Below are 288,358 nucleotides of genomic sequence, written 5' to 3'. Positions count from 1 at the left end.
AGGAGAAAGGTCTGAGAATAGGAGGAAGCAGCGAGAAAAGGGAGTAAGACACTTTGAGGACCATATTTACCAGGAATGGACCAAAAAGATGAAATTAGTTGTCTTCTATAAGTAGGAAGTTAATGTATGCAGAAGTCCTTTTGAATTGTAAAGCAAATACTGATTTTACAGTTATAAGGTGTGTTACTGTTTTAGGCAGTGTCAATCAATAGTCAACACATCAACTCTGGTATCTTGGTCAGGTGTTATTTTCATGTTTGGAAACTGCTTTGAGGTCACTAGGTGTCAGTATAATGCAGAGAACTTTTAAGACTCAAGGATCGCTCCAGGCTCCCATGAACAGATAAACTAAGTGTTTTCAGGGAGCAGATGTTCCCTCAATAATGCATGCTCTATTTGAAAAACAAATGATTTAATTTAATTAGCCTTCATCTCAATAACAACAGTTTTATGATTCATGCCAACAGACTATTGTTAGCTTCTTGTAAAATGCTTTATTCATCAGGGTTCTTAGGGACAGTAGAGCGTGCACAAGCAGAAAAGAAAAAGTACACGATGCAAACAAGATGCAGCATATGTGCTTATAACTCACGTAGGAATAATTGCGTATCACCACTATTTTCAAAGCAGACCCTGTCGCAAATAGTCCTTCAATAGAGTACAGCCTGCAGTCTTTCCCCCAAGGAGTTCCTGTAAGATCCCTCCTATACACACACACACACACACACACACACACACACACACACCCCTACCCCTGGCTCAGCCCTCACACCATGGAGACTCGAGATTCTGTCAGGACCTCCTCAGGATTTAATCCCATCTTGCCTCCTTTGATGGCACATAGAACAATGTAAGAATAAACCAGCACAGAAGGCCCAGATGGTGCCACCTTATGAATTAAAGGTGGAGAGGAGGTGCCTTAATAGATGTGCCTCGTTTGTTCCTAATGCGCAGGCTGTTGGGTGTCTCAGAATCATGCAGTGTTAGAGCTGCCAAAGAGCGTCTCAGTCAGCTCAGGCTGCTGTCACAAAAGACCACGGACTGGGTAGCTTAAACAGCAGACATTTATTTCTCACAGTTCTGGAGGCTGGGAAGTCCAAGATCAGGGTGCCAGTGTGGTTGGTTTCTGTTGAGGGTTTCTTGTGGGTTTACAGATGTCTGCTTTGTTCCTGTATCTTTACATGGTGGTAGTGTGTGTGTGTGGGAGAGAGAGAGGGGGAGAGAGAGAGAGAGAGATGGAGAAAGGAGGCATGCTCTCTTGTGTCTCTTCTTACAAGGGCACTAATCCCATCATGAGGGCTCCATCCTCATGACCTGATTACCTCCCAAGGGCCCCACCTCCAAATACTGTCATACTAGGGGTTAGGGTTTCAACATATGAATCTTGGGAGTACATAAACATGCAGATCATAGAAGAGAATGAGTCAGTATAACGTCTCTGGAAGGCAATTTTGTAACCAGTTACAAACTTTAACGTGTGTATCTTTGAACAGCAATTCCACTTCAGGAAATGTGTTCTGAATATTGTGAAAACATCATAAATATGAGCAGAGAATATATTCAAGGATAATCATTACTGTGTTAGAATAGTAAAAACCTAGGATAAGCTTAAATGTCAAGCAGTAGCCTGGTATTCAAGTATTAATAAATTGGGGATGACTTTTTTGACATGGAAAGATGTTAAGCAGGTTATAAAACAACCTGTGCAATTGGATCCCATTTTTGTTGAAATGTTCATATACGTGCATATGGATGCTGTTTGGAAGGAGATGTAACAAGGTATTAACAGTGGTTATCTTTGGGTAGTAGGACTGTAATTATAATGTTTTTCTTGATAATCTGTGTTTTCAAAATTTTCTAACATGGAAGGTACCACTTTTTAATAAGAAAAAGAGATAAATTATTATAGGAAACAAAATAACTGCCTCCATTTCAAGTTTCTAAATTCACGTCTGTTGAAGAAAAACATGTTTGTTTTTTAATGCAGTTGGTTTTTTGTTGTCACAGTTATAGGCTACAACATGATCGTTACAAATGTTTATTGAATTTGAAATTCTTAGGATTCTCGCATTGGGGCCATTTCAAACAGGCAGACGGCAGGATGTGGAACCTTTTGCTTGCATCCCTACCTTTGACAACTGAGTAGCTGTAAGCGCCAGCAATTCTGTTCAGGGCAAAGTCTCTGAAGCACTTGAGAAAAGCAGAGGAAGAAATGTGAATTAGAGTCATGACTGCAGTTTCCTGTTGTATCTTGCTGCTTTGTACCAAACTAGCAAGAGAAGGGAAAACTCTTTTTTTTAAGTTACAAAAATAATACATGGTGATTCATTCAGCAAGTATTTGAGTGCCTACTGTCTATGCCAGGTATTGTGTTAGGTGTAAGGGGTGCATAATGAACAAAACAGACAAAAATCCTTGCCCTCATAGAGCTACATTCTAATTGATGCAGACAGACAAGAAACAACTAAAAATGAAAGTGGATGATGTAATAGGTGTAGAGAAAAATAGAGCTGGGTAAGTGGATAATGTGTATGTGTGTGTGCCTGAGTATGGGCCAGTGGATGGGGGGGGTTGTTATTTTATATAGGGTGGATAAGAAGGACTCATGGATAAGAAGCTGTGACAAAGCGAGAGAGAGGCATGGACATATATACACTACCAAACGTAAGGTAGATAGCTAGTGGGAAGCAGCCGCATAGCACAGGGAGATCAGCTTGGTGCTTTGTGACTGCCTGGAGGGGTGGGATAGGGAGGGTGGGAGGGAGCCGCAAGAGGGAGGAGATATGGGAACCTATGTATAAGTATAACTGATTCACTTTGTTATAAAGCAGGAACTAACACACCATTGTAAAGCAATTATACTCCAATAAAGATGTAAAAAAAAAAAAAGATGACTTTTGAGCAGAGATTTGAATACGTGAAGGAGTGAACCATGCAGGTATCCGGAGGGGGAGGGCTCCAGGCTGAAGAATGTTTGATGATCAACAATGAGGTCAAAAGCAGTTTTATTCCACTTGTAAATGGAAACATCACTGTAGATATCTTTAAATACCTCAACAACGATAATAATAAATAATAAAGTATAGTCAAGTAGTACATATGTAGCCTCCGAAAGATACCAATTTATATCCCACAGCAGTATATGAAGGCATTAATTTTATGACCCCCTGTATAAGATACCATCTTTTAAAAATTGCTAGTTTCTTGGGCAAAACTTGATATATCATTGTTTTATTTTAAAGTTCTTTTTAGTATTAGGGCGGTTGAATAACTTTTCACATGTTTATTGGCCATTTGTGTTTCTTGTGTGTGTGTGTATGTGTATGAGAGAGAGACGCACACGTACACATACACAGACAGACAGGAAAAGGAGAGAGAAAATTACCTATTTCTGTCCTTTGAATGTTTTTCTTTTGGGGAGTTGTTTTTTTTCTTATTGATTTGTAAACACTCATTATACATCAAGGATATTAAACTCCAACCTGTTTTATATGTTGCCAGTGTTTTTCCTGGTTTGCTAATCATCTTTTCATTTTCTTTATGGTGTTTTGGCCATCTTATGGCCATCTTAGGTGGATCTGTCAGTCTTTCCTAGTGGCATCTGAACTTGGAGTTATGTGTGGAAAAGCCAGAAGGAGAACATTTATTGAGTGTTGTTTTCAATGTGCCACGTGCTACCTCAATGCTGCGTATTCATTCTTTTAGCTAATTGTCTCAATAGCCTTCTGAGCATTATTATCGCCATTTTATAAATGTAAAACGGAGCTCTCACTGCAAACTAGCTTTAGAGTTGGGATATAAATCAACTAGCTTTAGAGTTGGATACAAATCTTCTAAATAGGAAGGTTTGCCTGACCACATTCTTTCTACTACACAGAGCCTCCTGCTCTACACTTGTGCATCCTTCCTACTCCCACCTCTAGATAACCTAGATGACCCCTAGATGATCCCAGCCCTAGATGCCCTGACCTAGAAGAAAGGGCACAGCCCAGGGACATGTGTGAAGTGTGTCCATCCCTTAGAGCTGTTGGTTAAAGTTTTCAGCTAACTGCTGGAACATTCCTTGGGAGTGAAGAGAGCTAATTATAATTTCCAAAGATTTGAGCAACCATGTGAATAAGATTATACTCTCCAGTGCCCAGAACCAGGTACAGTTTCCATCACTTATTGCTGTATCTCCTGAGGAAAGAATCCTCAGTTTTAGCAGACCTACCTAGGATGTAAAAGTTAGTTGCCTTTCTTTCTGAAGAAAGGATTTTAAAGAAATGCTTCAAGAGATGGCAAAAACACAAAGAAGCACCGCCTTTGTAGCTGGTACTCACCTTGTTTCCACACTGCCTGGAAGAGTATGGAAAATTCAGTCATCATGAATTTTATCTGCCCCGGTAGCTGTTGAAAGGTCTGACCCCTCCATGTTGTAAGATCACACTTACAGTCGTGGAAACCTCTGGAAGCCAGAGGTCCAAATTCTAATTCCTGGAGCAGCCTGTGTATATTTTTTCTGGTTGAAGTTCTTCCTTTCTTTTTTTTTTAACAACAAAAAGAAACTTATGCTTTATTGAGAGAAAAATTCTACTCTAGTAGTAAGATATAGAGGAAAATTTAGTCAGACCTTGTGCTATGCTCTGTACTTACAGTACTTACAGAGATGGAAATTTTTTTTTTTTTTTGGCTTAAAATAACACAGATTTGTTATCTTACAGTTCTGGAATTCAGAAGTCCAAAATGGTTTCACTGGGATAAAAAGTCTTTGGCTGTAAAGAATTTGTTACAATTAGGAAATTTTTCCTGCATTTTTTATGTTACAAAACTTTGCAGTACATCTTAAGTTTTCAAAGGTCCCAATTCCTTTTCAGAAATTTTTCCCCAGAAAATTTATATTTATACATATCTTCTAATTTTGCCTAAACTTTCGTTTTGAAGTTATTTCTTTGTATTTTAGGGCGGAGGGGTTAAAATACAAGAGGTTCCCTAGCGCTGTTTTATTTCCCTCACGTCCAGATACCCTGACGTCTCCTGAAGTATGTATGAGAGTAGGCGGGAGTTTTCTTTGTTTAGGAGTGGGTGGGGCACGCATGTCTGGGGCCTCACTGGCCTTCCATTCTGAAGTGTCGGGCTTGCCACAGCTGGGCCAGCCGCTATTCGCCCCGCACACGCCTTCCTTCCTTCGTCATCATGCTCCCCACAGTACATGCTCTGGGCTTCCTTCTAGGGCACAGCATGTCATGGGACTTGGCCCTTAATGTCTAATGGGAAAGCCTTTTCCTAGAAGAGTAGCAATTGGTCGGTATTAGCTTGGCCCTTTAGGATGGAGGCTGGCATTTCCATTCTTTGTTCACCTTTTGGTTGGAAGTACAGATGTCTGTGATGGCAGCAGGACTAGTAATAGCAGAATATTTCTCAGATAACCAGCTGCTTGAGCTGCTACCAGGGCAAAATCATGTTGTGTTTGCAACTTATTTATTTATATATCATTGTCTCACATTAGATTATTATGAGATCCTTGAGGGTAAAGTATGAGAGGCGGTTAAAAGCAAGGTTTTAAGTCAGACAGGCCTGAATTCAAATTGTGGCTTTGCCATTACCAGCTTTTCTGACCATAGACAAATTACTTAAACTCTTTGTGCCTCGGTTTCCTCATCTGCACAGTGGGGGTAATAATGATAATAATAATGATACTTTCCTCGTGAGATTGTTGTGCAGATTTTATTATTTTTTTTTATTTATCTATTTTTAGATAAATATTTTTTGGCCACGCTGCACAGCTTGCAGGATCTCAGTTCCCCCACCAGGGATTGAACCCAGGCCACAGCAGTGAAAGCCTGGAATCCTAACCACTAGGCAACCGGGGAACTCCCACAGATTTTAAAAAGATTACAGTGTAGAAAACATTTAGCACAGTGCCTGGTTTGCAGCAAGGGCTCAAAAAATGTCATTGGTGATGCTGCTGTTTTTTTTTTGTGGTTTGTTTGTTTTTTAAATTTGTTTTTGGCTGCTTTGGGTCTTTGTTGCTGCGAGCGGGCTTTCTCTAGTTGCGGAGAGCGGGGACTACTCTTCGTTGTGGTGCGAGGGCTTCTCGTTGTGATGCATGGGCTTCTCATTGTGGTGGCTTCTCTTGTTGTGGAGCACCGGCTCTAGGTGTGCGGGCTTCAGTAGTTGTGGCACGTGGGCTTCAGTAGTTGTGGCTCGTGGGCTCTAGCGCGCAGGCTCAGTAGTTGTGGTGCACAGGTTTAGTTGCTCCGTGGCATGTGGGATCTTCCCGGACCAGGGCTTGAACTCATGTCCCCTGCATTGGCAGGTGGATTCTTAACCACTGTGCCACCAGGGAAGTCCCTGATGCTGCTGTTAATATTAACTCTGGCGCTCTGAGCACCTTGCAAGTTGCTGTGAGTTTGGCTGAATGACTATATACAGGAAGTAGGGTTCGAAGACCTTATCTGAGACTAGAAACGTTTTCATGCCCTGTTCCCTGGGAAGTTGTACAAAAGCAGGTCTGATGATAGAGTGCCTGCCCATGTTAATAAAATTAACAAAGAACACTTCTTGAACAGGCTCCATCCCAGGACAGCAGTTCATTGAGTTACTTGGGATTATTATGTTGTATCCTGCTGGAATGTCTCCATTAATTTATATTTATTTTAGAATAACTCTGGGAACTTGAATTAGTGAACCAAATGCATTTGTAACTGATGAGGGAAGCAAATTGCACCCTCAGTGATGTGTACTCTATGGAAAGACTGGGATTTTGCTTTGTAAAACTTTATTTCAACATAACTATACTTACAGAAATACACTCATATTGGTTATTAGAATGCAATTTAACTTATCCTACACAATTTGGACCAAAAAACTTGGTACATGGTTTGCTTTAAAAAAGAAAGAAAAAGTATTTGCAATCTGGTTTATTTTTCATCTATTACAAATGTGTATAAAAGATCCACCATCAAATGCTGCTAAAGCAAACAGCATGAACCTTGAGAAATTAAACTTTGGTTTGTCTCTGAGAAATAACATGTATTGCACTGTAAAAGTTTATAAAATTGGTGCAACAAAACATTGTTGTAATGTTTCAATGCCAGTTCACAAAGTTCAATAACTAATGGATGTTGATGATGAGGGTGGGGAGAGCCTATATGTACGTATGAAAATATAAAAGCTCTCCGATCTAGTTAATATTGCATGCAGATCACAAGTTTACTCAAACCAAGATTCAGATAATTTCTTAAATCTGAGTTAACACTACCGGTCCAGTTCATCTGCTGTCAACAAGGAAACTGCACAGTAGCTGTTCTTCTGATTCGTGCAAAAAAGAAAATGAAGTTTTTTCCCCCAGGTTTTCAGTGTAGAACTGAAACTACAGGAATGGTATTCTGAGGAGAGCAAGATTCTAAACTGTGTTGAAAAAGCGGTTCTTGGGACTGGCTGTCCAGTGGTTAGGACTCCATGCTTTCACTGCCAGGGGCCCGAGTTTGGTCCCCCTGGTCAGGGAACTAAGATCCTGCAAGCCACGCAGTGTGGCCAAAAAAAAGAAAAAAACAGAAGAAAAAGAAAAAGCAGTTCTTGGTGTGGCCACAACGGAATCAGAGAAATGTGCCCTTGAGAAGTCCTTGGCGATTCCCTGAACTGGCATCCCAGGTAAACGCTTGAGGCTCAGCAATTGGCCACCCAGCTCAAGTTCAGGCGCTCTTTTCAATTCCATCCTTTCACACTGTGGTTCCTTTTGTTGTGGTTCCCTGGAGCTGTTTGGTACCTTGCCTAGGTAAATAGCCTTTAAAAATTTTTTAAAATAATTTGGCATGTATTCAAAGCCTCTGGCTACTTAAATTCCAAAGAATAACATTCACTGCTCCTTTTAAAAAAAATCAGATCTGTTCTTTCTCCCAACCTACAGGAAACCTTTTCCATCTCCAGCTCGTCTGTGCCCGACTGTGGGATCAGTAACGCCACATCGTTGGCTGAGTGATGGACTGTAGGCAGGATGGCTTGGTCAGCTTCCGTCCCTCTCGATGATACAGAGCAAATCATGCTTCACAAGTCACCTGGGGATGTTTAGACAACCATGAGTGCTGTATTTGGTGTATGGGAGTGTCAGACCTTCCAGCGAGGTCTTTTGGACATAAAGTGACAGAAATCTATGGCCTCTTTCCCTTTTACAGATCTGATGTTTTGACATGGCTTCCTGCTTCAGTGCTGTTTGTGGGTATCATCTATGCTGGTTCCAGAGCACTGTCCAGACTGGTAAGTGTTAGAGGCTTTGGGGGGGACAGTCCCTTTCCCTTCTTCCCCTTTGCCTTTAACTTGTTGCGCCTTGGATCAATCGGGGGCAAAGCAACAGCTTTAATGATGGCACAGTAGATTGAAGAACAAGTCTTGGGGCTGAGGCCAATGTGGAGTGGCCCCACTCCCTGAATTGAAGGTAACCAGATAACAGGGAAGGACTGACTTGTTTTACAAGATGGAGAGCTGCAGATGGAGACGCAGGAAGCCGGAGTAGTGATATCTGTGGAGCCTGCTCTGCGTGGATACACCCCGTCCTTGGGAGCAGGGAGGGTGGGCTCGGTCTGCTCCTTGCTTCCGGGGACCGTGACCCTGCCCATCAATAACACGGCCTGGGCGGGCTGGGCTTAGTCGTGGGTTCGCATGCTTGGCACGGAATTGATGCCCCGTACACAGGGACACTAGTGACACAAGTGTTCATTCTGTCCTCCCACCCAGACCCCAGGACTGAGCTCCTCAAAGGAGGGTACTGTGAGGAACAGACTTCTTCCAGCTATGTTATATATGATATGGAACTCCAAAAATTTAGTTATTTTGCCACCAAAGGAGAATCCATAAATATCAGCATTGACCAGAGTCTCAGAACGTGGCTTAAAACTCAGGAACTTTTTGTTTTCATATAGTTAAGGTTTTGTTTTGTTTTTTTAATTGGGGTATAGTTGCTTTACAATGTTGTATTACTTTCTGCTGTACAACGAAGTGAATCAGCTATATGTATACATATATCCTCTCCCTCTTAGACCTCCCTCTCACCCCACCCCCCATCTCACCCACCTAGGTCACCACAGAGCACCAAACTGATCTCCCTGTGCTCTACAGCAGATTCCCACTAGCTAGCTATTTTACACACGGTAGTGTTTATATGTCAATCCCAATCTCCCTATTCATCCCACTTCCCCCTCCCCCACCGAGTCCACATGTCCATTCTCTACATCTGCATCTCTATTCCTGCCCTGCAGATAGGTTCATCTGTACCATTTTTCTAGATTCCACATATACGCGTTAATACACGATGTTTGTTTTTCCCTTTCTGATTTACTTCAATCCGTATGACAGACTCTAGGTCCAGCCAAGTCTCTGCAAATGACCCAATTTCGTTCCTTTTTATGGCTGAGTAATATTCCATTGTATATATGTACCACATCTTCTTTATCCATTTGTCTGTCGATGGACATTTGGGTTGTTTCCATGTCCTGGCTATTGTAAATAGAGCTGCAATGAACATTGGGGTGCATGTATCTTTTTGAATTATGGTTTTCTCAGGGTATATGCCCAGTAGTGGGATTGCTGGGTCATATGGTAGTTCTATTTTTAGTTTTTTAAGGAACCTCCATACTGTTCTCCATAGTGGCTGTATCAATTTACATTCCCATCAGTAGTGCAAGAGGGTTCCCTTTTCTCCACACCCTCTCCAGCATTTATGGTTTGTAGATTTTTTGATGATGGCCATTCCGACTGGTATGAGGTGATACCTCATTGTAGTTTTGATTTGCATTTCTCTAATGATTAGTGATGTTGAGCATCTTTTCATGTGTTTGTTGGCCATCTGTGTGTCTTTTTTGGAGAAACGTCTATTTAGGTCTTCAGGAATGGTTTTGTACTCTAATTGCTGTTTTTAATCTATCAGAAAATGATTGTATTCTAATGTTTGAAAACATGAGAAATTTTCAAACGATTCAGTCTTTTAATGTAAAGTTTGTTGTTATGTTGGCCCCTTAGGCCTCAGATATGAAAACAGTAAAAACAAAATGTGCCTCTCTGGATAATAATAGTATTGTTAGGACAACTCCAAAGCTGCAAAGTAGTGGCTGAGAATTAACTGCGATAATTTCTAAATTAAATCGATAATTTCTAAATTAAATCATCATTTTCCTTTCATGATTCATAAGCTTGAGTAGATGGGATGATGTGTGTGATGGGGGAGAAAATAGCCTGGGTGACCTAAGAAGTGAGACACAGAACACGTTGGTGCTGAGCCCAGAACAGGGGGCCAGGCTGGCTCTCAGCTGCCGCTCCTGATGCTGTCAGGCTCCTCCAAGTCCATGACCTCTCTTTACGGCCTCTGGCCTGCAGGGGGAGCTTCCTCTTCTATAGCAGAGTATAGGATTTGACTGGAAAACAAAAAACAATCTTTCGTTGTACAAAAGTTTTTGAAATTTTTTGTAGGCTCTGGATAGTTATGGATGCCAGAGTTTTGAAGTTTGAATAACTAAGGTGTTGTGCTAATAATGATAATAACTTTTTGTTTGTATAGTGCTTTTGTTTGTTTGTTTGTTTTTTTGTTTTTTGCGGTACGCGGGCCTCTCCCGTTGCGAAGCACAGGCTCCGGATGCGCAGGCTTAGCGGCCATGGCTCACGGGCCCAGCCGCTCCGCAGCATGTGGGATCTTCCCGGACCGGGGCACGAACCCGTGTCCCCTGCATCAGCAGGTGGACTCTCAACCACTGAGCCACCAGGGAAGCCCTGTTTAGTGCTTTTTCATGTGTTCTCCAGAGTGATTTCCTTTGTATCTTTTCATGTGAGTCTCACAGTCACCTGATATGTGAGGCAGAGGTTAATAACCTGGCAGAGGAAAACACGTAGGTGTGGGAAGTCTCGGTAAGCTGACTCTAGTCCCAGGTAGTGGCAGCTCTTCTGACTCCCCACCTTTTGCCTTTTCAGATTTGTCTCTTTAGGATCAAGGTATATGGATTTTAGAATGAGCCCAGGGTATAGTAGACATGCATAAACTTGAGACTCTTGGTTGCAAGTGTTAGAAAGCTCACCAACTGGTCTAAGTAAAGGGAAATCTCCTGGTTCACATTAATGAAAAGTCATAGTGTAGAAACTGCTTCAGGCATGGCTTGACCCAGAGGTTCCAATGACCTACTCAGAATCCAGCTTCTGTCTCTCTTTCAGTTCTGCTCTCTGTCTTTGCTTCATTTCACAGCCAGGCTCTCGCCTCATGGATGTTGTTGACTTCAGGCTGACATCCTCACAATTTTAAGTCTAATGGAAAGACTGTCTTCCTTGTAGCTTTGTATGAGTCTCGCAATTCACTCTGATTGCATCAGTCAGGACCACTGCCCATCCCAGGTCTAAAAGCTGGATGGACTTACATTGATTGACCAGTCCTGGATCATGACTTTTCTAAACCATTCACTGTGACTGGAGAGACTCAGAGCACTGGTCATACAGGATCCCCAGCTGGACCCACAGACTGAGAAAGGGTGAGGCAGATGCTTTATATTGGAGTGCTTTACCAAGGAAGGGATAAGGAGGCTAGGTGGCAAAAAAACCCTCAAAAGTCCATTGTAAATGTCAATCTAGTACGTCTCAGGCAGATGGAGATTTCTGTAACCTGGAACAATGCTTCTCAGAGTGTGGTCCACAGAAGGTGATAGCCTGTGAGCTCTTTGTTACCTGTCCGTAAGGAGATTGTGCCAGAATGAGCATCACGCTTGGCACTAAACACGCTGATTAGTTTGAGCTGACATTTTTTTTTCATAGCAGGACTTTTTGAGGAAGGAAGCAGTGCACTGACTTATATTCTGTGCGAGGTCCTTATCTTTTGGAGGGACCGCATTGGAGTGCCCCTGGCCTAGAGCACAGACTTCTCTCATTGGCAGAAGGAAGCTGCTGCGATTCAAACTCTGAGCAAAGGGAAACAACCCCAAACCAAATATATCCAGTTAGAGTGGGAGGAGGACAGAAAGGAGACACTTATTATTGTTTTTTTTAGTGAAATAACTCAACCCAGCATCTGTTCTTTGTTTTCTGAGTTTTTTGTTTTTACGTAGTTGCTTAAAAATTTAGAGTGGATGAAACACGAGGCACTCGTACAGCTTGTGTTAGATGGAAAACCCGTGTCAGTGTACTGGTGCCAGGCTGGCAGTTTCATGAATCCACGAGGACCTGGGGGAAACATGCTCAGTTAAAATCCGTGGGTGTGTTGTTATGCAAAACACTTAGGAAGTTGCTGTGCTCCATAAAGGCCTCCTTCATCTGACAAGACTTTGGAGCTATCCTTCTGATGTGCAACTCCTGAGAGTAAGCTGATGTAACTCTTCAAAGGCGAGGTGGGGACAGTTCTTTATTGATTTTTCTACCTGGAACTCACAACCGAATGATAGAATTAAGGGAAGGAGATTATTCTTGTGGCTCTCCATTCAGCAAATATTTATTGGGGAATCTACTTCTGGGGGCTTAATGAGGAAGAAGACCTGCTTCCTGACCTTGAAGAACTTCCAGGGGAATCCGTGAGAGACACACAACTCACCGTGGGAACAGGCATCGTGAATAGTCAGTGTTATATATGTGTGCCGGGCACTTCGTACTGTTAACCCTCATGACATATGAAGTTGGACTTAATTACTCCCATTTACAGTTCAGGAAACTGAGATGCAAATTATTTGACCAAGGTCACCAACTAGTAAATGTTAAAGCGGAGATGCAAACTCAAGCCTGTCCGACGATGGTGGTTCATCTGCAACGCTTACCCTCTTTCCTCCCTAAATCACAATAAGCAAAGGAGATGAGCCCATCAGGATGGAGCTGGGAGGAGGGGAGAGGAGCCATGTGGCTGTCCTCCCTTCTACAGGGGCTAATTTAGCTCTGCTTCGCCAGCGTTCCTGCCCTGAATAAGGTCACAGTGATGAGGGCTGATGGCATGAATGTCAGTCTTTGGAGGGACAGGACAACGTCAACCAGTCGTTATTACTCTTATTGTAATTTCCCTGCCGCAGCCCTTCTCAGCTGGACAGGATTGCCTCAAAGCCTGTGCTGGTGAGTGTTTAGAACAGATGTGCAGATTCTCACACTCAGGAGCTTCAGGGAGAAGCCATCCCAGTGCTGGTGATCTGGGTGCTCAAACCATGCTCTTTTCTTGCTTAGGGTCAGCAGTTGGAAGACTCTGCAAATCTAAACTGAGGCATCTCGACAGGACTGGCCTTGGTTTCCTACCCAGCACTTTGATCTTGAGCCTTCCCTAACTGCTTGTCAGGGTTTCTGTCTTTACTCAACACAATGGAATAGAGATTGGCCGGGGGTGTCGGTGAGGAAACACACGTGGATAATCAGACTCGCGTGGAGTGAAATCACTCAGTTAAGCAAACTGGAGCCTGTGGGTTCCCTCCCGCTTGGTTTGGCTCCAGTATCACGTAAGGGATCTTGGATCCACAGGGAAAAGGATGTAAATGTTGATCTTTCAGTAGAATGGAGACCCTTCCCCTAAGGTTCCCTGTCACTGTGGTTAGAGGCAGTTCTCTTTCACATGGTTTTCTCATCAGAGGTGATCAGAGTCCGACTGCAAGGATTACTTAAGATGTGGGTGCAGTGGCAAAATAATAACCCCCTCCTCTGCATTTTAGTTATGTTCCTGCCCCATGTAAAGATGTTTTCCATAACCCTTATAAAATGACTTATTAAAACTGGGCTCCAAGCGGAAAACTTCATGACACTGGACTTAGCAGTGATTTATTGGCTGTAACAGCAAGACACGTGCAACAAAAGAAAAAAATAGGCAAATTGGACTTCATCAAAATGAACAACTTCGGTGTATCAAAGCACGCTGTCAACAGAGTAAAATGGCAATTCACAGAATGGGAGAAAATATTTGAAAATCATCTATCTGATAAGGGATTAATATCCAGAACACATAGAAAACTCCTAAAATTCAACAACAAAAACCAAACAACCTGATTGAAAACTGGGCAAAGGACTTGAATAGACATTTCTCCAAAGAAGATATGCAAATGGCCACTGAGCCCATGATGAGGTACTCAACATCATTACGCATTAGGGAAATACAAATCAAAATCATGAGATACCACTTCGTGCCCATTAGAATGACTGTTATCAAAAAAACAGAAAATAACAAGTGTTGGTGAGGGTGTGGAGAAATTGGAACTCTTGTGTGCTGCTTTTGGGAATGCAAAAATGGTACAGCTGCAATGAAAAACAGTATGGTGATTCCTCAAAAAATTGAAAATAGAGTTACCCTATGAGCCAACAAAAAAATTGAAAGCAGGGACTTGAGCAGGTATTTTGTATACCTGTGTTCACAGCAGCATTATTCACAGTAGCCAAAAGTTGGAAACAATCCAAGTGTCTGTTGACAGATGAATGGATAAACAAAATAGTATATCAGTACAATGGAATATTATTCAGGCTTAAAAAGGAAGAAAATTCTGACACATGCTACAACATGGATGAACCTTGAAGACATTATGTTAAATGAAATAAGTCAGTCACAAAAGGACAAGTCCTGTATGATTCTACTAATATGAGTTACTTAGAAGAGTCAAATTTATAGAGACAGAAAGTATTGGTGCTTACCAGGAGCTGTGGGCTGGGGAGAATGGGGAATTATTGTTTAATGGGGACAGAATTTCAGATGAAAAGAGTTCTGTGAAAGGATGGTGGTGATGGTCGCACAACAATGTGAATGTACTTAATGCCACTGAACTATACACGTAAAAACGGTTAAAATGGTAAAGTTTATATGTCTATTTTACCACAATTAAAAAGATATGTTTATAACTCCCCTCCCCAGGCTACAACAGAGATTTTCTTGAGGATTATATGGGGGAGGGGGATATGTTCTCACTCACCTCACTCAGAGCCCTTTCCGGTGCTGTAGGAGGTGCATATTTAATTTAACTGAATTCATTCCTACGCACTCGTGTAAAAAAAGGGTGAGAAAAATAGCAGTTCACTGAGAGCAGGCCAACCTGCCCTCTGTAGTAGCATGTGCATTTATGGCCCCAAGTGAGGTTCTTATTCCCATGCATCTTACAAGCTGGCATTCTAAGCTGCCTATTTTTCAAACAAAAAGGCCCCTAAACACAGGTCAGCTACTTTATGTGATGAACAGATGAAGGAGGGAGGTGGCCTCCAAGCTGGTGCTGGAGATACTCTGGCAAAGAGGGAGTCTGGCCCTCTGCCCTCAAGGAGTTGACCCGGGAGTTCCCTGGAGGTCCAGTGGTTAGGACTCCACGCTTTCATTGCCAAGGGCCCGGGTTCGATCCCTGGCCGGGGAACTAAGATCCCAAAAGCCGCTTGGTGTGGCCAAAAAAAAAAAAAAAGGTGTTGGCCAGTTAATGACAGAATGATAAGACTAATGTAAATAAACACTCAAATTTATCTCATGCCAATCAATTTGTGAATATATTCATTTATATGTACACATAAACATATTCAAACACCTCAGCTGTCTTCCCAAAAGGATGTGTTGTGGCTTAAAAGAATAATGATGATGAAAATAAGATAAGCATTTCTTACGAATAGAATTTAAAAGAAATCTAGGTCAAGGGTAATTGAAGAAGAACTAGATGAGACCACAGAGAGACTTAGCACACATCTTATGAAATAAATACAGTTGGGCCTTGGAAAGATGAGAAAGCTCTCATCTTTCTGCAGCCGAATAAAGAAGTTACGAGACTCTCAGTGCTTGTAAGAGAAAAGCGGGTTGTTGCCGCAGACATGCGTCTTCCTTGCTGTCAGGTCCTGAGTCCTCATAAAGGGTAAACTGAGCTACTTAGGGTCTTCAATCGCATCCTTATAACAAACACAACGGTAACCTGATTTCTGGGATTCTTAGTGCATTTTGGAGGCCTAATGACAGCACAGTTCAGTAGGAGCGATTCTCTGGGGCTAAAATCTCTGCTCTCCAATTATCCGGCTCCCTTCCTGTAGGAACAGTTATTTCTGGCATGCATGATTTTGATGAAAACTAGGCAGCCAACAGTTCAAAGGTACATTCTTTGGCAAGGGCCTGGCGAGCAATTATTGTATATTGCAGATTAAGGCCACGTCCACATATTTAAAAATCACCCAAATTGAAGTTAGGATTGATGTTTTTCTATAAAAACTTAGAAGTCGACCCAGGACTTGGCTAAGGGAGTCATCCCCACTCCTACAGCATGACCCGAGGCCATGCCTGTGGGCAGGGCCAGGATTTTCCATAGAAAACTGTTTTAAGTCAGTTCCAACACCTGAACAAATAACAATCAAGGCTTGAAAATTCCACTCTGGGAAGCATGGGAATAATGAAAAATCTTAAGTAATAGTTACCAATTTCTCTTTACATCCAGAGAAAAATTTCCAGTGGTACATGGATGCAATGTAAAATTATAAGTGAATGTTAAAGTTTTAAGAATAAATTAGTTGCAAACTGTGCCCCTAAGTAATGAAATGAATTGGACTGTAGGGTGGTTGAATTCGGTCAATTACATTTTGTGTCAAAATTGATAACTTGGGCTTCATGGTAGTTGATCTTGAGCCATTTTCCCTGATGAAATATGGTGGGGACCTTTTGTTATTGAGCCCGTTCCTAGAGTCTATGTGAAAGAACAGACTTGTTTTTCTGTTCTCTTTAGCAGCAAGCTAGTGTCTAGATCGTCTAAAGTGATTTCAAATTATTAAGAGGCAGGTTAAAAAGGAGAACCAAAATACATCCTTTCTTTTTTCTCATCCATATAACTGGAATGTTAATAGTATCTCCCTCATAGATTTATTATGATGATTCAATATGTAAAAGCAATTAAAACAGAGTCTGGGGGCTTCCCTGGTGGCACAGTGGTTAAGAATCTGCCTGCCAGTGCAGGAGACATGGGTTTGAGCCCTGCTCTGGGAAGATCCCACATGCCCCAGAGCAACTAAGCCCGTGTGCCATAACTACTGAGCCTATGCTCTAGAGCCTGCAAGCCACAACTACTGAGCCCGTGCGCTGCAACAACTGAAGCCCGTGCACCCTAGAGCCCATGCTCCACAACAAGAGAAGCCACCACAATAAGAAACCCATGCACTGCAATGAAGAGTAGCCCCGGCTCCCCGCAACTAGAGAAAGCCCACGTGCAGCAACGAAGACCCAACACAGCCAAAAATAAATAAATAAATAAATTTATTAAAAAAAAAAAAAGTACAGTGACAGCAGTAACATTTTAAAAAAAACAACAGAGTCTGGTACATAGTAAGTATTCAATATATCTTAGCTATTATTGTTATCATATCTCAGAACTTTTTATTTTGTTTTTTTGCCCGCACCATGTGGCTTGTGGGATCTTATTTCCCCAACCAGGGATCGAACCTGTGCCCCCTGCAGTGGAAGCGCAGAGTCTTAACCACTGGAGTGCCAGGGAAGTCCTCATTTCTCAGAATTTCTGTCTGATTTCACAAAAATAAGTCCTGCTGAACCTCACTCCATAAAGATAAAAGGCAGGTTTTCTAAAATAATCAGTCACTGGAGACTCTTGAACTAATAACGTAGCTCAGACTGGGGCTTCATGCACAGAGGTAGAGGCCAAGGGAAAATCAGTAATCATAAACTGTAGACTGCCTTAATACTGTTTTTGATAGATCTCTATGGAGGCTGATAAAATCAGTCGTAGAATTACTGCTTCTAAAGCCTGTTAGCTCCTCAGTCGAAAAAATGGCTTGAGAAATTCAGATTAAAAAATTTTTAAGTGGAAATGGAAGATATCCCTTTAAAAAATGGCATAGAGTTTACTCCGAGGTCATCTGTTTTAGATCATACCAGTTATATTGCTGGAGGAAGCAGACTGGCAGGATTTGGAACACAATGGTATTGGACATTGCACAGTTGTAGGTCCAGGAAGTTTATACTGGGGGCTTGCTGTAACTTGGCTCCATAACATCGAGACTGGGAGCGTGGGCGTTGCCGTTACTGGGTTGGAGTCATGGAGTCATACCCAGAACTAGTTGTGAGCTCGCCAGCAAGCTGCCCCATCACTCTAAGCTTCAGTTTCCTTGTCTGTAAATCAGGGCAACAGGCATCCGTGGATACAGTTGTTGAGATATGGTTTAAATAAGAGAATGCAATTAAAATAATTAGCACTGTGCTGAACACATTGTTGGTATTTATTATTAGAGAACTTTAATATCAGTTCTGGGGACTCCCCTGGTGGTCCAGTGGTTAAGACTCCGCGCTCCCAATGCAGGGAGCCTGGGTTCCATCCGTGGTTGGGGAAATAGATCCTGCATGCATGACTCAACTAAGAGTTCGCATGCCACAACTAAGGAACCCACATGCTGCAACTAAAGATCTTGTATGCTGCAACTAAGACCCGGTGCAGCCAAAAATAAATAATTAATAAATAAATATTAAAAAAAATTTTTTAATTTAAAAAATTAAAAGGCAACTTTCTTTTAAAAAATTAAAAATAAAATAGAATAAAAAATAAAGTAAAATCAGTTCTGTATGTGTAGATAGATCCTTTTCCAGAATCTGATCAGAATCTCCTAGGCAGATGGAGAAGCCTGTCCACAGTTTATAAAATTGAGAAAATTAAGCCTCCTTGAAGTCTAGAGTTAGCGTCTAGAGTCACCCTAAATCTCGTTTCCTTACTGATTTTATAGTCAAGGAGGCAAAAGCATTTTAAATCAGGGCTTAATTTTAAATAAATAAGATCCAGGTTGCCCTTTCGTTTTCATGTCATGTACCACAGGGTTAACCTCTCTAAGATTTTCTGTGCTATCTTCTTAGGCTCAGACCTAGAAGGCCAGGGCCCACGTTTTCCAAACATGAGCCCAATGGATAAAGCCAATTAAAAAAAAATCTCTTTAATAATCTTAAAATACATAAAGAATAATTGAAAATATAAAAGTTTAAGAGGGATAAAAAGAAACACAAAAGATGAAAAACATAGAAAATAATTAAAATAAAGGATGATTTTAAAAGGAAGAAAGTTTCAGCTGCACTTTTAAAGGAGTAGAGAACGTTAAAAAGGCAAGAAAAATGTAAGGTGAGAGCTCAGAATGAAATGAAACAGTGCGAGTTAGAACAAAATACCAAAATAGGGCAGAGCTATACAGTTATAAAAGTCTTAAAGACAAGGTAAAAATATATACTCCCAGGGACTTCCCTGGTGGCACAGTGGTTAAGAATCCACCTGCCAATGCAGGGGACCCGGGTTCAAGCCCTGGTCCGGGAAGATCCCACATGCCGCGGAGCAACTAAGCCCGTGCGCCACAACTACTGAGCCTGCGCTCTAGAGCCCGCGAGCCACAACTACTGAGCCCACGTGCCACAACTACTGAAGCCCGCGCCTAGAGCCTGTGGTCCACAACAAGAGAAGCCACCACAATGAGAAGCCCGTGCACCGCAACGAAGAGTAGCCCCTGCTCATCGCAACTAGAGAAAAGCCTGCGTGCAGTAATAAAGACCCAACGCATCCAAAAGATAAAGAATAAATCCATCTGGCAGTGGTTGGGCAGCAACATCTGCTTAAAGACCCACTTAAGAGTCCTCGAAGCTGGAATAATTTCCCAGCTCTGGGTCCTCCATCGAGGCCACTAAGCGTGGGCTTGGTACCTCTTAATACTGACAGCCTTCATGCAGTGCTCCTGCATTACTTCCATCATTCCTCCCTATAGCTCCAGGTCGTAGATATTGTTATCCACATACTACAGAGGAGCAAACTGTTTGGATACATGCCCTGCTCCACTAGCAGATGGTGGAGCTGGAGCCTGAAGCCCAGCTGATGCCAAAACCCATGCATTATTCTTGATCTTTTTCTGCTTTCCAGGAGACATTATCATCATCAGCAGCAACAAAGACAATAGCACAGTCCCTCACCCCTTAATCCCTCCCCTTTACCTTGTCAAGATTATCTATCAAATTAGGAAAGACTGCTGTTCTTAGCAAACAGCCCAGCGATAGTCAATGTGCAGTGGGTACTCTGTGTATCTTGATAACCCACTGGAGTGTTACCTTTTTTTATATCTTCTTCCTCCCCCCACCTTTTTTGGGGTACAAAGTTGATCCCAGTTATCCCATCATTTACTGCAGTTCAGTCTCCTAAATATTTCCCTCATGTGGCCACTTTTCTCCATCTTTGCTGCCACTACCAAGTTCAGGCCACCGTCTTGTCATTCCTTGTATTAGTTTCCTGTAGCTGCTGTAACAAATTACCACCTACCTAGGTGGCTTAAAACAACAGAAATTTATTCTCTCCCAGTTCTGGAGGCCAGGGGTCTGAAGTGAGTACCAAGGTGTGTCAGCAGAGCTGCGCTCCCTCCAGAGGCTCTAGGGGAGAATCTGCTCCTTGCGTCTCTCTTCCAGCTTCTGGTGGCTGCTGGCACTCCTTGGCTCGTGGCTGCATCATTTCAGTCTCTGCTTCCTTCCTCTCCCCCACTTTTCCCTTCCACACTATATTCCACCCCACTCAACTCCCCCTGGTTCCCCGAGGAGGTGGGCTTCCTCGCTCCTCTGGGCCCTTGTGTGTGCCTCCAGCCCTCTCCCGCCTTGTCTCTTTTTGCTGGGCTCATTCTTTTTTTTTTCTTTTTTCCCTTTGGCCGTGCCATGCATCATGCAGGATCTCAGTTCCCCAACCAGATATCGAACCCATGTCCCCTGCGTTGGGAGTGTGGAGTATTAACCAGTGGACCACCAGGGAAGTCCCTGGGCTCATTCTAGTTCATCATTCTGTTCCCGTTTAGACTTTGGACTTCACTTCCTCCGAGAAGGCGTGCTCTGCCCACACTGGGTTGGTCATGCCTTTCTGTGCATTCGGTCAGAGCTCTTACCTCAATAGGGACAGCCTCTCTAACATGTGTCCACCTGTTCACAGGATGTGTCCCCTGCACCTGGCATGGCACCTGACACACAGTAGGTGCTTAATAACTGATGAGAATACCCGTAAGAGGGGAGTGTGTACATCCACCCTACTGAGCACAGTGCTGTAAGCAAGAACACTGATCCACGCGGAAGAGTTTTTGCTGGAGAGCAGTATCGATGTGAATGCCAACAGTGCCCACAGATCTTTATTTTTAAGCGTAAATCAAGAATTATGTAATTATGAGATCCAAGAAAATATTTTCATGCTTATTCCTTTGTTTTCTTTCAGGCCATTCCTGTGTTTCTCACTTTGCATAATGTAGCCGAAGTTATAATCTGTGGGCACCAGAAGTGTTTTCAGAAAGAGGTAAATGATTACGCAAAAGGCTAGTTTCACTTCCCTTGCTTGAAATTTCAAAGACGTGCTTTTTATGTATGGTCCAGATTAGTGTCTGCCTTTTCCTGCCATCTGTTTCCAGTCAAGCCTGCCTGACGGTGGTCACTAATTTCAAGGATCACGGTTTTGACATCCCTTCAGTTCACCAAACATACGTGGGGATGCTTGTGGGTCTGAATGGACCTCAACCCCAGGCCAGCGCTGAGCCAGGGCCTGGGGGGCCGAGGTAGAGATGACTGTGGGCCTGGATGGTGGTGGGGGGGCATTCCCCCCCTCCCCCTACCGCATCCCATCACCATGAGGAAATATTTGGCGAGCTTCCCACAGGGTGCTGGGAGCTTTAGCCCACCCTGTGGACATCCTCTTTTCCTCCCGACCCCAGCTCTGCCTTCCACCAGTTGGAACACGTTTCCTTACCTTCCGGGCCTCCATCCATGAAAAGGGGAGAGAAATGTCACCCACTCAAAGAGTCGTTGGGAGGACACCATGCAGCACAGGTGCTAGTAGGTGCTCCCAACACTTTCCGACACATAGTAGGTGCTTTGTACCTACTATGTAGTTTAGCTATGATTTTTAACGTGATTGGTGGTTTTAGTTTGGTACCTGTTTTGAGAGTTCCTTTTTTCTAACATCTGCCTGTTTCAAATGACTTCACATCAAAATTTTGGAACTTTTAAGCTCGAGAGAGGCTAGTGGGCCATGCAGGCAGCACACTTCTTACAGGTGTGCCAGGGACAGAGAGACACCTTTCCTGTGGCCAAGGCCACTCCACACACCAACACTCCCGAGGGACCTTTCTGATACATGGATCTGATCATGTGCCCCTACCTACAGCCCTTCAGCACCACCCAGAAGCTACCTGGAGGCCTGCAAAGCCCTTCACCACCTGGGCCCCATCCACCTCTCTGGCTTCAGAAATTCCAGCCACAATCAAACTTCTCATTTTCCCTAGACCATGTCGTAGTGTTTCTCTCCTCTGATCTGTCAGCAAACCTCTTCGTGCACCCCTGTCCCATTCACTCTATGAATATTCCTACATCCCTGTGTACGTGGCCACCCTGCCAGGCCTGGGTCTACAGTCATAAGCAAGAGGCATGATCGCTGCTCTTTACAGAGCATCAGCCCAGAAGGGGAGACAGACATTAAACTAAGAATTAGAGCAGGCCACTCTGGGGAAGTGACATTAAACACAGACAAAGGATGAACAGGAGTTGGACATGGTGGGGAGGGGAGGGCTCCCTGGAAGAGGAAGCAGCAGATGCAAAGGACCAGACGTAGGAAGGGACTTGGTAGAAGTCATTCCGGGCTGTGTGGCTGGGACTTGATGGGGAAGAGAGGGGGTGCTTAGGACGAGGCTGGAGACGGGCCTGTGGGGCTGAGCTAGGAATTGGGGATTTATGCTGAGTGCACTGGGAGGAACCGGTTGGGTTATAAGGCCCACAGACACTGTGCAGCTTCCCAGTGTTAAAAGCTCCCCCAGTTTCTGTGGAGGAGAATGGATTACGGGAGGCGAGGGAAGCCTGTAGTGACTCCAGCGAGGCTCCGTACTTTAGGCTAATCTGCCTGCCGTGGGAACCTTCCCTGACACCTCAGGCAGCTTGGGCACCTTCAGCTGACATTTTACTTATCACACCAGCTTGCAATTTCCATATTTCATCAATTCTAACGTGTGCTTCTTTTTCTCACATCTAACATTTTCACTATCGGGACTTCCCTGGTGGTCCAGTGGTTAAGTGCTTCCACTGCAGGGGGCACAGGTTCGATCCCTGGTCAGGGAACTAAGATCCCACATGCTGCGTAGTGTGGTCAAAAAAATAAATAAGTAAAAATAAAATAATTCTTTAAAAAATAAGTTTTCACGATCTAAAATCAGGGTGGTTTTATAGTCAATGGTATGTCCTGGTCTAATGTTTGTTGGTTTTTTTTTTCTTAGTAGTATAAAAAAATACTAATTTTACTATCAGTGGCATCTTAAATTCAGTGAAATACAGTATGATTTTCCCTGTGTCTCTGCCTGCTTCCAGCCCTCTCATTGCAGTGACCCTGTGGTTGGGTGTTTTTTGGAGCCCCAGGTCTCAGCCCAAGGACTGGAGCTGAGCTGAAATATTCACTAACTGGTCACTTAGGTTCCAGGAGCTGCTCAGGTTCTGGGAGACTAGTCAGACCATGACTCAATTCCACTCAAATTCCAAAGAAGACTTCTTATTCACAAAATGGATACCTTTTGTGTGAATTAAAAATGAAGATTTACCTGGTCTAGGGATGAGATCCAGCCATCTTCATGGGATACTGCTTCTTTCTTTTTTGGGGGGGCCACACCATGTGGCATGTGGGTTCTTAATGCCCTGACCAGGGATAGAACCTGCACCCCCTGCATTGGAAGTGCGCTGTCTTAACCACTGGACCGCCAGGGAAGTCCCTCCATGGGGTATTGCTTCTTGATGGACAAGTCAGATCAGGCAGGTGAAGGTGAGGGTGGGACATGGGGCTGGAGGGTCCTCAGTGTATTTCCACCAAGCAGAGCGCAAGGGTCAGACTCCCAGGCCAAGAGGACCTTTCCTCGGAAGCAATTGGGTGAATACCAAAATATTGTGACTCTTCAACTCCATTTCATTACTGACACAAAACAACATCATTTCTTGTCAGGGCAAATTAGGAAACAATTGAGTGGGTTACATATCTATTTAGTTATTTTTTTAAAAAACCCTTTCTTTCCTTTACGAATATCATAAGATGTAATAAGTCGTAGAAAATGCAGAGAAAAAAAATGTCAGAAATCAACTGTGATCTTACTTCCTAGAGGAAACGACTTCATTCATTCAGTTCAGACATATGTAGAATATTTACAGAAATGATAAAATACGTCCTGTTTTTCCATTGATCGATTTGTCGGAATCCCTAAATGCCTCATTTCTCTCCACATGGAATGCAGTGTGTTGGCCGGTCCCTGTTTGTAGATTTGTAGGTGGTTTCTAGTTTGGCGTTAAAATCTGCTCTGTGGTGAAGATGACCGTGATATGTTCTTCATATGATTTACATTCCTGATCATTCAGCCTGGAGCCATGACCAAGCGACCGGGTGTCATGAGGAACATGGTTGGACGCCACCTCTCAGACTTGACCTGTGACTCCGGACGTAGGCTCTTTGGTCCATTACGTGTCAGGTTTCCCTAGAATGGCCTTGGGAGAGTAGAGTTGACCTCTTCATGACCTCGCTCCCAGATGAGAAGAATAAGCTCTATCTGGGCTGTGGTTCACTGTCACCAGCCATAACTAGTTCTTTGTGTATGTGCACACACACGCACACAGTTTGACTCTAAGTTAGCGTGTGGCTGGTGGAATTAGTCTCAGTAACTTGGCAGATATATTTGCCACGGTTTAACCTTAGAATACTGCTATTCATTCATTGGTTCGCTCAACATTTATGAAGTATATGCTACATGTCAAACATCTGGCTAGCTCTACAGCTACAGATGTGGAGAGACACATATATCACCCTCACAGAACTCAGGCTGAATGGGGAGCTGACATGTAAACAGGTGCTGGGATGCCCAATAGAATGTCCTATGGGCTGAAACAGGCGTGTGGGTGCACTGGGGGGCGACCGCGGGTAAGTCTGCTTGCCAGGGCCAGATATGAGCCCAGTCACACAAATGGGTAGGAATTTTCTGGGCACTCCAGGCAGAGAGGAAGCAGCCAATGAAGGCCAGTGGCCTGAAAGGGCCGGTGGGTGTCACTGCAGGACTGGCTGTGACAGAATGGAGTCCGAAAGGGTCAGACTCTGGAGCTCGATCGCCTGGGCGCACACCCTGTGATCCCAAGCAACTTACTTGATTTCTCTGTGCCTCAGAATCCTCATCTGTAGCACGTAACCCAGGACCGTACATTAACCTGTAGTGACACGAGTCAACATGTGTCGAGCACCTAGGACAGCACCAGCAGTCCTCAGAGCGCGTTAGCTTACCCAGAGCGGCGTCAGCTACTTCCTGTGACTTTGGCAACGTGACTCTTGAGGAGTTGTAGTGACCCACGCAGAGCTGAGATGTCGTTGGGACTCATCACTGGGTGATTTGGGGACCGAGGGGCTTGCGGAGGGGAATCCCGGACACAGACTCCTCGGTTGCTCTCGGAGCCTCGGGGGCTGGAGCTCCGTAATGAATTTCTTGCTGGTGTTCACTCTCCATGTCTCAGGTTCTGGGCTCCTGTAGTCAGAGGAGGTCAAAATAAAAAGGACTCTCCTCTGTGGGATGGGCAAACTCCTTCAGGCACTAGAGTTGATTTGCTGCCCTGTAACGGAAGCCCCCGAGCACCTGCTGGTGAACATGTCACTCATGGAAGAGTTGAGCATCCTTTTTGTCTCCATCCTCTCCATTCCTTCTCTTCCTCCGAACTCTGGAGATGTCAGCTTTATTTAGCTCAGAATCTTTTAGTGACACGTTTTCCCATGTTGGGGGCAATTATCCAGGTGGGAGCCAGGTCACCTCTGCGTGTGTCATCCTTTCTGTACTGAAGGGATAAGTGTCCCCACTGGGGGGCAGTGGAGTCAAGGTTGGCTTTGCCTTTGGTCTCTGCTGAGGCCGGTTCCACAGAGATGAAAGATAACGTATAAGAGATAACAAAGGATCTAAAGATGGGAGCCACTGCTTTGTACACACACATTGTGTGTTTATTAAAACAATGCATTGTGGATTATTTAGTCACACATGAAAGCTTAAGATAGCCTTCATAGCAAACCACATGTTTCTCTTGCCAGTGCTTTACTTTTTTAAAAAATTGAGATATAATTGACAAATAAAATTATATTTGTTTCAGGTGTTCAATATAATGATTCAATGTTTGTATATATTTCGAAATGATCGCCACAGTAAGTCTAGTTAACATCCATCACCATGCATTTGTTTTTCTTGTGATGAGAAGTTTTAAGATCTACTCTCTTAGCAACTTTCGAATATATTCAATACAATACGCTGCTGTTAACTATAGTCACCGCGCTGTATGTTACGTCCCCAGGCTTTGCTTATTTTATAATAACTGAAATTTTGTACCTTTTGAGTGCTTCATTTTTAAACAATATGTTCATAGTTCACACTTCATCTGAGCTGGAGTAAAAGAAAATTGCAGTTTGTCCTCAACTAGCAAAATAATCCTTCTGAAATGTCCAGAATTAATCTATTATCTTGCCTGACCATTTCCCCTGTCAAATATGAAAAAAATCTATGCTTCTTCCTGCTAGAGCTTTCTTCCCAAGTGCCAAGGACTAATTCCCTTAAACTGACCAATAAAAAGGAGGTAACAAAGGTAGAGTATGCATTAGAATTTCTTCATTTCAGGGAGCTCTAAACGGCAACTGTAGATTTCCCCAATCTGCCCTTTTTTCCTTCTCTCTAGGGATGGAGTCAAATGTCCCTTCTCCTTTTTTCTGTTTCCTAATTTACACATCATACCAGAGAATTTATAGCACTGCTCAGGGTCAGAGCTGGATTAATGAAAGGAAAATTTAAAGAGACAGACCGGAAGAGAAGTTGAACAAGAGCTTAATTTCTTTTCCTACACAGGGTACATTGATTTCTCTCTCCTTTTCATGGTGTGTAAGATATTCGAAGGCTTGGGCGTGGCGTCATTTTGCTTTTTTGTGGGTAAACATAGTTCTAATGGTGAGAGCGGTAAAACTACTCATCCAGAGTGCTTTGCCGAAGTGACTCAACTCTGGACCTCTGAGTCATCCTTCGTTTGGTCCAAGCAGAAAAAGCCTCAATAAATACTGAAGTGCAGCAAGTTGTTAAGCCCCCAATAAACTTATTCATAATTTATGTGCCTCTTGATCTAAATATTTACTTTTAAGGGGAACAAAAAAGAGTTTTCAAAGACTAATTGTACGTCTCTTTATTTTCATACAGAAAACATCTCCTGCGAAGATCTGTAGGTAAGTTTAAAAAAAACAAAAAACAACTTCACAAACATCTAAAATAGAAGATTTAACCTGATATTAACTTCGATGAGAAACCGTCTGTTGACAATTCATACTTGAGAGTTGACAGAGGAGTTTATTACAGACACTCACATATTCCTATTTTGTGTCTTATTCTCAAATTTGCTCTCTTTTTTTCTGAAATATTTTATCCCTAAGGGGAAAACAACTCATGCTAGATTTCAGCCATTGATGCCCAGAATTTCACTAAGAGTTGTGCAATGCTGATGAAGAATGAAAATGGAAAAATGGAAGCGACTTAAAGTTTTAAAAATAATGTTTGATCCTCATTGGGTTTTTAAGAATTCCCGTGGTGGAAAAGTACTGGCCTGCGAATCCACGGATCTGAGTCGTGGTCTTGGGCCACACAGCACCGTGACCGTGGGCAGGTTTCATACCTCTCTGTGCCTCAGTTTTCCCAGCTGAAACGTGAGTTGGGCTGGACCTTCTGGCAGGACCCTGTGCTCCTGTTGTGCTAATTCTGACCTGGATGCCTTGTCCTCTGGTGGCTTCCTGCTTCCTCGGCAGTAGCTGCGAAGCTCGGTCCTGAAGATAGAAAACCAGCAGAATGTTTTAATACGTGGATTTAGGACTTTTTGTTTCATATATTTCTGGGCTTTCATCCAATCTCCTTTTTTTGCCTTTATTACAGGCTGCTACTTGAAGAAAAAAAATCCCACTGTCAGGAAGCATCCTCTTGTTTAAAAGATTAGCGGGTGTTAAAGAGAGGCATTAAAACCCATTTATGCCTGATGTAATCAGGTGTTGCTCAAGGCCAAGTTCGGTGGGAAACTAGGGGCTGCCTCACACCTGGCACTTCTCCCCTCAGCCCTGAGGGCTTGTCTGCTTGAGGGGATCTAACGCTCATTGCCTGTGGATGGGGAAGCATCCTGCATCCTCTAAAGCCTCTGTCCACTGCAGGCAGACACCAAAGCCATGAGGGTTCTCCTCTCCCCACAGCCTACAGCCTGCCTATTCCTGTGCAGTCCCAGAAACCCTCCTGGACAACCTCCCTCCTCTCACCCCACCCTGACCTCCGAATCCCTCAGCAGTCGGGTGCCAGGGAATTGTCTCAAGGCTGTTTGAGTGTGTGCCTTTAAAGTTGGCGAGGCTATAGGAGTGGGTGGACTGGAGTGGTTAGAACCTGTCCTGTGTTGTCCTGCCCTTCCTGAGGCCCTGAGGCCCCAGCTCTGAGGATTCCTCTGTACCCATCCTCCTGCCTCAGGCCCAGCAGCCATGCTAATCTTTTAAGGGTTACACACTGTGTGTGATGACAACAGTGAGGACTGTGTGTGGGGGGTGGGGGGTGTGTGGACAGAATTGATTAGCATCACTATTGCCAGTGTACTTAGGTTATGAGTATCAGGCTGTTGTGTATTCTGTATATATATGTAAGTAATACAGAATTTGATATGTATGTAGAACATATACTGGTGTGAGATGTCATATGATAAAGTTCCCTAACAGTGAAAATGCTGTGTTCACTGCCCCCATTCATGTCTTTGATCCTTTGCTGTTCGCCGCGTAATGCAATGGTCAGAAGGGACCCAACCCTGAATATGTTGTTGCATTACAAAATGGAAAGAGGGGGAAAGAGCATGTGGTCCTTTGGGTTTTGTGTTTTCTGGTGCCTTTCTTTAGGAGGAGAGAATGATTGGCAAAAGCTATAGGCCAAGATATTTTGGTATATGAAGCCCATATACCATCTAAAAACCACTGATTTCTAAGCCAAAAAGGATCTCCAAATCGACTTTCTAATGAATGAGAAAATGTGAAAATATCGTGATCGGCAATGTTACTTTTTTGTGCAAGAATTATAAAAAGAACCTTTTATTATGGAAATTTCTAAACAGATATAAAAGTAGACAGAACAGTATAATGAAGCTCTGTAGACTCATCCCCCAGATTCAACAGTTTTCAACTTAAGCCTCTACCCAGCACCTCATTTCAGCAAATCCCAGGCATTGTAGCGTTTCAGCCATAAATATTTTGGTATGTATAAGAGATTTTTTTCTAATGAAACTTTTTTTTGTTTGTTTTATTTTATTATTATTTTTTTTGGCCACGCTTCGTGGCTTGCAGGATCTTCGTTCCCCAACCAGGGACTGAACCCCTGCCCTTGGCAGTGAAAGCGCCAAGTCCTAACTACTGGACTGCCAGGGAATTCCCTTATTTGGGAAAAAGTTAAAACCGATAGAAAAGCTCCAAGAATATTACAATGAACTCCCATATACCTTTTATCTAGATTCACCCACTGATAACGTTTTTTGTATTTGCTTTCTCTCTCCATATATACATATGTACATATATATCACATAAAATATGTAAGAATATACACATAATTATTCTTACTCTTATTTTTTTCTGAACCATTTGAGAATAAGTTGCAGGGGTTATGACTCTACCCCTAAATACTGCAAAGCGTATCTCCTAAAAATAAGAAGCTCTTTTATAACCACAGTGCGATGTTTAAGTTTAGAAAATTAACATCGGATACAATACTGTTAGGTAATATTGAGTCGATGTTCAAATTTGGCCAATGATCCGGATATTGTCTTTTATAGTAATTTCTTCCCCCAAAGATGTCATGTCTCTTTCATATCCTTTAATCTGGAACAGTTTCTCGACTTTTTATTGCCTTTCATTGGCTTCATAGTTTGAATAGTGTAAGCCCATTGTTTTGTGGACTATCCCTGAATTTGGGTTTGTCTCAGTGTTTCCTTGTGATTCAGTCCAGGTTATGCATATTTGGCAGGAATACCACATGAGTGACGTTGTGCCCTTCTCAGTACATCGTATCAGGAGGCACATGGTGTAGCTCTGTCCCACTATTGGAGATGTTAAGTTTGATCATTTGGGTGAGGCGATAAGTTTGTAATGTGCTTTCCGTGGTGTTTTCTTATTGGTAAGCGGAATAACTGTAGTCTGCTTGCCCAGTTTTCCACTAGTGTATTTTTGGGGATCGGTAGTTTAAAGAAGCCTCCTTTTATATATACTGTTTTTCTCAAGCGAGCCAGCTGTGGTTTTGCACATGTCCTGCAAATGCCTGTCTCTGGGAAGATGGCTAGCCGAGCCCCAGAGAAGAAACTGGTGTCAGCAAAGCACGTAATTGAAAACTCCATGGGTAGTGAGGTTCTCAGAGGATGAACGGGGGAATTGGGTGTGGTCTCACGAGATCTTTGCCTCATCCGAGCTCCAGTCCGTGTATTTCAACCTCCACACTCTCCGGGACTCACCCTTGATGTTGACAAGTGAAGCTGCGTGTTTACCCCCTCTCCACAGTGCCCTCTTCCTCCTGGCTGCCGCAGGGTGCCTGCCCTTCAACGACTCCCAGGTGAGTTCAGGCAGACTCACTTTGCCTTCCAGGTATCTCTGAAGCCTGCGTGGATGAGCAGAATTTCCAAATCCTTCCTTTGAGAAGCAGGATAACCTTGGCCTATACAAAGGCATGTAAAAGCAAACTTTCGGGGCCCTAGGGCACTTTTTGGCCAGGCCGACACCTCTCCTCAGGTCTCTGCCTTCTCCCAGGCTGCAGCAGGGGAGCCCGCAGACCTCGGGCCTCTGGGTGCCACGATGGGGGCGGTCCACCCTCTGTACGTGCTGGGAGGACCTGCACATCCAAATGACTCCAGCCCCACACACTGAGGTAAAGTTGATTTTCTTTTCCTCTCATCCCAAGGGCCTCATCTGCACAGTGATTTTCACTTTGTCAGACTGAGTTTTTCTTTCTTAGGCACTGAGAACCCACCCCCACCTCCAGGAGTCATCTCATTTCGGGCTCTTTCTTTTCTTTCTTTTCTTCCCCAGCATTTATTCAGTTCCCATCAAGTGTTAGGCACCGAGCCAGGCTCTGGGGGCACAAGGAGGAATTGCCATCCTCCAGGCAGAAGTCGGAGTCTCGTCAGAGCAAAGGGGAAGGGGCAGACGATGAACCGATAATTATAACACAGGGAGGCCGGGGCTCTGTCCGGGGAGGTGTGGGATCCTTCGAGGCTCAGAGCAGGAATAGGGAGCAATTATAGGGAGCTTACTGTGTGCCAGGCTCTGTGCCAGTGCTTTAGTGCCTCACTCTATTTAATCTCACAGCAATTCCGCAAGGGTAGCGGCTATTATTATCTCCATTTCATAGCTGAAGAATAGCGAGGCCCAAAAGGTCACCAGCTAACACATAAGTGCGGATTTTAGAATTTAACCCAGATCTTTCTATTTTCTTCCTTTTTAAGTCACTCATCCTTTATTTTGTTCCAGTTAATATATCAAGTTTTCGTAACATGAAAGCCATCATATATTGAACACTTGTGTGCCAGGCACTGTGCTGAGATCTCTATACTCTGTTTCATTTAATTCTCACAACAAACCTTGAATGGTTAGGATTACTGTTTTACAGAAGAAGAAACAGACTTAGATTAAAATAATTTTTTCAGCTGCTTGGTATAGTGAGTGTATAGATGGTGGCACAACCAGTCTTCAAACCTAGACTTGTCTGCCTCCAAAAGACATGTTTTTTTTTTTTGCGGTACGTGGTCCTCTCACCGCTGTGGCCTCTCCCGTTGTGGAGCACAGGCTCCGGGCGCGCAGGCTCAGCGGCCATGGCTCACGGGCCCAGCCGCTCCGCGGCACGTGGGATCCTCCCGGACCGGGGCACAAACCCACGTCCCCTGCATCGGCAGGTGGACTCTCAACCACTGCGCCACCAGGGAAGCCCCAAAAGACATGTTTTTAATTACCATGCTAGTTTATAGCAGATGGGCAATAGTCTTTTGGATGTGGGGAAGGGAAGGGGGAAAGAGAATTAACCCGGATCTTTCTGATGCTGGAGCCGGGCTCTGCTTACTGTACCTAAATCTTGAAGGGGGAGGAGGAGCAACCCAGGAGAAGAAGGCAGGTACGGACAGAGCCCTAGAGGCGTCCTGGGTGGCCTGTGATTCAACTTTATTGAGCACTTACTATGTGTGGGTCCCTGGGCAAATTCCTGCCCCCTTGGAGTTAATCATCTAGTGCGGGGTGGAGACAGAGACAGGTCACAAGTAAAACAGAGTGTGTCAGGTGAGATAAATGGAAAACGGAAGGGAAGAAGAGGCGGGAGTGCCCCTCAGCTGAGTTGGCCAGGGACGTGCAAGTTCTCTTTCTCTGGAGGGGGATGGGCAGTGGATGGGACTGGTTGGGTTGATAGGAGCTTGTCATAGGGATTCTTGGGTGTCCTGAGTTTGCATTTCATCCTGAAGTCACTGGGGGATGACTGGATGATTTTAAGCAATAGGCGGCACCATCAGGTCTACTTTTTAGAGATGCAGTGCTGGGGAGTTGGGGGGATGGGGAAAGAGATGCTGGAGGCAGGGAGCCCTGTTAGGAAATGTTGTAGGCAACTGGGTGAGAAATAAGGAGGGACTGGCCCAAGGCCCCAGAGTCCTGTCTGGCACCATGCCTGGCACTGTGCGTTGACATTTAGTGTTTCTGATCATCATGCCGGATCCCGTTTGTCTGTACTTACAGCTAATTTTTTTTTTTTTTAATCTTGTGTTACAGTTTGATCCAGATGGTTATTTCTGGGCTATAATTCACTTATTCTGCATAGGTAAGGGTTTTTAAATAAATTTATTTATTTATTTATTCATTTTTGGCTGTGTTGGGTCTTTGTTGCTGTGTGGGTTTTCCTCTAGTTCTGGCGAGTGGGGGCTGCTCTTCGTGCGGTGCATGGGCTTCTCACTGCGGTGGCTTCTCTTATTGCGGAGCATGGGCTCTAGGTGTGTGGGCTTCAGTAGCTGTGGCTCGTGGGCTCTAGAGCGCAGGCTCAGTAGTTGTGGCGCACGGACTCAGTTGCTCCGCGACATGTGGGATTGTCCCGGACCAGGGCTTGAACCCGTGTCCCCTGCATCGACAGGTGGATTCTCAACCACTGTGCCACCAGGGAAGCCCCGTCGGTAAGTTTTTAAAGAAGTCTTACTGAAACAATTGAGACTTATTATTCCTTATCATGTATCCACTTTTTAGTGATCCTGGACAATAGGAAGATGAAATCCAAGGTGTCAAGGTTAAAATTAAATGGGCATTTTTCTGGTTTGAATTTTCTGTTTTGGAGTTTTCCTGAAATGTTTGCAGTTTCCATAGAGTCTCGCCTTTCTCATGACAGACATTAATTAACTCGCCAGGGCCCAGGCTTTGCTTGCTCAAATCCACTTGTGCAGTGCTGGTTGGTCTTCTCTAAAAATGGTGAGAAGAGATCCAGATCCAGAGGTTTGTGTCAAAAACACTCTCTTTCAGCAGTATACAAAAAAAAAAAAAAAAAAAAAAATTAAGTGGGTGAAATAAAAGGACCATCTACTTTATTTCAAACCAGTGTTTCCTATCTGTAGTCTTAGAGGGAAAAACAGTGCCCTGACTTTGTGACACATGGGTCAGAAGTCCTGCGGTGTTTCTCATGTGCACCATCAAAGGAAATCCAGGCTTAACAATCCTGTTAATTGTGTCCTTCTGGGGACCACGAGCCTTTCCAGCCCAGCACTCTCTCTATGAACTGCATCATCTGGGGGATTATCGAATGTGCATCCTTGAAATTCTCCAACGTGCTCTTGGTCGCCCCCTATTGGCTGCGGGTGACCCTTGCAGGGAAGAGGGGCCCTTCTCCCTGCGGGTTTCATGCTTCCCAGGAAGCACCAGCCGGCCCCCTCCACAGAATGCCGCGTGCCAGTGACTTGTGTTGCTTCCTTTCCAGGGGCTTATAAGATACTACAGAAATCCCAGAAATCCAACGCGTTAAGGTAAACTTTTAAAGTTTGGTGAGTCGTCCTTTGGTTAAAGGAAAGGGGTGAGACCCATGGGGTCGTGAGCTTCTTCCGTCAGCCAGAGACTCCGTGAGTCCAGGATGGGGGGAGGACAGCAGGCCGGGTCCATCAGTACCTGAACCATTGCCAGCGATGTGCAAAGAGCCTGGAAGTCTCTCTCCTCTTCCTTCAGGGTGGCCCTTTAGATGACATTTTGACAAAAATTGCGTGACCGGCTGCCTTGGGCCCCAGTTCACTTCCTCCAGCTCAGAGGCACAAGTCTTTTTTCTTGTTTCTCCAACCCCTTCCTAACTTTAGACCCAGAAGCCTCCCCCGTCACCAGCTCTGTTCTGGGGTAAAATGAGGCCTTTGTTGAGGGCAGTCAGTGGAACAGAGTTGCTGAATGTAAATGAAAAAGATGAGAATTCAGGCCTCGGTTGGGCTGGAGCCGCCAGGTCAGAGCCCGCCACTGGCCAGCTGGCCACTGGGTTTCGGGGCCGTCTGAGGCCCACAAAGAAAGGTCTGAAGGGACTGACTCCTGGGAGAAGGTTATACATGCTGAGGGTATGTGATGGGTCCTTAGAGCACCATTTTTTCTTTGAATAAAGTGTTTTTTCAGCAAGAAGCCAGTAGAGTTGTTAGATAAAATACAGGATACCCAGGTAAATTTGAATTTCAGAGAAGCAAAGAATAATTTTTTTAGTTTAAGTATGTTTCATGCAACATTTGGATCATACTTATACTAAAACATTATTCTTTATGGGAATTTCAGATTTATTTGGGTGTCCTGTATTTTTATTTGTCAAGTATGGTAGCCCTAGAAGCCAGTCCAGTGACCTGAGAGAGCTGACACTCCTTTTAAAATGGCAAATAATCGGCCACAAGTGAAAATGCATGTGATAGTACTAAATTGAAAATGTTTTTAAAAAATGAGCCAGGAAATGGTTTTGAATATAAAGTACTTTTCTTAGTGTTTATTAATGATTTATAAATCTAGGAACTTATACATAGATCTAATTTATTAATGGAAGAAAATGACTATTTTGTGTATGTTAAACATATATTATTTTACCTTTTATGTTTTTTTTTTTCTCATTTCTTAGTGACATTGACCAGCAGTACTTAAACTATCTATTCAGGTAAAATATAATTTAAATTTTCAAAGAATAACTCATATTCTTCTAGAGCTAATGGATTTTTATTTTCCAATAATGTATATATTTTCTATTAATTTTTTTATTGGAGTATAGTTTATTTACGACGTTGTGTTAGTTTCTGCTGTACAGCAAAGTGAGTCAGTTATATCCAGTAATATTTTGATAAGGGAGATCTGAGCCAGTGTGCCTGCCTGCCAGGAAGGCAAGCTAAATAATTGGTGAGATGATCAGAACTGCAGAAACTAAATAGTGGTCCTGCCGTTAGGCCAGGCAAGAAGGGCTTCCATCCAGCCCCACACTTCAGAGAGCCATGCCTCTCCCCAAGGCATATGGAGTCTGTAAGGCTAAGAGCCCACACCCTTCCTTCTAGACTGGGCCTTGGAATTTCTGACCCAAGTGGATTCCAAGGCCTCCCTGGGTCTGTCTTCTTAACTCATTCCGAGACCCAATGGATGTCCAAAGAGAGGCTCTTAGTATGAGGGATGTGCATGGAGGGTGGGCTTGCAGACTGAGGTGTCCACACACACATGTTTGAGGTCCTTGGGTGCAGGACGGAGTCTGGTGTCGGGAGAGAAGAGGGTGCACTGGGAGCTGGGAGCCAGAGGCAGGATGTCCCCACACTAACACCTTCTGACAAGAAGCTCCAAGGACTCCAAGAATTCTCAATTTTAATCTGGACTTTCAGGTTGCTTTGAAGGTGTATTTGTTAAGGTAGGATGAAGTTTGAGGCTTGGTTTATAATATGTAAGTGTAGTATATGGATTTCCATTTGTACCCTTGCCCCAAGCCAAGTAAAGAATAGGGGTTGGCTGCTGAGTAGAATAGCTGGGGAGTATTCTTGCGTTCTGAGAGTCCCACATGGTGCACTGAGGGACCTAATTGAGAAAGTGAGGTTTTGCTGTCTAGAACTCAAGTTTGCCTAATGCAACAACATTCAGTCCAGAGGACCAAGGTCGGAGAGGTGCCTCTCAGCCTTTGGCCACATGGATTTCTGCAGGAAGTTGGCTTAAAACGTTCAAGATCTGTGTTCTCTACCTACAGGTAAAGTTCCTAAATATCTTAGTATTTATGAAAATGCCTTTTTGAAGACAGGATTCAACCCAAACATAGCTGGGGCCTCTTTTGTACTCAGTGGAACAGTCATTAGTTCCACTCTGCCCAGACCCACCAGCTGCCCCTTCAAGAGATGTTTCTGAAAATGCAGACGTCTCTTGGTGTTTGAAATGTTTCCATGACATCGGACTACTTTAGACAGTTCTTTTTCCCCACAGAGCTTATAGCCCAGGCGAGCAGCAGAGGGTTTTGGGGGTGGAAAAAAACAGCCGCTGTGACCCCCAGCTAGTTCTCCTGCCCTCCCCCCTCTCCGCCCTCCCCCGTGTGAGGGTTTCACTACCTGGGAGCCAGGTGCTCAAGGCTTCCTGCCTCAGCCCACTGCACGCCCCGCCAACGCCACACTGCTGTTTCCACGTCTTCTTTCAGTACAAGTGATGAAGATGAGCCAGGACTGAGATTCGATTTCCCACAGGCCCTGGGTATCAGCCTCCAGAGATCTGCATTCACTGAGCTCTGTAGGGTAGCTGCGCCTGTAGGTGCCAGCCCGGAGCTCTGCCTGCTGGTTTGATCTCTCTCTCTGCTGGTTTGAAAACATAGGGAGAACCTGCTATGTATCTGGCCCTGCTAAATACTTGAGCTCCAAAGATAAATAAAATATGGTTCTTGCTCCCCAGGTCATCACAGTGTAGGAATTAGAAGGGCGTAACTCTATATTTACAAAATTCAGACATGGACTAGAGAGCCAACTCTTTTATTTAATTATCTCTTATTTTTAACTCCCTAGTGTTTTATTTTAGAGTCACCCTTTGGGGCGATTCCGATGATGGCATTTGGGATACCGTGTCAGGCCCTGGGACATGTTTTGGGATGGAAAGGGGCCCCTCACATCCTGTCATAGGAGCAATAACTTCTGCTGCTGAAGTTGAAGCCGAGAGGGGATCCAGCGAGATAGAATAATGGAGAATGTCCAGGGTATGTGTTTTCCGGAGAGAGATAGAGTAATGGAGTATGTACAGGGTATGTGTTTTCCGGAGAAAGAAGAGACAGCAAGCAGACGCCCATGAGAAGGACAGGGAATCTCCAGTCTTGTCTGTAGTGTGTGTATTTTTTTACAGCTAGCTACCTGTAAACCCTTGTCTCACAAACCTACAACTTCCGAATGACCAGAATGTGACTATTCTTATGGCCGTTGTCACAACCCTCCTCTCCTCCTGCCTCTTTCTGTGATGCTGCTCCTCTGAAAACCATCAGAAAAACAGAAATGATGCTGGGAGATAACCCAAGAGCAGGGCTGAGGAGCTAACATTGGTTTCTCTGGCTGTCATGTCACCAACTGGAGATTCGTGGCAGTGGTTCCTGATCCTGGTTCTTTGTAGCTTCCGGGAGCCATAACAAATAAAAACAATGGATGCCCGGACCGTACCTTAGAGATTCTAGCCAGGATGTTACACTATTTGGATGTATATCCAGGGTTGAGAACCAGAGCAGGCCATCCAGCGCTTTAAGAAAACTTTCCTTCTTATATTTGAATTAAAAGTTTCATTCCTAACCTCCAACTAAATCAGCTGCCTGCGTGGCATGAGTTTTGATGGAAGAGGGTACGGAAGGTGGGCTTAGGACCGCACAGAGGCACTTGTAGACAGGCGCCGGGAGATGGGACAGGCTTCCAGAGATAAAGATGGGAGACAGCCAAGCACAGGTATGGCCTGCATCATCCCATACGGCATCAACTGCAAATTGGTCCGGGTAGTTTTCAGACACAGGGTGGATGGCATGGGTCATTTTGTGGGCTAGCTTCCTGGAAATTTACCTATTCTTCTGTGTAGTTAATTTTGTGATTAGCTCACATTCAACAGCTAACTTTTAGGCTGCGGCCTGTTTGTAATTTATTTATCTATTTTTTTTTTTTTTTTTGCGGCACGCGGGCCTCTCACTGTTGTGACCCCTCCCGCTGCGGAGCACAGGCTCCGGACGCGCAGGCTCAGCGGCCACGGCTCACTGGCCCAGCCGCTCCGCGGCATGTGGGATCTTCCCGGATTGGGGCACGAACCCGTATGCCCTGCATCGGCAGGCGGACTCTCAACCACTGCGCCACCAGGGAAGCCCCTGTTTGTAATTTAGACTCCGTTTAGCTGACAAATACTCTCTGTGGATTAGGTGAATATGATAATCATTAGTGGCAGGGCTGACCCTCCAAGAGGGGCACGGACCCTCAGAGTCCATCCCAGGGGAGATCCAGCCCTCTTGCCCAAACCTGAGGCATTTCAGGAGATTCTCACTCTCTCCCTGACAAGCTGGATTTAGGCAGAACGAGACCATTCAGTGCAGATAGTTTGCTTTTAGGCAAATCTCACTGTTTCCAAGTAGAATGGGTGAAAATGGATGTTGTTTTCTCAGTGCTGGGGAAGCTAGCTTCACGAGTCTGCTGTTTCTTTTTCAGCGTGGTGCTCCTGGCGTTTGCATCTCACCCCACAGGTAAACGTGATTTTGTTTGTTTGTTTGTGTATCTTACACTGCCCATTCAACCCAGTGCTCTGACTCCGGTTATATCTCTGAGGGAAATTTTGTAAGAGAATGTAGCTGCCTTCCAGGGTGTCCAACTTAAGGGTTAGGAATGGCCCACATACTTGAAACTGTTCTTAGTATCCCGTTGTGGATTTATGGCCCATGAATTGAACCTTTTTCCATGTTTTATTGTTGATGTTTTCATCTGGTGCAATCTCAGATGTACAGACGGGTTTATAATCTGCCAGATAAACTAGTGCTTGCTTTGTCCTTTTCTAAAATTCTCCCTTCAAGTACCCAGAATTGCTCTTCAATCCTAGGGCTAAAGATTTGCTGGAGAAGTTCAAATTGCACCTATTTCTCAGTGACATCCTTTTATACATTTTTATCATATATTGTCATCCAGTTTTCATAATTCCAGATTAAAGAAGTCATTTTAAAACTTACCTTCACCCATATATACACTGATATGTATATAATAGATAACTAATAAGAACCTGCTGTATAAAAAATAAATAAATAGAATTAAATTAAAAAAAAAGAAAACTTACCTTTACCCTGTTGCTGCCTCAGTTACCCTAGAGTTGTTTTCCAAATTCAGGAATTTTCCGTAGTACTCTATTTCATTGTGTTTTTTTACTTTGAAAGGTTTTGAAGTTGATGCAAAGATAAAGCAAAAATATCTGTGTGCATCATGGCTGGAAATACACGTTTTTTTGGTCACACTCCTTAAACTAATGTTTATTGACCTCTGCTATGCATGAGGCATTACCCAAGCCCTCAGGGTCTCGGTCTTTTATCCGGAAATTAAGAAAGGTGGACTGGATTATTTCTGAAGCCCCTTCTAGCTCCCTGCTGTGCCCCAAACAGCAACCCCTTTCTGTTTGTGTTTTTAGCTGCTTCAGACTGTTTGAACTAATATCCTCAGGGAACTGCTGGTGGTGACTCGGGTCATGTTTCTAGATTGGACACGACCTATCCGAACTGCTGTCTCATTAGCATAATTTGAATTATTTTTTCTCCATGAGTGCTTCTACGCTTGCCCATACTGAAGCACATCCACTGTTTTCTGCCCACTCCCATAGCCTGGAAACCTACCCTTTGTAAAATTGCAAGTCATATGAAACCCTGGTGTTGACCCTAAACACCTACCTGTACTGCTGAGTGTCCGCCTCCAAATCCTGCCTCTCAGCATTCCTTCGTGCAGCCAGAGGGTTGCCACCCAACAGATATTTCAGAGCTACTAAGTGTCTTCTGCCTTTCAAATAGGTTTTTAATCAAAGACCTTTGGAGAGTTATGCTTGCTGGTTCTTCTTGGTTTACATGTTCATTTTCCCCCTGAGTGATTTCTAGTGGATTTGGGTGAATGATACTCACTTAAAGAAGCCACTCTGCCTTTCACTAAGAGGTTGTGCTAGTTCATTTGTTACACTCACGCTTATCAGAACTGGAAGGAACCTTAGTGATTATCCAAGGTGCCACCACATTTTACAAATGAGGAAATTGAAACCCAGAGGAGTTAAGTGATGTGACCAAGATGAGGAAGTGAGTAGCAGAGGGAGACTGGGGTTTAGCTAAAGCTTCCCTGCGAGGGGATGCCCCACAGCCGTAGGGGTCAGGAGTCCTGTGGGCCTCAGTAGCCATCGTAGCAGGGCTCAGGCAAAGGCCCCAGGGAAGGTAGGTGTGCGGCTACCTACGAACTGGCGGCAGCCTTCCAGAAGAAGCCGGAGATGTTCATCTATACCAACACCAAGTTGGGTATCTAATCCGTGAACATCGCAGGGAAACACTGTGGAACCACACCTACTTTTACATGAATGAAGTAACAAATACAGTTGTGGTCTTTATAAACAGTGCAGTTTGTTTATACTGAAGTTGTGTAATGCACAACCATGTGCAGCTCTAAGCAGTGGCCCATTGTTTCAAAAAGCACACAGGTTTGCTCAAGTAGGTAATTAAGGCAGATGGATACGAAGGTAGGGATTTGGTGTGTGAGATTATGGAAGCTGAGAATCTAGAAGACTCCTTGGGGATCCGTTTTTCCCAGCTTTATAAAGCCAGGTCAGTTGCCCTAAACCTTTGATGGGTCCTGGTGATGTCTTCTCATAGGAGCATAAGGTTGATTACAAAACTTAAGCAAATAAAACCGCTGAGGAGAATCTCTTTCCTCCGGAAGTATTCGAGGACTGCTCTGATTGGGCAGCTGCAATTCCTGCCAATTCGTTAGCTTCCTCATTGGACCCGTGGGTGGTCCAGCCCATTTTTAAGGTGGAACAGCACTTCGTTCTTTCCCACTTGCTCATTATACTTTCCATCTGGAGTGTCCACTTCAACGCCTGGGTGTGGGTCAGGGAGTGCAGCTTCCTGATTCTCCCACATCTGCACCAATTAAGACACAATAAGAGCCAGGACCCGCGGGTGCAGCCTTTTTTTTTTTTTTTTTTTTTAAGGCTCTGTTAATTTCTGATGTTTTAAAACAGGCCTTTATTCTTTTTGGTTTCTTCTTACCTCTTCTTTCTTGAATTGTATCTTCATTATTTAGTAGTACTCTCAAAACATTTTAAAATTGAGATATGATTTACACATAGGAGATGCACCTATCTTAAATGGGCAGCTTGATCAATTGTGACAAATGTATATGCCCATGTAAGTCACACCTCTGTCAAGATATAGAAAACTTCTGTCACTCCAGAGAGTTTCCTCACGTCCCTTCTCAGTCGCTCCCTCTCACCGACCACCAGAAGCCCCTGCTGATCTGATTTCTGTTACCATACATAAGTTCTGTCTATTCTAGAGCCTCATGTAAATGGAAACACACAGGAAGTATTCTTTTGTGTCTAGCTCTTTCATTCAGCATAGCATTGAGAGATTCATCCAGGTTTTGGGTGTCTCACTAGTCTATTCTCTTTTATTGCTGAATAGTGTGCCAGTGTGCGAACCCTTTGTTTATCCATTCACCTGTTGATGCTCACCTGGGATGTTTCCAGTTTGGGGCTGTTATGAATAAAGCTGCTATCAAGATTCTCATACAGTGCTTTTGGTGGACTTATGTTTTAATGTCTCTTGGATAGATATCTAGGAGTAGAATTTCTGGGTCTTACAGTAGATATATGTTTAACTTTTAAAGAAAGTGCCAGTTTTCTAAAGCATTTGTACCATTTTACCCTCCCACCCAACAATGCGTTAGAGTTCCGGTTTCTCCATGTCTTCACCAACATTTGGTGTTGTCTGTCTTACGTTAGCTATACTACTAGGTGGGTGATGGTCTCTCAGTAGTGCTTTTGACTGAGCCGCCCTTCTCACTCACTCCCGAGTGACTAGAAAGATAAGTTTTCTTGCAATGCAGATGATGTGGCTTTGGGTCACCGCCTTTGGGGTGCATTGGGATGTAGTGGTAGGTAGGGACCAGGTAGATAGTTCTCCATGTCCTAGGTGCAGACCCGGACACTTTTCCTATCTCAGGCACTGGGTTTGCTTCTTGATGGGTGGGATCTAGTTCTCCTAATCTTTCAAAGTCACAGTTCATGCAGAAGCTCCAAGAATCTTAGAAACTTGCACCCCCAGGACTGCTTTAAGTAATAGTAGAGAAAAGAAATTCTTCCTCTGTTTGAAAGTTTGCGTTTCATCTTTGTATGGGGTCCCTCTGCTGTGGCATTTTCAAGAGAGAAAATTTCAAGGAACCGGAAGGGCAGGAAGACTTTCGGGAATCTGACCAGAAATGACCTTGTTATGTGGTGTGTCTACTGCTCGTATTGAGATAAAGCAATCAGTACGAACTACATCCTGGAACTGACCTTCCACTTTTCCACTCATTCTGAGGACTAAAATGTGGTGAGAGGAAACTTTCTTGATGTCCAAGTCTCCATTATTCTTGGTGTGGTAAAATTGTGCCACACTTTTCACCGTGGCGATTTCATGCTCCATTATCTTCGGAGAGATGGGACTCACTCCCTCACTCAGAGAGTCAGCAGAATTTTAACTGTGGAGCACAGGCATGAGGGCTTAACTCCGACTTCTGTGCATAAGCTCCATGTTGATGCCACAAAGCATGTGTACAGAGCTTGAACCACTTTGTGCTTAAAGTGTGCGTTCTGCACTAGGTGGTGCAGAAGTGTTGTCTTTTGAGCACCTTTGCACAGTTTTTAGTTCCTGGGTCTAGTTCTCATGTGGTTGGGGCCAGCTAGCCACATACTGCAGCATGTTCGGGGCTATTTTTGTAGCACAGTCATTAACCTTTGCTGTTTAGAGGTTAGTGTGCACCCTCTCTGTTGAAGTAAAAGATGAGGCCGGCTGAAGGCATCAAGGGGGACGTACTGGGGGCCAATTTGAGATTGAGGACCAGCAGAGCCAAGTGGAAAGTGTTCGGAACATTCTCTCCAGGGAAAGCAAGAGGGGTTGAAGTCTTCCAGATACTCTTGGCGCAGGGGTGCTTGTTATTTGTCAGAGATGGTCCTCACACAGTGGATACAAGGGTTGAGTATAATAGAATCCTTGCTCACAAGGACTCGATGGCTCTAGAAGGAGAGACAGTCATGGAGGCAACTACGTGAGAAATGTGTGGAGGTTTTAGACATGACTCAAAGACAAGAGCGAGCTCTTCTCTCTCTTGCTCTCAATAATTGACAGGATCAATTTTTAGGATTTGAGGGAGGATTATTATGCAGCTGGTCAGTTCCCTAGGATGGTGATTTTTTTTCTTTATCTTCCTTCCTCCCAGTCTACCTCTGCCCACTCCACTGCCCTTCAGACCCCTCTGTAGCCTGGGCCGCACCGGGAGTCCAGGTCACCTCCCCTGAATCCTGAGGTCCTGCGTTTAATTTATTCTTCTCTGTTCAGTCCTCCTGATCACACTGACTGCACTGCAGTTTCTCTCACGCTGAGAGGGCGGTTGGGAAACAGCCAAGAACGAAGAGCTGCCAGAGACAGAATCCTCCACGAACGTGCCTTCGCCCACCTTACAGGGGGTGGGGCCGCCTGCCAGCATCGGGGTGCTCAGGGTTTCCTCGGCTGTCACTTCTGTGCGAAAAGGGGCTACAGAAGCAGTGGAGCTCCTCGTGCACTGGATGTCTGGGCCTGATGTCAGTTACAAAGTCCCTCCACCAGTATAGGTCCCTGGTAAATGACAGGGGTGTCCAGCGGAGCCGTAGCAGAAAGAGAACAAAAACTCTTAGCCTTTTGTTGGGCTGCACGAAAACCAGCTCCTAGGGGACCTCTCCTTTTAGTTCAATACACATACATATGTACAAACCAAATCAAACAAAATAACAATAGTTATGGTAGAAAAAAGCAACCGTCCAGAGAAGTGGAATTCAGACCTTTCCTTCCCAGTCGATGGTTGAATCATTTGAGATCATTTAGGTACAAGGAAGTGTAGCGATGCGTTGTGTCTTTTGTTCTGAAACTCTTGATTAGTAAGTGTAGTGATGAAGGATGTTCCACCGCCCCTAACGGGCTCCAGTCCATCCAGAACTGAGAGACGGACCGAGGCCCAGGGGTCTGGAAGGTCTGGCGCCTCCAGAATCTCAGAAATTCCAGATTTGGAAGGATTAGGCTTTCTGCTGTGGAAACGCTTAATTCCTTTTCTCTGGACATTTTTGGAAGGCTTTCTGCTTTTTTAATCTCCTGACTTCTTGTTTGTGACCAAGTTCAAATTCCAGAGAGGGAAGCGGCCAATATGTGTGATTATTTCCTCTTGCACCAAGTGGAACTAAAAGAATGAACTTACTTCACTAGAAATAAATGTACCCTTTGGACCTTGAACTAAAATGAGTATGCACGGGCGCTTGACCCCTTCTCTGTTTGTGCGGTAATTAAACGCAAAGATGAGAGGAGATGTCAGAGGCATGCGTTCACGATCCTTTTTTAGATATAAGGCAGAAAAGAATAGAAGAGTCTTAAAAAAAGATTCTTTTTGTCCTACGCTCTGGGCCAGGGTTGGCTGCCTGGCGAAGAGGAAAGATCTTAGGACTTGAAGTCACCGGGGTCCCCATTCTGGCTCAACAGTTAGAGAGCTGTGCAAACGTAAGCAAATCACTTCTCTGAGCTGCAGTTAAAATGGGGATAACAGAGCTTCACAGAGTTGTTACAAGGATTGAAAGAGACGATGTTCGGGAAGCTTTTCACACAGGGCCCTGCACAGGGCAGGCTTTCACTAAATGGGTGTCATTATCATCATACTATTATTATAATAAGACAATGCCAATGACACAGAAACCCTCGAATGCCGGAGTGAACTCACTGCTGGGCAGCTCAACGCTCACAGGGCTGATGTAATTAAGATCCTTGCCTTGTGTTTCCGGGCAGCCGGGGGCTGGGGGCTTTCGGGCTGTGTGTCTCACCCTTGCTGTTTCCCTCAGGTGATCTCCTCAGCGTCCTGGACTTTCCGTTCCTGTATTTCTACAGATTCCATGGCAGCTGCTGTGCCAGGTAATCTTAACTCGGAAAACCCCTCGCACTGTGGATTTGTATGTTTCTGTACTACCAGCTGTGTCTTCGTGAAGCCCCGGGTCACTGTCTGTTATCTGAATGAGCGTCAGAAGAAAGTGGTGTCTGGTGCAGGTGAGGAAGTTGCCCCGTCGGCCATCAGAGGGTTGTTATGAACGTTCTCAGGTGCTCAGGGCTGGCCTGGGACCTGTGAGGACCCCTGTCCTGAAGAATTTTCTCGGCCAGGGCAGTGGTTTTCGGACTTGCAGAAGAGAGAGAATTCTCCCCCTTTTTTATTTTTTTCCCCCACGAGCAATTCTTAAACAGAACTTCAGCATATAAAAATGATGACACTGACTCAGTTCAAGGGAAGATTTGGGTACAGAATCACACCCTGTCAACATCTACCTTGATTTCTCTCTTGTTCCTAAAGGGCAGCCTCCAAAAAATTTTGACTGAACCCTAAGACTCTGAGAGACAGATTTTGAAACCAATGACTAAGAATTGTCTAGACCACAAGGTGATCGTTAATATTTGGCCTTGGGAAGTATCAGAGATGTGGACCAATTAGATGGATACATTTAGATACAAAGAGGTTCATCCCCATCCTACCCCCACCCCTCTCCTGCCATGACCCCCACTTCACTTGACTGTATTGTGCTGAGGAATGGAAAGGCTTCTGTGGACGGTCTCAAAGCATGGATTCTGATGTGGTCGAAAGACCACACTTGGGTTGAATTTCAGCCTTGCTGTTCGCTAATTTGTGTCTTTGGGCAAGTTATCCTACTTCTCCCAAACCTTAGTTTAGTTTTCTCATCTGGAAAATGGAAAGATAATACTAATACAGGGTGGTTGTGTGTATTAAATAAGGTCCACGAAGCTCGAAGCATCTTGCCCGGCTCAGCAAATGATGGGCATTATTATTATCTGTAGAAGAAATGTCAACAGACCAGGAGCAATTGCTACATAAAAGCCAGACCACCTATTTCCACCCAAAAGAGAGTGTATCTTGTGAAGCAGTGGTTCTTCGCAGAGAGTTAAAGAGCTGATATGCAGCTAGGTGCTGTTTCTGATGGGGGTGTGTTAGGGCAGAAAAAAATCAGTATCATGGAGTTTGCATCTGCATTGGAGCCTCAGAACGACTTTTTTTATTTTCTTATCATTCTCAGAAAAGTTTCAGGAAAACACTGACAGAATTTGTCTTCTCAGTTCCTATCCATTTGGTCAGGACTTGTCACTTGCCCATTAGCTAGGATTGTGTGGCAGGAGTGTCAGTGCCACCCTGGTGCCTGCGGACTTGCTTCCCTTTGGGCCTGCTTCTTTGGCCGCGTGGGTGGCCAGGGTGCCAAGGGGGCCGCCAGGTTTGGTTATGTGGAGCAGAGCATCACGGTTCATAGCCCGTTGGTGATGGCTTTGTGGGGTGACCTTTTTTTTTTTTTTCTTGGCCACGCCGCGCGGCTCGCAGGATCTTAGTTCCCTGACCAGGGATCGAACTTGTGCCTCCTGCAGTGGAAGTGCAGAGTCTTAACCACTGGACCGGCAGGGAAGTCCCTGTAGGGTGACCTTCTGCCTCCATTTCTGCCCCTTTTAATCTGCAAGTTTTTCTAATCCAACATGAAAACTCAGGGTTTTTTTTTTAATTTGAAAGATTTGGAAATCTTTATCTGAATTGGTTTAACTCTCTATTACATTCTACCTCTGGCTTACCCTCTTTTAAGAACGTGGCGCTTTTCCCCACATCATCTCGTGACTCCCCCATAACTGTATCTCAGACTAAGAGCTGTCACCTTCAGAGGTCCTGGGGGAGCTCAGGAGGGGTCGTGGAGGCCTGAGGGGTCAGTGGTAGCCGTGGCCTGGAGACCCCACGAATAGGGAGCCCCAGGCTCCTTCACTCCTGGGGTCTGCCCAGTGCTCTTAAGACCTGCCTCCACAGCAAGGGGTAGACAAGCTGGAAGTGGAAGACACAGATGAGGGAGTTGAGGGAGGGACCCATGAGTCATTTAGAAATGATTCACCGACATGCAAGTCAGGTGATGGGAAAGAGTCATGGACGCTTTCAGGAGCGTGTTGGTCACAAGCCAGGGTCGCTCAATCCTAGCAGAGTCTGTGCTGAGGGCAAGGGTCAGCGTGGAACTGTGCCCTCCTCTGGCCAGGGATGGAGAGGACAGGAGAAGCGCAAAGGGGACCGAGGTATGGGGGATGGGACAGGCACCTGTTGGGGATGCAGGGGGTGGACACCACCAAGAGGAGCCCCGGAGGGCCGGCTACCTCACTGTTCTCTACCAGCCTCGCGACCTTGGGCACCCAGAGCTTCTCACTCCATCTCTCTGGCCGAGAGCACATTTCCACGCTGAGGTCTGCAGGGCCGTGGAGAGTTTCGGAAGAGCCAGGAAACCTGGGCTCTAATTACGCCTGTGACCCCGTTTGCTTGTTAATAAAGTGAGACTTGGGGCTGGGGAACCTTTCTGTTCTGAAAATCTCTGATTTCCATAAAATAGGATGAAGAGCGCTGTGCTTATTCCTGCTTTAAGGCCACAGAACCGAACCTGGGGCAAGAAAACAAGGGAAAAAAATGGGGATTTGGTCAAGGTTACGAGGGTCGGTGAGCACAGCCAGGAATAGAATCCCGGGTCACTTGATTTCCAGCTTCCTGGTTCCCCACAGGGGCTCCTTGTGAGGGTGACTCAACGCCTTAATCAGCGCGGCCAAGGCTCCCATGACTGCAAGTGCAGACCTGTGCAAACTTTGTGGGTAGTTAGGCCAAACAGGCTGAAATATAGAGAGAGGAAACCTAATCCCTGTCCCTGGTCCTGCCCCAAGAATGTGGCTGTGACCTAATCGAATCTAATGAAATGAAGGCGCACATTTCTGTGAAATTTGGCCTTAGGTGCGTTTAAGTCAATTCAACCTGCTTCCAAGTACACCTGCCAAACATTTATGTAATACATGCTATGGTCAGGGCACCTTACTTGGCTCTGTTGGGGAATACGGAGAAGCCCAAGATTGGGCCCCTCCCTCTCAGGGCTCATGATCTGGGTGGGCGCCATACCCCAGCACCTGTAATAGAGGTCGGATGGCAGTCTGGCATCCGACACCCTGGAGCTACAAAGGAGGAGGTATGTAGAGCTCCAAACCTCCGGATAGCCCCCCGACGTGCTGTCCAGCCTCAGGCTCCCTTGGGAGGTGAGGGCTCTTTCAGACATCATTCCCAAAGTATAGCGTCTGTGTAGGTCACCCTGCTTTGGGGGACTTCTGTTATGCAGCCCTCCCCTTTAGGTTCTTACCTTGAACCAAGGGGCCAGTCCAGACCCTCTGACTTCATACGGCGAGTGTTTCTTTGGAAGTCTTTTCCTAACAGTTTGTTCTGCTTGAAAAAAAAGATGAAGCTCTACCTTGGCAAGCACCCAGCTCCAGAAGTAATAGAGGAGGAAGCAGGCGATACTGTCCTCCAGATTTTTTTTCTTTCTTTCATGATTTAGCCAGAGATCTCCCAAATTTCTATACCCACTCCCTGCCTCCAGGGCAATGATCTCTTCATAGCTCCTTAGCATAGTAGAGCTTCATGGGTTTTTAAATTTTGGGTATTTTTATCCAGAGATCACTAGAAAACAGAGATGAGATAGGGGTGGTGTAATAACTAAATATCGACTAATTTTTGTAACAGGAAGTAGTTAGCTACTGGCTATAGGAAGGCAAGTCTCACTAACAAAAGTATATTTTCTCCTTCCAGTGGATTTTTAGGATTCTTTCTCATGGTCAGCACAGTGAAGCTAAAAAGCCTTATGACCCCAGGGCAGTGTGCAGCCTGGATTTTCTTTGCTAAGGTAAGAGACAGGGGAGGGGCGGGAAGAATCCATCTCAGGAGCCCTTGTGTCCAGTGTTCTCAGAGTCAGGTTGGTCTTCACGGAGTCATCTCTAGTCCCTGGCCCTGAGCCTGATCCTTCGCTTGTTCAGGTAACAATTTCTGAGGGTTTCTGCGTATTTTATCAGCATGACATACTGATCTCTATCACATTCCTGGAAGGTGACCTGAGTATGCCCCTTAATTTCCCAGAGCCTTAATTTTCCCATCTGAAAAAGAGAGGTTTTGCCAAAACAAAACAAAACACCTCTAAGCCTTCTCTTGCTCGAAGAGACTGGACCCCCGGATGCATGGGGCAGTTCTTATCTTCCTTCCTGGGAGCTGTGAGGGTGTCCAGAGCTCCGGTGACTTGCCCAGAAGGTCTCAGCCCGTCAGAGGCAATTGAAAAAGGAAAACAGACAGATGGCCTGATAGGGGGACTCTGATGGACCATTCAAAAAAGGGACTAATAAAAATGCCCAGCGCGTATTGACCATGGTTGAAGCATAAGATAGAGAGGTGGGAAAATAAGAAGGAGCAGAAAAATCAGCTCTGGGATGCAGGATCTTAATGCTTTGGGGCTAGCTCTTTCTAGTGGAGCATTTCATTTCCCTAAAGTCTGTGAAGGAGTCAAGTTACAGTGCCCTAGGTGTGCTTCCACTGAGTGAGATTTCTTAATTAATTTAATCTAATACAGTAATCATTTAAACTTGTGCCTTTAGCCATCTTTATGTTTGTTGGCTGAATTTTTTCCCCCAGAAAGCAAAAACAAACGTTTTTATTTGAAAGTAAGATTTCACAGCGATGTTTCCACCTGCATTGTCTACTTTCTAATAGCATTAATGATTCACATTCCAGAAAAATGTAAAGATTGGCTGTGATACTGACTTAGAGCATGACAGAATGACGAGGTTGATAAATCCTCTCCCCCAGAAGCAACTAGAAAGCTGGAAAAAGACTGTCAAAGATATCCATTTCAGCTCTCTAAAAATTGACCAAAAGCACACAACAAACTGAGAGGCATTTGTTCATGAAAACTCCTAAACTTCGGGTAGGAACAGCATGAGTTAGTGGTGCTCTTGCTTTAGGTTGCTCTCATTCCCTTCTCCCCATCTCTGTAAGTATTCTCTTTCAACCAGAGCAGGGCAGGCTGTGTAAACCAACAGGCTTGCTGCTGCTTCCAGAAGGGGCTCACCCTCTTTGGAGTATTGTCAGGTAAAGGGGCCGTCTAGGTGGTAAATGAACAGGAAGTTCCACTAGCTTGAGTTTACCTCTTTGGGGCAAGCAATGGACCAGTGGTCTAGCTGGGGACTTACCAGGTAGTTCTGGGAGGTGAGACAGCCATCAGGGGCTTGCTAGCTCTCCATAAATGCCAGATTTACCTTAGTCTATGTGCATGAGCAGCACAGAGATGGAGGATGCCCAAGACACGTACACGTCCCTGGTCAACAGAGCCTGTGTGCACACACAGAGGAGACGTGAGAGACCAGCAGTAAGAAAAGCCGGGGCAGACATGAAAACATCCTAAAGTTTGAATGTGCTCCCCAGCCCACATACAGAGTCAGAAGCAGAGAGAAAGCTTTCTGGCTTAAGGTGTTTGAGCAAAAGCTCTTGACTAGTCTTTGCCAGAACACTAAGCTATGCAGACTGGGGATGATCCCTAGGAAGACAGGCTTAAAAATAAAAGCAAGAAAAAAAATTGAGTGAAGACCGCAGCAATGATACCTTATATGGGAGACAGGCTTCACAGACTGAGTCCAGGCAAATTACTAAACAAGCAAAACAACAATGCCAATGAAAATGCTCTGGGAAAAAGTCAGAATCCAGAGTTGCTATACTATCTAAAATGTCCAGTACTCAGTGAAAATTAGGGCATTCAGAGAAACAAGAAAGCATAACCCATGCACAGGAAAAAGGCAGTCAATAGGAATTGTGTCTGAATGTCTATCCTCAGAGGTAGGACTTAGCAGAAAAAGACTGCAAAGCAGCTATTTAAATATGTTCAGACAGCTAAAGGAAACCATGTTTAAAGAATTAAAGGAAAGACTCAATGAATACAGAGTCTCAAAGAGGTAGAAATGATTTTTAAAAAACGAACCAAATGGAAATTCTGGAGTTGAAAAGTACAGTAACTGAGCCGAAATGAAAAATTCTCTAGAGGTACCCAGCAACATATTTGAGGGAGCAGAAGAAAGAATAAGTGAACTGGAAGGTGGAACAAAAGAAATTATTCAATCTAAAGAACAAAGACTTTTTAAAAATTGAAGAAATATGAACAGAGGCTCAGAGACCTGTGGGACGACATCAAGAATATCAACAAATGTATAATAAGAATTCCAGAAGAAGAAGAAAGAAGGTTAGAAGAAAAAAAAAAGAGACAATCAGCAGATGACTTCTCATCAAATACAACAGAGGCCAGAAGGCGGTAGAAAAGAAAAAAGGTCTCAAATCAATAACCTAAGCTTGCACCTTAAGAAACAAGAAAAATAGGAACAAAATAAACCCAAAATGAGCAGCAGGAAGGATATGATAAAGTTCAAGGTGGAAAGTAATGAAATAGAAAACAGAAAAGCAATAGAGAAAATCAATGTTTGTTCTTTGAAAAATCAACAAAATTGACAAACCTCTAGCTAGACTGATGAAGAAAATAAGAAGATACAAATAATCAAAATTAGAAATGAAAGAAGGGACATCACCACTTATCCTATAGAAACTAAAAGTATTGTATAGTTTTATGCCAGCAAATAGATGATTTAGATGAAATGGACAAATTCCCCAAAGGCACAAAATAGGAAAATTGACTCAAGAATAAATGGAAAATCTGAATATGCTCATAACAAGTAAATAAATGTAAGTAGTAATTTAAAAATCTTTCTACAAAGAAAAGCCCAGGCCCAGTTGGCATTACTGATGAGTTCTATCACATATTTAGAGAAGAAATATTTTTTCTTTACAAATTATTTTAGAAAATAGAGGAAGAGGGAATAACTCCCAATTTATTCTGTAAGGTGAATTACCCTGATACTAAAGCCAGACAAAAAATTGTAAGAAAACTACAGACCAGCATCCCTCATGAACATAGATCTTTAACAAAACATTAGCAAACCAAATTTGACAACCTACAGGAAGGACTATACACAATGATCAAATGAGATTTATCACAGGAATGCAAAGTTGGTTTAACATGTGAAAATTAATATGTGATATTAATAAAATAAAGAACAGAAATACATGATCATGTCAATAGGTACAGAAAAATCATTTGACAAAATCCAACATCCATCCATGATAAAAACTCTCAACAAACTAGTAACAGAAGAGAACCTCCTCAGTTTAATAAAAGACATCTATGAAAAACCTATAGCTAGCATTATACTTAATGGTGAAACTGAATACTTTCCCCCTAAGACTGGGAGCAACACAACAATTTCACTCTCACCACTTCTATTCAACGTTATCCTGGAGGTTTCGGGCAGTGCAATAAAGAAAAAAAAATTGTTTGTACTCACAGATGACATTATCCTATACATAGAAAATCCTAAGGAATCTATAAAAACCCTAATTGAACTAATAAATGATTTCTCAAGGTCTCAGGGTGCAAGATCAGTTGTAGTTTTATGTATTAATAATGAACAGTCATGTGCAAAAAAATGAAATTAAGGAAACAATTCCATTCACAATAGCATCAAAAAGAAAAAAATACTTAGGAACTTAACAAAGAGGTGTAAGATTTATACACTGAAAACTATGAAACCTTCCTGAGAGAAATTAAAGAAGATCTCAATAAATGGAGAGACTCAATATTGTTAAGATGGAAATTCTTCCTAAATTGTACAAATTCACAAACTGATCCTAAAATTTATTTGGAAATGCAGTAGCCAAAACAAAAGAAAAACAAAGTTGGAGGACTTGAGCTACATAATTTGGAACTCACTATAAAGCTAGAATAATCAAGACATCTTGGTATTGGCATAAGGGTAGACGTTAAGGTCTATTGATTTTCTTTTTTTCTTTTTAAGGGTGTCAATGTATTTTTTTTAAGATTTTATTTTATTTTATTTATTTATTTGGTTGCACTGGGTCTTAGTTGCGGCTCACCGCCTCCTTAGCTGTGGCATGCAAACTCTTAGTTGCGGCATGCAAACTCTTAGTTGCGACATGCGTGTGGGATCTAGTTCCCTGACCAGCGACCAAACCCAGGCCCCTGCATTGGAAGCACGGAGTCTTAACCACTGCGCCACCAAGGAAGTCCCAAGGTCTATTGATTTTCGATAAAGGTGCCTAGGCAGTTCAATGGAGAAGGGGTTTTCTCTTCAGCAAATGAGGCTGTAACAGTCCGTATGCTGGGGAAAAAAAGTAGTTAGACCCTTGCCTTGCATTGTTAATTCAAGATGGATCATAGACCTAAATGTTAGAGCTAAAACCAGAATACTCTTAGAAGAAAACACAGGAAAAAATCTTAATGACCTTGGTTTAAGCAAAGAGTTCTTAGATATGACACCAAAAGCATGAGCCATAAAATAATTGATAAATTAGACTGCATTTGAGTTAAAATATTTTGTAATTCAAAAGACACCATTAAGAAAATGAAAAGATAAGCCACAGTCTAGGAGAAAATATTTGCAAATCATAATGGACCACTTATACATCAAAATGTGCTGACATTTGGAATACAACATAATTGTCCTTAGCAATACAGCCTTTCCCCCATGTCATTGCGACTCTACTGGGTGCCAGTATATTTAGAAAGTGACTCAAAAAGATGTTCCATTGGCCCAGAGGAGAATATGGATTCTGTGAAAAACTCACAGGCAGAGAGGTTAAACAGAAGGATGTGCAGGTGGGGAACCAGGAGGAAATAAATTTAGCTAGAGGAGGAGGAGAATGTAGAGGGGAAGGGAAGAACTGGGCATAGGAGAGTCAGATTATAGGTATCCCTAAAAGCCATGCCACAGAGACTACTGTGAACCTCAGAATGAGACTGACCAAGGGTAATGTTTTAAGCAGGTTAATATAGCGGCAGTGCTTAAGACAGATTGGAAATGACTTCCAACCATTCAGAAGGGAGGTGAATCAAGGTAGTGATGGCAAGAAGAAAGGTGAAAGGTCAAACTTGACTTACAATTAGAAGGAAAATAAATTTTAAGTACACAACTTACCATATAATTGTTCTGTGATGTGATAAAAGAATTAGATAACAAAGACAAATCATTTTAGAACAGATGGGGGGATAGTTTGGACATAGGAATGATGGGTATGGAAGGTCACAAATGGCTCCAAGGTTTGTAGCTAGAGACATGGGAAATCCATGGCATTACAGACAGAAATGGGGGTGATTGTGAAGGAACATCTTTGGGGAGGAAAGCTGGTGATATACATTTTAGACAAATGTGTATGGTGATAAAACATCTACATGGAGCTCTTTTTTGTTGGAAACATGGGGTCAAATGTAGGCAAGGGCTTGGAGCTCTGCATGTCCATTTGGGCTTCGCCTGTAGAAAGGTGGAGTTGAAATCAAGAACATGTGTAAATTGATGAGCTCACTGAGAGAGTGAAAGAATTTGGGGAGAACAGAGAAGAGGCTTACAACTTAGCTTGGGCGATACTTAGATGCCAGGGACCAATAATGAGCAGGAGAGAGAAGTAATAGCCGGAAGGTAGAAGGGGGATCAGGAGAGTTCAGAGCGGGGAAGTCTAAGGGAGAATTTTAAGGAGTAAAGCAAAATGCCACCAAGAGGTCAAAGAGATCCGACTGAGAAAAGACTAGAGCAAGGACTTTGCTGACCTTTGAGGAAACAGTTTTAGGCAAAGGGCAGGGGTCGAAGTGGGGCAAAAGCTGGATCAGAAATACTCAAGAATACATAAAAGGTGGATAGAAGATTGTGATTGGTCGTGGGTAGATCTAACGAAGACAACTTCTGTTCTAGGAAAAGAAGGACTTGGGCGTGCTTGAAACTGGAAGACACCTGTATACAGAGATTTCACGATGCTAGAGAATGAGGGGAAATTGGGAGAATAAGTTTCAAAGGGAAATGGAAAGAGTGTGGGGGGGTTAACTTTAGAGAAAATGAAAAGCCTTTATCCTGAGCCTTGGCAGAAGGGCGAAGATAGGAAGGAGGCTCTTCCTTGAGTCACGTGGCAGGGGAACTCGGATCTCAGGGGTTTCAGGGAAGGAAAGACTCTTCGGCTTTGATCACTATGTACCGAACCCCTCTAGTCCTCAGCTTTTTCATCCATAACGCAAGGGGTCTGGACTAGAAGATCTAAAGATAGTTCAAAAACGTTGTGATGCGATCGAGCTCTGACAGTGCTGACTGTATCTGATACTTGGGACTGAACGCTGGTGGCATTTACATTCAGTTGTAGGATTATATATAATGATGATCTGCTGGGAACCATATCATTACCTGTCAGTGCCTACTTAATGAAACATGTGCCAGATTTAAAAAGTCTTTAATAGAACCGATCAGAGTAAAGTAGGAAACCACTGAGCAATATGACCTTCTTCCATCGCTATTACCAAATCCCTTCTCTCATGGAAGATTACGTATAAAGGCCGTATGTGGTTAATTGGAATGTTTGTCCCTGTTCTTATTTAGAGTTTGGACAGTCGCAGTTCATGCTTAGGGAATGGGGTTTCCCTTCCCGTTGCTGCTTAGGCTAGAGCTGCGCATGCAGTCCAGGTGGAAGACGGGGCAGCCTTTTTTTTTTGGTTGTATTTGAGAAATCTTTGCCAAATCTAAGGTCAGTAAGATTTTCCTTTATGACTTATTCTGTATGTTTTATAGGTTTAGCTCTTTTTAAAATTAATTAATTAATTTCTTTATTTTTGGCTGCGTGGGGTCTTCGTTGCTGTGTGTGGGCTTTTCTCTAGTTGCAGCCAGCGGGGGCTACTCTTCATTGCCGTGTGTGGGCTTCTCATTGCGGTGGACTCTCTTGTTGCAGAGCACAGGCTCTAGGTGCATGGGCTTCAGTAGTTGTGGCGTGTGGGCTTCAATAGTTGTGGCTCGTGGGCTGTAGAGCGCAGGCTCAGTAGTTGTGGCGCACGGGCTTAGTTGCTCCGCGGCACGTGGGATCTTCCCGGACCAGGGCTCGAACCTGTGTCCCCTGCACTGGCAGGCAGATTCCTAATCACTGCGCCACCAGGGAAGCCCGGTGCAGCCTCCTGACATGGGGTCCCACGTGAGTCTTTGAACTTGGAGCGTGTGGTGGGTGTAGAAGTGGAGCAAGGAGGCAAGGAACAAGGGGTGAAATATTGCAAACTGAGAAAATTCTAGAACCTGACTCCTCAACGCTTCAAGAAAAAGGCAGAATGTATAAGAAGATAGATCACAAAGTGCTATGCAAACACAAAGCATTATGTAGAGTTGCTTAAATCCCGACCAAGACTTAATTTTGACCTAGCTCTGAGTCCCAGCTCGGCCACACTTTCTAGGTGTGTGCTTCATTTTCTCATCTGTAAACAAGTATAATAATAATGTCTACCTTGCTAGAGGGTTGAATAATATTTAGACAGCCCTGGAATAGTGAGTGCCGGCAGCTGGCTGGCCCTCCTTGGCTCTGTCGACCACTAGTTTAATTCTTCCTCCAGATTAACCAGTGATTCCTGAGTCTGGATTTTCCATTTGTATTCGCTAGTTCTAGGTTATGAATTGAGTTGGGAACGGCCTATCTAGGCACTGCTCAGAATTCAGGGTGCAGGAGAACCAGCTCTCTCACCGTGTTTTTAATCAGGCATTCCCTAACAAAGGAAGCAATTGATGTACCATTCACAATGTTTTTAAACCTATATAAAGAGTCATTGATTCAGAACACTTGCTGTGCCTGTGGAAATGTGTGTTTGTTGGTCTCCATGGAGACCACCTCTGGCTGTTCTGTGATCACTGGCCTTAATTATACCCAGGGTTGCCAGAGAGCCTGCAAAGCTGTCCCCATAACAACACATCCTTGTGTAGTAAAAGGACCAAAGTCCTGAACTGTGTTTCCCATTTAGGAGTTTCTCTTAAAAGAGTTGAGAAGACTATACTGGTAAGTTTTAGCCTCCGTTTGATTCATCCTTATGAAGAACTCTTGAGTGGGTAGGAATTTCTCTTGAGTTTCGACCGCCTCTCTCTCAGGCTGTTTGGCCAGGTCTTGGGAGCATGGCCTGACATCTTTCTTTTTCCAGTGACATCTTGACATTTCTCTTGACCTATTGCCAAGATATTGAATTAAGAAGGAGGATTGGCTCTGTGAGTTTACTAGATAAAATTCAACCTGTTTAAAATATAGGATGTACTTGTAAAAGTGTCCTCAACAGATGCTGTCAGGGTTTGATGTTCGGAATTTTCAAATGTCTCCCAAGACCATGGGTGAAATGCTTGCTGTTTCTGGTGGAATTTAAAAAAAAGAAATAAAAGAAGCTTAGTGTCTTTTATATTGGAATCACACAGATTTTATGACTTCTAAATAACATAATTTTTTTCTCCACTGAATTTTTATTAGATATATTTGTAGAGAAGTTCCAGAGCTTAACGTGAAGTCACACCTTGAATTTCTGAGGAGGTGACAAGTAAACAAATCTTCCAGGTTCTGGAATCTGACTTAGATTCAATTTCTGGTGCATGCAAACATGCATGCGTGCGTGTACACACACACACACACACACACACACACACACACACACACACACTCACACACACACTCAAGAACAGACTACAGACAAGTCCTGGAAGTATAGTTAACGATCCCCATCATGTTTCGCTTTCATTAGGTCTAGTCAATGCTGAACAGTGTTAGTTCTCCTCCGCCTTCTACTTCCTGCTCCGTTACTACTCTTCTCCTTTTTTTAATTTTTAAAATTTTTTTTTCTTTTTGGTACGCGGGCCTCTCATTGTTGTGGCCTCACACGCTGCGGAGCACAGGCTCCGGACGCGCAGGCTCAGCGGCCATGGCTCACGGGCCTAGCAGCTCCGCGGCATGTGGGATCTTCCCGGACTGGGGTACGAACCCGTGTCCCCCGCATCAGCAGGCGGACTCTCAACCACTGCGCCACCAGGGAAGCCCTCCTTTTTTTTTTAAAAAAAAACAGTTTTATAGAAATTTAATTGTCATATAACATTGTGTTAGTTTAAGGTACACAACATAATGATTTGATATTGGTATATATTACAAAATGATCACCACAATATATTTAGTTAACATCTCTCAGCTCCCATAGTTACAAAAAAATATGGAATGCTTTATGAATTTGCATGTCATCCTTCTCTGTATCATTCTGGTTTTAGTATATGTGCTGCTGAAACAAGCACAGTTACTTCTTTTTCTTTATCATCATCATCTTCATCATCTCCATCACCATCTGTTGGGTGTGCAGAGCCTATTGCTGTCTTTCCTCCCCTCCTGGATGGTAAAAGGCAATCACAAAAGAGAAGGCCACTTCTCTCAGTTTGCTATTTGCATTTCTTCCCATTTTCTCAGCTTCTTAAGACTCCACACTCCTTTCTGGGGAGCAGCTTCCTATTTTTTTTAATTTACTTCCTCGAGCTCTTCTTCAGCACCTTGATGTGTACTAGAATGGTCCGATGAAAATAAATGATCAAACCCAATGAAGCTGTGCTGTCATGTAATTTTTATGTTGAAAGAATGAGCTTACAAAATTATGACTGTTTTCCTAATTAAATCATTTTTCTTTTTCACAGTCTAAGCGGCTAGGGCAATGAAAATAATTTTCATTGGAAAATGAAAACCTAGAGGCAGCAGCATACTTTCCTTTACGGTCTCTAGCTGGGCAATAATAACATGTCTATGTCTTTCCATGACATCACCACTGAAGCGACAGGAACGTGAAATAGCAAGTTCAGGAGCTTCTCTGTGTTTGTTGAGCTGTATGGAAACAGTCAGCAAGAAGCTGGTTATCTGGGAATGATTCATTTATAAGCAAGGTTTTCCCAGAGGACACATGGGAGGGGAAATACAGTTTTGGATTAAAGGGAAAAAAAATTAAATTCCATTTCCTATTGTCAAAATAATTCCTAAGGAAGTGAGTGATGTTAATGGACATTTTGCTATTTCGGATAAGGTTGTTGTTTTTCTTGTTTCCGATTATGAACTCCTAATTTTTTCTGGGCTATTTTTAGTGCCATTGATCAGCACAATGTTCTGTACTGCAAAAATATGATAACGATTCTGGATTTCTCAACTTTTGACCTGAATGAATTTGCTTTAAAGGAAATGCCCGGAATTTCTGTAAATGTTCTGACTGCAAGGTTTATAGGAGTGCTGTCAGTATCCAAGACAATTTATAACACCTAAATTAAAGTGATTTTTTGCAACACAAAGGCCAGTTAATTGGGAAAGTTTACAAAGCCTCCGTTGGGGGGATGAATCAATGTGTCCTTGGTTCACTGTAGGATAGCCTCAAATAAATGAGTGCCAAGTGAGTGCTTAAACACACTGATCTTATTTTACACATCTTGGCAGGTTTGTGCACTCATGTCAGAAACAAAGATGCAATCCCACATGTATCTCTTGAAGTTACCTTCCACTGCCCCCAGGGATGCTCTCGTAATGTACATATTCCTTCCCTTAATGTGCCATTAATCCAGTTTGAGTTCACCTTTCCTTATGAAGATCTTCTATCCCAATCACTAGAACTAAGTCCCCCGAGGTATGGCCGGACATGGGGTAATTAGCAAGGAGCATTTCATGGCCTGTATGTGCCCAAACCAGAGGGCAAGCTTCAGGCAGCAGCAACTGCCCGTGTCATTAGAGAATGAGCAGGCGTTAATCAGAGCTCATAAAAAGAAGCAGTTTTGGGGAAATCTGAAGAAGCAGAGTTTCATTATGGGACAGCTAAGTTTTGACACATAATAGAAAGGAATGACATGTGGATCTGAAAGACTTAGTAGGTATTTACTTGGTGCCATTTTGTGAAAATAGCTCTTCTCTCCTGCTGTGCCTTAGAGACATCTTGGTGGCCTCGCCCCCCCGTGGCCCCCAAGTACCCCATCGGATCCCGCCCCACGCTCGTTCTCCTGTTTTATCCCCCAGAGTGGAATTTGCTTATAGATAGTCATTTGCTCATTTTTTTCCTGTTTAAAATGTACTCCCTTACAAAAAGTCGTCCAAACTGGCTTTTCCCCTCCTGACTCTGCATCGTCACTTTGAACTGACCCAGTGGTTCTTTAGGTTAAGATTTCGGATGCTTTTGCTTTTCTGTAAGTAGACTGCATCTAACTGGAAGGCCAGGCAGTTAAGTACAAGCAGGTGTGCTTGTTTATGTGACTCCAGAATAGCCAGTCTGTTAGTCAACTATGTGGCAGGAAAGGTTTTTTTCAGTCAATAATGAATTGCCTGATACCATGTAAACTAGCGTTAGATTGTGTTCGTAATTTTATTTGATTGTTTCTGTGCATATCTGGGTGGTTTTGGGGGGTAGATTATGAGGGGAACAGGCTCTCTCTGTCTACATTTCCACATCTGTCTTCTTGTCATGTGACTTCTGGGGGTGCCCTGGGGGATACAAAGAGACACCTCTCCTTCAGTTATTTGGAATGAACTCCTTTTCTAACTTCTCGAATGTTCTAGCTATCTGTGAAGGATGAAACATATAAAGTGTACTCCAGCAAAAGGGGAAATCGAGTAATTGCCAAAACCTTCTCTCCCAAAGTGTCGAGCTCCCAAATCCTAACTTTTAAAATTAATTAATTAAATCTTTTGGCTGCGTTGGGTCTTCGTTGCTGCGTGCGGGCTTTCTCTAGCTGCGGCAAGCGGGGTCTACTCTTTGTTGCAGTGTGCGGGCTTCTCACTGCGGTGGCTTCTCTTGCTGCGGAACACGGGCTCTAGACACGTGGGCTTCAGTAGTTGTGGCTCGTGGGCTCTAGAGCACAGGCTCCGTAGTTGTGGCTCACAGGCTTAGTTGCTCCGCGGCATGTGGGATCTTCCCGGACCAGACATTAAACCCGTGCCCCCTGCATTGGCAGGCGGATTCCTAACCACTGAGCCACCAGGGAAGTCTCCCAAATCCTAACGTTTTAAGGGTGCACAGAGAGAAGTAAAAAGCTCTGAATGGTGTGGTCAAATGGCAGCAAACACCCGGCAATTTGGAATAGCAGTGCTGACACTGCTTACAGTAGGATTTCTAAGGTGGGAATGCAAGGCCTGAGGTTGTGAGGACATCTCTTACTCTCACTTGAAGGGAAAAACCAGCCCAGTTCTGAGCCCAGTGAACTGGTGCTTTTTCCACTGAAATATCCCTGCTCTGACATCTAGGTTGAGCTACGCTGTGTGAACCACTTGGATCCAATCAAGTCCTGCCGTTATCTTTTGTGAAGCCAGTCAGTTACTCTTATTTTCATGTTATCCTTGGGTGGTTGACTGTTCACTCTAAGAATTACACAATGCATGACTCCGTTTCAGTACTCATGCTTCTTTTTTTTTGCGGTACGCGGGCCTCTCACTGCTGTGGCCTCTCCTGTTGCGGAGCACAGGCTCCAGACGCGCAGGCTCAGCGGCCATGCCTCACGGGCCCAGCCACTCCGCGGCATGTGGGATCTTCCTGGACCGGGGCACGAACCCGTATCCCCTGCATCGGCAGGCGGACTCTCAACCACTGCGCCACCAGGGAAGCCCCTTATGCTTCTTATGAGGGTTTTCTTTTCCCTGAAAAAAATTTTTTCAAGTTACTTTATAAGAAAATGTATATTCAGCACGTTTATTCAGCAGAGATTTATAGAGTGACCTGTCATATTCCAGGCTAAGAAGCTGCAACAGCAGAGAGTAGTGACGAATAGCCCCACATTTTGGAGACAGAGAGAGCTGGATAAGAATCCCACTCTCCAGCAGTGTAACTTTAAAAAGATTCCTTTGCCTCTGTATGTATCCATTTTATCATATGTAAAATGGGAGTAACTGTATAACTTCACAGAAATATTGCAGGAATTCTATGAAGTAATGTATGTTGCGCAGTTAATGTTCGTTCATGTTAATTGAAAAGAATGAGCTTTCCCCTTGCAGATGGAGGAACGTTTGAAGCGCTCTTTGTATTTGGCTACAATTTGAGAACTTCTGACCTGTAGTTAGAGAACCTTTGCTTCTGCTTTGCTCCATTTTGTCACTCTAGTGTCAAGAGGAATTTAAAATTACTGGATTCAAGTGGCACCATGGGTTTTAAAGTTCTTTTTTCAATTTTTCAAGTAATTCGGGGAACCTAATTTATCATTTGATGGAATATTTTGGAAGTCACAGGTGTTTATTTTAAAAAAAAAAAGGAAAAGAAGAAGGATCAATCCTAAAGATTGTTGGATGAGTCTTAAGTAGTGGAATGCAGCTTACAGTCTGTGCCAGGTTGGTTGTAAGAGAATGGGGATTTGAGACAGAAGTGGTTTTAAATCTGATGTGGAACCACACACACACCACCCGCCCCAACCCAGGACGGCTAAAATGAAAGAGGCTGACAATACCAAGTGTGGGTGAGGGTGTGGCATAACGTTTCTGGTTTAGAAAGCACTAAAGCTAAATAAGGTTTGTTATAACTGAGCAACCCCACTCCTGGTGTACACTCAATTGAAAAATGAAGACGTATGCCCACAAGACATGTTCAGTGGTATGGAATTAGAGGCGATGGTTGCATGACTGTGACTATACTAAAGAAGCTATGAATTGTACGCTTTAACAGGGTGAATTTTATAGTATGTGCACTCTATTTCAGTAAGACTGTTATTTTTTTTAAATCCATGATAGGAATATCCACAGTAGTTTTACTCATGACAGCCCCAAACTGAGGAAATAGACCATACATCAAACAAGGAGAAATAAAGTTTGATCTCTCCATACAGTAGAATAGTAGACTGCAGTAAAAAAGAGCCTACAGCCACATAGGTGATTCAGATGTATTGATTGGGAAGGAACCTAGGTTCCTTCTCTGTCTGGTGGTGGTTACATGGGTGTTTCAAGGTGTAAACATTCAACAAGCCCTACACTTGAAATTCAAGCTCGTCGTGCATTTTACTGTATTTATGTTATAATTCAGTTTTTATTTTATTTATTTATTTTTTTGCGGTACGCGGGCCTCTCACTGTCGTGGCCTCTCCCGTTGCGGAGCACAGGCTCCGGACGCGCAGGCTCGGCGGCCATGGCTCACGGGCCCAGCCGCTCCGCGGCACGTGGGATCTTCCCGGACCGGGGCACGAACCCGCGTCCCCTGCATTGGCAGGCGGACTCTCAAGCACTGCGCCACCAGGGAAGCCCATAATTCAGTTTTAAAAATCCGATGTGGGTGCTGCAGTGGTGCCATCCTCAGAAAGCACAGCTGAGCCTCCTCTCCTGCTGGTCCCTGGGAAGCCCAGGTGTTGGGTCCAGCAGACCCTCCCACCTCTGGCTTTGACCCTGTCTTTGCACTGCAGACGGTCTGGGCTTTCACTTACTGGGGAAAGTGAAGAACCCACAGAGTGGTGCCTCAGTCTTCTGGGCGCCGGCCACCAGTTCTCTTGAATGTCATGGTTGGAGAGGGTTTCTAATCAATATTCAGCTCAGTGCCAATGTAAAGAAAGTGAGCTCAGGCTTCCTGGTAGCGTTGCAGAAGTATTTATTGGTCTGCTTCTGCTCCACAGGCTTTACCGTTTCTTCAGAGAAAAGCAGCCTCTGCTGAGCTGTCTCCTTCCTGGAGGCGGGCGGGGCTCCTGGCTGCACCGCCAGCTCCCTGCACTTAGACTTTCTGCTTCCTGTAATGGAACCCAGGCGAGGACCGTGGTGCAGATTTCTCTATTCTCAGCTTCCTAAATTGTACACGGGGTGTACCTTGTAAATGGCATGGGAACAAGACAAGACATTTTCTTCCCTCTGGGTCACTACACTGGGCCTCACTGTGGCAGTTGACAGGTTTCCTAAATTAACTGCTCTGTGCTTTTTTGAAACATATATTTGAATGTCTGTAATGATGTTTTCAGTTTAAACTTCGGAGACAGACTGACATTAAATGGCTTCTCCCAAGCAGTCCGTTTGCCTGCATCTTAGGGACACCCCTTGTGTGACTGACCATATGGACCTTCACGGCTGTGGCTACAGCCAAACTCCTGAGCTGCTTCCTCCCCTGCTGCGTGTAGTCCCCTCCCCACTGCGTCAGTAGACATCTCTGGCGTGGACTTGGGGTCATAGCCTCATCTCTGCCTCCCTGTCTTTGTTTTCCCCCATCTTCATCTCTCTTATCTACTTCCTACAGATGTTTTAAGTCTATAAAGATTGTCTTTTTAAGCTTCTTGAAAATTCTCACTGGAACAAGGACTGAATAAAATTCCCCCATCCCTTTCAAAGAAAAGGTGTAAGTGAGAGAATAAAACTCAGTCCCTGAGAAATAACTTTATAGATGATTCCTTTGTCTTAGGGAGGGGGAAACTGAAATCTAGAGAGGGGAACGGCCAGCCTGAGGTTAGTCAGTGAGTTTGTGACACAGCAAGGGGACACTGGGGACTCTCAGAGTGCTGGCCCACTGCTCTCCCACGGACATGGCACAAGAACAGATTGGGATGAGCTCTTTTGAAGTCCAAGTCCAGACATGCTGCACGCCCAGTCATCCTGGACCCAGCTGCCCACAGTCTTTAAGGGAATAGGATTCCCATGGGAGTTTTTTCAGTACCTTGCCAGGAAAAAGCAGTTTCCAGCTACTGGTTTTTTCTTTCTCTTCAGGTTTCCTTCAGCTTTAATGGTGGTCTCCACCCAACTCACGCTTTGCATTTTCCAATCATACCCAGTGGCTTAGCGTCTGTGAGTTTGTTCATGCTGTTCCTTCTACGTAGAAAGCCCTTTTCACCCTTCCTCACCTGGTAATTCTTATCTGTCCTTCAAGATTAGCTCAGGCATCATCTCGATGTGGGCTTGTTCCTGCAACACTGAGTATACCCATGTCTTAGCACTTATCATATGGTATTGAAATTATTTGCTTAGTAACCTCTGGAAGTAGCTAACCTAGAATGGGGTTCTGGGGGCAGGTTCTTGCCTTTCATTTTTGCCTCTCTAGTTCCTAGCGAGGGGCTCAGTGAAGGGAATTTGGCCTTAGTGTCCTTCCAGCAATAACTCAAAGCCCTTTTCCTTTTTCACTTCTAATTCAGTGAAAGCTTCTTCCTAAACAGTTTGTTGTTTTTTTAGCTTTCCTTTTGTAAACTCTCCAAAAGAGCAAGGAATTATGTCTTAGCTCGGGCTGCCATAACAAAATGTCATAGATTGGGTGGCTTAAACAACAGACGTTTATTTCTCACAGTTCTGGAGGCTGGGAAGTCCAAGATTAAGGTGCCAGCAGGGTTGGTGTCTGGAGGAAGCTCTCTTCTTGGGTAACAGGTGGTTGTCTTCAGCTGTGTCTTTGCATGGCAGAGAGAGGACACAAGCTCTCTGACCTCTTCCTATAAGGTCACTAATCCCATCATGAGGACCCGACACTTATGACTTCATCTAACCCTAATTGCCTTCCAAAGGGCCCATCTCCAAATACCATAATATTGGAGGTTAGGGCTTCAGTATATGGATTTAGGGTGGAGGAGGGGCATATAATTCAGTCCATAGCAAAAGAGTGCACAGGTGACCCACTGACGTTTTGCAGTGAGTGCCAAGAGTTGTGTAACAAGAGCTAGAAAGGGGCTTCCCTGGCGGCGCAGTGGTTGAGAGTCCACCTGCCAATGCAGGGGACACGGGTTCGTGCTCCGGTCCAGGAAGATCCCACATGCCGCGGAGCAGCTGGACCCGTGAGCCATGGCCGCTGAGCCTGTGCGTCCGGAGCCTGTGCTCCGCAACGGGAGAGGCCACAACAGTGAGAGGCCCGCGTACCGCAAAAAAAAAAAAAAAAAAAAAAAAAGAGCTAGAAAGTCTTCGTGGTTTGTGTAAATCCCTCAAGTGGAACTGAGCTGGTAGAGTGAGTCTTGTGCAAGCTTTGTACATTTCTAAGGAGTTCTCACTCTCTGGTCATGTAAAACTGGGTGTGACTAGACCTGGAGCTGGGATATAGCCCTCGACATCATAGGCTCACTTCTCCCAACTGATATTTCATCAGGAATTGTTGGGATTAAGGAAGAACGCAGGTTAGAAGTAGCAAAAAGGGTTTTGCCAAATGAGCACCACATTTCCTGTCTTTAAGCAGGTCTTGTTGTATATCTTTTGGCAAATCTATTCCTTCACCTCCATTATTACTAAGTATAACAATAACGTGAATTGCAGTTGTTGTTAAATGGAGATTAAAAAAATCCTCATGACCTTGGAGTAAGTATAATTATGGTGCTTTTATTTAAAGCTCCTTTGAATTAAATTCACTTCATTTCTAAAAATAGACTGCAGAGATTAGATCTATTCTTTGAGAGGATCAAAATAACTTAGAATATAAAAACGCCTTAGCTGCATGCTCCTCCTTTCCAGAAGCACAGAGTACTGCTTAGCTGGGAGACTGATAGAACTTTTTAATCAACAAGGTAAAGTTTGAAAAATAACTTCGGCAGAAATCCATCATTCTAAAAGTAAGTCTGTCAGTAAGTGAGTACATTTGCTGAATAAAATGAGACTGAAAAAGTTGAGAAAAAGTACTAGAATGAAGAATCTATTAATACTATACCAGGCTGTCACTGAATTGAATTTGAAGGAAAATTAGAGTAGTCTCAAATTCTCCATTTGTCTTTGACGATTGGATGTTCTGAGTATGTCTACATTATTTTGCTCTTTGTAGTTCTTGGCAAAGGAGCAATACTTGGCAAATTATAGCCCCTTTATTCAAAGAAATTGTAGTATATTATAGAAAATAAAACAAACAAAAACAAAACAAAACAAAAAACCCAACCAAATCAGGTATTTTAGGATGAACTGAAGTGGAATGCCCAGAGAGATAGGCGAAAGGAAGAAGCCCCCCCAAAGGTACCAGGGAACACTGCTTCAGCAGACATGATTTAATATGGCCTCTTGAGAAATGTGAGTACTAAAGAGAAAAGTCTGACACTCAACCCTTTCTGAGGGAGAGCCAACACTTTCTGCACTGCTGATCCAGGAAGATTGCAAGTCCAAGATAAAAGGTCCAAAGGTCACAGATTTCTGAAGCTGGAACCAAGGGATCAGTGTCAGATGGCATAAAAGACACACAGGTCTTTTCAGCCTACAGCATGTGTTAAAGGGTTCAGAGTTCTGGTACTTGAACTCTTCTACCCACTTCTCCCTTCTTGGTATATGGACTAAGAGAACATATGGACAAAGAATAGTAGGCAAGTGGGAAACAAAGTTGAGTTGAAAAACTCAACCTTAGTTTAGAGACTTAAGGCTTTCTGCTCCCTATAGGAGGCATGGCTTCCTCTCCGTCCTCCACTCCCACCCCCCAACAGGTGAAGACAGGGTAAAGAAAATTTTATTGCATGGATTCAAGAGAAGAAATAAACCATGTGGAGTCTGGATTCTTGCCTTTAAAACACTGGAATCCCACTAACTAGTGTAATGAGCCTCATTAAGTGTACAATCAGATGAATGATTCTTCCCATTAGAGTGAACTTGGAAGAGACGGAAAGGATGGAAAGCAGAAGAGTTTCCTCCCCCCAGCAGGGAGAATTGTGAGGAAAGGAAACTGTATGTTCCTCTCACCTCCAGTCTGCCTTATTAATCATCATCAGTTGCATCATATCTGAATCTCTGTGTCTGAAGAGAAAGAGACTGTGTCCTTAAGAAAGTCCTGTTGCCCTCGGCTGATATATACAAGATCCTAGGCTATGATGAAAATACAAAGCTAATTTAAATTGTAATGATGAGTTAATAAGATTGTCACTGATCAGGAAGATGTTCAGAACAAATCAAATGCAGCCTCCCCACCTTGCCTCACCATGATGACATCCAAGGTGGCTCTAGGGAAATAGTGGTCAGCCAAATCTGGTTTGAAAACCAGTGTCTTACCATCTCTCTATGTCTTAGTTTTCTCATCTGTATAGTAAACGGAAATCCTCTACTTCAGAGTAGACTGTTGTACATTGTGACAGGCCAACATTCAGTTGAAACAACTAGGGGAAAAACAAGTAAATTGCAAAAATCATATTTTTAAAGAAATCAGAGATCTGTGAAAGCAATGAGAACTAAATTAAATAAATTTCCAAAGAAGGAAGAACCTTCCTAGGTATACTGAGTGACACAGGCTATTTTCTTCATGGGGTTGGGGGGAGGTGAAGGATATTTGCTGATTCTGGGTGTGGCCTAAGGATCTGACTTTGTCCAAGAAAAGGAAATATTCTGTGGGAAAGAGAAACTAGCAGAGCTTTTGGCAGTCATGTGGAACTGGCTTGATGGATTGGAAACTAGAGGAGCCCCAAAGGCAAGTCCAGTATTCCCAGGAGACGTTTGCTGAACTCTGGAGCAGTTCTGGAGGCTGCTGGTTGGCCCAGAAAGGCAAAGCAAAAGCTCATAATCTTGGGGGTACTTAGGAGACAAAATCTTGCTAAAAAGAGGAGCCTGAAGCAAATATACAGTGACTCTTCTCCTGAAGACTGTTGCCAGATTTTGAATCTACAGGGGATGGGAAGCTAAAAAGCTAAGGTCAAAATTTCTGAAAGGCAGAACTTATAGGAATGAGAAGTTAGAGATCTACCAGTCTCTTACACACAAGTCTGGAAGGGCCATACCTGAAGAACTAGATAAAGTAGAGGTGGACTAAGCCTTACTAGAGCTATAGCCCATCTCTGATTCACCCAATCCCTGATTATAGTTCTTTTACATGCAGTGTTCAACATAATGAAGTTGTAGACATGTTAAGAGGCAGGGAAACATGACTGATAATTAAGTGGAAAAAATAATGAGAGCATGACCACAAATGATCTGGGTGTTGGAGCTAGTGATAACTTAAAAGTGACTATGAATAATATGTTAAAGAAAATAGTGGAAAAAATGAATTAAATGATGGGAGAAATTCAATGCAAAATTGGAATCTGTAAAAAAAAATCAGAGTTATTATTGAATGGAAGAAATATGTGTGAAATTAATAACTTAGTGGATGGGTCTAAGAGCAGACTGGACACAGTGTTACAGGATTAGTGAAGCATAGAGAGGAAAAAAGAATGGAAAGAATAGAACAAAGTATAAGAGACATGGGGGAGATTGTCAAAATGTCTAATATATATGTACTTGGAATTCTAGAAGGTAAGGAGAGAAGCAGTATATGAAGGAATAATGGCTGAGAATTTTCTAACACTGCTGAAAGACATCAACCCACAGCTTCAAGAATCTCACCAAACCCCAAACTAAAAATACAAAGAAAAATAAGTATGCTTAGGCATATCCTAGTTAAAATGTTGAAAACCAAAGATAGAGAAAATCTTAAAAGTCAACCAGAGGAAAAAGACATTACCTTAAATTTTAAAAGTAACTGACATTTCAACTGAAACTATGAATACCAACAGACAATGGAATGACATCTTTAAAGTGCTGAAATTTAGGGGATAGATTAGATAATCTCAACACTCCATTCCTCTATTCCTACCTTAAAGAACTAGTCACCAGCCTCTTCAAAATTACTATGAATATGTTTGGAGAATTACTACTTGAGGTTTTCTAGACTTTTTCATTAAATATACATGCTTCTTTCATCTCCTAATTCTCAGATTTCTGTTGTCTTGTATTCATATCACATAGCATGATATTGGCTTCTAAAATTCACATTGGAAACTCATTATAAATCAAGTAGAGTATAGACAGATCATGTTCTAAAGTAGAATATAGATGTTTGAAGGTAGAATGAATGAATGGCTTTATAAAAAGGAAACTGTGATATAATGGTATGATTCATGTATAGTGAATCATTAGTTAAGGTGTTGGTTGGAATAGTGATTTAGAATTCCTTGCTACTCAAAATGTGGCTTTGACACCAAAAGCACAAGCAACAAAAGAAAAAAATAGATAAATTGGACTTCATCAAAATTATAAACTTTTGAGCTGCAAAGGACACCATCAAGAAAATGAAAAGACAACTCACAGACAAATCATATATCTGATAAGGGAGTTGTATCTAGAACACATAAAGAACTCTTAAAGCTCAATAGTAAAAAGATAACACAGTTTAAAAATGGGCCAAGAGTCTGAAGAGACAATACTACAAAGTAGATAAGTAAATGGCCAGTAGGCCCATGAAAAGATGTTCAGCAGCACTTGCCGTTAGGGACATGCAAATCAAAACAACAGTGAGACACCACCTCACTCCCACGAGGATGGCTATAATAAAAGAGACAAATAAGAACAAGGATGTGAAGACATTGAAACCCTCATCCACTGTGGTGGTAATGTAAAATGGTGTAATAAATGATTCCTGTGGTGAAGATGCTGATGATGATGGTAGTGATGATGTCTTATTGACCAGGTTCTGGCTTATTCATCAATGTTATAAAGTGGTTCTGTGAATTTTGGCAGTTTTGTAGATACTTTTACTGAAATTAAGAACACATCACTAGGGACTTCCCTGGTGGCGCAGTGGTTAAGAATCCGCCTGCCAATGCAGGGGACACGGGCTCGAGCCCTGGTCTGGGAAGATCCCACATGCCACGGAGCAACTAAGCCTGTGCGCCACTACTGAACCTGCACTCTAGAGCCCACGAGCCACAACTACTGAAGCTCGCACACCTAGAGCCTGTGCTCCACAACGAGAGAAGCCACCGCAATGAGAAGCCCGCACACCACCATGAAGAGTAGCCCCGGCTCGCAGCAACTGGAGAAAGCCCGCATGCAGCAGTGAAGACCCAACACAGCCAAAAATAAATTAATTAATTAATTTTTTTAAAAAAAGGGGGGCTTCCCTGGTGGCGCAGTGGTTGAGAGTCCACCTGCCGATGCAGGGGACACGGGTTCGTGCCCTGGTCCGGGAGGATCCCACATGCCACGGAGCGGCTGGGCCCGTGAGCCATGGCCGCTGAGCCTGCGCGTCTGGAGCCTGTGTTCCACAATGGGAAAGGCCACAGCAGTGAGAGGCCCCATATGAGAATTCCTAGGGAATTTTTTTTTAAATGCTGATACCTGGACCTTATTATAAGATATTCCAATTTCATTGATATGGGACAGGACTTTAGTTGTTTTTGTTTTTGTTTTCTAACTTCTCAGGAGATTCTGTTGTGCAGCTAGGGTTGAGAGCTACTGAGTCAAGTTGACATCTCCAGGGTTAAGCAGAGCTACCATTGAGGGTTAACTTGGAAGTGGAAAAGGAGGATTGGCACAGGAACCAGGAGACCTGGGTTTGAGTCTGCACTCCTCCCTTTTTGTGACTGTGTGCTTTGAGCAAGGTATTTGACCTCAAGGAGCTTCAGTTTCTTCATCTGTAAAATGGGACAAAGCACCCTCCCCTCCTGTGGAGGGTTGTTGCGAGGAGCAGATGAATTCATACATGTGACACTGCTGAGCCTGACACCCGGGACATTTTTTGCCCTATTTATTTATTTATTTATTTTTTGCGGTACGCGGGCCTCTCACTGTTGTGGCCTCTCCCATTGCGGAGCACAAGCTCCGGACACGCAGGCCCAGCGGCCATGGCTCACGGGCCCAGCTGCTCCGCGGCATGTGGGACCCTCCCGGACCGGGGCACGAACCCGTGTTCCCTGCATCGGCAGGCGGACTCTCAACCACTGCGTCACCAGGGAAGCCCTGCCCTCTTTATTTTTAAAAAAAATTTTTGGTCATGCCGTGAGGCATGCAGGATCTTAGTTTCCCGGTCAGGGATTGAACCCGTGCCCCCTGCCTTGGGAGCATGGAGTCTTAACCACTGGACTGCCAGGGAAGTCCCTGACCTCTTTAAATTTTGGTTACTTTCTTCCCTTACCTTCCATGAACTAGATATTTATGTCACTTTTTTTTTTTCCTAATTTTGTTCTATTATTGCTTTTTCCATAAAATGTAGGAGTTTGTTAAAAGTCATCCGAGGTTTCTCTAGGTTTAGAATTTATCCTTTCTTCACGTGACCTTGATCTCTTTACGTTCCTCAGCTATATTCTCAGTCCCAGTGTACTTATGGTAAATGTCATTTTTTGATACCTGAAAAAGTAATGGCTCATTGTATATTTTAATGAAGTGATACCAAATGCTGTTAATAGCTCTGCCTGGAGTTTAGCATGATTTGTCTGTCATTAACTGATCCTGGAATAAATCATAGGATTGATATTGAATAAATTAATTCCATATTTTAAAAACACCAAACAGGGGCTTCCCTGGTGGTGCAGTGGTTAAGAATCTGCCTGCCAATGCAGGGGACGCAGGTTCGAGCCTTGGTCCGGGAAGATCCCACATCCCATGGGGCAACTAAGCCCGTGTGCCACAACTACTGATCCTGCGTTCTAGAGCTCGTGAGCCACAACTACTGAGCCTGCATGGCACAACTACTGAAGCCCACGTGCCTAGAGCCCGTGCTCCGCAACAAGACAAGCCACCACAATGAGAAGCCTGCGCACCGCAATGAAGAGTAGCCCCCGCTTGCTGCAACTAGAGAAAGCCTGTGCACGGCAATGAAGATCCAATGCAGCCCCCCAAAATAAATAAATAAATAAAACACCAGACAGAGTTCTCAGCCTTAGCTGTGGTTTCTGTCTAGTGGATTTGGCATAGTTTCTTTGGTCCTAGGCGAGAAAGACAGCCTGTTCTGAGATTATACATTTTTATTAGATTTACTCTTTAACCTAAAAGAAAGGCTGGGTTGGTTACATTCATATGTGAATCTGAAACACAGATGGACTCCAGGACAGTCTGACATGTGCCTCTACAGCCTGTGAGAAAGCTGGAGTTCACCTTTCCCTGGAGATGTGGCAGTACCATCTGGCCAGTGCTGGAGTTGGATGGTGTGGAGCAGAACACCTCACATTTTAGTGTGCGTGCATATCACCAGGGATCTGTTCCACTGGAGATGTTACTCAGTCGGTCTGGGATGGAGCCTGAGATCCTGCATTTCCTGCAAGCTCCCAGATGGTTTCGATGGCAAGGGTATAGAAGACAGCTGTTCTTCTGTCTGCCCAGCACTTTCCCTACCTTCCTCCAGGGAAACCTTCCTTCCTCCATTCCAACCACGAAGTTCAAGGGTGAGCTTCCATGTTCTTACATTACTCTGTTTCCCAGGCCACAGTCAATTGGTTCAGGGACCAATCAGAATCTTCCCTGGCATTTTTGGACTTGGAACCAGAGAGCCAGTCTCAGCTCTTCTCTGTGGAGCCCCATGGAGGTAATTGGTCCAAGAAGCACAGACGAGGGACAGAGAGATTGCCCCCAGGGTTCTCAGGTCTGGGTTCCAATGTCCCTAATATACGAAAAGTGATTTAAAAATAAACAACACTGTGACCTTTGGGGTTATGTTACCAGCTCTGACGATACAGTGCATTTGTGTAAACTGTTTCAGGCACTTACTGTATGCAAGTCTCTGTTGCCGGGCCCCGAACATACAAAGATGAATAGCTCACCTCCAGTGTGGGGAGACCACCATTTCAGTAGAATTTGATGTGTGCAATGGTAAGGGGTTACGGAAGCCCCTAGAAGAAACTTCTGATCCACTCAGGAAAAGTTTTAGAAATGGATTTTCAAAAGGTGAATAGGGATTGTTTGAGGAGGCCTGTGAAATTATTCCAGGTAGAGAAAACTTGCTGAGCAAAGGCAAGATGATGGGATGAAACAGGGTTTGAAAACCTATAACCAGTTTACGTGGGAGGTGCATGGCTGAAACCGGGGCAGTTACGGTGAAGGGCCTTGTATCCACGCTGCCATTGACCACTTTTTCCTTATGTCCTATGTACTTCAACAACAACAACAGTAACATCAAAACAATAACAGACAGCAAAGCTAAATCTCTGCTTCTCTTCCAAATACACGACTCTCTGGCGGGTTCCCATCAACAACTGTTCCTCTTTATTTTCCCTTAAACAAACAGGAAATTTGTCTCAGGATCGAAATGAATGTTTAAAAAACAAACCTGATCTGCTTTAAATACTAAAATCTGTTTAAATAACACAGAGGTTGTGACATCCATTGACAAATCCAGGAAGTTCAAAGCCCCGCGGTTGACACAATGTATTGAGTTCTGCTGTTGTTGGCAGCCCAAACCGTGGCAGGTCCTGGTGTTTGTCATTCAGGTCCTCGTGTGCGCAAGGCAGACATTCCTCAGACCACAGGGCTCTTTCTTCTTTGGGGAAACATTTGTATTTCTTTTTTTTTTTTTTTTAAATGCTTTTTGAAAGCAAGAACAACGATTGACAGTGACGGCTGCTACTTCCATCTCCTGAATGGCAAGCCCCAAGAGTAACTTGGAGTCTTTCTCGTGGGCAGATTTTAGCCGTTTTAAAGGTTAGGAAAAAAAGTTTATGCTTTTACTGACATTCATCAACCTAAATTGAAAGTCTGTACCCAGTAAACACTAATTTCCCACCCCTCCCGGGCCCTGGTAACACCCATTCTACCTTCTATCTCTGTGAGTTTGGCTGTTCCAAGTGCTTCACATAAGTGGGATCATACAGTATTCGTCCATCTGCGTCCGGCTTATTTCACTGAGCATAATGTCGTCCAGCTTCACCCGTGTTATAGCATATGTCAGAATTTCTTTCCTCTTTAAGGCTGAATAATATTCCATTGTGTGTGTGTGTGTATATATATATATATCACGTTTTGCTTACTCGTTCATCCATGGATGGGAACTTGGGTTGCTTCCAAGTTTTAGCTATTGTGAATAATGCTGCTCTGAACATGGGCTTGCAGATATCTGAGTCCCTGCTTTTAGTGGACTCTTATTTTCAAAAAAGCTGCATGGAGCTCATGTGGGGCCTTTCTGGCTGTGAGAGAAGGCTGACCTGGGAGTCAGGGCCTTGACTCCACTGCTCCCTGCCGTGAAGTCGCCGGGGCCTGGAGCAAGTCACACACCATCTCTGGGTCACCGTTTCCCCACCTCTGAGCTTAGGGAGTCGGTTGCACCTCCCGAATTCTGCCCCCAGGTGCCCTTGCATGGGACATTCTGTACCCAGACCTGCACAGTCAGCGGTGAAGGTGAAAGATCGGTTCACCTGGCTTCCGTTTGTTCCTCGGTGGAGTTAGAAGTGGAGTGGACTCTTAGCACGAGCAGATTTGTCATTCACACACTTCCCAGTGTTTTTGAGCAGCCCTGATGGCCCATGGCATATGGAAATCTGTTGCTTTGCTGGGGCATGACCTTGAAGCTCATACAGGCTGAGATGGATGTGTGGGTGCACGTCACTTAGTGGGTGAGTCGGGCTGGACACCTGCCCAGGGTCCACCCCTCAGTGGGGTGTTGTCAGCTGCTACTCACCCCTTCTTACACTGTGACTTTTGTGACGTGGTAGAACTTTGGTGACTGTGTGTGTGTGTGTGTGTGTGTGTGTGAGCGAGAGAGAGAGAGAGAGAGACACACACACACACACACACACACACACACGGGGCGGGGGGGAAGAGGGTGATGGGAAATGCTTCTAAAAGATCTGACCGCTGGGGCTGGTGATGGAGGTAAAAGAAAGCAGAGAAGCCTAAGGAACTGAGGGTCCTTCTGGAAATTGATTAAAAAGTGACCCATCTGCCTCCCCAGTAGCTCTACAGAATAAACAAGTTCACTATAAATTCCCTGCAGAAAGAAGACAAACCTTCTTGTGAAATTTCACTGAGTGTCTCAGCCAGCAGAAGATTTGCTCATTGAGAGAGAAAAATTTAGAGAAGTTTGAAAGAGGGGCCCAGGAGAAAGGCAGGAGACCATGCAGACGTTTCCAGGAAGCGGCAGATGGAAAGGCACCAGTCTGGCTATAAACCAACCTTATTTTCAAGTAAGGGCTGGTTTGAAAATTCTCAGAGGTATTTTTCTTGGCAAAAGGTGCAGTTAATAGGAACAAGCAGGCCAGCTGTCTATCTCATGGAAGACGAGATTCCTCCTAAGCTGAAGAAACTCGTGGAGGAACAGAGCCACAAGCCCTCAGCTGTGACTGTTGCAGGGCATGAGGGAGGGGATGGTTCCACAAAGGAGACTAAAGTCATATGAAAAAAGCCATCAGAGAAGACAGTTAGAGGAGGCCATGTATGTGTATGTATATCAAATCATCACGTTGGGCAGTTTAGATAGATACAATTACATTTGTCAACTATTCCTCAGTAAAGTTGGAAAAAAAGAAAAAAGCTGGTAAAAGGGCAAAGGAGATGAAGACAATGGTGAAGAGTTAAGAAAGGCTTCAGAAACGTTATGAGTTGTTCCGTTAACACCAGACTGCCATCACTAACCTCCGTCAGCAGAATGGAGGCCTTTTCAGCAATTCCAAGAAATAAATCTCTGTTGGCACCACCCCAGGAAATGTCCAAGAAGTTGCAAAAGTAAAGAGGGATTAATGAGATTAACTTTGGTTAAGACTAAGGAAGGAAAGGAAAAAAAAAAGTAAGAGAAAATGACAAAAGTAAGAACAAAAGGAAAGGTGATAGGGACTTCCCTGGTGGCACAGTGGTTAAGAATCTGCCTGCCAATACGGGGGACATGGGTTCGAGCCCTGGTCTGGGAAGATCCCACATGCCGCAGAGCAACTAAGCCCGTGTGCCGTAACCACTGAGCCTGCGCTCTAGAGCCTGCGAGCCACAACTACTGAGCTTGTGCACCACAACTACTGAAGCCCGCACGCCTAGAGCCCGTGCTGCACAACAAGAGAAGCCACCACAATGAGAAGCCCGCTCATCGCAATGAAGAGTGGCCCCCGCTCGCCACAACTAGAGAAAGCCCACGTGCAGCAACGAAGACCCAACGCAGCCAAAAGTAAATAAATAAATAAATTTATTTTAAATAAAGGGAAGGTGATAAAAATGGGCACAAATGAGATAAAATAATATTTCTCCAAACTGCTAAATGTTAATGAGTGGAAAACATAGATGAAAAACATTTTTGGAAAAAATGAAAATGAGAAACTTGAATCCAGGAGAAAGAGAAGACTTGCTTATGATTAAAGCCCAGCCCAACTAGAAGCTCCAGGTCCAGAGGCAGGCAGTCAGGTCAGAGTAGAGACCACAGTAAAGACCATCTTTATCCTTTATAGGAAAAGAAGCAGGGAAGCTGATGAATTATTCATGTGGTTTGTATAACCGTGTTTCCAAAACCAGACAATTGCATTGCAAAATAATAAAATTTTAGGCCCACTTCATTTATGACCATAGATACAAAAGTCCTAAATATAAAATGCCAAATAAGAAGAGGGCAGGATGGGGGAAGAAGAGCTGCTCTTTAAGATAAAAGCTCTTTAAGATAAAAGCCACCGCTCCGTTTTCACTTTGAGAAATCCGTTTCCTCTTGTCCTTTGCTTTCTACTTTGCAACTGTCTCTCTGACCTTGTTGCCGCTTCTTTTTTGTTCCTGAAGACACCATAGGTCTTTTTCGTTATCAAGGTTTTTGCTGCAAATTAAGCAAGGAAAGCAAACAGAAAATGACCTGAAATGAATAAACTACCACAAAGGTTCTAAGAGCTCACGGAGTTTCTGTACTGAATGTTCCTGGTTTATGTTTCCAGACTTCTTTTTGAGATGGTAAATGAATGAAGATGAGACCCATTAAACACACTCCCTCCTTCTGACCATCTGCTTGTTGCCTTGTTCCCGGCTTCGGACCTGAAGAGGCCTCCAAGACCGGACATGACGTCCCCTTGAGTGACATGGCAGTTGACATCTCTGAGGGCATCCATCCTGCATGACCCATCCCGATACGGCTTCTTACTTCTTCTCATTGCAAGGAAGCAAGTCCTTAGGGTGACCTTCCTCATGGAAGCCGTTTTGTATTCCAGAATGCAGAATTCTGGGAAAAAACATCTTTCCTGAGCAGACATTCCAAAGTTGGGTCTTTGATTCTCAAAACTTTTTGTGCCGACATTTAGAGGCACCGCTGGAGGCTGAGTCCTGTTACTGCCATTCCTAAGAGACTTTTATGTAATTTCTAGCTCTGAGAGATGTGGACTAACCTCTTCCCTCTCCTGTGGCTTCTAGATGTTTGCAAGTAATTAATTAATGATTTCATTGCTCCCTCCCTTAGGAAGTACCTGGTTTCTTACAATGTGTGTCACGGGCCAGAAAGACAGGGGCATTAGGGCAGGGCGAGAGACGGTGTGTTAGCAAAGGCAGGTTGACAGCTAGGTTTTTAGCTGGAGGATCTGGGAACAGGTGAATGAGTACTTCTGACCCTGAGGATTCTTTTTGCACAGCTGAGACAAGATGGAAACAGGGATTCTTGCTATGCCCCTGCCCAGGGGAGAGACGAGTTTGGATGTTGGCTTCCAAACTCCTCCTTTGAAGAGTTTGGAAGTTAAATGTTTCTTTGAAGATTCTCACCTCAGAATAGGCTAGAACTTAGCATTTTCCGCTAAATACAGGGGTATTTGGGAAAGGTAATTAGGGGGACTAGGAAGTATTTGGGGCAAAAAGTCATGAAGTGGGAAGGCATGGCTGACGTCTGGGATCTGAACTCGTACAAACTAAGCTTGTGAAGAATGGCTTTGGAGAAGGTTGCCGAGGGCCTGCTGCTCTGATGACCTTTTGTTGAAATGATTTCTGCAGGTGATCACGGCTGGTTTATCGATATTGCTGTTTGATATGATCCTGACCAGGGCCACCGTGGGATGGTAAGTCTTTTGCATAGAGAGAGAAGAAAATTCGTTGTTTGTGTTTCCTTGGGATACTAATATTTGCTCTCAAATGTTGAAGAAAGGGTGTGTGTTTGGGTATATATTTTATTGACATATAAATATACATTCAGAAGAGTGCATCTATCATGAATATTTTCACAAACTGAATATACCACACCTGCTATAGCCAGCATCCGGGGCAGGAACCAGAGCGTCAACGGTACACCTTTCAGCCACTCATCCACACGAGAGCAACCACTCTAGGTGAGCCACTAATTATGCGTGCATATAACTTTAACTATGTTTGTGTTTTTGCCTTTGACCCTTCCATTCATTTTCTCCTAGTCAAGTTCCAGATCATCTTTGTTTAGAATGCACCCATCCATTTGCTTAAAGACAGCACTGCCTCTCCCTCCCGTATTTGAGCAGAGACCTGAAGGAAGTGGGGGAGCGAGCCCTGGGGACCCTGGGGGAAGCAGCAAGTGCAAAGGCCCTGAGTGTGCTTGGTCTGCTCAAGGAGCAGTGTGGCCGGAACAGGTTGATGGGGGAGAGTAGTAGGAGATGAGGCTGGTTGGTGGCTGACCATGTGGGGTCTTAAAGGCCATTGTAAGAGTGAGGGGGGAAGCGATCAGAGGATTCTGAGCAGAGGAGCCACTTGCTCCTAGGTTAAAAACACATTCCTCAGTCTGCCGTGTGGAAGATGGGCTGTAGGGTCCTACCTCCGAACGCTCTACACAGACTGCCGATCGGACAGCTGACGGAGTTAGGACTTTGATCCACTGCAGCTTGCTAGCATGCAAACCCGCTGATGTGATCATTACCAAGGGCTGTCGCTGTCATCTTCAGGGAAGATGAGGCGAGGTGGGGAGTGATGGTGAGTTTAAACTGTTAAGACTTCTGTTGCTCCTCTCATCAGTGGGCGTGCTTTATTTGGGGGGTATATACTTACGTATTTTAAAGCTACATAGTAACGGGTGCTATTTGTGAGACGTTTAAGACAATGCAGAAATGCATCGAGTAAAAAGTAAAGGCCTGTCATCCTCTGCTTCCACCGTCTCCACGTGCCAGAAGTCACACCAGTTTGATTCAACAGTGAGAACGATGCACTGTTTGGTCAGGATGTCCGCGCTGAGGGAGGTGGGCTCTATCGTCTGCCAAGTGAAACCACACCGACGGGTGCCTGTCGAGCAAGACGAGCCTCTCAGTCACCCGGGAATGGGTCAGTCCTTGCCAAGTCTTCGCCCAGCCTGCCGGCTGCTGGCCGGATGACCCACAGCTTTCCTCCCCTGTGACCACGGCTGCCTGCTGTCCGGCCTGAATCACTAATGCGGCACATTATGGAGAATAAGTCATATTTGTTGTTGCTACTTACTGGTCTCTTAACCTCTGTTTTAAAAAGGAAAAGAAGCTTAGGGCCACTTGAAGATAAAGCTTATTTCCATTCCACTTTGGATGCATTGTTTGGCAATCCCCCCCCCCACCCCCGCCCCAAGAATGGCACTCCAAAATGGAATGGCAGACAAGTTTTGGAATAGGTTTTTCCATTTCTTTACCAGCATGATGGAAAGAAAAAGCATATTGTTGCTTAGCTTTGCTCAAATAAGGCGTAGTTCTAGAAAATCCATATTTTTTCCCGTTCTGGGGCTGAGAGTAATTCTAAGGGTTGGTTCCTCCCACCCCCTCCCTCCACTTTTTTGCATTCATGTGCACATTGGACCTGCAGAATTGTCACCTGTTTGCTCAAAAGCCACAGTGCTGGTTGGTGGGGCCGGTACTCGTGCTCAGTGTGTCTAGGGCAGCCTCCCCTCTCCCAGGACGTCTTGCAAATAATCCCCTGCCTTGTGCCGTCATAGCCACACACACAAAAATGGTGTCATTTTTAAACATCAATATGAGGTTCTTGCAAGATAAATGTGAGGGTCAGGACCAGGCTCTGGGAATACCATGATGAGGAAGTCCAGGAGGTGACTTTGCGTCTCATGTGGCTTCGGGCTGGGAGGGGTTGGTTCAATAAACAGATATTTCCTGGGGTTCTGTGTGCCAGGAACAGCTCTCGGATAAAAGTGTAAAGTCACTGCCCCTGGGATGTCTGTTATTGCTCATCTCCCTGCCTGAGGGCAGGTCTGCACCTAAACCATCCAGACTGACAGAAATGAATCTTTTTGCTCACGGCATTCGGTGAAAGCGATTTTCAACCCCTCTCAGGAGCCCCTAATGGGGCATTTCCTGCCCCAAGAAGAAAAATGGAAGGAAAAGAAAAATTAGGAAATACTCCCACACCCTCCTCTTCTTCCTCCTCCTTCTAGTCTCACCTCTTCCTTTGACTAGTAATAACCATTTATTGAGCAGCTACTATATTTCAGACATTTTTATATTAATATTATCTCATTAACTTTCACAACAACCCTCCAAGTTAGCCCCGTTTTAAAGATGAAGAAGCTGAAGTTCAGAGACATTTAACTGATTGTCCCAAGATTTTAGAGCTACTAGGTGGTTGGACCAGGATTCAAACCCAGGTCTGTGTGTGTCCAACATCCCATAAACTTCACATACCTCCCTAGAAATGACGTGGGAAATGCCAAGGACTTAGCAGCAGCGTAAATAGTGTCTAGGTGGAAGCAGGTCATGGAGAGGTGGAAGAGACATTGGCCTAAATGTTTCTCTTCCCACCAGTCTGATCGTTTATAAAGAGCATCTAGATGATATGGCAGGAGTACAGAAGGAGCGTTACCCAGGACAAAACGGCTCTATTTCTTGTTCAGGGGCTGACACGGCGAACTAAGAATGTCCAGTGGAACATTTTTAGGAAAAAGATTTCATTGCCTTAGATTTCTTTTTTAAATTTATTTCTTTTATTTTTATTTTTTATTTTTTGGCTGCGTTGGGTCTTCGTTGCTGCGTGGGCTTTCTCTAGTTGCGGCAAGTGGGGGGTACTCTTTGTTGCGGTGCTCGGGCTTCTCACTGCGGTGGCTTCTCTTGTTGTGGAGCACGGGCTCCAGGCTCATTGGCTCTAGAGCGCAGGCTCAGTAGCTGTGGTGCATGGGCTTAGTTGCTCTGCGGCATGTGGGATCTTCCCGGACCAGGGCTCGAACCCGTGCCCCTGCATCGGCAGGCGGACTCTTAACCGCCGCGCCACCAGGGAAGTCCAGCCTTAGATTTTTAACACTAGAGACTATAATTCTATCAATCAACTAACAATATTTATTGAGTGACTGCTGTATGCAAAGCACGTGGAAGTCATTAAGGAACATAAGACATCATCCAGCCCTCAAGGAGTTTTCGGGAGAAGAAGTCATAAAGATAATTTCTGCAGTAGGATAGTAACCGTTTGAATGCACAATGAATGTGAAGACTGGAGGAGAGAGAGAGGGTGGGGTGAGCTGGAGGGCCTTGGAACTGGCTTGAAACTGGACCTGATGCAGAAGGGAGAGGCTTAGTCAGACTGGGGGTGGAGGAGTATTTGGTCCCTCCAGCCCTGGGAGGACAGGGAAGGATGGAGGGGCAAGAGGTGCCAATGGTGAGACTTCGTGATTTGGAACCAGAGCTGGTGCTGGGGGGTAGGGAGCTGATCCTACACTCCCTCCTCCTTACTCTGCACCTGTCCTTCTGGGAAGGCAGGACACAAACGGGCAGGTTGACGTCCAAAAACCTAACTGCCAAGATATCCTGGTGCATCCTCAAGACTTCCCCCAATTTTCTGTATCTTACCCTTCATAGTGATCGTCTCAACTCTTGACAGTAATTTTCCTTCTTACAAATAAGCCTCATTGATTGTATTTTGTATACAATTTCAGAATGAATTAAAAAACAGCAGAAAAACAAAAAACACCCAGGTGTTGAACTGAGTGTGAGAAATGAGCCTGAGATGCTCTCCAGTGGGGAGGCCACGCTTAGTCTGAAGGTTCCAGCAGCCGTCTGTGCGTAGGCCATATCTCCAGGCTGTTCCACATCCTGTGGACTTCGTGGTACACCCTGAACAAGATGGAAAGAAGGGCTGTGTATACCCAAATCAAGGAAACAGCACGTGTGATTATTGCAAAAGGAACCTTGACTTTGGAATTTCCTGATTTTTGAGAACTCTCGAATTTAAGGATCCTGTGTTTTCAGCCTCAAAGAATTTTCCAACCACAAAGTGAACCGCCAGAAGAGGAATGTCAGACTGTGTTTCAGATTTCCTGTCTTTTGCACAGAGCTGATCTGCATTGTCCATAGACTGGGTGTGTTCAAGCTGTGACTGGGTGACCAGCTCGGATCCTGGGCAGGGATCCAAGGCCAGTCTCTGTCCTGTGGGAGCTTAGACTGATCAGAAGTGAGAAGGCAGGGCTGCAGGCCTGTTTTGTTTGGACCTACTGTGTTTGCCTGTATAATCATTGTTTCTTCTTTTTTGATTTTCAAATTTCAAATTACTCAGCATTTAGAAATCAGGTGATTTCCCTGTACAAGTCCAGATCTCCAGATTCTTTTGAAAATACGGAACAGCTGTTAAGTTGGGCCTGCACGTCCACACAGCAGCAGTCGCTGGAGTGGGTCGAGGCTGCCCGCTCAGTGGACACGGGCTCCGTGAGTGAGCGTAGCTGCCACCGCTGCAGTCTGGCTGAGGGCGGGGACCCCGCATCAGCCGATATCCTCGCCTGCATTTGCTTGTATGTTCATTCATTCTATAAGAAGTGCTTGCTGGGCTCTGAGGCTCCAGACACAGTCCAAGACCCCAGAGAGGTCACCCTCCAGGAGATGAGGGCCCATGTAATTAACTGTCCACCTTCGTGGGTGGGCAACAGCTTAGAGGCACAAAATACCTCATTGTCTCAAGTAGGGTTTTTCACCCGCAGCACTCTTGATGTTTTTGGGCCAGATAATTCTTTGCTGTGAGGGGCTGTCCTGTGTCCTGTAGGATTTTTAGCAGCAAACCTGAGCCTCACCTCACTAGATGCCAGTAGCACCCCCTCAACTGTAACAATGCAAAATGTCTCAGGACATTGCTAAAGGTCCCCTTAGGGACAGAATCGCCCCGGTTGGGAATCACGGATCTGAAGTTGTGAGTTGGTTAGTGGAAACGTGCCATTTGAAATTTCAGCAAGATCTTAAGGAACTTGTTTATCTCCTAATTAGAGATTTGGATCAGCTCCAGGGTCAGGTCCTGGGCAGCCCTTGCTGCCCACTCTGTGTTCCACGATCAGCATGAACCACACGGCGTGACAGGTGTGCACTCCTTGCCCACCTGCTGGCTGAAGCTCCTCCAGGAAAGGAGCCACGTTTTGCTCACCTTTGCGTCTCTCCTTCCGGCACCGTTTGCTGAATCAACAGGTACTAGGCTTTGCAATCCTGTACCCAAGAAAAATGATAAGCCTAAGCCCCCAACATTGGTCAACTTTTAAAGCCTTTAATTAAAAGCAGCTGCTCTTGGGGACATCCCTGGTGGCACAGTGGTTAAGAATCCACCTGCCAGTGCGGTGGACATGGGTTTGAGCCCTGGTCCGGGAGGATTCCCCATGCCTTGGAGCAACTAAGCCCGTGTGCCACAGCTACTGAGCCTGTGTGCCACAACTACTGAAGCCCGCATGCCTAGAGCCCGTGCTCTGCAACAAGAGAAGCCACCGCAATGAGAAGCCCACACACTGCAACAGAGAGCAGCTCCTGCTCGCCGCAACTAAAGAAAGCCCGTGCGCAGCAACGAAAACCCAACACAGCCAAAAATAAATAAATGAATAAATAAATAAATTTATATATATACAAAAGCAACTGCTCTTGTCCAGCTAATTACCTTGTTTTTAACTATAAAAGCCCAGTATTTTAATATCTATGACAAGCCCAGTAATTTAAATTTCCAGATTAATATGTATTCATTTTTTAATTAACAACATTTTACAGTGCAGATCGATAATGAATTCCCTCTATTCTAAAATTTCGGCAAAGTGGATTCAACCCATACAAAAGAAAAGAATTCTGAACGGTGAGTGATGTTCCTGTCGAGTAGCATTAGTTGTGTGTGCCTCCTCTTCGAATCCTCCTTAGACAAAGAGAGTCACTCTTCTCTGTGGAATAGTTCAGGTACAAGGAGAGAAAGGAATAACCAAAGCACAACCTGTTTGTTTGTAGGATTTCGTGATCAGCTCCTCACCTTTGCCCATCATTCACCGGGCCTGCCATTGATCCTGGGCTGCAAACACGAGGATCGCTTCAACTTGATTCCAGTTCCAACCTCATTAGCACCAAGAGTCTTTAGAAAATGGTCTTCTATCCTCTCTGAGTAGAGATGTCTGTGCCTTTAATTTTAGGGGAATGCTTGGAGACTGCCCAAGTCTCTTTGTAGGAAGAGTGAATTTAGGGGTGAAGGAAGAACTTCCACACACCCCAAAGTGCATCTAGGACCACAGTGTCTGAAGTTTTTCAATTGAATTAAAAATTTGAAACCTCTTCTTTAAAATGCTGAGGGAGGCCTTCATAACTATGCTCATTACCTTTCGACACAGAGTAGTTTATCAGATTGTGAACTGTCACTCAGCGAGTCCCCAAGGGAGTGGTGAATTAGTTTTGGTGAGGAAAAGAGAGAAAAACAAAAATAGTTTGGAATCCAGATGGGAAAAGGGGGAGCAGTTATAAGAATTCCATCACTCACTGAGTAAATATTTATTGGGTGTTGTGTTAAGTGCTAGGCCTACAGCTGGGGAAAGGATACAGTCTCTGTCCTCTGTCTGGAGGGTTCCATAGGAATTCATTGAATCACCACAGTAATAAATGTATAATTGAGATGGGGCCTTTGGCTCCCGATGGGAGAAAAGAGGAGTGGAGAGACGCTGAAAATAACCCCCTGGAAGAGAAGCGAGTGATGACTATTTCTGGCTGCCTCTGCTCTGCAATCTGATGTTTATGCCTTGTTACATGAAGTTTGTTCATTTCAGGAATGATGGGGATTATAAGATTTGCAAACAGTCCAGTAAAGCTCTGACTTGACCAGCTGTAATGCGATTAAGATTCCTGCCCCCCTCCTTGTGTCAGCATCTCCCGCTGTTTAGAAGACAGCATCAAAGCTCACCTCCCTGGCTCTCTTAACAGTAAACGGAACCAGGTTTGTTTGCATGTCAGCGTTCCCTAAGCTGCTAGGTGTTTCATTAACTCGCTAAGCCGAGGGGATGAAATGCAAGTTTATTACGCTGCAGCATTGTTCTAAAGCTGCAGGTGTGAGGGTGGCGGAGAGCCAACCGATATCCTGTTCTCCCTGGTGATTAAGGAAGATTAGTGGAAATGACTGTGACCCCCTCCTGTTACATTTGCAGAAATAAAACTCTTCCAAAGCCAAAGTTCTGTACAGATCTTGCATCAGGTCACGGTGACTCTGCGCTTTCCCAGGGGTTTAAGAAGCTGGTATGTGCGTTCTTTAAGGGATGTTGAAGGAAACAGCAGATTGGCTAAGAAGGGAAAGCCAGATCTTTAGAGGTGAGCCTGTGTACAAAATGAATGGCTTCCCCTTCCCAGGCCCTTCTTCATCCAAAGAGAAGAGGCAGTAGAACCCGCCAGCATCTGGGTCTGCCCCTGAACTAGACCAGGACAAGCACAAATGGGTCATGTTTCTCAATATGGTCTTTTGGAACTTGGACCCTAGTTTCTCCCAGGAACAGTCCTATAAATGATGAGTATAGATCTAGGAAAGTCCTCAGAAATTTATTCGGTTCGTAATATAGACACAAACTTCAGCTACGTTATTATGAGCTTAGTACGCGTTAAAGAGAATTCATCGAGTTATTGTCACTATTATAATACTTCTGTAGGAAAGAGGAAAGTACGTTCCAACTTGGAGCTTAAGCTGTCAGGCAGACATCTCCCTCGGGCCCCTCTCCTCTCTTTCCCCCTTGTTAGCGGGCTCGGGGGTCATCCTCCCAGCCCCCTTCCCAGTGCAGTCACTTGACTAGCGCCTCTCTGCCCTCACCCAGAGAGAGAGAGGCCTGACATCACCAGGGAGGGGACATGGCGGGGGTTCAGGGGATTTTCCCACTCTGTAGGGTTGGCAGATGGGTGATGGGGGCGTAGATTTGTTCTCTGTTGCTCTAGAAAGCAGAACTTAGACTCACAGGTGAGGTTGTCAGGTCAGTATGAAGCAGGACTTCCTCCAGGAGGGAAGAACCTCGTGCCCCGGGACCTGCCACAAGATGCCCGTAGGTGCCCATAGATGCTTGCCTGAATCCCATGGCTAGAGCTGGCTTTGCAGAGCAGGATGGGTCCTTCACAAGGACTTTTCAAGCAGAGGTGGGGAAGCCAGCCAGTGGTGAGGGCTGCTGAGAAAGGGATCCCTACTCTGGGAGAGCAGTCGAGAAAAGAATAATATTTCATTGCTTGCCCATTGTAGGCCGCACACGGGGGTCAGCTGCTTCAAGTACGTCCTTCTAAGCCTCACAGAGATGGTTAGATGTGATTGTCTCCTGTGGTGCAGCTGAGGAAACAGCAGACTAACACTTGCAGGATTACGTAGCTAAAAACACCTGAGCACAGTTTGAATTCAGCTTATTGTTTTTCTATGCTCACACTTATTCAGTTCACTGCTCTACTGGAAATGGTCCATGGTACAAGTTATCTTTATGTCGCAGTCACCCACATAGGTGACATTTTTCACTGGGAACAGGATATGCACGGCCTAAGTGTGTTTCATACATTCGGTGCCTTAGATATATGTTAGGAATATGGAGATGCAATAGCCCAAATGTGAGAGTGTGGTGTGTGGGTGTATAGGAGGAGTGGGTGTATAGGAGGAGTGGGTGTATAGGAGGAGTGGGATACTGGAAGGGTAAATGGGAGAAAAAAGGAAGAAGAAGGTGGGATTGTGGGGTTGTTGGCACCTCTGGACAAGAGCATTTCATCCTCAGGGACCCCCATCAAAATCCTTTACTCGTGGCCCATCCCAGGCCTTAGAAGTGCTTTTGGGGAAGAATGACAGGGGATTCAGACGGACACCAGGTTGTCTACTGAGAAGTTTAAAATGGGAAATGTGCAGACCTCTCATTGTATTACATTTTAGGCATGTTAAAATATCCAGCGCTTCTCTTTCTCACACTCTTCTGTTCTCCTGCTATTTTTTCATTTTCAAATCACTGACCATATACATATTTCTGCTCTGGTGGGAAATTCACGATTCCCCATTTGTATTTTCTTCATTATTCTTTTTTTAAAAAATATTTATTTATTTAGGTTGCGCTGCATCTTCGTTGTCGCAGTCGGGCTCCTTAGTTGTGGCATGTGAACTCTTAGTTGCAGCATGCGTGTGGGATCTAGTTCCCTGACCAGGGATTGAACACCGGCCCCCTGCATTGGGAGCGTGGAGTCTTAACCACTGCGCCACTAGGGAGGTCCCCTCCCCATTTGTATTTTGTTTTTAAATGTTCTGTTAGTCTAAATGAAATTAAAGGATTCAGAGAGTGTCAGCTTAATAATGATAAGATTATGGATATCTGCATGATTTTATATTCATCAACCCTCTATGGCAAAAAGTACCAGGCAGCTCTGTGGGAAGCCCTCCTTCAATATTTCTGCCAGAGAGCATTAACGAAGGGCAGTCACTGTCACCTGGTCAGGATGGTTGGGACACATCACCTTCTTCCCTAAGGGGAGGTATCACAACCCACCTTGCAGCCCACTCCCCTCCCCCTGCACAGCTGAGGCTTACCCTGGACGACTGGGCAGTCCCTGGGCCTGACCTCAAAGCGGGGCAGTGCAGGCGGGGGACAAGATGCTCAGCTGCGGGATGAGGGGGCATCCCTTGCCCTGCGGTATGTGGGCACCAGGCAACTCCGTGTGTCCACAGCCCCCAGGCTCCGGGGAGGGGAAAGATGACCTCTTGCTGTTTCTTGCAGCCTCCTGCTCGGCGGCCTTGGAGAGGCCTTGCTGGTTTTCTCAGAGCGGAAGGGCTCCTAAACAACAGAGAAAGTGGACTCCCAGGCTGCAGGTGGAGAACACCGCCCTGGGCTTTGGAGCTCCCTGTCCCGGAGATAGAAAGAAGAAAGCAAGAACGATGAGACACTGCTGCTCGCTGCGTCGAGGAGAACTTTTTCTGGGGTCTCTGGGCCGCTGCAGAGAGTGGACTGTGTCGAGAGGCTCCCCCAAGTCCTGCTGACTGTGCTGTGAGCCCAGCTGTGCAGAAACAGATGCAGGATTTCACCTGTATGGGGATGGCTCCGCCCACCTTGATTGCCACGCAAGCCTCCTTACTAAACACCCTTCCCAGATAAGCGTTCACTGCCTGCTAGTGGGCCCAAGGTATTGCGTTGCCTTTTTGGTTTTGTTTTGTGTTCCCCTGGAGACTCCTCTGGGGACCCCCTTTCCTTGCTGTCAGGCTGGCTTGCCTAGAACGCACACTCCCCCGCCTAGGGGCACAGAGAGAATTCCTCAAGCGGGGCTTCCACTGGGGGCGGGGATGGAGGAGGTAAATGGGGGTTCTGGGCCAAGTAAGACACCAGCAAGGACACTACTTCTCCAGAGTGTGTGCTGAAGCCTTTTTATGGTTGTGTGTTGTGTTGAATTGCACACACCCTTTTTTGCCTACCATTAGGTTAACTTGATACTAATGATTACCAGAGGGCATAGGATTAATAAGCACTGGTGGAGGAAACACCAAACAAACGTGGCTATGTAGGGGCTTCCCTGGTGGCGCAGTGGTTGAGAGTCCGCCTGCCGATGCAGGGGAGGAGCTGGGCCTGTGAGCCATGGCCGCTGAGCCTGGGCGCCCGGAGCCTGTGCTCTGCAATGGGAGAGGCCACAACAGTGAGAGGCCCGCGTACCGCAAAGAAAACAAAACAAAACAAAACATAGATATGTAAACGCACACACAGTTATATTCATAATCCATTTAATTCCCTGATATCTCAGAGGAGGTTTCAGATCACTGAACACTGAAATATATTTTTCAGGCCAGATTAAAAATAGGATGAAAACTCTAAACCTTGCCTTTATGGGAGTCAAAAGAAATGAATTTGCATGAAATGGTCATTTGATTCTGAACCCCAATGAAGGTTTAAGAAAATAATGTCTAACTCCAAATATTCCTGCTCATAATAGGTTTTCTGAATGCATTATACTCTGCCAGGTGTCAGTTTTGGTCATTTTGAGACATAGAAGGTAATGAAGTCCAGGGAGTCCTGTCCGGGAAGGATCCAGGCCCTGCAGGGTTGGACACCCTGTTAGTGATGAAGGACCACCTCCAGCATCTGGGAAACAAGCCTTGTCCATTCTTGGCCTTGTGAAGACTAAGGTCAGCTCAGTCAGGCCATTCTTCCTGCATTTTTTTCTCCAAGTTGTTGAAAAAAGAAACAAGATGAAACAAATAGGAATGGATTAGTATATTTGGACCTTGAGTACCTTAAATTCATTTCCTTGTCTTTTCCTGGTCTCTGCTTGTCATTTAAGGTAAACATGTTCAGAGTGACCTTTATACATATATAGTTTCACTTTGTTTTTTGTTCCTAATCTGAGATGTCAAACCTTCTACCGAGGATCAAATAGAAAATCTGGGTTTACAATTTTCTTTGTTCTTTTGCTCCCACAAAACCGTGTCTGTACACCTGAGTCCAGTTCTCTCTTTGCAGAAAGTGGCATCTGTCCAAATGTCATCTTATGTCTGTCTTTCCACGTCTCATTTGAGCAAGTGGAGATTCCTAAGGCTAGAAAGAGCCATGTACAGTTAACAAACCCCATCCCCTGTTCCAGCAGGACTGACCTCAGAAACTTCTGCAGCAGACAGAGAAAGACAAATACTGTACGACATCACTTATATGTGGAATCTAAAAAATAATACAGATGAATGTATTTGCAAAACAGAAACAGATATAGAAAACCAACTAGTGGTTACCAAAAAGGAGAGGGAAGGGAAGAGGCAAATTAGGGGTATGGGATTAAGAGATACAAACTACTGTATATAAAAAAGATGAGCAACAAGGATATACTGTACAGCACAGGGAATTATAGCCATTATCTTATAGTAACTTTTAATGGAATATAGTCTATAAAAATATTGAATCACTATGCTGTACACCTGAAAGTTAATACAATATTGTAAATCAACTATACTTCAATAAAAGAAATAAATGTACCTCAAAAAACCAAAAAACAAAATTTCTGCTGCAGAGTTTTAGACCTTTTTTTTTCTTTTTAAAGACTCTAACAAGGATTTTTTTTGGTTTTTGTTTGTGTGATTTTTTTAACTTCATTCCAGAGTCCCATTGTTTTTAAAATCTCAGGTCTTTTCTTACTTTGACACTAGCAAGAGGCAAAGGATAAGATGTTTCTTCAATAGACCATCCTGCTTCCTTCAGCTTCCGTTTCTTCTTGGGATTTTTTCTTCAAGCTTTTACCACCATCTTTTATGCCCAAGTTCACGTGCTCAGCTCTGAAGTCAGGGTGAGCCTAGAGGGCTGTAAGTCAAGGGACTGGCCTAGATTACTGCTCTCATTCTCTGTGGCTCTCTGGGCCCCTGGTCCCCCTGGTGGGGAATCCCCAGCACTCCCTTTTACCCGAAATGATCCATTTGGTCATGTCCTATCTTGGTCATGTCCTTGCTGGCCCCATGTCAAAGCCAGGGTGTTTTGTCTTTGTATTTGTCCAAATAAAGAATACGCTTTCTGTCAGGAGAAGCAAAGTTCTGTGTGATTGTGTATTATTACTAATCTGCTGTGGATATAAGGAAAAATAAACCATTTATTTTCTCAGTAATTGGCCTTTCTCTTCTCTTCAGCCTGGACAGGAGAGTATTGCAGAAAAGGTTGTTATCCTTGGGGAGTGAGTTCTTGCATCTTAAACACAGGCCCAGACTTCTACCAGCATCCAGGCCACTTAGCTCTGCAGAGGGAGGTCCACCCAACTCCTCCCTCTAGCCCTGCCCTGTCCCGTGTAACCACCAGCCGTGTGTGGCCGTTGAGTACTGAGAGGGTGCCCCACCCCTACCTACCCCAATGGTATTTACACTCCTTGCAGTTCCCGTCTCTTTCTCTTGAATCCGGTCTAGCTCTGACTTGCTTGCTGCCAGTAGGAGGTGATAGAAGCTATGATCCCAGACTTCCAAGGCCAGGTTGAAAGCCTTGCAGCGCCTGCTTTGATCTTCTGGAACGGCCTTTGGGAGTCCTGAGCTGCCTTGTAGAAGTCTGACTCCCCTGAGGCGGCTGTGCTGGAGAGACCAGGTATAGGAGCCCTGTAGACAGTCGCTGCTGCACCCAGCCTTCTCACCACCCCACCAGGCTACCAGACATGTGAGGGGAGCTGCCCTGGACCTTCTAGGACCAGCCCATCTGCCAGCTGAGTGCCGTCAAGTGATCTCAGTCAATGCCACGTGGTGCAGAAGCATCAGAGCCTGCATGAATGCCTGACCACAAAATCATGAGCTACAGCAAAATTGTTTGAAGCCACTAAGTTTTGGGAAAACTTATTATACGACAGAGAGCCTCGAATTCCCTTCGTCTCAGGTGGATCCAATCTGAGCACTCTGAGACCCTCCCCTCAATAGACTTGTTCCAGGAGAACCAGTCTGCTGCAGCTGCCTTCCGCCCTGGAGCTGCCTGGAGAAGGGGGCCCCCACCGCGTGTCCAGGGCTTTCCCAGACCCCCATTACAGGGCAGGATCTGTGCCTTTGGGTCAAAGAACCTCATTCACTCATTCATTCATTCAAAAAATACCGAGAACCCACTATGTGCCAGGCTCTGTTTTGGGCTTGTGGATGTATCTGTAAATAAGATGAGTCGCCCCGAAGCTTACTTTCTAGGGGTGGAGACAGACAATAAACAAGGAAATAATGGAACTTCAGAGAGAGGTAAGTGCTTTTAATAAAATAAAGCCCAGATGGAGACACAGACTCTTCTGAAAATCTGATGAAAAGTAAGGAATTTCTCTTCCGAAATGTGCAGTCTCACACACACACACACACACACACACACACACAAAATTAAGCATGTAGTTGGGGGATTTATTCTCCCTGAAGTCCATCTGTTGGGCCTCTACTGGATTCCAGGTTAAGAACAACTGAAAAAATAAAATAAAATAAAATAAAATAAAATAAAAAAAAAAAAAAAAAAAAAGAACAACTGAGTGAGAACCTCTTTGGGGGACATGGGGTGAAGTCAAGGGTGCCCACAGTGGAATGTACTGCCGCCCCCCACTGGTCTGAGTGGAGGCCAGGTCACTGGGCCTTGTGCAGACAATGGCGGCCACAGAAGGCTCGGCCCGGTCTCGGGGGGAATCTCAGGCTGGTGTGGGAGAGACGCGCAGACTTGAACATGGGTCTCATGGTCCATTTCAAGGGCATGGTGCACCTGGTAGGAACCTGGAGAGATGCCGCGAGGGAGAAGTCCCAGCTGCGAAGCCCAGCACCGAGAATCACTGGGGGCCGTGCAGAGTGTTGCCCAAAGGGCTTCACTCCTGAGATGTCTCACCTAATCCTCACAAGGAGCCTTTGGCGGAGGAATTGCCATTGGCCTCGTTTTGCAGAGGAGAAGGCAGACACGGAGAAGGTAAGTCACATCCCTGAGGCCCTCAGCTCGGTGGAGGGTGCGTGAGGATTTGAGGGACGTTCCCAGCCCTGCCTGTCAGCTCCCACGGTGGCTGCCCTCCCCACGCGAGTGACAGGGGACCCGAGTGAGCAGAGCCGGAGCTGGGGGCTCCAGCCACGCTCAGGCAGTAACCGCCGGCGAGGCAGGGCCCAAGAGGCCAGGAGGTGGGTTGGGTCAGGCAAGGGGTGTTTCGAAAGCCTGGCTGGGAAATTATGTTCGTGAGCACCCGTGATGCTCTAGATGGGGTGCAGGTGCCTCCCCCATGCTGTGTCACCTAGTCTTCACAACCCTGCACTTACAGAGGACGCCTCCGAGAGCCTGACAGGACAGGAAACCTTGCCATGCTCACCACTCCTGAGCTAAGATTCCAAGATGGCTTTCACGACCCTTCTGCCCTGGCCCGTCCTGTGTTATGCGTTGTCTGTGGGCACTGCCCACGTCACCCCCACCACGGACCGCTGGGTTCTGAACAAACCAGACGAGCCAAGCCCCCCACCGGTGGCCCTCGTACAAGGTCCAGGGCAGTGCTGTCCCCCGTGGGCGTCGGCCACTCGGACCCCACGCTGGCCGTCTGCCTGGCGGCTCCCGGGTCCTCTGACCTGGGCAGTAAACCCCTGGGAAGGCTGAGCCCATCCTGGAGCTCACACGGGGCTCCCCTCTGTTCTGGAGACGTCTCAGAGACTCAGACATCCTGTGCTCCTCGTGGAACGGGGGATCCTTTGCTCCTGCTGTGAGCTGATTTTCGGTGGCCTGGCCAGCAGAGGCTTGCCCTGTGCAAAAGCAAACCTTGGCACACAGACCTTCGTCCAGTTCCATCCAGGCCCAGCCGGGGAGGGGTCTGAAGGGACCGCGCCCCGCTCCACCCCCCAGCTCCCCTCCCTTGGCCGCTGAGGGTGGAATCCCATTTAAACAACCGCCTGAGCCAAAAGGAACATTTGAGTCATTTATTTCCTTCTCGCTGTGTGAAGAGGCCCACGGGCGGGCGAACACAAGGCCTCTGTGCCTGTTTGTCTTCACACCCATCACTCCGAGTGAGCCTCCGGGAGAGCAGTGGAGCCCTTGGAAACGTGGGGATTTAATCCAGGCACCATTCCCTGGCCGGTGGATTTGCATGACGCATTAAGAGGAGCTGTTTAGTGAAAAGGGCTCTAAGTGGGAGACAGAACCCCAGGTTCTGTCCAGGCTCTCTCACCACCCCAGCAAGCGATAGCCATCATTCCTCCGTTTATCTCCTCTTCCCTTCATTCATCACACACCTACTCTCCAGCAGAGCTGGCCGCTGCTGGAGGGGAGGCCCGGCTCTTCACACAGGGGAGGCTGTGGGCAGGGTCTGCTTCGCACAGAGAAAGTTGCAAGTTGTCCCTTGTCCTGGCGGAGCAGCTCTGGCGACCCTCTATGTGACTGTCGAGTACAGCAAACGCACCCTCCCTATTCTCAGGGAGGCCCTGAGTCGACAAGAAGACCTGCAGACTGAGCTCTTTTAAAAAAAATAACAGTTTTATTGAGATATAATTTACATACCCTAAAATGTACCATTTTGTTTAAGGTGTTGGGTTTCTTTCTTTCTTTTTTTTTTTAAGTCGTTATTGAATTTGTTACAATATTGCTTCTGTTTTAGGTTTTGGTTTTTGGGTGTGAGGCATGTGGGATCTCAGCTCCTCCACCCGGGATCCAACCTGCAGCCCCTGCATTGGAAGGCGAAGTCTTAACCACTGGACTGCCAGGGAAGTCCCTAAGATGCACCCGTTTAAAGTGTACAGTTCGGTGGGTTTTAGTATATTCACAGAATTCTGCAACCATCGCCACTATCTAATTTGAGAACATTTCCGTCACCCGCAAAAGAAACCCTGTACCCGCTGTCACTCATTCCCCACCCCCCCCGCCACTCCCACTGACCCAGGCAATCCATTTTCTATCTCTGCACACGTGCCTGTTCTAGAGATTTCCTATGAACAGGGATCGTGCAGCATGGTGTTGGCTGTCCTCTGCGGAATAAAGGGCCTGGGTCCCTCGGTGGTGGTGAAGCTGGACAGGGGAGAGGAGGCCCGGTCACCACAATCCCGCCGGTGGTACCACTTTAAAAAGCTCCCAGATCTGTCCTCATCTCTCCAGGGGTCTTGAAGGTACAATGGAGTCAAACCCGTCATTCTATTTGTGTGTGTGTGTGTGTGTGTGTGTCGACTACTCATCACATGTTCTCTAAGTAAAGGACTCTTTCCCAGGAGAAAGGAGAGAACAGACGTGGCGGGTTTGCAGGTTCGCCCTCGACAGAACAGACTCACGCCCACAGGTGACAGAGGACGTGGACCGGGGGGGAACCGAGGGCACTGCCATGAGAATTTTGAAACCATAGAAAACAATCAGAAACAATGTATATCAACAGCATGTGTAAAATAAGCTACAGTTCAAAGTTAAGCTGAATAACCAAACCATGAACATTACCTCCAACTAATATTTGCTGTTATTTAGAACATTGCACATGTTTTCAATAACTTAAAAGTGAATTCTTCACATCTCCTAATCCCCCCAGGAAGTACAAGTTTCTTTTCAGTAGATTTAAATAATACATCCAAATATTTACCCATAGTAGGAGATTCTGGCATTAACTATAGCTGAGTTTAACAGAAATATAGAAAATCATGAAGATATATGCAGCGTTTAAAGATGATCACTTGTAGCAGTTCCTTAGAAGTCCTAGGGGAGAAAGGCAGTTCTCTGCTTCCTAACAGCACCTAAGGTTTATGCTGCATAATGTAATTCAGCGGGACAGCGTTCTGACCAATGATAAGCAACTTACAGAAAATTCTTTCTCCTCTTCAATGTTTCATTTTAAAGCTACTATTTTGACCGTCTCCAGCCCCAGCCCCAGCCTTGGCCTCACGGTGGAGGCAGTTCGTAACCTCACCTCTGCGTGTGGGGAACGGATTCTATGACGGAGGGTCCGTGACTCCCCGCTCGGCTGCCCACCACCCACCCCTCCCAGCCATGTCCGTTTGTCCATCCTGCAGGCTATGGCTCAGCTTGGCCCCGGCTGCCCCAGGAGTGCTGGGGCTCCGAGCCCGTCTCCAGGACCCAGACGAGTTCAGGATCCAGATGGCTAATTGCTAACCCCTTATACATTTCCTCTTCCTCAGTGTATTTGTTTGCTAGGGTTCCGGTAACAAAGTACCACAGACTGAATGGCTTAAACGGCAGAAATGTCTTGTCTCACGGTTCTGGAGGCTGGAAGTCCAAGATCAAGGTGTCGGTGGGGTTGGTTCCTTCTGACGGCTGAGAGGTGTGGCTCTGTTCCTGGCCTCTCTCCCTGTATCTCTTCCCATGGTCTCCTCGCTGTGCAAATTCCCCCTTTTTAGAAGGACATACGGGATAAGGACCCACCCTAATGACCTGATTTTAACTTGATTACCACTGCAAAGACCTTATCTCCACATAAGGTCACTGAGGTACTGGGGATGAGGACTCCAACATATCTTTATGGGGTGGGAGGACACAATTCAACCCATAACACTTAGTAATAGAAGTTAGATGTATTTGAGCGACTGTGTATAAAGCTAACAGATACATTCCCAGCCTCTCTTGTAACCATGCAGCTTATCTGAGTAGGTTCCAACCAAGGAGATGTAAGCAGAAGTTGGTGGGTGAGACTTTGGGGACAGTTGCTTAAAAGAGCTCAGAGAGGTAAATCTTCTGCCTTCCTTCCGCTTCTTGCCTGGGTTGAGGACATGATAGCTGGAGTTCTAGCATCTATCTTGGGCCTTGAGACAACCTTGAAGTTGCAAGTTGTGGCCTTAAGATAGTGGAACAGAAGCTAGAAGGAGGCTGGGTCTCTGATGAGATAATGGGGCCACCATGCCACCTGAGGACTGCCCACCTCCAACCATTTTAAGTGAGAGAAAATAAAAAATTCTCCTTTGTTATTTCTAGTCTCTGTTACGAGCCCCCAAGGAGCCAGGATGGTGCCGTGGGGAAGACATGTACTAATACTTTGGCACGAGACAGACCTGATTGGGTCTGGACCCTCCTCTGGACCATTTATACACACAGTTGTCTCACAGCATAGAAATGACCTCTCTGCTTGTCTGCCCTCCCCCTACATGGTGAGCTCCTTAAAGGTAGGGTCCATGTCTGTTTGTCTTTGTTTTCCTGGTGCCTTGCACAGAGCTGCACATAAAAGTGCTCACTGAGTGTTGATCTGAACAGATTTTAAACCCTCTACACTTACCAGCTCTGTGGTCTTGGACTCTGAGTCTTAATTTCATTAATGATTAAAAAAAAAAAGGAGGTTATAATACCAGGGCTGTATTAAAGATGAAACACGAATAAATGTATAGCATTTAGCATTTGTTGGATGTCCAAGGAGCAATAGCCCTCATTAGTATTAAGACCACATTTTCTACAAAATCCTAGTTCTAGGCCCGGTGTGATGTTCCATTTACTTCTGATGACCAGACTTTTGCTTTGTCCTAAGAGCAAGTCTCTGACATACACACATTGTAGTCATCGGGTTCCCGTCTTATTCTCTTTGACTTCTTTTGGTCTCGAAAACCTCATCGGTACACAAGTCCCTGGGTTGCCTGGGTTCCAATTCTGGCATCTGCTAGTCTGTCAGTTTGAGTGCAGGTAAGCCTTCCATGCTCAGCTTGGTGATCATCTAAGTCAGGACACAGGGAGCATGGGGGGCTTTACATTCTATCTGATGGTCCTGGTCATAGAAGAGGGCCTTCCCATGAAGAGAGCAGCAGAGATGGCCCCAGCGTTCCACCCTTCCCAGTGCCCAGGCCATTTGCAATGCGATGGAGCCATTTCCCCACTGCTTGGATCTGAGCTCTGGCTGATAAATGCAGTGAAAGTGACACTACCAATTTTGGGTTAAGGCCTTGAGAAGTCTCAGACACCTCCACTTGTGTTCTTAGACTTCTCTGAGCCCTCTTCTTGACCAGTTCAGCAAGAATCCTGCCAAGTCAGTTTAGCAAGAATGCCCCCTCCCTCCACTTGGTACCTAACCAAGTTCCTCTTGGTATTTTTCCATCCACTGACTCTCTCACCCTGCCCATTGGCTATAAATCCCCAGCTACTTCTGTTGTCTTCACAGTTGCATTCAATTTTTATCTCCTATTACAATCGTCTGGACCCCTATTGCAGGAGTCTTGAATAAAGTTTTCCTTGCCTGTTTAACTCTACCTGACGCACGTTTTCTTTGACTGCTTCCATCATGAGAACAAGCCCGGAGTAGTCTACTGGAGGATGAGAGACCACGTGGAACAGAGCTAAGTCCTCCCAGCTGAGGCTGTCCTAGACCAGATGCCCTCAGCTGACAGCAGTCACATAAACAAGCCGGGTCAATATTGGATGCACTAGGCTCAGGCCAGCCGACCCCAAGGCTCATGAGAAATAATAAATATTCGTTAGTTTGCTCCACTATGATTTGGGGTGATTTGATTTGCAGCAATATTGTGTCAATAGCCTATTGGTACAGAGGAGAAGAAAAGGGAAGAAAAGCAGAGCAGGACCTTTTGAAAGACTCCCCCTGTCTTGAGCACCGTGGGTCCTGCATGGTGTTACGATTCCCGTAGCGATAGTGAGAGACAGCCCTGTGTCTTTGGCTGCCACTCCCGGAAAGGAGGGACTAGAGCTGCAGCGGACTGTGTGGGTCCCACAGGCACCAGGCTGCAATAGAGAAGGGAGGGAGGATGGGGCACTGGGCAGGAAGGGACCGGCTAGTTATGGGGCTGCCCTCATGGGATGCGCCAGCTAGGGAACAACCAAGTCCTGTATTCCAAATCCCTTCAAGTGACAGCACTGGGACTGAGCTATTCATAGCAGGGGAAGAACTCTGCAGTGTCCGCGGTGGAACGCACCCTGAGTCAAAGTGCAGGAGTCAAAGTCGCCCCTCGAACGTCCTCCTCCTCAGTCCGGGGCTCCACCCTGCCCGGGCCTCCTGTCCTCCCCCACAGCTTCTCTTGCCCCCTCAGCCCTTTACTCTTTTTCTAATTTTTAAAATTGTGGTAAAAGATGCATAAGGTAAAATTTATCATTTTAAACCATTTTTAAGTGTACAATTCAGTAGCATTAAGTACATTAACAGTGTTGTACACCATCACCACTGTCCATTTCCAGAACTTAAAAAAATCTCAAATAGAAGTTCAGCACCCATTAAATAATAACTCCCCATTCCCTCTACTCCCCGGCGTCCCAGCCCCCAGCCCCTGGTAACCTCTATTCTAGGTGCTGTGTTTATGGATTTGCCTGTTCTAGGTACATCATTTGAGTGGAATCATATATTTCATTGGCCAAAAAGTTTGTTTGGGTTTTCCTGTAACATCCGAATGAACTTTGGGGCCAACCAGTATTTGTCCTTTTGTGCCTCTCAGCCCTTTATTCTTCTTATTTTTTGGTTGCGCTGGGTGTTAGTTGCAGCACTTGGGCTCCTTAGTTGCGGCATGTGAACTCTTAGTTGCAGCATGCATGTGGGATCTAGTTCCCTGAGGCCCCTGGGGCCTGGGGCCCCTGCACGGGGAGCATGGAGTCTTCACCGCTGCACCACTAGGAAAGTCCCTCAGGCCTTTATTCTTACCAAAAGTTTTGTTTCCAGACACCTGAAAAGCAGCCCACCAGGGATATGTGCTTTCTTTAATTCCCATCCCCCTTCCTTTGACCTGCAAGTGTCGGGTTACATGACCTTGGCCTTGGGGAGCCCCTGTCCCCATCAAATCCCCAAAGAAAACATACATATCAGGGGATTCCCTGGTGGCGCAGTGGTTGAGAGTCCGCCTGCCGATGCAGGGGACACGGGTTCGTGCCCCGGTCTGGGAAGATCCCACATGCCGTGGAGCGGCTCCGCAACGGGAGAGGCCACAACAGTGAGTAGGCCACAGCAGTGAGAGGCCCGCGTACCGCAAAAAACAACAACAACAAGAAACACACAAATCAGTCTTCCTGACCACACTGAACAGGGGCTGTGAGAATGCCCCGCCCTGCATTTTCCTTTCCGCCTTTTGGGCCCAGCTGTTCTCACCACCCGCTCCGCACCCCTGGCTGCGCTCGCTCCAGTTGGACGGGGAGCATCGAGGTCACTGTGAGCCTCAGGTTTGTCTAACCGACCCCCAGAGGGCAGGGTCCACATTCCTTGAGCAGCCCCAAGGGGCCCGCCCAGTTTTAGGTCAAAAGCTCCACAAGTAAGCTGAGCCTTAATAGCAGAGGCCCTGGCTTGAGGTGGGCTGGAATCAGGCCAGCCCAGTGGGGTCGGAACACCCAGTGGGGCCTGAGGTCTGTAGGCAGCTTGTCTGTGAGTCAATGAGGTAAAGGAGATGATGGGGAAAATGCAGAATATTTCCGTTTCCACCCTCTGCTGCTCCTCCCTGCAGCCTCCACAGCCTCACACACACACACTCACACACATGTTCTTTCACACACTCACACACTAGCTCACACCTGCCTCAGGGACTCATGTTTTCATGGCCTGAGGTGAGAGGGCTACTCCGGGCATAAATCAAAGAGGTGTTCTCCAGGACCCTGGGGGCCGTGAGCCGTGGGGTCAAAGGTGACCCTGAGGGGGAGAGAGAGGGTTCGCTCTCACTTCCTTGAGAGCTCAGTGCTGCTTTGGCCCTTTGGCACCCTGGGGACAGCACCTGGGGGCCCGTGGGCAGGGGCAGAAGCGGGCCTTGAGGTGAGGAGGCGGCCTCAAGAGGCTTGAGGGCCTGCAGAGACCCAAGGCGGCGGGGAAGAGGGAGGGGGGAAGGGAAAGGGCCAGCAGGGGCAAGGGCTGGCGGCTTGTTGTTCTGTGTCTCACCCCCGGGGACTCTCAGGTTGCCTTCCATCAACTTCGCCCCCAGCAGGAGCGCACCAGACAGTAAACTCCACCTTGTCCTCAGGCATGGAGTTGATTTTCATTCTTTACTTTCATTCTGAAGCTGATTCTTCATTATCGAGACTTCTCTACTTGCCTTTCCTGCGTGGTCTTTCCCAGCCCCCTTGGTCAGGGGGGTGCATGGCTGCCTCTGTTGGGCAGGGGGTTCTGGGCTGGAGTTGAGGAACCCCACGGAGCCCCAGTTCTTTACAGTGGGAAAGGTAATCTAGAACCTGAAACCTCGTAGGTTTGCAGACGTACACAGGAAAAAGTTATATATGTCTATATGATATGTATGTGTAAACACACATTCACCACACATGTATGTACATATGTATATGTACGGGAACCACACACAGACCGTTGATGAAGGTATGCTGAGTAGCCCGGCACCCAGCACATCATAAGCCATAAGTGTTATTGTTGACCCTGATCATCATCTGGGACTCTCCCTAGCAGTTGACTTTCTGCGGCAGGGGACTTGGGGTGTCCGAGCAAATGGAGTGTGACAACGAGGTAAAGTGACTTTAAGATCTCTTAGCACGTGGAACATGCTGTCACCCAGAAGCCCTCGTGCATTCATTCGTTCCTCCAGGAAGTCACAGAACAGCGCAGATTACCTTCTCTACACGTTCAAAAGCACCAACCTCAAACGGCTCCCTGCTCTATGGAAACGAGCATTTCTCAGGCTGGTTCACTTTCCCCGTCTCTACAACTATTCCAGACGTTTTCGCTCTCTTCAAGCCCCATCCCCTCCTTGCCCTCCTCCTTCCCGTTTGGGTGGGCCCCGCCACTTAAAGGGAAAATGGAAGCTGTCAGGAGAACAGTCACCTTCCCGATCTCATCTGGACAAACCTGCTCACCTGGGCACGTCTCTCCCCTGCTTTCCCCAATTGAGGAGTCCTTCCTCTCCAACTTCCCATGACTCCCTCGCCTCTGCTCATTTTGATTCCAGCCCCTCCTGCCTCCTCAGGACCTGCCCTCTCTTGGTTATTTGAACTTATCCCTCTCAGCTGGCTTTAAATACCCTCGAGTCTTTCAACACAACAACAAGAAAACGAGGACGCAAAACGTCGACCTTGACGTCTTTCTTTAACCTCGCTGTCGTAAGCTGGCTCGCCGAGTATGACCAACACACCTCCCGATGAGACAAAGCCGAGGGCATTGCTGCCGCCCTGGCAGGGAGGGGAGGACAGCACCGCTTGGATTTCAAAGCCAGGAAGACAAGGTCAGCATTTTGGTTTGAAGTGAGTACTGTATCTCAGTGTGGGGAGTTAGGATCAGGTAACAATCACAACACCACAGTCCAGGATGGGTGGAGACGGCAAGGTGAGGGGTTCAAAGAATCTTCAGGCACACACACTGGAGATGCTTTTCACGGAAGAGTTGTCTTGGGGGAAGTTTGCGTGGTAAACACTATTTGCTTGGGAGCACAGTCCCCCCAAGAGTAAAGAAATGCTACTGAAGATAGTAGAAGACTCTGGGTGGGCAGTAAGGTGTGGTTTCACTTCCCTCACCTAGGCTGAGCGTGGGTAGAACGTTTTGGCTCTCAGCCTCGAGCTTCTGCCCTCGCTCCTTCCTCCCGTTCACGACTACACTTCTCAGAAAAACCCTTCTCTGCTTGCTCAGGCCATTCCCTCCCCTCCCACTCATTCCTTAGCCCTGCAACCCGACTGCAGGCTCCCTGGAAAGCAGGGCTCACTACGCCAAAGCCTGGATGCCACGGGGGCCTCGTCATCTCCCCGTCGAGCTCCTGGGGGCAGCACTTGGGGGTAATTTGGAGCAGCAAGGCACCCAGAGCCCATCTGCCACCTCTCCCAGGTGCTGGGTCGCCAAGGGGCAGCCAGCACCAGTGTCTGCCCAGCCGTGGGGACACGAAAGGAGCCACGGCGACTCCCTTGGGCTGGGTGGCGGAGAGTAAATAAGTGAAATGCCATGGGAATCAGGAGACTTCCAGCTGGACCCAAAGAAACGGGCTGGGAGCAGGAAATGGAATCAGGCCACTTGGAGGATCGCTGCGGAAGGACACTTCCTTGTCATCTCTCCGAGTCTCCTGAGATCCGAACTCCTCAAGTCTAGGGTCCATCACAGGCCAGGGCAGGCGGTCTCAGCCCTTCCCAGCCTCTCACTCCAAGCTCTGCAGCCCAGGGCTGGTCTGGTCTGACTAGGGCCAAGTTGGTGGGTGGCCTGGAACTCTGGACGAAAGTGACCCAGAGGCCAAGTGCAACGTCGGCTTTGCTTTGGGGGTTCATTGAGCAGAAGGCCCTTCCTTGGAAACATCTGTGCCCCTGTCTGGCTTCAGGCCTCTGGTGTCCTTGTCTTTCCCCAAGTTTAGCCCTCAGGAAAGTGACCTTGTGAGGGAAGGGGGAGAGGTCCCAGGAGAGTATCGGGGAGTCAAGGTGAAATAGGACTCCCAGGTGTTAATAGGCCTCGCCAAACTCCTTATACTGACCCCCTTCCAAGAGGTGACCACCTGCCCAGCCTCCGCCAGGTAAAGATGGTTCGAGAGCTGGGTCCCTGCACCCTGTACTACTCCTCCATAACCACCATGCTCTGGCCTCTCCACCACCCTCTTCCCTTCCTGGCTGGGGCCCAGGCAGTTAGGTCCTTGCCTCTCTGCACGGCAGCCCTGACCACCCCTGCTTGCCCTGCACAGAGGCCGTTCCATTTCCTCCGGGTCTCTAGGGAGCTCATTCACCGTCTGCACCCCTGACCATAGATAACATGGCCTACTGGTCCTCTGAGGGGTCACATCACCCAGCTGCACCACAAGGCTCCAGCAGCCATCTGCCCCATGGGACGGGGCTCATCTCATTGGGCTCGTAGTGGTCCCGGCATTCCCTCTACCCCTACCCTCTGTTCCCTGCCCTCCTACCACCCAGCTCCTCTGAAGGATCAGGTGCAGACCTACCTTTCTCCAGCTGCCTGGCAGAACGTCATCTTCTGAGCACAACAGTCAGAAAGGTGTCCTTTCCTCCAGGCTTGCGCCATGGACACAACTTGGTGGGTGAAGCTACGGCTGGATTCCAGCCTGCCACCCAGCACCTCCTCACCGCTGCACAGCTGTGCACTCCATGGAGACCCCGGGTCACCTAGACCCTGAGTTACTGCACCTTCCCCATCTGGTCCTAGATGCCATAGCTGTGCTCCAATAGCCTCCTCTATAGAGCAGGAATTTTTATTTAAATTCTTTGCTAACTCAGTGAAGTTCAGTTATAAAACTAATTATGTCCATTTATGGAACACCTACAGGTGTCTACTGTAACATCTCACTTGATCCTCCAGAACCCCTCTGATGGGAGGTATTAAGACCCCCTTAGGAGGCCAGCACCCTTCAGTGGCTGGCTTGAGGTCACCCGGTCTGCCGGCCCCGGAGCCCCCTCCTTCCTTTCTGTGCCCGCCTCTCCCAAGGTCACTGCCTCTGGGCTCCCCATGGGCTGCTACTGAAAATCATCCTTCTCGCTCTGGGCCCCCCTGCTTCTGGCTGAATGCTCTTCCCAGAAAAATCTCTTGCCCGCAGTCTCCCCTTGAAAACCGCTTCCTCCCCTCTCTCCAATACATAAGGAGAGGGGAAAGGAATCTATTCCACTTGTGTCTTGTTTATATTTTGCAAATAAAAATGAAAATTGGTTTCATGGGAAAAGGCAGGTGCCTCAGGAAAAAATTGCACCTGGTTTAGAATCTCATAAAACAGTCTGTAGTTTTCCCCAGGGACTTCCAGATACGCCTCAAAGGGGATCTGCTTCCTTTTTCTTAAGCCAGTAAAAAAATATATAGAGTGAGTGGTTCCGGCAGAGATGCCATCAGCCTCCCCGCTGGACCCCCGAATTTTCTTGCTGGTCATCATTTACGATGAGCTCCTGTTCAGAAGCCCCTCATTAGAAAACCACCAAGAATCCGAGGTCCCCAGGGAAAGCCCAGTTGGCAGAGGGGGACTGGATACCACCAGTGCCCTGAGGAGGGCTGTTTGGGGTCAGGTTCACTGTAGCTAAAACGCCTTTTTTTTTTGCGGTACGTGGGCCTCTCACTGTTGTGGCCTCTCCCATCACAGAGCACAGGCTCCGGACGCGCAGGCTCAGCGGCCATGGCTCACGGGCCCAGCCGCTCTGCGGCATGTGGGATCTTCCTGGACCGGGACACGAACCCGTGTCCCCTGCATCGGCAGGCGGACTCTCAACCACTGGGCCACCAGGGAAGTGCCCAAAATGCCTTTTTTTAAGCGATATGTGATCTTCTTGAGCTTTCCCATCCATGTCCTCCTGCTTTCCAGAATGCTTTGGAAGTATAGGCAGCCCTCGATAGGCCATCCTTGATGGGACACCCTGTCCTCTACTCTGCCAGCTGGCTGTGTCTGGCGGGCTTGGCACCAGCAGTGCCAAGTGAAGTGAGTTCAGTGAGGAAACTATTTATGGAGGCGTGGACAGGTTAAGGGACCAGGAAGCGGTGGTGAGACCCGGGGACGAGCAGGGTCCTTTGGGTGGGGTGGGGGCTGACTGTGGAACACCTCCCTGGACCTGGTTTTCCTCCTGCTGTCACTCTCCCTCAGTGTCTCTCCTTGTCAGAACCTCTTCGGTAGCCAGAGGGCAAGGGGACCTGGGTAGTGTGGTCTGCGGGGTGGAACCTGAGTGGGACCCGAGGAGAGAACTGAGAGCTGCAGAGAACTACCCGCCCAGTGTGGTGATTGTTTTGTGATGGTTTATTCAACCCAAGCAACATTTGGTAAATTCCATGTGCTAGGCACTGTGCTGGGCGCTGAGGGATAGGGCGATGGATTTCTGTCTCTGGCTTCTCACCAATCTGTCCAGGTGCCCCAGTAAGGAGTCTCCTTGATTTCCTCCTGTCTTCTTGATCTTCACTCACTGGACCAAACAATTGCTCTAACTTGCCCACCTTGTCACCTGTGTGCCAGGCTGATTCCTGAGTGGCGGTTTCCAACCCTGTTGCCTTGGGCTCATCCATTCCAGGTCCATCCGGGGAGTCTGTCCTGCCCCTGGAGCATCCCCACTGTTGGGGCTCCTTCTGGAGAACAGTATCACGGCACCTGGAGAGGGTGCCTTCCACTTCCAGTGGTCTCTCTCCAACCTCTTGAAGCATCTCAGGGGAGACCCATGGAGTCCTTGCCGTCACCCACAGAACACAGGGTAAGACACATTTTATAAAATGCTACGTGGACCTCAATGAAGGTCAATCTGGAATCAAACTGGAGATCTGTTCATCATGATGTCCCAAGGTCATGACTGTACAGCTCTCCAGCTCTGGTAGAGGGGGCTCATGCTCCAGCACCCACCACGGCTCTGACCCTCCACTGTCGCAACTCTCCACCTGGGCATGGACCCGAGAAGCTGAGATACAGGCCTCATCCAGGCAGTGACCTTAGTCAACACCGGATGAAGCGATCACTATAAGCCAGCTCTGCGCTGGGACCTCCTATCGGTTAACTGTACCTTTATCCAATTTAAATCTTTCTGGCCATGTGCATCCACAAAAATGTTAGATGAGGCAGTTAGGTAAACAACTGTCAAAACTACCTTTCAGTGAGAGACTGGCACTGTTCTTTTTGGTGTTAAAAACCATCTACAGGACTTCCCTGGTGTCACAGTGGTTAAGAATCCGCCTGCCAATGCAGGGGACACAGGTTCGAGCCCTGCTCCGGGAAGATCCCACGTGCCGCGGAGCAGCTAAGCCCGTGCGCCACAACTACTGAGCCTGCGAGCCACGACTACTGAAGCCCGCATGCCTAGGGCCCTTGTGCCGCGACAAGAGAAGCCGCCACAGTGAGAAGCCCGTGCACCGCAATGAAGAGTAGCCGCCCACTCACTGCAACTAGAGAAAGCCCGCGCGCAGCAATGAAGACCCAACGCAGCCAAAAATAAATAAATAAATAAAATTAAAAAAAAAAGACATTACAGAGATTTGTAAAAAAAGTAAAACAATGCCACTCTTCCCACTAGATTAAAAAGAAAATCTACAGTTCCTGTTTTAGACAACTTTATACATGAGTAGTATCTTTTTTCAGACAGAAAATTTATTTCCTATGCGTATTGGAGGAATAATACCTCTCAGATTTTAATGCATACAAATGTCCACAGAATCTTGTTGAGATGCAGATTCTGCATTTGTAACTAGACCCCAGGGGATGCCAACTCTGCTGGTCCTCAGACCACACTTTGAGTAGCAAGATGGTAGCGGGAGACGGTACACGGGTAAGTACCATCCTTGCCAGGTGTGTCTTCAGGGTTCAGCCAGCTCAGTGTTTGAAGACTTTCTGGAATATCTCTTTAGAAGTCTGCATGGCCCTTTGTGCAATGGGGGCTGTCAGAGCGAGCACTCCCTGCCTTGACAGTGAGAGGACCATGCCCTTGAATTATTATTTTCTTCTTTTATAGCTTTTTGCCTTGTTCTGCCTTGCACTTGCACTCCTGGAAGACGTTTTCAAGTTGGTGCTGACAATATGTGACTCCAAATATCTAGCCTTGATGTTTCCTCCCTCGTCCGGTCCTCAACACTCTACCTGGCCCTGCTGGGACCTGGCCAGCAATGTGCTTAACCAAACCGTCCTGACAGCTCCTAGGAGATGAACTCAGGCTGTCCCCGGGGCAGGGGAGCCCTGGGACGCTCCGCCCCACACAGAGAAAACAATGAACAGGTAACAAAACTACCTGGCTCACATTGCTTTGTTCCAGCCTACCCCTCCTCGGCACAGGCAGATTGCAACGGAGGCAAAAAGGCCGGCCGTTCTGCACGGAACCGGAAACGTCTAAGAAAGAGTTCAGTGGTAGGGCGATGAACAGACCTGTGTGCTGCTGCGGGAACGGAGGGGCCCGTGGCACGCAGTGGTCTGTGTGGAGTACGGGGAGGCCCAGAATGGGTGTGCTGGGTGGGCCGCCAAAAGAATAGAGGAAGTTTGGGTCAGGAGAAAAAAACCAAGGAAAACAAACAGCTTTGCCTTTGGTGTGGATTTCCTGCTTTAATGCAGGTTTGATTGGGGGGAAAGAAGGGAAAGGAGTGACCTCTACTGTCACTGGCCTGAGGCCTCCAGGCCTTTGGGGGACGGGGACTGATCCTGCCCGGGCAGGGCGCACAGCGGGCCCACTGCTTGGGGACAGGGCAGCTGCCACCAGGCCGGCTGCTCCTTGCTTTCCATCTCTAACCTGACCTCACAGTCAGGGCACCAGAGGAGAGACACCCCCGGTCCGCCAGGCCAGTCTGGGGAAACCAAGTCAGGTGGGGCGGCTCCTGCCATCCCGAGGAGCGTGGGCTTCCCCAGACCCTTGGCCTTGAGAACTGCAGAGCCTTCAGGCAGCCCAAGAGGGAGCAGGGCTTGCAAGGGGTCCAAGCCTGCCGCTGTGGTGGACGGTGGAAGGGCAGAGCCTCGGGGTCTTCTAGAACAGTCTGCTGAGCGGCCGCCTTCTCTCCACACAGGCACAGGCTGCCTCCACGACTCCTTGCCAAAGCCCGAGTCTGGGAAGTGACTGGCAGTCACCACATTCCAGGAGGCGCCGGCAGTGACCTTGGAGCCCTGGCCGCCGCCTCATTCCCCTTTTCCTTCGGAAAGCTCATGTGATGGACAAGGTAAAGGAGAGCTCTGGACAGAATCTTTCATTCTCAGCCTCCTTCCCAACTGAATTAAAACCCATAAACTCCCCACTTAACAAACCCACAGGTCAAAACAGATGTTTAAATTGTCTTAACAAAATGGACACACAACTTCTTAAGTCCACCTCATAAATGCCCCAAACCAAACTGCCCCAAACCCAAGAACCTGAGCCTGGTTTTAAGACACAGGCACGATGCAGGGTGTTGCCCTCTGCACATCTGGGCCGGTGGCCCGTGTCACCTATAGGATGTCCCCTGAGCTTGGCGGGAGACTCAAGGCAGATGGGTGGCGGGGAGCTACAATTTCTAGATGCCAGTGGCCTCGCATCTCTGAGAGGCTTTCCACCCACCAGGCCCTCACCGGGGAGCTGAGTGGGCTGGGAACCAGAGGGCTCATCAGGGAGAAGCAGGTGACAGACACCAGCAGAGGAAGGTCAAGGGCGGGTTATATTCAGGTGATGGAGACATTCTGAACACTTCCTGTTTCTTTCCCAATTTGCCTCATAAACAGTAGGTGTCCCAGAAATAGTAATCTATCAAGCCCAAGAGATCACGTTCATCATACCCCTCAACAAAATCATCTCACGACTGAATCCAGCTAAGGAAATTTGTTAGCAAAATATTTATGACTAAACTCTGTTACTCTGGGTCCTGTTTGCTCTACCCCTGGCCACTCCTTGAATTCCTCCAACCTGTGACTGTCAGATTCTTTCAAGCTCTGCTGACTAAAGCCCGGTACCCCGTCGCCACTTCTCTGGGGTGATTGCAAAGCTCCGAATCTGTGTGTCAAACCGAGGCGGGGATGGTGGCAGAGGAACTGTAATGCAGGGCGAGGGTGATTGGTGAGACGTCACACGTCTACACATACACATACGTGGATATAGAAACAATAAAATCTTTTAATTCTCTCTTTACAGGGCCACAGGCTTCCTTCCGTCTGGTGAACCACAATGGGCGCCTCTCTCCGGCAGCTACGAGGGCACAGAGCGATGAGGTGTCTCCATGCAGGTCGTCCCCGTGAATCGGTACAAGTAGCAATGAAAACTCTGCACTGACAGCCCTGGGGACACGGTGATGCTAAGAGCTGTTGCCTCTTCGATTGACTCAGCCTCAGTCAAGATACGGTTTGTCCCAACTGTCAAAAACCTCAAAACACCCATCATGCGTCTTACCCCTAATCTGGATTTTATAAAACGCTTTATATAGACAGGTAGATACATAGGTAGCACAATAAATGTGCCTGTGATGCACTCTAACATAGAGCACAGGAACACACACATGGATCCCGACCCCGCCATCGCCACAGCAGGGAAAGTGTGAAGGTTCGTGTACACGCAGGACGCGATGGCGGAAAGGTATAGAACGTCACATGCCACACCCTTCCACGCAGCCCATCTGAGTGAGAGCTTGTCTTTGTCCCATGGGTGGTAGGAGCAGTAACAGAAACAATGTCATTTTCTAAGGGCAGAAGCTGTCCACCTGGTACGGACAGAGTGACTGTTATCCAGAGATTAGGTAGAAATAATTGCCGAGGGTCAGCCTGGCTCCTGACCCCAGGCTGAGGTCTGTTCTGCAGAGGGTGGGGCTGGCTCTGTGGGTGGAGGCCTGATGTGACATCTCTCAAACACACTCACACTCAGCCACACGCTCCAGAGGAAAGTGCACTTCCAACAGCGGATACAAAAATAGATTGGCACGCTCTTTTGACACACTGAGGGTATCTTTTAGAAGCTCTCTCCCAACTTCTGCAAATTCTCGTCCCCAATCTGCTCTAGAACTTTGCACTCCGAGTTGGAACAGGGCTGGAGAGAAGGCCCTGGACCATGCCTGCCAGGTCTGCGTGTGGTCGCGAGGAAGTCTGGGTGAGGCCAGCTAGGAAATCTGGTGAGTGGGGAGCTGGGAGAGCCATCTTCTGCTCGGGTCTCCCCTTCCTGGCTGAGCAGTAAATGGTTCACAGCCCATCTCGGCTGGCCAGATGGAAGACTCCCTGAAAAGTTTCTGGTACTGCTTCTACACAAAAACATGTCGAGTGGAGAAAAGTTTGCTGTGTTGAGTTCTATTTTTGTATTTCCAGTAGTACGCGCTGCCCCAGTGAGCTCAGGGGAAGTGGTCCCGGCCCTCCTAGGAGGCCTGTGCTAGGAGCTCTGTACCAGGCGTCTGTAGTGGGGCATGACTTCGTGCTCCGGCAGATGAAGGGCAAATTCCAAGGCCACCAACACCGGGAACTCAAAGGCAATCAGTTCTCGTCTATTCAGCCGGAACTTCTCTTCCAGCTTCTGCAACAGAAATAAAGGAAACCAAAAGCCTTTTAGCTTTGAAATAAAAATCCTAGGTTTTCTCCACGTGTAACCTCTGTATCCATCAGCCAGAGAGGGTTTACAGAGAAACCCGTTATGGGCAAGACTGTGGAGGAAGAAACGGAGGCATCAGCTGTGTTTCCTGCTCTCAGTCCTGATGGAAAAGGACTCCTACCTCCCTGAGGACCCACAGTCTGCCGGGAGCCTGAGATACATCCCGTGACTTCATGAATCTCTTGATAATCTTACACGATCAGTGTTACATTTATCTCCATTTTACAGATGGGTAAATGGGGTCAAGAGGTTAAGAATTTGTCTAAGGTGACATGGGCAGCAAATTGAAATGCTGAGAGTCAGACTCAGCTGAGACCCAAACTGTACCTGTTACAACTAGGTTATTCAGGCTTAGAGGTAAGACTAAAACCATAGCAAATCACCTATAACAACAATATCCACGTGGAAGGTTTAGGATTGGGGGAGCTGGTCATGTGTAGTTTGGTCCTTGCATTTTATGCTCGAGGACCAAGTCCTGGCGAGGCTGCCTCACTTTCAGAGCATTACACGGCCTGTGTGGATCTGACTGGGCTGAGCCCACGCCCAGGGGCTCCCCTCCTGCACTGCCTCTTGGTCCAGCTGCTGCCGGAGTAGGAATGGAGAACAATCAGGGTGAGCGTGGGTAGGAAGGGCCTCATCTTTGCTAGAGTACATTCTGCTTTGGCTTAAACTTAGCTTTTGGCTTAATTAAAAACACAAAAAATCTCAACAGCAGAGTAGTCGGCGACTACTTTCAGATTATAACTGGGCTGGGATCTCGCGTTCAGTTAATTGCTACTGCAAACGGCCTGTCCGATCGTTACTCTTATATCCTGCATTGGTACTATCAGCATTGCTGGATGATATATTTCTCAACTATGAAATGTGTGTAACAGCACACTTGTAAAGATTCATTAGTTCAGCTATTATCTACGTAAACCTATTGATTCTCAGCTCAGATTTGGTATCCAAATCATGGTCCTAAAAGTGTTTACTACACAAATTAGACGATTCTGTACCATTTCTTCCATGGATGGATGAATGGATAAACGAAATGTGGTGTATACATGCAGTGGAACATTATTCAGCCTTAAAAAGGTAGGAAATTTTGAGGAATCTCCTGATCTGTTGGCTTTATTGTATCTCAAGTTTTCTATGAATACACTGATTTTTTTTTTTTTTTTTGTCTGCGCCGCGCAGCTTGTGGGATCTTAGTTCTCTGACCAGGGATTGAGCCCAGGCCCTTGGCAGTGAAAGTGCGGCGTCCTAACCACTGGACTGCCAGGGAATTCCCAGAATACACTGAATTTTAAAAACAGGCATTCTTGTATCTGTCCAAGAAGATCAGTGTTTCCTTGCCTTAAGGGGCTCTACTTTAATTTTTATTTTTTAAAATTATTTATTTATTTGGCTACACTGGGTCTTTAGTTGTGGCATGTGTGATCTGGTTCCCTGACCAGGGATTGAACTTGGGCCCCCTGCATTGGGAGCACAGAGTCTGAACCACTGGACAACCAGGGAACCCCAAGGGGCTCTATTTTAAAAGGAAGGAGATACCACTCAGCCAGGCCCACGCCCTTCCCCAAAGCAGCCGAGGCCACAGGAAGCCAAGGTGTGTCTGACGGATGTTCTGCAGGTCACACCACCCGCAAGACCCCTGGCTATTACAGTGGCTTCTGGGGCTTGGAGAATAAGCTCACCCTCATGGTGCCTGAAAGCGTATTTTATGGCCAGACCCAATACTGGGGATCTTCAGTCTCATCAGAGTGGCCTATCCCTCCGTTCTAAGACAGCCCGAGATGTGGGGTCTGACATCTGCCGTGGAAGGGCCAACCTCACAGCCCTGGTCCCTTAGCTGGTACTAAGGCTCGGAAGTCTCCAACCAGGCTCTTCTGAGACCAACGCTGGCCTGGAGTGCATGCCCCGCCCCCCCAACCAGCCAATCAGAATTCAGCCCACTTACGTCAATTAAATGCTTGACTTCATGTTTTTTGAGGTCGCTTCCAATTTTGGCTGCTAAGAGCACGCACGCCCCGGCACAAAGCTTCCGGTTGTGTTTGTTTAGCTTTCCCTTGAGGGCGAGCTTCTCAAAGTAGACAAATGCCATGGCCACCGTGGGCTCCTCAAGGCCACAGTCCTCCTGGGCAAGCTTCCGCATCTCTCGCTTCAGGCTAGAAAAAGACGGGAGGGAGGGAAGAGTCTTATCAGAACTTGGAGTTTCGAGTGACCCTAAAGAAAAAGACTGCCCTGTCTTGAAAGCATTTTCTGTTTCATTTCCAGAAGGGCGACGTGGAATGGGATTAAATCCCTATGAGTGAGAAAGTTACGTTATATGTGGCCAACAGACTTAAGTCGCTGGGACTTCAAGCCCTTCTCTGTTGGTCAAGCTGTACAGACCACGTCCAGATGGGACCATGTTGAGCCCAAGTGGATAGGTGAGGGTCCGGAAACTAGGAGTAGAGCTGCCCACAGTGACAGAGGGAAACTAAGGTCATTCCAGAGAGACAGTTACTCGGATAAATTAGGTACTTGGCATCAGCTCTGCCGAAGATCGCTTATGGCCACTAACTATGGCCGAAGAGGGGTTAGACTAAGAGTGCAGCAAACAGCCTACTTAGGAAAGCTGCCCAACCAACAGACAAAATACGAATACTTAATTTTTCTCACCTCTTTGGCTAGGAACGTGCGAGAATCAAATCAGGATTGGGCATAATCCTAAATTACATTTATGTATGAATTACATTCGTACATAAATGTATGAATGCTAGCACGTGTTCCAACACTACGTGTATAGCCTAGCCTCCATTACTACACACACACACACACACACACGCCCTGAAATCTTGCTGTCCTGGCACTCAGACACAACACAAGTCAGCTTCTCTCCAGCCCAGCAGGGCCAGTCCTCTCGATTACTGGGCCGGAAGATGTGGGTCACCACAAGGTCGATCCAATCAGCTGCAGGGGAAATTTGGGCCTGATTTTGCTTTGGCCGTTTTGCTGACTGCTTACATATAGGGCTTGGCTGTCACCTCTGGGCAGACGGTTGTGGGTAAAGAGTTATCTCAAACCCTCTGATACCAATTCTGTTCTGTTTTGCCTGCATTTGAGAACGCAGGGAACTGAATGTTTCCTATTCTCAGTTTTCCATAACATAAATCTTACTGAACTGTAAGCCACAGATAGTATGAAATGATTCTTTCATAAGGAACCGCACTCCAGATCCTTGTCAGCTTGTGTCAAGGGCTCTGCCTCTGTCCTGCCTGCCTTGGCTCACTCACATGTGGGCACCAGTCAGCCAGCACCGGACGAGCCTCTTTTAGCTGAATGTGACCATGTTTCACTTCCCCAGAACAACAGAAGACCCCCCCGTACAAAGCACGAGCTCAGTGCGTGCTGGGAGAGGGGCCTGGGGGAAAGTTCAGGTGGGTGTTCATCCCCACATACCTCCTTATTTTGCTGAGTGTTAACTTAATGTGAGGAAACTTCTCCTTGAAGGTCTCATTCATGTCCTTCTTGAGATCCGAGGGCTTCACGTAGTCGATCACCGTGGTCTGAAACAGATGGGGCGACACAGCTCACTCCTTAAAATACTGGTCATGGGAGTAATCACGTGCAAGTTAGAGCCAACTTCTAACACCCTGCACCACCAGCAACAGGGAACTCAGATGAGGGCCACCTCAAGGGCTCTGCTGGAGGCAGGAGCCTGACGGGCAGGGCCTCTGCAGGTGGATGGAAGCCAAACCCCGTCCATCAGCAGGGCAACACTTAGAAATCGTCAGGAGTCTGTGCCTCTTAGTGCCCGTGTTTCAGCCTGTTGTTCACAGAGTGTGATATCTGGACCCTCGCAGATCTGGGTACAATCCTCACGACCATCGTAAGTCATCTGGCTGTGAGAGGTGTATTTATTTAATGACCCCAAACTTCAGATTCCACATCTGTAAAATGCAAACAGCAACGGCGCCTACCTCATACGGCTATTTGGAGAACTACGTCAGAAGTGCTCTGTGCGGTGCTTGGTATACAGCAAGTGCTCAATAAATGTTGGCTACTGGTTTTTTATTTTTTTAATTGTGGGAAAATACCCATGACATAAAATTGACCATTTTTACCTTTTTAAAAAAATAATTAATTAATTAATTTATTTGTGGCTGTGTTGGGTCTTTGTTGCTGCGCGCAGGCTTTCTCTAGTTGTGGCGAACGGGGGCTACTCTTCGTTGCGTTGCGTGGGCTTCTCATCGGTGGCTTCTCTTGTTGCAGAGCGCAGGCTGTAAGCATGTGGGCTTCAGCAGTTGTGGCTCGCGGGCTCTAGAGCACAGGCTCAGGAGTTGTGGCGCACGGGCTTAGTTGCTCCACGGCATGTGGGATCTTCCTGGACCAGGGCTCTACCCCGTGTCCCCTGCATTGGCAGGCAGATTCTTAACCACTGCGCCACCAGGGAAGTCCATTTTTACTGTTTTTAAGTGTGCAGTTCAGTGGCATTAAGTACATTCACCATATCGTACAACCATTACCACCATCCACCTCTAGAACTGTTGTCATCTTGCAAATCTGAAACTCTGTCCCGATTAAACGCTAACTCCCCATTCTCTCCCCCCAGCTCCTCCTGAAAACCACCATTCTATTTTCTGTCTCTCTGAATTTGACTACTCCTCATAGAAGTGGAATCACACAGTATTTGTCCTTCTGTGTCTGGCTTATTTCACCACGCATAATGTCCTCAAGGTTTATCCATGTTGTAGCATGTTTTAGAATTCCTTCCCTTTCTAAGGCTGGGTAATATTCCACTGTAGGTATGTAATGTTGGCTATTATTAACAGTCCCATGAATCCTGAGTTCCTCCTCCTCCCCTTGCCCTTCCCAATTCCATTCATCCTGAAAGACCGGCTCCTTCGAGCTCTCTCTGCGTACCCTGATCTCCCTTCCTTCTCTGTGCCTTACACTATTAACTCTGAATTAAACTCAGTCTAGTGGGGAGGGATAAATTGGGAGACTGGGATTGACATATACACACTACTATATATATAAAAGATAACTAATAAGGACCTGCTGTATAGCACAGGGAACTCTACTCAATACTCTGTAATGGCCTATACGGGAAAATTTAAAAAAGAGTGGATATAGGTATATACATAACTGATTCTCTTTGCTGTACACCTGACACTAATACAACGTTGTAAATCAACTATACTCCAAATTAAAAAAAACCAAAACAACTCAGTCTGGCTGGATCTCACCAGAGTACTCTTACCCCACCTCCTCAGGAACATACTTTCCAAGGGCTGCAACAACGTGGGATGCCCCTCCTGGCTGGTTACGGGCAGTAACCTTTGTCAGGCAAAGCCAGAGAAAGAAGAAACCACACACTGTGATGAGAAGGCCGGTTCCCGTGGACAGCTACCGCCAGCCTCTTCTCAGGCGAGTGCCTGGCCTTTTCCAGAAGACACGTCCAAGGTCTCCTCAGCAGCTCTAACAAAAGTTGGTGGCTTTCTGTGAACACCCCCATTCAGAAGACGTTTGCTTGGACACGGTTTCAGAACAGGCACATGGAATGTCTCTGGTGTCACTTTTATAACCAAGAGCAGGCAAAGAGCCTGCACGTCCAAATTCACACTGATCTCGGCGGGACCTTCTTTGCTTCTCTGGCTAAGAAAGGCAAACCACAGTCCTTTTAACGCACACGATTCCACCAAGCTTGTGCAGAGCTTTTCCACTTCTGGGTGGAGGTGGACTCGGTGGGTGCAATGCTGTGACTTCCACCTCGGAGCTGTGGTCTTTCCAGCCCAATCAGGAAGGCTGTCCCTCAGCTGACCCAGGACACACCCATCTGGTAGTTGCCATGTGTCCTGGCGACGTGCTCTCTGCACCGTGATCTTGCCCAGGTGATTTTTATGAGAATCAGATCCTCCTTGCCTAGGCTGCAATGCTACTTCTGTAGGATCATCTTCCCTAAACCCCAGTGATTCACCTTTACTATACACTATGGCTTGGATAGCCAACCCCCTTCTGGGATGCCTTGCTGTACTCCCCGACTTCTTTGCAGCTAGGATTCCAAATACAATTCCAGTTCTTCCTATCCCATGCGCTGGTGTCAGAAAGCAGAGCTGAAGCAGAGGCTGGGCTTCTGTTGTTTCTGCCACCAAGAAGAGTTGCCACAGGAGCCCTAGAGTCCCAGTTTCCATTTTGCGGGTGTAGACCACAGTAGGGCAGCATGGGTCTGGATCCAGCAGCAGTGGCAGCTTCCTGACCATGGAGGTGGCAATACTGTCACATCCAGAGCTGACAGCCAGTGCAGATGCCCCTAGTGACCTGGTTCTGCAGTGTGGTTTTGGGATCATTCCGGAAACCCCAACCTAGGCTGTTTCGCCAGCCTCCCCAGTGACTCTATACGCTGTTTGGTGCCCTGGAAGAAAATGCCTTTCTTCTTAAACTAGCTCGAGTGGATGCTGTGCTTCGTAACTGAACCATAACTTACGCACACGCTGTTTTCACTGATGGCATTTACTGCCACTGTAACAGGACCTTACTGGGGGGATGTGGGATAGGGCAGAGCTCTGCTTCCCCTAAAGGCACCGATGTCATCAGTTCACCGCACTGGGGTCCTCCCACGCCACTTCCTGACCAGTCCTAGCTTTAGAAGGGCCCCGTGAGCACCAACAACCCAGCTCAGCTTGCAGCCCTGGAGGTGGGGCAAGGAGGGCTCCGGCCACCCCCAAGCCCAGACCTTGCAGGAGAGACTCTTATTTTTATGAGTAGCCTCATCCTAGCTCTTGGGATACGGAGCTGGGACCTACTTTTCCTGGCAGCAGGAGGAGTGGAGAGCTATATTTGTTTCCATGCTGGACCCTGGAGAGGGGTGGAGAAGGAGGGCCAGTGAGCTGATGCTATGAGACCCTTGGCTCAGCACCTGGCCCCCAGCGAGGGCTGCACGTGGCCAAGCCCTCAAGTTCACGTTCTAAGTGGCAGAATTCCTCTGAACCCCAGCTCTGCCACCTGGAGGTACAGAGGTGGCACTCTGTGATGCCTTCTGTGAGGGGTTTCCAGCCACAGGGCCATGTCCTGGTGACTGCTCCCCGCACCGGGCAGAAGACTGGCTGGCAGTCTGATCCTCCATTTACTGATCTATTTGGCCATCACCTGGCTACTGTCTTTCCTCAACTAGATATAGTACATTTTGGGGGTGAGACAGTCTCTGCAAACTTCCATCTTTCTGTCAAGGCCCCCCATTTCCTGACCTCCAAGTGGCCAGCAGCCCTGTCCTCCAGGGCGGTGTGGCAGAGGGAGGGTGGCTCCACTGGGGAAGGTACAGGACGGACACAAGCCAGCTGGGCCCGCATTCCTAGGGGGTTGCAGCGTCAGGAAATCCAAGGGCATCCGGGGAAAGAGGCTGTGCATGCTGACTGCTGAAGGCTTGCTATGCCTGGACCTGAGGCAGGTGCCCAATAACAGTCATTCTAGTTCACTTGCTTACATATATTTTGGGGGGTGAGGTAGGTTGGCTTCTGGGGCAAAGAAATGCTGCAAAGATTCAAGACGGCAGGAGGATGGTGGCAGATCTCGGATGTCAGTCTGAGAGCCTCAGAACACAAAAGTGGTTGCATCAGTGTCCAGTGGCTGCTGTAACAAAGTACCATAGACTTCACGTCTTAAACAACAGAAATTTATTTTCTCACAGTTCTGCATGCTGGAAATCCAAGATCAAGGCCTCAGCAGGGCCACGGTCTCTCTGAAACTCTCCCTTGCTTCCTCCCAGCGTCTGGTAGTCCCAGGTGGTCCCTGGCTTGCACATGCATCATTCCAATCCCTGCCTCCACACAGTGCTCTCTCCGTGTCTGTGTTCACATGGCCTTCTTCTCTCTGTGTCTCTGTCTTCTTAGAAGGACACCAGTCCTATCGGGCTAGGGCCCACGTTGCTCCAGTACGACCTCATCTTAACTAATTTACCTCTGCAAACACCCCACTGCCAAATAAGGTCACATCCTCAGACACTGGGGTTAGGACTTGAGCCAATCTTCTTGGGGTACACAACTCCACCCACAGCAGTGGTGTCGCTTGTGATGGAGCTGCTGTGCAGCCTCGCTGTACTCTGATCTCAGCCCTCCATCCCAGGCCGGATGCAGCGTCGCCCCTGCCTGTGAGGCCCCACTCTGCCCCAGGCAGCTGGTTCTGGCCTTGACCTTGGTCTGAGGGAGCACATCTCTTCTGCCCCCACCTCCTCCACCTCCAGATGGCTCTGGCTCACTCTTGCTCTCATCTCTGCTTCTCTGAGCTGCAGCTCAGTGGGGAGGATCCAGACTCTGGAGCCAGATGCCTGGGTTTAGACCCCAGCTCGACCACTCAGCGTCTGGGCACTAGTGCAGGCGGCCTAAACTCTCTGTGCCTCCATTTCTTCATCCGGCTTCTCCGTCACGTGCTTTATGATGGTGGCTGCAGGGCACCAGATGTACGGGCTGCTCGTGCTCAGCTGCTCGGGGCACGCGATCAGGGTGGCTGAATGGGTGGACCCCCCAAAGCGACAATCTGCTCCCAGGCCCTTGCTCAGACGGGGCCCTGCACGCACGCTGCACCTGGAGCCTTCAGATCGGCCAGGCGCCAAGTATGGGAAGAATAGCCCTGAGCCCAGGACGGCCCTTCAGGTAGAGTCCAGAGGGATGACAGTCCTCACTGCCGTCAGCTCTGGTTCCCTCTAGGAAACACTTTCTGGAACATAGCTGCCACGACTCCTCTGCATGGTCCTATCTGTCTCGAGGGAGCCTTACGACATCCTTTAGAGGCTGGACCTCCCTCCCTCCCCAACCCCGAGAGACCATTGTCCTCTTTCCAGTGACGGAGGGTGAGCCGAGGTGGCAGTACTGGGAGGCTGAGCTGCAGGCGCGGGTCACAGTGGGCCCCCAGCCACCCCTTCGTTCTGGCTCGAGAGAGAATGAGTGAAACGGGAGGCCCATGCTTTGTTCCAGGTCCCCTATCAATCTAACTGCACGGTTTACAAAGGCTCACAACGGCCGGGTTTTGCCAGTGCGCGTGCGTCCCTATGAATCAAAGTGCTAATAAATGGGCTGTGGTCCCCTACTGGTCTGGTACAGACCGGGTGACCACTGTGCTCAGTGCCACTAAATTCCAGGCCATGGGATGTGCCAAGTGCAGGGGTCCTTGCGGCCCCAGCAGTGGCCAACAGCTGGGCCCAGCTGCATGAGGGATGGGCAGCTCCATCCCTGGCGCCTGTGATTCGCAGGGTGGGGTGGAGCGAGAGATCACTTAAATGCACTTTCTCGCAGCTGCCTGGCTACAGGGAAGCTGTGTGTGCACAGCTGCAGAAAGAAGAAGGAAGGTCAGCTGGGAGCAGGAGACCATTCGAACGAAACGCAGAAGGTCCAGGAGATGCAATTCAGAAAGGAGCCCTGCCCGGCCTGCCCCGCCAGAGAGGCAGGCAGAGTTAGGAAAGGCCCAGCATGGGGGCTGATGCCACACAGCCCTTCTGAGATAACAGGAAACGACGGTAAGACCACAACCTAGTTCTCCAGCTGGAAGAGTCTACTGCGCCGCCGAGACACCCTTTGCTTTTTACCCAAACAAACAAAGGCTTGGACTCATCATGAGAGAAGGGAGGGAGCCTCCACAGAGCTGACCTTGGGTCCCATTCTGGCCCAGGGCACCACCAGGATGCCCTAAAGGGAAGGCCTCCCAGGGTGGGGTTGGGGTGCAACAGGAGAGGGCGGGAGGCAGCAGGTGTGCGCTGGGGGTGCGTCCACCCTAGTAATAGTGCTAGAGGAGAACGAGGGGCTCAGAGCTGACAGGTTGATGGTCTGATTCCCACAGAAACAACATAAAAGGTGCTTCCACTCGGGGCCTGTTAAGGCTCTCCTTCCTTTCGTCCCCACCTCCAGGGCTCACATCTCCCTAGGGACTCTTAGAGCAGCTCTGAACTGATGTGAGCTTGCTGTCGACTCTGCTGCTGCTCCCCTCTGGGTCAGAGGGGCCCCTGGGGGGCAGGAACATTCCAGAGGAGCCAGGTTCCAGCGGCAGGGCTACCTGAAACCCAGGAGGCAGCAGGGAGCTCAGGGCAGGTGTGCGGCCTCTCTAAGCCTCGCTTACCTGGCCTGTGAAACGGAGGATACAAGGCAGTGATGTCTGCAGCTCTTTCCGGTGCCAACAGCCAGCCTCCATTGCACTTGCCTGACATCCACGGGGCTCCGAGCCCAGCTGGGCAGCGGAAAGCACACGTGATCTGCTCGTTAAGGAAAGCAGAGCCGCGGCCCTTGATGAAATCTATCTCACCACACACAGCTGGGCGCGTCGGCTGTTCTATGTTTATTCCTTTTTCCTGAGAGGGCTGTAAATCACAAGGAAACTACGGGAACGAGTGCACAGACCACTCGGCCTGGGGCTGCATTTGTTGCTATTTCTACCCATCGGATTCCAAACACAGGACCCCGGGTCTAACCTGTGCCCCTTCCCTTAGGCGAGCAGCTCTTCAGGTTCTCTCATTGAAATGAGATGGCTTGCAATCGAGGAGAGGCACCCAGGGAAAGCCGCGTTTGTGTCAGGATTACACCACCATGTGGACTGGCCAGCTGTGCAAAGCACGTTCACGGTTTCAGACATGTGTCGAGTGTTTCCCTGGTACTACAGGAACTTCTGGAGTAGTGTTTCCACCCACCTGAGATAACAGTGGGTGGACGTGGCCCTGAGGTCACACACACCCAGATAGTATTTAGATGCACTTTTAGCATGTTTCTTAAAGGGTGGTCTCAGAGCGCGAGCTGATGAACTGCGTGTGCAGTGTCATGTTAAAAACCACAGAGTGATAATCAAAAATTTGAGACAAATACAGAGAACAGGAGCAGATGCTACCTCTTGGTTGAAATGGAAAGCAAAGTTTCGTTTCATATTATTTTTACAAGAAAAAAAAGATTAAAACCCCCCACAATACTGATGCATGCTACCACATGGATAAACCTTGAAAGCATTATGCTAAATGAAAGAGGCCAGACGCAAAAGACCATATAGCGTATGATTCCATCTTCATGAAATGTCCACAACAGGCAAGTCTATAGAGACAGAAAGTACACTGGTGGTTGCCTAGGGCTTACAGGATGGGTGGGTTCTTAAGGGTATGGGGGCCTCTTTTTGAGGATGACGAAAATGTCCTGAAATTGACTGTGGTCATGGTTGCACAATTTTGTGAATATACTAAAAACCATTGAATTGTACACTTTAAAAGAGGTGAATTGTATGATATGTGAATTTCATCTAATAAAACTGATACCAAAAAAACCCCAAATCCCAAAACGCAAACCCAAAACAGAAAACAAAACCCACCACGATGCAATAAGCCATTTTATTTTTACACTTACATCAAAAGCTGGCAGGTCTCAAAGCCCCACTGCTCAGCGTTTGTGAAGGCGCCTGGCAGGGAAGTTCCAGGGCCCCTTCGAATCTCCAGAGAGGCCCAGCAATGGTGTTTCTGTAACGCTGAACTACTTTTCTTAAAGAGGGTCTCTCGAACTGAATAAGCTTCAGGCATCTGGAAACCTGGGGGCCTGGAAAGAGCATTGCGAGGGAGGGGCCCCTGGGCTCAAGCTGCTTTAGCATCTCAATAAATCCACCTGCAGACAGGTAAGTGCCCATGTCATCCAGACAGCTTTCAGTGAAAAAGAGATATGGAGGGAAAGCAGAATCCAATCTCACGGAAGCCTGGATTAATCTTCCTTTACTGTCTTCTATTCCCTCCTGCTCAGCATCTCATACTGTCCTGAAAAATTAAGTTCTAAGATATATTCCCACAACCCTGGGGAGACGCTGAAACGGAAGGAGGGGCTTTTCTATGAGTCCTTAGATTGTAATATTAAGTAAATAAAAGAATAGGCACTGTATCACGGAGATCAATCCAAGAGACATCCTCTCGAGATCGAGATAGCTACAGATATCACAAAGTCGGCTTTCTTTCTGTTGTCAATACAGTTCGAGAGGGCTTTCTTCCTGAGAAAGGAAAAGGGTCCAGAAATCCCTTCATAGAACGTTAATTTTGTTGGCATTATCTCAGTCAGTTCTCTTATTTTCTCCTCTTAATTGCTCTCCACACCCACAAGGGGGGGAAAACCACTACCGACTTCAGCTGCCAGGTTCTAATGATAAATAACCGCTCTCTAGTGAAACTTTAATTATAGGCCAGGAGGCACAGGGCAGGAAGCACCGGTTCTAGTGGGAGGCCTCTGGCCCCCCTCACTGCATTGAGAAACCATATGAAGTTCAGGCCCTACAGGAACCTGCATGTAGCCAGGAGGCTCGACATACTTTCATGTTTCGTGGTCACCTTCTAGAAACCGTAAGGCCAAAACCACGGGGCCAGCTGCAATTTGATTTCCACATCTGCACCAGGATTTCTTTTTTTTTTCGTTCAAACCTCTCCTTTGCCCTTTCACAATGGCTAATACTGGGAGTGACTTGCTTGGATCAAAGTTAAAAAATACAACTGTAACTACAAATGCAACGTCAGTTTCAAAGGGTTCCACTTAAACTCTGTAAATAACAGCCTTCTTTCTGAGCTTCAGGGGAATGTTCAGCTCTGGAACCCTCCCACTAAAAGGCACATCCCAGCAGTGGCGATGACTGGCCTTTTTATCTTCTACTGAGAACAAACATGAACGAAAATATACCTTCAACTACATCCTGGCTGGTAAACATCACCTCCACTGACTCAGAAAGCCCGCTCCTAGGTACTTATCCAAGAGAAATGAAAATGTATATCCACAAAAAGACTTGTATGGGAACGTTCATAGCAGCAATATTCATAATATCTGTAAGTTGGAAACAGCGCAAATGTCCATCAATAGGAGAACGGGTAAATAAATCATGGTATATCCATACAATGGAATCCTACTCAGCAATTAAAAAAAACCCAGAAAACTACTGACACATGCAACATGAGTGAATCTTACAGATACTAAGTTGTGTGAATGAAGATGGATTAAAAAAAACACAGTACACAATTCCGTTCATATGAAGTTCCAGTAAAGGCAAAACCAATCTTTGGTGACAAAAGTCAGAACAGTAGTTGCCTTTGCTGGGAGGGGGTATGAAGCGGAACACGATTGAAAGGAGGGAACTTTCTAAGGGGATAGAAGTGTCCTACATTTTGGTCCAAGTGGAGGATACAAAATTCATGGAACTATACACTTAAAATTGGTACATTTGATTAGCTATGTTATACCTTAATATGAAAAGAGAAAAAAATGGCAGGACTTCCCTGGTGGTCCAGTGGTTAAGACTTCGCCTTCCAATGCAGGGGGTGCGGGTTCGATCCCTGGTTGGGGAGCTAAGATCTCACATGCCTCCTGGCCATAAAACCAAAATATAAAGCAGAAGCAATATTGTAACAAATTCAATAAAGACTTAAAAAAAAAATTGGTCCACATCAAAAAAATCTTTAAAAAAAAAAAAAGGCTGCTGCAGGATTTGATGGGGTAGAAGGACTACAGTTCATCACTGTAAAGCTTGCTTGATTCTGTAAAGGCCACACCAACACCTCAGACCCTGAAATTCCACAGGTATAGGATACCCCAAAACCCAGGACAACAGTCCCTCATTCTCAGATCTGGGCCTCTGCTTGGCTGGCCGAAATTAAACTGCCCTGGGGGCCTCGCGGGGACAGGCATATGGCAGCAGGACCCCAGAGGCCTTGGAGGTTGATATTTAGGGAGGTGTGTGGCGCTGCTCAGACAGTCAGCCTGTGAGGGACTTGCTGGTTCCCTTCCCCAACTTCCACAGCAGGGAGCCGGGGAGGGGGAGGAAGGAGCGGGGCTGCACAGGCTTCTCACAGGGCTGAGTCCGCCTGCAGGGGGAGCCCTGCCCACCATGAGGGTTCACCCCGCAGCAGGAACGCTCCAAGCTGTGTCACTGTGTCAGCTCTTCCTACCCACCTACAGGCCAAGATGTGCCCCAGACCCTCAAAGAGGGCCTTTAACAACCTGGATTAGATGACCCTGTAGCTCCCTCTGTCCACCTTAGCAGCCGGCGCCTACTGACAAGGGCAGCTCCCTGAGCACGGGGTCAAGTTAGCACAGAAAATTGGTCAGGATCGTCATTCTATTGACTTCCGTGCGTGCGCGCGCGCGTGCGTGCGTGCGTGTGTGTGTATAAAGGGCAGTGACTGTTACTGTTAAAAATATCCATTTTACACAAGATCAACCTCTTGCACACTTCAGGCTCTTGCACATGGGGCCATCCTCCCAGGGCCTGGCAGGCCTCTCTCCCCTCAGCGTTCACCTTTTCATGTCTTCAGGGGAGCCTTCCTTGAGGCCCACCTCCAACCCCTAACCCTCCCTGTCATTCTTCACCACTTTTCTAAGATGACTCCTTCCTTACCCTCCTCACTACAGTGACTTGTGTACTATCTGCTGTCTGACTTCTCCACTCTAAGGTCGAGAATAGGGTTGGTGGCTGGTTTGTCCTCCACTGTATAAGGAAGCACCTCGCCTGGCACATAGTAGGGCCTCAGTCAATACTGGTTAGATGGACAAATTCTATACCTATTACCCAACACACAAGATAAAGCAAGCAAACCAAAGCCAAACCCCCTACTCTTGCTCTTGCAAGTTCAGTGCCAAAATGCATGTGAAACAGCCCCGGAAGCCACGTCTGCTTCTAGAGAGGAAGTCTCCTGGAAGCCAGTCTGAGGCAGTTTGTAACCATGACATGCACGTCAGGGCTGAAAAGTGGACGGCCCACGTTTTATCAAAGTACCAATATCTGTGGCCAGAGCAGAAGGAGATGTAGGTCTTATGAAGCTGACCTACAGGCAAATGCAGTTCACGAGCAATTTCATTCTCCAAAAAATGGACGGTTACAGGAAGCACAGGCTACAGATTCAATGTAGTGAACTGAAAAATGACCCACTTGGGACCATAAAACGAGGAGGGTAGGACATACACACTGACCTGGCAGGTCATCTAGCGCACTGTCTGGTGGAGCTGGGGAATGATCCGTCTGCACAGGTGTGCACATGTAGACTACAGCCCAGAACCTCGAAGCTCACAATTAAATCATTTAAAGAAAAAAAAAAAAAATCAGAGCCACACCAGCCAGACACCAGGCCTATAAAAGGAGAGGTCGATGTGATCACCAGACGTAACATGACTACAGAAGAGCTCCCCTCCAAACCCCAACGCCAATCAAAAACAGTGCACCTTCTTATTCTCTTGGTTACCTAGAAATCTGTTAAACTGTTGGCCCAGAGAATCATCTTCACGTTTTACCCTGAGGGGGGTTCTGCCACTGGCTGCTGAGGGACGTGGATTCAGAGGCACAGTAGGAAGAGTGTTAAGCCCAGGGTTCTAGCCTCAGCCCCTCACTTCCTGTCTGTCAACTCTGACAGCCTCACTCAGACTCCCCGAGCCACAGTTTCCTGCCCAAATTACTTAATAAAGTGAACCTTAATAAATAAAGCAGTGAACAACATGAAGAACCCTTACTGTTACACAAGTCACGAACTTTCAGTTGCTCCCTCCATGACATCAGGGTAAGGATTCTGGTCATTTATCGGACACTTATCATGGGCCAGCTGATACGGACAAGTCCTCGTTTTTAGAAAGAAGTAAATAATCTAACAGGTCACAGGCAGAAAAAAAATAACTCTATATGGCTCTGGTTTTGCTTTCTGTGTTAGGAGTTGGAGAATAAGGACAGGAGAGAGAGGAGACAGGGCAATTTTAAACAAAATGCCTTTGGCGATTCATTCTGATTCAATGTGGCATTTTATTTTATGTTTTAAAATATTTATTTACTTATTTATTATTATTATTTTTTAATGATATTTAATTTATTTATCTTATTTATTTATTTTTGGCTGCACTGGGCCTCCGTGGCTGCGTGCGGGCTTTCTCTAGCTGCGGCGAGCGGGGTCTACTCTTCGTTGTGGTGCACGGGCTTCTCATTGCAGTGGCTTCTCTCGTTGCGGAGCATGGACTCTAGGCGCGTGGGCTTTAGTAGTTGTGGCTCGCGGGCTCTAGAACGCAGGCTCAGTAGTTGTGGTGCACGGGCTTAGTTGCTCCGCCGCATGTGGGATCTTCCCGGACAAGGGCTCGAACCCGTGTCCCCTGCATTGGCAGGCGGACTCTTAACAACTGCGCCACCAGGGAAGCCCCTAAAATATTTATTTATTTATTTTAATTTTGGCCGCGTCGGGTCTTAGTTGTGGCATGCAGGATCTTTCGCTCCGGCGCGCAGGCTTCTCTCTAATTGTGGTGCACGGGCTCCAGAGCGCGTGGGCTCTGTAGTTGCGGTACACGGGCTCATTAGTTGCTGGAGTGTGGGCTCAGGTGCCCCGCGGCATGTGGGATCTTCGTTCCCAGACCAGGGATCGAACCCGCGTCCCCTGCATTGGAAGGCAGATTCTGAACCACTGGACCACCAGGGAAGTCCCTCAGTGTGGCATTTTAGAATGATCTCTGAGCTATCTGCCCAATTACAAGAGGATATACATTGAAAGTGAGCAGTGAGGGCCTGAGTTCTGCCTGGTGTTTCTCTGACGTCAGCTACTTGCCAGATGCTCCGTGAGAAGAGAAGCTGGGGAGTTGGGGCGGCGGGGGGGGGGGTCTCACCGCCGAGAATGCTAAGCTTAGAGTTAGTGCATGGGGTGGGGTCCCACTCTGGTCTTTGCAGACACAGGAGCCTGGAACAGAAAAAGGACCCCCTGCTCACTCCTGGGGCCAGGGCTTCTGACATCAGCCAGCAGGGGAGGAGCAAGGGAACCAGAGTAGGACGTTTTCAGCTGCGCTCGCCCCTCCGGGCCCGGCAGGGCGGCGGTGGGGACATCCTGGGTCGGTGCTCTCTACCTGATGGTGTGCGTGGCAGGCCTGGCGCGGTGGGTTTCTCTAAAAGCCCGGCTCCCACAACCCCATAGCAGCCCAGGCTCTGCCCACATCCAAGTCAGGACAAGTCTGCCCAGTGAAAGTGCACAAGACCCTGTCAGACCCCACTGGTGTCTGGAGAAACAGCGGCCAGAGTGGTGGGAAACGGTGGTCTGCCAAAAGTAGAAACCAAATGACACAAAGGGAAAAAGAGGAAAAGCCCGTGAAATAAAAACAGCAAGGAAAGGTTTTGCATTTAACACCCACACTGTCCTACTTTCACTTTCCCAGGAGATGATCCTGTCATCCAGAACCCAGTGCCAAATGTTTGCTCAGAGTGTGTGCAGAGGCCTACGGTCACCGAGGAACTCCAAACAGCTGAACTTGAACTCAGCGCTGCCGGCGACGGGCATGATTGGTGATGCCCTACCTAGTGGGGTCCATGGACAAACATACCCTCAGAGGTGAAGCTGCAACCTGCAACCAGCTCTCATAGCTGCCGGCAATCCAGCCTCCTCAAGCCCTCTGAAGTGCTGTACCTGGGCCAGGTGGCCGGAAGAACCCTGGATGTGATGCTGGTCCTTCCCTGAGTGACCCACATGTGGCGGCGAGTGGGGGAGGTCCTCGAGAAGAACCAGGCAGAGCAGTGTCTGAACAAGCCCCCAACCCCAGGAAGAACCACTGGCCATTAGGATGAGCAAGGCACCTCCAAGTTCTCCGAGGAGGCTGAGGGGGTCAGCTCCCCTGCCACCCCGCCACCGCCACTCACCATGTACGAAGGAAAGATCAGAACTCGTTTGTGCTTGCCGCAAGGCCACTGGGGGTCGTCCAGGAGATTCGGGTCATAGTCCATAAACTCTCCCAGGTCGCTACCTGAGGATCACACGCAAAATGATGACTAAGACCCGGGACGTCCTGAAGCAGAAGCAGCCGGGTGAACGCCTGGTACAAAGTTACACTGAAGAAAGGGTGGCTTCAGGTCACTGAGCTCAGAGTCACACTGCTCGCTCTGACCGTCAGCAGGTGTCTCTGCACGCCGGTGAAGTGTATGCCCCGGCAGGGGGGTTCACCAAACACTTCACACTCTCTGCCGTTTTTTCCATTTAAAACAATTATGTATTAATCTCCCTGACCCGGGAGAGCACAGAACCTCACGAGCATGAAAGATGCCGTGAACACTCACAGATTCTAAAACGTGGCACGGAAAAGGCTCATTTTCTAAACCTGCAGATCAAATGAGCCTCCAGTTATTGCATGTGAGAAGCACGTTTGGTGTGAATGGTTCCGGGCAGGCTATGCGGTCTGACTGAACGCAAACCAGAACAGCTACCGGTGCAAACAGCCGTCAGTGACCAGGGGTGGCACGTCAGCACAGTGCTTCTGAACTCAGCACCTGGACAGGCCTAAGGAGCTCCGTGTTCACCTGGAATTTCTCTGACAGTGGAAATAATCCCGCCTCATAAAGCGTTTTTCTGCCTGCGCGGATTCTCACAAAGGCTTGGACAGGCCAAGCTGGAAGCATGCAAGTCTTCTGCCAGCAGCCGAGTAAGCTCACCCGCCGTGAGAATCACAGAGGAAGTTCTCACGCCTGATGGTACGTGTATGGCCCAATTATTTGAAGAAAGGCCAAACCTGAGGACTAGGAGAATGTAGGCAAGAACCAGGTACTTGGAGAGATGAGCAGCAGAGTGGTGGAGAGAAGCCGGGGAGTCTAGCCACCTCTGCAAGGCGGCCTGGGCATGTCTCCTCATGGGAGCTCAGGGGCTGGCGACTGAGGCCCCTCGTTAAAGAGCTCGCCCCTCGGCAGGGTTGTGAGCCTGCCTGGCCCGCAATCGGCTTGCCCAAAAGTCCCGTCCCCTGCAGGATGAGCTCACGCTCCAGGGCACCTGTCTTCCAATGTGCACAGGGAGACCCGAGCCACACTGTCCACCAAGGCACCTCCTGCTGCAAGCTACCCAGACCAGCCAGGCCCCAGCTTACCTGCGTCGAGACTCCCCTGGGTGCTGCTTGCCCGGCCGATGGAGAGGCTGCGGTGGCTCAGGGTACGGAGCTGGGAGAAGGCGGACATGGAGTCTAAGGTGTTTCTCCGCGCTCCAAAGGCATTCGTGGGTAACAGAAACTGGGTATAAGAAACAGTCTAAAAGGTGAAGACAAAAACGGGCCGGTGATTAACCCCGGGCAGTGTTAGGTTTGCGTTCTGACCAAGCTGCGTTGCCACGCCAGGTTCACGTCCATATTCTCATCGCTGCAATTCTAAAATCCAAGGTCCGAAAAATGAAATTTGTTTGGCACTCGTTTGTGCCAAAACCTAAACTGGACTGACTAGAGGCCATCTGTAGTTTTAATTTATCCCACTTGGCGTGAATATTCATGTTATGGGGCAGAGATATTAGTGTGTCTGATAACAAGGTACTATCGCGGAAGCTGCTAGGATGCTGTCTAACACGAGAGGCATACATCGTGGTACTTTTTCTAATCCACCAAGTGCAGAATTCTAGAATATCGGGTCCAAAGAGTCTCGGATAAGGGGCTGTGCCCTCCCATGGTCCTCTGGCAGATGCTGTGTCTATGATGCTCCTCTCACTTCATCCTCCCTCCTTCCTCTGTGAACACTCAACCTTCAGGAATGAAGAGGCAACACGTGTTTTTCTTTTCAGCCACTTGGAGAAACACGGCTCATACACCCCGACACGTGAGCTCAAGGCCGATGTCATTTGGGCACGGGGGTGACCAGCTGTTCTGCGGGAGGGGTGACGGGTAGGTCGTTTGCTGCCCCAGCAGCTTTACCTACAAGCAAGCTACACTGGACGACTTCCCCAAAGACACACTTGCGTCGTCTCCATAAACAGGCTTTGGGAGTGTTTACAAAGACTGCCTGCATCCGGCACAAAAAGGTCAGGTTCATATTTCAACCTTCCCTCCTTAGACTTCAACCTAGCAGCTCAGTGAATTGTGGATGAAAGTGGGATGTGACAGCCCCCTGCTCGGTGGTCACTCTCTCAGGCTGAGGGACTCCTAGCCTCTCAGGACCACGGGGAGCAAAAAACACTGTCTAGTAGTGGGATTGCTGCCTGCCGTCACCACCGTCAATGCATGTTCAAACCACCCGCCACTCCATCCTGGAACGTGCACCTGTGTGTGCGCATGCGTGTGTGTGTGTGTGTGTGTGACAAAGTAGTCTCCCCTTACCCACAATTTCAGTTACTCATGGTCCAAAAATATTAAATGGAAAATTCCAGAAATAGACAATTCACGAGCTTTACATTGTGCGCCACTCAGAGTAGCATGATGAAATCAAGCACCGACCTGCCCGGGATGCGAATCATCCCTCTGTCCAGCTGATCCCATCCCTTCGTCACTGAGTAGCCATCTCGGTTATCCGATTGACTATCATGGTACCACAGGGCTTGTGTTCAAGTGACCCTTATTTCACTTAATAGTGGCCCCAAAGCACAAAAGTAGTGGTGCTGGCAATTCGGATATTCTCTTACTGTGCCTAATTTATAAATTAAACTTTCTTATTGGTATGCATGTATAGGGGAAAATATGGTATACATAGGGTTCTGTACCACCCAAGGTTTTAGGCATCCACGGGGGGTCTTGGAACATATCCCCTGAGGATAAGAGCGGGTGACTGAACTGGTCAGGACCAGCATTAGTGGCGAAATAGCTGTGCTGCTATTTAACCCACGTGCACACCCGGGATCGGGGACAGGCTGGCGTCACGCACCCAGAAACGTGTCCCACATCGGGTTAACCAGCACGAGTGCAGCTCGTGGTCCATCACACAGCCTCTGCTTCCTGACCCTTGTGTCTGTCGAAAAAGCTGGTGGCCTGGAAGCCAGGCAGCCTTACCTTCCCGTCAGCGCCCAGCTCCACGCCTTCCAGGCCAATGATCTCTTTCAGGCTCACCGCTCCTGCTGACTGTCTCCCTCCATCCAATTTCAAATCCCTGGGGGGGGACAAGCCGAGGATAAAAATGGTTCTGCTTGCACCCAAAGGAGCCACGGAGATGTCTCCTGACGGGACACTACAGTCACACTTGCAAAAATGACAGAGAGCCCTGCCGGATGAGACCCCCTCTTTGTCCCTCCTTCTCAGCGACACTCTGTGGGTAGGTAGTTCTACCCACTTTGAAATAAACGAAATCCGATCGAACAGAGAGCCTGAAGACGAGAGTCAGGCTCAGAAGCCAATGGATTACCGATGTCCCTTCCCGCTCGGCAAGGTCATTGGCTCTTAGCTGGTCGGCTAACCGGAAGCCGGGGGGAGACCAGCTCTCCCTGCCACCCCCCATTAGATGGGAGAAAGAAATTCTTACCCTAAAGAGTTCTCAGCTTTACTACTAGTAACGAAGGAATTAAGGCCACAATAGCCACCCCAGCTTCCTTGCCAGGCCACTTAGACAATGATAAAAGAATAATCTCTGGTGTTAACAGCAAGCATTTATAGAGCACTTCACAATTTACAAAGACTTTCACACATCCTCCACTTCATTCTTTAAAATCATCCTATCAGACAGGCATTGCAATTATTTTCCTATTTTACAGATGAGAAAAAAGAACCCAGAGCAGGTAGACAGCTCACCGAGGTCACCCTAACAGTGGGCTGTAGAGACCGGTTTTGCATCTAACGCTGTATCTTGTGCAGCACGTGGCCTCGGGCTGGCTGTGCCTCTGCTCAGGGGTAACTGCTCACATTTCCATGGACAATCCCCCCGCTTACAGTAGTTCTCAGACTTTCGCTGCATGTTAGAATCACCTGGGAACTTTGACAAACTACAGGCTCAGAGATACTGCGGGTTCAGTTCCAGATCACCCCTGCAATGCAAATATTGCAATAAAGCGAGTCACATGAATTTTTTGGTCTCCCAGTGCTTATAAAAATTATGTTTACAGTATGCTGTAGTCCATTAAGTGTGAAATAGCATTATGTCTAAAAAAACAATGTACATACCTTAATTAAAAAATATTGCTAAAAAATGCTCACCATCATCTGACAATGCAAGGTTGCCACAAACCTTCAATTTGTGAAAAAAAACCCCCACAAAAACGCAGTATCTGTGAAGCACAACAAAACGAGGTACGCCTGTACTGTGTCTGGCTCCCATCCCCAGACATTCACTCTGATTCAGTTGGACGTGGGTGGCAGGAGTTTTAAACGCTCCCCAGGTGATTCCAAACTGCAGCTACGTTTGGAAGCTCTCTCTTCAGCTTGGCTCTACCACACGGTGCTTATCAGTCAAAGCCGCCCCAGGCTGGCAGCATCTTGCCGTGTGGGCTGGAGGGAGGCACCCCATTCAGGGGTGTCTCCTACAACCTAAGCAAGAATGAACAAAATGTAAAGGCAAGACTCTCCAGGCCAAAGGTGAAGGAATCGTGGAAAGAGAGAAAGGGAGCCGGGTGAGAGGCGGGGAAGAGACGAGAGGCCGCCCCCTCCCACCTTCTAAGGAGGAAAGTATTCTCTCACTTTGTTGAGCAGTCATCCTTGTCTATGGGCGTCCCATGCGTGAACTGACTCCCTAATCCTATCTGATTAGTTTCCGTAAGAAACACCCAAGACCTGCATCTAATAAGTACAATATTTTCTAAGGTAGTCTCCTTGGGAGGCCAAGGTCGTGTCAAGCTCAGGATTTCTCTGGAACCCCTTTTGGAATGAACACTAACGTCATGGAGAAAACAACAATGACAACAAAAAACAACCAACCCATTCCAGTCTTCAAACTTTACATGTATCTATACAGTGCATGTGTATGTATGTGTGTTTGGGTGTGTATATATAATTTTTAAATTTTATTTATTTATTTATTTATTTATTTATTTATTTATTTTTTGCGGTACGCAGGCCTCTCACTGCTGTGGCCTCTCCCGCTGCGGAGCACAGGCTCCGGACGCGCAGGCTCAGCGGCCATGGCTCACGGGCCCAGCCGCTCCGCGGCATGTGGGATCTTCCCGGACTGGGGCACGAACCCGTGTCCCCTGCATCGGCAGGAGGACTCTCAACCACTGCGCCACCAGGGAAGCCCTATAATATTTTTTAAAACCTTGAACACTTACTAGTTGAATCAGTGTCTCCCTACCTCAACTGACCAGATTTCACTGTAAATGACTTCAGGTATTCCAAACATCAAACTCACTCCTTAAGGACAGTACCGAACAGGACAGTAACCCACAGAATTGCAAATACTTCGTTAGAAGGTGCAAATCACCCCCTCGAGAGCCCCTAAGATGTTCTGAGCAACAGAAGCGCTCTCGGGATGTGTCTGAGTTCTCCCGCAGGGGCCTCCTCTGCTGGGGCCACACCCACCAAGGGCTCTGAGGTCCAGGCTGATGTGAGTCATATCACTTTATGAACATGCCATGCCAACAGAGAAACCTGTTTTCCAGTTATTGGCCTCAAATCCAAACCTGGAAGGACCAGGTGGGCTGGAGCAGAGCAGGGCTCAGCAAGGCCACCAGAACCTCAGGACCTCAGGTACCCAGAGACCACGTGCCCAGCTGCCTCACCTCCTACATGAGCCATCGGGGCAGCTCTCAAAAGACTTCCTCAAGCAATTAAGGATGGAGACGATGACTGCACCAGGGCAGCTAAAAAGGGAAATGCCTTCAGAGCAAGAACCCGACAAGACATGGAGGCAAAAATAGCAGTGGTGGGAAAGGATGGAGAGGCCCAACGGCGGAAGACCAGGGGCTGAGCTGGTACAAAGAAGCAGAGCCTGGCCTTTGGTTAAAGGACCCACGGCGTGCTTCTGCGGACTTACTGCTTTTCCAAAGCCTAACCCAGCAAGCACGTGCCTCAAATTCCCAGCTCCCAAAGAACTGTCTCCTTGTTTCCACTTCACCCAGATGGAGAATGTCATTTAGGACTGAAACTAATACAAAAGCAGGGAACATCTTTATGGGATGAGAAGACCAAAATAAATAAGGAGTATTAAAATAGGTCCCTATTAAGAGTGCTCCTGTTGAAAAAGAATAGATACATGTATATGTATAACTGAATCACCCTGCGGTACACCTGAAACTAATACAATATTGTTAGACAACTATGCTCCAATACAAAATACAAATTAAAAAACAAGAGCGCTCCTGGATGGAGAGCTGGCCACAGGCAGGTACAGAGTCTCAATCCATGTCTGTATCCTGTCTACTTGGTGTCTGATGTGTGAAGATGCTTAAAGAAGTGCTTTACTGAACGGAGCTAGTCTGACTCTTTCCTGGTTCATAAAGACAGCACAGAAGGTGGTGGTTTTCCATCGTGCCCCTTTGCATCTGTCTCAGTTTGCTCCCAGGCTCACTGCTTCCCTGGGGCAGCTTTGCCTTCGCCTTTGCCAGCCGGCCCCTCGATACTGGACGCACACATCCCAGTTCGCAGAACCAAACCAGCCACCTTCACTCCACACTCTTCTGTTTCACTCCTCCCCCGTGGGAAATGGAGCCATAGGAAAAGTTATACTTCCTGTGCACACATGAAATGCAAGACTCCTCTCCGTGAGACAGACCCCAAGTCCCATTTAAAGGAACAGGGATTCTTAGACTGTCCAAACAGCTCCTGGACACTTTGGACCACACGGAAGAGAAAGCGTGACGGGCAAAACTCCACTACCCGTGACTGCGGGCACTCATCTTTCGAGAATTACTGTGCCCTTCTGCTTCTTGCAGCCACTCTTCCCGCTGGTGCTTCGCTTGTATCTTTCTACTTTCTAAATAACTACGGCATGCCGAGAAAGAAGAGAAGCCAGGAGAATAGTGCATCCACGCTCACCGGCTACTGAGAAAACACACACTGCTTATTATAGCCCAACAGCAACTCCCACAGTGAGGGAATCTCCTCCATCTGAGCTGTCCTGCAGGGCAACCACGAGCCCCATGTGGCAACGGAGTCCTTGCAGTGTGACCAGTTGACTGAGAAACTGAATTGTTAATTTTGGGTAATTTTAGTTAAAATTTAAATAGCCACATGTGGCTACTGGACTGGACTAATAAGTCAGCCTTTTTGCAGTGGCCTGGCCACTTTCTTCCCATTGCCTCTGGGGATGTCTCCATCCCAGGCCCCAGCTCACAGAAGAGACCCAGAGTGGGCGGGGGGACAGAAGCCGGACCCTGTGGATGGAGCCAGAGCACACCAATGAACAATGAGCGACAGTGCTCCCCAAGTTCACAGCATTTCAGGTCCTTTGTGCATCCTGGAGGGGAGAAGGGGGTGCCCAGTGATCATTAAGTCTGAATTGCCCTCCAGCCTTGTAGAAGGGAGTTGATATTATTTATATTACATAAACTAAAAAAAAAATGCTGCATTTCTTGTACACCAAAGCTGGTGCATCTGTGTTGGCTACACTCGCATTTCAGAAACTTCACTGACCTGGTTATAAATATCATAACTGCTCTAGAAAATTGACTGCTTCCTGGTGGCAGCTGAGGGCACACTTTTCCATTTTTTCTGCCTCAGATTCAGGAAGGGGTTGTTACTAACTTCGGGGCTGCCGTTTTGGCGGCATTGAATTAAGAGTGCTCACGTACACACGTCCACTTACACAGCCACGTATGCACGGAAAATGAAACACATCAAATCTATTTCTATAATGTCGGTCTCTTTTAACAGCTTTTGAATTGTATATATTGAGACTCTTAGGATATAAAAAATACTTCTTTCAAAAGAGACTGACCAACTTCTCGAGGTGCCTTAGCTAAGTGCTCTCATAAGAGTTGCTGAAACGTATACAGTTGGCCCTCCGTATCCGCAGGTTCTACATCCATAGATTCAACCAACCTCGGATCAAAAACATTTGGAAAAAAATTCCAGAAAGTTCCAAAAAGCAAAACTTGAATTTGCCCTATGCTGGTAACTATTGACATAGCATCTACATTGTATTAGGTAGTCTAAGTAACCTAGAGATGATTCAAAGTATGCAAGAGGATGTGTGTAGGTTATATACAAATACTGTGCCATTTTATATAAGGGACTTGAATATCCGTGGATTCTGGTTCCACCGGGGGTCCTGGAACCAACTCCCCGTGGATACTGAGGGATGAGTACATTAACAAGAACCATACGAAATTGCTGTCGTCTGTTTGACTTACATAAACTGTAACTTCACATCGTGACACCTAATTTACAGACAAAGTAACTGCTCAGGACTTACATGTAAGTGTCAAGCAAGCAAAAGACCCGTGGTCCTTGATGCCCCACTGTTTTGGGAGCCAAGAGTTGAAGTCAACCACAGAAGGGAATTCTGAATGGTGTTGCTGGTTCATCCAAAGAGAGTCGCCAGTGAGAAAAGAATTAAGCAGAAGTCCCAGAGGAGTAGTGATAAAATCTTGATGTTTTCTAAGATGATCCTTTTGAATTCTCATTAAAATGGTGTATGAAAATAGAAATATCTCTTTGGTTCAAATGCCAGCATTAACCTTCCAGTACCGAGAGGTTGAGCTGGAGAATAGAACTACAGCTGAAAGTAATTAAAAGCAAACTGAAGTTGGACTTTTCTATTTCTTTGAAAAGCCAAGAAGATTATCTTTTCCCAGATACCTCTAGAGTTCAAATATTAATTAATTTATAATTAATTAATTAATTTATAATAAATAAATTAATTTATTTATTCTGAAAATAGAATGAAGGCAAGTTCAAATACCAGATGTGGATATTGTCCAAAACTGTATGCATTAAGGTTTAAATGCTATAGCTTGCGCTCAGAGACAAACATGGTCAGTCAGATCATAGGAGAAAATCTCATTTGGGCAGATGCACTAACAGACCACTAGTTAAGAAACTGGACAATGCAAAGGTCTGATTCCTTCTCTTCCACAGGCCTGGGGGATGCTACAGCTCCGACTTATTTAGGTACAAGAGCTCATTTCTCATTCTCTTCAAGTCTGTCAACTTTTGCAGAGGCTGTAGGCAATAAACATGCTTTGAAAACTCAGCTCAAAGATTTTTTTTACAACATGTGGCCGATGGGTTGGGGAGTGGATGGCAGCGGTTCAAGGGGGGATGGGGGAGGGGCTCGCAGACGATTGCGGGGAGATTAAAACAGAAGATGAAAACGCAGTTGGGGACACAGCCAATCAGCAGTTGTACCCTTAAGCAAGGAGCAGAAATGTAGGTTGGTTCTTTTTGGGGGTGTAAACCCATCCTTCACAGGACAGCACTGGAAGTCATTTAATGCAGCTCTCCTGAAAGCCTGTAGCTTCATGACTGGAAACCCCCGGACCTCTTAGTTTCGGCTCCCACGGCATAAAGTGAATGTACATGATTTCACAGTTGTGAAGTCATCCGGTCCAAGCAGATGGCCAGTCTAGATATCCTGGTGCCCAAAGAGGGTTACCCAGGTCGCTATTCATCACACAATGGCCAACTCCTGATTTCATCTTGTGTAATAGGCAAAATGATCTTGCGTTTCCTTTTTTTAAAGCTCACTGAGCCATAATGCGTGGAACTGATCAAATAAAATTCCCTATGAGATAACAAGAAATTCAAGCTAAGGAACTTTCCTTAGGGAGCAATGAACCAAAATTCCTCTTACTTAAAAAAGAAAAAAAAAAGATTCAAATACTTAACCCCCGGGAAGTAGATGGAACAAGTGTGTGTGTGATCAATTAACTAGTTTCCAGGGTTTTCTGCTTCCAAGGTGGGGAGGGCCTTACTTCTGTCCCTAATCATTCCTCTCGTGGAGCCCCAAGGTCAAAACCTTGGAATGCCAGCCCGGAGCTCCACTGGACACCTGCTCTTTAAAGAATCACAATAGGTTGAGCACTTTGATGTGTAAATAATTTAAAAGCCAGTTAATTGGGAATGACACATATACACTAATATGTATAAAATAGATAACTAATGAGAACCTGCTGTATAAAAAAATAAATAAAATTCAAAAATTCAACAAAAAAAAGCCAGTTAAATATTAACAGGATTTCTGCGTCCTAAAAAAAAAAAAGAGAGAGATTTGCTGTAAAGAAAGCAAAGCTTGAAAGCTGGATTAGGAAAGAAAATACCACTTGTGAGCTCATTTTAATTAAGAGATCATACGTCCACTGGAACTCAACCAACAGCATTTATCATAGTCTAAGTGGTCCTAACCGTCGCTTCTTCAGATACCGTACAGCTGCCATCTTGGATTGGGTCTGCTTCCTTGTATCAGAGCAGAACATTATAATATCACAGTTCAGTCGATGGAACAAGGCCCAGGAATGACAGGAAAAAGTGAAATCCAAGCAGCTTTTAGTCCAGAAGCCCAGCCCCTCTCACACTCAGCACTTCATTGATAAACCATCCCTCTACCCGGCTTCGGTAACTGGCAGACAATGAAGGGACCGTAACACAGCTTACACTAAAATCTTTGTCTAAAGGCAGCTCCTATAAACAGCGGGGTAATAGCATGATTCATCCATGAGCTCATTCCTGAATCTGTCTCTGTGTGGAAATATGCTTGGTGTGAGGAAAGAAACACAATTTGTGAATGTGCAATTTTCCACAACGAAAAGAGATGTCTTTTGGGAAAATGGGTGGGGAGGAAGGGGGGGATGGGCTGGGAGCCAGGCAGGCAGCATTTAGGCTTAGAGGCCCTCTCTAAAAATAGAAGAAGCTGTTCTCTGTGTCACCAAATAATCAACTCAGGAAATGGACCCAAGAGGATGACCTCATCTGAAATGCCCCAATGCCAAAAAGCTAAGGACATAAACACCATGTGGAAGCTGCTATTTTAAAACACGCCCCCTGAGATACCTTGTGCTCCACTCGGACGCCATTTTCTTCATCACATGGTCTCTGATACATTTATAATAAAACTAACCCAGTGACTTTCAATCAGGTGTGGTTATCTGAATGGGTCTGTACCCACACACGTCTCAGAAACTGTTTTTTGCTGAAATCACTAGCTTGGTTATTTTACATAGCCTCGAATCACAGGTTAACTGGGTTCATTCCTAATTCCTTTTGTTTGGATCCGTACATACAGAAATGCTTACTGATGTCCATATGTTTCAGGAAATAAGAACGTGTGGGCACCCACGTCACTCCCGTTATGCACAGTCCTGGGGCTGGTCCTCAATACAATGCCTGCATCTCCCCCTCAGCAGTGGGTTGTTATCCGAAAGCTTATGAGTCGGTCCTCTGGAACTCAGAATGCACTTCCCACTGACACGATGTTATGAATGGCCATTAGCCCACACAATGCCCTTTTGGCCTACAATGTAACTGCACTAGCCCAAGAGTACCATCAAGAGCTGTGGTTGCAGGAGTAGCAGGTCAGAGGGGGTAAGAGGGCGAAGAAATAAGAGAAAGTTGGGCTTGTCTCGTGGTTTCCCGGTTTGGGGCTGACCCTCCATAACATTTTAAAAGAGGTCAAGTTTGCCTTATTTCCACCTCCCTCTCTGAGCCTCCTTTTCCTTCTCAGGATCCTTCCTTCCAAGCTGTTCCTATTTTTTCACAATTTCCTCTCGCGCTCTCTACTTCTGAACTCATAGATTCCTTTACAGCTCCCAGATTTTCGACTCCTGGTCCCATGGTGATGGCGCGGCAGCCCAGAGGATGATGGGGTGAGGGCCGAGAGCCGGAGAAGGCTCAGTGGTCTTAGAGGTGTGGATGAGCTGTTGATCAAGTGGGGTTTGCCTACTTAGGAAAGTCGAGCATCTTGCTTGCAATTCATTTCGTAAGTGGAGGGTCGCCAAGCCAAACCACAAATCCACGCTAGAAAAGAGAAGGCAATGACTAATGTGGATAAAAGGCAACGAGGCTCAGACAGGCCTTGGCAACTGGTTGAGAGAAGAGGAGCTGGTTTAAGGCTGGGACTCTTCCCAGAAAATGGCATAATTTACAAGCTTGATCTGAGAAGAGTGTTTACAGCTATGGAAGGTTTGATGTTTCAGTTATAGTGAAAAAGGCAGGCAACATCTGTTCCTCTTCTCAGCAACCAGCTTCTAATCGCTTGTTTTGAAAGGTGGGGTTTGGCAGGGCCTCTTAGCACTAGCAAGAAAGATCAAAACAAAACAATCATCTTGTCATATTCCCTATAAGCCCATGCACTAGGGGGGAAAAAAAGACTGGAAGGAAATAGACCAACATGTTAATGATGCCTTTGAGGCGAGACTCAGTAATTTTTAGTCTTCCTTTTATTTTTATGTACTTTCCAGATTTTTAAAAATAAGCATGTACCATTGAGGAAAACAACGTAAAGACCAAGTAAAAAAGCAGAGCTGCAGATGAATCCCTTTTGTTTGTAGAAACACTCACTGGCTACCTCACCATGAACAGGATTGAGATTTGCCATGTCACCTAGAAAGACTGATCAAGTGGCTCTGTGACCAGACAAACATGTGACTAAAGTTAACATTTAATGAGTATCTACTAACAGGCTGGCAGGGTGATCAGAGTGTTCATACCTAATTTTCTAGTTAATGTTCACAGAATTCTGAGGTTGACATTATAGCCGATTTTATAGGTGAGTAAGCCTGGGACCAGAAAGGTTAGTTAATTTGCTGGGACCAGGATCCTGTCCGAGCCAGCTCTCTCCCATGCCGATGGCTCCCTGGCTTCAGGGATGGATAAGGACTGTGGTTTCACTGATGGGGCCATGGGGGACAGAGTGGACATGAGTGGGCTTCTCATCCCCACTCCCGCTTTTCTGGAATAACTCTGATGTTAGGGGTTTTATTGACTGGTGTTCTGTGTAAACCCGTGTTAGAAGAACGGTTTTTTTCAGCGAAAAAAGAAAAAGTCTGCAAACCACAGGACTAGACAGTCTCCGAGTTCCTTCTAGCTCTAAAAGTCTATCTTCGGAGCTAAAGAGTGCCCCGTCAATGAGCTCACATGAACGGGCGTTAGCTGGCAAATGGTCCGTGCCGGATGTCCTTTAATGAATTAGCTGGGAGACACCCCGAGGAGAAGTTGCGATGCCCTTACGTCCAGGAAGGACTTCCACGCCCGCGGAAGTGGCTTCTGCTCATCGAGGTCAGCCAGTAGGCCTGCTGTTTTGAAAGGCAATCCATCCCTGGTAATGATTCGTGGGACTGTGGGCTCAAGTGCTGGTTATCTGACAGGAGTGAGCACAGCCTGTAGCTCGTCTTCAATCTAAGCGTGCCAGTAAATCCCGTCATCTTCCCAACGTGTGCACCTGAGCACAGACGGCCACGCTGGGCCACAGAAAGGGCAGGGCAGCGAGGACCAGGTTGTGCACGTGCATGCGCGTGGGTGGTGGTGAGAAGGACCAAGGCAGAGGCTTCGGTTCACCCCCCAGACGTGGAGAGGGGCTCCAGTGATGGGATGAAGGTCCCCCTGCCCAGCACTGACCTGGGAAAACGGCCCTCTAACGCTACGCTAGATTCAATCCAAAGTGTGTCCCTTGCCATAAGCGAAAGCAGGAAACGTGAAAGGAAAATCACGTGTTGCTCCGCTCAAAGTGGGGCTGTTACTTACACTGTGATCACATGATGCCGGTTCTGAGACGTTCCGGCGACCTGAGTTGCCTGAGGGCCGGGTAAGCCAGCCGCTGAAAGCCAGGGAACTCCGAGGTTGGCAGAGACCGTAGAAGCCAGGCGTGACCTCCGCAAAAGGCCTCGGCGCTCTGGGGTTTAACATGCAGGGTGCAGCATCTGTGAGCGACTCTGAAGGAGCACCGCGTGCCTGGCTGGTGGTGCCGTCCAGGCTGTGAGGCGGATGTGGGAGAGACACCTGGCGGGGCAGGTAGGGCTGGGGGACCTTGATGGGGCTCGGCACCTGCACGCAGGTGCAGCTGGACGCCCTCTGTTGTCGTCACCGGGCTTAGCAACTTTCACTGCGGGTGTGACAGTGACTCGCAGGGAAGCAGGGTTCTGAGGTCCATGTCAGAGCATCCTTGTCCCCGTCCAGGCCCTTCCTTCTGACTGTCCAGCACCATGTCTATGGAGATGCCGCAGGGACGAGGTACCGGGCTGAGGGCTCCTGGGAAACAGCCCTTGCTCCTGCTGATGCAGAGGGTGTGGCCGTCATTTGCCGGGGCAGTGATGTATCTTCATAAAACTAGCCACTTTTAATAGCCTGGGGACAGTCCTCAGAAACACCCCTTCTACTTGTTCATTCAACAAGCATCACAGGAAGGAGTACTGTGCACTGAGCACTGTGGAGACGGCTGTTGGACTAAGACAGAGTCACACCCTCAGGGGGGTGAGGACAAGCTACGAAGAGGTCAAATACCTGTGTGAGCGCTATGACAGGCCTAAGCAAAGGCCCCACAGAACATGAGTGGACTCCTGCGGGGCCTGGGAGGGGGGCGGTAGGACCTGGGGAGGGATGCCTGAGCAAGCGTCCTGGAGGAGAGGTCTGGGTTTGGTCCCGGCTGGAGGGCTGTAGGTTGGTGGTGCTGCTTGTGGCTGAGCTCAGAGTCCTGGGGTTTAGTTATCCGTGGAGTCTGATTAGAACGTGTCTCCTTTCAGGGAAGCATGGTGTGGGGAGGGAGGGGACCCTCTGAGGACCCTTCCTATGGCTCCTCGCCTCCCGGAGGTCTCCCTCCCAGGGCTGATGCTGGGCTGGGGGTTGGAGTCCCTTGGTGGCCTCCCCAGGTCCAGTTCGGGGGCAGGTGGATTCTGCAGGGAGTCACAATGGCGGAGGCCAAGGCTGGCTCACAACTCCCAGGAAGGCTGAAAACTGCATTTCCCATACCCCCGCGGGTGACTCCGGTTCTGGCCTGGGAACACTCGGTGAAGCCGGGAGACAGAGGTGAGTAACACACGGGGAGATCAGGGCGTCCGTCGGGCATCAGCAGCGTTTCCACAGGAGGAGCCCCGGACTGGGCTGCATGTTTGTCCTGGCTGCACGGCCTCCCACTGGGTTGTTCCTGGGCGTCTATACTGGTTTCTCTGTCATTCCTGGACATTCTGTGAATCATCCTAACTCCACTCCCTCCCACCCCAACCGTCAGCGATGATCCTGCTGTCTGAATGTACCCGACCCTGCGCTCTGCCCCTCCATGCCCATCACCGCCCCTGTGGGTTCAGGCAACAGGCACGACTCTGAAATCCTAAAGTGAAAGAGCGGGGACAATGGACAGTGATTAGAAGCATCTTATTTCATCTAATGGAAGACTTCCTGAAGTGCTGTGCGTGAGCAAACTCTGCAGATCCAATGCTATTTGAAGAAATAAAATAAGAAAGCATATCAAGAAAGAAACAGGGCTTCCCTGGTGGCGCAGTGGTTGAGAGTCCGCCTGCCGATGCAGGGGACGCGGGTTCGTGCCCCGGTCCGGGAAGATCCCACATGCCGCGGAGCGGCTGGGCCCGTGAGCCATGGCCGCTGAGCCTGCGCATCCGGAGCCTGTGCTCCCCAACGGGAGGGGCCACAACAGTGAGAGGCCCGCGTACCGCAAAAAAAAAAAAAAAAGAAACAAAGCTCTTAATCGTCAAAAGCCCTGTCATCAAGCCTTTTGTAAAGTGAAGACATATCTGGTGCTGCAAATAATAATCCTCTAATGTAACTGTTCGGCACAGTTTCTCAAAGAGAAGCCTTTTGTATGCATAGTATAAAGACAGTAGAAGACCCTTACCTGTCCCGGAACTGCTTCCTGGTGGGCCTGTGGGGTGACCTGGGCGTGGCTGGGAAGGTCTGGGGAGACGTGAGCCAGCAGCCCATCAAGGTCGCGAGCCAGTGACGCCCACACACGGCCCGGGTGTCTGCACGGTGTCGACACCTGGAGACGTGCCTACCCTCCCTGCCCCGCACCCCACCATATGCCTTCCTGTTCTACAGCTGACAAATACCCACGTGGGAGAATTACACAGATGACTTTCCACCCAAGACTCCACCCAGAGATGCCTGGGGTTTGCGCAGGAGGAGCCCAGGCTGCAGTGTAAATGGGCACCCTCCAAAGCCACCACCCGGCACCATGGCCACCGGGTCCCCAGGAGGGGGTCTTCCTGCGGCACATGACAGAGCTCTGCGTCACCCAGTGCACATCTGTCAGCCAGTGAAGCCCGCGTGTCACTGGTCCTGAGCCAGCAAGCCCAGCCCCAGAGCAGTGACGCTGCAGGGAATCCACTGGGCATTAGTGCTTTCGGGATGGCCTCTGGGGGGGTCAGCTGGCCCCAAAGCAGCGCCTGCAGCCAGCCTGTCTGCCCTACCTCCTCCCTCTGCTGCTGCAGCCATGCTTCCCTCTGCCCCAGCCTCTGCACCTGTAAAATGATAACTGGAGAATCTGCCTTCTGAGGTTGTTGTGGAAATTAAATGAGCAAATGTTTATAAAGCTCTCAGAACAGTGCCTGGAACACTGGAAGCATTATTTACCTTTCAGCTTATGTTATTACCTGCATTTGCTATGTTCACGCAATATTTGATTACACAATCAGCTCATCCTAAGGAAGTACGCTCTTTTCTCAGATAGCTGTACCTGTAAATCAGGGCAGGGAAGAACAGTGTGGAGACTGCTGTAGTTGGTAAGCAATCAGAGGGGTCTGCTTCAGGCAGAAGCTCTGGAAATCACTTTGTGAATAAGCCTATTGTCAGCATTGTATAAATCTGGTAGCGTGCAAAATGACCCCAAACCTTTCACACTGCTCTCAACTCTGGGTTGCGTTCGTACCTATCCTTTTAGCCCATACCAGGATAGAACGCACCAAATAAGACTGCAGAACGCCACTAGGTCTGTACATTTAAAAACCTGCATAGAGAATAATTATTCAGATGTGAGGTCTAAAAGCAGCTGATGGTTGGTGGATGGGGAACGTGAACAGTACGTTTCATTCATAAACTCCTTGTTCAGCCAGACTTACAGCTTCCACGTTGGCAAAGCAGACGAGGATGCGAACACAGAGGCAAGCATTCTGAGCTGGCAGGATCTTTGGAGAGTGTAGTCAAACCTCCCCATTGGACAGCGAGGCAACTGACACCCCAGGGAAGGCTTGGTGGTGGGTCTGTGACAGTGACGTCCCAGGACCAGGCCTCTCAGCACAGCTCCCTTCTTTCTGTCCCCACTCCTTCCCCCTCCCCTCACTACACAGGCCTGAACCCTGCAGTGTCCTCAGCAATGGGATTACAGCTGGAATGGCGCCTTATGGAATTCTCTCAACAGGTCAGGCATTATAGAGACCCTGCCCGGAAGTTCATGAGCCAGAGTGGCCTCGAACATCCTTGGGAGTCAATGCTGAGGCTGGAATATCCTTCCCACCTCTCTGACACCTCACACTTGCAATCTAGCTGAAGCACCACCTTCTGTGGGGGGCACTCCCCGATCCCTCTGTCCGAATTCACCCAACTCTTCCCTCTGTGCTCCAGCTGTACATTGTGCAGGACTCAACTGTTTGCTCTTTGGCTTGACGGTTAGTTTGTTTACCCGCTTGTTTCTGTCTCCTACCATTAGACGGTGAGCTCTATGGGAAAAGAGGCATTTTCTTGTTCAGCACTGTATCCCTGGATACTGCCTAGAACACAGTAGGTTCAACAGAGTTCGTGCGGTGAATGAATGAAGTCTGCTGTGCAGTGTTAGCACCTGAATGTCTACATGGAAGGCGGGCAGGGATGGCAATGTACTTGGAGGTGTAGGCGGGGCTGAAGAGACTTTACAGAGCAAACATCTGGCTTTTACTGAAGATTGTAGATTTATTGTAAACGTGGATGTTGATAAGAGATTTGGGGGCAAAGCACTCTCTAGCGCCTCTTTGGGGCTCCCCAGTTGTCTTGGTCTGGCAGTTCACATGTCTGGCTTCCTTGTTCAATAATAAGCTCCTGGAGAACAGGTCTTACTCACCCCTGCACCCTCCCAGCCTCCAGGAGGGCCTCACACTCACTAGGGGCAGAAGAAATGACCAAATGCATGAATGCAAGAATGAATGGATGGATGGTAAAACCTCTCCTAACAGTGTCCTGTCCGCTTTGGTCACCTGATGTTGGGAACCAAAATAAGTATTCAGTTCAGTTTAAAGCCAAGTACAAAGCTTTGGGGTCAGGGTGGCGGGGAGGGTGAACCAAGATATGAGGGCAGGACTTGGGAAGCTCCAGCACAGCACAAGAAGCCAGAAAACAAAACCGGAAAGAGATAAGGCCATCCTGATAGATGCTTTCCATGTAAGGGAGGTTCAAGTACACAGTGGATGAACTTTTGAGTTTCCTGTTTTTAAAACTTTCTTACGGTGAAGTTGGAACTGTACATTGTCCCCTTCAGCGGGGGGTTTGTGCTTATCTGGAATAATCCGGCACATGTGGCCTAGTCCACATGCGTGTGTAAGGACAACGGAAACACGGGAGCTGGAAACCACAGTGTCAGCAGGCCAGGGTGGCCGGAGTCCTGAGCTCTGGCACTGCTGGGTTTGCGGTCAGTGTGTGTCTCATCCCCCCGTGGCCCCAGAGGCCTGAGCTATGATGCACGGAGGCCATACCATGTCATCTCTAGAGCCCTTTCCAGCCCTGAAATTCTAAGACTCACGTCCTGGCCACAGAGAGAACTTGAGCATAAAAGCAAAGGAATTTTCCACAGTGGAAAGGCATTAGTTACTATGTACCCAGACTATCTTACTTTAAAATATATATGTGTATAATTTACTAGGATAAATATTTTTTATTATTTGAACACAGCTGTTTCCCAATAATTAGTTTGAAAAACTCATAAGTATGATGTGGCAGATATTCATAAATAGGATGTCTGCTCATTAAAAAAGTTTAAAAAGCAGAATGCTTTTCCTTTTACATTTTTAAAATTGAAGTACAGTTCATTTACAATATCGTGTTACCTTCAGGTATACAGCAAAGTGATTCAGTTTTATATATATATATATATATATATATATATATATATATATATATATATATTCTTTTCCTGATTCTTTTCCATTATAGGTTATTAGAAGACGTTGAACATAGTTCCCTGTGCTATACAGTAGGTCTTTGTTGTTTATCTATTTGATACGTAAGAAGAATGCTTCTTAACCCTGCCACTAATTTACAATATTTTGAATTCTGTTCAGAGTTTCTTATGTGAGAACTTAAGGAGGATATGCTGCAGAAATAGGCATGCTCTTTTCTCTGTTAGGTATTATGAAGGACCCGATTATGTGTTTTGTTACAGAAAATTAACCCTTCTGCACCATGGTTTCCTCATCTACAAAATTTGAAGAATTAGTGTGTTTGAGTTTATTCATGTCTAGGATGTAAAAGGTTACGTCCTGTGATCCCACACCCTGGTTTTGCTTCTCTATCTGAGCCATCGGGCAGAATAGCTGACACATCCTGTGATATATCCTCCTGAAACCCACGAGGGCTTCCCAGCAGTGGGGAGGAGACCTGGGCTCTGACAGGCCGCACTTCCCCGCATCCTGGCTGCCAGCTAGCACTTCCCTGAGGTGTTCAAAATGTGAGGGCCACTTATTTCCACAAGGATGTCAAACAGAGATACTCTGGGTGATCTCTTCCCAGGTAATTTTACTTACAACGCATCCCTATGGGCTTTGCATAAAATGCAGTGATCTCCAAATTAACGGCACAGGTAGTAACCTTCCATCCTCGTTCTAGAGAGGACCAAGCACAGGCTCACAGAAGGTAAGTGATTTGCCCAAGTGAAAAACTGTAAGTCTCTAAGTTCTCCACACGAAGCCCCGCATTTCTTTTGCTATAAGAAATCCGGGTACCCCACCTGCCTCTGTGTGCCAGGCGCTGTGCTGCATCCCAGGCACCCAGCGAGCTTCAGTTAACTTCTGGGAGGCGGTTATCATAAAAGCCCCACTGCACAGACGGGTTTCTGTGGATACAGAGTTTGTCTCACCTGTTGGCCAGAGAGAGTCACGGGAAGCCCTAGGCTGGACAGACTCAGGTTCAAATTCCCATTCTGACAAAATATATAAAGAACTCATACAATCCAACCACAAAAAAAAAAAAACCTGATTAAAATGGGCAGAGGATATGAATAGACATTTTTCCAAAGACATACAGATGGCCAACAGGCACATGAAAATGTGCTCAACGTCACTAATTACTAGGGAAATGCAAATCAAAAGCAAAATGAGATATCACCTCATACCTGTTAGAACAGCTATTATCAAAAATACACGGAATAACAAATGTTGGAGAGGATTGGAGAAAAGAGAACCCTTGCCTTTTCCACTGTTGGTGGAAATGTAAACTGGTGCAGCCACCATGGAAAACTGTATGGAGGTTCCTAAAAATATTAAGAATAGAACTACCATATGACCCAGCAATTGCACTTCTGGGTATTATCTGAAGAACATGAAAATGTTAATTCAAAAAGATATATGCACTCCTATGTTCACTGCAGCATTACTTACAATAGCCAAGATATGGAAGCAACCTAAATGTCCAATGATGGACGAACGGATAAAGACGTGGCACCTATATGCGCGTACGCGCACACACGAATACTATTCAGTCACAAAAAACCCTGTGATTTGTGACAACATGAACCTTGAAGTTATTATGCCAAGTGAAATAAGTCAGATGGAGAGAGACAAATATCATATGACTTCACTCATATGTGGAATCAAAACGAAACAAAACAAAACAAATGAACAAACAAAATAAAACAAAAACAAACTCATAGCTACAGAGATCAGACTAGTGGTTACCAGAGGAGGAGGTGGCTGGGGGGTGATGGAAATGGGTAAAGGGGGTGAAATGTATGGATGGTGACTAGACTCATGGGGGTGATCACTCAGATATTGAACTGAAATGCTGCACAACTGCAATTTATTTTTTAAAAATTCCCATTCTGGCCCAAAGTTGATGTTTGGGACGTTAAGTCTTGAGGATCAGTGGTTTTATCTATAAAATGGAGATAGGCACTTGGACACCATAGTGAGGGGACCCCAGGACTTGGAAATAAGATCATCTTTCAAGAATGAAACTAACACGAACACTTCAAAGATGAAAATATGGAGAAGCCAGATTGTGTTAAAGAAACAGAATGAGTCCTTGGATAGGAAGACTTGGCAGTCACCTGACTGAATACTCTTAGCCATTATTAAAGGTGGTTATTAATCATATGTGAAATTTTGATGTGTCTTCCCTCTTGGTTGTAAGTTCCAGGAGGGCAGGAACCAGATCCATCTTTCCCTACCTTTACCTCCAGGACCTAGTCACACAGTAAGCCCTCAATAAATGAATACATGGAACATAGCTAAGGACAGAATACGTTCATCAGAAAGGTGGGCACAGAAAGCCCGGAAAAATAAGGCTGGCATCACAGTGTCCAGGCAGGTCCTCGCTGTGAGAAGATGTACTTGCAGACAGACTGATGATTCAGATCTCCTGGAAGTGCACTTACAGGCTAGTCACACTCAAACATTCTGAGCCCTGGGGCCATTACTTGTAATTAGATCAATGAACTGGCCTTCTGGGTCACACATATGTCTGTGAGCTGGTACAAACTACTGACCCAAGAAATAAGCCTGCTCTCAGGGGTGGCCAGACCCAGGACCACAGCAGGTTGAAAAGATAAAGAAAACCTTTCTTTTTTCCCCCTCTACTCAGTAGAGTAGAAGTCTCTTAAGGGCAGCCCGCTGGCCACACCCAGATGGTCCTACAAACCTCAGAGCTGCAGGATTTGCTGTTACATGTTTTAGAGCACCTACTTTGCAGGGTTGTCGTGAGAATGCAGATAATGAAGAGGACTGGCACAAAGTAAGTGCTCAATAAACAGTAAGATTATTATTGCTTTTTAAGGCACACATCTAATAAATGACTGAGTCAGCATTCCATGAGTAAAGATGCCCGATGTTCTGTCCCATGGAGCTTACAGTGTAGAGTAAAAATAAGGACCATGGTGAGTTTAACAGGCTGAAAGTCTGACAGGTCTGCAGGGGGGAAGGGAAAGTCATGGTGAACGGGGATGACCAGGCAGAGCCCATGGAAGGTGGTGGGAGAGGAATAAATGGCAGTGTTCGGGTGTCATTGTTGCAATGACCAGAGGGCAATACCAGCATTTAGTTTGCAGAAACCAGAGCTGACATCTCACAATGCTTCCGGCATCCTACGCAGGGAACCATCCTGCCCTAAATACCAGCAGCTCCCTGACCACAAATAGCGGATGCAGTGACCAGGTGAGGGGGCAAAGGAGTCAGATTCAGATGGAGAAACAGCACAGAGTTCGGGGATGTGGAATGAGGAGGGGGGGCTTTGCCAGGTCAGAGCCTCACTTACTTCTTTTTAGAACAAAGAAGGGGCTTGTTGACCTACAGCAGTGTGCAGTCCTCCGGCCTGTGGCGAATCACACAGGTCTGCTCCTGATACCACGTTGCTTTGTGTGGCTTGCTGGTCAGTGTACAGCCGCAAGCCCACAACGCAAGGAGGCAGGATGGCCATGTGGTTTGTCTGACTCCTTTCCTGAGCTGCTTTTCTCCAAAAGTCGATGAGGCCCTGAGAGATGGGTGGGCCCCAGATTGCTCTTGCTTTACAGAATTGTACGAAGTGACAAAATGCACGTTTAGAAACAGCAGGCAAATGGTAAGGGCACACATGCGCGCGTGCACACACACGCACACACACACACCAATAACAGGGAAGCTTCCTGGCTGAAAAGAAAGTGGAACTTCTTTTTCTTTCAAGTTTACAAATACCAAATTTGCAGTGTCAAAGCAAAACAAGTCCTTTGAAATGGAAAGGGTGGTCACATTATACACATGGTGTCAGAAGTTTTCACCCAGAGAACCACAAAGCAAGCGTGCATATACATACCCAACTTGGGCACTGTCGCGGTACGGCAGCACTGAAAATATACTACAGAAGGATCTTCTGCCACTGATAAGGACTATTCTAAAAAAAAAAAAAAAGAACAAATAACAAACACACTAAATGCAAAGTCTCAAATAAATTAAAAAAATCTATAGCAATTAAGCATTCACAGAATTCACAGCAGTATTTGCACCCTCCCGCCACCTCCTCTGACAGATGGTATTCTGCTCCCCTTGCAAAATGCAACCTCAGCGCAGCACAATTACCCGGCCTCTCCTCATCCGAATTTTAACATGGTGAGACTGGCGAGGGTCTCCAAGGAGCACATGTGAATCCATTCTCTGGTGAGAGAGGCTGGCTGTGGGCCGCATGTATTATACAAGACGGAGCAGACGGAGCTATGGGTCCGGGGTGCCCAATGCTGGGTGAACCGTCATGCCACATTTAAACAATCAATTTCTACTTTGCAGTAAACAATGCAAGAGCAATAGTGCCAGAAACCATGAGCAGGAAAGACACTCAGATGCCACTGTGATCATTAGGGTTTTTCATATGCTGGCAGCGTGTTAGGTTCTGAGAATAAACCGAGGGGAAAATTACATAATCAGTCTTAGCCTCCATTCCTGCTATAAAGATACTACTGGAAACAGTTCTCCATGACGCTCTTATGCAATCAAAGGCACTTAAGAAAACGTTAAAAAAAAAACCTCTCAAAAGTACTTATCTTGGCATCTGAGAATAACTTGCCAAAGAGAACTGCTGATGAAAAATTGGAGAAAAAGTGGAGGAGATTAAAAACCAAGATCCTTTAGCACCACAGTAACACACATCAGATATGGAGCTGACTGACTTTTGTCATCTTTTCCCTCAATAATTATAAAAATAAAACCAGGGGAAAAAAGCAGTAGTACTAACAGCATCAAGGTTTGGGTATTCTGACCTTGTGTTAAAACTATGATATTAAATTGCTTACATGCTCAGGATTAAGTCAGCTTCTCTGGCAGGCAAACCAGGCCCTTTGTTTTCTGGCTCTTTCTGTCTCTCTGGTCTCAACACACATGATATTTGTCTCTGCATTTTATCACTCATCCATGCTAAAGTACTTGCAGTACCCCACCTTTAAAAAAGTTTTTTCATAAGGTCCCTGGTGGGGACTTTTCTTTTTGGCTGTGTGGCATGCATGCAGGATTCTAGTTCCCTGACCAGGGATTGAACCCGTGCCCCCTGCAGTGGAAGCATGGAGTCTTAACCACTGGACAGTCAGGGAAGTCCCCACCCATACCTTAAAAAAAAACCTGTTGTTTCATATCTCTGTCCTTTGCATGCTATTTCTTCTGACTGTTGTGTCTTACTAGGTACGCTGGATGAACTCCTATTTAATCTTCAAAACCCAGCTCACGAGTCACCTCCCCAGGAAGCATTTCCTCCCCTTTCACTGAGTTACTCATTCTCTTTAGGGTGCTGCCTCTACTCCTTATTTCCACTTCCAGGAGCACCCTGATCACAAAGTGCTGCTAAACATTTGCTGCTCTCTTCTAGAGGACGAGTTGAGGGTTTCGTACACGGAAGCCCCTCCAGAAACACAGTCTGGGCAAGGTCGGGCTTCAGAGCAGCACCTGAGTGTCCATCCCTGGGAAGGCAGGACCAAAGCTACATTCCCAGCTTCAAATACCAGCTCTGTCACCTTTGTATAACCTCAAGCAGCCCACTAATTCTTTAGTTTCCTCATCTAAAACAATGGGATAAAATGAGTAGATCTCTTATTGGAATGTTGTAAAGAGCAAGTGAGTCCCTATATGGGAGAGCCCCCAGGACAGTGCCAATAATACACGCTCAATAAATATTCATGATTTTTTACTGGGAACTGCCTTCTTGGGTCGAGGTAAGTTTTCCCACCAGAGTCTGTGGATTCAGAACCTCTTCAGACCTCTGTGCTAAAATACACAGGCCTGCTAAGGTGAAAGGTCGAGAAAGGACAGCTGAAGGCCGACACGTGTGGCCTGTCACAAAGGTGTAACACGTACACAGAGGCTCTGCTTCCAACCCTTTGGCCCTGTGCTGACAGTGTCTGACCAGGCAACGTCTAACGCCATCCGGGATCCTTAAGTGTTCTCTCTTATGCCAAAAACTGACTTCTTGTTCTATTCCCAGAACCCTGCGGAGTCTCTGTTGGCTGTGGGAAGTTTTGATCACGTCCAGGTAGAATATTCTATTATAGCAATGATATTCACTTAAAGACATTAAAAACATGCAAAGAACTTCGAAAGTCAGAGCAAAGAAAATCACAGTTGCAACAATGGTGGGTGAGCACACTGATACATGAACACAGCTCAGGAGCGTCCACCAGCCAGGGGTGCACGTTGGGTACTGGACGCACATGTGGAGACGTATTCTCAAATTCTGTATTTCATTCCCTCTGTGCTCAAGAAGCAAGAGAGAGCATACTTTAAAATGCTGGTATTGTGGTTTCAATCGTGTTCCCCCAAAATACGTATTGAAGTCCTAATCTCTAGAATGTGTGGATGTGGCCTTATTTGGAAATAGGGTCATTGTGGATGTGATCACTTAGGAAGAGGCCATAATATATTAGGGTGGGCCTTAGATCCAATGACTGGATTTCATAAGGAGAGAGATTTGGAGATTTCTAGAAGAATACAGAGAGAAGAAGGCCACGTGGTGACAGAGGCAGGCATTGGAGTTACTCTTCTCAGCATGACTGCCAACGCCGCCACCACTTCCACGACCACTTCCATTACTGCTAATGTTACTATGACGACAGTGCAGGCCTCCACTGCCTGCTAAGGTGTACCTTATCCTACAATCCAGGGAGGGGTGGAAGATTCCTGAGAAACAAGTTATAGGATCTTCCTCTCCTCCTCCCTTCCTTCCACAAATATTTTTGGAGCACCCACTCATGCCAGACATGGTGCTAGGTGCTGGGGACCCGCTGATGCATGACACAGACAAGGGCTCATCCTCACAAAGCTTATGGTGTTGGGTGGGAGGTAGTTATGCAGGGGTGTCAGTTCTCTGACTGGGGACTAGAGGGCGCTAGCGCACATCAGAGGGACAGTTAATCTAGCTTGAGGGAAGCTAGGTGGGCTTCCTGGAGGAAGTGATGGCTAAACTGAGACCTTAGGGAGAAGGGACAACAGGCTACAAGGAGAAGATACGTTGGCAGAGGGATTGGTATGAGTCAAGGCTGGGAGGAGGAGTGGAAGGCCTATTTGAGGAACACAGGTGCTGTAAAACTCTTCACTGACTTCCCTTGCCTAACCCATCAGGGTCTCCACTCCCCTCCATAAATCACTTTGACCAACACTCACAGCACACCCAAAGCTCAGGCTGGTAGGCTGCTCTCTAGAACACCCACACTGAGTCATATACTTGCTAAGATCAGGTCTGGATGCCCTCCACCTGTTTCTGCCAGTTGTATTTGTTAGTTATACTTTGTTCATTAAAGATTGCACAAACTAATGACATATGAAAATCAAAAAAAGGAGAAACACTGTTTCTATAAAAAATAACACAGTGCTTTAAAATATTTTCAAACAAGGCAAATCACTAAAAACAAAAACAAAAAAACCCCTGCAGTTGAAATAGGTATGGGCAAGACGTCTATAAAAGATAAGAAAGAATTGTAAAAATCCAAAAGGATTCTACACTTAGTTTCTTGGGTCACTTTAAAGGAGTTCCATCTGGACATGGAAGCAACAGGTGGGAACGATGATAGCGTGAGGTCAGTGACACAGACAGAGTCTGCTCCGTGAGCCCCAAAGGCAAAGAAAGACCTGGCATCACAAACCTGTGGAATGGGCGATCGCCAACATGCCTGAAATGAAAGTGTGGGGTTTGAACTACGTATGTCATTTCTGTGGGTATTTTTTCCAGCATTTACTAACCTCTTCCCTTGACCAAGCGATTACTGTAAATAATTCAGCAGATCTGGACCTGGGGCTCAGGGGGCCAGGCATGGTTAGGATGGCGATGGTGACGGAGCCTCTGCTGGGTGAGTGCCCCCAAGGTGCAGTGAGGAGAGGGGACAGGGAGAGGACAGGCAGCAGAGCGCACGACTGCAGTGAGAGACTGAGGGAATGTGGCGTTTGCCAGGGCTGCCGTAACAAGGTGCCATGCACCTAGCTCTGTGGCAACGGCTCCCACAACAGAAATCAGTCATCTCAGGCTTCCAGAGGCCAAGGTGTGGAGGGCCAGGTTCTCTCCCTGAGGGCAGGACCTGTTCCTGGCACCTATCCCAGCTTCCGGGAGCTCCTTGGCTTAGTGAGCATAACCCCAGCCCTCACAAGGCCGCATGGCGTCTCCCCATGTGCATGTCTGTCTCCAAGTTTCCCCCTTTTATAGGGACACCAGTGATTAGATCAGGGGCCACCTTGCTCCAGCACAATCTCATCTTTTTTTTTTTTTAACATCTTTATTGGAGTATAATTGCTTTAAAATAGTGTGTTAGTTTCTGCTTTATAACAAAATGAATCAGCTATACATATACATATATCCCCATATCCCCTCCCTCTTGCGTCTCCCTCCCACCCTCCCTATCCCACCCCTCTAGGTGGTCACAAAGCACCAAGCTGATCTCCCTGTGCTATGCGGCTGCTTCCCACTAGCTATCTATTTTACATTTGGTAGTGTATATATGTCCATGCCACTCTCTCACTTTGTCCCAGCTTACCCTTCCCCCTCGCCATGTCCTCAAGTCCATTCTCTATGTCTGCGCCTTTATCCCTGTCCCACCCCTAGGTTCTTCAGAACCTTTCTTTTTATTTCTTTTTATTTTTTTTTTAGATTCCATATATATGTGTTAGCATACAGTATTTGTTTTTCTCTTTCTGACTTACTCTGTATGACTGGACTCTAGGCCCATCCACCTCACTACAAATATCTCAATTTCGTTTCTTTTTATGGCTGAGTAATATTCCATTGTATATATGTGCCACATCTTCTTTATCCGTTCATCTGTCGATGGACACTTAGGTTGCTTCCATGTCCTGGCTATTGTAAATAAAGCTGCAATGAACACTGTGGTACATGACTCTTTTTGAATTATGGTCTTCTCAGGGTATATGCCCAGTAGTGGGATTGCTGGGTCATACGGTAGTTCTATTTTTAGTTTTTTAAGGAACCTCCATACTGTTCTCCACAGTGGCTGTATCAATTTACATTCCCACCAACAGTGCAAGAGTGTTCCCTTTTCTCCACACCCTCCCCAGCATTTATTGTTTGTAGATTTTTTGATGATGGCCATTCTGACTGGTGTGAGGTGATACCTCATTGTAGTTTTGATTTGCATTTCTCTAATGATTGATGATGTTGAGCATCCATTCATGTGTTTGTTGGCAATCTGTGTATCTTCTTTGGAGAAACGTCTCTTTAGGTCTTCTGCCCATTTTTGCATTGGGTTGTTTGGTTTTTTGATATTGAGCTGCATGAGCTGCTTGTAAATTTTGGAGATAAATCCTTTATCAGTTGCTTCATTTGCAAATATTTTCTCCCATCCTGAGGGTTGTCTTTTCGTCTTGTTTATGGTCTCCTTTGCTGCAGCGCAATCTCATCTTAACCAGTTAATTACATCTGCCACGACTCTATTTCCAAATAAGGTCTCATGATGAGGTACAGAGGGCTGGGGCTCAGCATAAGAATTTTGAAGGGATACCATCCAGCCCATAGCAGGGAGGTAGGAAGGAGGAAAACAAGCTGAGCGTGGTGTCACCGAGGTTAGAAGTCCCCTCTGGAGCCCTCTCATCCTTGCTCTTCCAGGACAGCACTGGTCCTAAGTGTGTCCTAAGCGTGGCCCCAGCCCCGCCCATCTACTGGCCCTAATGATGGTTTTCTTCTCAAGACTGCTGTGGACCACTGGTGGGGACCAAGGTCTGGACTCCCCCCGGCTCCCAGGCCCTCTCGTCAAGCAGAGAGTCAAAACTGAACCACCAAGGGAAGGTTCTCTCCAACCTCTCAACCTTTTTTTTTCTGTGTCTCATTTTATTTCCTGTAAATCAAACTGGTTGAAAAGAAGCAACACGCATTCCCAGGCTGAGCACTTTTCTGCACAGTACATCGCACAGGAGAAGCCCCAAGCACAGGTGCTTATGACTGAAAATAATTTCTCTCAAAAGCCTCGTGCAGAGTCACAGAAAAAGCCAGCATGCCCTCCGTGCTCCTTAAAGAGGTACAGATAGTAAAACCGTAATAAACCCTGCATATGGACCCCGGGTCTACAGCCCAGGTCCTCCTTCCCCCTGTGGCACCAGGGAAGAAGCAGAGGACAGTCAATGGGGCAGTCATGTTTGAGAGCAGCTCTGGGGGCCACTTCGGTGACAGAACAGGCTGTGCCCAGGAGTCTCAGTGAGGTGTGGGGGTTATTGAGGCTCCTTCAAGTCTATCCACTCGCTGTCCTTCAGGACTGAGGTTTTGCTGACAATCGGTTAGGAACACCGATGATGATACTGACAAAGATGCTTCCCTGCCAGCCTCCTGCTGCTGGGGGGACGGAGGGTTCTAGTCTTTTAATAAAGAACAAAAGTTCTGGGGGTGGGGGGGGTGGTTCCCTGGTGGGCTAGTGGTTAGGATTCTGGGCTTTCACTGCTGTGGCCTGGGTTCAATCCCTGGTCGGGGAACTGAGATCCTATAAGCCGCGTGGCACAGCCAAAAAGAAAAAAATAAAAGTTCTGGGAGTAGAAATGCGTGCTTGGGAAGAGGGAGGTGTTTCAGGGAACCTCACAGAAGATGCCTGACATCTATCGAGTTGCACGGAGAGAGAAAAGGCGATGACATATTTCTTCTTTCTAGAAGGCCCGTCCAGAGTTGGTAACTAGCTGTTTTGTTTTTTGGAACGTGCCACTTCCTCCAACTCATTTCAAACTAAACTAAGCTGACAGATCGGAACTGATGAGATGACAAACGAGGTTGTAATTTAGTTATGACCCATTCGCCCAGTTCCCTCCAAACTTTTCAATACAAAAATGAAAGGTTACAACTTGACTTCAGTTACTGTACTTTTTTTTTTTTTTTAACTATCTTACTTTACATAGTAGATAAAAGCTGCGGGAATCTTTCATATTTTTGTTTTTCCTACTGAGTTCACCCTTTAAAGAGACAGCCCTCGAGCTCGACGCTCTGTCCGTTATCTGAAATCTTTTTAAGTCTCTGAACACTCCTGTCAAGGGATGAGACAGACCAGTCCACTCACTGCAAAGAGCACTTCTCTGCCTGTTCTGAACGCAGTGATTCTCACGGCAGACCCAGGAGGGGGCACTTCCGGTGCAAGTGGCAGCCATCGCTTGTGCTCAAGGCAGACATTCGAAAACCAGATGACTTCAAAAGGATGCAAAGTAATGCCTGAGGGAGGGTGATGTCCACTTGAAACCAGAGCTCTTGTCTTCCACTGCTCTCAAAGACAAGCGCCCAGAGGAAGGGTCCTGTCCTAACAGGACCATGAGGGTCACAGGACATAATGTGTCTTTGGCCGGTGGCTAGTCTTCAGTCTTCACGCTCACCTTCCATTCTGATGACCCAGATCTACCTGGCCAGCAATCAGCTCTCTGTTGGCACTAGCTAGCCTCATAACGGTTGTCATTTTCAAGGGTGTCTCCTCCCCGAGGGCCGAGATCTGTCTTTACTTCCGGTTAACCCAGGAGACTCGGGGGCCCCCGGTGCCCCCTGTGAAGATGCAGATCAGTGTGAATGGTGACTGGCTCTTCTCTACTAACCAAGCGGCAGTTCCCAGTCCCCAATCACCATCCTCAGGATGTTCAATGGCCCCCTCCAGACGCTAAGGCAGGGGGTCCTGGACTCCTCTCTGTCGTGACAAAGGGTTTGCTTATACATGTGTGAACAGTTTTTGAAAGAACTCAGGTCATTTCTGAACTTCGTATCAAAATGAATTCACTTTTAGAAGACAATACACTATACGCACACCCCCTCTAATTTTCTATAAGAATAAGGTTACCAAAGAAGATCTATGGGACTTCCTTGGCGGTCCAGTGGTGAAGACTTCGCCTTCCAATGCAAGGCGTGCGGGTTCGATCCCTGGTCGGGGAGCTGAGATCCCACGTGCCTCGGGGCCAAAATAACCAAGGCATAGAACAGAGGCAGTATTGTAACAAATTCAATAAAGACTTAAAAAAAAAAAGACAAAAAAAAAAAACAAAAAAAGAAGACCTGTGATGCTTGCCCTTGATTTTTGGTTGGCCAGAGTTCTGATCAAAGCCAAGCCAGAGAACGTCAGTCGTCTGCCTAGCACCCTCATAGCTCCCATCTCACTCACGGTGAAAGCGGACATCTTCACGATTCACCCTCCCAGGACTCCTCAGGGTGCATCTCTCCCTCCTCTCTCCCTCTCTTCCACCCACACGGCTTTCCTATGGTTCCCCAGGCACAGCCCTTGCGTTCCTGCCTCAGCACCTCTGCAACTGTCCATCTACCCTGAACGCTCTTCCCCGCTGGGACCACACGGGGCTGGCTCCCTCACCTCCTCCCCACGTCTGCTCAAAGGTCTCTCCATCAGTGGAATCTTGCCCCAGCACATGCCCTGCCCCCACCTCAGCAGCTTCAGTTTTCCTCCAGAGCACATCTATCCCATCTCTGGTAAGACACACTTACTTGTCTATCATCTGCCTCCCCAACTAGCCTGTAACTCCATGAGACAGGATCACGGCTTTACGCACAGATACATCTCATCACTTAAAAGAGTCCCAGTGCAGAGCAGAGGTCAGCACCTAGGCGCTGGAAAGACTGAACACAGGCTATCACTGCATTCTTCATAGTTAAGGGACTGCTTTCTTAGGTGCCGTCTATCCAGATGCACTTGTCTCCTTCCAGAAAAATGGCTATTTACACATAGGCGGTTCAATGGAATGAGGCGGAATGGTTATTCCCATTGGCTATGTGCCATGCCCCCTACCCTCCGTGGGGAGGGGAGCTTGGAAAATCCTAGTCCAACAATGGGGCCGTCCTAATACAAATCCAGTGTCCTAAAACGTGACACTCGTGCAGATCGAAGCTCGCTCGACAGATGCGACTGACCCTGGCTGGGTGCAAAAGTGATACATTTCTGGGATGCTATCTCCTTCTATCAGGACGAGCTACGTCAGCTCACTCTGTAGTGACCTCACATCGTTAGCCTCTATGGAGCACACTGTTTAAAACCTAAATTCCGAGATATTTTTCACATGAACCTCTGAAAAGTCTGTACCCTGTCCTGTAATTGATCATCTACCTCTGTTACATTTATCCCTGCTAAGTTTAACCTCGGGGAGCCGTTGAAGGAACCGAGCCTTCGTTCTCCGCTATAACACAGTCTCCTCCTGCTTTTGGTCTTCCACGTGGGCCACCACGAGGCTGACTGGCCTTCAGGCTGCAGAGGAGATGATGCTCAAGGGCATACCACGTGCTCTTCCTCCCAAGCTCCCTTCAGGCTGACGAAGCTTGGCTAACACACTTCAGCTGCCTGCAGGCTCTCCAGCTGCACAGTCACCCAGCATCCCTGGGAGATGCCGTAATATGGAACAGTCTAATGTTCTGCTGAAATCAAGAAATGTCAACGTGGAGGTCCTCTAATTTACTAGCCTAGTTATTCCATCAATAAGGACATGAAGTTAACATGACTCTTTCTCAGTGAAGCCATGTTGGCTGTGGCCACTTCCATTCTTTTCTAAAAGCTCACAAACCATCTGCTTAACAGTCCATTCCAGAACTCTGCCAGCAATCAGCTCTAGGCTTGCTGGTTTACAATTATTAGAACTTATCCTCTGCTACCACCTCAGTCTCTTTTTGACTTTTTTTTTTTTTTTGGCTGTGTTCATTGCTGCCTGTTGGCTTCCCATAGTTGTGGGGAGCGGGGGGCTACTCTTCATTGTGGTGCGCGGGCTTCTCACTGCGGTGGCTTCTCCTGTTGTGGAGCATGGGCTCTAGGCACACAGCCTTCAGTAGTTGTGGCACGCGGCTCAGTAGTTGTGGCTCACAGGCTCTAGAGCACAGGCTCATTAATTGTGGCACACGGGCTTAGTTGCTCCGCGGCATGTGGGATCTTCCTGGACCAGGGATGAAACCCGTGACCCCTGTATCGGCAGGCAGATTCTTAACCACCGTGCCACCAGGGAAGTCCCTCTTTTTCACTTTTTAAAGGCAATGTGTGCCTGGCATTCAACTCAGGACTTCTTTTATTCTCCCCGGCACTTTAAAGATCATTTTTATTTCTAAATTCTTTCCATTCCCTGATCTAGTCCTGAAGACTGAAACATTCAGAATGTAAGGCCTCTCCATTCATTTATTCCACAAACACTTGCTGAGGACCTCCTGTGTGCCCAGCACCTTGCTTTGTTCAGTCTACATTTCTTCACAGTTCTACTTGTTAAAGATGCTGATGCTAGCCCAGCAGCTGACATCTGCTCTGTCCTTGTACCATCAACCCCAAGAAGTTTACCATCCCTTTCCTCCCTCTTCTGAATATGGTTTTAAAAGCCCCATGGCTATCACTGGTGTTTTATTTTATTTTATTATGGCAAAATATATGTAATATAAAATATGCCATTTAACCACTTATAGGTGTACGAGTTTGTATCATCAAGTACGCGCACGATGTTGTGCAATCATCACCACTGTTTCCAAAACTTTTCCACTGCCCCAAACAGAAACGCTGTCCCCCTTCCCCCAGGCCCTGGTAACCTCTAGTCGACTTCCTGCCTCTAGGGATTTACCTATTCTGGATATTTCGTATAAATGGAATCATATATTGTGTTTGGCCCTTTGGGTCTGGCTTATTTCTTTTTTTTTTTTTAATAAATTTATTTATTTTTGGCTGCGTTGGGTCTTCATTGCTGCGCGCGGGCTTTCTCTAGCTGTGGCGAGCGGGGGCTACTCTTCGTTGCGATGGGCAGGCTTCTCATTGCGGTGGCTTCTCTTGTTGTGGAGCACCGGCTCTAGGCGTGTGGGCTCGGTAGTTGCGGCACTCAGGCTCAGTAGTTGTGGCTCACGGGCTCTAGAGCGCAGCCTCAGTAGTTGTGGCGCACGGGCTTAGTTCCTCCGCAGCATGTGGGATCTTCCCGGACCAGGGCTTGAACCTGTGTCCCCTACATTGGCAGGCGGACTCTTAACCACTGCGTCACCAGGGAAGTCCCGTGTCTGGCTTATTTCAAACAGCATAATGTTTCTCAGGATTCATACACACTGTAGCAGGTATCAGTAGTTCATTCTTTTTTACGGCTGAATAATATTCCTCTGTATGTATATAACACTTTTGTTTATCCACAATCCGTTGATGGACACTTGGGTTGTTTCCACCTTTGGGCTATTGTGAATGATAATACCACGAACATTGATGTGAAAGTACCTGTTTGAATTCCTCTTTTCAATTTTTTAGGTACACCTGCCAGTGGAATTGCTGGGTCATATGGTAACTTTAGGTTTAACTTTTGGAGGAGCTGCCAAATTGTTTTCCATAGTGGCTGCACCATTTTACATTCCCACCAGCAACATATGAGGGTTCCAACTCGGAATCTGATGTCTGAATCTGGACTCCACCCCCCACCTTCTAGCCACGTGCTCTAGTTTCCTCCTTTGTAAACTGAAATGATGAGTGTTTTAGTTTCCTATGGCTGCAGTGATAAATTGCGACAAAGTTAGGGTCTTAAATCAACACAAAATTATCTTACAATTCTGGACGTCAGAACTCTGAAATGGGTCTCATGGGGCTAAAATCAAGGTGTCTGGAGCCGCTTCCCACTGGAGGCTTGAAAGGAGAATCTGTTTTCTTGCCTTTTCCAGCTTTGGGGCTGCCGCAGCCCTTGGTTCCTGGCCCCTTCCTCAGCCTTCAAAGCCAGCAATGGGCAGTTGAGTCCTTCTCACATCACATCACTCCAACACTGACTCTCCTGCCTCCCTCTTCTGCTTTTAAGGACCTTTGTGATTACACCGGGCCCACCCAGACAGTCCAGGATAATCCTGCTGCTATTTTAAGGGCAGCTGATCAGCGATCTCAACTCCATCTGCAACTTTAAGTCCCCCTTGCCATGTACCTGACCTAGCCACGGGTCCTGAGAATAGGACAGTGACATCTTTGGGGGACATTATTCTGCCCAACACAACAGCAGTAATACCTTCCTCATGAGGTTGTTTCAAGGATTATTTGTATTTCTAAAGTCTCTCCATCCCTCGAAATATAGTCCTGAAGACTGAACTCATTTAAAAGGTCTCTCCAGGGGGTGGAGAGAGGGGGAGTTGGGTGGAGGCAGTCAAAAGGTACACACTTCCAGTTATGAGATAAGTAAGTACTAGGGATGAAATGTACAACATGATAAATATAATTAACACTGCTGTGTGTTACGTATGAAAGTTGTTAACGGTGGACCCTGGGAGGTCTCATCACAAGGAAAAAAACACGTTTTTGCTTTTTCTTTTACTTTGAATCTATATGAGATGATGGATGTTTCCTAAACTTATTGGGGTAACCATTTCATGATGCGTATAAGTCACATGATTATGCTGTACACCTTAAACTTATACAGCGCTGTAAGTCAATTATAGCTCAATAAAACTGGAAGAAACATAAAATAGAAGGTCTCTGCCTTAATTTACTCAACAAATACCCATTGAGATGAGTGAGTGAAACAAAGCCTATGAGGTACTTCGAGCCTGGTACCCAGGAAGCACTCACTAAATGTTACCCATCATCACTTTATGTTACTCTTAATTTTAGAATCCCTTTTGGCAATATGGATGCAGCCACAAGAATCCACTTCTCAGTCTGAACCTTCTGAGATCTGTCTTCCTAAAACCCAGACAAGCATTGCTTTCTTTTCATGACTATCAAGTCCTACAAGGCCTCCCCATCACCAGCCCGTCTTCGATTTAGGCAGAAGTAGACCTAGAGGGTGACAGCTCCCTCACCACCTGCCCCACCTGCTGGGAGATGAAACACCTGCCAGCCAGGGAGGAACCCATCATGTCATCTGGTTCTAACAGCGGAGCTAAAGCTCCCACCATGGAATTTGTAGTCTGTGTCCAGGCTCTGTCCTTCTTCGCTCCTCCCGCCTGAGGGTCTGCAGCCAGAGTCCCACACGCTCTCAGCATGGTTCTCTGCTCTTGATCCGACGCAAAGCCTTCTGGCTGGTCCCCAGTGCCAGCCTCATAGAATGCACCGATTCCAGACAGAGGAAGACGGTTCTCAGTTAAAGTGGGCTCCATCCTCCATCGGAGCCACACCTTCTAAGGAAGAGGCTCACCTCTGCTTCTCGTGCCGTTGGACTTGGTCTAATGTCACAGAATGAAGTGGGTGAGCACGGACCGGCTGGGGCCCCAAGGTTTATTTCTAAGTAGCTACCTTGATATTACGGATCATGAGGTTAACTTGGACTTTTTGTTTCTTCAGTGACACAAGTATTGTCTTTTATTGTATTTGCTTCTCAGTTTTAATATTTTTTTTCCCTTTCTATCTCAAAAATTTGCTTAAAACTCTCAGTCAGGTCAGGCTAGAACCTTATAACAGATGCTCTACTCATTTCCCACGCCGCGCTCTAGTCCTTGCTGAGACCGGAGCCCAAGTTCCCCTTGACGCCAGTGCCCCATGGTCAGCAGGCTTGGAGGCGGGGGAACCTCAGCACCAAGGTCTTCGGGTCCAGAACAGGGAGCGGGCCCTGGGTTCGGCCTGCTGTCCAGGAGGCTGGTCTGTGCTGCCCGGAGGTCACAAGGAGACTCCGGAGCTGGGCAGAGCTGTGAGTGGGCAGAAGTCGGGGCTGGAGTAGGGGCAAGCCTGCCCAGCTGGGAGGATGCCTCCCACGGGCCTGGGGGGCTAAGCAGGCCCCCTTTCAGTCTGTCTTCCCTGGCACAGGAAGAGGCGGACGCACCAGTGCTCAGGCCACTCTGTTCTCAGTCCAGACCTTTGAAGTGCTTTAGTGAACATCTCCAGGCTTCTCAGTAAAGCCTCTTTCCTCCCAACACGGCAGGCAAACCCGAGTCAAGTGGCTCCCATGTGGGCTGCAGGAAGGCCCCCTTTGGTGTGGTGTTGTGTGTGTACCCCGCATGCCCGAGGTGGGAGCATCGGAGACCCCCAGGCATCGCCCCGGTCCCTCCCTCCCGAGAGCATGTCCAGGCCCCCTGCTACCCACCACCGCAGCTCTGAGCTCATCCCCGTCCCAGGCCACCTCCAGCAGGACGACCTCACGCCTGCTGCCCGGCTGCGGTGGGTCCCCTCCCCCCCATTCATCAGCTCCTGACCACAATTTCCTCTGTCACCTCAGAAATCATAGTTTCTTCCTGGTGCCCTCCTGAGTTTTTCTTTCATCTGTCTGAGAACAGTCCATCCCTGCTAATAAATCAACCAGAGGGAAGAAGGAGAGCATCTCTAGGCCTTTCATCTTCTCTGGCACGGAAAAAGCAGTTCTCACCTACGCAGGTACAACCGGCTGTCACCACTGCCTATATTATATATAGCCCGTGCTGAGAGCTTGCTTTTCTGCCCTAAAGCCCATTTCTTAGATCTCCAGATAAGCTAACAGTCCCTCCTGGTTCCCTCTGAAAATTCCCCAGCAGAACTGCCAGCAACCGCATGCTTTCTGGACTGTTGACGTTGTTCCAGGGTCAAGGGTGTGCCGGGGAAGGTGGCTTCGGAATATACTATACACTGGTGATCCCATTGGTCCAAATCTTTTATCAACTGCATCCTCTCACTACAAACCATGCCAGGTGATTGATTATCTGACTTTGTGTCCTCAACAGCATTGAGAAGTGGGGAATACCATTAATTTGGCCCCTTTTTTGTTTTGCCATTGATTTTATTTAGGAAGTCGAGGCTTTCTATGTTTATTTTATGGTTCAAGAGATTATGGACAAAAACACCAACATACATAAATGATGAATAATTATACTAAAAAGGGCATAAGTAAGGTCTGGATTCAGTAAGAGCCACAAAAGAAAAGAAAAACACAGTGGTGAAATGAATAAGGCACAATAATTGTGACAGTGAGAGTCAGGGTGAGAGAAAGAGACTCAGGGTATTCTAGTTCACAGATGACAGTTGGGTTCATTTTAACTGAAAGCTCTGTACTTAAAATAGGAATACATACTGAGGACATAAAATTATTTGATGGGAGAGTTCAATTTGGCCATTCTAAAACGTTGAATCGCTATGTTCTCTATTCAAGTGAGGTTTAAAAACTTGAAGAAAACAAGTCTTTAAATACTGTAATTGTTAGTTATTCAGGTTGTACAGTGTATTTTACACCAAATTATAGTAATGCTGGGCCTTAATCATGCCATGAGTCTAACTTTTTAGCAGTTTTCATCTGGTATAGATTAGAGATTATTAGTGGGGCCCATATGAGCTTCTGTACATCAGGAGGAGATCAAACGAAATGGTCTTGGGACAGGAACTCTGCTCTGGGATGCGTCTCTAACTATGATCCAGGTCACAGGTTGGTGGAGAAGAGCCACCCCCAGGAGCACAGAGCATCAGGGGACCCCAAGAGGGCTTGCAGCCCTGTTCCCAGCATTGCTGTGAGGCTGCCATGAATGGGCTTCGCCATTCAATTATAAGCAATGCCGGCAACAAGGATTCACATCCACTTGTCACCAGGAAGGTTTTAACACCAAGGTCATATACATTTAACCATCATTTTCATTTAACAGCCCTTTCCAAAAGAGCAACTCTTTGCTGGAGAAACACATGCTCTAGACGTACGTCAGCAGGCCCAGGAATCTGAATTGGCGCCCAGGGAGAATCTGCTGGCAAAGTCGTGATTCTCCCCTCTTAATGAAAATCAACAGAGAGCCAAACCCGACTTCAGGCGCAGATCTGGCAGGATATTGACTGACCAGAGCACAGAGCCCTGGTGAAAAAAGAAAACAAAACCCAAAAAAGCGGAAAAAGAAACAACAAAAAAAAAACACCCAAAAAACTCAACTGTTTTTCTGTTCAAAATTTCCTAATAAAAATATATTTCAGTACTATTAAAAATTCAGTTTTTGGGCTTCCCTGGTGGCACAGTGGTTGGGAGTCTGCCTGCCAATGCAGGGGACACGGGTTTGTGCCCCGGTCTGGGAGGATCCCACATGCCGCGGAGCGGCTGGGCCCGTGAGCCATGGCCGCTGAGCCTGCGCGTCTGGAGCCTGTGCTCCGCAACGGGAGAGGCCACAACAGTGAGAGGCCCGCGTACCGCCAAAAAAAAAAAAAAAAAAAAAAAAAAAAATTCAGTTTTAGTTAGTCTAAAAAACTAAGACTTTGGTTGCCATTAGAGAGCAGTATCTTCTGTAAACTTCTATGGATGATTCTGGCAGGAGTGGGGTGGAAATAGTAGTCTGTTAGGGAAGGTTACATGAGATGCTGTTCATCTCAACAGCGGGCTTCACTCTGTGAGGTCTGGCCATTCAAAGGGTCCCCTCTTCCCTTCCCCACTGGACCCACCCCCTCCTACAGCAGGATGGGGGCAGCTTTTGTTAGTATGATACCTGCCATTCCTGGTATCGTGTTGCCGCATATTCTTGATAAAATGAATCTTCTTAAAGTTCTTTGGTCTGGGCGAACCTGAGAGAGTACGACATCTGAAAAATAAAGCCATTTCGAAAACACAGTCAGTTGCCCGTGGACAGCTGAGACATCTCCACACAAAGACAGGAAGGAAAGACCAGACTCAAATGGTTTGAGTAACCCCAAGGATAATGAGGACTATATGGCTGGAAGCAAGGAAGCTTTAAAAAAAAAAAACCCAACGACAGACAACTTCCTCGATAATACTGATAATAATTTATATGGGTCTCTGAAGAGCCAGCTAATGAAAACTATTGTCATCAGTTACAATAACATAACCTACACGAATTCCAACGACATTATTTGTTCCTGTCATCTTAAAAAGAATCCTCCTGTATCAACACAGGTAATGGGAACAGAAAACTGTAAATTTAAAGAATCCAGAGGGGAAAAAAACACTGGAAAATTCAGTTTAAAAACAACCCCGAATAGTTTTTCTTCTGTAGCAGGACTCTGGCCTGAATTACCTGGACTATTGCCTCAACATTTAACTTGTCTCTGCCTGGAAGTCGCAGCTTTACTTTGAATGAGAATCAGAGACTGAGACCCAGCTAGTGGCTGTTGGTTTTTTTTTTTAAAGATAAATTTTAAATAAATATTTGTTGAACAAATTGACTTGGATTCCAATTAATTTTTCCTAGAATATACAACATGTGTTTGCACTACAGGAATAACAGAACAGACCACAGGCTGAAAAGATCTTATTTCTGTATATTTTTTCAAAGGTACCTGGCAAATTCTAAGATATACAACTGCAATAACAACTAGGAAAAAAGCAAAAATCCCAGCAACTGAGAATCTGAAGTTTGGTGTTGTATTGAGAAAGGGAGCAATGACTTTTCTCGTTGGGTTTTTGCTACCAAATATTTTTGTTTACCTTTCCGACCATGGACCCCGATGGCTGGCTCCCGGCATCAGACGTGGGTGCCTGAGACCTTATGCTTCAGACAGTGAGTTCCAGAGAAGCAGTGCCCGGCTTCCCCAAACCACACTAAGGTCCAGGCCATCACCCGAGTTCATTCACTTCTGAACTTTGAGGCTTCAGGTAAGAGAATAACAAGATGACCCAACGAGGAGGTACAGTTGAGGGCAGGTGGGGTGTGGGGGCCCATTGGTGGCAAAGGATTAGGGAATGGGCAGCATCACAGACCTGCCTAGCAGCTTGAACCTTTACTCTCCTCCAAGGGCTCCCCCCCTTCAAGGGAAATTGGGGGATAGCCCTAGGCTAGGCTAGGTGCACAGCTCCCAAACCCCCTTACCTGCCCTCAAGTAAGGACCAGCCTTCCTACAAGTCCTTTCCCAGACAGTGCTGAAAATTATTTTTTTTCTCTTAAGAAACAGCACCTCAAAATGTAATTTAACTTGAAAAAAAAATATAGTAAAGTGAATGAGTGCAGATCAAAGCAAAGACATGGTAGCAGGTATCTGGTGGCTTTCATCAGGGAAACGGGGCTCCCTGGGCCTTCGATCTAGAGGAAGGAAGCCTCCCTGTCAGTCATGTCCATTCCACCGGAGCAGGGTTCACAGCACATGGCCACAGCCTGAGTGGCCCTCCCAGCATCCACCACAAACTCACTACCAGCCCTAGTGACCTATCACTAGTAATATTTCAGATCCCTCCCTGGAAATGTTGTGAGGATTAAACGTGATGATTTCTACAAGAGCTTCATACAGTGTCAAGTGACACGTTCAAATACAAATATTCACATTCATACATATGTACACACATTAATATACACATTTCAAGTGTGTGATTATTATTAAAACCTTTAACTACAAAGGGTGCATATTTTGTTACTGTTTGCCTCCTGTATTCTGAAAACCACAGCCCTTATTAAGGGTCCTGAATTCTTGGTTTTAAATAGATTCTTTTAAAGACGTGCAGAGGGACTCCCCTGGCGGCGCAGCGGTTAGGAATCTGCCTGCCAACGCAGGGGACACGGGTTTGAGCTCTGGTCCGGGAAGACCCCACATGCCGTGGAGCAACTAAGCCCGTGCACCACAACTACTGAGCCTGCGTGCCACAACTCCTGAAGCCCACGCGCCTAGGGCCCGTGCTCCACAACAAGAGAAGCCACCGCAATGAGAAGCCCGCGCACCACAACGAAGAGTAGCCCCCGCTCGCTGCAGCTAGAGAAAGCCCGTGCTCAGCAACGAAGACCCAACACAGCCAAAAATAAATAGTATATAAAAAAAAAAAAAAAGACATGCAGAACCCTGCCTGAGGGCATTTTGTAGATGCTTCCTGTGGACCTCAGGAAGGGTTTGAATAGGGAAAATCACCCACTAATCCCCCTCCCTACTCCAAGCCTCCGAACCCAGATTCAGCCTTCTTGGGGTCCAAGAAGATTCAGCCTCACTCAGCCTTCCTGGGGCAGCTCTCTGGAAGCAGACCCAGCACCTCAGACTGCCTCTGTTCTACCTCCAGAATGACTGTTAGAGTCTGCAGGCCACCCAAGGTCCCCAATTGTCTCTCTCACACACGCAGAAGGTTCTAGAACTATGTAGTCACTGGAGACAGGAGAATCCTTGAAGGCATAAATGTGTGCTATCATTGGTTGCTGGACCGTTGTTCAGGAGCATCCTCACATCCTTACCCAGCTTCCCCCCAAAATGCAGAGCTTCCTGGGTCCCCCAGTCTGAGGGCAGTGGGCTAAGAGCTAGACTGTGAGGATACCTTCCTAAGACCCTAAGCTGCTCCCTGCCTCCACACCTGCAGAAAGAGGTGCTGTTACGCTCAGGTTTGGGCACAAAATCTCCCAGCCTTCTGCTGAAACCGGAAGTTGGCAAAAGGGGCACAGGTGCCTTTCGGCACCAGAAATTACTTAATGGCACGGCAGCCCGCACACATCAACTGAGACAGGCTGGGAACTGGGGCAGGTGGTGACGGCTGCCGCATTTGCTGCAGCTGAACTGAGGTCTTTCTGGACATCTAACAGAGGCATCCTAGGGGTCCTTATTTCTGGGATACCAGGTAACCACCAGGAAAAGTGGAAAACCCCAGTCTAAAGCCTCTCATTGCAAATGCTCAGTCCTTGGAGTTCAAGGTGGATACAGGAAACTAACCTGTGATGTGCAAGAGAAAGGCAAGACTTTTAAACAGATAACAGAGGTGCTTTCTTTCGATACCAGCATCCAATTCTAACTGCATATGCTACTGATACAGCCCTTCGATCAGCAAGTTGTTTGTTGTCTTGTGTTTTTTTAAGCCTTCAGCCTCCACCACCCCCCACCTAAGAAACGCTTTCAGAGAATTGTGGCATTAACAACAATTGCCAAGGAAACTGGAAGACTAAGCACTCAGGTTATGGCAGGTTAAGCAAAGAAGGAATTAATTTCAAAGCCATCTGCACTGACCTGTAAAAATACCCATTTAAAACCATACATTTTAAGTGATGTAAAATTAAATTAGGATAGAATTAAACTGAAAACTAATTTAATGAAAGACTGGCTCTTTCTTGTTAGCACTGATTATGGGATACACTTAATTATGCAAAAGGTTTTTAATAGATGCCTTGGAGCCGTTTGTTCTAGGTGCTGAGTTTAAAAGCAAGCTGGGCTAATAGCCTTCCGCCCCCGCAGTTCCCAAAACACTTCAGCACCATTACTGGTACATTCATTTCACAGAATCGGGGAGCTGGAAAGGACAGAGATCAGCTGATCTGCCCCTCCCATTTTACAGGTGGGAAAACCGAGGCCCCAGAGTAGGTAAATGAATTTCCAAAGCCACATAACCAGTTGGTAGAAGAATCAGGCCAAGAATTCAAGTCCCCTGACTCCCAAACTAATGCCCCTTCTGCTATTTTTATTTCTTAGGAACAAGTAAGTTTCTAAGTAAGTATCAGAATTCTTTATTGAAGTATAATTGATTTACAGCTTTGTGTTAATTTCTGGTGTACAGTAAAGTGATTCAGTTACATAAATATATATATATATCCTTTTCCATTACGGTTTATTACAGAATATTGAATACAGTTCCTTGTGCTATACAATAGGAACTTGTTGTTTATTTTATAATAGTAGTTAGTTTGTATCTGCTAATCCCAAACTCCTAATTTATCCTTCCTCCGCCCCCTTTCCCTTTGGTAACCATAAATTTGTTTTGTATGTCTGTAAGTTTGCTTCTGCAGTAAATATCAGAAATTTTTCAATTAAAAAAAAGTCCATTAGGGAAAATAAGGACTTCTTAAACTGCCAACTCCCTTGGTTTCAGACTTACTTTTTAAACTTTATATTTACACAAGATTTGTTGAAAATTAAGTATAGCATTCTGTAAGTAAGGGTTGGATGAAGTTACAGTTAAGGCAGAGAAGCCATTTTTACTCTGCCCATTTGTGCTATCACAGGACTGAGGGGTAGAGGACCAGCCTGGGCAGACTCTGAAAGGAGGGTACAGGGGTGATGGGGCCCATGACCAGGAACACAGCACCCAGTTCCTTCTCTGGCCCCCCTTTACCACCTGGAATCCCCGAGGTGACATTTTAGAGCCTGTGACCTTTTTTTAACCTGGTTTCCTTGGTCACAGCTACCACATTGCTCGAACGACCACGGCCCCTTGCATCCTCTCCAAACTCCAGGGCCTTTGCAGTTCTGTTCATTGATTGGCATCAACTGTACTCAAATGCCAAAGCCACTCAGTGCCACCTGAGAACGTTTCTCCCTGACGCTCGCTGATTACTTTGGGCCACTTAATAGAGACGGACAGAAGAACACTTGTGCCCAGGCCACGTGGATCACACAGCCACACACCATCAGCCTAAGATGGTCCCAGAGGCTATGTGTGTTTTCAAAAAGACTTCCAAAGTGGAAATCGGACTGTCTGGCCCTGACTTTCTCTTTGGAATGATGTCGGTGATGAGATTCACAGTCACTGATGCTTCCAATCAGATCCCAGGCCTGGCCTGTCTATGCTCCACCCTTTATCCAGGTGGTCTGTGGACAAGACCCGTGACCTGGGGGTGAAACTCCAGGCAGGGAAGGAGCCCGCTCCAGGGGGAGACGCCTCCCTCCACCTCAGCATCCTCCCAGGCTCAAAGGGAGGAGCCGGGGACTGCCAATCCCTGGCCAGCAGCCAAAGCATGCATGAAGGGTGCAGATGGGGGTTCCCGCGGGAGCTGGTGCGAGGGCATGAGAGCACACACCCTCCCTCGGCTCTGCCCCTGCCATGCATTCCTGTAAAGCCACAGCGTCCCACAAGGTCCCGTCTTGCCTCAGCTCCTCCTGCACAGCCAGCTCAGCTGGGGCTGCGGTGAGGGCTGCAGGGGACGCAGTGTGTGTCTCCTGAACTCCAGGGGGGCCAGGTGGACCGAGGCGCAGATTAGAGGAAGGAGAGCTGCCAGTCAGAGGCCCGGCACAGCTCAGCAACTGCTGTCACCGAGAAAAAGATGCTTCGGAAGCACTTTTCTAATCCAGAGGGAGAAATGGAATGCTTTCAGCCCCAAGGGAGCACTCACAGCGGACCTACCTGAGTTTCCCAGCACCTGGCTTTGGAGGACCATCGTGGCACCTGCTAATGAAGTCAGGGACTGTGATTACTGTGTCCCCGTGCCTGAGAAAGCCGGGGCAAGAGACGCGCTCTTCTTCATTAAGCAGCAATTTTCAAGAGGAACAGGTAACCGCACCTGAATTCACATGCAAACTGGGCTGTTCTGATGCATAATTGGGATTTCATAGTGTTCTAGTTCTAATGTTCCAAAGGGCTGGGGTTTCCAAACAGAGTCTGGAGATCTGATGGTCATTTTTAGAATTTAATTCTGTAGATCAAAAACTAAAAAAAAAATTCAAACTTTGGCCACCACCTTGTATTGCAGGCCATTCACACACACATAAATGCAACCCAAAAACTTACCTCCGTAGAGGAGCGTTCTCCTCAATATCTTCCAGGGTCTCCAAGGACGATCTCTGGGAGATGAGGCGACGTCTGCAGAGAGAGGGAAAAAAAAATCTAGGAGTTAAAACTGCATTGTGAAATGGATCAGGCATTTCTATAAAGCTAAAACTGTTCTAAAAAAATAAAGTCCACTAAGAAAAAAATCAGGCAAAAGGTGTTTTAAGAGGCTGCCATATTCCCAGCCTGTACCCTGAATGCCAAGCCCATCTTGCCTTGCTGAATCCTGAGCTTTTTCTCCCTGGTTGTAGGGCTGCTCTGGTGATTAGGGAAGTGATGGATACTTTTTATGCTGCCTAAAACCAACAAAAGACAAGGTGCCTCTGATAGTGTATAACTTTGGTACTGTGTGCACTTTTTCTAAAGCATTAGATAGTACTGTTAAGTATTCAGATCTCAGTGGTCTGAACCAGCTTTAGCTGATAAATATTAAACATTAAAACCGTACTAAATAAAATCTCAAAATCATTAGGAGGCAAGGAAAAACTTATGGTCTCTGGGCCATAATTTCGAAAGCAACTAGAAACAAGGCAGACCTTATTCCCCTGGGAGAATTTCTCTGAGACCAGGGAGAATATATATCAGGGCGTGATGAGGCAAAACACAAACTCTTTCCATCTGCTAAAGAACTGCAAACCACCTGCCCAAACCCCCTCAATCTAGTTTCTTTTGTCAGACTGAAATAAGAATGGGTCCTAGTTAATTGAGACCAGGCGGGATGGTGGTTGGTAATTTTATAGCAAATCCATGTGAACAAGGGCCATCACTTCATAGTAAATGATTTGGCAGAAGGGTGGTGTGGACAGAAAAATATCTGATTGGGTCTTTACCTTGGGGAAAAAATGAGATTAAAATTACAAGACTATGTCTATTTTGTGTTCATTTGATAACATTTAGGTTAAGAACATGCAATTATAACCATGTTCTAATTTGTTCTAAAGAATAAAAAAATGAAACGCATGTTTTTTGCTTTGTTCTGTGTGTACTTTTTCTGACCAACCACACTGATACCTTTTTGCTTCGTGTTTTATTTTTAATAAGACAATCAGAAGGGTCATTTTTGCAAACCATTCGAGGGCTTCATCAATTTTCTCAGAGCCTGTCTTCATGTTTTGACAGTCAGATCCTTTCTAAAACACTCAGCACACACCTCCCTGCTTCTCTCTCCAGTGAGCCTCGTTTGTCCACATGTGAGACCCAGGAGCTCTCCAACATCACCTTCACTGTCTTCATGACACACTGAACTTCTGCAAGATCTGCAGTTTACTCTGTAATTAACTTATGCTAAACTTCCACTTCTGTAATATGGTATTGTTAGAGTTCCAGCAGTCAGTCAGACCAGGGAGACACTGGTCTTACCTGAGGGGGTGGGGAACTGATTTTATAGGTGGGGATTTGAGAGGTGGCCAATTCATGAGTAAGTAGGACTCGCCTGTGCAGCCCCCTAAGTCCAGGGACTCAGCACGCCAGGACCCCTGTGACAACACCTGGCGGCTGTGGCTTTGAAGGAGGTGTCCAGGCCATCGTGAGGCACAGCCCCTCTAGGTGCCAGGTCTGCCTGGGACGGAGTCCCAGGCTGGGACGGGGACAAACCCCCAGTTTGTCACACTCCCACCCAGTGTAGCTCTCAGGGATAGGTGTCCCATGCTCCCCATCCAAGGGACGGTATGATGCTACACGTGTGCTGGGTCAGACAGACTCCGATTTCCGTCCTGGAGTCTGGAGGCTCTGGGACCTTAGAAGACTCCTTAATCCTGGAGCCCCAGTTTCCTCACCTATGACACGGGAAAATGAGAGCAAGTAAGAAACAAAGAGACATGAAGTCCTTGGCATGGGACAGTTAATGACCAGGAGCTCCTGGGATTTTGATTGTTACTCCAGTTTCCTCCACTGGGGCTGCAGCCTGACCTGATGCCCTCCCCGCTCAAATGACTGGGGTCAGCCTGGCTGTCCCAGCTCTGGCCGCTCCTCCAACCCCTGCCAGTGGCGAGGTCACTCCCAAATGCCTTGTGCCCGAGCCAACCTGTGACACGTGCTCCTTCCACCCCTACACCCCCTTTGAAGCAGAACTAACTTGGTGTCACCTTCGCTGAGGCACTGGCCACCTATAAAATTAGAGCCCCAGGCCTCCCTGCACTCTTCTTACTTAATACCAATGTCTCCTCTGCAGCTGTGATTAAAATGATATTTACTCTGTTTATCTGCGGATAATGTTCTGAGTTTCGTTTTTCATTTTTTTTCTTTTTTTGGCTGCACCGCGCAGCATGTGGGATCTTAGCTCCCCGACCAGGGATCAAACCCTCACCCCCTGCAGTGGAAGCGCGGAGTCATAACCACTGGACTGTCAGGGAAGTCCCTCTTCTGAGTTTTTAAATCAAAAGTGAAATATTAATTTAAGTATGCACCCCTAAATTGTCATTAGACATAACATAGTCACAGGCAGAAATAAATGTATGGGTTTCAGATCCTGAAAATCCCAACAAATTCTGTCAAACTTTGAGCCTTCCTCTGCAGGCGAACGCAGAGGCACCTGTCACCTCTGCATTTTCAGGTGACAGGTAAACAGACATTTAACATTTGGCTCAATCTGCAGCCGAGGTGACTGCAGCAACTGTGCAGCTTCAAGCTCTCCCTTCCTTCAGTTATCGTATCAGAGGTCCCCTGGGAAGCTCTGTGGTTGGCCCCTTGGGCAGTGAAGATACAACCAAGGCCGCAGCAAAGGCCAGGCAGGTGCATCCTTTTCTGCCCACCCACCCGACCAAGCCTGGCCTGCTGGGACCACAGAGCTGATCCCGGCTTAACTCTTGTCCTCAAGGAGCTCATATTCAAGGGGGAATCCATGGGACCACCAGCAGGGAATTCCATTAACAACCCCTCAAGCTCCTCTGGCATTTGAGGCTGTCTCCCTTTCCCACCCCAAGAAGAGCATGGCCAGCCCTCCAGCTGAAAATGTGTCCAAAGGAACACACGGAGGACACATGAGGCCCTGCCAGGCGTCCTGGGCCTCCCGTCCAACATTCAAACCAGGGGGTTCACCCTAGAAAACTAGGTCAATTCATAAAAGCACACAATCTGACAATTCCCCCATCTAAAACCCACATCCGGCAATTCCTATGCTGGAAAAGACAGATGCTATTTGGAAAATAATCAAATTAGAATACATCTTTCTACATATTTATAAGGATTTGTTTTCGAAAAGCCAGTACACTTGATATTCTCTTCATGAGTTGAACAGGTATAGATTCTCTCCCTCTCACACACACAGAGGCACTTAAGGTCTGGATTCCTCAGAGGGAAAAAAATTCAAAACCCAAATGCCCACCTGTTCCTTTAAATTCAGCAGATGTGTGCTTCCCTTCTTCATGAACAGAACTAAGCAATATATTCTTTGAGATGCACGTATACAGCTTGGAAAGAACTACCACGGATCATTGTAAAGAAACTGTCATATGGTACCAGAAAAACGAAGATGCGATGCCTGCCCTTCCTGCCACGAGGGCCTGCCCTGTGATGGTAGCTCATCTCTGCCCCTGCCACCCCACTAAATCCTTCCAAGCTGTGTAGTAACCTTTCCCCTTATCTTCTATCTTCAGAAAGCCCACAGTGGAAGGGAAGGCTAAGGGCGGGTGGCCCACCTTCACCAGGCACTTTTCACCCCGTTATCTGCCTCATAAACCAAGTCCATTACTGGGCAGACTCCTTACCATTGGGCACAGTTGACAAGCAGAGGTCTTTGAATATTTTAATGACTGATGAGGAATACTTAGCCTTGGGCCAAAACAGCATGCCCCCTTATTAACCAAGAAGACATTCAGTAAGAGCCCAAGTGTTATACGTCGAAATCACTAAATGCAAGATTGAGTCCTCAGAATTCAGGGTTCCCCATCTTGTCTGACAATTGTAATTTGGGCCCTTCCACACTGGCCACCAACACTTCTGAGGCCGATGTGGTTCACATTCAACACTCATATGTAAGTCAGCCTCCCTAAAGCCCCCAGACTCATTTTAGAATACTACCCTTTGAATGTCGGACTCTGCCTAGGCAAGGAAATTCTAATCCATGACAAGGTTGCCTATCTGGATATACCTACTTGGACCAAATTAATCCACTTATCATTAGGGCTGATGGTTGATTGTGGTGTAAGTCACCACCGAGCGGTCCTGGGACCCAGGGCTGGTCACAGTGGGAATTACGGCAGCAGAGCCTCACCAGAGTGGACTCTGGGCTCACTAATGTCCCTGCTGACCAGTGAGGCTGGGGCAGGGTCATCCTAGCTCCAGCTGGGCCCAGGGTTTAGGGCGGTGATTTAGGACCAAGCTGGGATAAAGAAGGTGACCCCCAGCCTCAGCACTGGTGTCAAACAAGTAGGTCGAGTTGGATCAATGCTCTCCACCCAGGGAACATTAATAATCTCTGGGGGAAAAACACAAGCTTTGGGAGCAAGAAGGGACCCTGACCATCTGGGCCAACCATTCCTACCCTCACAAAAAGGCAATTTAGCTGTGTGGTTCCCCCCATGGATGGAGTCCCCTTCCTGGCTGGCAGGCCGCTGTAGGGCAGGGTTACCTCTTCACAGACGTGAGGGAATGAGGGCCTCACGGATCCCTCAGTTACACAGAGGATGGGCCAGCTGAGGTCATAATTACTTCAGATCTGTTCCAACAGTTATTATGACCAAAAAAAACCCAAACAAACAAAACCTCCAATCATAAAAATAACTTATAGCCACGAGACACCCACAGACTTGTATTTTTTTTTTTTTTTTTTTTTTGCGGTACGCAGGCCTCTCACTGTTGTGGCCTCTCCCATCGCGGAGCACAGGCTCCGGATGCACAGGCTCAGTGGCCATGGCTCACGGGCCCAGCTGCTCCGCGGCATGTGGAATCTTCCCGGACCGGGACACGAACCCGTGTCCCCTGCATCGGCAGGTGGACTCCCAGCCACTGCGCCACCAGGGAAGCCCCCAGACTTGTAATTTATTTGCTGTGTTACTTGGGTCCTGCTCCCACTGACCACGTCACCTCCCTCCCCCAGACAAAACTGACCACTCCAGCCAGTGAGCTGCTCAGGCTCTCCTCACCTGCATAGCCCCAGGGATGGAAGATGCTCAGTAAACAGCAGGGACTCGATCAGAGCCGGTTGAATAAACTAATGAAGTCCACCATCTGCCGGTGGCTGTTTGGGATTTTCCCAGAGAGCACCAGACCTTCCACTCAATGCTTTTCTGTACACAATTACTACTGGCTCTTCTCCATTCAATACACAAGGTCCCAACCTGATCACCAGGAGCCCAGAAATCATCCTCAGAAAGCTTCCCATTGTCTCACTACAGCGGGAAGAAGAGGGAGGCAGAAGACCCTCATCCTGCAGGGCTGGGGTGATTGGGTGGGCAGAAGGGCCAGGGCCCCCAGCACAGCTCAGCAGTTCATAGGCAGAAGGCATGATCCGTTTAAAATGGATTTCTTCTGTTTGAGTTTATTAAACATTCATCTTTCCAAATGGATTTTTTCCCCCTGCTTTTGTGACTATAAGAGTACTATGTTCCACTGTTTAAAAAAAAATTCAAATTAGGAAACGTATAAAGTAGAAACTGAGGAAATGACCTGCAAACCCCAGGGCCCAAAGAGCCCTTCTAAGAGTTTAGTGTATGACCTTTTAGACTTGTTCCTATTTCCACATCAACTTATAAATGTGTGTGTGTGTGTGTGTGTGTGTGTGTGTGTGTGTCTGTGATTGAAACTATGAAAAAGACAAGAAGAATTTGCTTTTTTAAAACCAAAGGCAACAAGGAAGCGCAACCCGCCATGGGGTGAAGCTGGAATCTGGCTCCACTGTTGGTGACATGTGCAGTGTCTGAGCAAGATATAAGGATGGGATCTCAGAGGGACAGCTGCTAAGAGAGAATCCGGGGTCCTTCCCGGGCTGGGAAGCAGCCCCCGGGGCTGGGTACCCTGTTCTCTGGCTCTGGACCAGCAAGTGAGGAGCAGTGAGCACAGAGGGGCTGTGCTTGCTTGCTTGCAACACCAGCTAGGGAAGAAGGGGATCGAGGACCACCGGTAGGATCAGGGCTCCAAGCGCACCGCCGAGGCTTGGTCTGATGCCCGCAGGTCCAGCAGCCTTTCCCACGCTGAGGTGCAGATGCGGGAATGGTGGCCCGAGACCTTTCTGGGGGCTGGAGAACTATCTCACTACCTCAGGTAAAAGAGGTACTGCAGGCAAGGAATCAGGGCTGGACAGCAAGCAGTCCCACTTCAACCTAGAGACCACGGGAGTCTTCATCCCTCAGCCTCCTTTTCTGACTCAGAGTCACAAAGCTTCCAAGGTCCCAATCAGGGCCCGGCAAGAAAAGGTGTGAGCGTCACTAACCTAGAAAGCAGAGCTGGCCTTTTGAGCAGTTAGGAAATCCCTTTGCAAAATGTCATAAGATCCCATCCCCTGGTTCGTATATCTCACGTACGAGGGGAAGCTCACTACCTCAAGAAGCCCTAAAGAGAAGAACCACTATGTATCTAAGAATCGTACTTTCACTGATACAGCTTCTGAGTATCAAAAGCTTCTGAGTATTTGTGAAAATTCTCGTTTTCAAATACCAGGCTTCAAAGTCAAATGCTAACATCCCCACTGTTCTTTCCTTCATTTCTCTAATGCAGCTTCAAATTGTTGAGGTCACAGCCCCAGGAGCTCGATCTCCAGATTCAGCAACTAAGTTGTGATAACTCTGGTCATGATCTGGCAAATTTTAAAGCCAGGATTCCAGATGCTCCCGTAGCAGAAGTCAAATCAGATTGTGCTCCTTGAAGAAGCAAACTGTTTTGCACCAATACATATGTGTTCACAGATGAGAAGGAAAAGTCAGCTGTCCCCTCTCAACAGAAGCTACAGGCTGAAAGCAAAAACGGCCTTGGCTTCAGCCTGAAGGTGTGTTTGTCAGGTGCATGCTCGGTTCTGCTTTCCACGATCTAAAGCTTCATCCAGCAGCAAAGGTGCTGAAACTGAGTGAGGCCCTACCTTGCTCACCTGGCAACGGCTGGTTGATAGACTGTGGAAGAAATCCCAGAGGAGAGCTGTGGAATCTGACATAGCAGTGGCGCACTGGCTGGGCCAGGCCACCAGGTTGGGGGGACTGCAGAGCACCATGCCTGGACCAGTCAGGTCCTGCAATGCCACTGAGCAAAGACCACATGGCTGATGTGCTTGTGCAGGAAAAAATCCCTCTCCCTGTGGCAGCATATATGTCTAAAGCCAGATCCATACGCAGAATACGGATGGACACAGTTCACACCCCCCCAGCGGTCATGGAATTTTCCTTGTAAAGGAAGGAAAATAGATCATCTTTAAGAAAAGAAGGGCTGTGTGGATCAAGAAACAGACAAAATGCTAGGAAACTGATTTTGAATCTGGCTATATTTTAGAGTCTCTAGCTGATAATCAGACACAGAATCGCCGAGAATTGCCAATCAGCTTGTTCAAATAAGACCTGTTTCTACATTAAAAAATATCCAGCCATTTATTTCCTATTTTTGCAAACATTTATTTATTAATGATATATCAAGTACCAAGCAGCAAGCTGGATGCTGAAATACAGCAGTGCAAAACGTAGACACTATCCCTCCCTCATGGAGTTTAAATTTATGGTCAGGAAGACAGACACTGAACAAGTAACATAATTCTAGTTGTGAAAGAGATTAACACAAGGGAGGAAGAAAACAAACTACCTATAATACTGTGGGGCTACTAGCAAGATACATTTCAGTTATTTGTAAACATACTGAGCTCTTGTTTCCGCATGTGTGTCAAGAACTTCCCTGGTGGCACAGTGGTTAAGAATCCGCCTGCCAACGCAGGGGACACGGGTTCGACCCCGGTCCGGGAAGATCCCACATGCCACGCAGCAGCTAAGCCGATGAGCCACAACTACTGAGCCTGCGCAGCTAGAGCCCGCAAGCTACAGCTACTGGGCCCGTGTGCCACAACTACTGATGCTCGCGCAGCTAGAGCCTGTGGTCCGCAACGAGAGAAGCCACCGCAATGAGAAGCCCGCGCACCACAACAAAGAGTAGCTCCCGCTCGCCACAACTAGAGAAAGCGCATGCGCACCAACAAAGACCCAATGCAGCCAAAAATAAATAAACAAATAAATTTTAAAGAGAAAGAAAGCAACTCCAAACGTTTACAAAGAATACAGAGACACTCAGCTTGCCTGAGTCTACGTTTGTTTTGAGGTTCTCATCAGACTCACCAAATCCTGGAAAACCAAGGTGTGAGGTCATCTTAGCATTTAGGGCTGTGCAGAGACGGACTTGTTGGCAGGATTTAATGACTGGCCAGGTTTGCACTCCTCAGATGCCCCACTCCACCCTGCCCACTGTGCCCTGCTGATCTTACAAAACACCCTTTCCATCATGTCATCCCCTAATTTGAAGATCCACAATGATTCCCTCTGGGAACAAGTTCAAACTCCTCTGACGAAGGGACTAGATGGGGAGATCAGAAGACAGGGCAGACACAGCACACATGGCCATCCCGAAGGCACCTCCCAGTCTCCTGGGGCATCCCAGGAAATAGAGGGGCCATGACAGAGCCACGAGTTGACACTGCCACATTCTAATTCCCCCTCAGCCTCATCCCGGAGGGAAGGGCCTGGCCCTGCAGCTGGAGGGAGCAAGTTGGGCCAAATGTGCAGAAGAAGAGAAACGAAGAGCAGGTGTATTGGTTGAAAAAGAAAATCAGGACCCAGAAAGGTTTTGGGTTTGTGTGGCCGATGAGATCAAACGACATTACCTTTGCAATAGAACATGCTGGATAGCCATGGGGGTGACACGTGGGGCCCAGACCAGGGCAGGGTGAGGGTGGAAAGGAGACATGAGCAATGGAAAACCACTCATTAAAGGCGCCTTCAAAAAACCACTCAAAAAGAATCGCCTTCATCCTGGAGACCAAAGAGCCCTGTGGATCGAACAGAACCAATCCAAGGAGTTTGGGGCCAACTCACGCATGTTCTGGGTGGGCCCCAGAATCAAAGGAATCACATCCAGGTGTTTCTGTGAAAAGAGTGCCCTGAGCCAGGTGAGGGAGGGCGGCTGGGAACCCAGCACCTGGACCCGGAGTTTAAGGCCAGGACAGACCAGGTGTGGAGTGTGGGGGGGCAGGGGAGGGCACAAGTGAGCTTGAAGGAGAGTCAAGATTTAACTGGGAGAGGACCTCCTGGAGAGGAAGCAGCCGGACTAGCCCGGGAGGTTCAGGGTGGACTCAGGAGGGACCTGAGGAGGGACATACATACTTCATGGGAGCTGAACAGGATGCAACACCAGGCTTTGCAAGACATAGAGGAATTCCCTGAAGCAAAGTCCGGGAAGGAGCCCAGTAGGAGCCAGGAGCCAGACAGGCCCCTATCAGATGGCTGAGGTTAGTTCCAGGAGGAGCTGGCGAGACCCCAAAGGCCAAATGAACATGCAGATGGGCGGGCTGGGGCCTGGCACCACAGTGAGATGGAACAAACACGTGCACCCATAAGTGTGTGTGCACTTGCGTGTGCATTTACACAGTGTTCCCTTCTGAATGGGAACAACGGAGGTGCAGGAACACCTGCAGGGCACATGTGGGGAAGCAAGGTGCAGGCACAGTTGGCTGGAGACGCTTCCTTTGACGGAGGCTGATTGCAACGGGTTCTGAGCTTTCCAAAGACTCACAAGCACCTGAGTCGTGTCAGATGGACCCTCGGCCTCCACTCATCTCCAGCCTCTTCAGGAAGGGTGGGTCATCCTGGACCCTCTTCTCTGTACTCAGGGCGGGGCCTTCTCTTAAACAGTCCACCCTGACAATAGCCCAAGCATCATCGGTGACCTCACCTTTCTTTCCTAGTCATTAGGAGGACTTAACTGTTGCTTTGCAAGAATGCCTTTACATGCTGAAGACCTTTTAAGTTGTTAGACGGCAGAATGGGTGCCCTCTGTGTCCATAGTCAGTGCTATGGGGTCTGCAGCACAAAGGCTAGAGATGGACGAGAAGAAGCCAAGCCCCGCCCCGGGAGGTGACCTCCTCTCCCCAGCTCCCCGGTCTTGAAGGGCTGAGATGTCAACGGGAGCTAATTTCATCAGAACGGCAGAGTCAGGTGGGGCTGGTTACTTCTCCGCTGGCATTTCACTGAAACTTTCAGAGGCTGCCTCGCAGCATAATCGCTCCCCTGAGTTTCTCCCTTGGTTTCCAGCTTGACCTTTCCCTGTTCCGAAGGGCCGTCAGTAGAAATGGATTCTGACAGCTCGGAAACAGCATGCAATTGTTTATAGCAAATTCGGGGCGGATGGGGTTTCATCCATCTTTATTTTCTGCTTTTTCCGATTAACCATGCCCCACGCTCTGTCGCAGCTTATGGAAACGAAGACTAATCGTCCCTTGTCTTTCCAGCTTCAAGCATCGGCCTCCCTTTTCCTAATGAGGGGCCCAAACGATCTCACTCCTCTCTGGAAGCCTTTTTAAAACGCCTTGCTTCTCCTCGAGCCGAGGTTTATTCCCTTTATTGAAAGCTGACGGGGGTTGGGCACAGCTGAATCGCTGGCCTCACAAGGGGCTTATAGGGTAAGGAATGCCCCAGGGGTGACCAAATCTTAGTTCAAAAGAAAACTCAGAATCTGCTTCACCTGCTCTTCATCCAAATGCCACCATCTTCCTAAGGCACAGTGGGGTGCCACCTGCTCTGCGAAGCTACCTCTGACATTTTCTGAATTCCTACCTCATTTCGTACCTTTACTGTATTACGTGGAAATTTTGATATCTAGATACTTGTAGAATGATTGATTTTATTCTTATTACACCCTGTATCTCCAACCTGACTGCAAATACCTTGAAGAGATAACTACGTCTTCCCTTCTCTGAAACCCCCTCAGTGACTGGCACATTACCTGGTCATAGTAGGTGCTCAATAAATCCTTAAGTACAGCATGAACAACTGTCTGTAGCTACAGCCGGCACACAAAGGGCAAGGATGGATCTTAACTCCAGGGAGTCAGATTAACACTGCTCTGAGGGACTATTCTGAGACCCCTCACCAAACCAGCAGAGGCCCAAACCATATCAGGAATGAGGTCCAAATGAAAGCTGGGAGGGATCTCTGAGATCACCAGATCACCTGTGGTCAAACTTCTTCTGCGCAGCAGAATGTTTTTTTTTTTAAACTAAATCTTGTATCAAGTCTCCATATATGAAACAGATTAGAATAATTATAAATTTAATAAGTAACTTTTTTATATTCAAATGTATAACTCAATCACTATTAGAACAGTGAAGCTATTTTGCTGTACAAGCAAATCTGAAGTTATGGTGACATTTCTAGTCTGAGGTCAATCTCAGCATCTAGCTTATTTCTTTTGGTCTTGGTTGTACAGTATGGAGACAATCCCAATTGATACAGATAGGTAGGTGCCTACGGTAACCGTTTTTAAATGTCTCAGGACCCACTTCAATTAAATAGATGTGGCAGGTGAAGCTTAGCTGCACAGAATCGACTTACTGTGGCAACATGTTAATTAATGCAAAATTAATGTATTGACAATCACCAGCATGATAGCTATGAACACTACTGAGTTTGTACTTTTCCACAGTTTTAAAAACACTTTATATACGTATATAAGTGTGTAACATACACACATATAAATTATACCTCAAAATGTTAAACAGAATTACCCCATATGACTGGCAATTCCATTCCTAGACATAATCCAAGAGACATGAAGGTTATACTCACACAAAAAGTCGTACATGAATGTTCACAGCAGCATTATTTACAATAGCCAAGATGTGAAAACAACCTAAATTTCATCGACTGATGAATGGATAATAAAATGCAATATTCTTCAGCCATAAAGAGGAATGAAGTACTGATACATGCTATAAAACGGATGACCCTTGAAAACATTATGCAAAGTGAAAGAAGGGAGTCACAAAAGACCACATGGTGTATGATTCCAATTATATGAACTCCATAGAGGCAGAAAGTAGATTAGGGGTTGCCTAGGGTTGGGTGGGGGGAGCGGGAAGAATGGGGAGTGATTGCTAATGGCCACAGGGTTTCTTTTTAGGGTGATGAAAATGCTCTAAAATTAGAGAGTAGTGATGGTTGCACAACTTTGTGAATATACTAAAAACTGCCGAATAGTACACTTTAAATGAAGACTGTATGAATTATCTCAATCAAGCTGTTAAAGTGATATAGAAAATCTATATATGTGGGAAACTATATTCTGAGAAAAAAACAGAGTTAAAATGAATCAACTGTTTGTGGAATTCCTTAAAGCCCTCGCTGAGTTCCTTAGTGCTCTATTGAGATAATACGATTATGAAAACTATGAATCTGGTTCCTTTCCTTTGACCAGACCTATGGACACTAAGAGCTTAGCTGACCTGCCCAGGCCAGGGCCAGATGGTCAGAAAGCAAGGACAGGGCCCAGATGATCTCACTGCAGAGCTGGCTCCTTTTCTTTCTAATGTGGCTTAAGCTGGCCCTTTCAGGGGGTGTTTCCAGCGCTCGGTAACAGGAACCAGGTAAGCACAGAAGGCGGTGATAGGGTAGGGGCACACTCACCACTTTCACCAGGGCCTCGTTTTCTCCCCCATCTCCCACGGGCATCTCCAGCTCAGCATCACCAACACTGCTGACAGACAACACATCCGTCCCCTTTCTCCCTGCCTCCTTGCAGGGCAAAAAGGGACCTCCTTACTGCACACATCAAGGTGGCATATTTGTTTGGAGTCTGAGACTTCGGCTTCCTTAACTTCCCATTTCCCTCACCTCTGGTGCAAGACACACTTGCAAACGACTCCCTTTTTATTAAAGGCTCATCCTGTTTTCTAGAGAGGAGAGAGCCTGGGAGCAATTTCAGGCCTCCAAGAAGCAAGAAGCAAGACAATACACCCTCTGAGGTGCTTCTGTCAGCGTCTGGGTGGGTAGTTTAATTTTTTAACAGCTCGTTTGGAGCCCTTTGAAAATATATTATTAGCACATTGGCCTCACCATATACCTAATTTAGCAACCATGGTTCTAATTACCAGGCTGTTCAGGAAGGGTTTCCAAAGTGAGTTTGCAGCCTGAGCGCTGTGCGGAAAACCACATGAATATTTACTTAGATGTTCCGTGGATTCAACTTATTGGATACTCTGGCGAAAGTCTAACCCAGAAGTCTGAGTAGCCCTTTATGCCAGGGCTTTGGTGTGATACCACGTGGTTATTATGGAAAATAATATATTCTTTTTTAATAGAAAAATATTTTATTGAGGTATAGTTGATTTACAATATTATATTAGTTTCAGGTGTACGACACAGAGCTTCAATATTTTTATAGATTATGCTCCATTTGAAGTTATTATAAAATATTGGCTATATTCCCTGTGCTGTACAATATATCCTGATAACTTACTTATTTTATACGTGATAGTTTGTCTCTTAATTCCCTACCCCTATCGTGCCCCTCTGTTTTCCCCTCTTTCCCATCAGTAACCACTAGTTTGTTCTCTGTACCTGGGAGTTTGTTTCTGTTTTGTTATATTCATTTGTTTGTTTTATTTTTAGGTTCCACATATAAGTGATATCATAGAGTATTTGTCTTTCTCTGTCTGACTTACTTCACTCAGCACAATACCCCGCAGGTCCACCCATGTTGTTGCAAATGGCAAAATTTCATTGTCTTTGACGGCTGAGCAGTGTTCCATTGTACATATATGCTCACAAATAATATATTCTTAAAAACTTCCAAGGTGGGTGATATGCCATTTCCAACCAGTGTTTTCACAAAGCAACAGACTAAAATCAATGCAATCAGCTGCCATTTTATTTTCCTAAGGATGCTCAGTGGCTTCATTCTTTAGGGCAGGATCCTTAAACTGGGGTCTCTGGACCTCTTAGGGGTTCTGTGCACCTTTAAAATCAGATGTAAAGTATGTGTGTGTGTGTGTGTGTGTGTGTGTGTGTGTGTGTGTTGGTGGGTGGGTGTCTGTGTGTCCATTTTCTCTCTTTTCTAAAAGAGAATCTATGAGATCCCAAGAGAAGATTAGAAACCACTGTTATCAGGCAAAGAATGATGCTACCGGGGGTAGCAGGGGTGACAGGGCAGAGTCCTAGATCCAGTTCTGTCTCTATTACGTGACTTTAAGCAAGATGTCACTGTCACCATTATCAGTGTCAAAGGCACAGATACAAATATTCACAGTCCTAGGTATTGGGGATGCAGAGAAGAGTAAAGAAACGTAAGACTCGGTTCCTGTTCTGGGTGTCATGACCTAGTATGCAGACAGGGCAAACACAGCTCTGAAACTTGTAGACTTTGGTCAAGTACTCACAGGCCAGAGCTTGGAATGCAGGTGAGCTCTGAGCCGTGCCCCACTTGGCAGGGAGGCAAGGCTGAAGGGATCGTGGGGAACCAGAGCTCCACTGAGGGTGCGTGTAGAAGGTGAGTCTGTGGAGCCTTTGGCTCTGCTCAATGGGGGTCAAGCCCAGGTGGCTAGGGTTTCACTGGGTGGCAGGAATCTTGGAAAAAGCTGAGGGATGACAGTCAAAGCAACACCAAAGCAGAGATGAGGGCCTTCTCTGAAAATTGGGTAGATTCCTAAAGATTGCAGGAGAAATAATAACACTTTGATATATCGAAAGGAAAGTAGAGAAAAGTGAAACAGAAGGACTTTGTAAACCTTTACCAAGAGATGGGGGCATGAATCAAGATATGCAGGGCAGAGGAGAAGACTGCACATATACTCTGGGAAGGTCCAACACATGTGAAACTGCCCCTCTACCACCTGGAACAAAGCTCGCCTGAACTACCAACTGTTGTGCATTCGAACGTCCATCCACCATTTACTAACTACCCACGACAAGGTGCTGGGGGATCAAGAATGCATAGAGCTCAGTCCCTGCCTTCAAGGACAACCTGATGGGGAGACACCTTCAGAGAGATGATTAAAAAGGAGAGTGCACGGATGGATGTGTTGTGAGAGCAACGAGGAGACTCGGGGAAGGCTCCCAGGGTGCCAGTGCTGGGACGGACCTTGGCGACCACTCATCCAGGTGAGGAGACCACGCATGGCCCAGCTGCACAGGTCACGTGTTAGCAAAGCCCCAGTTATGTACCACACCACCTGGCTCATCTCCAAAGGCAAGAGCAACCTCTGCCCTTCTTTGCCACCAAAATGTATCAAGGTTAAGAAGGCGGTCTTCACTGTTTCTCTACAACGCAGAGCAGCCCCTCAAACCGATCCCTGCTCAGCCTGGGAGATTTTGTTCCTGGATTTCAACACGTGTCCTTTGAAACTGAAGCTCGTCAAGCATCAGAACAGGCAAGGCGCACTCGGAGGCAGGACTGGGCCTATTACATTGGCGCCAAGATTTAATGCCTCGTAATCATCAAGAGCCCACTTTCCCAGGTTCATAAAAACCCAGCAGTCTGGCTTCTGCAGTTAGACTAATAAAAAGCACAATGGGCATAAAGGGACCCAAGGCCCGTCCACATGCCACCCGAGAAGGCTTGGTTATGTGGTCCTGGAACCCAGAAACACCCCTACTGCCCACCCTGCCAGAGGCCATAGAGAAGGTGTGGAAGAAGGCTGATGTCCATCCTGTACGCCTGAGACAGCACCTCCAACAGCACCCAGGCTCTCGGAAAGGACATCAGACCAGACTGAAAGGCGGCAGGCCCTCGTCACCTGTTTCTCCATCATTCTGCGAACATTACATCCCACGCACTCTAACGGCTTTATAGATATCTTTTTTTTTAACATCTTTATTGGAGTATAATTGCTTTACACTGGTGTGTTAGTTTCTGCAGTATAACAAAGTGAATCAGCTATACATTATACATATATCCCCATCTCCCCTCCCTCTTGCGCCTGCCTCCCACCCTCCCTCGCTATCCCACCCCTCTAGTGGGACACAAAACACTGAGCTGATCTCCCGGTGCTATGCGGCTGCTTCCCACTAGCTATCTATTTTACGTTTGGTAGTGTATATATGTCCATGCCACTCTCTCACTTCGTCTCAGCTTACCCTTCCCCCTCCCTGTGTCCTCAAGTCCATTCACTACGTTTTATAGACATCTTTGTGTTTAATTCTCACAACGCCCCTGCAAGGTGAGTACTATTCTGACTCCCATTTCACAGCTGGAGAAACTGAGGTTCCAACATGGTATGTAACTTGCCCAAGGCCCCAGAGCCGGGAGGTGGTAGATAAGGAACAGGGCAACTTCCACACTGAACACTCTGAGGTGGCACTTTGCAAAGGAGAATCATTCTTGGATCTCTTCCAGAACTAGCAGCTCACAACATTATGGAGGAAGTGGCTGTCTTCCACAGGAGAGCTGGGAGGGATGGAGGGCTGCTCAGGGATCCCTCCTTCCCACGGGGCTGGCTGTCCTATCAGGGCCACCATCAAGCCCAGGCAGGAGCCACCTGCCCCGCAGCTGCCTGTGACTCCACGGTGGCTGGCTCTAATTAGGGGAAACCAACAGGTTTCAAAGGAGTCTCTGGAGAGCCTCTGCAGGTCACAGGCCGCTTTAAACCCCCTCATGTACTTATCTGAGCAACAGGACATCTGTCCCCATGGTCCTTTCAAATTCTGATGAGTTCTCCAGACGTTTGTTTCAAAAGAAGTGAAGCTCTAACAGTTTCTGCTAGGTTTGAAAGGAAGCTCTTTTACTTCAAAGTGAAAGCTATTTTGCCAAAGAAATAAGGCAGCTTTACCCAACTAGGTTGGAACGGTGGGTTCAAAAAAAAAAATTAACTTTGGAACCTTGGACTGGGTGTAGGGGAAGCGTCACTCTTGGAACTCTAAGGCCCCATTCACATTGGAAATAACTGAGTTTTTCTCAGACTAGGCTTTTGTTTTTTGGCCATGCCACACAATGCATGTGGGGATCTTAGTTCCCTGACCAGGGATTGAACCAGTGTCCCCTGCAGTGGAAGCGCTTAGTCCTAACCACTGGATCGCCAGGGAAGTCCCCTCACAGACTAGGCTTAATGTGTTTAATCATTAGATCAGGTCTTCAGGTGGCTGGAGCCTCGTGGAGATCCCGTATCGTGGGCACCTGTTGTGGGAGCCCTCTGGTACAGGTGAGGGCCTCATCACAGGGGGCGTGGAGAGGCCGGGGGCTGGGGGGCTCTTCTTCCAGGCTCAACTGTCAGCCCCATCTTGGACACAGCTTTGCTCTGTGCCCTGATTTTTCTTCCCCCCCCACTAAAAAAATTTTTTATTGTGGTAATATATATATAACAAAATTTACCATTTGAACTATTTTTTAGTGTACAATTTAGTGGTGTTAAATGCATTCACACTGTTGTACAACCATGACTACCCTCCAACTTAAACTCTGCACTCATTAAACACTCACTCTCTTTCCCCCCTCCCCCCCGGAAACCACCATTCTCCGTTGTGTCTCTGTGGATTTGCCTCTTCCAGGTACTTCATCTAAGTGGAATCATACAGTATTTGTCCTTTTTCACTGAGCATAATAATTCATCCGTTGCATGTGCCAGAATTTCCTTCCTTTGAATAGGAGTACAAACCACATTTTGTTGAGTTTCATCCATTGACGGACACTTGGGTTGCTTCCAAATTTTGGCTATTGTGAATAATGCTGCTATGAACATGGGTGGGCAAATATCTGTTCCAGTTCTGTGCCTGGATTTTCTGGGTGTGTTTTTTTGAACTCTGAAAGGGCAAACTGGCATCAGTCCCATCAGATGCCCCAGGGGTTGCCCCCTGGGTGGCCCGGAGGCGCCTCAGGTGTGAAAAGAAAGGAGGCGGTCCTGGGAGCTGCCCACACAGAGGTGTCACCCAGAAGGCTGCCAGCCTAGCTCCGGTGTTTATGGGAGTCGGCCTGTTGTTTTTAAGCATGGGAATGAACGGAAGGGCACAAGCCCCTGCGTGCCCGTCTCCTTCCCCACCTCAAACACACCCTTCCCTCCATGGAGGCAAAGCTGCCCACTGAGCCCCCCAGGGCACACGTGGGCAGCTGGAGCCCTGGTGTGGAGCAGCCCCTTCCCCGCTTCCGTCTCTCTCGCCCCCTCTGCAGACGGAGACCCCTCCTTGCTCCCGTGGCATCCTGGACATGGCTCTGTCATCGCAGCCCTGAGCCGTCCTGGTGGATTTTCCTGTCCGGCTCTCCTAGGTGACTCAGGGCTCCCTAAGTCCAGGACTGACTCATATTAGGTGCCTAATAAATACCTGTTGAATGTTGGAACAAGCCAAAATAAACAGCTCCTCAAAACCCCCAAAACAGCCCCAAATGAACACTACACGAATTATAACCGACAGCATCTACCCAATGTGAGTTGCCTAAGGATGGCACCTTGCTAGCCTTCTAAAGTGTATTTTGAATGAGCTAATACAACTGCAAAAAAAAAAAAAGACATCTGGTAAATAACACAGACCCTGAACTTCCAAACAACTTCTTGAAAAAACTGGCCTGCAGCTGGACCATCCGGAGCCCGAGGATTCTCAGTGGGGGCGGTAGGGGCCGTCCCAGGCTCTGTCTGTTCTGCAGCCCCTTTTCCAGACATGTGAGGGGAAAGATCCAGGAAGTCTCCCAAAGAAGGCTGGAAAGTTTTTGTTTTTTAAGTGGAAAAAAAAAATAGATGTGGAATTGAAATTACCATTAAGCAAACATAAAAATATGAAAGCACGCTCCCAGGAGATTAGGGAAAATAATTTCCGCTGGTAGTGATCTTGAGATTAGTTTTGTCGAGTGAATCAAGCACCAGGCAGTGAGCAAGGGAATCTGGCTTCTATTTCTAGCTTCCCGCGCCCTGGTTCAGTCATTCAGAAATAACTTCTACTCCTTGCTTTTTCTACTTTAAAACTAGGGAAATGCCACCCTTCCTCCTCTGTCAGCAAAGAAATTGTGCTCCACAGAGAACGCGCAGGATGCCCGGACTTCTGACACCACGGAGAGAATTCAATAAGCTCCCAGAAAAGCAGCCACCGACAGACATGTGCAGGATGCGATTTAATGACAAGAGGGGGTGTTCGTAATGTATTACTGAGCGAAAAAAGGAAACTTGCCAAAGTGGTATGTGCAGTTTGTTCTCTAGTATTAAAAAAGAGAGAGAGAATATATATCCACACCATAACCGACGTTAACTGACAGATTCTAACGCACCCATATCCACGCATGCCCTTCACCACAACATGAACTGGTCATTTCTGGGTTTACGGGTGATTTAAATTTGTTTTTTTCTAAATGCTTCACAAAGGTATTCCTTTTTGTTATCAGGGGAAAAATACATAGTTTTTAAGAAACATGTATTCATGTTATACACAGAGACATAAATATGTATGTGTGTGTCTGCGCACTGTGTATTCTGGGTGGTAGTAAAGAATCAACTGGCACCATTATTGAAGAAAATAGGTGGACGGGCAAGAAATAGAAGGTTGATAAGAAACGCCTTTGGATTAAGTGATTTCTTGGCCAGCTGCTTGCACACACATCAAAAAATCCCTAGAATTGCTTCTTTCCAGCAGACAGGAAATCACTCATTTCCCCTGAAATGTGAACTTTCAGGCACCAGGTCTGATGAGGAATCATTGCATTCAAACCAACCTTCCCTTTCCTTTTGTAAATCACCTCTAATGAGAGCTTGCTTCTAGATAGGCGGGGAATGAAGAGCAAAATCTTTAGAGTGATGTACACCCATGTTCAAAGCAGTATTAGTCACAATAGCCAAAAGGTGGAAACAACCCAAGTGTCCATGAACGGAAGAATGGATAAACAAAATGTGGTATATATATATATATATATACACACAATGGAATATTATCCAGCCTTAAAAAGGAAGGAAACTCTTGACACGTGCTACAACATAGATGAACCTTAAGGATTTTATGCTAAGTGAAATAAGCCAGTTATGAAAGGACAAATACTACATGATTCCACTTATATGGGGCACCTAGAGTAGTCAAATTCATAAAGACACAAAGTAGAATGGTGGTGTCCAGGAGCTGGGGAGAGGGAGTAGTAGGGAGTTGTTTAATGGGTATAGATTGACAGTTTTGCAAAATGAAAAGAGTTCTGGAGATTAACTGCAAAACAATGTGAATGTTTAACACTACTGAACTGTACACTTAAAAATGGATAAGAGGGTAAATTTATGGTGGGTTTACACTCTACCCGGTTTGGTTTATGAATGCAGGGAGCAATTTCTGGCACGCAGAAATCCCTCTTTTCCTGGGTGGAAGAAAGATAGAACCCAACCCTAGGAGTAAGTGCACCAAAATGTTAGCAGTGATGGGATTACACATGGTTGTACTGGTTACTTTTTAACTGTCATTCTTTTTTTTTTTTTTTTTTTTGGTTGGTTTGGGTCTTTGTTGCTGCGTGTGGGCTTTTTCTAGTTGCGGTGAGCGGGGGCTACTCTTCGTTATGGTGAGCGGGCTTCTCACTGCAGTGGCTTCTCTTGTAGAGCATGGGCTCTAGCGGCACGGGCTTCAGTAGTTGCGGCGCATGGGCTTAGCTGCTCCGCGGCATGTGGGATCTTCCTGGACCAGGGCTCGAACCCGTGTCCCCTGCATTGGCAGGCAGGTTCTTAACCACTGCACCACCAAGGAAGCCCTGTCATTCATTTTTTTTTTTTTTTTTTTGCGGTACGCGGGCCTCTCACTGTTGTGGCCTCTCCCGTTGCAGAGCACAGGCTCCGGACGCGCAGGCTCAGCGGCCATGGCTCACGGGCCCAGCCGCTCCACGGCATGTGGGATCCTCCCGGACCGGGGCATGAACCCGTGTCCCCTGCATCAGCAGGCGCACTCTCAACCACTGTACCACCAGGGAAGGCCCCTGTCATTCATTTTTAACACAACTTTAGAGACAACTTTTCTGAAACACAGATTTCCAAAAAGCACCACTAAAGTGTTTTAGGAGAAAGTATGAAGGTAAAGTGAGAGTTGGTGGTTTATTGATTGATTGATTGGTTTATTTTAATGTTCAAAGCAGGATCTTTATCACAGTCCACAGGCCAGTTCGAATTTACAAGGGGCCTCCACTGACAAGGGGGTCTCAGGATGAAGTCCAAAGCGGACATATGGCCCCTACAGAGAACATTTGGCGGGCGGGGGGGATGCGCGTGCCCACCTCTCCCCCACACACGTTGGGCCTTCTGGTTTAATGGTGTCAGACAACAGATGTGCTCGAGGTCCCTCCTGGAAGGGCCCGCTGGACAGACGTACAGGCCACAAAGGCATCACACATGACAGCACAGGGCAGCACAGCCGTCCACAGCTCCACACACCGTGCACCTGGCATTGCACCTGGGGCAGAGGGTCTTGCAAAAGAAAACTGGAGGACAACTCTGCCTCTGTCTCTTCTCATTTCTCAGTTTCTCTCTAGTAACCCACCCCCTATCCAAACAGCTATCTGAGAATCAACACATCTTTTTGAAAGTCCTCACTTGGGAGAATCTCCTTTTATTTAGATAATTTCCGAGTAGCCACAGACAAGAATTAACTGACAATTCTCTGGAGACAAGAATCCTAGCACCTGGTGAGGCCATTTAAACGGCGTAACTTACAATGAGTTGAAAAAACCAGTCAAACCTTTATCATTTTCTCTACCTAGATTTTTAGGATGAGACAAAAATGGGGAAAAAAATCCTAAATTCTTCTGAGAATAGAAAGAGCCTTTGGAACAGCAGACCAATTCTAATCTCGCTAGGAGCAACTAACTTTTTGTCTGTGCATGTGTTTTAATTATTTATTTTTAAACGTCAACAGATGTCTTTTATAAGCTCACACGGCCAGGATCATCTGACCGGAATCTATTTAGCAGGCTATCTTGCACTGACGCCTTTCGCTGAATAAACACTGACATGGAAGAAAGAATCACTTGTTCACTGATAAAAGTGTATACGATAGAAAAAAACCATCTAGGGTAAAAGGTCTACTTGAAACGTGTCACAGAATACTTGCTTACAGGAAAGGTGCCCTTTCCCCTTAAGGAAATAGGACTTTTCTTTCTCTTTAAAGAAATTTTATTGAAGTATAGTTGATTCACAATACTGTGTTAATTTTTGCTGTACAGCAAAGTGATTCAGTTATATATATTCTTTTTCATATTCTTTTCCATTATGGTTTATCACAGGATACTGAATATAATAGTTCCCTGTGCTATACAATACGACCTTGCTGTTTATCCATCCGATATATACTAGTTTGCATCTGCTAATCCCAAACTCCCAATCCTTCCCTCCCACAACCCCCTTCTCCTTGGCAACCACAAGTCTGTTCTCTATGTCTGTGAGTCTGTTTCTGTTTCATAGATATGTTCGTTTGTGTCATGTTTCAGATTCCACATATAAGTGATATCATATGGTATTTGTCTTTCTCTTGCTGACTTACTTCACTTAGTATGATAATCTCTAGGTCCATCCATGTAGCTGCAAATAGCATTATTTCACTTTTTTTTTTTATTTCAGTCTTTTTAATGGCTGAGTAATATTCCCGTGTGTGTGTGTGTGTGTGTGTGTGTGTGTGTGTGTAGGTGTATGTGTATCACATCTTCCTTATCCATTCATCTGTCAATGGACATTTAGGTTGTTTCCATGTCTTGGTGGTTGTAAATAGTGCTGCTATGAACACAGGGGTGCCTGTATCTTTCTGAATGATGGTTTTGTCTGGGTATATGCTCAGGAGTGGGATTGCTGGGTCATATGGCAACTCTATTTTTAGTTTTTTGAGGAACCTCAAAATAGAAGTTTTCTAACAAGAGAACTCTGGCGAGCTTATGTTATAAAGGCAAGCAGGTGGGACTTCCCTGGCGGTCCAGTGGTTGGGACTTCGCCTTCCAATGCAGGGGGTGCGGGTTCAATCCCTGGCTGGGGAGCTGGGATCCCACATGCCTCTGGGCCAAAGTACCAAAGCATAAAACAGAAGCAATATTGTAACAAATTCAATAAAGACTTTAAAGATGGTCCACATCAAAAAAAAATCTTTAAAAAAATAAAATAAAGGCAAGCAGGTTAGGCAAAAGCAAAGTGTAATATTAGATACAAACATAAACATGAATTTAGCTCTGCAATTTTTTATAAGCAAATAACAGAAAGTCCCACCTCACGCCCCAGGGCCGGAAAGTTCCAAACTCTGTTTCTAGAAAGCAAACAGAAATTTCCTACATTGCTCTCATAGTCTGCTGCTCTATGTCCTTGTTCCTAATTGAAGCGTCCCCCCGCAAAAGATTAATTTTGTGCCACTCAACTGTGAGACCCGGGTCTGTGGAGGGAGGGAAGAAATGCAGAAAGTAACTTGACTGCCCAAGAGTGGGGCTTCCAGAGAGAAAAAAAGAATCAATCGATTCCCAAATCACTACCATACCGTAATTACCCAGATGTGGAAATAATGTTACATCCTTTGTTTTTACCTTCTGCTGGTGACATGAAAGGCATTACCAAGGAGATGGGTGGGCTGCCTGGGGTCTGGTTAGAAAGGTACGTGTCTGATGGGTCCTGGGATGGTCTCCCCATTCCTGTGGGACACAGGACTGCTTTTGACTAACATCTGTACCAGTTGCTGAGTCGCAGAAGGAAGGGGAGGAAAACTCTGGCAGTTTTAAATACACTTGATTAGCTGTAAAGATGGAGGTTCTGGGGGGACACAGAAATTTGCTCTTTACATGCCTTAATTATGCTCTCCCCTTGTGACATCTCATGTTCTTGTCTTCTACCACTTGAATGTTCACAGTCAGGGACTACTAAAACCCAGCAGATGCCCGCTAATATCTGCTCGTCTGATTAGCTGTCCACTCATCAAAAATGGCAGGGACTTGACAAAAGTCTTTAATCTGCTGACTGCTGACAGTCAAACTGGATACAGAAAGCTCTAAAACAGATTTTCCAGGTCTGAACTACATAACCCAAATGGAGCAAAAGGACTGGAAAATCGCAAAATCTCCTCTTGGCTCTGGGCCGTGCAATTACAACCATCCTTTCCTATTTGCCTAATTTAAGAGCCATCGCTGATGACCAGACACTCATTTTCTGAGCACCTGTCAGCTAAATAATCATCATGGCTCATGCACAGAGGGTCTAAGGCAGGAGCAGGTCTAAGCCCTGAATATGAATTACACAGAATTCTCACATTAACCACACACACACTTGGTGTTAATACAGTATTTTACAAACGAGGAAACCAAAAGCCAGAAAAGGCTTTATTTAGAAATTGCCCGAAGTCATGCAGGTAGGGAGTAGCAAAGCCAGGATTCAAACCTAGGTCTGGCTGCAGAATTTACATTCTTAGTCACCTTTATCTGATTAAATCACAGAGAAATCATTAGGAAGATAACTTTTTCAACCGTATTAAACTGTGATGTCAGCATTCAAATTCTGCTGTTTAAAGCACTCATCCTATCTTGTAACTGTGCCTGCACGGCAGAGTGGGAAGAAAATGGCCAGAAAGTCAGACTCCACTTTCTGCTGGGACCCCCGAGTCAAGTCTGCTCTCTGGTTCTTGGTTTCCTCATCAATACAGGGAAGACTAAAATGCCAGCCTTTCCCCAGTCAAGGGTGTGATCAGGAATAAATATGAGAATGGATGGGGCAGGCCTCTGTAAAACAGAAAATGGACCCCCCCCGGCCCCCCAAGACAGGCCAGCTTTAGGAAGCCTCTAGCACACAGCACGTACTTATACCTGGACAAAGTACAGGCAAGTCTCATTATCTGCAGATTCTGTAGCTGCAAATTTGCCCTCTTGCTGATATATATCTGTATCCTTGCCACATTTTGTGCACTTTCGTGCTTGTTGTTGGTACTTTCGCTGTTTAAAATGGCCCCCAGGCCAAATGCTGTCTAGTATGTGACCAACGGGGAAAACTTGTGACAGAGAAGCTTTGTCTAGACAAGAGTTACTGCTGGCCGTGAGTTCAATGCTAATGAATTAACAATATATATTAAATAAGGTATCTCCAAGCAGAGACACACGTAAAACCAGATTATACATTGACTGGATGATGAAAATGTGACCAGAGGCTGGCAGGGTACTTCCCTGGAGCAATGGTCCAGTGTTTGCAGCTCACTCAGGGTTCACGGCCACTTGACAGGATATAACTATGCACTACCATATAAGCTAAAAGTTTTATGATACAAATTCACTCTCTTGGAGTAGAGGCAGTTAACTTGGACGAAGCTGAGCTCTAAAGAGGAAACGCTTAAGTACCTGGAGCTCAGCCTTGGCCCTCCCTGGGTCTCCATCCACAGCCCGTTAGCCTTTGGCCAATATTAGCCTCAGTGAGCTGGGTCGTGGGCTCTCATCCTTTCATTCCATAGCAGCCTCGCTGCTCTGGGCCTCTTCAAGGTCCCTCTCGTCCACCTGAATGTCCACGGCCCGGCTACTGTAGGAAACACCAAGGCCTGTCTGGGGGGCGTGGAGCCCCTCTGTTCTAGGTGACCCTACTCCACGCCACTCCTGTGATCCTCCCACCATCCGGCTCTGACAGTCCCTTTTTCCAGGCTGAGCCTCCAAGAGAGATTCTCACCCAAGTCTGACAATGGCATCCAGGGTGAGAAGCCAGGATCTAGACTCATCTCTCCCTGTCAGGTCACCCGGGAGACTCTCCAACAACTTGAATGGGAAAATCAGCATATATTCTTACACAGAGGCACCTTTCAGAAAGCATTCAAGGAACGCAGCAGAGGTGTCAGGCTACTCAAGACTCATTTTATGAGTCATTCCAGCGCCAGCAAGGAAAACGGCCTGGAGGAGAAGGAACGCTGCTGAGACCAAAGACTCAAAACGAAAAATCAACTTTTTTAAGCCACTAGGGGAAAATGTGCAAGTCACCCGATGAGCCTGGGGTCCTGTGGAGACCACAAGAGGCCGGCTGCCCCAGATGCAGCGCTCTTGTGTTTCTCCTCTGACCTAAGGTTGAAGTAGAACAGAAGTGAAGCTACTGGTTCTGGACATGGCTACACAGGCTGAATTAGCTCCTAGGGCAAGTGGGAGATGCCAATACTAATGTCACCTCGATTCCTTCTGCCAGGGTTATAATAAGAAACTGGAGACTTCCTCCCTTGGGCATCCTCTGTTAATTGCCATTTATAAAAGTTCTGTTGGCTGGGCCTGTAATATGCATTATATCCCCTTTGAAAACAAAACGAAACTTCTAAAATATCAATCGTCATTCCAAATGGCACAGTGATTTGTTTTCCAACTCACACTCTCGGATTAGCTGGGGAGTCTGTCTGAAAGGCAGTCATCTGGTATCAATTTGTGACAATATAAAATCAAAGCTGAACTCCCATGTAAATACACTTTTGAAAAAAAATTCCAGATTTCACCAGCCAGCATGTATTTTACTCATTTCCTTATATTTCAGTCTTGACTGTTATTTTCCTGGCTCCAAAGAACTAAAGTTACATATAACAAACGTTGCACCTCTTAATAAAGCTCTACTGGCTAAATTCTTTTCAGCTCTGTGAAATACAGCTTTCAGGGAGGGTGTATCTAGATTGATGACTGGGTTGAAATATACCATTACCATCTCTTCCAATCTGCCTGGCCTCATCTGCTCACTTGTGTTTGCAGCAAACAGGGTCAGATAAAAAAGCTGGTTGAGTCACTCTATATACACATAGCAGCTCCCCGCTGACACATCCACAGTCAAACATGGGCTGGATAGGTAACTCACACAAACACATTCTTGGACAGTGCAAGTGTCAAGAAAACCAACTGGGGGCTTCCCTGGTGGCGCAGTGGTTGAGAGTCCATCTGCCGATGCGGGGGACACGGGTTCGTGTCCTGGTCTGGGAAGATCCCACATGCCGCGGAGCGGCTGGGCCCGTGAGCCATGGCCGCTGAGCCTGTGCGTCCAGAGCCTGTGCTCCACGAGGGAGAGGCCACAACAGTGAGAGGCCCGCGTACCACAAAAAAAAAAAAAAGGAAAAGAAAGAAAACCAACTGGATCCTAAAACAGTACCTGCTTTTTGCTCAGGAAGGACACAAAACTTGTTTGGATAAAATGTTACACTTAACAAAGGCAATATAGCTCAGTGGCAGGAGTATGGTTCAGGGTTAGATATGATTCTAGCTCTGCCGAGCTCTACCTTGGAAAGAAAAGTAAACTCCCCAGAGTTCAATTCTCATCTACATAGCGATGTCAGCCCCTACAGACATGCAGGGCACCAGCAGGGTGGCTGGGATATAATCATCACATCAGATACTTATCGAGAACTACCTGTGTGCCCAGAACTGCACAAAGTGCTTCAGAGAAATAATCAGATTTAATCCTGGCTGTCATGCTAGGAGATATCTGATTATTAATAGTTCCCACTCTTTACATATGAGAACCGAGGCTCATGGAGTTTCCAGATGCTGCCTACCGTCTCACCCGGGGAAGCAGCAGATCTGGGATGTGATGCGATTTCCACATGGCTCTGCAGCTCGTAACATTAGTGTTCAATAAGCAGGCCATTATTATGAAAAACCACCTATAAAACGAGAAGAAGATGCAATGGCTGCTGGAATGGTAAGACTGCATCCCAGCCTCACTGTGAATCACAGAGCAAACACAGAATCACTGGACGCTGTGTGGTGTTTAGTTACTGCGGCAGATTGCTACGCAGCTTTGCCAAGGTATCTTTTCTTTTTCTTGAGAACGTTATCTTTATCCTTCACACTCTAGATTACTCAGACTTCAACACCTGGCAATTATGCAAATACGCACAAGCTGAACCAGGAACAGTTTGAAAAAGATCTCATGATCTTACTCAAGAGTATTTTTTTTCTTTAATAAAAAGAAATTATATATCTTTAACTGAAATTACATGAACAAAATCGGATCTGTTTTTTGAAACTGACATGTTCAACATTTACCTGAAAAGGTAACATTAGACTTTTTAGACCAAAAGAGTTGGAAATGAGTATAAAACTTGAGATGATCTCTCTCAAGCAGAAAATGTACACATTCTCGGTCAAAAAGTTTTTTACGACCCTATATACATCACCTTGAGCTATGTGGAGAGTAAAGGCACAAGAGTATGTGAAAAAAAGACAATGAGAAGAAACAGGGTCATCTTCGGGTCTGTACATTTTTCTTCTAGGGAGTTTCTTAAACGCACAGCATTGGTGCCAATACCCTCCTCTCTGTCACAGAGATGGCTCTGCCATCCAATCAGTCCACACGCTCAAAACCCGGTGGGAGGGTCTCCCTCGATGCCTCTGTCTCCCCCACCTTCCACAGCCAGTCCATCGCCAAGTCCACTCCGCTGCATCCTAAATCTCTGTGGAATCCGCCCCCTTCTCCCCACCCCCATCACCACCACTCCAGCCCAAGTGGCCACCATCTCCTGCCTGGACTGTGGCGATAGACTGATTTCCTCCCACCTATGGCTTCCCTCCAAACACACTGCCTGCCCTTCATCTACTTTCTCCACAGCTCCCTGCTTCTTCCCACCAGAGACCCCGCCCAGGCTGGTCCTGTGGTCTGCACCAGTCCTCCCAGCCCTTGTGCACCCTTTAGACACCTCCAGAAGCCAGCCCTCCCCATCAGAAGCAGGTCAAACCCACCAGGGCGCTCATCACAGGCTCCGAGAGGACCAAGGCCTTCCCCTCTGTCCACGCACCACAGCCGCAGCCCTACACTTGTGGGTGACGGTTCAAGAGTCTCTCTCCAGCTCCATGGAGAGCTCCATGCTGGCAGGGACCACCCAAGTAACGTACAAGTCCTGTCAATTCTGTCTCAAGTGGAGTCAACGATCCCCTCACCGTCTCCACCTAGTCTGGAACTGAACCCATAGCATCTCCGACGTGAGCCTATATCTCCAAGTAAGGTCACACTCTGAGGTTCCAGGTGGGCGTGAATTTTGGGGGACACTATTCAACCCCGTAACCACAAGAGCTGCAGAGATGGGTGACCCGAAGGACTTCGGGGAGCACAGGCAGTGACCAAAACCGTGTGGTCATCGAGCCTCACAGAGGTAAGTTAGGCACCTCTGCACGCTCAGGCCCTCACTTCTCTGAGGGACTCCTAACACCAGCTTCTTCGCTGGTCTCCCTCCCTCCGGGAGAAATTTCCAAGCGTCCACGAACCCCCAAAACTCTTTCTAAAATTCTCTATGTGTAAGGATAGACGAACTCCCAGAACAGAGAGTTTTGGACGTGCACAAGTCCATCTTTCTGAAGCGACAACTAAGATGCCAAAGGGTTAAACACAAAAGGCACTGCTCTCCCTCCTCCATCCAACCCGCCTCCAAGCTTTCAAAACACAGCTGTACTCACACCTGTCCCTGCTCAACAGCCTCCCTCCTTCCTCTGAAATAAAGTTCACCTCCGTGGCTGGGTGCCCAGTGCCGGGCCCTCACCGGCCTGGCTTGCAGGCTCGGCCCCAGGGCCAGGACAGCTGCCCGCTCCAGAGCAGAAACAGGGAGCCGGGCTGCCTCGGCCTGTAATTCTCCTCTCTCCCCGCAGGCAGGCGCTGGTCTCACTGATCCCTGAACCACCAAGCGACTTGATGGTTCACACAGGGGCGTGTGAACAATCCGGCAGGCGGAGGGGTGTGGGCTGCCGCTGACCCCACAGTGCAGCCCCCACGCGGGCTACACTGGGGACCCTGCTTAGGCCCCAACTCTGTCTGCCCAGGGGGTTCAAAGAGCAAAGGCGGGGGCCAGGTGCAGAGGGACCTGCGAGCAGGGACGGGGGAAGTCAAGTCAGGCACCAGAGCAACATACAACCGACTCCAGGGTCACGGCCGTGGGGACCCCGAGGGTCCCCCCCCGGAGCCCTCACATCCCAGGGGTGTCCTGCCTAGAAAAGGAGCAGGCAGCACTCAGACCACAGGATGAGGGCCGTGGCTTCTGCAAAGGGCGGGAGGGAGCAGACGTACGTCTTCCAGAATTGTCTTGGCAGGTAGCACTCCCCTCCCGTGGGCCGCAACGGGCAGGGCAGCGTCTTCCATGCCAGCGTGTGGGCCAGACCAGCTGTTGCTCTTAACCTCACTGCTGTGCTGCTCAAAGGGTACGATGCTGAACATGTGAATTCACCCCTTCTTGTTTCCCTGTCCCGGAGACTGTCATTCTGCAGCGTACATAGGGGCAAAATGCAGCACCTGACGGAGGGGGTGTTGTTTTCCCCAGCTGCTCTGATTTTACTTTACCATGAAATTGAAATTGAAACGATGCGGCGAATTGTCTGCAAGCAAAAGCTCCACCCTGGATGATCTCAGAAGACCCTGTCAAGTTCCTCAACTGCTTCTTGACTGACGGTGTGCGGGCAGTACCCGGCAACTGGGAGCAGAAGAGCTACAATTTTACCAAGCAATCGCCGCGGACCAGACCTCTGCTAGGTGCTTCTCATTTTCATGCTCACAACACCCCAAACGGGCAGGAATTATTGTCCCCATCCTACAGATGAGGCTACTGAGGCTCAGAGGGTTAAATGAGTTTTCCCAAAAGGTGTTGCTAGGGGGCAGAGTTGCCCGCCTCCAAGGCTGGTCTCTCCGTTCTCGAATCTGTTCACCCAATTTGCTGAGAAGGAGGCAGAGCATCAGGGCTGTGGGAAAGGAGCAAGCGACACCAAACTGTGATTTGGAGAGAGCTATTGTTATTGGGAAAATTTTCCACAGCTTAGGCCCCAAACCAGGGTTCTCTGTTGGCCTGTCCCTCGAGGTTATCACATGAAAATCAGAATCCTTGCTTGACGAGAAGGCGCCACTGGCCAAAAATATAGCACAATATTTCTTTGTACTTTAACATTCTGACCTTGATTGACTCTAGCCCATAGGTCTGAAATGGATGAGGCCCTAGCATTTTTGTTCTCTGGAGGTTAACTAACAGACAAGTGGAAGATTTGGGGCAGGAAGGAGAATAAAATGCTACAGCGTGTAATAGAGTCCTTTGTTTTTCTTAAGTGATACAACTACATTAGAATTTGTGGTTTGTTTTAAAACTCTCGGAATCAGAAAACACAGGTTTCAAAATTCCAGCTCTGCCATGTATGGGGTACGTGACCATGGATGTGTCACCTCGCTCTTCATGGTCTTGATTTTCTAGTCTATAAAACAGCTACCACATTGTCTTTTTGAAAACGACTGAATATATAGGAAAGCACTTTGTAAGCTGTAAAGCCCCAAACGAGTAAGTAGGATTTAATTATCAGATGTTCGTCTTAGGATGGATAAACTGAATCCCTCAATTACTGACACAATCACCTAGGAATCTGTAATCATCTTCCTTCCTCAGGTCTCCCTCTCCGAGAGCAAACTTTATTCAACTCAATAAAAATGTAAAATACTTCAAGAACTGCCTTTCAACATCCGATCAACCATTTATCTCCTAACATTCCAATTTTGTTTTACTATTTTTTAATTGAAATATAGTTGACATGGAATATTATATTAGTTGCAGGTATACAACATAGTGGTTTGACATTTAAAAACATGGAAGTCTGCACCTCAATTCCCTGCACCTATTTTGCCCATCCCCCCACCCCGACATGCTAAATTTAGTCCTTCAGCAAAACATTATAGACTTTGCCTGTCCTCCGGTCCTTCACACCCTCCCACCCCCTTCCTAAAATGATCAAAGCAGACATTTTGCTGTATAAAGCACTGGGTCAATGAGTAAACTGCTTTAAAATAAAAATCAATGTGCTGGGCACACAAATCTTTGGCATTGTCAAATATTTTATTAGTCTCTTCTTGAATGACTTGTCATCTATCTGTCACGAAATTAAACTTAGATACTAAGTACATCCTAGCCTTTATGTTTTTTATTTTTATTAAAAAAATTTTTTGATGTGGATCATTTTTAAAGTCTTTATTGAATTTGTTAAAATATTGCCTCTGTTTTATGTTTTGGTTTTTTGGCCACGAGGCATGTGGGATCTTAGCCCCCCGACGAGGGACCGAACCCACACCCCCTGAACTGGAAGGCGAAGTCTTAACCACTGGACCGCCAGGGAAGTCCCTCATCCTAGCCTTTAAGTCAGGGATAAGACTGGGCCCTTTCATGCACACACACGTTATTACAATATTCCAAGTCCTAAACTTCTAGGATTTGCATGCTCTGTGTTACAAGCTTTTGTTTTTGTGACCAAATGTGCAGCAATAAACCTCAAACCACATCAATGATAACCCCGTTAAATATAAACTAGTGTGCAATTATCCAAAATGCTAACACAAACAAAAAGGGAAAAAAACCAGGAAACCCTGATTGATTGTATGTTCTCGGAGACTTCTAAAAACCAAACAAAAATAAAAATACACTACACAATTTGTAAAGGAGGGTAACAGCTAATGATTTTACGATTCCTCCAGATAGTACTGAGCAGTCTGAGCCCCAGTGTCTGAAAAGTTTGGTTTTTAAATTGCACACAGGTTGAAACTTGAGGCGGGGGGTTGTTAGATATTTTTTTTGAGGTGGAAAGTGGGTGGTGGTGACCCTATGGGAAATTCACAGAATTATGTGAAATAATAAATTCTGATAAAAATGTCTGGTTTTCAACACTCTTCCTCTGATGATGACATTTTGCACAGCCCCCCAGGGGACAAAGGAACAAAGAGACGTGTGGTGAGGCTCCTGGTACATGTGCTGACAAACCAGGTCTCCGGAAGGAAAAAAGCAAAACCCTGGCTTGTAAAACTGGCTGATTCCTGTGGTGTAAATACTCCCACCATGACTGATTTCAGTTACTGATCAGCTCAGGTTCCTCATCCTCGGTTCCTACCAAGTTATAGGAGCCAGTCCAGCACACTCCCCCGGCTCTGGCAGAAAGCCAGATTAGAGGAGACCAGGGCTCAAATTCTAGCTCTAGATTCCAGTTATGAGGCCTTAGACCAGCTTCCTTAACCCCTCCAACCCTCAGTGTCCATAGCTCTAAAATGCGTATAATCCCAGTGCCTTAGGTTTGCCACACAAATAAAACAAAATAATGCATGTGAAGCCCACAGCACGCAGGAAGGTGCTATCTTCCCTCCCTGGGGAGAGGGAGAAGCTGTGAGCGTGGGGTGGGGTTGGTGGGTGGGTGGGTGGATGATGCGGAAGAAACATGCAGGGAGGAAGGTTCATTGCTGCAGGACTGTGGAAGGAGGTGGTAGGTTGGCTACTTTACCAAATAAAAGTTCGGGAGTGACTGCTGGGTGAAAATAAAAGACCTAGAAAGTTGAGGTGAGGGGCAGCCTCAGGCCTGTCTCCAGCAAGTCCCCCAACCAGTGAGGGGCCAGGGCAGGTGCACACAGACCCAGGGAAGTAAGGAAGTCCCCCCGGGAGGGCGTGCTCAGTACCATACCCAGGGCGGGGAGTCGGGGCGGGGGGGGGGGCACGCGGGTGATTCTGCAGGGTGATAGGTCCAAAAGGGAGGAAGGGCGTCTGGTGGGGACCCTTCCCATGGAGAAGCCTGTGGGTGCCAGAACCCAGGTGTCCTTTGCAAAGCCAGCACAGCATGGAGATGACAGGCGTGCAGGGGAGCAGAGAGGGTGCCACGGTGGCAGGAGAGCCACACATGAAATACAAGGAATTTAAAACTGCTCAGATCGGGTGTGGGCCTCAGAAAGGCCCCTCTGTTGGCCGGGGAGAAGGGCTGGCGGGTCCAAACAGAAGCCAGGAGCCTCCAGGAGACAAGGACAGGGAGGGACCAAGGCGACCAGCCCACATCTCTGGAGACAGAGCCCTGTGCAGGGGGGCAGAGGTCTCACGCGTTTCTGTAAGGAATCAGAATGAATAGCTCAGGCTCTGCAGGCCACGTGGTCTCTGCAGGCCACGTGGTCTCTGCCGCAACTACGCCACTCTGCTCTTGTGGCACAAGGGCCCCCAAAGACCATACAGAGATGAACAAGCGTGGCTGTGTCCTAGAAAATCTCGTTTATAAACAGACCATGGGCCATAGTCTGCCAACCCCTGGGCTGGGGAAGCCGTGATGCTGAGAAAATAGAGAGGGTCCGAAGAAAGGAAACACGTCCAGGAGGGAGGTGGTATTATTATTCCCATTTCATGGATGAGAACCTCATCCCAGAGTAAGTGGCAGAACTAGGGCCACAAACCCCATTCCTGGGGGTGCCAGGCTCCTGTTCCTCTTCCGCCTCCCTGTGAAAGATGGAAGGCACAGAAAGCACAGGTGCACTGAAGAGATAACAAAGGTGACAGGAATTTAGGTGTGGTCGAGAAGGGTGGGGGGCGGTGCAGGCAGGCCCTGGGCAAGACAGGATCGCTGTAGTCAGGGAATCCTGTCCGCCCTGGGCTGTCCCCTGGGCTCTCACGCACAGAGGTCCTCCCTGAAGGACAGAGAGGCAGACACCTACATAAGGAAACCGCAGGGCTAGCACTGCCCTTCGAGGTCACGTACACCACCTTCACCCCAGTTCCGCTGAAGCCAGTTGAACAAGCATTTATGAGCCTGGCTCAAACCACAGTGGAGCAGAGACAAGCGGGTTATAGGGCCCAGGCCCTGGAGCCAGAATGCCTGTGTTCAAACCCAGCTCCCACGGACAGCCTGAGGGATCCTGGGCCAGTAACTTAACCTGTCTGTGCTTCAGACTAGGGGCGATACAGGGGTGCTGTCCAAAGGCTGTTATAAATGTGAACTCGCCTGACCTCCATAGGGTGCTTGGAACGACACCTGGGACATGGTAGTTAAATAAAAACACTGACTGCATCAAGGCACGGAGCCAGGTCCCACGGTGGGGAGCGTGAAGCGTCCCTGCCCTGGTGAGGGCTCCAACAGCAGGCTCACCTCTAACCAAGCTCTCATCACCGGAAAAATCGGCCCATTTACCTGCATCTCCCAACACACACAGGGACCACGCTGGTGTATGTACCTCCCATAACTGACAGGGGCGCTCCATAATCGATATTCATGATGTTCATGCTTGTTGAATAAATCAGACAAGGCATTAGGTCCCCAAACTAGAATTTCCTCCGCGACATACCTGACAGATATCAGAGCACGTAGGGTCACCCTCTACTCACTCTGTGACCTTGGATTCCTGCCCCTCCGTGCTGCTGGGGGCTGAAATCAACATCTACAAAAGCACTTTGTAAACCTGAAGGCCCTTTAAAGGCAACAGAGGTGGGGACCACAGATCACTTCCGAGGCAGGAGTGGTGGCCCTGGCTTCCAGTCTGGATGGCCGCCGGGGGCCGGCAGGCCAGTTGCGACACCTCCCCAGCCAGAGGGAGCACAGCTGAACATGTCTTTTAAAGTTCTCCCTTACACCCGGGGAAACCCATTCCTTCATTCATTAGTGCACGTCCTGCCAGCTGGAGCCTCCCAGGATACACGTAGTTCCACCTCTGCATCTGACACTGAGGTTCAGTTACCCACTCATCCCCAGGCGCAAGGGCAAGGGCACCCAGGGCACTAGGCTGGAAGAACACAGCACTCAACTGTCCCAGTGCTTTCATCCCAGAAGGAAACGGAGAGGCTGGGGTGGGGGGGTGGTGAAGCGACTTGCCCGAGGTTACCAGCCAGTGCAGGGGCAGGTCCAGAGCCCAGGGGGGCAGGGTACCGGCTGGGCATTCCTGATCGACATCGTGTCACCTCACCCGGCCTCACCTACTGCTCCTTCCCAGTGTGTTCAAAGGCCACCTGCCCTTGGCCTTCTCCCTACCTAACAACTCTCCTTCCTGGGGAAAAGTGTCCAGCAGGCGGAGCTCCCCAGCCGGCTACAGGGACACACTGCAAAGCCAGGCTGTGGCTTCCCTCACCCTTCCTGGAGGGCAAAGGGTCACACTTGAATTCACTGCCCTCGCTGGGCACTTGCCAGCAGCGGGCAGGCTTCCGATGCATTTCCCCTGCTGAGTTCACCCACGACATGACAACTCGGTGACTGCAAGGAAGGGGGCAGCGGGCGAGCCTCGGGCTCTCGCCTCAGGCCCTGGCAGGAGCTGTGGGTGAGCATCCTGACCAGGGCGTGGCCTGGCCCGGGACTGCAGTTTTGGCTTCCACAATGCATGTTGCTGGAAAGATGGCTCAACAATAACTTGGGTTGGCTTACCGCAGAGGAGGTCAAAGTCCTTTCCTGACTTCTAAAATCCAGAAGGGTCAGGTGGCTTCCAGCTGGAACACAGTGTGGTGACTTGCCTGAAGTCACAAAGCAGGGAGGTGACAAAATGGGGAGAGAAGTCCATCCCCCCGCTCTTGCTCTTGGCGGCGATCCCATATTGAGCTCACGTTTTTCTTTTCAGTAAAGAGGACACCACAGACCCAGCACCAGTCCAGGTCTCACCCCAGGAGGGGCCCTGCAGAGGGAGGGCTGGTTAGAAGCTCCAGAGCAGTCAGGTGTGAGCCTGAGCTCTGCCCCAAGGGGCAAGTGACCTCGAGCAGGTTACTTAATCTCTCTGAGCCCTGGTTTCCTGGTCCTTAGAGTAGGAACAATCATAATACCAGTAAAGTCTTTTTCAAGGTGCGGCCCATTTGCCTCCCAGGAAGCTAGTTAACTATGCAGACTTGGGACCCCCAGACCCGCAGGATCAGAATCTGCCTTTTCTCAAGATCCCCAGGTGACTCTAAACTCATTTACATACATAATACATACAGCACTTAGCACCCGCACAGTCGCCCCCCGCCCAACCCCGATAGTAAATGTAAGCTCAGTCTGCACTTGAAAGGGTCTGGAACACAGGCCGGGGCTCTCCGGAAGGGCTGACTTACTGCCCAAGGCCGTGCACCACGATTCGAACCCCAGGCTTGGGACTCTTCTGCACCACACGCTCTCTTTCCACTGAAGACCCGAGTCTCCACAAGGCACATGCTAACACGGGTGTTCTAAGAAGCAAAACCCTCACGTTTTAAATTAATCCCCTGGTCCCCGTGGGCCCCTCTCATCAGGGCCGATGGTGCACGTCTGTTCACCTGGGCTCCATTCTGCAATTCAGGAGCTCTACGAAGTGGAGTAACTCGCTGCCAGCTGCTACCTGAGGTGAAATTTTTAAAGTGAAAGAAAGCCTTAAAACACACCGTATACATGTACACTCCCCTTCACCTATTAACACCTTCCTCGGGCAGAGAACACAACAGAATGTCAAGCTAGAAGGCATCCTTTTGGTTTCCCAGCTCTGACACCTAGCCATAGAGGAAACCCCAGCACAAACTCCAGGCAGGCCTGGAGCCCCATGCACGAGGTCCGTGGTCCTAAGTTCGCTATACACTTCCGTGGAGACTGGTTAAGTAGCAAGGCTGAACGTGAGGACTAGGAAAGGGAGTACAGAATCATACCAGCACGACTGGCCTGCTGTATCCCGGACAAACATTTACAGCCAACAGCTCCAAAATTCTCCTGGGGCCTACTGCACGCAAGGCACAGTGATACCGCGCAGTGGCGGAGGAAAGACACCAGGCTGGGATCTCAAAGGTCCTGGCCAACACCTGAGAAAGAATCTACACACAGGGTGGCTGTGAGGATTCACTGGGATAAATGTTAACTATCCAGCCGAGAGCACAGAGATGGAGTCATCAATCCATGGACACATCTGCGCCAAGGTCTGGGCACAGAAATTTTCCTGTCATATTTCAAGATCTGGAAGTACAAGTAATAATTGTGATTAGTTTTACAAGCGTCCAGATGGAAGCAGCAAAAAAGAAAGGGTTTCAAGATTTCAGATCAGGAGATTCTGATTTTTATACACCCATACCAAACCGGGTATATGAAATCCCAAATTCATGAAAAAAAAAAAGGCAGATTTCAATGAACTACGGCAGTGCTTTCCAAACTTTCACTTGTATGTGAATCATCTGGGGATCTTGTTAAAATGCAAATTTGCACTCAAATAGTCCAGAGTAGGGCCTGAGGGTTTGCATTTGTAAGAGCTCTGAAGGTCCAAGAACTCACTTTTGAGCAGGAAGGTTGTTTGGAATTCTTTAAATTGCAAGCAACAAATCCAAGGAAAGCATAATATGATTTAAAAACAACACCGCAGGAGAACATCTGTGAAGTAGTATATGGAACCACCAGGCTAGGAGAACTTCTTAAAGGGAGGCATACCGGGAAAACAAATGACATTCTTTAAGTTGGCCTGGGCCTTATTCAAATGAGTCTGTACTCCACATCACAATTCGTCTAGGCAGGTGAAAGTACTCTCTAGTGGTCACAAAAGCACCACACTTCCGACAAAATTCTTGCAAGCAGGTCAGTGTAGGAAACAAAGTATCCTAGGAGATTCCAAGTTCCTGGCCACTCCATGAGTAGTGGCCATGCTAGCTCTTCATGGCCTTTCTTAAATCTCTGTTTTACCCATTTACTTCCTCTCTGCACATTAAATTTGACACTATTTCTGTTGACAGATGTAATTTTTTAAATGCCCGTCAAGTTGCTGGATATGGATAATTCCGAAGTAGTAAGATGAATGTGGCTGTCAGGTTAAGGAAGCATCTTATACTGACTAATCATCTTAATGCGTGTGTTGGGGGGGGATCAATAAAACACCCAAGGGGTTCATATTTATAGGTTCAGAGATTAAATCTGGCTGTTTTTTGGATCAGAAATATCAACCCACAAGATCCTCCGTGTCCTCTGAAATGAGATTCTTGGAGACAAAGTGTGAAGTTATTTCGTTTCTAGATGTTTTGAGCATGGGAACACATCTGTCTACTATGAGACACAGGGCAATCTTGCACACTGGCTTAGAATAACATGTATGTTTATTACAACTCCTGTCCTGACCCGCTGGACAAGCTGGGCTCACGCTCAAACTATACAGTCATTAAGAGCCAGTGCGTGATGTCAAGCTGCCCAGAAACTGCTGAGTCCAAACCACTCACCCAGAACGGAAGGGATTCCCCTCCCCTCCTGTGCACTGGCCCAATAACGGGGAGAGGCGTGCTCTGACAAGAAATGCCAGGCCCAGGCTGTCACCTGTGCCCAGCGTCACTAATCATTCGTGCAGTCACAAAGCTATTCGACCGCTCCACACCCCTGCCCGCAGCCCATGTGCGCTCAGCTAGGATGCTACAAACCAAGCACGGTCATGATTTCACCACTTGGGAAGAAACAGACTCAGAACAAAATTCTGCAGGAGCCTGCCTTGTTCTCTCCCATCTGTCCACTGCGGGAGGAAGTTAAGTTTTCCAACAGGCCACCTTCTTACTTAGGCCAGAAAAAGCCTAAGTGTTCAGATGAGCATTACAGGAGAGAGGCTGTAACAGGAAAGGTTCCCCCTTCTCACCTTGAGGCCTGCAACATGTTGGCAAGGTCCCATTCCAGAAGGGGAAACTGAAGCCCCAGAAAGTTAAAATAACTGAGCCATAGGGAGCCTAAGAGGCCTTCCTAAGTAACAAGCCTCCCAGGGAACAGGTCTGCACTTCCTTGGGGCTCCCCACTCCTGTTCTCTCCCAACCTCCAGTCCCACTGCCTGATGCAGACCTAGCTCCCCGACTGTCCCTGGAACATAAGTGACAAGCTCTAGCCATTTCCTGAATAAGCAAGTGTCCAACATTTCACGGTTTTGCTAAGATGCTTGATACCCGCAGATGACTTAAGCAAGCGAACACAACCACCTTTCCACTAATTTCAGCAAATTCACCTTGGAACGGAAAAAAGGATCCTCAAGCCCTATTTTCTCCCTGTCCCCCACCACCAAGGCCTGGTTCAAGGGAACATAAGGACTTCCCTTTTCTTAGAAAAGCAAAAGGAAAACGCCAAGTTCTCCTGGGACACTGGAATACTTCGAGCGCAGGCAGAACTTCTCAGGAGGGATTCACGGCGTGTCTGCGACAAGTTCGGCTCACACGCGCCGCTTAGCCGCCGGCCGGACCCACGGCTCAACTCTGCGCCCCGCCTAGTCTTGCCTGGCGCAAGGAGAGTGCTTCTCCGGGTCCGGACCGGGTTTCTGGAAGCTCGTGATCTCCTCCTTGCAGTGGGAGGTTTTGGTGCCGCTTTTCAGTGGGTTCCCGCAAGCCCTAACTCGGGACCCACTGCATGAGCATGGTGCTTCTGCTCTGTGAGTGCCGGGCTCGTGCACACACGTGTGAACACACACACGCTCCCTAGAGACTTTCTCTCTTCCGCGTGCCCTCGTGGTTTGGAATTCGCGCCAGAAGCCCAGAGATCCGGCAGGGCGCGGGAATTGGGAGCGACCGAGTCCCGCAGCAGAGAGCGGGCCGGGAGGGACGCGAGGTAAGGCGCGCGTGGCGTCCTGGATACTCACCGGGACCTCTGCAGCTGCTCGAAGGCGCTGGTGCTGACCCCCTGGCCCGGCTGCTCCAGGGAACAGTAGTTCTGCGAGGTCTGCCTGGAGAAGGCGATCGGCAGGATTCCCTGAGTGAAAGAGTTGAGGCGGCCACGACTACCGCTCCCACTCCCAGGGGTCCCGGAGCCCAAGAAGGCGGCCGCCGGCACGTGCACGCTGGTAAAGGCATCGTCTTCCTCCAACTCCTCCTGCCCGGCGCCCCCGGGCCCGTCGGGCAGCTGCGGCTGAACGCAGGCGGCGAGAGGCGCGGGCCGGGGCGGCTGCAATTGCTCCCCCGATGCCCGGCCCGCGCCCAGGGGGCTCGCGAACCCTCGGGCCGCCCCAGGGCCGAGCACGGTCGCGTGGCCGCCGGGGACCAGGGGCGGCAGCGGCGAGGGCGGCGGATGGCAGGGGCCCGATCCAGCTGCCAACGCCGCCGCCGTGCCCGCCGCGGCGAGCGCGCCGCAACCGCCCCGCTCGGCGGCGGCGAGCAGGCTGAGCCGCGTCCTCGCGCCGCAGGCGCTGCCTGCGCCCGGCTTGGCCGCACCGCTCTCCTCGCCGCCGGCCCACTCCTCGTCCTGCAGCGGCGGCCGTCCGTCCAGCGAGATGTTGGTGAGGAAGGAGAGGGCAGCCTGGCGGCGCCGCGGGTCCATGCGCGTCTTCCTGGGGGGCTCGGGCGGCGGCAGCGGCGGCTGCGGCGGCGGCGGCTGGGCCGGCGCGGCGGCCGCGGGCTGAGGCTGCTGCTGTGGCGGCTGCTGCAATCTTCTGGTGCCCGCGGCGACGGTGCCGGCGCTGCTGCTGCTGCTGCGGACGGCCTTGCCGGCGGTGGCGGCCGTGGTGGCGGCAGTCGCCGCCATTGTGTCCGTCTGCGGCGATATTTCCGCGATGCCCCGAGAAGCGAGCGGCGCCCGAGTGCTAAGCGGCGGGCGCGAGCGCCGGTGACCCGGGCTGGGCAGGGCGCGGGGCGCGGGCGGCGTGCGCGGCGGCCCGGCCCCCCAGCGGGCGGGCCATGCTTGCCCCTCGGTGCTCGGGCGGGGGGCGCTGCCGCTCCGGCCCACGCGCGCGGCTCGCTGGCTCGCTGGCCGTCTGCCCGCCCGCCAGCAGCCTGGGGGTTCGGTCCCGGGCCCTCTCAGACCCCGCGGTCTCCGACTCTCGGGCCCCGGTGTCCGTATTTATAGGTGCGCGCGCCCCGCGCTCGCGCTCCGAAGCGCTCTTTGCAAAAACACTGTATCACGTGTGGGGAATGAAACCTGGGAGGAAAACAAAGCCGCAGGCGGCAGCCGCGGAGGCCGGCGGCCGGAGGCGGGGGGCCGGAGGAGGAGGAGGAGGAGGAGGAAGGGAAAGCCAAGCGGGTGGCGGGGCGAGGGACCGGCCGGGCGGTCCAGGTAGTCCGAGCCGACTGCGGGGAGAGTTGGTGGCTCCCAGGGCGCGCGCCCAGGTGAGGGAGGTAGCACGTTTCCTCGTAGCGCTTGTACTGGGAATTGGGGGCGCGAGCAGAACCCCATGAGTCACGGCGTGAAAATGTGGTCCCGGGAGAGTTGTGGGTCTGCGGGACAATTAATTGGAGCGACGCGGAGATTTGGCCCGCGAGCTTGTTAACTGGATCCCGCGCTGCTGTTGGGCCCGGAGAAATACATCCATATTAATAGTTACACACCCCTTATGTGGACAGTCCCACCATAAAGCTGTCGCTAACCGTTGAGTTTGTGTCTCATTCATTCGCAGACTGAGGATGCAGCCCCTGATTTAAATGCATACCCGAGGGTGCGTAAGAACCCAGGAGCGAACATCAAACGTGTGGCCAGACTAATTGACACATCTCCATTTGATGGTGCTGTCACTTTTCATCTCTTTCTTAGCAAAGGCCAACATAAATTTTTACTTCGACCCAGAAACGTGCTCCGTTTTCCATGAAGAACAAGGTAAGCTAAGATGGCCTCACAACCTTTTCCCCTTGTCACCTTGCAAATTTTTGTGGGTTATGATCTCTTTTCCTCCCATATAAACTGGGAACAAAATGCACAGCTACTTTCTGTCATTTATTTCGTAAACATCCGTCTGGCACCTGCAATGTCTTATGTAAAGATGAGTACCTGTCCAAGCTGCAGCTCTGGATCTGCGAGGGGTGGCAGAATTCTGTACCCCAACCTCACGCCCAACAAATGCCTGTCCTGGGGGGGTTGGAGTGGGGGGTGGTTACCATGAGCCATCCGAAAACGCCTGCAGATTTCCCAGTGCGGTTCAGGTGACTTACCAAGTGCAGTAGGAACAATTGTCACACTGACTTGAGTTCTGTGACATCTAAGAAACCCTCTACACTTTCCTGAGGGAGAAGAAATGTGTTTAAGATCAAGGGATTAATTTAATTAAAGGTTTAAATTTAGCCTTGGAGCTAATGGGTAACTGTACATTGAAATTCCACTCCATTTCAAGTTCAAGAAAGTAAATTGAGTAATGTAGAGCAAATACACCCTTCCAGAGACATGCAGCCAGCCTGGAGGATGAGATATGGGTGAGTTCGGGTTACAGTGGTTTAGGACAAACATGGCACATGGCCCTTTACATGAACAATTGTTCATTTTTTATGTTATGCCATTTTTAGGCCTTTTGAGAAAGTGGAACCCAGTGTCTATATTTAGAGCAGCCTTACTGCAGCTAAGGGACCAGTGCTGTGTAATTTCATTAGGATTTTAATTACTCTCTTCAACCAACGACTTGAAACTTCCAAGTTACTTTATTACAACTAACTTAATTTACTTGACCACTGGTCTGGTTGTGCTGACAGGCAGTGTTTAAAAAAAACAACTCTGCACATGTAAAAGAAAAAACTATTTTTATCAAAAAAGTGATACATGTTTATTGCAGAACATTTAAAGAATAAGCTAAGCAAAGAGAAGTAGGAAAAATATAAAGCTTCACTAACAATCGCATCTCCTATGGAAATTTTGATTTCTGTCCTGTGTATATTTTTAAACAAAAGTTAAAGGGGGCTGTTTGTGTCTTGCGATCTTTGCTTGCTGTGTTGCGATCATCCTTCCTTTTAGAATATTCTTCTATAGCATCATTTTAATGACTGCACGGTGTTCAGTTTGATGGAGAAACTATAATTACTAAGCCTGTGCCCTACATTGAACATTTAGGTTGTTTCCTCTTATGCTGTTATAAAGAGTGATGATGACATCCTTTGTTTTGCTAAATCTTGCTACCATCCAATATTATTTTCTTAGGTTAAATGGATTTGGGGGCAAAGGACATACCATATTTTTAAGGCTTTCTATCCAGAAAAGTTGTTTCAGTTGGTTTCCTCACTCTTGCCAGCGTTGGGTATTAAAATTTTTTCATCAATATTTATTTCTTTGCCCATTTAAGCTATTGTAAGGGTCAAATATGCAAACTAATTTCAACTATTTATTAAAACATCAAACAAGAATTAATATCGATTTAACCTCCAAACCGCTCCTGTGATCTTCTTACGGGGATCAGGAGAGATACAATTTACAGTTCACCTACTATGTTCTAGCCACAGAAGATTTCTAATCCTGATGACTACTCTGCAGTGCTGGGGGAAGGGGAGATTATCATCATTAGTTTACAGATGAGGCTCAGAAAAATAAAATGATTTGCCCAAGGTCACTAGCTCTTAAAGTGGCTGGGCCAGGGGCTTCCCTGGTGGCGCAGTGGTTAAGAAGCCACCTGCCAATGCAGGGGACACGGGTTCGAGCCCTGGTCCGGGAAGATCCCACATGCTGCGGTGCAACTAAGCCGGTGCGCCACAACTACTGAGCCTGCGCTCTAGAACCCGCGAGCCCTGACTACTGGGCCGGCAGGCTTAGAACTGGTGCTCCACAACAAGAGAAGCCACCGCAGTGAGAAGCCTGCGCACCGCAACGAAGAGTAGCCCCCCCTCGCCGCAACTAGAGGAAACCCACACACAGCAACGAAGACCCAACGCAGCCAAAAATAAATAAATAAATAAATTTATATTAAAAAAAAATAGTGGCTGGGCCGGTATGCAAATCTTACTCCAAGACCCATACATATTCTTGCGCCCTCTGCTGGTGAGGATGTTTTATGGGGGGCTGTCTCCACATTTAATCTCATATTCATAATTAAGAGTCAACTATAATGGAAATAAAACAAGCTTTGGAGGAAGGGGATCTGGGTTTCAAGAGTAAGTTTCTTAACCTCTCCAAGCCAGTTTCGTCTGGGTTATTCTGAGGTACAAATGAGGTTGCTTGAGAAGCATTTTATAAACTTTAAAGTACTTTTTATAATGTTTGTTACTATACCATCCTAATCTACTTACTCCCTGAATTTTTCCAAATTCACTTATTTTTCACCTATTTATACATGGATCAAGTATTACTGAGCAACTTCTATGTGCACAGCACCATCTTGCTACAAAAGGGATAAAAAGAAGTGTAACCTTTTAGCCCTTGTGCCCTTGACACTGAAAGTAGTGAAAACCAAAAACTCAGGACACATTTCAGTAAAATGGTAAGGCAGACTCTGATTAAGTGATCAAGGGAGCAATCTGACTGGGACGCTCTATACATATTATCATAGTGTGAAAAAGGAGCTTTTCATTTGAGGGGAGGCCTCAAGCAAGAGCCAGGATTTAAGCTGACCTGGGAAATGAAGGAAGGAAGAAGTTCAGTTCGCGAAGAGGAAATTCTGCAAATTCCTCATGGATTGCAAGCTTAGAAGTATAATTCTTACTAAACCAGTTGCCAAGGTTTGATTTTTTTCCATTTCTTTTCATATTGCTCCATTCCAAGCACCCATTCTGAAAACTGTAATTGCATGCACAAACTGTTTTGACTGACATACATGGGAGTCAATTTAAAAAAGAAAAAAGAACCTGCAAGTAATCACTGATCCTTTAAAAAAAATAATTCCGCAGACCAAGAAGTCTGAAAATTAGCTTAGAGGAAACAGTGGATATCAGTCACATCAGAAGCCATCTGACATAAGTGGCAATAACAAGGGGTTCTGATGCCAGCTTAGGCCCTTACAAGCTTATGACCTTTGGGGCCTCCTGCTTGGGAAAATTACAAAATTTTTGCGTTTGTTGCCTCGTCTGTAAAGGTAGGTTTAGTGTAATATTTTACCTTGCAGAGTTGTGAGGATTAGTGACAGCATGATGATGTAACTAGCAGAGTATCTTTAGGTAGCTATTATTAGAAAAATGCAAAATATAGAAGGTGCTCCTAACAAAGGCCAGGATGTTTTCGGTTCTAGGTTTTTGTAGTTTTCACTACTGTCAGGCAGGTAGGGCCATGAGAAGCTTCAGATGTCAGCTCCAGTTCAGAACAGATTATTGTATTGCATGTTCCCTAAAAGTGCAGGCTGTTGCCTGCTTTTTATAGGCATAAAATATAGGCATAGTGCCGATGAGAAACCTGCTACTTTCCTTAATCAAATGAAAGTTAGATTTTCCAAGACTAGAAATGGAGAATATCCAAGAGACAGTCGTTAACACCCCAGCTGTTCTCCCTGAAATTCACCTTCCCGTTGGGACTCTTAATCATCATTTCTGTTATCCTGGGAGAAGGGGAGGGAAATCGATGGGGGGGGGATATTGTTTCCCCCTTTACAGTTTGGCATAGATACCTTAATTTCCCTACTTAATTCTCCAGGACATCTGAGACTCGATACAACATTTAAATGTGACTTGACTAGAAGCTCAGGGATATTTAACGAAGAAATAAACTCAATGAGTAAGACAGCCACATAGAGCAACTTACAGAATATGACTTCCTTAGAGTCCTCATCTCAATATTTCCTAAATGCTAATCCCATGCTCGGTTCTGGCTTATGTTCTGTGAGTAGCAATGATCCTACCCTGGAGCCCTCAAGCTAATGGCAGAAAAAGGCATGGAAATATTTTCACCAAAATATATCAGGTATTTTTAAAAGAGAGAGAGAGAGCTATATGCACAGGGGTCAACCAACCCCTGGCATACCTCCTAGAGTAGGGGCTATTTCAACTTTTGCCCCCTAGCACCAGCCATCTAGGACACTCTCCTCTCCCTACACAGGAGAAGGTGCCCAGAGGAAATGGCATTCCTGCTACTAGCCATGATCCCATCCCCCAAGTCTCCTTTTCCTGTCTGAGGACCTGCCCATCCCTCAGTAACTGGCACCAGCAGCCCCTGACATTGTTAAGTCATCCGCCCAAACAGGATCGTTCTGTCTCCAGACCCCTCACACTACGTGGAGGAAAGAGGAAGAAGGACGTTTGGCCACAGTACCTGCCTAGCGTAATGGAGGGCCTTCAGAATTTTATAACTTGTATGAGAAGCTGAGAAAAGGAGGCAATAGAAGATGTCCATTGGACTGTATGAACAGTCATGTAAGTGTGTGTTACTAATTTTTCAAGGACAACAGCTCAGGGCAAGAATAGATTTTGATAGCTGTCAGTCTGGGGAGACAAGTGCCAGTAACCCTTTGTCACTGTCACAGTGTCTTTAGTGTGTAGATCCCCACAACAGTGGTGGAAATGCATTTACTCTTCTGATCCACCAAAATTCTCCCTTGGATCCAGCCTAGCCAATTGTGAAGGAGGAGGGATAGCCATTCATATTAAGTGGCCCATTCCATTAGCCCTCTGCCAGAGGGGTGCAGCCAATGGGCCCAGGTTCGGGTTTTCAGATTCCGAGCTCTCCCACTAACCTGTGACTGCTGGACCTCGGCTTCTTCATCTCAAGGCTGGAGCAAATCCTGTTCACCTCGCATGGTTACTGCACAGATGAGAACCAAGGCATGTGTAGAACACCTCCCGCTGTCTAACACATAGTGGGTGCTCGTGAATGGTGGCTGATGCTAGTATATGAGGGACCCCAGAGAGGCACGCCAGACTGGTGAGCAGGGGATGTCCCGTTCCACTGCCCAAGGCGTTAACTGCCCTGGAAGAAACGTGGCGTCAAAACTGTGTTAAGAAAAATACATTTCAGGGCTTCCCTGGTGGAGCAATGGTTAAGAATCCGCCTACCAATGCAGGGGACATGGGTTCGAGCCCTGGTCCGGGAAGATCCCACATGCCGCAGAGCAACTAAGCCCGTGTGCCACAACTACTGAAGCCTGCATGCCTAGAGCCCGTGCTCCTCAACAAGAGAAGCCACCGCAAGGAGAAGCCTGCGCACCGCAACGAGGAGTAGCCCCTGCTCACCGCAGCTAGAGAAAGCCCGCGAGCAGCAATGAAGACCCAACGCAACCAAAAATAAATAAATAAATTTATAATAAATAAATAAGTAAATAAATATACTGGGTTTAAAAAAAAAAGAATACATTTCAGATGCTACCCTGAGATGGCCTCAGTCTTCCAAAAGGGGATTGTTCATGCCCATAATGCCACCCAAAATCCAATTGCAGAATTTTTATGATATTGGCATTTTAAAGAAAAATCAATGAATTTTCTTCATTGTGTTACTTTTATACTTCAATTGTAGCAAACTCTTGATTTTCTCTGAAATTAACCTGGTTTTATTTCTTTTGAAATTATACTGATACGCATGAATAAGCATCTCACGTACAAAGAAGAAAGCACTTCTTATGTAATTATGTAATTTCCTGAACATGCAAATTACATATGGCGCCGGCTTCCAGATGAAAGCTCCTCTAGACTGTGCACAAATCGACAGGCCTAGAAGGCTCTATGTCTCCCAGTATAAAAATGTTATTTTATAGTGTTTGCGTTTGTTAGGTCACTCTCACACCAGAGTGGGATGAATGTGGCCAGATTCTGGGGGAAACATCACCACTTTGCCTGCCACTGGGAAGCTTAGCTGAGCTAATTAGTGGTCTGTGGTAACCTTCACTGATAGATGGGCAAACCACATGAAGAGACAGCCCAGAGAAACTGAAATGCAAATGCCTACCAATCACTTGAATACAAGGATAAATAAGAGTGATGGACACTCTTATATTGCTGGTGTAGACTGGAACAACCTTTCTGGAAAGTCATTTGGCAAATGTATCAAGAGCCTTAAAAAGTTCACGCCTGAGGGCTTCCCTGGTGGCGCGGTGGTTGGGAGTCCGCCTGCCGATGCAGGGGGCGCGGGTTCATGCCCCGGTCCGGGAAGATCTCACATGCCGTGGAGCGACTGGCCCGTGAGCCATGGCCGCTGAGCCTGCGCGTCCGGAGCCTGTGCTCCGCAGCGGGAGAGGCCACAACGGTGAGAGGCCCGCGTACCGCGAAAAAAAAAAGTTCACGCCTGAGAGCGTGGGCTTGGGAGTCACACTGGCCGGGTTAAATTTTGGTCACACTCTCATGGTTTTGAGCACATTGAGCACGTTACCCTTTGTGCTTCAGTCTTCTCATCTGTGAAATGGGAATGATAATCTACCTTTTGTAGCATTACTGTGAGGATTCAGTGCAGTAACATTGCAGTTAATGCTTGGTACGTGGCAAACACTCATGAAATGTAGTTACTGCAGTCATCCTAAGGAGCTATTGAGGAACAAGGTCAAACACTTATGCGCAAAAATATTCATCGTAGCATTGTTTAAAATAAAGGAAAGTTGAAAAAAGAAACCCTAAATGTGGAGCAATGGAAAAACTAAGTAAATTGTGGTTTACTCTAACAATGGGATATTGTGCTTCTATTTAAAAAAAAAATTATGTTTACCAAGCTTTCTTCATGACATGAAAAATGTGTTTTGAAACAATGCTAACCAAATAAAATAGAGTAGAAACTAGATAGGTCACAATATCTCAACTTTGTGAAAAAACTGAATGGAATTGTTGTTTTAAATACTGATATGTGCCTAAAGCGTACATGTGGCCAGAGGGTTAAGTCACTGGCTAGGATAGTAGGATTATGGGGATTTTTATTTGCTTCTTTTTGTTTATGCAAGTAGAAATAAGTGTGTGCTGGTCATTATAGAAACCGCTTCCCAATGAATATTTTTTAAAATATTTTTTAAATACATAGAAATAAAGCTTAGAAGAAACTATGTCCAAATGTCAAATGGTGGAATTATTGGGGAACATTTTTCAATTTCTTTAGGGATATTAGGAAGCAACTAGCTTTCTCTGCCCCTGATGAGTAGGAGGTGGCTAGGCAGAGAGAAGGAGATGCCTCTAGTAAGGAAATCAAGTATGAATGAAGGTGCAAAGACAGGATAAGAAAGGAAAGGACTTTTTGGAAGTGGCTGGCAATGACTAGACGTCCCAGAACAGCTACATTAAAAGGACTGTAGCGGTGAATAATGGGAAATAACACCAAAAAAACAGTATGTAGGGCCAGAACCATGAGGAGCCCTGAATCTGAAGGAAGGAATTTGAACCTATGGGCACTAGAGAGCCATAGGTGATTTTTATTTTTTATTTTTTTTTAAGTTTCATCTGGTTTGTTTGTTTGTTTTTGGCTGCTCAACTCAGCATGTGGGATCTCAGTTCCCAGACCAGAGATCAAACCCATGCCCCCTGCGGTGGAAGCGTGGAGTCTTAACCACTGGACTGCCAGGGAAGTCCCCATAGATGATTTTTCAACAATAAGTGACACATGTGTCGAAAGCCAAACTGAAGGAGTATTAATTTGGCAAAGGTGCACATGGGGTTGAACAGAGAGTCTTAAGATCGGAGAGGGTTTTTTCTTCATTCTTCCATTTACGTATTTATTCATTCAGCGTGCATTGAGCTCCTGCTTTATGCCACGCTCTCTGCAAGGCACCCAGTAAGGCAAGATCCCAGGCCTCAAAGAGTTAACAGTCTGCTGTGAAAATTGGAGAAAGAGAGCAAAGGACACAAGGGTCGGTTCCCTTTTATGAGCAAGCCCTGAAATGGTCATTTCTACCTTCTAGTTTGAATTCTCACCAAAGCCCTGCTATTTATCCTATGTGACCTATGAAGAAACAGAGGCTCAAAAAAGTTAAGCATGGGGTCGTGCTTCTGGTCACACAACTGATCCCTGGATAATTCCTTCTGTAATATCTTAGGGTAGAGGTCTGTGTCACAGGGAGAGGCCGAATCCTAGGTGGTCAGAGAGGCCCCACAGTGAAGGTGATATTTGAACTTGGACTCTAGTGCACATGTGATAGGGCATTTCAGGCCATGCACAGGCATGGGGTCAGTAATGTTAGGACTCCATTACAACCATTTGGGCCCGAGGCGGTAACACTTGGAATTGGCAGTGAGAATGGAAAAGAATGGTCAAGGGCATGAGACACTGAGGAGAAACTGGCTTCCAGATTTCCAACCTGGGGTGCAGCTGTAATTCCTGAAAGAACCAACAGTACCCGGGGGAGGGGAGAACAGATGAGAGGGTCAGACGCTGGCTACGTTCTGGCATGAGTTCCTGGTCTACACCATCACACAGGGGCCCAGGGGAAAGTAAGGAGTAAGAAGGTCTCATTTTTCTAAATAACACCTTAATCAGGTGGAAAGAGAAGTAGGCTTTGTGTTTGTACTGTCACAACCCTCCAGTCTGGTTACAGATGGGCTCACATGGTGGATGGCTGAGCACTCTGGTCTCTGGAGCCCCTACACTGGCCATAACTACACATTCCATTTGCCCTCTGAGACACAATTCAGAGCTGACACAGCATCCTGGCCCCCTTTTGTGATGTACGCGAGAGAAGCTGTTGGAAACAAACCATTCCAGGACTGGGCTCATTTCAGCCATTTTCTAGGATCCTTTTGATGGTAGGTGACAGAAACCCAGGTGAAAGCAGCTTAAGGAGAATTTATCTAAAGATATAGGAAGGTCTCAAGGAACACAGAAACAGGAATAGAGCTGGAGCCCGGGCACACAGAGAACCATGGATGTGGGCCTGCCTCTTCTTGCCGCCTAACTTTCTCTGGTACCTGGTTCAGACTCCATCATCTCCCTCCGCAGATTCTGTTCCTCTAGTCCACTGGGCAAGAAATGTGGCCTCTGACAGTTTACAACCTTTATAACCTACAGAGCCTGGACCCTCCGGGTTTCCATTTCAAATTTACAAAGAAAGACTGAAAGCACAGCTTGTGTGGAGCTGGCCTTGGACTTCTCAACTAACAGGCATTCACTCCCAGAGGCAGATGGATGGTGTGTGGGCCGTAACATCTCTAGGTCTAATTTCCTTGCTTGGGAAATGGAGATACACTCTCTACCTTGGAGGTTACTACTGTGAAGAGTAGAGGATAAAAAGACATTGGTGATATTCAGACTTCCCACCAAGTGCTCCTAAAGGCAAAAAAAGAGGAGACTGGGACTGCCCTGGCGGTCCAGTGGGTAAGACTCCACGCTTCCACTGCAGCGGGCGCGGGTTTGATCCCTGGTGGGGGAACTGAGAGCCCACATGCCGTGCGGTGCAGCCAAAAAATAAAAAATAATAATAAATAAATAAATAAAAAGGATACTGATAGCCTGAGGGGTCTCTTGGTGAAGCTGGAAGCAGGACATTGATTTGAGGTCTTGTTTTTAGCATAAAAATGTGTTGGCTATGGGAATTTAGCATATGATAAAACTGACATCTCAAATTAGTAAAGATGATAAGATAAATTATTTAGTGATGTCGGGATTGACTGGGTTGCCAGCTGGGGAAAAAAAAAGATCCCTCACAGTCTACAGCATATTAAATTCCCGATGGAAGAAAGATTTAAATGCAAAAAATGAAATCGTAAAAGTAGTTAGGAAAAGTGCGAAAGACCTTAGCAAAAGAACTCAGAACGTGTCCTCGTGGTCTGCCTCGTTCAACACTGCAACTCCATCTCCTAAAGCAGCGCTTGGTACAGAGACAGGACTTAATAAACTTTTCGTGGAAAGAATTAATGAGAGAATATTTCTTTTTTTTTTTTTTTGCGGTACGCGGGCCTCTCACTGTTGTGGCCTCTCCCGTTGCGGAGCACAGGCTCCGGACGCCCAGGCTCAGCGGCCATGGCTCACGGGCCCAGCCGCTCCGCGGCATGTGGGATCTTCCCAGACCGGGGCACGAACCCACGTCCCCTGCATCGGCAGACGGACTCTCAACCACTATGCCACCAGGGAAGCCCGAGAGAATATTTCTTAAATCACCTCAGATAGGGGAGAAGCTTTTCTAAAGATGATCTAAAACCCAGGAGCTATAAAAGCAAAGGTAAACTTAGCTACCATATATATGTATAAAACAAATGAGGTGAGGGGGGAGCGGAGGGAACCAAACTAATCAAAAGACAAACATACTGGAGGGAAATATTTGCAATTCACATAGCAAAAGGGACCCTTCCTTTCTTTGATAAGAAAAAAAAGCCAACAATCCAGTAGAAACATGGAGAAATGATATGAAGAAACAGTTCCCAGAAGAAGAAATACAAATGTTTTTGAACATTAAAAAAAAGAAGAAGAAAAGAAAAGAAAGATACTCAACCCCCTTCATAATTTAATAAAAGCAAATAAAAACTCTAATGAGATACAAGTCTTCACCCATCAGACTGGCTAAGGTCAGAAAGTTTAAGAACACTGTGTTGTCTGTTGTGCATTGGCTAAAGGATCAGGAAACAGATACTCTGATGTAGTGTAGATTGGGAGCACTCTTCAGAGGACAAGTGGACGGTGCAATATGCCCTGTGACCTACTTCCAGGAATCTCTCCTACAGCTATACTAACACATGTACAAATGAAGACTATTCAGGGTTATATTTGTTGTAGTGTTGTTTGCAGTAGGAAAATACTGGAAATAATCATCACAGGGCCGGTGAACAAATTCTGGCCCATCCATACAATGAAAAACTGTGCAGCTGTTGAAAGAATGAAATAAGTCTCTATGATTTATGAAAAGGTCTCCAAGATGTAGTGTTATCTGAAAACAGCAAGATGCAGGGCAGTGTGTATTTTATGCTCATTATACTAAACAGCAACAACAACCCACAGACATGGGTACTTACTTGGACTGTGTATAGATGATTTCTTGGAGGATTCCCAAGAATCTGGGCATAGTGGTTGCCTCCTGGGAGTGAAGCTGGGTGGTTGGAGAACAGAGGGGTAAATTTTCATTCTAAACTTTTTTATACTTTTCAAATTTTGCTTTATGAAGATGTATTACCTCTTCAAATAATAAATTAAGAACGTGTGTTAATTTAGCATTCTGCTCCGTGCTATTATAGATCCACTATTGATTAATGTAGAAATCATGTTTTACATTACTTACCTCACACTAATTAACTCTCCCTCCCAAATCTTTGAGTGAAATTAAAATTCTAGAAAGATGCAGCACATTTATCCTGGGACTTTGTCTGCTGGGCACACCAACAAGTGGCCCCTTTCTGAAGAGAACAGAACTTTGCAGAGTGTTTGGCACATTAAGTAGCTGCCCTACAAAAGGGAGTTCCTGTCTCTGCAGGAACGGAACTGTTCTGGGAGAGGGGCTGGAGGGAACCTCCGCTCCCCTGGCAAGGACAAGAGGCTGGTGAGTGTCTTGTGCCCTGATCAGGACCTTGGGAGACCTGGAAATCCAAGGTCATATAGGGTCCACATTCTTCAGCCTAGCCCAGTCCCTGGCACACAGTAAGCACCCAAAAAAGTATGTTTCTGGAATGAATGAACATACCGAGAGTTAACGGGAATCTCGCCTGAGGGAGTGACAAATGCCACTGGGAAACTGAGGAAGTCCCATAAATAGATGACATTTAACCTGGGGCTTTATCTTTTCCATTTTTTATTTTTTTGGCCATGCCATGGGGCATGTGGGATCCTAGTTCCCCCACCAGGGATTGAACTGGTGCCCCCTGCATTGGAAGCACGGAGCCTTAACCACTGGACTGTCAGGGAAGTCCCTAACCCAGGGCTTTAAGAAGGAATCCCTCGGGCTTCCCTGGTGGCGCAGTGGTTGAGAGTCCGCCTGCCGATGCAGGGGACACGGGTTCGTGCCCCGGTCCGGGAAGATCCCACATGCCACAGAGCAGCTGGGCCCGTGAGCCATGGCTGCTGGGCCTGCGCGTCCGGAGCCGGTGCTCCGCAAGGGGAAAGGCCACAACAGTGAAAGGCCCGCGTACGGCAAAAAAAAAAAGAAGGAATCCCTCACCTGGAGGACAAGGGGGATAAAGCAGGATTTCAGGCAGAGAGAACAGCTTACCTTTGGGCATAAGAGTAGAGGGATTGGAGCTCACAAAACACCTATCTGCCCTGCTTGGAGCAGCCGTCAGATGTTGTCAGTTACCATGGGGGCATCACGTGTGTTGGCGGCTGTCTGACAAAGTGAATTGGGAAAGGTCCAGAAGCTGACAGACAGGAAAGAAAGTAACCAGGCCCCATTCACTTGAAGCCAGAGGAGGCTTTGGGAAGGGAGGCCCTCAGGTGGACCCTCACACACCCCTCCAGAGACTGACTGTGAGATGCTCGCAGCCTATCAGATCCAGCGCCTCGTTCTTAAACCACCCCCTTCATTGTATTCTTGCTCAGTGAGAGACACGAAACAGAGGGCCACGATCGCTTATCCAGAATCCAAAACGCTTCGAAAATCCTAAATCGGTTTTTAAAATTTTGTCAACAAAACCTGCCCTGAGCTGATCTGAAGCTACACGTAGACGTAATTCATTGCACTCTTATGTGTCCGTATATACGTTTTGCTGTAAAAATATGTGTGATTGATGACAGGATGCTGTTCTAGACCCCGCTGAAGGGTTATATAACATATTGTAGGTGCACCACACTACTTTTAGTACTTAAAATCTGGAGAATTCTGAATTCTGAAACACATCTGGCCCCCAAGAGGTTTGCATCAGGATTTGTGGTCTAACATAATCGACCAACACAAAAAATGTTTAAAAATAAAAGTAATATAATGTCCTGGGTGTAAAAGAAGAAATAAAAGAATAGAAGTGTATAAAAACAGAAGATGTATTTCAACACGTAAATGCTGGGGCAGGACTACATCAGAAGACGGGGGTGGGGGGCGGCAGTGAGTGGCGACATAGACCCCTCCTGTGGAGGGGGCTTGCCTCTAAAGTGGACTTTGAATGTGGCAATTCAAATAAAATTGATAAAGTTATATATATTTTTTGCAACTCAAATGCTAGGAGTCCTTTTTGGATAAGCGGTCTGAGGTGATCTCTAAAAATGGTTCACTATTCACTTGACCCAGAAAACCCCACAGAATCATGCCAATCAAGAGGCTCAGATCTTCGTGTTCACTTTAAGAGCACTCGTGAGACTGCCCAGGCCATTCAGGGTATGCATATCTGAAAAGCCACCACGTATCTGAAGGATGTGACTTTACAGAAGCAATGTGTGCCAGTCTGTGTTTACAATGGTGGAGTTGGTAGGTGTGCCCAGGCCAAAGAGCGGGGCTTGTCACAGGGTCAGTAGCCCAAAAAAAGTGCTGAACTTTTACTGCACATGCTCAAAAATGCAGAGAGTAATGCTGAACTTAAGGGCTTAGATGTAGATTCTCTGGTCATTAAGCATATCCAGGTGAGCAAAGCACCCAAGATGCCACGCAGGACTTACAGAGCTCATGGTCAGATCAACCCATACAGGAACTCTCCCTGCCACACTAAGATGATCCTTCCTGAAAAACAACAGATGATTCCTAAACCCGAAGAGGAGGTTGCACAGAAGACAAAGATATCCCAGAAGAAACTGAAGAAACAGAAACTTATGACCCAGGAATAAATGCTGCAAAAAAAAAGCAAATAAAAGTAAAAGCAAAAAAAAAAAAAAACCCTACTAGGAGTGGCATTGCCATGATTTTCCAAAATGGTGAACAACTCTCGGGGAAGTTCCAATATAAAAAAAAAATACAGTCTCCCTCAATCTACTCAATAGTTGCATTCCTGGAAAATCTGGTGCGTATAAAAACCATGCAGAATTACTTTGTGTTCATTTGCAAAACGTAATTAGGTTTTAGGCCCAGATGATTATAATGAGGTTTTTTGCTTACAAGATACGTTTTAATGAGGCGTTTGGAAGTGATTCACGATGCAGGACAACTCTTTGTTGTGGGTGACTGCCTCACACATGGCAGGGCGCCTCTTGTCCCTGGCTCCACATGTTAAATGTCAGTAGTGTCCCCCAGACAGATGGTTATGACAACCAGAAATGCTCCTCACATTTCCAAAAATCTTAGGGTGGTAAGCTCAGGAGGGAACACAGCTCACCCCTAGCCGCCCTCAGAACCACCGAGTGGAGAAGTCGGCAGGGGTTGGCGGGTGCGCCAGTGGAGTCCCAGGGCACGCTCCGTCCAGGTGGGGAATCCTGCAGTGAAGTCTGGACTGAGCAGTTTGGATTTGAAGAACCTTGTTTTCCCCAGAATCTAAGGCTCAGGGAAACACACTGGCATTGGGTGTGCCAGCGTGGAGCTGTGACTCTCCAATTGGCCAACCTGTGGGATGTTTTGGCCTTGTGCATCGCTTTCCCCTGCCAGTGAGGTGGTGCCTTCTCCAGTGGGTGATGGGCCGCCTGGTACTTGGCTGGTCTGCTCAGGTTGGGGCGTGTCAGGCAGCCCATGGCGGTGCGCCTTCCTTTAAGACTCATTCTCCAAGTCTCTATGTATCTTAGTGGTTAGCAGTTAAACACAGCAGCATATTCACGATAGCCAAAAGGTGGAGGCAACCTAAGTGTCCTTCCATGGGTGCAGGGACAAAAAAAATTGTGTTACATACATACAATGGAATATTATTCAGCCTTAGAAAGGAAGGAAGCTCTGGCACATGCTACAACATGGATGAAACTTGAAGACATCATGCTAAGTGAAATAAGCCAGACACAAAAAGAAAGATACTGTCTGATTCCACTCTCTAGAGAAGTCAAATTCAGAGACAGAAAGTGGAATGGTGGTTGCCAGGGGCTGGGGAGAGGGGGGATAGGGAGTTATTGTTGAATGGGGACAGTTTCAGTTTTGCAAGATGAAGAGCGTTCTAGAGATGGATGATGGTGGTGCTGCACAACAGTGTGAATGCACGTAATGCCACTGGACTGCAGTTAAAAACGGTCAAGATGGTAGATTTTACGTTACGTGTGTTTTAGCGCAAATAAAATTTTAAAAGCTAATAAAGAGGGAAGGTGCTGATGGAAAGACTACGAATCAAGTGTGGGCTCTGCTGTTTACCAGGCTGCTGTGCATCTTGGCCAGGTTAACCTGTCTGAATCTTAGTCTTCCCATCTGTGAAACGGGGATAATGATGTACTAGGGGTGGGGGGAATTACGAGGGTCACTAACTCGTGTTTGTAAGCCACAGGGCACGCTGTCTGCACTCAGGAAGTGTGGCTCTTATCGTGCAGGTGGATTTCACTTATTCACTGCTCCAGAAAGCAGTCTTTCCCCTCAGACACTCTCGTAGAAGCATTTGGGGCATTTAGCCTAATAGCAAGGTCATACGGACACTAACAAAGCAGAAGGACTGGGGACCCAGGACGGTGCGTGTATCAGCTTCCTGGGTCTTCCTGCCTGGGGGTCAGCTTCCTCTCCGCCCACAGGGAAGCATTCTCAACTGTACTTTAGGCAACTTCACTGTATCTAGACAAAGACCTTCTTAACTGACCCTCCCTCCCAGAGGGACACTTCTCCGTAAGTGGAAAACCTCCAGCATTCCCCTTTAGACTCTTAGGGAGAGTTGATCATTGTTGACAGCAACAAGCATTCATTTTCTTTTGTTTTGATTAAACAATAATTTGATTGGAAAATGCTTCCTGGTGCAGTAATTAATGACCGGCTGGAGCTGCTAACGCTAGAGGTAAAGCAAAAGGCACCTAACTCAGCTAGCATTAGCTACCAGGAAATGTTAGACCTGGAGGGTAATCCCTGCTGGTACAAACTCTGAAATGGGGAGGGAGCAGAAGAGGAAAAAAAAAAAAAAAACCTAAGCAATTTCTTCTTGCGCAATGAAAAGTTTAAAAATGGAGCGTCGTGTTGCCATAGACACAATTCCTGGCTCTGGGCTGTCCTCCATGCCTGCATCCAGCCGCACAGCAATTAGACACGGTTTTCAGCAGGGCAGCTGAGCCTCCCAAGTACCTATAATGAATATGTGCAGCTCCAGGCTCCCGCGGAAATCCTCAAGCCTTCACTTGTCACTATAATTTCCTTGGGAAGTGTTTCTAATTACATATTTCTTGCTGCCTGCTCCAGGTCAAGTCTTCTTGTATACAATATTCGAATTACATAAAACCACAAAACAGTGAGAGCGACCCTGGAGTGGTCCAAATTGATATGTATTTGCTTTTAACTTAGTAGTTAAGCATTACTGGGTGTAATAGGGCATCGTTTGCATGAGCAAAAATAACGTTAAAGGAATGTGCCTCATTCTTTTTGAATCTCTGTAGAGGTCAGACCCATTTCAGCAAGACATTTATATAATAACAGAATTCCCAACTCCAACACATGGACCGTTTAACTATTATAGCAGGGTCTTTGTCAAGAGGAACTTAATTCTTTTGTATTATCTCCTGGGACCTGCCATCTAGGGAACTTCTGGCAGTGTAGTTCCCTGGAGGTGGTCTGTTAGTTTAGGTAGTTCTCCAAGATGTAAGACAACCTTCACCCGCTAATTCTTAGAGAAAACTGAAGTCAAATGAATCTCAATCCAGATGCTACTGTATGGATGTTAAATTTTCTTTGGAATTGAGTAAATTGGAGGATTCTTCAGCTCTTGAAGGAGAGGCAAAAATGGTTTTCCAAAAGGGTGGGTTGGCTAGGGTTGGGGGTTTCCCTCCTTACAGGGGAGGGGTCTAAGTCCACCACCCTCTCTACCTTGCCTTGTGTTACAGAAGATTGAGCACCTGCAGGACCCAGAGTTACTGACTACCTGATCGTCTTGGGGGGCCTGAGGAGCTGTGCTCAGCTGAGCCTCCAGGCAGTGCCCGCTGGGGGAGGGCCGGTTCTGGCCCCGGCTTGCAGGTGATGCAAGAACATGTTCCGACCCTGTTCCCTAAGGAGTTTCAGCAGAAAGTGGCAGCCCTGCAAGAAACAGCATTTGCTCTAGGCTTGCTTCTGCCCACTGGCTCCTCCTCCCAGTCTCTAAATGTTGAGGCCTAGGGTTCATTCCGGGACCTCTTCTCTCTGTCTGCACTCAGTTCCTAAGTGATGTCATCCAATTACGAGGCCCTGAATCAATACCATCTGTAGCAGATTGTGTTTTCCAGAGTTGGCCACAACAGTATCTCCATCCCATATGCTCTTCTACAACGTGGTCTTCACACTCTTTCCATGGAGAGGAGGGATCTATATCCACCACCCTCCCCATCCCACCTTGAGTCTTGGCAAGTTCTAGCTCTCTGGTAGCCCAGAGGATGAGGTGGAAACGATGCTGCATGACTTCCAAGGCTAAGTTAGGAAAGACGGTGCACTTCCACCTTGTTCACTGGTACACTCACTTTTGGAGCCCTGAGCTGCCATGTAAGTGGTCCAGCTACCCCAAGGAAACCCAAGCCACATGGAGAAGCCACTCTAAGCGTTCCAGTTGACAGCCCCTGCTGAGGTCCCAGTGAACAGCCAGCTTCAACTGCCGGATTTGTGAGTGAAGACACTTCCTGGTGATTCATGTTGCTTCGAACCCTTGAGTCTTCCAAGCTCAGACCCAAGATTTGTGGAGTAGAAACTAAACACTCTTGCTGTGCCCTGCCCTGAATTTCGAACCCACGAATTGGTGGGTAAATGAAATAGCTGTTTTAAGCTAAGTTTGGGGGTCATTTCTTATATAGCAGTACTATCGGCAACACCATCTGTATGCCAATGACTCCCAAGTTTCTATCTCCAGCTTAGGGCCTCTCTCTGAGCTCTAGACTCGTGTATCCCACTGTTGATTTAGCTTTTTCACTTGGATGTCAAACAGGCTTCTCGTAGAACATGTCCCAGATGCAACAATTGACCTACCCTGCCCTGCAAAGCTGCCCTTCCCTCAGGTGTCCTCATCTCAATAAATGACACTGAAACCCAATTGCTCAGACTCAAAATCTAGACATAGTCAGTGACTCTTCTCTTTCTCTCCCAACTCCCATCCCATCCATCAGCAAACCCCATCAGCTCTACTTTCAAAACATTTCCCAGATAGGATTACCTCTCACCTACTCTACTGGTATAACCCAAACCCAAAGTGCATCTTCTCTGTCCTGGATTATTGCTATAGCCTCCTAACTGGTCTCCCTGCTTCCACTCCTGGCCTGTAGTCCTCACCTCCATCAAGTCTCCAGAAGGCACAGTAAACATCTCAAGATGTAAATCACAGCAGGAGCCTCGACTCCTCATTCACTCATCTGGTTGTTGACCAGGAATCTAGCTGGGGCTGTTGGTGAGAACACTTACATCCAGCCTCTCCATGTGGCCTGCACTTCCTCAAAATGTGGTGGCTGGGTTCAGAGACCAAGTGTCCCAAGAGAGAGGAGAGCCAGCTAGGAGTGCATCTAGGATTTAGCCTTGGGCGTCATGCAGCAGCGCTTCTGCCACATTCTACTGGCTGAGGCAGTTAGGAAGGTCCACCCAAGTACAGAGGCAGGGAACACAGACTCTACCTTTCCATGAAGCCTGTTAGGGTCACACTCTAAGAGGAGCATATATAATGGGATATACATTGGTGCGGCCATCCTTGGGAAGTATAATCTGCCACACTGTTCAAGAAGATTTAACTACATAAAAAAGAAAACCGTACACCAAAAAATTCCATAAGCATAATGTAAATGCAAAAGACAGTATAAAGAAATGCTAACTCTTTTTCCTAAGCCCCTCACTGAGCCCCTCCTCTAGGCTTTGTGGGTTGATTACAGGCATATTTGGCTGCTTAACATTTTGGTTTTTATTTATTTTTAATTTTTTTTGGCCACGCCACACAGCTTGTGGGATCTTAGTTCCCTGACTAGGGGTTGAACCTGGGCCCTCTGCAGTGAAAGCGCGGAGTCCTAACCACTGGACCACCAGGGAATTCCACCCCCCCCCCTTTTTTTGTGTGTTAATACTGCAGAGGGAAACTGAGTCTAATGTGCCTGCTTCCTCTTCTCTCTGACGGCAGGAAGAAGAGAATGATGTCTCCTTCATCTCAACCTATAAGGCTCGCTTCAAATGATACTTTCTCCACAGACCCTCCCTGACTTACACTGTGTGAACACTGAGTTTTTCCCCATCTCACAAGGTACTTATACTTTCTTCCTTGTATTTCAGTCTCTTTTAAATATCTGTCTCTTTTAAATCTTACCTCTCTTTAATTCCTCCAGGGTATACTGAACTATAAATTTCTCAAGGGAGAGGGACTTTTTTTGGATTCATCACTGTTGCTTTTCTGCTCTGATCTTTGCACTGTTCACATGTGTTAATTATGCAATGTGTGCTGGTGGAATTCATGAAGAAGCAGTTGTGTCCAGTGTCTGTCTCATCTATATTTAATAATCCTGGAATGTAGTAGGTGCTCAATTAAAACATGTTTTTGGTGAATGGATTGTGATCTACTAAATACAGGACATTTAAGGGTGAAGTAAGCATAAGAGCTGGTCCCAGCCTTCAGTTACTATTTATACCTTGCCCAACAATGAAAAAGCTATCACAAGGCAGGTCATGATTATGATTTTTTGACAAAAGTCTGTGGGACTTAGAGAAAGCTTTTCTAAACCTATATAGCCAAAGTCAGAAAACATAAAGGAGAAAACTGATAGTTTCTACTGCATAAAAATGAAACACTTCTGTACATCTAAAAAAAATCATAAATACAAGTAAGGTAAATGGAAAGCCAGGAAAAATTTGTCAGTATATTAACAAAAAGTTACTATCTTTAATATTGGAAGAGGTCATCTATGTCAGTAAGAAAAAGACAAACATTTTTTAGTTAGGGAAAGGATATGAATACTCAAAACAAAAAGAAAAATATAAGTGGTTAATAAACAGAAGAAAGAAAACCTTCAACCTCATTAGCAATCGTAGAAATTCATAGGAACACCACACTGAGGTAACATTTTTCTTTTATCAAACTGGCAAACTATTTTTGTTAAAATAATCTGCAATGTTGGCATGATTAGGAAGACTGAAAATTGATGTTTAAAATGGACATGCTTTGTAACCCGGCATTTCAACATCCCCAATTTATGCCAAAGAATTTATTGCTGAGGTTTGCCAAGATCTGTACACAAAGACACTTCATGAAGTACTGATTTTAATAGCAGAAAATTGGGATTAATGTCCAGCAATTGGAATTAAATTGGTTAAATAAATCATAGCACCACCCTGTGATACATTATATAGCCATTTCAAGTGCTGATATGAAATAATATTTAATGAAGTGGGAACATACTCCTGTTACATAGTTAATTTAAAGTTTCAATTTATCAAGCAAATGTAGAATTGTTTTCTTTTTCATCATATATATTTCCATAATCAAAAACATGCATAGAAGAAGCCTGGAAAGATTTACATAAAAAATTTTAGGATTCTGTGATTTTATTTTTTCTCACCTCTTTTTTTTGTGTTTTTAAACTTTCTAGGGAATTCTCTGGCGGTCCAGTGGTTAGGACTCTGTGCTTCCATTGCAGGGGGCACGGGTTTGATCCCTGGTCGGGGAACTAAGATCCCACAAGCAATGCAAGCTGTGTGGTGTGACCAAAAACAAAACAAAGCAAAACAACTTTATACAGTAGCGTTCTTTTCTATCCAGGAAAAAAATACCATTATTTCTTTTAAGTGGTGTGGAAGTTGCCCCTGCAGTATGGGTGGGAATGCCAGTTCTGGCTATTTCCTTTGAAAATATCTCTAGGTGCCATGGGTACACATTTACAAGAGCCCATTTTCTCCTGAGAATAGAGTGAGGGTGGAAGGAATTTTGGTGAATGTTTGTATTTGCAGCTTGTCCTGGAGTAAATCTTTAAGACTGTGGGAATAGGCGCTTTGCGCTCTGTTGAGCTGGCGAATGTATGTCAGGTTTCCTGTCCTTCTGTCTCCGTCACGTGCAAGGATCTGTGAGTGGAGGGTTTCATTAATCTAAATGCATCTGCAACCCCATCAGGAGCATTTCAGTTTCATGGACAAGTGGTTTGCTTTATTTGCTTTATTTGCTCCTGATGGAAATAAAGGGATGATACAATTAGTTCTGTCCGCTGCACGTGGGGGTGGAGCTTAAGTGAATTAAAACGTTCTGTGGCAAAGTAAACATGAAATGGGCATGAGAAGTTGGATAGCAAGAGGAAAGCAAAGTTTACTGATTTTCTCCTTTACTTGGCTCTCAGGTTTACGAGGATACACAAAAATCACACAAAGAAATATTGATGGGAATCGTCTCTAAAACTAAAAAATAACATCGCCACTGATTCAGCCTTCATGAATCCCTCTGACTCTATTTCCAAATATAAGCCCTATATAAAACCACCCCGTTTCACTTTGGGGACCACTAAAACAAGTGACTCTTATACGACAGAGCAAAAGAAGACGTTTTAATAATATGTGTGTTCAGATGCTTGCATCAAATGTTAAAAACCCGTCAATTCACAATGCAGAATACCACCTGCCCACAGGTACAACCAAAAACGTTTCCTTTGCTCCAAGGGATCTTTTTTCCATTTTATTATTGCTAGTATAAGAGATCAGGAAATGTCTTAAAATGCACAAGTGGTTTTGCTGACTTTTTATGTGGTTTCTTTTGAATTCAGGAAGCTTTGAATGACATAAATGAGCTCTGTACAGATGTTTCTAGAAGGTTTATGGCTCATCTCTGAGGTTCCCAGAGAGTGGTCAGCTCCACATCACACCTCCTGGGACCCCATGGCCCATGACAATGAAATCAAAGGAGGCTGTAATTTTCTCTCAGCCTTCTTTGGGCTTGAAAACTGGAAACAGCACAGAAGACCATACATTCAATGACACATCAAATTGGCATCTTCCCTGTGCCAGCAGCCATGCCCACGAGCTGTCATGGTGTGGTGTGTTACAGTCCTTGACCTGCTGGTGTTTATAGCTGGGGGTGAGAATGGAGCCAGGGAGGGGACATTAATTTAATAGGCTTCTGGGTGTTTCCATCCTTATTTCACTCTTGGACAAGCCGAAGAAGGAAATGGTTTTCAGCAACCTCTGTGATAAAAACTATTTGCTTATTCAACTGAGTTATCTCTAAAAAATGTTAAAGGACAGTTTAATAATCACTGTCCCCCAACTGTCTCTCTCTAAATATAGTTCACGTATATGAACCATGAATCTCTCTCTTCCTTTCCTCCACACTCTCCCCGATTTCCCCCCAAACTGGCCTACTTTAGCTCTTTGCTCCTCTCCTTTTTCTCATCTTTTATCCGATGGATTTTTCCTTCTTCTTCTCTAGCAACTCTCTGTTCTTTCCCATGTAAATCAAACCAGCCTACCTTGGCCATTCTCTCTAACACCACCCACAAAGGCCCAGAGTCTACCGGGAAAGGGAGAATTCTCTTAATGGGTGTGATAACTCCAAGTATTAGATACTATTAACTCACCAGACAGACAGATGAGAAACCCGGACACAGAGAGGGCGAGTAACTTAGCGAGGGCTGTGCAGCCCTCGAGCAGCAGAACCAGCCTTCAAAATTCCTCATTCCAAAGCTTGGGCTGTTTCCAAAGTACAAGCGGAGGTCCTCAGGGAGGGCTCTGGGTGGATGAGGAACAGAATTAAGTCATATTTACCGACAGCCACATCCTCTTAGATTCGTGGAGCGGCTTCCGTGCCCAGGACAGGAAATAGCCCTTCTCCCAGGAAGCCCCCCGTGGTGTGTGTCTCAGGCGACACACACATTGTGGAAAAACAGCATTCTTGTTCTCAGAGGCCAGTATCTGCACAGCGCCAGGGGACCTCTCACACTGTTTTCCCATGAATGGTGCCCCCTGGAGTTGTGTGAGGGCTCGGCCTTGGCGGCACAGTTGCTTTATTTCTCACGTTGCTTTTTTTTGGAGGTCTTGAGGGGAAGGACTGTGACATCTGCTCTTGGAATGTTTCCAGCCCTGCTGAGGTTCAAAGCCCGCATCTGTTCCAGGGTCTTTCACTTCTGGTTCCTCTCAGTTCTCACTGACACTTGGGGCGGGGACCGATAAGCTAAGCTTAAAATTCACGTTGTCTTAAGAACCTAGAAGAGGCAACTCATGTAGTTGGAAGTATTTGAAAGACTCTGAGAAAAAGGTATCCCAAAATGTATGTGCGAATGTACATTCTCTAGAAGTTACTGTCGTGTAAAATTCAGAAATAACCACTTTTAGGTGAGAATCTATGAGTCATTTTGGTGAACGTGGAGTGGGGGAGGGGAAGAACAGGAAGCGAGGAGACTTCAAGGTTTCTGTAGAAATAATTCGAGGGTAGGGGCATCTTCTCTCCCTTCGTCCCCCTTAGGTAGGTTTCCCGACTTTGCTGGACCCATTAGAGTCTGAACTCCGCTTTCCTGTGGCCAAAGGGCCACGGCAGTTTCCTAGCGGAAACTCCTGGGAGCTGGTGACCAATGGGAAGACCAGCAACAGTGAGAAAAACAGCCTTGATCTGTGGACCAAGGGCGGCTTTAAATGAGTGAAACTCCATGTACGTGGGGTTTGAATAAGCCTGTGCATCCTAACCCATTTATAGTACCTGTATTTGATCTGCTTTTAGCATGATGACCAATCAACAGACAGTTGGCTTACAAGAGCTAGAAGGGAAGGGAAGCTGAAGGAGGCTTCGCGAAAGCAATGCCACCTAAAACAAAACCATTTCTCGTGGCTGGCTTTCATCTGTCAGAAAGCTTTGCACGTGAGATCGGGGTATTGAAGCAAGAAGAAGGGAGTTATGGCTTTTGTTCCTCTCTATTCTGAATCAATAAAAGTAACAAACCTTGTGTGATTACAGTAAGAAATATGTACTTGGTCTTCCTCACCCGTTCCTGACACAGAGCTCCTAAATCCCTTGGAATTCCCTGGATGACAGGGACTCTTTTATTTTTTCTTCAACATCTTCATTGGAGTATAATTGCTTTACAATATTGTGTTAGTTTCTGCTGTATAACAAAGTGAATCAGCTATACATATACATATATCCCCATATCTCCTCCCTCTTGTGTCTCCCTCCCACCCTCCCTATCTCACCTCTCTAGGTGGACACAAAGCACCGAGCTGATCTCCCTGTGCTATGCAGCTGCTTCCGACCAGCCATCTATTTTACATTTGGTGATGTATATATGTCAATGCTACTCCTTCACTTCGTCCCAGTTTACCCTTCCCCCTCCCTGTGTCCTCAAGTCCATTCTCTACATCTGTGTCTTTATTCCTGCCCTGCCCTTAGGTTCATCAGAACCTTTTTTTTTTTTTTTTTTAGATTCCATATATATGTGTTAGCATATGGTATTTGTTTTTCTCTTTCTGACTCACTTCACTCTGTATGACAGACTCTAGGTCCATCCACTTCACTACAAATAGCTCAATTTCGTTTCTTTTTATGGCTGAGTAATATTCCATTGTATATATGTGCCACATCTTCTTTATCCATTCATCTGTTGATGGACACATAGGTTTCTTCCATGTCCTGGCTATAGTAAATAGAGCTGCAATGAACATTTTGGTACATGACTCTTTTTGAATTATGGTTTTCTCAGGGTATATACCAAGTAGTGGGATTGCTGGGTCATATGGTAGTTCTATTTTTAGTTTTTTAAGGAACCTCCATACTGTTCTCCATAGTGGCTGTATCAATCTACACTCCCACCAACAGTGCAAGAGGGTTCCCTTTCCTCCACACCCTCTCCAGCATTTATTGTTTGTAGAGTTTTTGATGATGGCCATTCTGTCCAGTGTGAGGTGATACCTCATTGTAGTTTTGATTTGCATTTCTCTAGTGATTAGTGATGCTGAGCATCTTTTCATGTGTTTGTTGGCAGTCTGTGTATCTTCTCTAGAGAAATGTCTATTTAGGTCTTCTGCGATAGGAACTCTTTTGTTCTAATTAGGCTCCTTTTGGCTGGCCCCTAGGTAGCTTCAGGATGGGGCTAGTCTCCAGGAAGGCCAAGCTATGGTTAGAGGCATGGACCTATGGGGAAAAAGGAGGGGTTAGAGATGGAGTTCAACCACCAATGGTCAATGACTTAATCGATCACACCTACACAATGAAACCTCCATAAAAACCCCTAAAAAATGGGTTTTGGAGAGCTGCTGAGTTGGTGAACACGTCTTGGTGTGGGGGTGGGGGGTGGGCAGCAAACCCAGAAAGGGCGTGGAAGCTCTGCATCCCTCCCCCATACCTTGCCCTATGCATCTCTTCCGTTGCCTGTTCCTCAGTTGAAGTCTTTATAGTACACCGGAAATAGTAAAGTTTACCTGAGTTCTATGAACCGTTCTAGTGAATAATCAAACCTGAGGAAGAGGTTGTAAGAACCACCAAATTTATAGCTTGTTGGTCACAAGTACCTGTGACAACCTGGGACTACGGCCAGCCTCTGAAGTAAGGGGAGTGCGGTTTTGTGAGACTGAGCCTTAAACCTGTGGGGTCTGCGCTAATTCAGTGGAGTTAGTGTCAGAATTGAATGGAATGGAATTGTAGGACACCCAGTTGGTATGAGAACCGGAAAATCTGTTGATACAGAGGAAAAAAACCGCCTCATTTGGTGTCAGAAGTGGTATGAGTGGAAACAGTACACCTTGTTACAAGTGTTCTTTGTTGGGGACTGAGAATTCTGCAACCTTGAAACAATGAACACTGGGGTTTCGAATAGAGCAGGCAGGGACAATTAATAGCCTTCTGGTTGTGTCTGTTTTTTCACTCTTGGACAAGCAGATAAAAGAAGATGGTTTTAAAACTATTAGTTCATTTGAGGTTTGGGGAGGGTTGTTTTATTTTTTTAAAGATAAATAACTGTTAACTGCTGTACCGTGTTGTAGGGCTCATGCCTGCCCTGTTGTCCCGGCTCTGGCAACAGCGGGAGAGACTCAGCAGCCTGGGATCCAGAAGTGACCTGCTGGCTATGCTGGTGACGCTGGACAAACAGCTGGGCCGTAGACCACATACTTGAGGAATGTTTTCCCAGCCTGGCCAGGGGAGGTTGCGCACTGTCCTGGTTTGTTCATCCACTTTCTGCAGCCAGTATAGAAAAAACAGGTCCAGCAGGGGCCGTTGTCACAAATCGATGATATGTACCTCACATTCAAAGTTCTTCACATATTGTTATGCTATATAAAAATAACATTCTATTTGTCATTTATGTTTTTTAGAATCAAAGTGTGTTCACTATGCAAAGATGAGTTGACAACATATTCTCTAAACATAGCTGAAGAATGTTAAGAAACCGGAATAGGATTTTAGAGAGAAGCGCACTTGCTTTCAATGAGTAAAACTCCATGTGCTTGGGGTATGAATAAGCCTGAACATCATAATTCATTTTAATATTTGTCTTTGATCTGCTTTTTGCATAATGATCAATCAACAGACATTTGAGTGACTGCTTGAAGAACCTTTGATGTAGAAAATGCTAGGCTAGAATCATGATCTCGTGCCCTATTTGGACTCTATGGAAAAGAAAAGTACTCCTTCTCGTTTAGTGTTCAGGAGAAATCCCTTCATCAATTTATGTTGGTATTAGCAATTCATAATCTACTAAAATGTGGAACAGAATAAAATTAAAAGTTCATAATAAAGAGCTGAGTACAGGCTTTCTAAAAACTCAGTCATCAACACATTAAAGTGATGTGTCCAAGCTGTGGTCTTCTTAGAAACTGTCTAGAAAACTCTGTCTTCATAGAAACTCTCTAGTCCCCCCCACCCCCGCCCCAGAGTGTTTTTTTGCTCCACAGTAGTACATAAACATTATCAACTGCTTTGAGTTGCCAGTTGTTTTTCCCAAGAAAAACATGCTGTTGTTATCAAGTATCTAGGTTGTGAAATTTTTACAGCTTCTCAAAAGCTCTTCATGAAGAGAAATGTTCTCCAGCAAGGATAGCAATCACAGCCTCAGACATACACACACACACACACCCTTATCCTTCAAAAATTCAGAACATTCATGCCTGTGTCAACATGATTTCAGATAAGCACCAACCCACGAACCCAAACATTGTGTTGGCAGAGCCAGTAAACAAAGAAAAAGCAGTGATCTGTTTGCCTCCACCTCATCTGCCACCATGGGCACTGTATTTTAATGCATTTTTGTTAGGTAGCCAACACTGCCGTAATTTGTGTCTACTTGGGCCTTTTACTAGGAAGTATAGTTTCTGATTTTTAGAAGAAAAAATTTGTTTTCTTAAAGACAGAGCTGTGAATGTCAGTCACTTAATGAAGGCAAAAAAGATATATGAGGTTTTAAGAAATCACATTTAGGGGACTTCCCTGGCGGTCCAGTGGTTAAGACTCTGCGCTTCCACTGCAGGGGGCATGGGTTCGATCCCTGGTCCAGAAACTAAGATCCTGCATGCTGTGCAGTGCGGCCAAAAATATATATTAAAAAAAAATCACGTTTAGAAGGAACACAGTCATTTATATCAGCCTGTCATGAGTATTATTGCCCCAGCAGATACATGAATTACACAGCAGGGTCTTTTTGGTCACAGTTCGTAGCATGACTCACCTAGATTTACCAACTGCTGAAGGAGCTGATGAAACAATGCTTAAAAAAAAAAAAAAAACTTGCACATCTATTTAAATTTTAAAATATTGTATATAAATAGCACTTTCTGTGACCAAAGTCCCCCAACTCCCATTTAAAAACTTACATGGTGTTTTCTCCATGATCATGGATTGCCTTTCTGGCTGGACTGTAAGCTTCTTTTTTTTTTAAAGTGAAATATAGGTGACATGCAATATTATATTAGTTTCAGGTGTACAACTTAGTGTTTCACCATTTATGTACATTATGAATTGATCACCACAGTAAGTCTAGTAACCATCTGTCACCACGCGAAGTTATCACAATATTATTGACTATATTCCCTATGCTCTGCATTACGTCCCTGTGACATTTATTTTATAACTGAAAGTTTGTACCTATTAATCTCCTCACCTATGTCAGCCAACCCCCCCATACTTCCCCTCTGGTGACCACCAGTTTGTTCCCTGTATCTATGAGTCTGTTTCTGTTTTGTTTTTTGTATTCAACATATAGGTAATATCATACAGTATTTGCCTTTCTCTGACTGACTTATTTCACTTAGCATAATACCCTCTAGGTCCACACATGTCTTAAATGGCAAGATTTCATTGTTTTCATGGCTAAGTAATATTCCATTGTGTGTATAGATATAGATATAGATATTATATAGCTCCAAATCTTTATTTATTCATCTATTGATGGACACATATTGTGTCCATATCTTGGCTACTGTCAGTCAGTGGATATAGGTGTGCAGATACCTTTCCAGATTAGTGTTTATTCATTCAGCCACTCTATGTCTTTTGATTGGAAGCCTTTAGTCCATTTATAGTCAAAGTAATCATTGATAGGTATGTTATGTATTGGCATTTTAATTATTTTCGAATTGTTTTTGTAGTTCTTCTCTGTTCCTTACTTTTCTTGTTCTCTTCCCTTGTGATTCGATGACTTTCTTTTGTGCTATGTTTGTATTCCTTTCTCTTTATTTTTTTGTGTCTCTGTTATAGACTATTCGTTTACGATTACCATGAGGTTCATGTAAAATAACTTATGTATATAGCAGTCTGTTTTAAGTTGATGGTCACTTAATTTTGAGCACATTCTAAAAGAACTACATTTTTACTCCCCCTCACACATTTTATGTTTTTGACATTGTGTTTTACACATTTTTACTTTGTGTGTCGCTTAGCTAATCATTTTAAATATAGATGATTTTACTACTTTTGTCTTTTAACATTCATACCACCTTTACTATATGTTTGCCTTTACCAGTAAGATTTTTTCTTTCATAATTTTCTTGTTTCCAGTTATGGCCTTTTCTTTTCTGTCTAAAGTTCTTTTAACATTTCTTGTAAGGCCAGTTTAGTGGTGATGAGCTCCTTTAGCTTTTGCTAAAGGATGGCTGGGGAACCATCTCTCCTTCAATTCTGAATTATAACCTTGTCAGGTAGAGTTTTATTAGTTGTGAGTATTTTCTTTTCAGGACTTTTAATAAATGGTGCCAGTCCTTTCTGGCCTGTAAAGTTTCTGCTGAAAAATCAGCTGGTAGTCTGTGGGGGTTCCCTCGTATGTAACTAGTTGTTTTTCTCTTGCTGCTTTTCAGATTGTCTCTTTAACTTTTGACATTTTAATTATAATGTGTCTGGGTGTGGTTCTCTTTGGGTTCCTCGTGCTTGGGGCTTTCTGTGATTCCTGAACTTGGGTGTCTGTTTTCTTCACCACATTAGGGAAGTTTTCAGCCATTATTTATTTAATAGGTTTTCTGTCCCTTTCTCTCTGTCCTCTTCTGGGACCCTATAATATGAGTGTTAGTACACTTGATGTTGTCCCAGAGGCCCCTTAAACTATCCTCATTTTTAAAAATTCTCTTTCTGTTTGCTGTTCCAATCTGATGATTTCTAGTTCCCTGTCTTCCAGATCACTGATATCTTCTGGATCTTCTACTCTGCTGTTGATTCTCTCTAGTGTGTCTTTCATGTCAGTTATTGTATTCTTCAGTTCTGACTGGTTCTTTTTTCTATTTTCTATCTCTTTGTTGACGTTCTCACAGAGTTTATCCATTCTTCTCCCGACTTTGGTGGCCATCTTTATGACTATTTCTTTGAACTTTTTATCTGGTAAATTGCTTGTCTCTGTTTCATTTAGTTATTTTTCTGAAGTTTTGGCCTGTTCTTTCATTTGGAAGGTGTTCCTTTGTCTCCTCATTTTAACTAACTCTTTGTGTTTGTTTCTATTTTTTAAAGAAATATTTATTTCATTATTTGGCTGTGCTGGTCTTAGTTGTGGCACGTGGGATCCTGGTTGCGGCATGCAGGATCTTTGTTGTGGCATGCGGGATCTTTAGTTGCGGTATGCAAACTCTTAGTTGCAGCGTGTAGGATCTAGTCCCCTGACCAGGGATCGAACCCTTGAACCTGGGCCCCCTGCATTGGGAGCATGAAGCCTTAGCCCCCAGACCACCAGGGAAGTCCCTTTGTGTTTGTTTCTATGTATTAAGTATATCAGCTACATCTCCAGGTCTTGAAAGAGTGGTCTTATGTAGAAGGTGTACTGTGGGGCCTTGTGGCACATTCCCCCCCACCCTGTCATCAGAGCCACATGCTCCAGTGGGCTGTGTGGGCAGTGTATGCCCTCCTGTTGTGGTTGGGCCGTGATTGCTACAGGTGCATTGGTGGGCAGGGTTGGTTCTTAGCCATGCTGGCTGAGAGGTCCTGTCACAACTGCTGCAGGTGTGCTGATATGCAGTCCTGGCCCCCAGTGTTTCAGTGCCTGGCCGTGACTGTTGCAGGCATGCTGCTGTGTAGGGCTGGCCCCTCCTGGAGCGGGAGCCACCCCCTGGAGTGGGCACTGGTGCTGGCCAGGGTGGCCTGCCGGGTGGGAGAGGGCAGGAGCCACTTCGGAGGGGCCGGCTGGGGTGGGCAGGTTGGGCAGGGCTGGTCCTCAGGGGAACACCAGGGCAGGACACATGGAGTTAGCTAGTTTGATGAATAATGACAGACGTAGTACCCACCCAGGCCATCTAGGTGGAAGGAGAATCTTTTAAATGGCACCCAACAGCATTTCAGTCCCAGAGAAGGTTCCACCAGATCGCCGCCCCTCCAGCACATACCCTAAAATTAGTCAGTGAATCACCTGGGAACTTTACAAGCTGCTGCCTCTGCGCTGGGCCTCTGAGCCAGTGAGTTTGTGCCCAAGCTCTTCAAGATCAGCGTCTCAGTTTCCCACAGGCCTCCAGCTCCCCCGGACGTAAGCCCTCTGACTTTCAAAGTCAGGCCGTATGGGGGCTCGGCTTCACAGCGCAGGCCCCCTACTGTATGGGGGCTTCCGCAGCTGTGCTATCCCTCCCGCTTTGTGGGTGGCTGCACGGGGGGTTTGGGTTCTGACTAGACTGTGTCTCTGCCCCTCCTACCTGTCTCACTGTGGCCTTTTCTTTCTATCCTTAGTTGTAGAAAGTTGTTTCTGCTAGTCTTCAAGTCATTCTCAGGGATTGTTCTCTATGTAGTTGTAGGTTTTGTGTGTCCATGGGAGGAGGTGAGCTCAGGTCTTCCTACTCTGCCATCTTGATCTGGAAAACCTGGGATCAATGCTTTTTTTTTTTTTTTTTTTTTTTTTCCCAATGCTTTTTTTAAGTTGATTCCAGATACCGTACTGCTACTGATTCAGTTACCACCAATTTAGTAAATATTATTCTAAAACATTCCAGTCTATCATTCATGATGAATTAATACAATTTCTCTATCAGATCTGGTGCCAGTTTTTAGAAAATAAAAACTGAATAAATAGAAAGGTATGTATCAAAGCCTAGAGAGGAAAAGAGAACATTTTTGGACAGATTTTTCCCTTGGATTTGATTACATGAAAGCATCCAAAGACCATGATTTCAGTTCCCTCTCCAGGTAAAATGCTGTGCTCCTTCTGTTTCTTGGTAATGTGTCTGAGCCGTTTGTCCAAGCGTGACCAGTGACACTCCCTTGTATCAGGCCGAGGCACTGAGGCAATTGGCCAGAAGAGATCGGAGAGATCTGAGGCCAGAGGACAGGAAAACCCAAAGGCCTGAGCAGTGATGAGTCAGAGGCAGGTGTACCATGGAAATCCAGAGCCCAGAAATATCCAGGGGCTGAGAAAGACAAGAAGGCCAGAGTCCAAGCACACGCCTGCTAGGAAAGTTGGTAGGGTTTCTATGTTCTAAGTCAGGACGTGGTCAGAGGATGAGGCCTTTGTTCATTTTCTTCCCTGCCCCCCAATTCTGTGCTTGCCACAAATGCACTCTCTCTCTTTTTTACAGTTATTCAAAACCTGCCCGTCTTTTAAGATCAGGGTTACATCCCCTTTTGTTCCACCCCTTTGCTGACTTGAGCCATAGCTATTCCTTTCCTTGGCTTATGCTGTTAACCAGCTATGCAACTCATTTAGGACTTAATCTTATGGTGTTTTTTTGTTCTGTTTTGTTTTTAAAGTTATTTCACATACTAATTCATTTCATAAGGATGGTACAATCTTTTTTCTTTTTTTAAATTAATTTATTTATTTTTGGCTGCGTTGTATCTTCATTGCAGTGTGCAGGCTTCTCATTGTGGTGGCTTCTCTTGTGGAGCGCAGGCTCTAGGCGCCTGGGCTTCAGTAGTCGTGGCTCGTGGGCTCAGTAGTTGTGGCGCATGGGCTTAGTTGCTCCACAGCATGTGGGATCTTCCCGGACCAGGGCTCGAACCCGTGTCCCCTGCATTGGCAGGCGGATTCTTAACCACTGCTCCACCAGGGAAGCCCTATAGTGTTTTTTTGACATTCAGAATTGTTGTTTCAACATATCTTATTTCCCCAAACCAGACTAGAAGCTCCTTGAAGTTAAGACCTGATCCATAGTGTGAGAGGCCAGACCAGGAACTTTATTTCCAGTGGTCAGTCTTGCTCACCCACCAATGGAGCCATTGACCCGTGGTTTATTAGATTTTCCTGAGTGGGGACAGGATGGCTCCCAGAGCCTAAGGCGAGGGTTGAGTCTTCCCGGGTGAATGGTCTTGGTACAGCCTCCCTGGGGTCTGGGCATAAGTTCCTGGTGGTGCTTTCTCACGATTTACCCTCTTACCATTTTGCTCTCCAGCTCTCTTTTAACCACATTTGTGCTACCTTTTCTAGATTATACGAAATTCTATCTTCTTTCTGAAACCTGCAAAAGTTATATTGTTACTGTACCTCATTATGGTGTTGACTTTTGAATCTTGGCAATTGTCTAATAATCCAATCTTTGGCTTTCTTGGAACTTTTCTTGCAATTCCATGTGGGTCTTTGTTATTCATCCTTTACTATTTATTCTTCCCATCCATGGGCATGTGCTCTTAAGGTCAGGTTAATAGAAGAGTTCCTTTGGTTTCATCAATTCAGTGGAGGCGCAACTGGTATTGGGGGAACAATTCTATGGTCCTTGGATTAAAGGACTTTCAACATGCCTGGCCTTCCACCACTGAGGACCAGCATTGCCCTCAGGTACTACAACAAGCAAAAATGCCTCCACCAATTTCCAAATGGCTCCTGGTCGAGTCACATGGTTTTCGATGCTGTCTAGCCACCCAGCACTCCAAAATCACACACTTCTTCCCTGAATGGGATTGTTTGTGCGTCTGCCAATAGACTGTTTCTTTTCTGAAAGCTCATCAAACCTTTAAGTTATTCTTCCTTTTGGAGGGTTTATTTTTGCTTTGGAATGAGTCATATATTATTTTGTTTTACTTATTATTATGGGAATTGTCAAACATACACAAATAGAGAGAATAGCAAAATGAACCCCCATGGACCTATCACCTGGTTTCAACAATTATCAGCTCATAGACAATGCTGTTTTTCTCTATACCCTTACCTACCACCCTCCACCCACTTCCTGTGCCATTAGATAATTTTGAAGCAAATTACAGACATCATTCATTGTATGCAGCTTTTAGATAAACTTTGGGATATCTTTTTGTGTTTCAAAGGCAACAAGGGTTAAGGTGAAACACTTGCTTAATTCTCCAGGACTCCACCCTTCCACATCCCTGCACATTCCTTCTGATTCAGCTAACTTCCTTGCTTCCTCTATATTCTGAGACAAAAATGCCAAGACAAGTCAAGAATTTATCAGATGTTCTGTTTTTAGCAGAGGGAGACTTGAAGCAGCTGTTTGGAGCATGCAAGTCTCACTGCTGCTCCGTGCTAGTTTTCTCTGTGCTAGTTTGGTGATCTGTAACAGGCAATTGACATCCACATCTTCTCTAATACCGTTTAACAGCATCCAAATATCATTTCTATTTCTGCCTCTCTTAGCATTCCCCGAAAAGCTCTCCACCAGGCTGGGAATCTGAGTCTGTGCTTTAACCAGCCCTCCTGTTTTATTCTTTGCCTATCCTGCTAATTTGGAAAAGGTATGTCCTTCTGCTGATGTACTCGAGTTACAGTTCCCATCCTAGCACTAAATGAAGCCAAAGAGATTGCTTTTCAGTTGTGACTATAAAAGTATTTTGAAAATAAGGGGAACACATGTTGAGACCGGTAATGGTTGAGTGGTAATCCGGCAGCGGGAGATCAGAATGATTGGTTCTGTCATGACTGGTTCTTAAATGATTGGGGCAATCACGTGGTCTGTCCTGCCTTATTCCTTCGTACCCTCGTGGGATGCCTTTGCTGACTATTTGATTGCCCAATGGTTAGAATTGATTAACCCTGCTGACTTTGGGGCAGCTCTTTGAAAACAAATTGATGAACCATGTAAACACTGAGCTTGACCTGGAGCACTCATAAGTGCCAAACCATTGACTCTGAGGCCCCTGGGTCTCTTCAGTTTATTTGGGGAGTGATGAACTTGACTTGGGATTCAACTTTTCAGCCAGCCTCTCACTGAATTATGACTCTCCCCTTGGATTTTTTTCCCCTGAAATGTAACTCCCCTCCAACTTCTTGCTTCTAGAAGAATGTTTAAAAAGAGTATAGATCTGTGTTAGGAACAGTTTGAAGGCTCCCGGTGTACCTGGGCTGCAAGCAGACCCAGCAGAAGGAAGGGGGTGTTCAGTGCTCATGCCAGACACTCCAAAGGAATGCTTAGATTGTTATATTCAATTAGTAAGTGCAGCATTGTTTAGAAAAGTCTTGTAAGAATACTTTTAAAAGTTCCACTCCTAAAAAGATGTAATTTTGACTGCTTTATCTTCTTTTGTGCTTATAACATTAGCCCTAGATTCGAGAGTGCGGTGGTATTATTATTATCATTATTATTGATTCTGGCCAAACACTGAGGGTGATTTAAGGAACTTGCCTAAAATCAAATGGTTTATTAGTACAGAGTCTGGAGCCTATGTCTCTGCTAGAATAGAGAGAGATTTGCCAAGCTTGTCCACTCATTCTATCTGCTTTTGCCAAAGTCATAGTCTGTAATGATTCAGTCCAGCCTGGCCATTTACATGGCCGTCAGCAAACGAACCAGTCACCATCGTGAGCTGCAGAGTAGAAGGACTTTGAGACAAGAAAGATCCTCATCCTCACCTACCTCTCTGAGGTGCTGCGGCAACTAAAAGAACAAATGTGTATGAAAATTCTTTGTAAGCTGTAAAGCCCTATTCAAAGGAAAATAAGGATGCTGATACAAATAGCATATGACACCTGCGGCATATTTTCAGTTAGTCGGTCATTGAGCTGAATCCTTTATGCATCATCTCATTTAATCCTCACACCAATCTTATAATGTTCTGTCATAATTATTGTTTTTCTATCTACATATAAATATATATGGTACAGGATAATATAGCAAAAGTATAAATGTGCTTAATAAAAAAATACAGTTTTTAGTGCTGTAAAGACTTCTCTGGACCAATTCCACTCCAAATCATTGATTTCTGCCAAAAAATACAAAAGGAACAAGAAAACCCAATGGGCACCCCCAAATAAATCAGACCCTCGACCATATCCTTCTCTGGCATTCATAATTCATCACACACTTAACAGCGGTTTCTAAGCGTCTAAATGTATATATATACACACATACATACATACATTTAGATATATTCTAAAATATATATAAATAAATATGTATATGTGCTCTTAAATATGTCAGCAGTGACCTTCTATTTATAAAGAACAAGAACAAGGCTTCTTCCAAGTGGTCACTTTAATAATTATCCATTTAATAATTAATAATTCCTTTAAAAGATTCCATAAAATATATCTATAAAATAATTTAATAATTATCCACGCCTTGGTCTCTTTTCTCCTACTCGTCAGTATAACAAAAGGAGAAGCCTTCAAATGCAGTTAGTGTGAAACCAAAGACAGCTAAGAGATAATTAGGGGCAGAGAAGAGGAAATGCCAGCTTCTTTCAGGATGATGTTGCTTCCTTTTTATGGGTGGGAAAACCAGTCTTCATATTGGCTTGTCAAGGCATAAGTAGAAACGTGGTTCCTAAATGTCTAACAAAATGGAAATCATTTAATTAATTATAGTGCAGCCACACAATAGAATATTATGAGCCAATTAAAATGATTTTTAGATGGGGAAAATTATAGTGTGGGGAAATCCTCAAAATAAAATGGTAAATGATAAAAATCAGGGTATACAACTGTATGCGTGGTATGCCCCCAAGGTTGTCTTACACACACACACGCCAGCACAAAGTAGGCATCAAAATGTTCATAGAGGTTATCTTTGGATGTCAAAGCTATGAGTTTTTCAAAAATTTTAATTATTATACTTTTCCTTATTTTCCAAATATTCTATAATGAACACTTACTATTTTTATAATAAGAAGATGGATGTAATATAGTAAAGAGGTTGTATATTGTGATTTAAACGTAGGCAAGAGTTTCTGAAGATTATAGTTTCCAAAGTTAATGTGGTTTTAATAGTCCTGTATAGTTATGAACAGAAATCTGATTTTTCTACGCTGCTTCCCCGTATTCTAGGGGCTTTTTAGCAGATTCCTATTGCACTGCATGGTTCTTATCTTCTCAGCGTGCACAGAATTTCCCAGGAGTACCTGATAAATGTTTTGGGCAAATGACTTTCAGATGACTGGGGCTCAGCCTAGCAAAGGACTACTGAAGTGCATTGAGTTTCCTTCTAATTTAAAGGAGATTATTTAAATTTGCCTAAAGCTCTCAATGTGCTACTTGAAAGTTCTTGCTAAACATAGAACAAAACCAATAAAAATCTCTAGGGAATAAATGTGACAAAAATAGGACTAATATGCATTTTTATGAGCAGATATTTGAATATTAAGTGTTGAAAAGAAAGACATTTATTAATTGGAGATAAACCTCTGAAAACCTATTGAAACATACACATGGGACATGATCATAATGCAGAGGCATTGATTTCTACCTTAGAAAAGTATTTTTAAAACTTAATAAAAATAATGCCATTTGCAGCAACATGGATGGACCTGGAGATTGTCATACTGAGTGAAGTTAAGTCAGACACAGAAAGACAAATATCATATGATATTGTTTATATGTGGAATCTTAAAAAAGGCTACAAATGAACTTATCTACAAAACAGAAATAGAGTCACAGATGTAGAAAACAAACTTATGGTTATCAGGGGGCAAGGGGGGGAGGGATACATTGGGAGACTGAGATTGACATATACACACTACTATATATAAAATAGATAATTAATAAGGACCTAGGAAACTCTATTCAATACTCTGTAATGGCCTATATGGGAAAAGAATCTAAAAAAGAGTGGATATATGTAATGTATAACTGATTCACTTTGCTGTACAGCAGAAACTAACACAACATTGTAAATCAACTATACTCCAATTTTTAAAAAAAGCTTAATGAGAAAAACAAAACGAAAATTAGATGGGTATTTCCTAAAAGTCGGCCAGCCCTCATGGAGAAGAGTAGGGCATCTTTGTCAGTACCTACTTAGCTAGGGCTTGGTGCCTGTGGGATTATGAGGTCTGTGAACACGCCTGGGTTAGAAGTGGGCAACACTTTGTGTGACAGAGCTTCATCTCTGGGGCTCAAAGGCATGGACTGTGTTCCTGTTTGCTGTCAGACCCCTTCCCTGCCTCTCCCCTGCTCCTATCTGCTATTTCAGGGAGAACACTTCTCAGATTCCTTGCCCTCTGGCTTGATGTAGTTTCCATTTGGCCAATGGAAGCTCCTGAAAGACTGGGGGAGAAGGGGAGAAGCCACGGTACTTTTCTCCCTCTCTCTGTACCTTGGGCGGTGTCTTTGGTTATAGCTTTTCCTCCTTTTTGGTACTGGCTTCTGCCAGGTGATTCCGAATTCTGGGCTCCATCAACACCCTCTGCTCCCTTTGCACTCGCAGCCTCCGTAGCTTCCAGGTGTCGCTAATCTGTTTGGCTTCTCTACTCTTTCATCACTTATATATTAAATTCTCAGTATTAAATTCCCTGCGAAATACTCAAATTGGTTTCTGCTTTTCTCACTAGACTCTGGCAATACAGCCGGTTATAATTTAGGTTCATGCTGGGAAATGCACCCCAGGTCAAGGGAACGTACATAAGGGAAGAAAAGTGGAGAGTTTTCAAAGATCCACTGCGACTCAGATATTTTGTCGCAGTGGCAGCAGGGAAAATGCAGGGGCCGCATAGACTGGGGCTTGTTTCTGCACAGAGATTTAGAGAGACTTTTAAGCATGTGTCAAAAGAAAAACAAAAGTTGGCTATCTTCATGATTCAGGGCTGATGGCTGATACCTGGCGAACTGTTTAGGGATCATGTGCAGAAGCCATTTATTTCCTTAGGAATCAGCTTTTTGATTCCATGGAGCTTCAGACAATACTTATTCTCTTGAGTAGAAACTTTCTGGGAAGACCTGAATTTAATAAAACTTGAACAAAGTCTGAATATAAGAGGACGTCTCCCATGACTGTGCTAAGCATGATTGGGTAACAGAGTGTATATAATTTAAAAAAAGAACACTCTGGAATAATTACTAGGTGCTTTTTAAATTCTCAACTCTATAAGTCAGGACCATAATTTGTGAAATCAAAGAATTACCAGTTGCAGGGGCTTCCCTGGTGATGCAGTGGTTAAGAATCCACCTGTTAATGCAGGGGACACGGGTTCAAGCCCTGGTTTGGGAAGATCCCATATCCTGCGGAGCAACTAAGCCCGTGCGCCACAACTACTGAGCTTGTGCTCTAGAGCCCATGAGCCACAACAACTGAGCCCATGTGCCACAACTACTGAAGCCTGTGTGCCTAGAGCCTGTGCTCCGCAACAAGAGAAGCAACCACAATGAGAAGCCCGTGCACCGCAACGAAGAGTAGCCCCCACTCACTGCAACTAAAAGAAAGCCCGCGTGCAGCAACGAGGACCCAACGGAGCCATAAATAAATAAATAAATAAATAGATTTATTTAAAAAAATAGAAAAAAGAATTACTGGTTGCTATAGTTTTGTCATCAATGGGAAATCCTTATGATAGAGGCAGGCATAGAACAATTACAAACCGCGCCGTCTAAAGAAAGACGGCAAACAAGATGTGCTCAGTACATAGCAGACAAAATCTTTGCTGAGTGAAGGCATGCACACCTGAAATCATCAATGAACAAGCAATTCTTTCTGTCTGGACTTAATAGTATCTTTTAAGTGAGGTTTTGAAGAATGGCAAGTCATTCTGCAGGCAAAAGCAAAATAAGATTTCAGGAAGACCCAAGCGATAGATTGGAAAGAGTGAGCAGTGGCCAGGTGAGGCCAGAGATCACTGAAGAAATCAAAGAGGAAATCAGAAAATACCTAGAGACAAATGACAATGAAAACACGACGATCCAAAACTTATGGGATGCAGCAAAAGCAGTTCTAAGAAGGAAGTTTATAGCTATACAAGCCTACCTCAAGAAATAAGAAAAATCTCAAGTAAACAATCTAAACTTACACCTAAAGGAACTAGAGAAAGAAGTACAAACAAAACCCAAAGTTAGCAGAAGTAAAGAAATCATAAAGATCAGAGCAGAAATAAATGAAATAGAAACAAAGAAAACAATAGTAAAGATCAATAAAACTAAAAGCTGGTTCTTTGAGAAGATAAACACAATTGATAAACCATTAGCCAGACTCATCAAGAAAAAGAGAGAGAGGACTCAAATCAATAAAATTAGAAATGAAAAAGGAGAAGTTACAACAGACACCACCGAAATACAAAGCATACTAAGAGACTACTACAAGCAACTCTATGCCAAAAAAATGGACAACCTGGAGGAAATGGTCAAATTCTTAGAAGGGTATAACCTTCCAAGACTGAACCAGGAAGAAACAGAAAATATGAACAGACCAATCACAAGTAATGAAATTGAAACTGTGATTAAAAATATTCCAACAAACAAAAGTCCAGGTCCAGATGGCTTCACAGTTGAATTCTATCAAACATTTAGAGAAGAGCTAGCACCCATCCTTCTCAAACTCTTCCAAAAAAGTGCAGAAAAAGGAACACTCCCAAACTCATTCTATGAGGCCACCATCACCCTGATACCAAAACCAGAGAAAGATATGACAAAAAAAGAAAATTACAGACCAATATCACTGATGAATATAGATGCAAAAATCCTCAACAAAATGCTAGCAAACAGAATCCAACAATACATTAAGAGGATCATACATCATGATCAAGTGGGATTTATCCCAGGGATGCAAGGATTCTTCAATATACGCAAATCAATCAATGTGATATACCATATTAACAAATTGAAGAATAAAAACCATATGATCATCTCAATAGATGCAGAAAAAGCTTTTGACAAAATTCAACACCCATTTATGATAAAAACTTTCCAGAAAATGGGCATAGAGGGAACCTACCTCAACATAATAAAGGCCATATATGACAAACCCACAGCAAACATCATTCTCAATGGTGAAAAACTGAAAGCATTTCCTCTAAGATCAGGAACAAGACAAGGATGTCCACTCTCACCACTATTATTCAACATAGTTTTGGAAGTCCTAGGTATGGCAATCAGAGAAGAAACAGAAATAAAAGGAATACAAATTGGAAAAGAAGAAGTAAAACTGTCACTGTTTGCAGATGACATGATGCTATACATAGAGAATCCTAAAGATGCTACCAGAAAACTACTAGAGCTAATCAATGAATTTGGTAAAGTTGCAGAATACAAAATTAACATAAAGAAATCTCTTGCATTCCTATACTCTAATGATGAAAAATCTGAAAGAAAAATTATGGAAACACTCCCATTTACCATTTCAACAAAAAGAATGAAATACCTAGGAATAAACCTACCTAGGGAAACAAAAGACCTGTATTCAGAAAACTATAGACACCAATGAAAGAAATTAAAGATGATACCAACAGATGGAGAGATATACCATGTTCCTGGATTGGAAGAATCAATATTGTGAAAATGACTGTACTACCCAAAGCAATCTACAGATTCAATGCAATCCCTATCAAATTACCAATGGCATTTTTTACAGAACTAGAACAAATCATCTCACAATTTCTATGGAGACACAAAAGACCCTGAATAGCCAAAGCAGTCTTGAGGGGAGAAAATGGAGCTGGAGGAATCAGACTCCCTGACTTCAGACTATACTACAAAGCTACAGTAATCAAGACAATATGGTACTGGCACAGAAACAGAAATATAGATCAATGGAACAAGATAGAAAGCCCAGAGATAAACCCATGCACCTATGGTCAACTAATCTATGACAAAGGAGGCAAAGATATACAATGCAGAAAAGACAGTCTCTTCAATAAGTGGTGCTGGGGAAACTGGACAGCTACATGTAAAAGAATGAAATTGGAACACTCCCTAACACCATACACAAAAATAAACTCAAAATGGATTTGAGACCTAAATGTAAGACCAGACACTATAAACCTCTTAGAGGAAAACATAGGAAGAACACTCATTGACATAAATCACAGCAAGATCTTTTTTGATCCACCTCCTAGAGTAATGGAAATAAAAACAAAAATAAACAAATGGAACCTAATGAAACTTCAAAGCTTTTGCACAGCAAAGGAAACCATAAACAAGACGAAAAGACAACCCTCAGAATGGGAGAAAATATTCGCAAATGAATCAACGGACAAAGGATTAATCTCCAAAATATATAAACAGCTCATGCAGCTCAATATTAAAGAAACAAACAACCCAATCCAAAAATGGGCAGAAGACTTAAATAAACATTTCTCCAAAAAGACATACAGATGGCCAAGAGGCACATGAAAAGCTGCGCAACATCACTAATTATTAGAGAAATGCAAATCAAAACTACAGTGAGGTATCACCTCACACCAGTTAGAATGGGCATCATCAGAAAATCTACAAACAACAAATGCTGGAGAGGGTGTGGAGAAAAGGGAACCCTCTTGTACTGTTGGTGGGAATATAAATTGATACAGCCACTATGGAGAACAGTATGGAGGTTCCTTAAAAAACTAAAAATAGAATTACCATATGATCCAGCAATCTCACTACTGGGCATATATCCAGAGAAAACCATAATTCAAAAAGACACATGCACCCCAATGTTCATTGCAGCACAATTTACAATAGCCAGGTCGTGGAAGCAACCTAAATGCCTGTCAACAGACGAATGGATAAAGAAGATGTGGCACATATATACAATGGAATATTACTCAGCCATAAAAAGGAATGAAATTGAGTCATTTGTTGAGACGTGGAGGGATCTAGATACTGTCATACAGAGTGAAGTAAGTCAGAAAGAGAAAAACAAGTATCGTATATTAACGCATATATTTGGAACCTAGAAAAATGGTACAGATGAACCAGTTTGCAGGGAAGAAGTTGAGACACAGATGTAGAGAACAAACATATGGACACCAAGGGGGGAAAACCATGGTGGGGTTGGGATGTTGGTGTGCTGAATTGGGCAATTGGGATTGACATGTATACACTGATGTGTATAAAATTGATGACTAATAAGAAAAAAAAAAGATAAGGCTGGCTTTGTAGGTCAGATTAAGCAGTTTTAACTTCCTTTTGTGTCCAGGGGGGCACCGAAGGCTTTTGAGTTAAGGAATGACATGACCAGATTTGTGCTTTGCAAGTTCCTTGTGTTATGGAGTCCAAGCTCATACTGCTCGCTGCATGACAGGGCAATAAATCGAGAGATGAGCTGTTGGGGTAAGAAAGAGCAACTTTATTGGGAAAGCCAGCAGCCCGAGAAGATGGTGGACTAGTGTCCCAAAGAACCATCTTACCCGAGTTAGAATTCAGGCTTCTTTTGTACTCAAAAGGGAGGGAGTGTGACTGGCTTTTGCCAACTTCTTGATGCCTGAATCCTTTGCTCTTGCATCTCTCCACATAGGTCTGGTCACAATGTCCCTATAAACCTCTGACAAGATGAATGTTATTCTCTGTTCTGCAACGTTTTATCTCTATATGAATGGAAAAGTGTTATATATTTAAAGGTCAGAACCTTGAGAATGGGCTATCCTGTATATTTCAGGCTATGGGCAACATTCTTTTACAAGAGGTGTAGATCCAGCATGACTAAGCACAGGTAGCAGAGCACAAAAGTTAGAGCTAAAGGAATAGATCCAATATGGACTCAGGTTTGTCCTTCTCTGTTACACTTGCATGCACAAGTTCAGTAAGTATTTGTTAAACTGAATTTTTTAGAGGTGATAATGAAACAGCAGCCAAGAATTCTTCTGAATATAATTACAGTGCTTTAGATTGGGAGCATTTTCATGTGAGGTGTGGTTAACACCTGCTGTTGGTTTCCTAGCAACCACGCATCATTTTGGTGGAGAAAGCCGAAGGGTCACTTAACATCTCCACTTAGAACCACTCACAGGACAGTTTGTCTCAAAGGAGACTTTTACCTCATTTGTTCCCTCAGCTTCCAGAGAATACAAGACCGGTCAGAAGGGATGACTGAGGTTTGGGGTGGGTGGGATTGTGCTTTTGCAGGAGGTTTGGTGAGTACAAAATGGGGGAAGCAGTGCAGTGCTCTCCTATCATGCATGCTTGCATCAGAATAAGGTTTTCACAGTAAATTTAAGCACAAAGGAATTGGCAGAGAGAGACTCAGATGACGTGAGAGGCAGGAGATTGTCAGATGAGCTCCAAGGGTGAGAGTCGGGTGAGGGAGGATGAAAACAGAAGGAGCGAAGGGCAGAGCATCACCAAGACACTGAGAATCTTTTTAGTGATCCTTAGAACAGTCCTGAAGGAAGGTGTTATCATGCCCAGTTTATAGGTGAGCCACCAGAGACCCATAGAAGTTAAGTGACTTGACCAAACTAGCCAGACCAGGGCCTCCTCACTCCAGGCATGAGGGGCACGAGCACAGAACTCATGGACCCACTATGGTCACCTGTGGCCAACTTGTGCTAAGTCCACTCTCTGCTGATCTTCCTTGACCCCTTTTTGGCATTTGCCCCCCTCCCACTTCCTCCTCAAAACATTGCGTGGTTCCTGTCCTCACCTCTTTCCTTCACCTCTTACCTCTCCAGCTGCTCCTGTTGGCATCCTTGGCTGCATCTCTTCCCTTCCTCTAAGAGGTGGTGTTCCCCAGACCTCCATGTCCGGCCTCTTCTCTTCTCAAACTACAAACCCTCAGGGGTGATTCGTCTACCGTCTGGGCTTCAACCTGCACTTACATCCCACTGATGATCCATAAATGTACGCCTTTGCTTCAGACAGTTCAGCTGCCTTCGGTTCAATACTTCTCAGATATAAATAGGTGGATATCCCACAATCACTTCAAATATCAAAGCAGAACCCACCATTCCTACCCTGAAGCCCCCATCTGATTCCAAATTCTGTTATGAGTTTCTTTTTTTTTTTTATAAATTTATTTGTCTATTTATTTATTTTTGGTTGCCTTGGGTCTTCGTTGCTGCATGCGGGCTTTCTTTTTAGTGGTAGCGAGCGGGGGCTACTCTTCGTTGCAGTGCGCAGGCTTCTCATTGTGGTGGTTCTCTTGTTGCAGGGCACGGGCTCTAGGCACGCAGGCTTCAGTAGTTGTGGCACGTGGGCTCAGTAGCTGTGGCACGCAGGCTCTAGAGCACAGGCTCAGTAGTTGTGGCACACGGACTTAGTTGCTCCACGGCATGTGGGATCTTCCCGGCCCAGGGCTTGAACCCGTGTCCCCTGCATTGGCAGGCGGATTCTTAACCACTGCACCACCAGGGAAGTCCTGTTATGAGTTTCTGATCAGGGGACAATTTATTTCAAAAACATGACCAGGGCTTCCCTGGTGGCGCAGTGGTTGAGAGTCCGCCTGCCGATGCAGGGGACGCGGGTTCGTGCCCCGGTCTGGGAAGATCCCACATGCCGCCGAGCGGCTGTGCCCGTGAGCCATGGCCACTGAGCCTGCGCGTCCGGAGCCTGTGCTCCGCAATGGGAGAGGCCACAATGGTGAGAGGGATTCTTTCAGATCTCAAGTCTGTAATGGCAGAACAAGCATATCACAACCCCAGTTAAATGCCAGCATGGCTTCTCCAAGAGGGGAAAATAAATCTCAATCTGTAATGTATGTTTTAGAAACCAGATCATAGCTTTGTCCCAAATGTGAGATTTGCTCAGTAAACCTCTCACTCCTCACTCCCACTCTTCTGGGTGGTCTTTTCCTTGACTCTATCAGGTGAGAAGAGGAGCGGATGATGGAGAGGAGGGAGGGATAGGAGACCCTTACAGAACTGGGTTGGCAATTGCTGGGAATGAAGTCTATTGCCAAGCAACAGTGCCCTCTCCTCACCTCCCCCTAGATATCAGTTTGTGATATTCCATTCCTCCCTCCCTTCTTTTAGGGCTGCTCTTGGTATTTATTTTAACTAGATTTTACCTATATAAAATAGGAAGGGAGGGGATGTATATGTCATATTCTTAGGATTACACAGCTGAATATCGAATTTGCAGATCATAAGAGAAACGCACAATTTGTCAAATAAAGATGACCTTCTTTTGGCATACTTATTTAACAAATGTTTATTGAATGTGTCTGCTTTGTGTCTGATACTCTGCACAGTATTGAGTTGAAATATCTTCCACAAGAAAGTTTAATAACAAAAATAGGTCCCTTGGGTCCAAGAAAGGCTAAGAATTGGCTGAAGGATCACACATTAAAATTCTAACTTTAAGAACATATGTGGGTTGCTGAACATGACGTCAATAGATTAAAAATCAATTGTAAATACACCAGTAATAAGCATCTGAAAAATACCATTTACAACAGCAACAAAACCACAAAAGTACTTAGAATTAAACTAACAAATAATGTGTTAAGACTTGTGTGGACAGAATTATAAAACTATGAAAAAAGTATTTGAAGAAATCTAAACAAATGGAGATATCTCTCCCATGTTTGTGGATGGGAAGACATCAAATCCTAAAGAAGTCAATTCTCCCTAAAGTAATTTGTGAATCCAATAGAATTTAGGCAAAATCCCATAGTTGATCCTAAAATTGATACAGATAAGTAAAGGGCCAATAACAGCCACAGAAATTTTAAATACAAAAAGCATGGCAGATTTGTCCTACCAAATGTTAGGATTTCTTTTAAGGCTATAGGAATTATGGCAGTGATGCCAACCACTGGAACAGAATGGGGACCCCTGCAATAGACTTATGCGTAGCGGAGACTCGATACAGAACAGAGATAGAATTATCAATTAGTGGTGGAAAAGTGGGCAATTTAGTAAATGGTGCTGAGGAAACTGGCTCTCCACGGGGAAAAAAATTAAATTACATCACCATCTCACACCATCTAAGCAAAAATCTATTGCAGGTAGCTTAAATATTAAAGTAAAACTTCAACAGGCCTAGAAGAATAGGTATGAGATATCTTTATAATCCTGAGGGTCAGAATAATCTCTTAAGACACAAAAACACAGACTGTAAAGGAAAAGATCGATACACTTGTTAAAGGAAATTTTCAGAAAAGGTAAAATCATGACTCTCATACAGATATAAAACGAATATGTATTAAAGATTTTATTTACTTCATTATTAATGAGGGAACCAGGCAGGCGTTACAACTGTTAAAAGGAGAAAGCAGAGAACCGCAAGTTTATATGGAATGAAGGAATGTTGAAATAAATTTACAAATGGATGTGAAGCTGGCTTTTCCTGCAAGCAGGTTGTGGGAGGGGGATTAAGGGGTTTGGGCAGAAGAAGGCAACTGAACCACCACCAGACAGAATTTATTTTCACGTCAAGAAACAACAGTTATTTTGCATTGCTAGCAGTATCTGCAACTTAAAAGTTGTAAAATAGCTCAAAACAATGAACAGCTAAAATCCAGTAACACAGAAGGATGTGCTCTAAGCAATGCATGATTTTCCTCTGAGAACACGCAATAATCTTTTGTGTTTCTTCCAAATCTGTCACATATTTGACAACATTAAAAAAAATTTTGCCCATCAAAAGAAATAAAAAAGTGAAATAGTAAGCCACAGACTGAGAGAAGCTCTTTGTAATGACTATAACTAACAAAGGATTAGTATTCAAAATAGATAAAGAATTCCTACAAATCAATTAAGAAACATAAAACAGCCAGTAGAAAATGGGCAAATGACATGAACAGGCAATTCTAAAAAGAGAAACTCAGAATGACAAAGAGATGTATGCAAAGATGCTCAGCTTCACCAGTAATCATAGAAATGCACATTAAACTCACAGGGAGACCACATTTTACATTCGTCAGCTTGGGGAAAAAATAGAGTAGGCTGACAGTCACAAATGTTGAGGACTACATGGCACTCTGGGAAAAAAAGTTGGTCAGAGTGTAAATTGGTACAACCGCTAGAGCAACTTGGTTATTGCTTGTAAAGTTAAGGCTGCATGCCCTCAAGCCAAGTGATTCATTTCCTGCAGGTCTGAGTTCCTGGGGCAGCATCGTGGCTCTGCAGGGAATGGCAGCAGTCGCCTTGAGTTGCTCAGGCTTTGGAGAGCGGTACCCCTAGCTTTGCAGTGATAGCCGCAGCTTCCTCACATGGCTTCTTCTGTGGCTAGATCTGCAGCTCTTGTCTGAGTAGCACTGAGCCCAGTGTTTCAAGTCTTCCAAGAATTCTGGGAGATATTTTTTCTGCTTAAACTGGCCAAAGTCAGTTTCTGTTGGTTGCAATTTAAAATCTCGACTGATATGTCTAATAAAGCAGGCTTGAAATCGATAAAATAAAAAGGATTAGAATCACATAGAGAGACTGACAAATACCACAATCAGAATGGCTCATCCATGTTTTTTTTTTTAACATCTTTACTGGAGTATAATTGCTTTACAAGGGTGTGTTAGTTTCTGCTTTATAACAAAGTGAATCAGCTGTATATATACATACATCCCCATATCTCCTCCCTCTTGTGTCTCCCTCCCACCCTCCCTATCCCACCCCTCTAGGTGGTCACAGAGCACCGAGCTGATCTCCCTGTGCTATGTGGCTGCTTCCACTATATCCATGTTTTTTAAGTTGTAAGAATTATGAACTTACTTTTCTCTCTTTGCAAGATAACCAAGAGGGGACAGAAACTAAATTATAAGCCCATATAAATTATGATTCTCCAAGTTTGCTACTCGGTGAATAACCATAAAATAACTTGACAATAGTGAGAGGACCCAAGAACACAAGAGGTCACTGGATACGATGTTATTTATAGAAAACATGCCACCATTATAAATTTAAGAGTATTATTTAAAATAGTCAACTGGGAAATCCATGCCAAAAATCACCTTAGATTATGACCTTCGAGGTCGTTAAAAAAAAAAATGACTTTTTGTTTACCCTAAAGTTTGATAAACAGGACCTTATAAAGAAAACTTTTTTTTTTTTGGATGATAATGTTGCCCTGTCTACCTTCTTAAAGAACAGAGAAATTATTTATCTCATTTGGCAACAATACAGTTTCTCTCTTCGAGGAACTCAAAGTATGTGTACAAATATTAGCTGATAGCCTTGTAGAGATGGAGGAGAAGGGGTGGAGGACGGTGACGGGGGAAAGAGGAGGAAGAGAGAAGGAGGAAAAGAAGGAGGCGACTGCAGGGGCACGTGGTCAAGATGATAAAATGATTTTCCTGTTTTACTTAATAATCCCCAAGGTGTCCACACCTAGGTCAGTTCACCAGTAAGTCAGCTGCAGTATACTCTGTCCTCAACCTAACATTTGATCTATACATGAGAGCGCCCTGCTTTATATAGTTGTTCTTGTTCACTTGTGTCTCTGTCTCAGCTGGGAAAACGTGTAAATATTTATACAAACCAATCTGTTATCTCAGAATGCAGGATTTTCTCAAAGCGGCTTCAATTCAGCTTAATGAATATTTATTGAGCATCTTCTACCTTCTGGGCATTCTAGGGATTTGGTGGTGGATATATTCATGCAGTGCTTTTCACAGTGTGCTCCTGGGGCGAGTAACCTCGGCACCACCCGGGAAATTTTGAGAAATGCAAATTCCAGGGTTCCACCTCATTGCTACACAATTGGAAACTCAGGGGTCCTGGGCCAGCAATCTGTATTTTAGCAAGTCATCGGGGTGACTGTGAAACAGTAAAGTTTAAGAGCCACTAAAATTGTGTTAGTGGATGACTTTTAATACAGTAACAGCTCAGTAACGGTTAGATGAATGGATGAGTGACAAAACAAAAACAACAACAACAAAAATGAATGAGCTGCTGTGGAGTTCAGGACAGGATAAAGTATTTGCATATTTATAAGAATGGGCGAAAAGGGCTCGGTCTCACAGCTTTCCCTGTTGACTTTGGCACACTCCCGTGTTCCCAGAACGGTTGTCGATTTCTTTTTCTCTGCTCATTAATTTATTGGTTATTGTTCACTGCCAGCTGTGGGAAAAACAAAACGACAACAAAATAAATGAACAAGATCAGACAAAACCAGAAGCAGCAGCATTGGGGAACCGGTGATGTCAGGACAGCAGTTTTGGTTTTCTACTGAGAAATTGGGGTAAACGTGAATAGAGTCTGGTTTGTTATTTATTTAAGAGACGAACAGAATTCATTGTCAATTCACTGTGCCCTGGTGTGGAGAGAAAACAGGCTTCCCCCTCTTTCTGGAAGAGGCTGGCAGAGCTTAGCTCAGCTGTTTTAGTGAAGTCAGAACTTGCTTGGGGACACAGGACTTCCTCCACAAAAGATTTTTTTTTTTAATGAAAGAAACACTTTTGTGTCTTCTAAGCTTCAGCTGGCCCCCAGCCTGGCTCTCTGCAGCCCCTGTCTTCCCACGATCTGACTGCGAGTCTAGAGGGGCTTTCTTTGGCATTCTAAACCCTGCGACGTTTTGCCCAGGCCTTGGAGTGAAATAAGGGCCTCTGAGAACCTCTTGAAGTGAATTTCATGGGAGTCTCAGCTGGGAGCCCTGGAACGTATTCTGCCCCTGGGGAGACTGGAGATGAGGACACTTTGGTTTCGTAATGTGACTTTTGTCACAGTAGAGCACACTTTGGATTCTCACTTCCTGTTTTAATTTTGTCTGGAAATAAGAAAATCTGCTGAGATTTCATTTCAAAAGAGCAGCTCGACTTCGTGCAGACAATTTCTCTGCAAATTAGAAAAGCGAAGGAGAACAAAACTGTAGTCAGCAGTACAGACAGCCAGTTAAATCCTAATTTAAGTGCCAGTTAACACTGGTGGTTAAATAGACAGTATTTAGCATGTGCTCCGCGTTCCGAGCACCGTGGCGGCCGGGAGGAGGGGAGAGTAGAGAAAGCATAGCACAGGAGGGGCCTTTGAATGAGATCGCAGAGCTGTCGGGGGAGGGGGCACCGGGAAGGCAGGGCGGAGCACGGGGGTCGCAGGTGCGAGAGGACATCATAGGCTTGCAAGGCTTTCGGGAGTCAGGCTGTGAGGGGTCTTGTACCAAGTTAAAGAAACGTGGGCTTCACCCCGTAGGCCAGAGGGCCGTGTTGAAGGTATTTCCTCTGGGAGGATGGGCTGTGCCCGCTGGGCTTGTGAAGATCACGGTGCTGGAAAGGAGGAGGCTGCTGGGATAATCCAGGGAAGCAGTGGCCTGCGGGGGAGCAGCCTCCTGGTCTGGGCTCTTCTTTTACCCCAGAGCCCCCTGGCAGAGCAGAGTTCACAGCCCCTGCCCAGCTGGAGGCATGGCTGGAAACGGAATAAGGCATGCCAGAAAGTGCTTGGAAGTACCATATTTTGTCTTTAAAAAATCATGCAAACGTTTGCATTCTGCTTCATTCAATCGGGGCTCCAGGAAGCTTGGCCATATCTGTTTCCTGTGGTCTTTGGTGTCCCCTGCATTCTCCAGGGTCACCCATACTCCAATCTGGGGAGGGGCCTGCCCCATGTTGACATCCCCTTCAAACACCATAGGAGCGAAGTGTTTGAAGGGGCGGTATTTGCAGAAATAATACCTTTCTGTGCCATGTGCACAGTGGCTCCACTTGTCTTAAGGATTTACTGAATTGGATTTCCTTAAATGGATTTTATTTTATTGTCATTCTCTAATACCTTTCCTTCCCCTCACTCTAACTGATAAATACGTAATTGACTTTACAGATCAATAGCTGGCTACTGAGTGGGTATAGAGTGCCAGGGGTGACTCCCAGATGGAAGGTCTGGCTTTAATTTGATTGCAGAATATTTCATATTTTCTATCTAACTTTTCTAAGATAGATAGTAATAGTTAACATTAACTGGGCACTTACTAGCTGCCAGACACTACACGGGGGTAGGTTATTTCATTTCCTCTTTACAAGAAGCCCAAGGTAGATGTGTTATTGTTATTTTTTCCATCTTATAGATGAGGAAACTGGAATTTGGAGATGTTTTAAGTTTCTTAGATTTCCACGGCCAAGGAATGCAAGAGCCAGGATATGGTCTCAGGTGGTCAAAATCCAACATGTTAGCCTCTCCACTAGAGGACTGAAATCAAAACTTTGGTGGATGACTAGACAGTAACACTTAAGATCTTTGCAACCCTGACATCCGATGATTTAGTGAACTCTTAAAAGAGCAGATGGATTCTGATAAGAATTGATGGATAGAATTTACCTTGAAATTACACTTTTTCTCCAGTCTGTTATCTTAAGACAAAATGGTACCCAGTAAGACTTTTCCATTGGATTTTTTCTTCATTTTCATTGGGTATGTAGGTAGAAGTGGCAGAGATTAATATATCTCAAAGAAAACTTTATTTTCTTTTTAGTTGTAAAACGAAAATAAAGATATTGTCACTGTCTTAGTCTCCTAGGGCTGCCTAACAAAATATTACAGACTGGGTGGCTTAAACAAGAGAAATTTATTTTTTCACAGTTCTAGAGGCTGCAAAGTTGAAGATCAAGGTGCCAGCAGGGTTTGGTTTCTGGTGAGACCTCTCTTCCTGGCTTGCAGGTGGCTACTTTGTCCTCATGTAGCCTTTCATCTGAAGGAGAGGGGAGAGAGAGAGAGAGAGAGAGGAAGAGAAAGAGAGATCTCTTCTTTGTACAAGGCAACCAATCCTATTGGATTAGGGCCCCACCCTTATGCCCTTATTTAACCTTAATTACCTCCTAAAGGCCTTATATCCAAATGCTGTCACCTTTGGTATTAGGGCTTCAACACAGGCAGCTAGGGGACACAGTTCAGCCTGTAGCAGTCTCTGACGTTTGCCTTGGCAGGTAAGCTGGAGCAGTGGCCCAGTGACTGTCCCAGGTCCCCCTTGTGCACATGGGGGAGCCAGCCCTTCCCAGGCTGTACATTTCACCTGCCTCACCCTCCTCCATGTGTCTGGAGCACTCAGGGCCTGTGCAGATGCCAAGTCCCCGTCTAACACTACCTTGCTGTGTTCTTGTTACCTTATGCTTGCAAAGCTTTGCCTGGGTTTAAAAATGCAGTAGAAGTCTCATAATGAATTGCATCATTGTTTCTGGTGCATTTAAGTGGAAATCATTGTTGTATATGTTCTTCCAGTGAAACTCCACTTCCTTTACATATACATTACAGAACAGCAATAATACAATTCATCATATTTCTAGAGCACTTTACAGTTTTCAGATTGATCTCACTTACCTAATTTCCTCATATGATCCCTAGGTGATCAGCAAGATGAGTATTATTACCCCCATTTTACAAATGAGGAAATCGAAACTCAGAGGAGTTCATCGACTCACACAGATAAGCTGGGAAATTCTTCTATCTGCAAATAGTGTTCTTCCTACAATGTCTCATGTATCACCTACACCAGCCTCTGTAGGCTTCTGCCCCAGTTTCTCAATGGCATCTATTCAGCCTCTTATCTCCTCTGGGTTCAGTGCCCCCTTGACCCAAGAACAAATTCTTCCTGGAATTAGCTTCTGGATTGTGGTGACCTTGAGTCAGTTCAAGGGCAAAGTTCTGGAATATTCGGGGGAGGCTTGTTTGTAGTGTCCCTATGTCATGGCTGCCTCTGGGTGTTTCAGGGTCACTTAGCAGCTGAGACAACTGCCTTGCTCACGAACACCCCTGGCTTGTTTTGACTGTACGTCGATGTCATCTCTGAGCTGTGGCTACGGTGGTTTGGGGATGCAAAGCTTCACAGATGGCAGGTCAGACTGTAAATACTCCACTCCCATCCCATCGTAAAACCAGTCCAAGGAAAACACCAGAAACTAATTAAAACTAAGGCAACAGTGCAAATATTTATGGGGGCAGAAATTCAAACAACGCTAGCAAAAACAAAGCATGCTTTTCAGATCGGTATTAAAGTAAAAGAAACATAATGCCATCTAATGGAAATATATATATTTTTTACCATCAGATTTGATACCTGCAAATGACTGTTTTAACTGGGAGGATAAAGTCATATAAGTTATTTACTCAAAATGGTCATTAATTTCAGCCATTTGCCTTCATACTGATCGTCTAGTGTTGCACAGTGTCATAGGAAGGGCACAGGAACGGGAGTCAGGATAAATGCCGCAAGGAGTTGTGTAACTTTGAGCATGTCATCTAACCCTGTCCAAAGTGACCTTCGGTTTCTTCAGTTCAGAGGAAGAGAGGAAAAGAGAAAAGAAAAGAAGGGATGGGGAAGAAAGACAGCTCTGAAGACACTGTCATCCAGAGGGGCTGAAATGTCTAATCTCTAATGTATTGGCTCAGGCTGTGGACTTGAACTGGGGTGCCCAGGTTCAAATCCCAGCTCCATCATTCACGAGCTGTGTGACCTTGACAAATTCCTTAGCTTCTCTGTGCCTTTTGTTTTCTTACTTGTAAAACCAATCTGTGTTGTGAGCATTAGGTTAGTAAATGTAAGTACTTTCAATAATGCCTAGCTCATAGGAAGTACCTCGTAAGTGTTGGGTGTTACTATTATCATCAGATGATCTTTACTTGGAGGATGGAATAATGCGCACTGGAGGAAAGAAAGAATGGAGGGGATTTCTCTAAGGATTCTGTGCTTCTGACTGGGGAATAAATAGCAGAGGGCAAAGAAACTAATATTTAAGTATGTATTATATTGGAAACTTCTGTATTCCCACTGACTAGATCAGAGATGATACAAATGAGGACTCAGAACAATATTTGTTCTAGGAATAAATAATACTGTGATAATTTTTTTTAATTTCTGTTTTTTGGGAGAGGAGTCTGAAGATCAGAGAGGTTAAGTAATTTGCTTGAGATCACACAGCTAGCAATAGCTGAGCTGGGATTTGAGCCCAGGTCTCCGTGGCTCTGAAGCCCCTGCCCCTTCCATTATACCATGATGCTCTCACAAGGGGTCAGCCAGGAAGGGGACACTAATGCGCCCTTCCAGAGTGAGACAGGGCTCCTGCTTGGTGACTGCTGCACAGCAGACAGAACCAGGAGTGCCGTAATTCTACCAAGTGTTGCCTGGGTGCCCCTTTATCACTGCCTGCTGCCCTCCGTTGCCTTCCAGCTGCTACCATCATCCAACTCTCCCCTCACCCCTCTCAGCTTCCATCACCAATGCTAGGTCGGGGTGGGCTTGATATGATGTTGTTTCACATGCAAAATTAGCAGATACGTGGCTGACCCTTAGCTGGCACAAGGCAGGTATTCAATATGTTTGTTTTTCTCCCTTTGCTCCCTTAACCTCTGACAGCAGTCAGGCCTGCCTAAGGCCAAGGACCCAGCTGATTTAGATGTTCAGTTAAAGGCCAATCATGGTCTGAGCTGTGAGGGATCCTGAGGTGAGTGTAGCACGCAGGACGCTGCCCTCTGGGAGTTTACGTGTAACCGGGGACAGAGCCATACTGCAGGGGCGTGCAGAGTGGCGAGTGGTGACACTAGTGGAAGGAGGAGGGGTGGCTCAGCTGCAGGAGGCCCGGGGGGGCGCTCCACACAGAGAGCGGGTTTTGAGCCAGGGAGGGGTGCGAGGAAGGGCAAAACAGAGACCACCACAAAGGCAAAGGCCAGAGTCACAGAAGACCCAGAGCTTCCAGGACTTGGTGAGCACTCAGGGCTGCACGTGGTACAGGCTGCCTGGGGAGGACATGAGGCTGCGCGGAAGGGACGTGCAGTGCTCCGGGGCCTGGACCATCCCCAGGGCCAGGGTCGGGGGGACTAAGGAGGAGAGCAATGCGGTTGGACTGGTTTGGAAGAAACTCCCTCAGGCAGTATGTTCAGATGCTGCGGTGGGGGGATAGGTTCATGCAGGGGGAGCAGTTAGGAGACCCTCCCAATTCATCCATGGCCTCCTCTAGAGCAGGCGATTGACGGAGAATTGAAATGACTGAGGCGGCATCATAAGGATTTGGTGACTGGTGGGGGTGAAAACTCAGGGAAAGAATCATGCAAGCGTTTCCACTTGAGAGACTGAGCAGGTGATGACCATTTAACGGAGGTGGGAAAAGCCAGATGAGGACAGCGTAGGCTCACAGCAGCCCAGCAGTGTAACAGAGACAATACTCTCTTTCAAAAAGCACCCATGAGGCTTCCCTGGTGGCGCAGTGGTTGAGAGTCCGCCTGCTGATGCAGGAGACACGGTCCGGGAAGATCCCACATGCCGCGGAGCGGCTGGGCCCGTGAGCCATGGCCGCTGAGCCTGCGCGTCCGGAGCCTGTGCTCCGCAACGGGAGAGGCCGCAACAGTGAGAGGCCCGCGTACCGCAAAAAAAAAAAAGAGCACCCATGAGAAGAGTCCACTCCCAGAGCCTCAGCAGGGAGGTGTGCTGAATCCCTGAGCATCCGGTGTGTGAGGGGGGCCTCAGGGACAGAGCTCTCAGAGGGAGAGGCTCCCCCACTACAAGGGAAGGGATTTCTGAGGAACTGCAGCAGGCAGAGCTCAGCTTTGCAGGAAGGCACTTCATTCATTCATTTCTTCATCCTTTCATTCATGGAGTGCCTGCTGCATGCTGGCTCAGAGCTAAAGGGAGCGAAGCAGAGGTAAGAGAGCCAGTGCTCGTCCTCCAGAGACTCAGACTAGCTGTGAAGGAAGAAGTAACGGGAAGCATGTTCCAGTACAATCCACGCTATGGTAAAAGTGAGACAGGAAAGAATGGGGAAGGCTACCTGGAGGAGGTGGCATTCAACTTGGATCTTGAGAGGTTTGTAGAAGTTGGCCAAAGAATAGGACCTGCACCTTCTAGCAGAGGAAACAGCTTTTGCAAAGTGTGGGGAGGAAGCAGAGTGGGACCGGAAAGAGATTCAAGGTGCATGGAATGGGAAACAGGTGAGCCTGGATTTTAAAAATGAAAATGAACTTTGAAGAACAATGGTAACTATGTGAGGTGATGGATGTGTTAATGAACTTGATCGTGGTAATCATTTCATGATGGACACATATATTAAGCCCCATTGTACACCTAAAAAAGAAAAAGAATAATCATATTATACAACCTGAATGTATACAATTTTTATTTGTCAATCAATCATACCTTAATAAAGCAGGAAAAAATGGACTTTTGTTACCAACCCTTTCAAGTCGGGTCCCAGCAGGGGTCCTTCTGCCCGGTGTCTTTCACACCAGTAGAACCAGACCAAGTTGGGTTCAGCAGCAAAGGAAAGCTTTATTCTTTGATCAAAGAATGGAGAGCTGCAGGATTGCGATCTAGAGCACAAGGTCTCCCCCAGGCCGTGGGCCGGGCTGCTGTATAGGGATCTCGTCAGCAGGGAGGGGGCAGGTTCTCAAGGGAAGGGCACAGCTGTGCTGCTGACACTCCAGATCACAGTGCAGGGCGCAGCATCTCTGCACGAGCGCCCCACCCCCTACCCATGAGCAAGCGGAACTAGAGGAAGCACAAAGGAAGAGGTTAGACCTTATCACCCAGATTCCATCTTATTCTCCCTCCCCCACCCCAGTGGGCTTTGCTGGTGACACTGAGGTTGAGGATGTTCCAAAATAGTGGTGACAGCCCCATATCAGGTATTGGCCACCTCACCCCAACTCTGAAGGGCACTGGCGGGACCGCAGGGGATACACAGGCGGAACCTGCTGGTGACGGAAGTGGGTATGCTGGGTGAGACCAAGCCAGCCGGGGCACTGCCCGCGCTGGGCCCAGGACACCTGCCGATTCCTCCCGTGTGTGTGGAGGGAGGGACATGAGCCTCCTGAGCCCTCTCCCGAGTGTTTGCACTTTGTTCACCAGGGGCTTCAGCCAGGTGACGAGTAACCCGCGACACGGTACGCGGGCCGTGGTGCAGCTCCACTCAGGCCAGCTTAGAGACCCACGGGGACTGAGAGCCCAGGTGTGTTTTACAGTTACCTGTGGACAGATGGGTCCTTCCTGATCGTGGCAGGCAACGTTGATTCTGGTCAAACCAGCAGGATGTCCCCCTGTACCTTTCACCATGACGAGTTACAACCGCTCAGATGGGTCAAAATATCTCCTTTCCTCTCCTGAGCAGACGGTGCCCCCGTTCCTCCTTTTCCTGGATTGGAGTCAGGACACCGGGGTCTCATCCATGTTCTGCAATGAATTTCCCTGGTGAGTACGGGCCAGGCCCTTCACTTCTGTTTCTCCATTTTGAAAATTGGTGGCCCGTCCACATCCAGCTCTTGGTGAACGTGTTCAGGTCGAGGTGCCCGCTTAGGTAGCTTGCTCTGTCTCCCAGCCTTCTCACGCGGGGAACAGGTTATTAATATGAAGTGTTCAACTTCAGCATTCCTTTTTTTTTTTTTTGCGGTATGCGTGCCCCTCACTGCTGTGGCCTCTCCCGTTGCGGAGCACAGGCTCCGGATGTGCAGGCTCAGCGGCGGCCATGGCTCACGGGCACAGCCGCTCCGCAGCATGTGGGATCCTCCCGGACCGGGGCACGAACCCGTGTTCCCTGCATCGGCAGGCGGACCCTCAACCACTGTGCCACCAGGGAAGCCCCCAGCATTCCTTTAGTGAAGTGTTATTAAATAACCTATTCTTTCTTCCCCACTCCGTCTCTTTCTCTTTGTTTTCTTCCTGCCCCATCCTCGTCAGCTTGAGGAGCTGGAGAAAGAGGACTTGGTCTTAAATTGGGCACAGCTGTGTATTTAAGAACCACCAATGACACCATTCAGTTTTGACAGGATTCTTCTCTCCTCACTAGAGGAACCAGGAATTTCCACTTGATAGTTTGTTCCTACCTTCCTAGAGAACCCTACCACATCATTGCAACTTGGTACAGAGAAAGAACCGTGAGCTAGGCATTGACTGCTGTTCCCTGTTTGTATAATGAATAGATCAAAGAGATAACAGGCACGCATTCGTTTAAGCCAAAAGATAGCTGAGCAAGTTACAGACTACATAAGAAAGCATGAACTGCAAATTAATTACCCATTTTGGAAGTACCATAGTTATCAGATTATTATAAAATTCCAGAAGAGAACTTGGAAATCAACTAGTCCTATCATATCTTTTTATAGATAAGGAAATTTAAGATTGAAAATAAGTTAGCTCACCCAAGGTCACAGCAGTATTATTTGGTCTTATTCTGGGGAGCTGTGAAATAAAATGACAAAGAAAAAAAAGGGCTAATCTTCTAAAATAGAGTTCAGCAAACTTTTTCTCAAAGGGCCAGATAGTAAATATTTTAGGTTTGTGGGACATACAGCCTCTGCCATTGTAACAAAAGCAGCCATAGACAAGTAAATGAGTTGGCACGGCTGTCTCAATAAAACTTTATTCACAAAAACAGGTGATGACACTAGGATGGCGATAACAATTTTTAAAAAAGGAAAACAAGGATGTGGACAAGGATGTGGAGAAATTGGAACTCATACATTGCTGGCAGGAATTAAAATGGTGTATATAAATAAAATAGTGTAAATAAAATAAAATAGTAAAATGGTGTAGCCACTGTGGAAAACAGTTTGATAGTTCTTCTAAAAGTTAAACATAGAATTACCATATGACCCAGCAATTCTACTCCTAGACATATACCCAAAATAATTGAAAACAGGGACCCAAACAAGTACATATACACAGGTTCATAGCAGCACTATTCACAATAGCTAAAAGGTGGAAATAGCCCAAATGTCCATCAATGGGTAAACAAATCCTTGTGTACACATGCAAGAGAATATCATTCAGCCATAAAGAGGAATGAAGTACTGACACATGCCACAGTGTGGATGAACCTTCAAACCGTTATGCCACATGAAAGAAGCCAGACACAAAGGCTACATATTGTGTGATTTCATTTATAGGAAACCTCCAGAATAAATAAATCTGGAGATTTCACATAAATCATAAATAAGTAGAGACAGAACGCAGATTGGTGGTTGCCAAGCACTGGGGGAGGAGGGAATGGGGAGACATTGCTTAATGGGTACAGGACTTTTTTTTTTAATTAATTTTTTTTTGACTGTGTTGGGTCTTCGTTGCTGTGTGCTGCCTTTCTCTAGTTGCAGCGAGCAGGGGCTACTATTTGTTGCAGTGTGTGGGCTTCTCATTGCGGTGGCTTCTCTTGTTGCGGAGCACGGGCTCTAGGCGCAAGGGCTTCAGTAGTTGTGGCTCGTGGGCTCTAGAGTACAGGCTCAGTAGTTGTGGCGCACGAGCTTAGTTGCTCCGTGGCACGTGGGATCTTCCCGGACCAGGGCTCGAACCCATGTCCCCTATATTGGCAGGTGGATTCTTTTTTTTTTCCCAGAGGTCTTCTTAGAAGCCCATATGATTTAAATTTATTTATTTATGGCTGTGTTGGGTGTTTGTTTCTGTGCGAGGGCATTCTCTAGCTGTGGCAAGCAGGGGCCACTCTTCATCGCGATGCGCGGGCCTCTCACTATCGTGGCCTCTCTTGTTGCGGAGCACAAGCTCCAGATGCGCAGGCTCAGTAGTTGTGGCTCACGGGCCCAGTTGCTCCGCGGCATGTGGGATCTTCCTAGACCGGGGCTCGAACCCGTGTCCCCTGCATTGGCAGGTGGATTCTCAACCACTGCACCACCAGGGAAGCCCCTGGCAGGAAGATTCTTAACCACTGCACCACACAGGGAAGCCCCTGGGTACAGGATTTTGCTTTGGAAGGATGGAAATGTTTTGGAACTAGGTAGAGGTGGTGGTTGTGCAACACTGTGAATGTACTAATTACCTCTGCATTGTTTCCTTTAAAACAGTTAATTTTCTGTTATTTGAATTTCACCTCAACAAATTATTTAAAAAAACCCAAAAAACGAAACAGGCAACCAGGCGCATATGGCCCATGGACAGTAATGTGCCAATTCCTGTTATAACAGAGAGGATAGGATGGTTCAGTGACAGTGAGGTTTTTTTTGTCAAGAATGTTTGTTGTTGTTGTAATGATTTATCCTATCAAGGAACAGAAATAAAGCAATTTTCCAGGTGTAATATTTTCATGGCTAAGAATATTGAGTGGGAAGATGTCTCCAAACCTAACCAGGTGGGTTTTGGACAAATTTCAGACAAAATTTAAATCCATTGACTCTTTTGGTAAAGACCAAATTCATGTTGAAGGGCTTTTACTATTTTTAGAACCTATTGGACATCTCCCATCCCAATTTTGGGAACTAAAATAAATGTTTGGAGCTTTTTGTCAACTTCCTGTTTCTAGGGAAGAAGAACCTAGAAACGTCTCATGTAAAATGTGCCAGAAGCTTTTGGAACATCAAAGAATTCCCAGGAAACAAGGGAATTTGTTCATTGTAAAAGCATCTGAAAGAAGACACTAGATAATTTTATTTAATAAATACACACGATGACTCTTTCTCAAAGATAATTTAAGGGCTTTAATTAATTTGGGGTTCAATGACCCCACAACCATGTCTAATTCAAACATGAAAACAAACTGAGAAGCCTGTGAGCTTTGGAAAGATGAGAAATTCTCATGTGAAACTGGACAGCTTGGCCTGATAGGGCTGCCTCGTATTTTGAATTTATTTGAACAGTTAGGAAACGTGAGACAAAGAGGCTATTTTCAACGGAGAAGAAGGTAGAAAAGAAATGATGTCTGTGATTTGACTTTTGTGTGCCAGGCCAGCTCTCCCAGGTGATGGAGGTACCATAGCGCAATTCACTGGAAGGCAAGCCCCCTTAGGTGGCTTTTGTTCTAAGAATGGCCGTGTTTCAGGTTACGGACAGGATCCATTTAGGCTTTAAAAGAGTCACTAACAAGAAGGGCTGCCTGACGTTAGAATGGCTCGTTCCTGAATGAGGACTGTCATTCATGGCATCCTGCTTCCTAACTCAGATGCCTAGTTCTGGGGTATCCCCCTTTCTCCTTGTAGAAACATCACACAGACCTTATTTACATTTTAGTGTGAATGAGTGTAAGGCAGTGAGTATATATACTTAGCCAAATTTCACTGTGAAATAACAAGTGCTGTTTCCTGAGTTCTGGTTCTGGGGAGCAGATTGAAACAGTATATCTGGGCAGAAGCCTCCTTGGGGACCCTGGACATTCACTTTACAGGGGCTACCAATTCTGCCCAAGACTAAGGCTGGCGCAGGAAGGGTCAACATGGGTTTTGGGACTGTGGATGGGCAACTCGTGGAGTGAAGGGCAGATGCCAGAACACGTAAGGACATTTCTCGATCCTGGAAGATTCATTTAGCTCCAGATTCATTTAGCTTTAGGTTGAAAAAGCTGTTCACAGCCAAGGTCAGAGGAGGGTTATTGTTGATTCTTCTTGTTTTTCTTTGTGCTTTGCTGTATTTTCTGCAATGAGCTGTATTACTTTAATAATCATTAAAAAAAATCTAAAAAAATGTAAAATTAAAAAAAACATTTTCTGCCTATAAATTGTTTTCACTGATCCACAGACTCATCCAAACTTTCATTCAATTTGTCATTGCCAACCTTCTTTTTTTTTGTTTTGTTTTTTGCGGTACGCGGGCCCCTCACTGCTGTGGCCTCTCCCGCTGCGGAGCACAGGCTCCGGACGCGCAGGCTCAGCGGCCATGGCTCACGGGCCCAGCCTGTCCACGGCATGTGGGACCTTCCCAGACCGGGGCACGAACCCGTGTCCCCTGCATCGGCAGGCAGACTCCCAGCCACTGCGCCACCAGGGAAGCCCCATTGCCAACCTTCTGAAACTGCTTCTTAAAATAATTTCAACAGGAAAATTCCCAGAATTACCCTGGGTGTAGCTTTTGGTCAGACTGATCGATGTTTTCTGTCCACACAGCCAGGAAGAGCTGGTAGGATTAGATGTTCCAATCACACTGGGGTGAGGACAGATCACCAGGCTTGGTTTGATTGAAAGAGACAGTTGGAATAGTTGTTGGAAGGATTCTGTCCCTGTGTGCGGAGACAGTCTTAGAAATAGATGCCCTTTTGTACCCCTCCCCATATCCTTAAACTAAAATACCACGAATGCTATGCTCATTGTTTATAATCTTATCTGACTGAGGAGAAAGGGGAGGGACGAATGAATGAGGACCCCAGGACACTGCATCCTCATGAATTTCAAGGAGACATGGATTGGAAGGAAAAGGAGTATTTTAAAAACGTATATACTAATTATGTATAAATGAACTATAAATATATATGCATTTAATAGTTTAAAAATATATCCATGTCGATGCAGCATCCTGGGGTCTCCATTCATTCATCCAGATGTATACATTTGGAGGCAGTCACTGTCTGTCAGGTCATAGGTATGTACCATGTACAAGTTTTATCTTCAATCCCTACATATTATACTTTTGTTACTATAAGCATATACCTCTTAGATCAATATCGGTGTCTGGAAGAGGGTAGGAATATTTTACTAGCAAAGAAAATTGCCGGGCCTGGCTTTACATTTGAGAGCTACAATAAAGTGTTTACTTACCAAACCAGACCCGCTTCGCCAGCCACTTTCACCTTAGCGCAATAACAGCACGCCAGCCCCTCCTGCCCCTGCTGGTTTAGATTATGTGAGGGCGGTGGATGGGTGTTCCGCATGCCACAGGCAATCAGCTCAGGAGTCATCAGCTCAGTCTGAAATTCGGCTGAAAGCTGTATAATGTCAGAATGATTATAATTCTCTCCTTTTAGATATTTACACTTTGTAGTAAGATTATAGTATCAGTGGTTCAAGTTTCAAATCTTCCATCAAAATGCCGTTTTTTTGGGGGGTGCGGGGAGAGGGGATTCCTCTCCTTTCCTGGGCAGTTAGAATCTTTGCCAATGCATTCTCCACCCCACACCCACTTTTGTCCCTTGCAAGCTGTTTGAGACATGTCACCTGTCTCTGGTGGAATGCATTATGTTTCTATTTCTGAAAATAAAGCATGAAAGTAACACGTGTATGATGGAAACAGTTTGAGTTTCTGCAGAGACTGTCGTGTTTGAACTCCACGTATCACGTCTCTGTTCCAACCTGGGTTTTGCACATTTGGAGCCTCACATCTTGCAAGGAAAGCACGACTTTGATTAGCTGCCCAGGTCAACCAAGGGGTGGAACAGGTGATCTCTTTGGTAATCAAGAAATTTAAGAGAGTCAAGCCATCTGTTTCAGCCTGGCACCCTCAGGGTGGCTGTATGTTAGCAGAGCCACCACGATCCCAACTCTTAGCTTTGCAAGTTCAGATACTCAGTATCATCAGATCCCCAAGAGCAAATCAGGCTTTGGGAGACTGATCCCCAGTAATCAAACTCGCAAAAGGCTGATGGATAAACCTACCTCATCATGTGCTTGTGAGGATTAAATGAGAGCGTGGACATAAAGCTTACTTACCTCTGGCCTGGCACATATAGTAAGTGTCCTGTAAATGTTGGCTTTTATTTGACCCAGTGACCTGTCAAATAGTATTTGCAGCACAGGATAAACACTGACCAGTAGTTACTCTTTGGCTTCCTCTCCCAGTTCTAGAATTCATACAGAGCACCATCCTTCTAACAGGCAGTCAGTCATGATGTGATAAAATAGGTCATTTAAAAAAAGTTCCTGGGCTTCCCTGGTGGCGCAGTGGTTGAGAGTCCGCCTGCCGATGCAGGGGACACAGGTTCATGCCCCGGTCCGGGAGGATCCCACATGCCGCGGAGCGGCTGGGCCCGTGAGCCATGGCCGCTGAGCCTGCGCATCCGGAGCCTGTGCTCCGCAACGGGAGAGGTCACAACAGTGAGAGGCCCGTGTACCGCAAAAAAAAAAAAAAGAAAAAAGTTCCTGTCCTCAGGATGCACCGGGCCCAAACTCTAAAGACACCTCCTTCTCTTGATCTGCTGGAGAGGTGCTCTTGTCTCCTGACTGTATTTGGCAGAGCTGCTGGCCTGCGTTTACAGCTCTGAAGTGCACTGCTTCTGCGTGCAGGTGGCTGATCTTACGCATTCTTTGTTGAGTCTCATTAGCTTCCGTTGTAATTGACAGTGCCTGTAGGTATTCCCCGTGCTACCTCTCCCAGCTGCTGTAACACAATGCTCATCAACGATCCACTCACCATTTGCACTCAGGGAGTAGTGGAGGTGCTGGTTTGTCATGGGGGTCCACAGAATTTGGTGGAATTCACTGTAGCTAACACTTAACGTAGGTTACGCCCATGGTCTGAAGAAAGGCTCCACCTCCAATTTCTGTTGTGCATTGAATTGCAGCACTCCCTCCCCTCCCTGCCTTTTGAGAAAACCAGTCAAGCCCTTGGGAAACAGAGGACAGAGACCTAGTAGACTGAGATAGGAAACTGGTTATGGTTCACTAGGAGGATGGAGTGAGAGAATGGTCTGGAGCACAAAACGCTGCCCAGGAAGAGAGGACCTGACTGCAGGGTGGGGCTGGGGTGGGGGTCAGGGTGCCATGTAGCCAGGGGCCAGCAGGAAAGCACATCATACTCCCCAGAGGTCTGAGGGGACACTACCTGTTGCAAAGAGGTAGAAGCGGGGTGGGAGCAGAAGTCAGCACTGTCCTTTACTATAACCCCCAGGGTGGATTCTGTTGATGACAGTGCTGAATAGTGCTACCTGCCTTGGCATGAGAGAGAGATGCAAAGCATTTGGAAGGGCATGGCGGCTAAGATGAGAAGTTAGTATGGCCTCTACTCCGTCTGTTCTTGACTTCCTTCTGGGGGAATCAGAGCTGTGTCTGCAGATGGTTACTCTTCCTGGAGTAGTAGAAATGTATCCTCCGTTCCTGAGTCACGTGGCAATCTGTTATCTACCTGTCTGCAGCAGTGCGATAGGTCGGCGATAACTGTTCCACGTCAGCTGAAGAGGCATGCAGGAAAGAACACTTTCATTTATTTAGATTCTGACTTAAAAAGGAAAACACAGATCTCAGGTTTGAGCCAGGGAGTTAATGTCTTACTAACAAGAAAGTCTTCTCCCAGCCTCAGCATAATCAGTGTTTCTTTGGAGAAGGGGTAGGCAGGGGTGTAAGAAATCACTGAAAGTTCTCTATTTCTCCTTGTCATTAAATCATCTGAGGCCAGCGTCCGGCGTTTGCCCTGGGAGCCGGGTCAGATCACCAGCGGGATGTGCGTGCCTCCTACAGACGTAAAGGGCCTCTCTGTATCTTCCGCCCAGGGTCCCGGCTGTGAGGTCTGAGCCACAGCCAGTGCGCTCTCCCATTTCCTCCTGCGCTGGCCCGAGGTGTGAGAGTGGATTTCTCCGTGTGGATGTGCGTGTGATTCCCTGCGCTGGATGAGGGTGGCCTCGTCCAGGCAGGGCTCCGAGTGCCTCAGACCCTTGTGATGCTCATATGCCACACTCACATTTCCTTTGAGCACTCTCAGGCAATGTAAAAAGAGGGAGGAAGTCATCAAAGCATAGCCCTGGGCGTCTTCACCCATAGACAAAAGTCTCCTGATTTAAGAGTTATTCCAGTTACTAAGCTGTCAGCTCAACCTCTGCTGTACTCAGCCCTGCCAAAGGGGGCGCTAGAGGGGCGGCTCTGCCCATTTCCTGTACTGCTTATCACCCAAGCAGTCTCCACCTTGGCCGCTACAGTTGATTCTAGAAGCCTGAAGTTCCAGTTTCCAGGTTTCCCACCCCGGCCGCCCTCGCTTCACAAACACCAGCACCAGCCCGACCCCTCCTCTGGCTCCAGGTTCTACTAACGCCCACCCCAGGGTGGAAGCTGCTTCCTGCAGTGAGTATATCTGTGGGATCTCGTGTTCTTGCCTGACCTTTTTGCACTTCAAAACCTGCTTAACCAATTCCCCTTTTACATGATCGTCAAAACAACTAGTATGATTTCTGACCGACAGAAGCGGCTTTTTCAATAATTCAGTCCACTAACATTCATGGAGGGCAGTTCTGGGTGAGGCTCTTTGCTGATGCTGTGGTTAAAAGATAAACAAAATGCATCTCTGTCTTTGAGGAAATCATTGCTGAATAATGATAACAATGGTCTGTATAGAACTCCAGTTTTGACGAACAACAACTAAAAACAAAGGATTAGAATTAACACATCATTTAAAGAAAGAAAAAAGATCTAATTGAAAAATGGGCCAAGGGTATATAAACTGGTAATTCACAGAAGAAATAATAAAAATGGTCAACATTTATGTAAACTGGTGCTCAACCTCACTTTTTTTTTTTTTTTACAGTTGGGCATCTTTTTATTTTTTCTCCTTCAACTGTACATTAGATAGTGAATGTATTTTTTTAAACATCTATATTGGAGTATAATTGCTTTACAATGTTGTGTCAAGCTCACTTTAATGGAGGAAATTCAAATTCGTTCAGTATACTCATACACAGCTGGAGGGAATATATGGGTGTGAGTACAGCCACTTAAGAGGTCACTTTTTATAACCCATCACCCCAAAGTTCTACTGTTAATAGCTACCCCAGAGAGAAACTTAAACCATGTTCTGAAGGAAGCAAGTACAAGGATCTTCTTCGTTGTAATGTTATTTATAACAGTGAAAAATTCAAAACAACAGAAATATTCATAAAAGGAGGAATGGCTAAATAAAAAATTGTGCACCCCTTTTATGGAAGACCATGCTGCAATTTTCTAAAATGAGGTGGACCTAATCGTACTGACATAAAAAATTGTCTAAGCCGTATTGTTAAGTGAAACAATAAATACATCGCTTATGTTAAAACACATACACACAGATGTCTTTTCTATGGGCAACTCCTAGGAGAAAAGCCTGGAAGCATATATAGTATATTGCTAATAGTGACTATTTTTAGAGAGAGGACTAAGATAGGGGGCATTGGAGAGGGGAGCAATCAAAGGGCACAAAAACAAGCCAAAATAAACCCCGCTAATTTGCATATCACTCTTTTACATAAAATGTCACTTACTCCTTACATTGACCTTACAGTGTAAGCATCATTTCCACTACAAACGAGGGAACCACAGCTAAGAGATACCAAGCAACATTTGCAAAGTCATGCAACTAGTAGACAGAGAAGTCGACGCCTGATTCGCAGGCTCCAAAAGTCATCAGCGGTTAGATTAATTGGAATCTGACATCTTTGTCACTTCTTTTAATTATTTCTCACTGTTTAAAGTGAAAGACGCTTTGAGGTACCTCAGACAGTCTCCTGTCTGTCAGAGTAAGAGGGAGGGGAAAGGAGACAATTTGCAAGTGATCAGAAGATATACTGATGTTTAAGATTCTCTTACCTTTCATTTAACAGGTGGGGTCTTAGACACCTCAGGGTCTGGTATCAAAGGACCAGAGCATCTGCACCACATCTCTCTCACTGCCAGGGTCTCCCACCAGATTGGAAGCTGGGGTGGGGTACAAAACTCTGCCCCTAGGTCTCAGGAGGGGCAGGGAAGAGGGGAGGCCGTGGGAACAATGACTGAGCTTTGACTAGATGCCAGTCCCATTCCCCCAGTGGCCACGAGCTGCAGAGCCCCTGGTGGGTGTTTAGGGAGGGCCCCTTGGGACCTGGGCCTCACCTTCTGCAAGAACTCTGATTGAGTCTCATGACAGCTTCAAATGAGGTTAGGCACACAGCTGTACTTAGCAAGTGCGTGTGCTGAAACCATTGATTTGTTAAATGTAAACAAAATATATCACATTTTTGGTAACTGTGGGAATTTTCTTCCTCCCACTGTCCCTCTACTTCCCCTTCCTCCCTCTGTTTCCATTATCTCTCTCTTCTCTCCCTCACCCCCTCCCTCTCTCTCCCTACACTTTCCCTCCCTCCTTCATTCAAGGAGAGGGCCTAGTAGCTGGCCTTTCCTCTAATTTCATACCAAGTTTGATAGAGGTTTCTTAATGTAGCCTCTATTGGCTGTACAGTTGCTATTTCAAACACTAGAAAAAGTTATAAGTGTATGATCGATAATATTTTGAGATAATAATTGAGGTTTCTCTTTCTCCAGGCTTTCTTGTACCCGTTGACCTTATCCTACCACTGGGGACACAGGGGTAGGATCCTAAGTGCACTACCCTCAGGAGAGAGCTGACAAAGAGACAGTCTTAGCTCAGAATCCTAAAGTAGGTAAAATAAAATAGGTGCACAGCAAGGGGAAAAGTCTTGAAAGCCAAGCCTTCTGTTGTTAAGAGCCGGGGTTTTAAGACAGAGAAGGATTTTAAATTCTGAAAGTGTGGCTTTGACCATCAATAGGCAGTGACCTCAACATCCAGGGGTGTGCCTGAGCGGGCCTGCACCTGTTCCTGAGAACCGTCTCTGGACGTGTCTTCTCAACTCCACGTTCAGTAGCTTGAAATCAACCGTGGTAGCAGTGTATTCACCATAGAAGTTGGCAAACTACAAACCAGGGCTTTTTTCCTAGAGAGTCTGTTGTTGAGATTTGGGGAGGAGAAAAGAGCACAGGTGAACTGCCAGGTAGACCCTTCCTGGGCTGAAGTCGGGGTGCAGAAAAATTTCCAGGTAGGGCTGGGGCTAGGAGGCCGAGGTATTGCATCCCACTTCCCACCTGCAACTCTGTGAGAAGGTAGCAGCTACACAGAGTGCTGTCTGTGAAAATGGGCAGAAATGACAGCAGAGCGGTTCTAGGTGTAAAGACGACCTGAGAGAGCTGGTCTCCCTGTCCCCCACCCCCCGTGCCTCCCTCAACTCTGTTGAGGCCAAGGAGTCCAGAGAGACTTCCTGTTGGACAGCGGGATGGGGCAGAGATCAGCTCAGAGTCTCAGAGTGCATGAGCCAGTGGGGTCACGGACCTTCTCTTGGGCTTACTAACTTTTTCCACCAGTTCCTCCTGTGCTATGCTTTTCTCACTGATGAAATCCCATTAAATGGGCAGCCACCCCAAGGATCTCACTTAAGATACATCCTGTAGAGTTTCCCCCTCTCTGAGTTTTGAGTTCATTCAAATGCTGTATTGAGTATCAGAAAATTAGGAAGAAAATGCCCCAGAAGTCTGTCTGCTGTAGGTTTCCTCACAGTTCTGACAGACATGGATTCCTGTGGCCTCCTTTTAAACGTAAGCCACCACCACTATGTTAAAAAAAAAAAAAGAAAAAATAGGGGGAAGATTGGCAAAAACCATGGAAAATGGCAGCTGAAAAGTTTTGTGCTGATGGATGGAAAAAGGGAAAGGGGAACACGTGGAAGACAATGAGAGTAAAAGAAACAGGGAAATAGAAACAAACAAATGACGATACCAAAGAGAGCCACAGAGGAAACACGGAGAAGAAAATGGATTCTGTGAGAAATACTGTATAGAGAATGCTGCACCAGAAAGTAGCGAGATCCATGGACGCACAAAGAAAATAAAGAAAACCCGAGGGCTTCCCTGGTGGCGCAGTGGTTGAGAGTCCGCCTGCCGATGCAGGGGATACGGGTTCGTGCCCCGGTCCGGGAAGATCCCACATGCCACGGAGTGGCTGGGCCCGTGAGCCATGGCCGCTGAGCCTGGGCGTCCAGAGCCTGTGCTCCGCAACGGGAGAGGCCACAACAGTGAGAGGCCTGCGTACCGCAAAAAAAAAAAAAGAAAAAAGAAAAAGAAAAACCGAGAGAGACGTCATGAGTTCCAGTGTGACCAGGACCCCTAAGTTCCTTGCTTCCTGGGATTGCGACAGAGGTGGGGAGCTCTTCCATGGTTCCTTAATTCCCATCGAGAAACAAGGTGTTTCATGGTTTGCCAAACCCGGCAGGTCCTGGCCTGTGAGAGCCGATTGCTAAATTTTCAGGAATTTTGTTAAACACGGTTATTTAAAAAAATTAAATTATATAAACCTACAACTAACTAAATTACATTTAAAACATGTAATACTAAAAACTCATCACATTCTGATAATTTTAGTATATCTTACTGTCTGTGTATCTATCAATCTATGTCTATTATGTGGAAATACTATACAGTGGTTGTCACTGCATACACCTCCCCAACTCCACCTTTAAGTGACTTCACATTGGTAGATTGAAATCAGCCACAGTGGGAGTATTTACACCATGAAAATCAGCAAATGCTACAAATCGAGGCTTAAAAATACTGTCTTATTGATTGGCTAGGTGTAACAGCCATGTAACAACATGGTGGAGACAATAATAATGTAGATTAAGCTTAAAGTGCATTGTGCCTGTGGCTGTTACATTGTGAATAACATAAGAAAACGAGGACATGTTCTTCCAGCATTCAAAAACCTTCATCTGATTCATCAAAAAAAATTGCTCACATCATTAATGAATGAATATTTTCGTCATTTCCCTTTTTTCTTATTACATGAAAATATCAACCAACATTCATGGCAGAACTGTACTTGTTCATCAACTGCAACCGTTGTTGGCTGCAGACACAAGAGTTTGGCAAGTCAGTGAACTCATTCCGTGAAAATCAATTGCTATGTGGAATTTAAAATACAGAGTGTTGTATGTTTTAGTAGTAGTAGTAGAAGTAATAGTAAATTGGGTGACTCACATCCTTTATATCAGTAAAAGTTATAATAAACTTATATACCAATATTTGCGCACAAGTGTTTTTTGTTCTTGTTGGAGAGCCAGTTGTTAAATATTTACCAGCACATCACTGGCTACTTTAGTCACTAACCATTGCCTCACTTAGCAATGATGACACCCAGAGGGCTTCCTTTAGAAAAAGACCCGGAGGCAGTGAAAAACACGGATATATTCTCCTGCCTTTTTAAAAAATTGTGGCCAAACATGCATAACATAAAATTTACCATTTCTTCTTTTTCTATGATATATTTCTCTTATGGAAATTGGAATATGTAGGTATTTATAATGAGGAATACTATTATTTTCTATTTTTAATTTTTAGTTTTAATTTTCTAAGTTAAATTTTCTTTTTTTTAAAAATTGAAGTACATTTGACATATAATGTTATGTTGGTTTCAGGTGTACAACATAATGATTCAACATTTGTATACATTGCAAAATGATCACCACGATAAGGCTAGTTACCATCCGTCACCACACAAAGTTACAATTTTTTCTTCTTTTCGTTAATATTTATTTATTTATTTAGCTGTGCCTAGTCTTAGTTATGGCACGCAAGATCTTCCTTGTGGCATGCAGGATCTTTAGTTGCAGCATGCGGGATACACTTCTTGGACCAGGGATCGAACCCGGGCACCCTGCATTGGAAGCACGGCGTCTTAACCACTGGACCACGAGGGAAGTCCCTTTAACCATCTTTAAGTGTGTGGTTCAGTGGCATTAAGTACATTCACATTATTGCACAACCATCACCATCCTTCTCCAGAATATTTCATCATGCCAAACTGAAATTCTCTACCCGTTAAGCAATTGCGTATTCTCCACTTTCCCAGCCCCTGATAACCTCTATTCCACGTTTTGTTTCTGCAAATTTAACTACTCTCTGTAACTTATATGAGTGGAATCATTACAATATTTGATCTTTTGTGTCTGGCTTATTTCATTTATCATGATGTCTTCAAGATTCATCCATGTTGTAGCATGTATCAGAATTGCCTGCCTTTTTATGGTTTAATAATCTATTGTATGTATATACGGCATTTTTAAAATTGAAGTATAGTTGATTTATAATATTGTGTTAGTTTCAGGTGCACAGCAAGGTAATTCAGTTATACACACACACACACACACACACACACGCGCACACACACACACACACACACACATATATAATATATATACACACATATTTTTCCGATTATTTTCCATTATAGGTTATTATAAGATATTGAATATAGTTCCCTGTGCTATACAATAAATCCTTGTTGCTCATATATTTTATATATAGTAGTTTGTGTCTGTTAATCCCATACTCCTAATTTCACCCCCCAGCCCCCACTTTCCCCTTTGGTAACCATAAATTTCTTTTATATGTCTGTTTCTATTTTGCATATAGATACATGTGTATTATTTTTAGATTCTGCATATAAGTGATATCATTTAATATTTGTTTTTCTCTGTCTGACTTACTTCACTTAAGTATAATATTCTCTAGGTCCATCTATGTTGCTGCAAATGGCAATATTTCATTCTTTTTTATGGCTGAGTAATATTCCATTTACTATAAACACCACATCTTTTTTTTAACATCTTTATTGGAGTATAATTGCTTTACAGTGTTGTGTTAGTTTCTGCTTATAACAAAGTGAATCAGCTATAATGTATATGTATATCCTCATATCCCCTCCCTCTTATGTCTCCCTCCCACCCTTCCTGTTCCACACCTCTAGGTGGACACAAAGCACCGAGCTGATCTCCCTGTGCGATACAGCTGCTTCCCATTAGCTATCTATTTTACATTTGGTAGTGTATATATGTCAATGCTAGTCTTACTTTGTCCCAACTTACCCTTCCCCCTCCCCGTGTCCTCAAGTCCATTCTTTACGTCTGTGTCTTTATTCCTGTCCTGCCCCTAGGTTCATTAGAACCTTTTTATTTTTAGATTCCGTATATATGTGTTAGCATACAGCATTTGTTTTTCTCTTTCTGACTTACTTCACTCTGTATGACAGATCTCTAGATCCCTCCACCACACTGCAAATAACTCAATTTCATTTCTTTTTATGGCTGAATAATATTCCATTGTATATATGTGCCACA

At 46.2% G+C, this 288,358-nt stretch overlaps 2 protein-coding genes and 1 long non-coding RNA gene across 6 annotated transcripts in view; 2 read left to right on the top strand and 1 right to left on the bottom strand.

The window, feature by feature from the left end:
* The window catches only part of TMEM241 (transmembrane protein 241), a 104,517-nt gene extending 15,399 nt beyond the window's left edge, over positions 1-89,118 (top strand). Inside the window, exons 4-15 of one of the 4 annotated variants that reach the window (XM_082667982.1) lie at positions 8,157-8,238; positions 21,123-21,200; positions 27,127-27,152; positions 30,480-30,531; positions 32,724-32,772; positions 33,910-33,955; positions 35,062-35,097; positions 38,609-38,643; positions 45,030-45,099; positions 48,827-48,920; positions 78,437-78,501; positions 88,344-89,118. In XM_082667982.1, the coding sequence (XP_082524108.1) occupies positions 8,157-8,238; positions 21,123-21,200; positions 27,127-27,152; positions 30,480-30,531; positions 32,724-32,772; positions 33,910-33,955; positions 35,062-35,097; positions 38,609-38,643; positions 45,030-45,099; positions 48,827-48,920; positions 78,437-78,501; positions 88,344-88,404 (694 nt within the window). In that variant the 3' untranslated portion in view covers positions 88,405-89,118. Of the gene's footprint in view, positions 1-8,156; positions 8,239-21,122; positions 21,201-27,126; positions 27,153-30,390; positions 30,532-32,723; positions 32,773-33,909; positions 33,956-35,061; positions 35,098-38,608; positions 38,644-45,029; positions 45,100-48,826; positions 48,921-78,436; positions 78,502-82,298; positions 82,383-88,343 lie in introns of those variants that run through there. The other 3 variants (XM_082667983.1, XM_082667984.1, XM_082667985.1) reach the window with 3 other exon arrangements.
* Positions 89,119-109,345: 20,227 nt separating this feature from the next.
* On the bottom strand, positions 109,346-214,647 carry CABLES1 (Cdk5 and Abl enzyme substrate 1; the record flags this gene model as incomplete). The annotated part of the gene is made up of 10 exons (XM_082667663.1): positions 109,346-110,738; positions 112,756-112,963; positions 114,240-114,346; positions 128,409-128,512; positions 129,620-129,776; positions 131,495-131,591; positions 151,271-151,348; positions 167,720-167,812; positions 173,647-173,718; positions 213,770-214,647. The coding sequence occupies 10 exons, from the start codon at positions 214,645-214,647 to the stop codon at positions 110,598-110,600; spliced, it is 1,935 nt and encodes a 644-aa protein (XP_082523789.1). The 3' UTR covers positions 109,346-110,597.
* Positions 214,292-234,810, top strand: LOC309830832. Its single transcript, XR_014297540.1, has 4 exons — positions 214,292-214,402; positions 215,516-215,712; positions 232,456-232,585; positions 234,690-234,810. It is a non-coding gene; the product is annotated as an uncharacterized lncRNA (long non-coding RNA).
* Positions 234,811-288,358: the final 53,548 nt, after the last annotated feature.

Source organism: Grampus griseus (genome assembly GCF_964374135.1).
Source record: "Grampus griseus genome assembly, chromosome: 12".
Classification (NCBI taxonomy): domain Eukaryota; kingdom Metazoa; phylum Chordata; class Mammalia; order Artiodactyla; family Delphinidae; genus Grampus; species Grampus griseus.
This window is presented reverse-complemented; position numbering and strand designations above follow the sequence as displayed.